General features: G+C 45.5%; 4 protein-coding genes and 3 long non-coding RNA genes across 11 annotated transcripts; 3 read left to right on the forward strand and 4 right to left on the reverse strand.

Moving 5' to 3' along the window:
• Positions 1-3,729: 3,729 nt before the first annotated feature.
• On the reverse strand, positions 3,730-17,293 carry LOC135385241 (uncharacterized). Of its 5 annotated transcripts, none has more exons than XR_010420370.1 (5): positions 17,225-17,293; positions 16,611-16,892; positions 15,991-16,201; positions 12,800-12,852; positions 3,730-3,748 (listed from the first exon to the last, which is right to left on the reverse strand). XR_010420370.1 is itself a non-coding variant. In XM_064614445.1 (5 exons), exon 5 carries the CDS (start codon positions 12,292-12,294, stop codon positions 10,846-10,848), a length of 1,449 nt encoding a protein of 482 aa, XP_064470515.1. In that variant the 5' UTR covers positions 12,295-12,420; positions 12,800-12,852; positions 15,991-16,201; positions 16,611-16,892; positions 17,225-17,293; the 3' UTR covers positions 10,460-10,845. The 5 variants fall into 5 exon arrangements, 2 of the variants coding, with proteins under 2 accessions (XP_064470515.1, XP_064470516.1); XM_064614445.1 differs by lacking the exon at positions 3,730-3,748 and adding an exon at positions 10,460-12,420; XR_010420368.1 differs by lacking the exon at positions 3,730-3,748 and adding an exon at positions 12,429-12,602.
• Positions 17,294-23,127: 5,834 nt separating this feature from the next.
• On the reverse strand, positions 23,128-97,856 carry LOC135384413 (uncharacterized). The gene is made up of 29 exons (XM_064613615.1): positions 97,850-97,856; positions 97,189-97,263; positions 96,451-96,513; positions 96,082-96,144; positions 95,713-95,775; positions 95,344-95,406; positions 94,975-95,037; positions 94,606-94,668; positions 94,237-94,299; positions 93,868-93,930; positions 93,498-93,560; positions 93,129-93,203; positions 92,760-92,822; positions 92,391-92,465; positions 92,022-92,084; positions 91,652-91,714; positions 71,194-71,259; positions 58,146-58,265; positions 53,469-53,591; positions 51,542-51,639; positions 49,076-49,125; positions 48,159-48,298; positions 40,965-41,150; positions 32,909-33,013; positions 31,573-31,645; positions 30,902-30,957; positions 28,378-28,465; positions 26,695-26,737; positions 23,128-23,825 (listed from the first exon to the last, which is right to left on the reverse strand). Exons 1-29 carry the CDS (start codon positions 97,854-97,856, stop codon positions 23,742-23,744), a joined length of 2,220 nt encoding a protein of 739 aa, XP_064469685.1. The 3' UTR covers positions 23,128-23,741.
• Positions 97,857-101,439: 3,583 nt separating this feature from the next.
• LOC135383225 (uncharacterized) lies at positions 101,440-103,182 on the reverse strand. The gene is made up of 3 exons (XR_010419757.1): positions 103,111-103,182; positions 101,809-101,874; positions 101,440-101,502 (listed from the first exon to the last, which is right to left on the reverse strand). It is a non-coding gene; the product is annotated as an uncharacterized LOC135383225 (long non-coding RNA).
• Positions 103,183-104,876: 1,694 nt separating this feature from the next.
• Positions 104,877-131,218, reverse strand: LOC135384414 (basic salivary proline-rich protein 3-like). Its single transcript, XM_064613616.1, has 8 exons — positions 130,994-131,218; positions 108,291-108,353; positions 107,923-107,985; positions 107,554-107,628; positions 107,185-107,259; positions 105,886-105,948; positions 105,517-105,579; positions 104,877-104,911 (listed from the first exon to the last, which is right to left on the reverse strand). Exons 1-8 carry the CDS (start codon positions 131,073-131,075, stop codon positions 104,877-104,879), a joined length of 519 nt encoding a protein of 172 aa, XP_064469686.1. The 5' UTR covers positions 131,076-131,218.
• Positions 131,219-190,585: 59,367 nt separating this feature from the next.
• LOC135383226 (uncharacterized) lies at positions 190,586-191,746 on the forward strand. Its single transcript, XR_010419758.1, has 2 exons — positions 190,586-190,633; positions 190,973-191,746. It is a non-coding gene; the product is annotated as an uncharacterized LOC135383226 (long non-coding RNA).
• A 30,408-nt stretch (positions 191,747-222,154) lies between these two features.
• LOC135383227 (uncharacterized) lies at positions 222,155-230,045 on the forward strand. Its single transcript, XR_010419759.1, has 3 exons — positions 222,155-223,131; positions 223,255-223,372; positions 229,762-230,045. It is a non-coding gene; the product is annotated as an uncharacterized LOC135383227 (long non-coding RNA).
• Positions 230,046-255,099: 25,054 nt separating this feature from the next.
• On the forward strand, positions 255,100-255,807 carry LOC135384415 (uncharacterized). The gene has a single exon (XM_064613617.1). The coding sequence runs from the start codon at positions 255,100-255,102 to the stop codon at positions 255,805-255,807; it is 708 nt and encodes a 235-aa protein (XP_064469687.1).
• The last annotated feature ends 5,299 nt before the right edge of the window (positions 255,808-261,106 follow it).

The raw sequence follows: 261,106 nt of genomic DNA on the forward strand, positions 1-261,106 counted from the left end.
AGCTCCAACTACAATGAAACAAAAACGCACAGAACTTGGAAGGGTGTAGCGTACCACGTCAACGCTGTCTGCACTCGTCTTCGGAAGACTCGGGATTTGTTACAGAAATTCATCTGGAAATTTGCCAGAGAGAAAAAGTACACAAGTGAGCTTTGTGCAACGCTGAAGTAGGAAGCATCACATTGAGCATTAGGAGAATGAAGTATACAGGAGAATCACAAACGTGATTTTCCTTTTCGTGAGCTTCCTGAATACTTCGTTCTCCTCGTGCTCAAGATGATGATTCCTACTTCAATAATGAAAATTGGCCCAATTTGCTGTTCCATCTTCCTCTCAAAGCGCCCCTCAGCACCAATTCGCAGTGATCATGAAACACAAATTGATCAGGTGAAATGCAAAGTGAATGTCTCACTCTTCGTAAACGGGACATAGCATGGCACAGACAACGTATTGAATACTTGGTATCACAGTATCGAAAATGTTCAGCTAAATAAAGTGACTATATTAGGGAGTAACGTTGAGCTGTAATCTGTATATAGATTTTTTCAATGTTATGCTATAGATTTATTATTTTGTTCACAGCAGAGGAACTTTTGTTGGATGATCCTCATACATGAAGGAAATTCCTTATTATCTTACTTTCCATCACACGTGTGTGAAGCAGCAAGTACAATCTGTTTGCAAATGATCATACTGAGATAATAAAACTGGACTCTGCAACAACTTTCAGAAACTATGCATGAATGGACCTCATTAACTTTGTCCAATTATATTATGACCAAATGGGTAGTATGTAGTCTTTCATGCTATGTGAGTTGTATGCCCATATATTGTAACAAAAGATCAGTCAGATGAAGGCAGTCTGACTGAGGTACGTAGATAATTTAAATAATGTCCATACTTATGATAATCCGAGTTTTTTGGCTCACTGACATGCATATATATAGCATCCGCAACTAGAAGACATTACCAGAATGTAAGTGCTGTGAAGTAATATTTTATATTACTGAATATATATCTTTTTTTCTTAACGAAAGCCCGCATTTGTTCGGGGCAATGTTTCTTGAACTAGCGTTCCTGATGGCGTTACCGTTGCTGGTAAATGTAAATTTTGTACGCCAGTAACTCCTCTGCAAAATACTACGCTACACCAAGTTAAAGAAACCCGGAACTAAATTATTGAATCACTGAAACGTCAATAAAAAAAGTCGACGACTCCGACGAATCGTTCAGCGCAGCACTATAATCCATTGCTCCACATACACAGAAGCACTTTGCACGCACTGTGGGCAGCAGATATCAGATGTTTGTTTACTGCACATAACATTTTCCCACAAGCGACACAGCTGCAGCAGTAAAATGGAATCCGACGTGACTCGGGGATTTCAGGACCCTTCAAAAAGTCTTGAAACTGCCCACGGTATCTCTTTGAAACCGCTGAACAGGCAATACGCTACATATTAGGCACACCTGTAGCTCAGTAGCAAGGCACTGATAAAATGTTTGCAGAAAGAACAGCGGTTTTCAGCACACACAGCACGAAAATACGAGACTCGTCGCTGCAACCACGATGGCGATGGCATAATGATGATGATGTTGGGGTCACTTCCGCTGGATTGTCATATGTGTTATTTAACATTTCACCTCCATGACCCAATTATAATGAATGGCCACGGAAATTAAAGAATATTACAAAAAATAAGTACTCATTAAGCACGAGCTAAAGCAATTGCAATGACGTCTGCCCGTTTACCCAATCACCATCCATCATCCATCCATCCAACCAGTTCGAACCTGTTCAGTTTCAACCGTTGAAACTTCAAACTTTCCGACGCGCAACGGTAGAACATGGGTCTTGGCGGCTGCATTCCACTGGTTGTTATACGAAAATCTTTCGAAGTTCTAATCTCCCGCACGTTTTGTCTCGCAATTTTTGAGCATAGCCAGAACGTACGCCGTGCTGTCCAGTGTTAAAACTGTTGAGCGCAGCAGAGCTCCGAGAGTACACTGTGGTGGACAGCGTTTCTTTGTTCTCTTGATTTCAAGTTTAAGGGGTGAGTTCACTCTTCATTAAAGTATGTGCCTGTTTCTGTGCACCAAATCGCATGTAGCAGAGATGCGTGTCATAATATCGGAATATCGTTTCCTTTATCTATTTCGGCTTCGTATCACCGACTGAAGCACATTGGAAGTGTGGGTTGACCTGACTGCACCTTCATTCAAAGTAGTGATTAACGTTGTATGTCCGGCAGTGCAACGTTTCAGTAAGTGCCTTGGTTCGTCTTGGTGCTAAAACAAATACGGTATCAGTAAATTAACCATCGAGATTCACGAGTTTTCGATGACTGTTGAAGTCTTGAGTAAACGAAAGTCGACAGTTACGGCTTGCAGGGTGGACACGCCGGAACATAAATGCTGGTTAGTTCATTGTCATGTCAGCCCGACTTCGGTTGTTGCATTTTTCGCTGGTAGTGAAACCACACACTGAAAATTTTGCGCAAGTACTTTTGTTTGCATATCATGGTTTCATAGCAACTGCATTTTTCTTTTTATAGGTACTTGGACTATCTTGCATCGGTGGATATGAAAAAGGGTAACCTACCCTACGAAACATCTTCTATCGCCAACTGTAGGATGGGACAAGCGTTACATCTATTTGCACATAAGCTTATCAGTTCCCTGTGAGGTAAGGGGAAGCAGTTGTCTCTGACGTGTGACTGTATTGTCCTCCAATGTTCCTGATGTTCGATGTGCCCCCTAATCTTACTCTAAGGGGAGCCTCTTTAAATTTTTTGTCAACAAAGTATTGCAAATACAGTTGGTGGAAGGCTCTAACTGCTTTCCGTTTACATGGTTGTCGTGTGGTTAACGAAATCGAACTTTTTTTCAGATCTGCTGTGAAAGTCAGCAGGGACGTGCAATGTAGAAGAAACGACTGCCAGAAGCTTGCTAAAGAACCGCACAACATGTATGGGCAGCAGACAAAATATTCATGAAACGGCACAAAACTAGTATTATATGTGCTTAGTCGTTTTGAAACATCCTTGGTATTGCATGGAGAACAGCGTGACTATGTCATTCCGTCTTACTTCACCCAAACAGCTATCTGGCAGTAGTGCAAGGTTTGAGTTCCTAAAAGGTTTATTCACTGAAGTCACCTCAGCGCCATACTATAGGTCCCTCAATGTTACGTCCTTGCATTTGTTCCCTGCATTATGCTTTTAAGTGACTATTAACACCAAGAACCTGGAAATTGCTTGGATATTCTACAAATCACAGAGCAACAAGTTTTAAACACCAGATATACGGTGAGTATAATATGGGTAACAGCTTGACAGAGATCTACAATAGGGCCGAGATCTACAAAGGCCGATGGCTGCAAATCTGCCTGCTAGCGACAGTGGCGGTCTCCTGCGGATGACGTCATGGGAATAAACCTGATAATATTTGACGTGGTGATACAGCTCTTGCTTTGTATTGTCTTTTTTAATATACACACTGTTTATTTTTATCCTGTACAGAATTTTTGCACCAAAGTTATGAGAGCAGCACAGATGTTGTTTTAGCGTAATGCAGTGATGGAAGTGCTGCGCCAATCATGGAGTGTTTCGCAGTCGCCTGCTGAACCAGGTAAGGTCGTGCGTCACGAGAACGCCTGTCACATTGATGTACTTTCACCAGGTGTCTTTCACAGCGACAGCTTGTACATCCTCGTTTCCCTGAGATCCTGGCAGCGTCCACTAGAGCCCTGCGCGGATAACATTTTTAGCATCCGACCCGCATCCGCGCACACGTTATCCGCATCCGATCCGCACCGCTGCATACACAACCGTTTACGTCCGCATCTGATCCGCTGAGCAAAACGCAATATCCGCATCCGATCCGCAAGTTTCGAAGGACGCGTAAACACCGCCGGAAGAATGTTGGTATAATTTCGGATGCCTCCATGCTCTCACGGAAGGACTCACGACGACAAGTAAAAGTAAACCTTTCAACAAACGCGATATGGAGAGACTTCTGGAACGCGTGGAACGCTACCTCGCCGGTGCTCCTGTGGACGCCAGAATGTCTTCTCTCCGTCTTGGCCGTGCATGGTCAAAGGTGAACCCGGGCATGCGCTCGCTGTCGGCGCGCAATACAAATCAATTGCTAGTAGAAAAATTACAGCATGCGGTATATCCGCATACTCCGCACACCGCAGAAAGTGATAGATTTTCATCCGAATCTGCAAGTATCTTGCGGATATCCGCTTCCATCCGAGGATACTGCAGGGCTCTAGCGTACTCATCAGGTAGTCACGCACAAACAGATTTTCAGCTGTTGCTGCAATTCGTGTTGTGTACCTGTAACAGTCCTGTGATTTTTGTACGTGCAGCTTCTTTTCTTGATGTGTCTCTCAGATCAGTGTCGATACAGTTTTTGCTCTTATGTGGCCAGACAATTTCCCGTGAAAGAGTGTGCATAGCCACTAAACAAACTAGTTAGAACTAGCAGGCTACATAATGCTTTCTGACATGTTTTGTTCTATTTTATAGCCACAGTGAGTCATTGGAGGCAGTGCTGCAGCACCAACCATCACTCATTAGAAGAAATGAATGAGGTGGCCATCAGCACCCTGCTGCCAGTTCAACACTCCTCAGTCAAAACACAAGACGCCTGCTTGGCGGCAAAGTCAATCCAGTCTTAGACTGAGTTTTGTACCGTAGACTTCGTGTGTGGTTTACTGTGAATAAATGTTTATGCTGAGATCCATGTTGCTATCAATTATATCACATTTCTGCATGAATGCATGCCAGGACGGTAGCAGGACTAGTCATGGTCTACAGCACGTCTAAGGGTGGCTAAAGTAAGGTACAGGAAATGTATAACCCTAGAGTAGTGGTATATATTAATCTTATAACAATGGGCCGCTCAGGTTACATGCGACACGCACACGCACGATAAGATATATCAGAAAACAATGGAAATCATGTATCGATAGTGTGAACAATGGGTTCCCAGGTTTCAATAACATGCGCCGCCAGGATAAGGTAACGGTTAACTCAGGTAAACAATGGGAACTCACGTGTCGATAGTGTTTGATGGGCACCTGGATGCACGTTTAATGACATTTAATAACACGCAATGACATGTAATAACGCGCAATGACATGTAATAACACGCAAATGACATGTAATAACACACAAATGACATTTAATAACAGGCAATAACATCTGATGACATTTAATAGTATTTTTCCGATCGGGTTGACGTCAGTCCGTCACCTAGTTTGGTTGCCGCGTCAGAGCGCCAGGTAGTTTCGGTTCCCACCAAGCGCCCTCTAGTTTTCAAGCTTTGGCCGTCTGTAGTTTCGGTTTCGGTTTTAAATGAATGGACGCCAAGCTTGGTTGCTCCACGTGTAGTTCTGGTTTCAGTTTCGAATTCCTAGGTGTTGCCAGATGCCCTCTGGTTTCAAGCTATTGACCGGACTGTAATTTCGGTTTCAAACCGCAGCACGCTAGTTTCGCTGTGACAACGTCAACGCATTTTCTGGCGATATAAATTAAGCGTACGCGTAGAAATTTCATCAGAAAAAGAAAAAAAAACATGGTTGACCAGTTCTATGTGAACCTGCTCTCAAATGCATCTTTGGATGTGTTTCCCGACAACACAATGAGCAAGTTCCGAGTAAAGCTAGCCCATCCACAGAGTTGGAGGGTAGGTGGGAGGCCGCTTTAACAGAAATCAACATCCCTTTTGCGATTAAAAATGTAACTGACACAGTCAATAGTATATCGGAAACGACATTCCTTGGTTCTACGATTGAAGCAACAGAGAAGGTCAAGTTCAACGCTAATGAAAACATTCTCTTGTCCTTTGAGACAATTTTTAGCAAAACATTTGCAGTATAAGACAAGAATTATACGTGGTAGCGGTCATTATGAGATACAACTTCCTCTGAACTATGGTTTGGAAATTAGCGCAACTCTTGCCGCTAAGCTTGGCATGGCTGAAAAGATAATCGGCTGTGGAGAGTTGGACAGAGGGTCACCCGTGAAGCTACTCAAATACCAGGTGGATACGGAAGAAACGATTAACATAGTTACCTATCGTTCACGAACGGTAAAGTATGAAGTTCCAGAAGGCTACTACGAATCGGGGAAGGACCTCGTTAATTCCATTAACCATGCCTATCGAACAAAACTTCATTTGTCGCAAGATGCTCGTCTCCTCGTATGTAACCCATACAACGGAATTTGTCACCTGGAACGCATGAACGATGGCTATGTGACCTTTCATCCTTATTTGGCTTTGATGTTGGGCTTCGGAAAGAGGACAACTTTCTCAAGTTATGCAGTCGCCGAACGAGACGTTTGTCTATTCCCTGCTCAAAACTATATTTTCATATACTGCGATGTCATCGAGAACGAATTTGTGGGTGACGTGACAGCACCACTTCTTCGATCGATACCTTCAGAGTCCAGGGTAGGACTGATGTGATGTCTTATTTATTCACAAACCTCGTACTATAAATATGTATCTGCGAAGGAATTGACAACCATTCAAATCGAGTTGGCAAACGAGATAGGTGATTTCATTCCATTCATTTCTGGCTCTGGACGTGTCGGGTTGACGATCCACCTACGTAAAATGTATATAACAAACCCACCATGTTGCATAGCACATTTTGGTGCAGGAAAGCGAGAGCATCTACCACACTATACTGCTCCCGAGCTTTATCAGATTGGAGGGAGGCATATTGGTGACGTATGAGGGGTTTCTTGCCCATACTGACCAAGAAGGTAGCGCCATACGTTGGAAGAAAGCTCCTTGATACTGGAAGACATATAGCCGAGGAAGTCCAGCAAGGAGCATCATTTCGAGAAGCCGTCAAGAAAGGAGTAGACCGCACAGTGCATAAAACTCGTGACGAGTTACTTCAGAGACTCACAGGGAAAGGAAGAAAACGCAAGGCCGTTAAAAAAAGCTCGACCTGCGGAGAAGCGGAGGAAATCTGACTTCTTTACTTGACAGAAAAAAAAAAATGTCTATTGCAGTAGTGCATAAAGATTCCTGTCTGTGTACTACAAACCAGCTGGAACTCTTCTCTCTTCCACCTACAAACTTTGCTTTGGAGAAGTCTGAATACAGTCGAGTTTTTCCCAGTATCTGCTCCGACATCAAGCGGAGTGATCGAGTACAATGTTCCGGGACTCGGTGGGGCTTCTTTGATCTTCAATCCAGCTTTTTGCATAATCAGTGCCAAGATCATTCGAAAGAATGGAGATCCAGCGGTAACTACAACAAGCACTTCAACAACACCTGATGCAGTCATACCTGTCCAAGCGTTTGGTTCATCGTTGTTTCAACACGTACATATCTACCTGAATTCAACCTTGGTTTCGAGTTTCGAACATTATGGTTACCGTTCCTACTTGGACATCATTACGAATGCCAACAATGTAACTCAGACACACACCTTTCAGCAATGTTATACCGAGCCAGGCCCCTTTAGGTACGAGTGAGGTATATGCTCCCACATCTGATTCAAAAGGAGTTTCGCTCGTTACAAGCGAACCAAAGGGATCGGCACTGTATGACATGTACAGCCCAATCTTCAGCGACATATGTCAACAACAGAAGCTCATTCTTAACGGAGCCGACATAAGAGTTGTGCTACGTCAAGCGTCGGATGATTTTCGTCTCTTGCAAGCTGATGGTTCAACAGAAAAGCACACTGTGGAAATTTTCACGTATCGTGCTCTATCTCCGACGTGTTCAGTTATCGCCGAGTATACTTGTTGGTATAGAACGAAGACTTCAAACAACACCTGCAGTATACCTTCTCCGAGGACTGGAACTTAAGTACAGAACCAATCGCCTCTAACCAATCTCAGGTGATATTTGACGACTTGTACAGCGAGCGAGTTCCCTCCAAGTTAACAGTATTGATGGTCAGGAGCGATGCCTACCAAGGTAGCAGACCACGAAACCCATTCAAGCTTGAGAACTTCAAACTAAAACGAGCACTACTGGACGTTGGTGGACAACAGTACACGGATGAGTTCGACTTCCAACGAGACATCTATTCCAAAGCCTATATACACCTGCTTCACCAACTAAAACGCAAGGATATACCAATACTCCAGCTGCGTATGCAAAAGAGACATTTATGCTTTATTACCATCTTACTCCAGATGCAGAAGTGAATGCTCTTTGTCTGTTGTTCAAGCCAACGTTCGTCTGACCCTAACGTTTGCTGCCAATCTAACAGAAGCAGTACGGTGTTGTTTGTATCCGAAACACCTCGTGTGCTAGAAATCAACAAAGACAGACGAGTGAAATTTGTTCTGAAAAATAAACATGGAGGAGTGGCAGTTCTATGCAGCATTCAGTAGGACATACTGCACCAGAGAACTGTTTCGGGGAACCTTTGCATGCAATGAAATCGCAAGACAGGAAGCCATACCGGATTTATGTGATTAACACAGCTCCAAGGAGCAGTAACAGTGAACACTGGACCATGACTTATGTTTCCGGTGACAATGTGGTTACGTATTTTTGATAGTTACCGGCTTCAGCCCGTCTACAAAGAAATCTCCTACCAATTCATTCATCTACCAGGTCATTTTACTATAACAAGAAAAGACTTCTTGGCTATGGATCAGCTACAGGTGGCCTCTACTGCCTGTATGTAGGGCAGCATGCTGGCTTGTGGATTCTCGCTCCGAGAGTGCACTCAGAGATTTTCGTCAACAAACTCCACACTGAACAACAAAGCTGGTACCCGTCTTGTACGGAAGCAAATTCCCAAGAAAGACAGACAACATGTCATGTTGCAGTGTACTTTGACACAATAAAATTGTATTTATTTCCATGTTCGTTACAGGCACAATCTTATATATATAAAAAAAACAGCATTACAACAACAACAGCCAGGTAGGGCAACTATGCATAGAAAACTGTCTACATCTTTCCATTGGATGCGTACCCAAAGGGTAACGTGTGGATACCATCCTCACAAATGAAACGCTTTGTGTCTAGGGGATTTAAGCTACTTTCGGAACACATACACTTTTATTTATATTTTCCTTGCGCACAATGAGGTTCGAACAAACTTTGTACACTTCCCCAAGCTTAAGCGAGTCTATGTGCATTGAATAATGCAACTTCTGGGCTTCACATTGTTTCACCCCCTTAGCACGATTGTATCGTCTTTTACTATGGAGGGTCTAGTGCAAGAGCTTTGGTTTCAGGCAACAGAACCCTAGGGATGTGGTCGTGGGGCATTTCGTTCATAAATATTCCTAGCACCCATCTTGTTTTTCGTAGAATACATCGAGTCATCACAGAATGACCAGATGTATCAAAGGTGGGTATCGGCGAGCTCCGCAAGGGCCTTCTCATCGCTCAGCATCACGATATAAGAATCTGTGTCCATATACAAGAGCCCTTGTGTTCGGGGCTACCCGAAGCAAGTTGTTTATGATAAAAGTCATACATCATGACTTTAGACAGCTCGAGAATAGTGAACCCCAGGTCAGAGGCTGTCGCATACGGACTATCGATTGAGCCGAACTGAAACAAGACTAACGTTAGAGCTTAGAGCCCCTGAATTGTTTGAGGTTCGGTTTACGCAAGAATCTCAACACTTGCTCCTCGGAAGTTGCTAAGCGCAGTCGACGAACTTTCGTACATCATACATGTTTTCCCATATACGGAGTTACTTAAACCACTTGTACAGGTTACGTTCGAAGGTATTGGTTGCCCTGCCTTGCGTAGTTCATGATGGAAGTCAACATAGGATCGCAGGAATGGTTTTTGTTTGAAACCTGAGCACCCGGTGATTTTCTCGAGCCGAAGCCCAACTGTAGGTACAACTTTAGACTGCGATAATGAAGAAAATACTTCTTCTTGTCAAGCATGTAAGGAGTAATTTCAGTTCTATATCATGCTGTGGGAGGTTAAAATTTTTTCATCAGGTCTTTCTGTTAATCCGAAAACAACTCATACGGGACGCTCATTGTTTCGGGGCGCGAGCGGTATAATCTTTATGTCGTTCGTGGAGCTCTTGTACGTAGGACAGGTCTACCTCTAAAAAATAACCAACGTCTGGCATAATCTGCAACAAGGGTTACATCTAAACCTGCGACCTCTTCGGGTGACAGCCATTCAAAGTCTCCGAATGGGAGTGGTTCACGCATACCGTGCCATAGAGTCCATTTATGTCCATGTAATGAATTATGGTCTTTGGTTCTTTCGGGATCGTACTGCTCTGTCCCTGGGACATTTGCAGTGGCCATTCGCGTTGAACACTGGGTCATACCACCACGCAGACCCCGTTCAATTAACAGATAGGCATCGGGATCGTGGATTAAATCCAGATTAATCCGGCTCATTTTTAGTGCGCAAGACATGCTTAGTCGGGAGTGACACGAAATGAAGTGGTTCAATTTTGTGCGTCTCCAACGCCCCATATTCGGAAGTTTTGAAACACGTCTGCCAGAAGCAATGCGTCCGTCAGAAGGTACAAATCCGAGTACTCGCCCAGGCTCTTCAGTTGAAATTTTTCAAACACATTTTGCGCATGGCGGTAATCTTCCTCGCTCACTTCTGATCCGTTCAGTTGGTTAAAGAACTGGTCACGTGATGGCAAACAGGGCTCGTCGTAACGTTCAAAAGAGGTAACGTAGTTATAACAGAAAACCCCTTTACGTACAACCAACCTGAAGTAGTCCTCCTCTGCGAAAAACTGACGCAGACACCTGAAGTTAGATTCACCTTTGTCACATAGATTTTTCATCAATGTGTCGAGACTAGCATTGAGAAAGCTTAACGAGTCTATGAAGCGGAACACACCAATGTCTATAGCCTTAACTTTTGACAACTGGAGGCTATCACTCTGATGTCTGTCTTCCGAAGCAGGTGCAGATGAGCTACTATGAATCCGAGGTCATAATTGGCATTATGTGCAATGATGGGCACTTTCCGTGGTATCCGCAGTTTCAGATTACATCCCTGACACAATGATTGGCGAAATTCTCCACTTACGTGATCATGGTCTCGCACTTTCTGCTTCTTAGTGAATGGTTCTTTACAGATGTTACAGTGAGTGGCTTCAGAATGTTCGAGCTCGTCTCCTGGGGTCATTTGCAAGGGCACAGTCTCGTGCAACATCGCATACAGCTCATCATGCAAATTATGCAATAGTTCCATGAAAACGGAAACGCAGTCTGCACCACGGTAAATATGTTTCTTCAAGACATACGAATCGCACGAGCGTATGACGAGGAGACAGAAGGATGAAGGGATGTGTTCCTCGTAGACATTCCCGCCTCCCGAACACTGTGATAGTACACTCTCAAAGTCGTATACACAGTAGAAGGGAACTTCCGACATCAAATGCTCTCCGGCAAACGACAGTGTCTCACCCTTCTTTGGAAAAATAGTCTTGGACACTTTTTGTTGTTTACACATTAGTAGATGATCGGCGAGTACACCCGGGGTGGTGAAACCCATCGTACACCGTTTGCAGTGAAAATAACCAGGTGGTGTGAACAAAGCATTGAAATTAGTAATGAGTACAAAATGGAAGTCAATCAGCAGTAGGTCGACATGCTTCTTGCACTGGTCGTCAACAACCTTAATCGGGTAAACATATTTTTCATCTTTGTCATAACCGTACACGTTAATGCTCACATCGTTCTGCTTCTCAAACATTTCTACATCTTTCGGGAACACTACAGGAAACGTCTCTGGAAATACATATTGAGACAGGTATGACCTGTAGGATGAAGCTCTGCGTCTGTAAGAACCCTTTGCAGGATGTAGACCGGCAAGTACGCAAAATGCGAAACACATGTTCTGTTCACTATCCTCGTGAAGGTCGACACTCTGAAGACACCGACACTTTTTTTTCAATTCGTTTGGCAATTCAAAGTCGGTACAACCAATGAGCTGTGGTGCGAGACGACCGACATGAAGAATGCAGGCGTGAATTCGAAATAAGAAAAATCCCGACCCTTGCATTTCAAGCTTTTCTAAATTGTTGGTGACTTCAGTGCCTACTTCAATGACAGCACGTTCTACGTCTCGTTCCGACCACAGCGTAAGCACACTCGAAGGAATAAATTGAGTGACAAATATGATCTCATCCTCAGGCGTATGTCGACCGAGTTCCGCCTTCAGCAAAACATTAAAAGCGTAACGGAAATCCGAAATGTCGAAGTACACCGGCAAGGTAGCGTCCGTTTTCATGAAAGAATGTGCTGACATCCTGCCCGTCGTCGTCTCTGTCATGTAGATGAAGCTCATAGCGGTTGGTATAGTTGCGGAGCGTACAGAGTGTCTCACAAAATGGGATACAGGGTGTTGCAAGGTTATGAACGTTAGCCAGATGAACTTGAAGTCCCAGTGCTGTTGTGTAGTGCTGCCGATCGGCTGGAGGACAAAGGTGGCATGTCACCATTTCTTTTTATTTTTTTACTCGGATTGACCGAACACGATGTCTGGCGAAAGAAGACGTTTCCCGTCTTTTCCAACTCGCTCTTTCTTCTCCATCCAGAGTCCGCTCGTGTTCCTCATGTCTTCGATGTCTTGAGTGCTTAGTTTATGAAACCGAGCTGGAAGGAACACCTTTACGTGCTCGTGATCCTTCATAATTTCTACGTAGACCGCCCTCGCCATACCTCGTTTCAATTTTGTTAACATCAACCACATCATACTTGATGTTTTTAGGAATTGTCGCCATTTTTTGAAACTCTCCACATTTCTTTAACTTGTCAAGTTTATGCAAGATCGACGAAGACATGATGCTTACTTGTACACTGATGCAATGATGACGACGATGATCCTTCGGACACGTTGGACCGACTGAAAACAAAAGGAGCACATGTTAGAACACTGCAAAATATTTCATCATTCTGAACACCATACCTCCTCAGAAGGAGGTTCGAGAGTGAAGGAGCTGAGCGTCAGACAGTTCTTATATAAGAAGTTGCCAGCATGGCAACCTTGAGGAGTCTTCTTTTTTTTACATCGTCAACTCTGCAGTCGAACCTACCTTTGCAGTTTGCTTTTTTTCCCTGCAGTTTGCAAGCACGGACTTGTTTATCTAACGAAACGTATCTTGACCAGACTTCATTCCCTTGCACGAAATGACAGTGATAGCACCTTTTAGGTTCGTGACGCCTGCCTCGGTGTCAATTTCAGGGGCTAGTCAAAGTGGGAAATCCACCTTCGTGGCACGACTAATTAAACACAGAGCTGTCCTCTTTGACAAACCGTTCAAGCAAATATGGTATATCTATCTTTATAAGCAGCCGGTATTCGATACTCCTTCCTGAAGTAAATTTCAGTCAAGACATCCCTGCAGATCCGGAGAATTATAGCCACTCATTATTTATATTTGACGACTGTTTAGCCGACCGGCAAAGACTCAAAGAAATCTGCAAATTTTATATCGCTGGGTGTCACCACCTGTCAATCACGGCTGTGTTCATCTCGCAATACCTGTTCGTCAACGACCCTTTGTATCGCACAATACAATTCAATAGCACGGCTCTCGTTTTATTTCGTTCACCACGCACTACAGACCAGCTGCGTATGCTGTCCAGGCAGATTTTCGGGCGAAATGATTTGTTGCCCACGATATATAAAGATGCCTGTCAGAAACCATACTCATACTTAGTTATCGACTTGTCTCAACAGAGCAACGATCACTATAAGGTGTGGACCAACATTTTCCCGGATGATCACAGACAGATCGTATACAGGTCATGAAAAGGCTTAACAAACACATTCGTTTCCTTCGTATGATCGCTGAAGCAAAGACAGGGGAAGATCGTTACAACCTGATTCAACATGCCAGCAGGGAACAGCTACGAACAATCAGGGAGATTTGTATGAACCTCTGCAAAGGAAACATCGACGTACCGGCGAAAGTTAAAAAGCAATTGCAGCCTTTTGCAACACCCATTAGGACACTGGCTTCCAGGCAAGACCGTGCAGATGTGAAGAAAGTTAAACGGATTCTTCATCAGTCCGGCGGGTTTTTGCAATTTTTGTTGCCCCCCTTGTTAGGTCTCGTTTCAAGTTTAGCGGGCAAAAGCATCGCAAAAGCAATCGGCATTTAAATAATGCAGAAATACGAGCTTGTTCCCTATCGGGAAAGCACTATTCCGTCGATATTGAATAAACAGGAGCCTGATGATATCAAGGCCAAGGAGATCATACAGTACTTGCACAAGCTATTGCATCCTCCCGCGAACACATTAAGACAGCCTAGTGCAGCAGGTGAGGAGACAAATCATGTGGCATCGACAAGAGAGCAGACACAGATTCAAGCGGACGAGGAGGAAGATGCCATCGTTAATTTTATGAGCAGCGGCTACAAGATGAGAGCAAGCCATTACTGCGTTTACTAAAACCCGTGCTCGGCTGGAATAATAAAACGTTTGAGCTCATTGTCAATGGTGAACAAATACCAAATACCAACGTTGTAGACGTTGTTTATTATTTGGTCACAAGAGCGCGAAATGTGTGGCGACCCGCGTATCTCGAGAGGATCCTACCACTATTGGTCAAGCTAAATATACCGACACTTATCGTACATCCATCTCGACTTGAAAAGGAGACTGCAGAGCCATCAGCCGGTAGTCCTACGTTCACACCTGAGACACCTCGTCGACGCATTTCTCCGGTTATCACAAGAGCGGCTAAGAGACTTCGAGAATGGAACCGGTATTGAGCACGTTGGAAACGCAACAGGAACACTGTGGTTACCTTCGGGACGAAAACATTCTGGCGCATTTTCCCGCACGACACAGGAAGAAGGCCCTCGCCATTCTGCAGATGCTAAAGACCGTATTTGCGATAGATGAAGAGGGAAGGATTATCTGTCATTCTCTGCGTTGTTCCAAGTAGTTCCGTCATCGAGCTTATAAAATACGAACTGCACAATCGATCGCCCTCTTGGTACAAAGGTGACGTGGCAGCCGTTATAAATGCCTACTTGTCATTTCGACGGACTTCGTGTTCGTGGAAGAAAATTGTGCTAATGGCTGCTTACGTGGACGTATACCATCCTGGTGCTCTAGGTGGTGTTCAACGACTCGCACGAGCGATCGGTGAAAAGCCGCCGAAGGTTGCCAAGTTCCTGGAAACCAGTGATGTGTACTCTCTCTTCAGAGAACTTAAGCGACCACGTCAGTTTCCGGAAGACCATCGTTTTGGGTGTGAAGGATATATTCCAAATAGATTTGAAAGACCTTCAGAAACTGTCGAGATACAACAAGGGTTTTCGCTATCTTTTGTTTTGTATCGACGCATTTTCTCGTATGCTTGCTGTAGTGCCTGTGCAGAATAAACGAGCAGCGGAAATTATACGTGGACTGAGACTCGCTTTTAGACGTATTGGGACTCCGAGACTGATTCATTCAGACAGAGGTACAGAGTTCACCAATAAGTCAGTCGGAGCATTTTTAAATCAAAAGGGATATCTCTCTTCCACTCTAATTCAAATACGAAAGCAAGTATTGCAGAACGATCTATTCGAAGTCTTATGACGCCACTTTATCGTGCTTTTGAATATCAGGGACATAAATCGTACTTGAAAATTTTACAGCCTCTGGTCAAAGCATATAATCATCGTGTTCATAGAACTCTGTCGGCACGGCCTGTGGATGTCAACAAGAAAATGAACATTTATTTAGGCAAAAGCTCTATCCTACTCCGAGCAAACCCCCAGAGAAGCCACGTTTTCGCGTTGGCCAGCTTGTCAGAATAGCAAAGTCTAGACACCAGTTAGTCAAAAGTTATCTTGGTTCGTTTACGCGTGAAATTTTTGTGGTGAGAGCAGTCAAGATTGGTTACCCGAATACCTATCTCTTACGTGACCAGCAGGAAGAACCTATTGAAGGTCAATTTTATGCAAGCGAATTAACACGTGTGCAGCCTGGAAAGGGCCACCGCATTATAAAAAGACGCGTTCGGAACGGAAAGGTGCAGTACCTGTTGCAACCTTCTGGAAGTCGTAGAAGGACTTGGGTTCCGGAGAACTACCTGCCACCACCGACGACGAAATGACTGGCGATCACTGGTCCGATGTCGAACAGCCAGCCAACGCTGGCGATTCCTGGTCCCAACCGGGTGATGATGTGTGCGGCATGCGGGACGTTACCCAGGATCATCAACTCCAAGGAAAATGTCGCCGTCCTCATACCTGTTGGAATGACGTGTTAGAATGCGGTTCATCGAAGTCAACGGACGACACAGTGCTCGTCGCAGCATTTAAGATAACCAGAGACATTTTCCTGTTCCAGTCCCTGCCTCTGAACCTTCCCGCGAAAAAGACTGTGTGGGAGTCTTCAAAAACAATGTATGCCAGGGTACACAGGAAGTGTGAGCACCTATCCGACCACCCGTTCGACCTGGTCTCCGAATGGGGAAAACAGATGAGCTCAATATTCAGCTATTACGGTGATCGTGACGTCGACGTAATGCAACTGGTGGCCGAAAGTCTATGTATCATGTACTACGCAATGAAGACTGGCTACCATTACCTGGCTGTGTACATAAACGACATGACAATTGACCTGTTGCAAAATAGGTTGTCACCCAAAGACGCTTACCAATAAATATTGAAATCCATGACGAGTTGTCTCATTTTACTGTAGGTCGTCATGGTAAATAGATGTCCGGAGATGTTCTGCTACACCTTGTCCTTTCTGAGTGCTGTTTCCCTGTTCGTTTTCGTAGCTACAACAGAATTTACAAAACCAACACTGAAACAGGGAAAATGCACTACCGTGACTCAGATTGACCATAACATCTACGTCCACCGATGTCCAGCTGCAGTAACTGCCGTACGCCTTTGGCTCAGCAATGGTCATCCGACGAGATACGGAGTAAATCTGTCGCAAAATGATACACGTCAACTATGGCATTGCTTGAAAGAAGCAAATGTCGCGCACAATTATTATAACTTCGAGTGCTCGAAGCTATGTGAAATAAGCTTCGAACCCAGGCAAGTAATAGAACGATGTCCCGGCAATGTGTACAATATTGCAAGACTCATTGGGAATGGAAAGCACAGCGGTTACGGTATCACTCTTTCGAAATCGGCTACCATGTCTCTGCTGTCTCATCTGAGCGAAACAATAAAAAGAATTTAAAACAAATACATGCCCGCATTTCATTTAGCTATAAGATACACTGTAACACAAGAATGGTTTGAAATACTCACATCACTTGGCTCTTACGTGGCACACTCACTGCTGGAAGCTCGTACGTGGCAGACAGCGTATACCACCAGTCCGAAAATTCATCTTGCGAGGGCGATAACGGTTTCTTTTTTTTGTGTGTGTGGTTGGTGTTCCCAAAGAGCGTTTGGAAAAAGCCAGACGGGTGTTTCGCGGTTGTGTTATCATACCAAAAGAAGAAGAAAAAAGAGCGCGTCGGCAAGAGGTATCGCATTTCACATGCTGCTCCTGCGAAAGGAGAAGCTGTCCACGATGCATTCACGTGATCCTTCCTTCCCTTGAAATAAAACAAAAATGAAGGGTCTTATAAGCTAGCTGTCGACGACTGAGACCGATCAGACCTTCATCGACGACGCAACTTTGAAAGGATGTGAGTATACCTCTTGTCTTTATGCCTTTTTTTTTGTTATTTTTATTTCGAAACCATCACAGCTGGTAACCGCAATACGTAGTCATGCAATGCTTCTCGATTCGTTGTATGCTGTTGTCGCAATGCGCAACACAAGTTTGGAAATGTGTGTGTATAGAACACCTCTATTTTATTGTGATTGTTGTCACTGGGTTATTTACTTCCAAACGTCGTACTCCTATGCAAATGCATGACACAGTAACAGAGACATATCGGAAAGTGGAAAACGTTAACCGATTCTTTGATAATGCTGCTTGTTGTTGTTGCGTGACACCTGATCGAGATTTGAGTCATCCTAGACTTTGTCCTGATTGAGAAGAGCATTCACAGGATGTTTCGTTTTCCCTTTGTTTTTGCAGATTGCTTCTGTACAAGGATGAAGTCAAGCAAGACTCTGGTAATTTGTAACATATCTTTCGTTAGTTGAATAAAAGAGTAGTAAAATAATGTGCTGAAATAAAAAAGGAATATATACAGTGTTGTCTGGTCTCTGATATACATCATTATTTGAGTGTACTTATCAAATGGGGGGAAAAAATCATGCTGTGACGCGGCATTTATTTTTTTTGTCAAATGAAACCGTAAGTACAGACGGTCAAAAGCTTGAAACTAGAGGGACATCTGGTAACCATTCAAAAACCTGCGTTGACGTTGTCACAGCGAAACTAGCGTGCTGTGGTTTGAAACCGAAATTACAGTCGGTCAATAGCTTGAAACCAGAGGGCATCTGGCAACACCTAGGAATTCGAAACTGAAACCAGAACTACACGTGGAGCAACCAAGCTTGGCGTCCATTCATTTAAAACCGAAACCGAAACTACAGACGGCCAAAGCTTGAAAACTAGAGGGCGCTTGGTGGGAACCGAAACTACCTGGCGCTCTGACGCGGCAACCAAACTAGGTGACGGACTGACGTCAACCCGATCGGAAAAATACTATTAAATGTCATCAGATGTTATTGCCTGTTATTAAATGTCATTTGTGTGTTATTACATGTCATTTGCGTGTTATTACATGTCATTTGCGTGTTATTACATGTCATTGTGCGTTATTACATGTCATTGCGTGTTATTAAATGTCATTAAACGTGCATCCAGGTGCCCATCAAACACTATCGACACGTGAGTTCCCATTGTTTACCTGAGTTAACCGTTACCTTATCCTGGCGGCGCATGTTATTGAAACCTGGGAACCCATTGTTCACACTATCGATACATGATTTCCATTGTTTTCTGATATATCTTATCGTGCGTGTGCGTGTCGCATGTAACCTGAGCGGTCCATTGTTATAAGATCTAATATATACCACTACTCCCTAGACCTGTCGCCTGAATGGAGGGATAACATTGGTCTAGCTGTAGACTTCATGTATAATACATGGTTAAGTGCCTCACCCTGTTCCAGACATCAGGTCAAAAAAATGTCTAAATCTTGGCTAGGTACATAGACATCGGATGTCTAGGGCTAGATGTCTAGGTAGCGTAATGTTAGACGTGTTATTTGACGTCTAGTGGACGAATACTTGACATTTGGTCTAGTGCCTAGACATTCTATAGACATTCCTTATCTCTTTCTTTAGACGTCATTTAGACGTCTACTAGCCCACCATGTGCTCCCTGCGATAGTAAACACCAAGAATAGAAACCTAAATGGGCACTTACATGTTGTGAAAGCATTCTGTCCGTCATCAACACACTCAACATAAATCCACAATGAGTAAGTTCATAGAGATGTATCCCGATGTCCGAACAGTGCCGACGAAAAAAAAGCTCGATGGGATAATGTTCTTCTGTGTTTCGTAGGAGATTTCTAATGCCCTGCCCAGCTTGCCTTTCTTGCATTAAAATTAAGGCCATCCAGCTTCGTTAATATTCCGTTTTGCCCACCTGCTGACAAATGCCGACGCCCCTATATACCAGCCGCGTTGTACGAGGATAACCTTCAAGTAATACAATTTCGAAAGATAATGCAAAAGGTGCTGGAACAGCAGCATGTCAACGTAAGTGAGCGTCAAAATATATTACATATACCGTTGCACACAGCGCGGGTGGCAACACACTGACTGCACGATCCTCCCATCAACGGCGGTAGTGCCTGCCAGCAGAGGTAAAAACATGTAAAGCGGCGTTGAAAAAGCGGGACTGCTTGACAAATCGAGTACTTACCTTAGACACGGATAAAATCCTCGAAACTAAGCACGAATGAGGCCAACTGCTTGTGAGCGACCGCGCACATCCTAACCCTCCAACATTTCGTGAAAGACTCATTAATCCGTTGGTGGTGGTCCCTACGTCCCGACGGTTCCGGAGAACCCGTCCACATACATCCACTGAATCTTGTACGGAATGCATTAACAATAGCTTACAGTAAGAGGTGTAACACCAAGGTACCACGGCACATGTACTTTTGAGGATAATATGTTCACAGACATTTGAAACAGCGCGAACTATTTTCAACTCGCACGAGGCACTACGTGGTGCGGCACGGAAATGTATTACAACGCGCCCTCCTGGCGATATCGCGGGCGACGGTATGCTCGCCTCCTAAGTTGATTTGTTCGGCATAAATTTTATTTTCAAATTTTCATTCAAATTTCATTTGCAATATTTTCGATACGATTCGTGTTCTGGAATTTCATTCGTTTGAATTGGTTCGACTTAGTTCATCCTCAATACGAACGTACAGCATTCTTCCTAATCATATATTATTACTTAATTTGAGAGTGATGATGTACCGTTGGTCACCAATACGCTCGTTCCTTCAGCCCCTGACTTCTCAATACCAGCTCCGGTGGCGCAGCGGTAACGCGTGCGCTTGGAGACTGGGAGGTCCGTGGTTCGAATCCGCGGGCCGGCTGTGCCGTCTGGGGTTTTTCCTGGGTTTCCCTCAGATGTGTAATAGGCGTATGCCGGCACAGTTCCCCTGAAGTCGGCCCATGGACGCAGCTATCCTCCCCCCGAGCGGATTCCGCTCGGTCTTCCACTTCACCCTTTCCTCTCCTCCTCTCCACCACCTTTCCCTTCCCGAGAAACATGCCGCCTAATCAGGCAGGCAACCCTCTCGGGTTCCTCCCAACGACACTCCTCCTCCTCCTCCTGACTTCTCAATTATTGTAGTGGCGGCAATGCAACATGTTGGATCCCATTAAATCAATTGGAAAGCAGTTTCTCATTGATACACATTAGGCCAATTCCTCATTCCTTCTATTGGCGCAGTCTGTAATACCTAACATGTCGGATCTCATTAAATCAATTGGAAATAAACATTTCTCATTGACGCGCACTAAACCAATTCGTTGAATTGGTTCCTTACTTCGTTGATGTGGTCTTCGCCACACGGCACGGCGGAGCCCGGTTTCACGAAGGCAGCTTCCCCACTTAACTTCCAATTCAGTCAATGAGAAAGAATCGGCTCTCACACGGTGAATGAATTGGCAGTCTGATTTATCATTGAATCTCATTAAAATTCCGGGAAGAAATGAATGAGATCATGCCTACTATTTCCAGCAGCGATGTTTGTATGAAAAAGCAAGCGTGTCAGTACATAGAACTGTACAGAAGTGAAGCTTCGGCAGCATCAAGAAGTGCGTCGAGCTTCAGAAGTGAGCACATGGCAAGCGCTCTTTGTGAAACATTAGAAGTAGTTGAATAAAAAAATATCACCAACAACTGCCCAAAAAGCTACTATCGTTAAACGCGTTTAGCAGGATGTCCAAAGATGCGGCCATGTTTGTTTGCGATCAAGAAAGTACCTATGTCTGACACTATACCGAACGGACATGAGTGTTGTCGTGATAACGGGTCCTCATTGCCACTGGAGCAAGATGTGCATTCCCTTGCTCATGTTTTTTTTTTTCGGGCAGGTAGGGATCCTGTAGAGCGTGGAATCGGAACGATTTCCACAGTGTCTGCCTGCTAAAGTGCAACCATTACATTAGTAGCACAGTCAATATCTGTTGCCAAACTAGAGACAGCAGTGAACCGCTGGATTCCAATTTGAATGTGCTGTGACGGACATCTCTATGCTTGCACTCACACTAACGCCAAGTTATTCCTACTGCGGTTGACAACAGATATCGATTACATTGGTATCGTCGATCTGTGGTAGCTGGGACTACCTTAAACACCGCTGTGCATGTTTCCACCCCCGGTTGACTGAGTAGGTCACGAGCATAATTACTGCACCGGCTTTGCGCAAACGTGGTCAATATTCCGGTTAAGATGTACAAGAGTAGATAAAATCACACCCCGAATTGTTCACCCTGTGGTACGCTTGCAGGAACGGAGTATATCCTCCTCTATCATGCTGCCCTGGATCGACAACGGTCCTGTTCGCATTTATCAATAGACAAGCCTTGTCAGCTCGAGATGCCATGTACTTGGTCCTTGGGTCAACTCACCGTTGTATAGCGTCTGACCATCGACGCCCTTTGGCCACTTCCTTACAGTCACAGGACTACCATGTCGTCTTTGCACCGGTTTGCTTCCTTTACTTAACAGCTAAGAACACATGAATGGGGAGTTGCAGGTCCTACATTTTGCGGCCAGCATCTCGGCGTAGCCTTTTTCGCAATCATCTCCAACCCTGACTGTACGGTACAGTTGCAGTTCTAGAGAAGGCTGATGGGGATCTCTACAAGGGAGGACCAAATATTTCTGTTTTTAGTACCATCTAATGCAGAAACGCAGGAAAAATAGTGCGTCTGCGCGCCAGAGGCAATACTCATGGGCGGCAAGGGTAACCAAATGTACGGAGATTGGTATACTGCCAGACAGAGCTACGATTGATACGGTACGATGATTAGTAATCGATATCACAAGCGATAGCAGCTCGATACTGCCTGTTCTCATGCGAATAATGAAAGTGTCGTACCAATTAGGAAAGCAAATTCAGGTCATGCATTGCGCATCAGTGCGCAAAACTCAGCTTTCGCTGTTCTCGTTTCTCGGTGAGAAAGGCGCAGAAACTACAACCACAAAAGAGCAAATATATTTCTCCTGTTTTGAGAGTGGGTGGGACGATCCTATTCAAATAGTTGAAATAGAGTACTCAGCCACATGCACCACACTCTTAAAAAAAGGTGCACTTTAACTCCTTTTTCTTGCCACATATATGACTCCCTTCTGGAGAGTACAATTACTATCAAAAAGGAGTCTCCTCACTCCCACAAGGGAGTAACATTACTCCCTTGCTCCCTACCGCAGAGTAATATTACTCTACAGTAGGATTTAGAGCGTAGCCCCACTCCCTAAAGGGAGTGAGGAGACTCCTTTTTGAGAGTAATTGCGCTCTCCAAAAGGGAGTCATATTTGTGGCAAGAAAAAGAAGTTAAAGTACACCCTTTCTTTAAGAGTGCAATAAGAGTATGTATAAATATGTAGTTGTTGTTCTCGGTAATTGTTATTGTTCTCGATTGCTATAATCTTAGGCGACGGTTCCATAGTTGGTGCTTGTGTACTAGTGGCAACAGACAGTTGGTTCATTGGCGCTATGTTCACTCTTTATTTTCCAATAAATGCAAAGAATACGCATTCAGGCTGTGTAAGAAATTTCACGACCATTTCATGATTTATCTTATTTACACCCGAGCGAGGTAGGTAGAGCAAAGTGGCAGGAAAAGCTCACGCTACCTCGCTAAATTAATACCGTTCTTGATCATGGTCCTACATGACACTACACCTTTCAACAGTGACTGACCTATGGAGAATTCCACAATGCCTTTTTGATTATATCTATTTATTTATTCAAGGTGCCATCGGAAAAGGGGATCCCACCAACTTCGGGCAGAGGTATGAACTATTATATATTTATACTATATAGTTGACTCTATATCTAGAGTGAGAATAAAAATAAAAAAATAAAGGGGTAAAGAATTGGTCCACTTTCCGGCTGATTTCCATCAGGTTTACTGCATTCAAATATGAGGATTGGGCTTCCTTTCACTCTTCTGCTTTATTGCACCACAGGCCAAGATCAGCGGCTAAATGACTCGACAAACATGAAATACTATCATTGTAACATGAGGGTGTCTACAGACAAGAACGTGTGTGGTAATGGTAGGCGTCGCTAGCTTCCAACGGCACCCACGTTGATCATAACGTTGTGTTGTCATGGTTGTAAACGGGCGCCGATGCGTTGTAAGGTCCCTCGTACGCGTGCCGTGATTGGACGCCCAACTGTAAAACAAATAGAGTAGAGTCAGTATGGTCCTTCGCAGGAGGCAATCACCGAATGACGCTTTCTCTATAGCTCCTCAAAACACTTTAATAAACTGACCGGCATATTTCTGGCAAGACTTCTTCCATGTTCCGCGCCGCATACCGCATTTTATTTAGAACTGCGTTCTTTTGTCGCTAGATAGGCTCATGATATGTTACTCCTAGCTAGCTAAGCAAGTGGTGCGGCTGTTTAAGCTGTAGAGTATAGAAGTGTAACGTGGGGTAAAACGCATCTGGAGCCGTCACTACGGCCATCATTACCTTGTTAGCGTTTGTTCGTCTTCCTTATTGGCGTGCGTCTTTCATAGAACATGCGTATGCCATACTCCAACGCTTACACGTTTTTTGTGTTTTTTTTTGTTTTTTACTGCCATTCCGAGTAGTAGTGAGCTGTATTGGGAACACACGTCGCATGCGACATATCATCCTCATGTTATTAATAATTAGTTTAGTGCCGTATAGTAACTTTAGTCGTAATGGAAACTCCGCAACTTTTGATGCGCGTTGTCTTGTCGGCTAGATTCGATGTAATAATTGGGGTTCTACGTCTCTGATAAACCATGGTCATTATTGTCTGATTGAGGGCTATTATTCTATTTTGCCTATGTGAGGAATCGTTAACGTCCGTTAAAATTCTATGACCAAAGCGATGTATTTAACGTCCTTCGGCGACGAGGAGGATCCGGATTTATCAGCTAACAAGGCAAAATTGCGAATGAAATGTAACGCCACCGAAAAAGCTTAATGGAGTCCACGTAACGCACCAACGTAGTACGTTTAAACAGCTCTGGGAAGATGATTTTTTTTTCTCGGAACTGCACCATTAAATTGACCGCCTACCAAGGTTTGCTCTCGGAAAGCCATCTTAGCGGACAGTGCTCTACATTTGATAGGTGGCATTCGAACTAACATCGAAATAGTAGAACCAGGTTGCCGCAGCACTGCAAAGAGCAGAACCAGCAGCTGTCGTCTTCATCGGTTGACACAACATGCAATCAACTCAACAGATTCTCCGCACCATGCCTTTGCTAATTTGTGTTTCGAAAGCATTGCGAGCACTCGGAAAGTACGAGCTACTACGCCCCTGCCGACATGAACTTGTGATTTACACGCTTCAGTGGTAACCCAGAATGTGTTTTCTGCGGGAAGTATTGTGAGACAATTGAATGAACCTGGCAAATCAGAAGCGACATCTTGTGACGCGACAATAAATAAATTATACGGAAGCAATTAAATAATCATGTAGAAATAGTAAAAATTTGCTACATGTGCGCACCGCTGGTATGTGGTTCGCCTCACCAACTCCGACACAGTTGCCACAATGTAGTAGGTGCCTTCAGGTCGTGCTGGCACAATCAGGAATTCCCTCGAATAACATAAATTGAGAACAACTGCACTGAAGCAATAGCCTAATGTCAGGAGTCACCGATACCTTGTATATACAGGGTGGTCCACCAACCATGACAAAAATTCATAGTAAAAAACAGAGGACCTGGAGAGACATGCAGTCATGGGATTTTTTTCTGCCAATAACATTCGCCACATACTGGAAACATTTTTATTTCATTTCAATTGACGGAAAGTTAATTTCTTGAATTGAAGTCTGAAATTTGTCAAGGCAACCTAACGTTTTCTTTGCGGAAATGGGTTCCCCGTGGTCATTTCACTCAGTATAGCACATAATCCAACTCTTAATGCAATGGCAATTGCCGAAATAAATTCGCCAAAATGAGCCCTTGGCTCCGCCTCTTTTTTGACGGCTCGTAGTTTGAGCGCAAAGCTACGAAGAAAGGAGGTTGCAGTGACACGCCAGTCGAGGGGGGAAAGGGTTAGAAAAAGAAAACTTATTTTTCTGTCAATTGACATGAAATAAAAATGTTACCAATATGTGGCAAAAGTTATTGGCAGAAAAAAATCCTTTGACCGCATGTCTCTCCGGGGCCTACGCTTTCTACTATGAAGTTCTATCATGGTTGGTGGACTACCCTGTATAATGTATATAATGTACTTCTAGTGTGTCCAGAAGAAGAAGAACAGTATCTGCTTGAGGTATTGGTAGGTCCTGATCAGGGAGTTTTGCTTTTGTCTAGATTCACCAGATTGCTGGATCTTCCACTTGTCAAAGTAACACGCTAGTCTTTCCCACGGCGAGACACGGCCCATGTGCATTCCTTCTCTCTGGCTAGTGCGTCTGGTTAAACTGTTTCCAACGTGTTCCGCAGGCGGGACGCCGCCGCGCTTTCAATAATGCGGCGTCCACAACAAAACGGTGTATAGCAAACACACTTATATTTTACCATATTTGTAAAAAAGAAACAAAATATGAAATCAAATTTTAGTGTTCCAACGCCTTCCAACCATGACCATATTTCCTGAAAATGAAATATGGTCATGGTTGGAAGGCGTTGGAACACTAAAATTTGATTTCATATTTTGTTTCTTTTTTACAAATATGGTAAAATATAAGTGTGTTTGCTATACACCGTTTTGTTGTGGACGCCGCATTATTGAAAGCGCGGCGGCGTCCCGCCTGCGGAACACGTTGGAAACAGTTTAGCCAGACGCACTAGCCAGAGAGAAGGAATGCACATGGGCCGTGTGCTTCCCCCCTTGTGCACTTTCCTCCTCTCTAGATTGTGCTGGCTGGAAAAGCGCTGGGTGGAGAGGCTTGCTGGAAAACGATATGTAATGTGTCGGGTATTCATTATTTATTTATTTGGTATATTTCCATTTTGGTTATTTAATTCCTCAAATAGCTGCTCAGGCACATGCCTTCTCTCCATTAAATCTAGAGGGCCACCCGATAACTAAAACTTTCAGCACCTACCTCTTTGCTTGTGTCATCGAGTAGGCCTTGCTTCTTTTTCATCCTGCACATAAAATGCAAGCAACAATCAGCACTGGGGTTATGTTGCTGATTTCGATCGATGACTGCATTTTCAGTAAATTTAGCTATGCCCACGGTAGACATGCCACGATATACGATCGTACGAATCCGCAAACACATGACACAACATTAACTCTCAGCAGTTCACATGCAAACTAATGAGATAGCCTAACGGGGCCGATCATCGTGTAGCTCCGTCTCCTGCTGTATAGGGCCATGTGACAGCACGCGACACTGCCATCACAACATGATCACCAGACTGTACTTTTTTTTTACGGTGAGGTTATCTAACGTGCACAGTAACAATGCAAAAAGCAAACGATTTCTCAACACATTAAGGTAATCGGATTTCTGAAAGAGTTCTCATGAAGAAAGAGCCGAATACTTTGCCATCAACAATGACCCAGTAGAGCTAGTGCATTTTACCGGGAGCCCAGACTGATGATACGAATAAGGAGAGTAACTGCGGCAAAAAAAAAAAAAAAATCACATCCAGCTAAAGTTTCCTGTAGTGTGTCAATCCAACAGCATCACAGAACCGCATGAGACATGCGCGCGTTACCTGCGTTACTCCACTTCCCACCCTTTGGTGTGCCTCTTTCTCAACTGGTTAAAATCAAAGTCGCATTTGGTCCCTGCAGCTTTGGCGCAATCGACGATAGTGTAAGGATGTCCGCTGACTGGGAGTCAGCGATGGGGATGTGACACAGCTGCACGTGCATTACGTTCCCAGTCTAGTCGCTTCTATTTGTTTGCAACCAGTACTCTATAGCAGTGTTCCCAAAGTGTGGTCCGCGGACCTCTAGGGGTCCGCGAGAGTGTCTGTAGGGGTCCGCGACCGTCTCTCACATTTCAGTGAGGATTTTCGTCCCCACAAACACGCGCTCGTACATGCTGCCCGATTTCTAAACACCCAGAACTTCCAAAAAAGCATGCTTCAACGGCTAGCTTCTAATCTCTGATAGAAAAGTCCTGCAATGCACGTTTGTCCGCGTCATACACATACAAAGAAGAAACCAGTCCGGAATCGTTTCTGAAGCTGTATCGAAAGCACGCAGCAGCTGACGAGGTTGCTGGTTATGCACTGGCTAGCATGGGAAGTACAGTGCGTCATATCGTTTTGCTTCGAGTTCGAACTGACTGAGAGCGTTCCTGTGTTTAGCGCATTTTATATTTAGCAGCCTGCGGACCTCTTGCAGCGATGGTGGCACTACAGATGATACCTCTGTTTGGCATTATCAGTCTTGAGAGTTGACAAGCAGTGCACCATCGAAGAAAAAGTACGGACTGGCGTAGCAGTGAGTTATCTTGGCTCGAATCGGACCAGACAAACATGCCATTGCGTTGCAAGCGGTTAATCGGTGTCTTCTGCGCCACCAGGCACGAACTACACACAAATGTAATTTCGTTCCTTGTTATACCCTGTCGCGCATATTAAACGCAGTCTGCAAAGCAGTGTACACAGCGCGTATCCCGGTATATTTGTGTGTGTTTGTGTGTGTGGGGGGGGGGGGGCGTGAATTGGTTCTCATCGCTTTCGGGCATCCATCACCGCCAAAAGTTTGGGAAACGCTGCTCTAAAGCACATTGTTAACGACACTTGTGATTAACATGGTGGATTACCTGGATATAACGCTAGCAGACACGATGAGGGCCAGGAGCAGAAGAACGGCCATTACGACGCCCACGATAACAACGTTAAGTTTTGCACCTGAAACAGATCAAAATTAATTTTACATTGTGTTGGAATCAGAGGAATCGCGGCTATGACACTGTATATAAAACATCCTAAGGCGTCTACGTGTCTATTGGACGGTAGTGTAAGTGTACGGAAGTGACGGTACGGAAGTGTAAGAATGAAACATTGAAATATAGGCCCAAAGGAGACAATACGCAAAAGTGTAGCTTGTGTCGTTGTGCTTCGGTAGCTTTCGTCCGTATGCGGGGGTGGATATATTGGTTAGAAGACCAAAGAAAAGTTCAGCCAAAGGGTGTGTCTATGCCTCGTTTGCTGGGCTATTCGCTTATGAATAAATATTCGTACTAGACAAAAATCTTTAATTTTCCACAATGATAGTGCTATCTTTGCTGGTTCATAGCAAACGCTTGCAGGCACTGTTGTGCCTTACGCGCGGCTTCTTATTACAGTTGCTATAGGCCTGAGAGCAATATTCAAAGTTTGAGTCAACTGAGTCAAGCATGAGTGTTCAAGGTTTGGGTAACATTACGTAACGTTTAGTGCTCTGGAATGCCACCAATCAACTTGAAATATGGCAGTACGCTTCCTTTACAGCGTGACTAACCAGAATTATGTCAGGTGTTTCACTCGTGGACTTTTAGGCAAATTGCTAGTTATGGTGTATACTTAAATAGCTTATCCTGGCGTGGAATTATGCGAGGCTGATTATACGTGCTGGTCGCACTGCTCTGCTACAGTTTCAAATACTGAGCGCCTTGGTCATGCAAACCACATATCCTGACTTGAAGTAAATAAACGCGCTTAGCTTAAGCAAAACGAAAAATCAAATTCATGCATGAAGGCAATTAAACCTGTTAACGGTTTATGGCTACTGAGACTTCACTTTATGAAGGCCATGACCAGGGATGATAGTATGTATACTTAAGAAGCAGCTAGCACTGTAGGCATCATCAGCTGAAATCGTTTCCATTTTGCCAAATAAAATAAAAAGTGATGACCTATAATGATATGTTTACTGAACTACTGAAAGTGCTGCGGCGAAGCCATGTTTGGTGGGGGGGCTTAAAATATCGAACATATTGAACCGATTGTCAAATCATGTACTACTGCAGCTTAACTTGGAATACCACGGCATTCGAATATCTGTGCCCTAATTTTCGCAGCACCCTAATCTGTGGTGCGATTTCCGAGTGGACTGCATGCCGGCGGCATGTTGCTCGAGGGGTGTGGGGGGGGGGGGGGGGGGGCTCTAGAAAAAACGTAAACCTGTTCTTCTGCAGTGAGGCAGGGGAAGCTGACTTACATGCCAACTACATTCCACAAGACTGGGAGTGTAGCACTCGCAGATGTGCCGCTTTAAGGTTTCTTATTGTGTAATAAACGTCCCTTGTTCTGTATGTGCTGTGTTTAGAGTAGAATTATCATAAGTAAATCAAATCAAATGAAATCATATTCTACCTGTAGAACCCAATAAAAACCTACGAGTGCCCACAGGACAGCCACCTACACCCCTCAAATTATCCTAAATGTGTCCTGTGTTCGTCGGCTAGGATGTCCTGTTGCCGGTTCGGGCGGTAACGTGAAACAAACTATGTTTGTACGATTTGCACCCGTGGTAGGTTTCTCGACGTCCTGCGGACGTCTCGTTATCTGAGGTCGTTACTCCATGGAACATCCTGAGGTTGCACGTGGCTGACTGGATATAATGAGTCAAACACATATTCTTGTCAAGGAAAGCAACTCATTTACTTTCATCGCTCCTACAGATGTACTGTTCATGTAATACAGTATCCCGACGGTTGGACTGCGGATCGGAGGGGTTCAGGTAAATGAAACATGATTGTATATGCCGATATCTTGTCAATTGATCAGTAGTTTATCCAGCACTGCAAGCTCGTAGGGGGGGGGGGGGTTGAAAAACAATTGGTTGTGCGGTTATATTGTAGCAGCAGTACATAGGAAAAAGTTTGGGGTTGTTGCAACATTTGGGTGATGTTGGGGGTTCTGGATAAACCATTGTAATCGATGATAGATGTCGGTACAGTTCCCTCCGCAGCTTGACAAGGACGCGAAATACTTAGTCCCTCCTTGGTCTCCTATCCCCCTCTTTCCACATCTGTGCACCGCTCATAGCCACGGTTGCTGCGCGGCGCTAACATGGGATCAAAAAGAAAAGAGCAATCTAATAAACTTGTCTTCGTGTGTTTCTCTAGAGGAGCAGTCGGTTCCGGCATGGAGCTATGGACCTGCCTTTCTCTGTTTTTAAAGCGTAATGTGTACTGTAATTTTTTCAACGTTTGATTCATTTGGCGCATGTACTGAAATGTTCAATTTATGTGTCACATATGTTGTGTTGATACAGTGATGTTCCCCAAAGAAGTTACTCAGCGCATGCTGCTGGATCACATGCAGCACGAATATGGACGGCGTACAAGCGGCGCGCATTACCTCTCAGTTCCAGGTTGTCTTCCTCGCATTTAAGTCCTTTGAATTTTGCGGGACACCTGCGAAAGAGAATATCGGACGTTATTAATATGTCACATATCCGTACACCCTTTTTGGTTGGTGAAGTATCTCCTTCCTGGTTTACGGAACGCCGTGAAATTCTGTAGACCACGGCATTCAAACAAAGTTGGTAGGGCAAGCAACGAGCGATAAGTTTCAAAAATAATTGCAAGAAAACGTATTCAGAAATACGCATGCGAAACGCACGTATGTTTGATTGAATAGGAAGTTCGTCTGGTAGACTTGGAGAACAAGGAGCATTCAAAACAGGGACTAAAACACAAGAAGACACACAAACAGAGGCTCCACATCAACAACTTTTTACTGTACAGCACAAGCACATTTATAACCAATGGTAGGAAGGGGGAAGGAAGGGGGAAAGGAGCATAAACGGGACACATGTGGGACACACTTCATCAATGTTGTCGTTGTGAATTGCGCAAACATTACAACAAACTGTACAGCTACAGCATTTCACTTTTCTTATTCAGAAAATGAGGTTTAAGAAATCACTGCCTCGTGTCATTCGTTCTATGTGTCAACACTGTAGTAGTTACTAGCAGTAGAGTGTTTTGTCAAGTGTTATCAAGACAGAACTAACGAAAATTACTCACAAGCAGAGGAAGTTGACATCTGGGTGTGGCTTGCAGGTGCCGCCATTTTTGCATGGATTGTTCGAACATGGATCTGAAATGAGAAAGCATTATATAGAGGGTGTCATTTGTCATTCGTTGCATATTTTAATAAAAATATATGAGAGCAGAATAAGTGCCGGTTTTGCAGGTCGGTCAGGCGGACATTCAGTCGGAGGGAGTATGCAACAACTAGATGACTAATTACGTAAAATTCGTTAATCAACAGCGCGAGGTTTCGGTGTAGTCTCGTTTGCATAGTAAACTTTCGTTATTAATGTATTAATTAACTTAACTTCTTTTATCGCTTAAGGATGTTTTAACAACAGAGTGGCTTAGATTATTGACTGGCTCCAATTCTACTATCTCACATTTTCCGAATACCCTCTAATTATAACGTTAACTAACTGATTTTAGATCATTATTGATCTAGTAGTTACACACTCTATCCCACAGAATGTCCTCCAAAAAGGCTGTAAATCGGCCTCCAACGTCGGCGTATGCACTGCTGTCATAACTTTCTTATTAAACACCTGTAAGGAATAGAAAAGAACACGCTGCACATTCGATCGATGCAGGACGTGTATCTCAAGTGCAACGCAGTTCATGACTCTTCATTAGACAATGTTGGTGCGTGTTAATGTGAAGAATAACTTGCAGGCGGAGCGATTCATCTGGGCACCCTTAGGTCCGTTCGGTATTACACAGGGAACTGGATCAGGAACGCAGGTAAATAAATATTAAAAATTCATGGAAAATAATAGGATATAGAAGTGCGACATAATGTTCAGCACTTATCACATAACTTACGTATAGAAAAGTCCACCTAAAAGTCTTTGAACTTTGAACGAGATCTATGAACGCTCGTGATTAATGATGGCAGAGCAGACTTTTAGGCACCAAGAGGGGGGAGGGGGTGTTCTTGACCGCATAGCACGCTGTATAGGCCAATCAGTATCCCAGGTGATATCGCTCTGTCTCCTTATTAGCTGAGAAAGGGGGCCCACACCCTATTATGTATCAACTTGCCTTCCAATCGGAAGATAGAACGGAAGGAAATAGCGCTACACTTCTTGGACCATTTCATCGATGCAGTTTGCTGCCATTCATGCCAAACATGTCCCGTGATAGAACAGCTTTGAATGAATTTAACACTGCCTTTTGGGCCTGTTGGTACGTCATCGATCTGGTTAAAGGCGCTAAGGCTAGCTTTCAAGGAACCTGCTTTTATCACTCCACATAACATGACACAATAAAGACATGGTTTTATTCTGCATATTTCTCTGCTAGAGGCTTTTCACCATGAGGTGTCGCTCACCGATGCAGTCGTTGCCCTGCTGCACGAATCCCTTCTTGCAAACGCACTGTCCGTCTACGCATGCTCTGCTGTGCCCTGGGCAAGTGTTGCTGTTGCACGTCTCCGCTGCAACAAAGCAATGAGTGGAGCAATTAAACGTACGTGCTCCAAGGCACAATTTTCAAGAGAGAAAGATGCGAATCGATGGTTTGCATCGTTTGCAGACAAACATCATGAGCGACAAATAGGCGGTCTCTCCCTGCAGGGATTTTCCCAGTTTCCCCGACAACCAGCTAACCCCCCCCCCCCCCCCAACGAGAGAGAAAAAAAAAAAGACTTCCCCCAACAACAACAACTACATGAATGATGATGGGATGAGGTGATTCACCGCAACAAGACTTCCCCCAAAAGACCCAACACCATACGAAAATAGCTGCCAAAAAGGCAAAACCGTCGACAATCAGCAGACATTGGTATTGCACACACCATACGGAGTTCCAAAAACCCCGTGAGAAGAAATTTCTGTTGCGGAGGCGTAATAACCCCCATAGGGGAGTTAAGGAATATGCACTGAAATTTCAGCACAGGAGGACGGCGGTTTCCCTGGGAACTTGCTACTCGAATGGTGGTATCTGTGATCGCGTTGGATCATGCAATCTTGGATGTTATTGAATGGTTAAATTATGGCGTTATAAAATTAGATTAAATTAAATGATTGAAAGACATTAGAAATTGTGGCGTGTGTCGTATGTGCCGAACTCGCGCTAATCTCTGCTGCAGAAAATTATTATAAAAGTCATTTAATTTCTCTATGGGCGACTTCTGTGAGAGCGTAAGGCGAAAAGTGATGCAGAGAATTTGACAACGCGTATGAAAATCTAAAGACAGCGGCGTAAAGGCCCGTACCCCCTGTGGGTCCGCGGCTCTCCAGATACCGGCGCTGACGACGCTGTCAATGTGCTGAAGACTACACGGGAGGCTGGAGAATATCAAAAGCGTGACGCAGTCTCCGTCGACTACCTGACTAGCCGACGATGCGCGGCATGCCGCTCAAAATCGTGCATTGCGCGGTCGAGGGAAAGCGGAACGCGGAGAGGGCTTCTCCCGCAGTGCGGCAAATATTTTCACCCCCGCAAAAGCCTTAAGCATGAACCGCATGGCCCGAAAAACATCCGCATTCTTTCCGAACCGAAAGCGGGACCGAACTATTTTCAACGATTGGAGCTTCGGGCCCGATTCGGGCACGATCTGGCAGAGCCAGATATATCCGCCGGGATCGGAAGTGCCGCCAGTCGAAAAACTCGGAGGCAGCCAATGACAGGTTAGCCGGAAGGGGAACCATAGCAACAATGACGCGGCAAACTGGTTGACTGCTGCCTTGCTTGTGACTTCTCCTTCCGTGAACACAGGGATTATTTCATTGGGATGGAAGGCTGAAAGGAGATATTCCCCAAGGTCAGAAGCCTTCGGCCGAACTTCGGCTTCCAGTTCCGTAGGGTGCGGTGATGCGCCGAACAAAGTTCGCTCCCGGTCTCGGTTCGCGCAGAATTCGGTTAGTTTTTCGTGCCATGCGGTTCAGCCTTTATGCCGCCCGCATTTGCCGCATGTGGGCACGCGACCTAAGTCAGAGAGGTGTTCGAACGTGTAGCAATTCTGCTCGTCATTCGCCGGGATCGGAAGTGTCGCCAGCCAAAAAACTTGGAGGCAACCAATGACAGGTTAGCCGGAAGGGGAACCATAGCAACAATGACGGGGCAAATTGGTTGACTGCTCCCGTGATTGCGACTTCTCCTTCCGTGAATACAGGGATTATTTCATTGAGCTGGAAGGCTGAAAGGAGATGTTCCCCAAGGTCAGAAGCCTTCGGCCGAACTTCGGCTTCCAGTTCCGTAGGGTGCGGTGATGCGCCGAACAAAGTTCGTTCCCGGTTTCGGTTCGCGCAGAATTCGGTTAGTTTTTCGTGCAATGCGGTTCAGCCTTTATGCCGCCCGCATTTGCCGCATGTGGGCACGCGACCTAAGTAAGAGAGGTGTTCGAACGTGTAGCAATTCTGCTCGTCATCCGGAGAGAGGCCTCCGGGCGCAGCAATCATCGTTAGGGGCTTCGCCACATTGTGGGTGCGAACACGGCCGTAGCGGTTCGGCGTCTTTTGTGGCTGCTGCATATGATTTCCGAAAAATGAGGTGCAGGGGAGCATGATATTGGGGGAGAATTGATCTGCCCCCGGTTGTCTTAGCGGGTACAAGTCGTGCAAGGGCTAGGTATTTATTTTCACGGCTGATTAAGACATCGAACGGTTGAAGGTGTAGAGGCGGGAAATCCCAAAAAGCGTAACACGTATTTCACGTACCAATGAAAGTAAAAATATCTATTTCGGTATGTTTCATTAGTTTGTGCGTTACTCTGTGTATGTGTGTGTGCGTGTGTGTCTTGCGATGCATTTTCCGCGCAGAGTGCCGGGTAGAGTATCGGAAAAAACGAAGACAAACTGACGAGGGAGATGTACTTGAGGTCGAAAGATTGTCCAGATTATGCTCTGTCGTTGTGTGGGTGCCCCTTAAGTTCTCTGTCCACAGAAATAACTGATTTTTTTTTTTTTCAGAAGATAAGGTTGTGCGTATGGAGGGAACACTGGGAACCGATGTGCACTTAGAGAACGGTCACGCAATACTATTTCTTGTTAGGAAACTCCGGGGAAAAGTTCGCGTGGGACACTCCGATGACGCGTGGCGGCGCATCGATAGTACGAGAGAGATTTTGTCGTCTACCAGTACCTGCACGTACTGCTTGCATACTGTTTCTGTGGGTGTTTGGATGTGTGGTCTTGTTTTCTTATGCTTCTGAGTTTTGCGTACATAACCAGAGGGTCTTTCTGAAATATTCTTGACGGCTATTGCAATCTTTGCACTCTGTGGGTGTGCAAAAGTAATCTACACACAGGAGATAGACTTCGCCTGACCCGAGCGAGGAGCATTTCGTAATAATTATTATTTTTCTTGCAAGGGGACTCTTATCTTCACAAGAAAGCGATTAATGTTGTTGTTTCGTTCTTCCTTTTCTTTTTTTTTTCAGAACAGTCACCTGCACCGGGGTGACTATGCGTACAGTAATAAACAGAAAACGTTCGTTAACAGGCTCTATCGGAGATATACATCACTGAGCGTGAATTGTAGCTTGTAACATATACTCAAACCGTCAGAAACGTACAATTTTCAAAGGATAAATCTTTCAACGCGATGTGAATGCAATAACTTGTCTTACAGCAGAACTTGCGGATAAGATGTGGTACCAAATCGGCTTTGCAAACGGGTACCGCTCAAACCCTATTCTGCGTAAGCAAACCGTTTCTTTTTCTGTTTTTTCTTTTTTTCTGCTGCTGCTCAGCCGAAATAGCCTGAATAAGTTACCGCTTTGCGATACAGTTCGTGTGGAATGCTCGTTTGAAACAGCCAATCCTCTGATGTTTCTCTTGCGAGCCATATGGGGCATCCTTTGTGCCAATCCTCTCACAACATTTTGAACACATTTCTTCAAGCCAAATCAAGCGCATTCGTTTGAGAACCTTTAGAATTCACGAGGCGAAACAAGCAGGAACGAGGATTCGGTGTGAGCCGAAGATTGTCTTTCAGCGTACGAAGCGTTCCAGCTTTACCTGACCGGAAACTGTCTCCCCGCACTCCCTGTGCGCGAGTGGCGCTTGTGTCGTGTAAAGCGTGCAGAGTCTGAAACACTTGCGCTACGGGGCACCTACATAACGCAACCAGCCTCTCTTATTCATCCGTTCGCTGTCTCTTCCCATACGTTAATGAGGCTTGTCCACGTGACGTCACGCGCAGCCTTTGCGCGCCTTGGCGTCACGTGACAGGGGAGAACATGCGTCACAGGCGTCTTACTGCGGACCGAATGAGGCAGCGGCGTGTGTTTTCCTTTTCTTTTTTTTTTAGTTATCTGTTTCATTATTATTTTCTTATTTTTATTTGTTCTCTGTCGTTATCGCACGCATACCGCAACAACTCACGGCATGCCCTGGTACTGTGACTCCGATGCGGTAAAATGTTTTCCAATGTCGCGTGACCAAACATGACGTCACTGCACAAGCCTCATTGCTTGAAGGCTTCACTTCGTGTATCTTCACATTTTTTTGTTTCGTGTTCCTTCTTTTATGTTATTTTTGTGCTCCATTCCATGTTCCATTTCATGTTGTACATATGTTGTGTGAACAAGTGCAGACTTTGCAACAGTCTCTGTTCGAAATATCGGCGGCTTCTGTCCTGAGGCAACTCCCTTCCTGTGCCACATAAAGTTGTTCCATATGTTTCATTCCCGGTGATTTTTTAATATTTTTTTTTTACACCGGGAGCGGAACTTAAGCGCTTACGACTAATTCCACAATATGGTTCGGGTGGTGAGGCGGTCTAGACGGTCTAAATGAAAACCATTTCCAAACCTCAAAATAGCGGCCGTCTTCTAGCTCAGGAATTGTGGGAAGGATCTGCGAGCTCGCCTGTTGCCTCGGAGGCGACTCTAAGCGAATATGCGAACACATAGCTGGCAGATCTTAGCCAATTCTCATACGCCTTCGAGCCAGCTCCGTGACATCATCCGCTGTGAGCGCCTCCGAACGAATAAACATAAACACCCTTACTTGAGCCGTGGAGCAAGCATGTAGTGAAAGTGATATTCGCTTGGGACGAGTGCACTGCACGAAAACGACACTGAAATAGTACGTGTGACAGGGGTACAACACATACCTAAAAATAAAACTATTCGGAAGTGAGCGCTTTCCGTGTCCGCTGCACGAGTTAGTTATAACGGTTACGATGGGCTCTCTCTACTACCAGGAAGCTGACTCAGAGATTATCGCCGCTGCTTGCATGTCCCGTGTGTGCGGTTTATGAGTGATTCGTAGAAAGCGCAGGTATGTGCACGTCGGATTTGAGTTTATAATTGTGTTTACATTTGTAGAGTATGCAAATAGGGCCACTGTTACATGGTGGGCTCCCGATTGTTTTTCAGCGTTGTTGACCGTTTCAAATTTGTTTGTGTGTTAATTATTGTCAGTTGTATTTCAGGACAGAGGGCGATGCATGAATGAAAGGCAGATGTTGAGCAAAGGGCGAGCCTGTACACAGATGTAACGTAAGTTTTCTCTTAGCTGTTCGAGTTGATCTTTTGCGTTGTTTGTGTTCACTTTTATGCAGGCGTAGTCGCAAAGAAAGAAGACAGCCTGGATGCCGAAACGACGTGGCTTCCCACGAGGTTCTAGTGCCTTTCAACAATTAGAATGGTCAGTTAAGTGTCCTTATTGTTCACGAGAGGGAGTATCGAAAAATGTGTCAGTGCTAATATAATGTAAGGAGAATAAAACTTTACGGCAAACATATTATTGTGTCATTATTTATGGCTATTATGAGGACATTATGCTTATTTGTGAAATCAAAGCATCGATAAATAACATGTATTCAATAATTAAAAATGTAGTTGCGTTTAATTTGCATTTTCATGGCACGTTAATTCTACGTTGTCAGTTTGCTGTTAATTATTCCGCTCTTTCAACATTGGTATACGTTGAATTAACGCGTAAACTACGTTTCAGTTACGTGGAATATGCGTTCTGGTCGCCGTTAATTTAACCCGTTTCTGGCTGTGACATCAGCCAGGTTGAATCAACGTTAGCTGTCAACGTTGATCCTGCATTCACATGGTTGATTTTCAACGTGTTTTCAGCGTTGAATTTGCAATGTTGTGTTGACTGGTGACCTGACCTGGATGTTCAGCTCCTGGGAGCCTCTGGTCGACAGTCATTCTTTTGTTGAGGCGTAAGATTACCGGCATGACGAATACAGCACTGCTATCCGATCGCCTCATTGACCATGTGAAGTATTGTTGGCAATAGGCCGTGGGATTCTTTTTCTTCTTTTTTTGCATCACAGCTTGCTGCCCATGAACAAACTAGAGTCACTAAACTTGACTAAACTCGTGGCCTGAGATGACAATGTCACCCCCTGAGGATTCGCCGTGTTGTTGTAAAATGTGTTCATCTGACCTGGATGACGAGATCCCGCGTTCAATATATGCAGCTGGTGCGTGCCATTAACCACGCAGGGTATCCCTGACTGCCTATTTGCCCTTCCACCTGCACACTTGTCGGCTCCAGTGAGATCCAGTGCTCCAGTGCTCATCTTATTCTTACCCCTGCCACACGAGCATCCTCCATGATCATTGAACATGCGCGGAGCGCCAGCTAGCGCTTAATGTGTCAACCTGTCAGGGAGCATTGGATCGAAAGCGCCTTGAGAAGTTGACACGTTACACGCTTGGGGGCGCTACGTTCAATCACCACTGAAGACTGCCCGTGTGATAGTCGGGGTATTAGTGATTAGTAAGATGGAACAAATAACAACCACGCCAGCGTGGCCCGCGTTGGACGAAACGTTCAAGGTGAAGGCAACAAGAGGTGGTGGAAGTTTAGTATTTTCGTGCCGTCTTTGCATTCCGTAAACAAAACGTCTTTGTCCGTCCCAGACATCGTACTCGAATTTGAAGACGCAGTGTTAAGGCAAGCGTGTTTGATATTTCTGTTCGCTGTCGCAGTTATCGTATTGAGGATTATATGTTAAAGGCGCTGCTTTTCACTAATCAATCGAATACCTTGTGGAGCAAATGCGGGGTTTTAAGATGGTAGCCGGAGAAGTTTCACTGATTTTATGGCTTAGAGATGTTGGTGCAGTGTTTATTAGCGCACGTATACCTGTACCTGATGTCGTGTAGCCTCCTGGCAGCTTTGCAAAAGTAAATAAGAGAAGGAAAAGCAGACCCGCTACTATAATCAGTCTTCCAGCGCTTCCAGTCCTGGATCAAGCAAATGTGGCTGTATTTGACGCAGCCGTACCTTTCCACAGCAATTATTCAGTCCTACCACGAAGGCTTTCACAAGGAGACGCGCCAAAATAGCCGATGCTCATTTTGAGTGCAAGCTATTGTTCAAAGCGAATTCCATGTAAATTCTCGGACCAAATAAAGCACATGTCAATTTCAATTTTGACATGTGTATCCCGGCTCTGTAATGCCATGGTAACGTAAGAGTAACTCGTTACTGTCGGGTAACGGGAACCATTTTACTTTTGCTACTTTGGTAACGGATGATTTCGTGTTAGCGAGTTAGGGTGTTAAGTTACTTTTTTTTGTAACGTGTATAAGTCTGCCCGTGAGCACCCTGCTGTGCCAGTGCCCACATACGGCAGGCAGCGATTGGTCATGACAGCGCGTCACTTCCGCTGTTCGCCTCAAAGATCTGCTCATCCCATACATCGGCGAAACACGTCGAAGCCCATTGTTTCCAGAGCCGAGAGGAAACCGTCGAGCCCTCGACCTTTTTCCGTCGAGAAAACGTCGTATGTGGGTTGGTCTTCATCGTCGAGACAGTCGTCACCCATTCAACTCCACCGCGCGAAGCTGCATGCACACCTGCTGCTAAGCTGCAGTATTTTCTGGTGGTCACGTGTTATACAAACGTTGCTACATTGTTGTATTTAAATGTTCCCGGAATATTGCATTCTGCTATAGTATATGTTGACGTTTCAACATTTGGTAGGTTAGAGGTATTCATTCGTAGGTTCGTGTGCGTACGTAATGCGCAAATCTACAGTGAGAGATGTCCCCCTAAAATTCCCTATGATCTCATCCAGCTTTCGCTAAAAAAATCATAGAGTCTTACATGTGGAGCACGTCTACGTGACAGAGTTGGCGCTGTAAATCATAGACATAAATTTGGTATAATCTGGCAAAGAAGTCATTCGTGAATATTCGAATGCGTCGTCATAATGTATGCTATTGTCTATCCTACAACGAAACTTGTGCACGGAAATCGTGAGTGTGAGGAATTTTCTAACATTGCAGCGGTGTACGCTGTACAACGATTAAAAGAGCAAAGTGTCCGTTAATGCTGTTCCCGCACTGTGTACGTGTTATCTGAAAATGTGCTCTTGCACCATTTAGTTTGGAAAGGTGAGAACCACTAAACTTAAGCTTATTTGAGGAATAACGTTTCCCCGTGAAGCGGTGATATGTCACTCACCTGAACAGTAATATACGTTCAACAAAGAGTTCGGTTGTATAGGAAATCTGTCTTCATTCACAGGTCTGAACTTGTCGGGACACTTCAAGATGTAGTCGCTTCCTCGTTTCTGGCATACGTGATTTTGATTCAGATCACGTATGTAACCCCTCAGGATACTATCACAAAGGTTTTCGTCTGTGAATTCTGCAAAGAACAAACAAATAATTGAAACGGATGTGAAGCTCAAGAATGTATATAGTTTTATTGCTATTTCGTACCAGGTTGAAAGACGATGAACGCCTGCCGACATTTACAATGGCGGCGTTTTCGAACGGCACGAGGTTAACGAATCCTTCCCAATCACTTACCATTCCATTTTATCGAGAGTCATACCCCTATCGCAGGGGCAGACCTCAACGATCACTGAAATCAATGACCCTTGAACTAGGTTTAGCCTGAAGAATAGCTCCATCTGGGTATGGTGGAGTCACCCATTGCAGAACCGAGTGCCGCTATTTTGAAGCCCACCCTCACCATGCATGAATGCTGTATTCCGATTTCACTCGCTTTTTCAAACGTCCTGTGCTCTGTGTTTGCTCAACTCCAAAACGACGTGTGTCGCTGAGCGTATAGCTACACTTTTGGGAACGCATCGCGAACTGTGCGTGGGCGTCAAGATGGCGGAAACTCGCAGCAAACGACGCGGTTGTCTTCACACAAAGGGAGCTGCAACGTGCCAACTCCTCAAAGAGCATGGGATCCAATTCTGTTTGAGAAGTAGGTACGTTGCACGCTTGGTGACGCCTACATGCATGTTCAATCACTTCGATCATCACTCAGGACTACCTGCCGCTGTGCTTATCTGTCTCAGTCGTTATTTCCCCCTGCTCTGTATATGCGTTATGCTGGCGAGGGCTCCTTCCTTTACAATCACACAGCGGCCGAGGCTTTATTTGGGATCCCCGAGAATTAGTCCGATCGCTCAGATAAATGCTTGTCCATTCATATTTTTACTTCCGTTAATCGCGCCCTTGCTAGCACGCTCATGCTAATGCAGTATCGGAACCGCCCGGTGCAGTGACTATGAGACACCATGACAGTGCCGTGTATGCCAAAGGGAGTCTGGCCATTAGAAGGAGCCTAAAAAAGAGGCTCGACCTGTCAATCAAACTTATGCGCATTTCACTGGTTACCGTTTTCCATGGGGGCTGCCATGACACTCAATTTTCACCAATGTGGAGGATGGTGCTTGGAACGGCGAAGCGGAGATTTCGTGACAAAAAATTTTCACAGACTACTTTAATTTCATACTGTGAGTATATATCCTCATGTACGCATGTGCCAAAATCAGCTTCAACTTTCGCTCCGCCATCATTATTTACGTGAAAATGGGATGTTTCGTCGCTAACGTTAGACCTAGTTAAGATCGTGATACCAGGAAGACAGCAAGAAGGACGACCCTTATACGTAGGATTTTGCATTATATACTTGCATTTTATTTATACATACATCTTTGCTCATTTTTGATTCAATGTACTTACATTACGTGATATAAAACTTCATAACGGCTGTCGTCTGCTACGAAGAAGCGGTCGTACCGTCATCCTGGCCAATCACTTCTGCCAGCAACCATTTCTGCAATTCTGAGCCTTCCCAACATGCCTCTCTCCATGCAGATGCGTTGATAAAAGTGGGCGCAAAATCCGTCGTTTTGGTCTCTCATGAGTGTAATCCGTTTCCATCCGAATCAATCAAGTTTCTCCAAATTGGTGGTACCCAGTAAATAAGGGTGAGGTATAAGTACTGTATGGACGTAATAATAGACAACTGTATTTCGACCTCTGATTGGCTAGATACCTCAAAAAGTGGGTGGAGCCTCAGGTATAGGAAGGTCCCATTAATGGCCAGACTCCCATTGGCATACACGGCAGTGCACCATGGCAATCATCGGCGCGCGCACATGGCGACAGGTTTGAGAAGTAACTTAGCTGCAACAACAGATAAGCGACGACAATGACCCGAGGTGTTTCGCAATCAACCCGTTAACGTAAGTAGTTACTGAAAAAAGCAAGTAAGAGCTTCTTCTCAGAAACAGCATTAGACAGTACAGTGCAATTAATCGTTTCCTAATAGAATATCGCATGTGTTTCGCTATAATCTCGTAAACCGTTCCCATTTTCTTCCATCACCGGTTGCTGATTGGTATTCGTGGCTCCTATAACTGCCCACAGTTCTGAAGAAACCACGTGTCGGAGATTTCCGGCGCATGTCAAAAGAACCCCAAGTGGTCGAAATTATCGCGCAACTATCCCACGGCAACATGTCTCCACTCTGGGCAGACAAACCTTACGTGTAACGTCACGGCACTATTATTTATTCTGTAGAAACAGATATTCCAGGTAAGAATAGCAAGCCAAGTACTGGCTGACCTCTAGTAAAGGGGCAATAAAATGCAAAGACAACTTGCTCTCAAATGAAAGTCCGTGTTTCCATTAGCACTATAATCAAACAAAATTAGTTCACAGAATGCTACCGTCTAGAAAAAAAAAAAAAAAAAAAGACGTAGTCGAAACAGAGCCGTCTTTGGCGGCAACGAATGGGACCCTCAGGAGGCAAAGACTGGCAGCATCCAATGAGACAGCAGGAGAAGCGCGCGCATACCTACCGTGCGTGTGTGGAACTGGAACGGGTCAGATCGTAGTGGTCCGTATATGCGCGTCACGATGCCCACTGCCGCATTTTTTAAATACCGATTCGCTGAATCGTTCTCCCGCAACAGTTCTCGCAAATGTTCCGCTGACAACGTTTATCTTCACGTCCTTCGGACAGCGACGTCAGTGTGCTTTGCAACGCGCACCATGTTTCTAAGCGGGAATGCTCCATGGCGTGGGTCTTGCCAGGAATTGGTGCTGCTCCATGTAGTTGAGCAGCACGTCCAACTGAGCTTCGGAAGCGCGCGGATCCAGGCTCTTTCAAAGTGCCGCCGGAGGACACTGAATCTTCCGTAATTTTTGCCGTAGCTGTCTACAGTGTCATCGCAATTAATACACTTATATGTTTACATGGGCTCAGTTGTAAAGATACGCGACGAGGATATCTGCAGACAACAGCGGCTCACTTTCTAGTTCTTCACTGTTTCACTCCACGTTATCTACCTCTACCTTCTCGCATGCCGTTGGGCGTGTCGCTGACGAGCCAACCTTTTTGTTTATTTTTTCCTTTATTGGTGCTGACGTAGGAGCAACTTCAGTGACCGAGAAGGAGAAACATTTCTATTGAACTTCGCGAAGTTCAAAGCTCCTCCTATCGCGATGCCATCTATTGAACGAAGTTCACCGCTGACCAGTCTTGTACCCCAGGAGTCACCATGCAAAATATTTTCGCTCTGCGATGTATTGTCATTGCGCCATCGGATTTCCAAAAACAGTCGGAGAAAGCAGCCGCAGCCCTCAGACACGAGCCTCGCGTGATGTTGCAATGGCTCTGTCTTTTTTTTTCTCAGACCACGCGCCGCTTATACATGCTTGAGGTGCGCGGCTGTACGCCACTGGTTACGTTCCGGAGCCATGATGCGTCACGACGTCTTCTAGTTGGGCGATGCGCTCTTTGCACGTGGAGAGGATTTTTTAAATGTGTACTGAACAGAGCGTTGCCCGTGCTCTGTAGGTCGCCTGAGCTCATCGTTCTTTCGCAGGAGGTCATTTTATTCATTGCACAACACGCCGTAGCGAAAAAAAAAAGGGTCACTTCTATGCTCCTTTAAGGTAGCCGTTTAAAGGGAGAGTCCGCAACGATCGGAGAAAAAAATTGATGCATATTGTACTTGGTACATAATTGCCCCCGAATACCTGTCTTAACCTTTGTTTCCCCTTATGTGATTAAGTCTGCCTCAGACATGAAATAATCAAACCGAAACTGGAACGTGGAAAGGTGGATGCCCACTCAAGGCAACTGCGCCGGCGTCGACGTGACGTCACCATTCATAGAGCGGGCATGCAGCCGGCATGCAAGATACCATGATGCGGGCATGCGGACGTTGCTACGCTGTGTTACGTCCATAGGTGGGCATTTTCCTGCGGCCTCACTCATTCTCACCTCACGAAGCACAGACGTTATTGGCCTCACTCACCCTCACCAAATTTTCCTCACGAGTAACTAAACCTCAGTCGCCCTCACCCTCACATTCCGTTTTATATTTTGCCCTCACAAACCTCACCTCAGGGCATCGGGACCCCGAGAGGGCTCACCATCCTCATCTTCACATGCATTCACCTCATGAGACTATTCACAACACTTATGGCCTCACGTATCTTCACCTCATGAGGGACCTCATCCTCACGTGTCCTCACCTCATGAGGGCCCTCATGTTCTCACGGCGCCTGACGTACTTTCGCCTAATGAGGACCCACATGGCCTCACGAGTCCTCATCCTCACGTGCCCTCACCTCATGAGGGCCCTCATGGCCTCGCGTACCTTCTTCTCATGAGGACCCTCATGGCCTCACGACCCCTCATCCTCGCGAGCCCTCGCCTCGTGAATACCTTCATGGCCTGACGTGTCTTCAAGTCACTAGGAGGCACATGAGCCTCAAAAGAACTTTCCGTCATGTTCACATGACACGTCGGCGTTGAACTACTGCGTCGGTAGTTGGTACTAATGATACTGCGCGGCATCAAACTGTTTATAGGATCTCGTGCTGTGCTTGAATAAATTTGGTAACAGTTGTTACTGTCACAGTGAGGTTTAACGTTAGTGTTTAGCATCAGCAAAGAGGAGCCCGATCTCATCACCTCATCCGCGAGACCCCTCACGAAAGGCCTCATGACCTCATTCGTGAGGTTGCTCGCGAAAGGTGCCTCGCGGCCTCATCCGTGAGGTTCCTCAGAAAGGGCCTCACGGCCTCATCCGTGAGGATCCTCACAGAATACGTTGTATCATCACGTATTAATGGCCTCACGACGACTGACTTCATGAGGGTCCTCACTGTGGGCCTCATAAGGGATAATGCCTCACGACTGGCCTCGTGAGGAACGTTCAGCGTGGTCTGGCCTCACTCACCCTCACCTCATCGTTGTGAGGTGAGGGTGAGGCATCTTCATGAGGGTGCTCATGAGTGAGGACGCCCAGCTAACGTTCCCCAAAACGAATGCGTACGACACTATGGACGAAGATTGGGGATCAGGGTACTCAGACATATAAGGCGATTATTCGCAGCGACAGCTTCGTGTGGACGGTTCTGTGCGTGTGAGGGGCGTATAGACCTCTACAGGAGAAACGTCACCGTGACGTAATGATGACGTTGGTAGACATATCGAAACCGAAACAGCGCGGGTGGAGAACACCGCCATTTCACAAAGCCGTATTCCTTCACGAAGGCCACAGGTGGCTTCTTTGTATTAGTATACACACCTAGTCACGTTTTTAGTCGCTTTCGAGACTTCATACGCGTTCCCAGTCCACCGCGGAAAGAAAAGAAGGCTGAAAGAAACCCCCAAGAGTCGCATCGTCTGAAAGTCAATGCTGTAATCCTGTGTGTAATGTGGTTTGTTATTATGACGTAGTTCGCGCTTGCTTTGTATAGATACACTCCGTGCACTCCGAGAGAAACTAGGGTCTTCAAGCTCAAGATGGAAGACCCCGGTAGCCATCTTTAGAAACGGCAACCGAAAAGATAGGGCTACCGGCAGAACAGAGCTGAACAAGGCCACAAAACTAATAATATCTAAGGAATTACAAAAAAGAAAATCTTAGAATATGAGAATCCACATTTAAACGTGGCTTTCTTGTGACTTACTGATGTTTTATATAGTAGTTCTAGGCTACCAAATTGGCGGGACTGCTGTACCATCTGACGTAATTTTTCTTTTTTTGTAAACAGGGAGGTGTCTATTCGCAACAGAGGACCATTCTCCGTCTTCTATAGATGCTCGTTCACCTGACAACGCGAGGTACGATTTGCATTCTGAGGAATCCGAAGGATCCGACGTTCAGAATTACTCTGACGCAATATATTTCTAAGGATTCAGTTTACAGGACGCCCATAACGCTCGTACGATGCGTTTTACGTCTATGCTGGTGTACTGCTTGGTTCAGACTTCACAGGAACCGCAGTCAGCCACTTCCCTCAGAGCATGATCTGCGACCTACATCCTTTTGCGTCTATCGGACATGTGTCCATTAGCATGCTAGAAAACATCATAATTGATAATGTATACCTCCCTGCGTTGGTTGTTTGATGTACGCGCTAAGTTGAGTCGGCTTCGGAGAGTCGGGAAACAGCATAGGAATAGCATGACTCGCTAGGGCTTTTCGTTCTTCAGATACTCTGAGCTCATGTATGAGACGTGCCCTGATGTCGAACATCTGAGCTGTAAGATGGTCGGAACAAGTTCGGCTGTATGATGTTTTGTTGATCTTGTCTTTCGGAGTGGTGCCCCCCACCCACACACACACGCACAGATGGCAACGCTGTTCATCTTTTGGAGAGGAGAAATCAATAATACCCAACGCTCAAACTGACTTGTTGTCACATGGTTTGAAGCAACATCTCGACCCACCTTCCTTTTCGCTCATTGCCGTATAATTAACGCAAGAACTATGAGATTAGAACGAACACCGGCAGTAGAGAATGGAATGCATGCACTATGACATCTGTCGACCAGTGTTGCCCACAGAAGACTTCCATCCGCGCAGGCCTGCCGAAGCCAACCACTCGCAAATTTCAAGAATCGTTTTTATAATTCCTGTTTCAATTTCTAAGGAAACATTTCATAACCGTGTTCTAGTCATGTAATGATTGTAGAAATAACACAAACTCGAAATCCGTTTAGTACCGAAGTCTCCCTTTAACACTGCCGTCAACTCAAAATTAGAGATTCACATGTGCTCGTATTTTGCAGCTCAGCTCAGCACGAACACCACTCTTAACGTTGTGTCCGTGTCCGCCGCATAAAGACCAGACCCGAGCGTTAGCGCCTGTTCCATAACAACACGTAATCCAGTTTAGAGAGCGACAGCACCCTTCAGACTGCCCTTGTTCCGCCGTGTAATTTTCGTATTCTGGGATTCAGCTACCCAACAGGGCTGCATACATCAGCTACGCATATCATGAAGTCCAGTCTACAAGATGCTAAGGAAGCTGCTCAGAGCAAGAGCAAAGATTAGGGTAGCAACCACGAGGTTTAGCGTCATCTTGACACACATGTGCTTACCTAGGCTGTTCTTCTGTACTCTTAGGTTTCCCGGGAGGAGGCACAGTTTATGGTTGCCCTGCACCCCTTGGCAAGCCCAGATTATTTTCGCTTCATCAGGTCTCTTGTCGAACACGAGGCGAATCTTGTATTCACCATTCCTGAAACAATCGCACATCTTTTCATTATGCATTCTCAGAAGTTGAAGCCGGGAATGCCCCAGCACAATGTCCCAGATGTACTTGTGCGGGATTCCTCCTCTCGCCCTTAAGCATACTGCCATGTAAGTTATGCGCTGGTTGCCTACAACAAATTCAGGCCCCGACGCAGCTACAGAGAGCTACATCGCGCGCGCGCAATAACGGAGAGATCATGTGCAGGGTGCTTGTGTGGCATTCCTCGTCTCGCCCTTTGGCATACTGCCATGTAAGTTATGCACTATTGCCTAACAAAAAATAAATAAAAAAAATGTAAAGCCTCGACGCAGCCCACGTGAGAAGGAGGAACAACAACAACTGTATCCTGCACGCCCTATAAGGGCGAGATCATATGCGGAGTACTTGTGCGGGAAACCTGATCTCGCCATTTTTGAAACAAATTGAAAACATGAAACAAATTTTGAAACGCGTGGGTTGCATTTGTACACTAGTGTGAGAGGTACTGCACGACAGGATTGGCAAAATAATTAAAGTTATGGCAAGTTATATCATTTTTATAATTTGGTATGGTGTGAACTGTTTGGAGGCGCATCACGAAGTATTTTTCGCCCTCTGACATGGCTACGGCAACGCGTCGTTTTGGAAATTTAACACTGTGTGTCACAAAACAGCGTGACGGTGGTCGTCCAACGCGCCGAGGAAGCATGTCGGGTGTGAAGGTATCAAGTTAAGTGTCAATAACACAAGAGGCCCCGCTCAATCTATGTGCGTTAGACTTACGGGCAATCCAGAATTTCTACATTCTTCACGTGAGGGTAGACTTGTTTCATCTGAAAAAAAAAAAAACGGAAAGGTGAGGGAAGTATAATACAAACAAAATATGTACACACTACGGCTATATAATAAAGAAAAGAGGGAATGGAAATAAGATGGAAACGGCTGTGTATTGAAATTCCAGACACTGCGGAACTGTTGCCACCAACTGTGCTTCCCAATGTTGGGGAAGCACAGTACCCCAAGCACAAGCCCCCCACCCCCCACCCCTCCAACAGTCATATGAACAGCATTTTCGAAATGTGCAGATCGATAGGCTCCTCTTCAGCTTTATATTTCCTATTTTTAATTTGGTTTTCTATGATATTCATCTCGTGCTAATGCCGAAATGGTCCTTATTTCTTGCAGACGGTGTATCAACAGGAAGTCTACTTTTGCTTTATGGAATACATACTGGGGAAACCATAGTTTATATAAATAGGATATCAAAAAGCAGGTCAAGTGGACATACATTCCAAAGTGTGCGTAAGCTTTTTCACTAGCAGGCTTTCAGAAGCAACGCCATGCCGCGTTAATCTCTTATTGAATTCCAATGGCAGAGTCGGAGCAAGTGGCCGACTCGGCAATGGAGCGGCTTGATCTGGCCTAGAGCAAGTGATCCGAATCTGCGAATGGAACACTTGCACCCAACTTGGAGGTTAGCTCTTGCCAATCTCCCTTGGTGGATGGCGGCCAGAGACCGAGGAAGAAGAAGAAGAAGGTACTCATGTACCATTATAACGCCATGTTTCGCAACATCAAGGTCCTTCTAATCTCCTAACGTTGCCCTGGTAATGTCTGACTTATCGCTTCCTTTATGAAACAAAATCGCCAACGTACGACGCGAAAAACTAGTCACAGCGATGACGCGTTGCGAAGCGGCCATGTTGGCGAAGCAGAGACAGGAAATAGGAAGCACAAGCGACAAGTGACACGTCACACAGAGTTCCGGTTGAATCTGCCTATTTTGGCGGAGCAGTCTGGGTTGCTCCCTGGAGCGACCTTGACTCGAATGCCGCTCCAAAGCTCCCATTGGAAGACTCCAGAACTGTTCCCAATCTGCCAATCGAACAGACTTGCTCTCGGCGGAGCAACAGAACTTGCTCCGGAGGCGCTCCGAATCTGCCATTGAAATTCAACATCTGTGTGGATTCCTGCAAATTGAGTCAATGACGCTCTTGGTCGAACGCTGAGGAAATTTCTCAGAGGCATCCTCATTGTCTTTGGCGGGGCTTTGCGCGCGAGCAGGTTGAATACTGTAGCGCGTGTCCAAAGCACTACCCAAGCAACTGACGACACCACTCGCAAATATCCGTGCATGCGGGCGCTGATTTTCGGCAAACGCTCGTCCAACATGCACGTATAGGTGTATTTCTTCCCCAGAATTATGAATACGATACGGTAAATCTCACAGGTAATCTGAACGGATGTAACGCTATGAATAGTTCACATTCGACGCTGGTCTTGTCTTAATTTCAAAAATAATAAAGAACTGACACCAGTGGGAATAGCAAACGTAATTCGAACTCCAATTCGTTCAACAAACGTGGCCGTCCTGAGGCCAATTTCAGCCTGGGGTAGGATCAGAGCCGCATTTTAAAGGGACGGTCGCATTCGTCCCAGTCGTTTTCGAAACTGTAGTGTCATTTTATCCCTCCTGGACGACTGACTACGGTATCGAAGCTCCCACGCTACATAGTGACGTAGTTTGACTATTACTCAACGGAATACATGGCAAGAGCAGACGCCGGGTGTTGAGAGTATTTCGGAATGCCCTTTCTGGAAAAGAGAAAACGTCACTCCCTAAAAACCAACAAGGGCACAACCTCGAGAAAAGGAACATCGTGGCACTGCAGGCGTCACGTAGAGCAACGGGGATTCTGGACTGCGCCTTTCCTAGTCTCAGCGCCGAGCGCACACACATCCGCTTAGGAAGTATAGTCACGCCGCCGGAGCTTCTGTGGTCGTGGAAGCAGCGCTGATCTTTAAAATCCTAAGTACTTTTCGGACGAAACATTTAGCCGGGTATATTGTAGGCCGATCCCGAACATAGTCATATCCGTTTCATAGATGAGTTTCCGGATGCAACTATCCCCTTAAAAGGGGTGTCTCGCTATTTATGGGACATGCCTATACCTGAAGCTCCACTCACTTGTTGAGATGTACCTCAGTACCATAAAAATACGAAAATTTTAATGTTTCTGTACACCTTAAATTACGACATGAGTATGACTTTATCAGAGATATCCGCTAAGCGTCGCAGTTCCTTTAAGGTGGTCAAGGAACTTATTTTAAGTGAGCGAGAGCCGTATGCAGTAAACTGTGTCAGCTTGCACTATATTGTACACATTTCAATTACGTAATTGAAATGTGCAGTGCAACGATACATCAAATGGGAGGTCCCCACGACGCAGGTAAGGAACAGGAGCTCACCGATTGTTTTACTTGATCAGACTCAGGACAAAGGTCTGCCGAACGCCTAGACCGAGCACCGCGATCCACTTTGAACTTCAAGATGTAGAAGATGTCTTCTGCAAAGGAATGTCGATTGTGAAGCAGATAGTGAAATCAAGAACAATATATATGTGAAAACACTAAGGATACCAGTATAGGTGGAACTCTTGACAAAACTGTGACCTCCGCGCACGTAGACATAGCTGTTTTCCATTCGCGAAAAAGTGCAAGAGGCAGTGTAAAGGAGTACAAACGAAGTACACGACAAGTGGTGCTCTCGTGCAAAGTACACTGAGCCCAATCAAGTAGAAAAGTGTAAGCCTCAGATGGTCTCACAGACGTTTGCAATGAATCGCAAATTTCTCAGCGATTATTGTCTAAAAATTAACCCGAGGAGTGTAAACGGGCTTCAGCAAAACTAATTGCCACTATGCTCCATATGGATGATAAAACACCACAAGAAAACGACCGCTGCCGCATTAACGGTACACATCCATGCACGAAACGTTGCATGAACGTAGGAGAAGGTGCAAAGTTTTCGTGAACTCGTGCTGCACTCCCGCTGCACTTCTTCCAAACGGATGGTTTAGTGTAGTGCAAAGGGTACACATCCGCTCAATCGAACAGGGGAACTTGCACCGTTTGCACTAGTTCACAAATTATGATCTTTGTTGTCGTTGCGCCACTAAACTCCCAATCATCATCATCATCATCACTAGTTCACAAAGTGCAGCCCAATCGAAGACAGCTTACGCAACCGCAAACGCCCGTACACAGTGGGTATCACGACACTTTTCACCTGTAGCTGTAAGTTAAGCAGCTAAAGGAACAATGAGATCAGATTTACCGTGGGTCGAAGCCCTGTCTCATCTGTCAACCTGTCCCCGATCAGGAGCCACCACGCAAAATATTTTCGATGTGCGGTGCACTGACACCGTTCAATCAAATTTACAAAAAAAAAAGTGGAAGAAAGGAGCCCCGGACATCAGCCTCGTATGATGTCGAAAAGACCCCGTACCTTTCTTTCTTTTCTTCTGAGATCACGTGCTGCTTATACCCGTTCGAGCCGCGCCGGTCTACGTCACGCGTCACGTGCTAGGGGAATCGGATACGTCACGACGTTCCCTCATTCTTCTAGACGCTCTTTCCAAGAGTGGACGATTTTCATAAAGGTGTAAGAGACAGAGGCATCGCGCACGAGCTTTAGGCCACCTGTGCCTGTCGTTGGTTCCAGGAGCACATTTTATTCGTGGTAGAAGACGCCGCCAACGACAAAATATATTTAAAAAATAAAAAGTTGTGGTCACATCAGTGCTCCTTCAACGACACACCACACGAATCACGCAGCACGATTTCATAGAGACTGGAACCGCACGCTTTTTTGCACAATGGGGGAATTTCGCTAAAAAAAAAATCTAAAGTGTTGGTTTCTCGACAGGAAGAATCGTTTCCAGCAAAAAAAAAGAAAGAAAAGTATGGATGGTTCGAAAAAATTTAAAGATGGGTTGCAGAAGGCCAGGGATTATCCGTGTCTCGACACGGCTCAATTTTTAACTGTTGGCTTTAGGCAGTGCGAGAAATTTCAACACAAGTAATGAGCAAGGCCACGATGTGTTACTCGGTCCCCACATCCGCAGCGGAGTAAGGAACGAAACTATGCTCTTTAGAATGTGTGCTAAAGCAACACATAAAAGTGTCTGAGACTCGCACGTACTAACATCAGCATCTGCGGCGTGGTAGCACGATGGGTTCACCTGGAAGGATCAATGACGACGGAACGTGCACTTAACATGGACTGTCGTAAGTTTCTCGACGAGACACAGTCTATTCGTTTGTCGTTTCCAAAGGCAGTTGCGGAGTGAAAACTCTGTGCTCTTCATTTCAGGCTATTGCACGCAATACTTACTCAGCCCACAACGGCGGTTTGTGTCCAGCTCGAAGGGTGGGTCACATTTACATCGGTCAATGTGGTGCTCGATGAAGCATCTGCCAAATACGCAGTCCTTGAGTCCCTTTTGCGAACATACGTCTGGAAAATATGAGACAATCCGCCTGCATAAACTATGCTCCAGAGAACAGGTATATAATTTTTATTTATATAGTTACCTGCATTGCACGAACAGCATTACAGTGGCGGGTGAGCAGAAAACACAGTCAAAAATTACTACACACAGTTCTCATTAAGCGTACAAACAACATATTCCAGCAGATTTCCACTGACAAATTTCTCATGGGGAAAAGGAAAACTTGTACACATAATAACGGCAATCAAGGCATCCCTTTTTTAATGTTGTGCCCTCAAGTGTGCGTTAGAACCAATACCTCTCCATGGGAATTTGGAAAAAAAGAGAGAGTGGGAGAGATAAGTTGTATCACAGTAAGTCTGTATCTGTGTACGTTGTATCAATGGTAGATAACAAAGCACATAAAGACGATATCACTTGCAAGTGTAGCGTACAGTAACATAATAGGTCACGTTATTCACTGAGCCGCTGTAGCGACGCCTTAAAGAGCTTGTGATAGACGCGGTTCATCGCATCATGAACGCGTGATATTATACTGCATGCCAAAATATCAATGCAAAAAAAAAGTTTTCTGCGTGGGATACTTGGCGATACATAAGCCATTAAATACACGCGCGCGCGCTATGCCCTGACGTCAAAGGAGCGAGAGCTAGACCAATTCCCATTGGTAGTCGTGAACACGTGGCTTCCCTCGCGCTGTCTCGCTGCTGGAGACGTCTGCAGTGATGTCAGAGCCGGATGAGCTTCGGTACCAGTTTTCTAATTTTCCTTCATGAAACGCATGCATGGCTCTACGCCTCTGGCGTCAAATGATGTCAATTAATGTCACCAGCGAACCAGAAGTGTGCGAAACTGGTCGCTAATCAAGCATATGTTATCGGCATGAATGCCTAGGCATTCTGTAGAATACCCAGGGCTTTTTGTTTTTGTGTATGAAATCTTGTTTGTCTGTAAGGGTCCTTCCCACTCTGCCGAGGCATTCTGTACATTGCAAAGGGCACTTCGGGCAAAGTATGAAAAACGGAAAAGACGGCAGTAAACGCTTCCTTGCTGGTGAATGGATACTCTTATTTGCATGTTACTGGTGTTAGTTTTGGTGAGTTTTGTTTTGTATTTTTTTTTTTCATAGATACACGGTCAGAGTGGGTCCACGTAGACTGCTCATCCGTCGTGACTAACTGGGTTAACGATGAAAGATGAAAGTCACTGAAAAGGTTAGCCAGCTGTAGGACTCGAACCCACATCTTCTGGATTGCCGGTCCAGGGCTCTACCAATTGAGCTAAGCTAACACGCCTTCTCAGCGACTTCCAGGGTGCGTCATCTGAAGGGACAAACCAGACACTCTCTCTCACTCATCCTCCTTTCACTCTTACATTTTTGCTCACTCATACACACATTCATACGACGGGGTCGACGCAGGCGACAACTGTTGAACATGAAAGAACTGATGTTCTGAGATGTGGGTTCGAGTCCTACAGCTGGCTAACCTTTTCAGTGACTTTCATCTTTCATCGTTAATTTCTTAGGCAAATTGAGGCCTTGTATGTATTTGTCCCTTCTATGTTGTTCCAGCCTCAGAACATCAGTTCTTTCATGTTTAACTGGGTTAGTTTTTGTCTGTATTTTTTGCATAATCACACGACCAGAGTGGGTCCACGTAGACTGCTCATCCGTCGTGACTGACTTGGTTAGTTTTTGTCTGTATTTTTTGCATAATCACACGACCAGAGTGGGTCCACGTAGCCTGCTCATCCGTCGTGACTGACTTGGTTAGTTTTTGTCTGTATTTTTTGCATAATCACACAACCAGAGTGGGTCCACGTAGACTGCTCATCCGTCGTGACTGACTTGGTTAGTTTTTGTCTGTATTTTTTGCATAATCACACAACCAGATTGTGTCCATCCGTCGTGACTAACTTGGTGATGATTGTATAATTGTGCTGTCTATGATGAGGAAACTTCCCCAATAATCCAGGTGGCTACAGTGGTACAGGGAACATCCCAATGAAGACTACTGACGGATGCCCGCATATCCCAGAGCAAGAAGGTTAGAACACCCTTCCACCCCTGTACCACCGCAATCTCTCTCCTCCCTCTTTCACCCCCCCCCCTTCTTCTCCCTCCCTTGGGAGCATCGAGCCGCCACTCCAGAGCAGGCTGACCGCATCTTTCCCCTACATCCCCCACAACGTGCTGTCTGCGTCGTCCGTATTTTGCAGCTATTTCTCCCTCATTTTTGTAGATCCAAACCGACTGGCTCTCACCAGCGCTGTTCTTGAACTTGGTTAATTTTTGTCCGTATTTTCTTTTTGTGTAAACAGATCACACGGTTGCGATGAAAAGGAATATTCTTGTACATTGCAGGGCGTCGGCATTCGATAGAATGTCTGGGCACTGTACGATATACGTTTCGTTTCGTACTTTGTCGGCTGATTTTGGGCATTTTATAAAATGCCTATAGGTACTCTACGGAATGCCGGATTTAACACATTGCCGGTAACACATACAATATATGACAAAAGTGGGAAATAGCTCAAGACAGGCTCGGCTTTAACCAACCACAGATTAAAATTTATTTTTATGGTAGACTTTCCGTTTGACGCGAAAAAGTCAGATGCTAGTTACCACAGGAGCATCGTAATATCAAGATTGAATGTAAAGGAGAAACAATGTCTGCCGATATGCCGTCATGCAACACTAAACAGTACATATATAGAGTTGGTTGGGAACGTAGCTTTGTCTTCGTTGAATACGAACTTGCCCACCATATAAACATTCAGACATCTGAAACAGCGAGCACGCAACAGGCGCAACAATATAATTCAATTATTAAGGAGATTCAGTACTGCTTACGCAATGCGATTGCCTATGCTAGAGTTAAAACTCTCTATTATCTATATTTGATAAACAGCATTATCCGTCGTCAAAGAGAGCACCAGGCAATTGAGAACCGGTTGCTGCTTTGTCGCACTTCGCCGCGATACAGTCTCAAAATCTCTCGGGCACCACGCGATCACAGGGCTGGTTGGGAGACGAGTGTGGTTGTCACCCGGCCCGAACTTAACTGACAGGGCCCGTTATGTGTTGCTCGTATCGGCTCCCGGTTAAACGGCAATACCGCCAGCGCTTTGCCGGTATTGTACCACAGTTGGACGGAGGGCATCGAAGGAAGTTTCAGCGAACAAACTCCGCTGTGGTATTACTTTCCTTTTACTTCTAAGTCTTGTTTTCTGCCTACAGGGTGTCCCAGGAAACGTGTCATTGAATTATAATAAAAAAAACTACGCCACCTAGAATCATGCGGTTAACGGCATTTGTTCTTACTAGGTTTTGCCACCTCCTGATGTGAATGTCGTGTATCGTAAGTTTAATTATGTAAATATTTGCGAACTGAACTCAGAAATTTGCCAAGTAAAGGTCACTTTTTTACCCCATCAATATGAAGTGCTTGCCGAATTCACTGAAATTCATGATAATTGACAGTTATATTCACGAGCTATGCCATCTGAACAAAATAGCTGAACATCATGCTTTTCGGAGCAGCGGACCATACCGCGCGATGACTTTTTGAGCGCAATCGCACTCAGTCCGACGAAAGGAGGTTTCAAAGCCAGCCCCACAGAGTGATACTATAAAAAGTAACAGTTCCTAAAATTGGGAGAGGGAAAGCATTATCCTAGCAAAGGTCGGACGCGATAAGGCATGTCTGTGTTATCTCTTTCTGCGATGCCGGGGTGGGCTGGGTTTCCAACATCCTTTCGTCGGACTGACAAAGATGCGCTGAAAAATTCATCGCGCGCTATCCTGTGGGAGCCCCGTAGAGCATCATGTTCGGCTATTTTTTGCGATGGGATAGCTTCTGAATATCCCTGTCAATTATCATTAATTTCAGTAAATTAGACATGCTCCTCACATTGGTGGGGTAAAAAAGTGACCTTTACTTGGCAAATTTCCGACCTAAGGTCGCAAAAATTTACAGAATTAAACTTACGTTACACGACATTCACGTCAGGAGGTGGCAAAAACATAATAAGAACAAATGCCGTTGACCGCATGACTCTAGGTGGTGTAGCTTTTTTTTAAATTATAATTCAATGACACGTTTTCTGGGACACCCTGTATATTGCAACACCAAGAGTACGCACGGAACAAAGAGAATTGGCGTTCTTTTTTTTTTAATTTAATAATTGGGTGTTTACGTCGCGAGACAACTCAGCTTTTTTTTTTTTCTTTTTTTTTTTACGCGTTTGACTGAATGCTTTCTCTCCTCATGCGCTTCGTTTTCACCCTCTCCTATTTTCGCTCTCTCTCCTGCATATTGCTGTAAAGTTCCCTTGTCCATTCCTTTGACTCTTCCTGCTCTGCTTGGTCTCTCTTACTCGTCCGGTATTTTTCGTAGAGAAACGTGGCAACTTTAGAGCCGAGCGGCCCACCAAATAAATACGTGTGAACACCAGTTCCTCAAACAAGGCGTAGTAATACTCCAGCCGCCCATCCGCACGAATTTGCGGCGGGAGTCATTTCAGAACGACGCAACGTGCAGAAGTAACACACTTACCACTACAGCCAAAATAACCAGCATCTCGTTGGTTGTCCCTGCACTGGCAAATCGGGTTCCCGTCCTCCAGAACGCAAGGTGCACCGCATATTTCCACATCTTCGTCGGAACACTTTGGCCCTACGTTAGGTAATATACAACATTTAAGTAGCGAATACCTCTAACAATATTATGATTTTGGGAAAGAACACTAAAAGAATAGCATTACTATGATGATTTTCGTCTGCCTTTACTCAGGTAGAAGAGGAAGCCGAAGGACGTCCATGCAAGTAATACGAGTATATTATCTGTATTTCATTCGTGTTTATCTTTTCAGCTAAAATTCACTATCTTTTCAGCGAAAAGCGTCCGACACGTACGTTGAAATATCCATGGCCCAATTTCGGTATAATAATGAGTCGAATCCTAGGTTGCGTCCGAATAGTGATGCGTCGCAGATGCCGTAATAGTGTGGCGTCACATGTGCGCCTTCCAGCTAAAGTATTCGAACGAGCACTCTGAGCACCGCAACGCGCGCCATCTGGTGCTGATTATCTGCAACGTATATTTAATAAAAAAAGACTCCAGAGGGCGCATAGCATGAGGTGCAGCAAAAGGCCGTAATAGCAGACGACAACAATTTCTCGGAATTCAACATGAACACCGAGTCAGCGACGGTGTTTTCATTTGTCATGGAGTTTGTCTACATGAGCAGCGAGAGTGAGGTAGACATTCCAGACAAGATGTGTAGAGCTCGTGCAGGACAACTGACGGAAGGACGAAACGTAAGCACTGCTATTATAAAACGTTCCCAAAAGGAGCACACTGGAAGAGAAGAGACGACGAGAACTACTCTAGCAAGAGTAGCGTGATGCAGTACTGGGATCGACTTGCTGCGCAGTTATCCTGCTCAAGGCACCCTGCAATCGTCGATAACGACTATCATGTAACCCGGTGAGCAATGGTTCTGTTCTGAAAGCTTATCCAAGGCTGAAAGCGACAATCCCGCACGGGGAACATTTGTGTGTAATTGTATTAATCTAGTCGCAGATAAATCATAAAACCGTTGGAGAAGTTTCGTCTGCTTTCGTATTTCGTTTAACATTTCTACTTCAATATTTGTAGGGAACTGGCAGCGATGGCGCCTCCAGGGTTGCTTATCATTGATCACCTCATCTTCTGGATCTTACTCCCGATTTTCCAGACCTTCCAGCCGATCTTGTGGCATTTGTTATTCCCGTGGAGAGGTGCGAAAACTCGTGTCACTTTAAAATTAACTAAAGAGCGAAGGATAAAATGTTTAGTGCTAATACGTATCTAATGTGCGAGACTAAACTCTCAAGTCTAATTGTTTCGCTCTGTTTCGCTTTCGTTGTATGCTAATTTATCTTGCCATGCCGCCGTATTTGCGAACAAAATAGCTGCCAGCCACCGAAAATTGTCGTCTGCCAAACTGTTCGATGAACGCGCACTCCCCAGAAGCGCGGCAGAGGAGGGGAACGCGAAGCGTACTCGGCGAAGCCTGTATCGAAGGAGACTTCCCAAATTGCGCCTTCTGTGACGCACATGTGCTCCTTGTGAATAATTTGGATGACACACCATTAATGGCGGCATTTCCGGTGTGCGGTATGCAGTGACGCATCTTGGACTATTTGAACGCACCCCTCAAGTGTGCGCCTCAGAGGCACGTGCAGCACGGCGCTCATTTCACGTCAGAGGGCCACGTGCTTGGAGTGACCGAGATGGCTGCTGAGATCGATGCTGCTCTGCTGGGCCTTAGGCGCGTTCCTTGCCACTAATCTCCGCAAGCTCGCGATTGCCCAGCCCTCGTCAGAGGCCGTCCACTGGCCATGGTGCAAGTAAAAAGAAAGAAAAGACAATTGCTTTGAGACGCTCAATCACCGCCGCCACCAATCGTCGGGCTACACAGCAGGGCGTGCTGACCGCTAAGCCGCACTTGAGCGCCTGAAGAATAACGCATTGTGTTCTACATTAGCATCCACTACCTACTTGTCTCTTTAAACCTTTAAACCTTCATGAAGATATTGCATGGGATGTCTAATGCAGCTATCATAATACAGGTTCAAACTGATGTTCAGTTGATGCATTTATCAGGATTTCAGGATCGGTGCACAATTGCAAAAAAAGAGAGAAATATTTCCCTGAATTAAAATTTGTCGAAATCGTTCCCAAATGGTGGCAAAAGCTTCTAGAAGGTAATTGCTAAAAGTTCCACAATCCTCCGTCGAGTACGTCGACTGTGTACGTCGGCAATTCAATTTTCTATAATCATTTTTAGGTGAAACACCCTGTATAAGCTGCTCTCATGGTGAAAAAAAAAAAAAAAAGATGTGGTGCATCAAAAAAGACACACTGTATATTGCGCGATACGTTGCAGCTATGTAGATGCGCATTTGCGATTTGTGTACGAGACAGCCAGATAAGTGAGGGCAACAGCTGCTGCTTCATTTGCCCCCCGCTTCCACAGCATAGAAGGTCCTAATACACGGGCTCCAAAAAGATGTATGCGTCCCTGTGGGAGCAGTCCTCGGTAGCGAGATCTTACCTTTCATGGCAGACCGGTCTTCACGCAAACAGGTACAGTCATGTCTCGCTTATGCGGAGTTCAGATATCCGGGAATCTCTTTATCCGGAACTAGATTACCCGGAACGAGCCTGCTACTATTGGATTTTGTCTCGGTTACCGGAATTCGTTATCCGTATCCGGACAGCAAGCACGGAGAACAGTCTTCCAGGACGTAGGTTTTCGTTTATCCGGAAAAGCGTGAACGTCCTCAGTGTCTGGCATGTACTGTGTTCGCATTATTCTGGAAAAGGGTCACATATCACCCGGGCATTCTGTACTGTTCGACTCTCCTTTCTTCGGAGGTCACTCCCTTTTGGTGTGCGCAGGCTCACGGTAGAGATGGTCGACGACAAGCGTATCCAATGTATCCAATGCGCCCAGTATCCAATGGGCGCAAGAAATCCACACGTGAACATCAATATTCCAGGCCGTCCGAAAGCCTCGCTTGTCTTTTGGCCTATGCCAAATACATTTGCAAAAGGCAAAGGCATGTGCGGGACCAACTTTCTAAGACGTTACCCTTCTTTGAACAGCAGGGTGACTCAGCGAGCGCCATGGCTGTGACCGAATTTCTGTCGCACGCGCGCCAACTAATTTGAAGCAGCTCACTTTGCGTGAACTTTTGAAGGACAATCTTTTCCTTGTTTCCTTTTCTTTAGCTATAAAGAGGTGCCACAAATTTCTCTGGTTTCCGCGGAAGTTTGCTGGGTCCGGTTATCAGGAAATTCGTTATCCGGACGAAAAGGGACGACTCCTGAAGTGTCCGGATCATCGAGACATGACTGTATCTGCAAGTGTTTGCGCGCCAAAATGTGGCCATTAGGAACCAACAAGAGAGTGTTCCCCGAAAGGTGAAAGATAAACTGCAACTGAACCAAGTCTTCGTTTCGTTTTCTTCGTGAACGACCTTATCTACCGTCGCTTATTCTTAGGCCATTTATTTTTCAAGCATCCTGCATTCTTGACGAGTATCACTACGGCCGAAGATGAAGAAATCACGTAACACGTTAGAATGGAATTGTAAGTCTTGATGACATCGCAGGAATATTTTCTTTCCAGGCGGCGGACGACGTGTGTTATTCAAAGACTCAAACGAAGCACGGAGATAATCGGAGCTCTCAATGACGTATACTTAACTTCTATCTAATCGCATAAGGTTGTCTACACAAAGATCCTTTAGGGCCGTATCAAGGGACTGCTCTAACCTAACCAACCTCAAAACTTCAAGGAGCAAGGAAGGGGTATTCAAGCTGTATAAAAACCGCTCGCATTTTGTGAAATGGTTCATGAAAAGCATACACAAAAAATATTTCGGCTCAATGAGGTCCCACTACAACGTAATTTAATTGTAAAAAACGCTGCCGCAGCGGGAGGTTTCCTGACACTATCTCCAGGCCACTCCTCCAGTCCTGTGACGTCACACCGGCGGTACGCCTCATTCGCTGCGAAAAATTCGTCCGCTCTGTGCACGGCGACGTGCTATACTAGTTCATTGCTATTCATTCTAAGGTATCAATCAGGAAAATAAATGTTTTGAAAATGGCATACCGATGGCACGTTACGGTCGTTCTTTCATCATTGCGTGCGCCTACGAGAAGAGATCCCCATAAGAACACTCGCCATCCCCTGGACGTCCTCAAAGTGTCATTGCGTCCTTGTCCGTGATGGGATGTCCGGAGGAGACCCAGAGAGTGTCATATCATGGGATCTTCCAGTGATAGTCATTTGCGTACGTCCTGCGGCCGTCAGCCGGAGGACATATACAGGAGAAGTAAATTAGTTTAATACTGCGTTGTGCATTTCTATTCCTCCACCCATTAATTAGTGGTCCGGTTTGTTTGTCACATAGAAATCATAAGTAGAAAGGCTAGAAGAAAAGCTGGGAGAGAGAGTGATGGGGGAGAACAAAGGAGTGCTACTGATGCAAGACACTCTCCCAATGTCAAGTCCGGGAGCCGCGATGATCGATATTTTGGATTGGGCCGGATTCCGCTACAGCCTTTCCACGTGTGAAGACCAGGCACGTTCGGCGCAATGGTATCCAATCAAATGCAAGTCGCTTCTGCTTTCCCTCTGCTCCGCGTGCCATGCCGTGTGCGAAGTGTGTTTGTTTCGTCTGCTATCACATGTGCGCTTGGATTCTCTAGGGAACGAGTATCATACGGTTTAAACCTTGTGCTGCAACATGAAACAACAGCGCAGGGAACTCGTAGGTGCCACCGTTCGTAACACGCTAGGCTACCGTATCGATAATGGCGGCTCACATGTTGAGATGCTCCTCTTCGCTGGCTTGGTTTCTAGTTCTTATGAGAGTTCTATGGTTTGTCATAACCCGATTCAACCCAACCAGCAGTGATCACGTATCAACTACAAAAATACTACAAAGAGAAAATACAAAAAATACAGGGGTACAAATACAAATTGAATGATTTTAATGGGCACTCCATGCACTGAGTTCAATGTGTGATAAAATATAGCTTGCTAGGTCTTTCATTGTGATCTTGTTGCCATGAACATACGAGCAAGGTCCCTGACGGGCTGTTACACTGAACATTTCCGTGGAAGATACAGAAAAGTGATGACATATTACAGCGCGTGCTTGACCTTTGACTCATGTTTTAAATCATCCAAGTAGGAAACACGGACGCTACCTTGGTTGTAACATAATACTCCAAGGAATTCGCCACTGCAGTGTTGCTTATATATGAAATTGAATTAAACATAGGTACCTCACCCTTCGGTTTGACTGAGATGCTAGGGGGACTCTCGCACTTTCGGCAGTTTGCAAGACAAGCAATATACAGGGTGTTTCAAAAAACGTGTCATTCGGACTTTGTAAAGAAACGAGGCGACGGAAAAATACGGTGTAAATGGCACTTGTGTGGCAGCTGAATTTGCTATCTTGCAAAAATATTTTAATTTGATTTTAATTAAAATAAATTGAATTTCTTTAATTGAACTTTAAAATTTCCCAGGTCAACCTAACGTTTTTTTTTTTATACAGAATTAGAGAGCCCGTAGCGAACTTAGTCAGATCCACCAAGAAATCCACTCAATATTGCAAATGGAACTGCCCAAAAAAAGTACCGACTTTTCTTGCGCTGAGAGCAGGCAAAAACTTCTGTGAACCTTGACTAGACATGGGAGAAATAGTAAAACCGTTATATATCTCCATCGTTCGCGTGCTGCTGGCCATGCAACGTATTTATCTGTGCGTGACACTAGCTGAGCAACAGAATTCTATCACTTTTACAGCTCCACTCAGCAGTTCCTCACATTATAGAGAATAGCCTGAGCTAAAAACACAATATTAAATAGGAAGGAATGTCAAAAATTTTATTGGTTATACCTTGAATCTACACATACATGAATTAACTGCAAAGACGCACCCCCTCAACGTTAGAAATGTGTTACGCCGCAATACTCTTATAATGAACGTGCCCCTACAACTTGTATTTCAGTATATGTTCCAACCATTTCGGCAACAGACGCTATTGTGGATGCTCTGGTCTCCCTCCGCGTACGCGGTGGGGTGGAGGGGGCGACATTGGGGGCTACTCTTATTTTTAGGGTGAGAGCACTTTTAAACGTTCTAGCACGTATATGTTTTGTAAGTATGTAGGCTACTTTCCGTTAATAAAACAGTGGCGTCGTCACTTCTGATGCATCAAGTAAAATAAGTGCACATTATATTGAATTTTAACAGTCAGAGCAACGGTTCATAAACGTCCCATATTAGTCCCAATATCCCAAGGTGACCTCGCAGGGATATACCTGCGACGTCCAAACAGTGCCCATATCCTGGCCTCCTGTATGTCGCATGGATATCTATGGGATATTCAGACTGCTCCCAGGGATATCCCATTGTCCAAGATGGGATATCCTACAGACGTCGCCAGGACGTCTGTTGTTTGTTGGGTGTCAACGTGTTCTTGGGGGAGTACGTAATCGCATGTACGTCGGCATCGGCGTCTCATACGTGTAGGTGTTTCACTGTGGCTCTTTGTTGTGTCACTTTGTTGTGACGCTTTGTTGTGTCACTGTGCGTTATGTTGTGTCTCTCGTTTTGGTTCCATTTCATCAAGGTAGAGCATAGAGCCTGTATAATTGCCCGTACATGTGTGTTCCACAAGAGTGCGCTTCATTGAGGAGGCCTGCAGTGATGCCGTGTGGAGTTCGAAGCTGCGGAAACGAAAACAAAAAGAACGCGTGGCTTTCAGATGCATCCGGTTCTGGCAAATGAGCCAGCAAGAAGTAGGTGGCTTGCCTTGATTCAACGAGAGAATGTTCAACCTGGCACTGAACTCCGAATATGCAGTCTACATTTTAATCAGACTGATTACGAGTCACTACCGAGCGTCGTGAAATCCGTTGGCGCCGACTTCTGAATCTACCTGAAGCGATGTCTTGCTACGTCACTAAATCTACCTGACGCGAGCAAGCTGCAAACGTCAAAGTAAGCTATGGACATTCGCTGACCTGACCTGACATGGAGTAGCAGAACAAGTCGGGAGGCGAGTTCAATTTCTCCTCTTTTTTCCCCTTACAAACAAAAAAAATTCGCTGAACTCACTTAACCCCCAAGAAGAAGAAGAAGAAAGAAGAAGCACCTGCACACAGTGTTGTACGTAGCACCGTTACTAGTAGCGGCGCTACCGTATCCGTTACTTTTTCCGGTAGAAGAGTAGAGATAGCGCTACTTTTTTAAACTGGTAACGAAAGAACTATTTCCGTTACGAATTTGCGGCAGCGCAATCTCAAAGCGCTACCGTTGACGCAACTTTCCTAGCTCAGGTTCGCGGCAAATCGACTTCGACCTATCATCAAGCCTCCACTCTGCCTAGGCCTTCGTTCGAACAAGCTGCCCAATATTACAGCCCATTCTACGAAGACATGGCAAAAAGCACGAGAGGAGGGCACAGAGGTCGTTATCTTACAAAGAGGCTGTGTTCTCTATTTAGGATTAACCTTCTAGTAGATTTCGTGTACATGGTTTGAGTTGTCCGCAAACAGAGGTCACTTCTACTGCATTGTGGAGCCGTCCCCGCTAGCTATGAGTCGTCCTAGCTAAGGTCCAATTTGAAAAAGCACATCAAGGTATGTTTACTAACTTCTCATTCCGGGCAAGCTACGTTCTTTTCGTAACAAAGCTATGCAGCTTTTTAGTGGCAGGTTTGCATAGTGCGTTACTTGCTTTAGGGGAAGAGAAAAATATACCCGGGAAAATAAATCTGTGAAAATGGTTTTCCAAATTATAGCCTTAAGAAGACCTACGTGACACCTCCAAAAACTGTTATGCGTTGTTTCTCCTCTTAACTAACGCGTTACTAGCGAGACTTTCCGGTTACTTATTTCTTATTTCCTAAAAAGTAGTGCATGAAGTATCGCGCAACTTTTTAGGGGCAACGGTAGCGGTATTCCGCTACTGTATGTGTGTAACGATATGGGGATTTCGTTACTTTTTGCTCAGGCAGCGCGTATCGGTATTACGCTACCTTTTTCGGGTAGCGGGTACAACACTGCCTGCATCGCAACCTGAGCTGCCGAGCACAAGCGTCTCTCAGAAAGAACTGCGAGAAACGTAAAACGTACGCAGCAGAGGACGCTCTGACCTCCGCCACCTCTGCCGTGTCGATGACCGATCCCGGCTGACGTCACATCGCGATCCCCTCTCTGAGTAGAAGCAGGCGCTTCGTCACATTGTGACGCGCGTTCTCCGGCTTGTCACAGGCCCCCATAGCTCCCCCTCTTTGCGGCTCCAAAAAAATGTTTCCACGTCATAAACACGCGGTATTACTCCGTCAGGCATCATAGTTGATACCCATTGGTCGAAGGACATTGCGCGCTTCGCTACTGGTTGGCAAAGTTTCAAGTATTCTTTCGCGGGCTGCCGGTCTGGCGGGCAGTTACGAGAAGAGAAGGGAGAGAAGTGGCAGCGGCGTCTCGCGACGATGTCAAAGAGAAGTCCCAAATTTGTTAGTGTGTCAGAGTGACCCAGCGCGTGTTGTGATGTTTCCGACACAGGTATCCTACGTACGAACAGTCTCTCGAGTTCAGAACTGGAATGCAGTGGTGAGCTGACGCCTGAGGAACACTTGTGAGCGCCGGCGCATTTTCAAATACAGTGACAACGGAGACAGGATTCGGTGTTCGTGCGACAGGCATTGCCCGCTTCGTTGAAACCTTCGCACTGCAACCAACGAAAGGAGATGCAACCGTGAAATCGCATGCACTCGTGTGAGCGTCACCCACTTCTGGGAGTAGAGTGTGTGTGTGTGTTTTTCGAGTTCGAACTTGGTCAACGAACGCAACGATTTGGACTCTGTACGCACGGTGAATATTTGTGTCAGTCTATTGAATCAGTACGATGTTTCAAATAAATGTGTATTTTGTCAAAAATTTGCCTAGTTATTCCGGAATACGGAATAATAAGCGTCGGGCATGAAAACCAGTAAAAGTAAAAGCCGATGGTAGCCAGTACCGGGCCGAAAGGCGAGCCAAACTGAGAGACTCCTGATTGGCCGAATGGTAGGCATCACAGTTCATTTTCATTGGTTGCATGTCCAGTGTTGCCTGAATTATCTCAAACTATGGGCTCTATGGCGAGCTGTGGGAGCCTGGCATATCACTTGGCCTCCACAGGAAAGCGGAGAGTATCGCACAACCGAGGGATTAAAACGTCTGCGTAGGCGTAATACGTTCGCTAGGACAGTATTTATGGAGTAAAAACATAATACAGTGGTGACACGTTTGAACGTGGTCAAAGAGGAGAGAAAAAAAAATATCCCCACTTTCCACGCTCCTTTAAGGTACGCATGAGCTAGCTTAAAAATATCACTGTTTTACGGCATTTTTGTGCATTGACCCCTATACCTGAATTTATGGTATATAATGAATAATTGACCTGTTAGTGCATCTACATAGAAAACGCAAAGCAAAATACCTGGCTGCCCCCTTTCCTGTTCGCTTGTAACAGCGAAAGAGAAAGACCCGAAGATAACGCTCTCCGAATTTGGATTTCTTGGACAAGCTGCAGTTTTTCAGTATAGATTGGGGAAAGAAAATACCTTCCCGGGAACAGAGGCCATGTTGAGAGTGCGTATGGCAGCAGACGAGTAGAGTCGCTCATCTTCCCTTTGATCAGTCGAAGCATGAAAGCAACCGTGTTGTGTTATTATATGTGTAATTCTCTGGGAGCACATTAACAATCGGCAAAATGAGAAAGCAAACATGTTTTGAAACAGTAGTTTACGACGACGCTACTGTGTTTGTTTTGCGGCAGCACGTATGCTTCCTAGGCCGTCTCGCAATTCATTCATCTCGTCTTTTTTATACGTATATCATATGTGTTCTGCAAGGTACAATTCGTCTCCTTCTAAATCACGAATCTTCAAAATCAAGTGGGGAACTCTGTTTCCGAAATTAACTTACGTAAGCATAACCGTAGAAGAATTGGAGAGCCGACGACGGCCGTTCATGACGGCGCTCCGCCACTCGAGAAACTTTCCTATTACGCCACGTCAGAACTGAAGGGGTTTTCTGAAGCGCGAAGGAATATCCTCACGAAAGGACAGCGCCCCTTCCGACACTTCGATTTTTATGCAAACCACTTTGTTCAAGATATGGAACATCCTTAGCTTAGGCTGCTATGGACGGGCCCAGTGCTGTCCAGTACGAGGACGTTTCAGAACGTTAAGTACAGTCAAAGGGCTTCGTCTTCCCTTTTCCCATTAAACTATTACGTTCCACTTTCCCATTAAGGTATAGTTTGTTGAGATTCGGCGATTAAACCTCTTACCCTGAAATACCCGTTTCGAGAGCGTCGCTTCCTCACTCCACTCCTAGATATAATTCAGCGGTGCAGTGTTGCTTTCACAGGTCAATGTATTTCACGGCAGGTCACGTCACAACGTAAACGTAGAGTGCGTTTTTGTGTCTGAGTTCTTCTTTTCGCTTAGCAACGTACCATACTCCAATTACATCAGTCTGCCGTACTATCCGCCTATACACCTCTGCGTAGCTCTAGTTCTTGTCACCAATCGGATATTCAATCAAAGGAGACGAAGATATTCCTCTAGGGAAAGAAATAGAGTGGCAAACCCCATATTCGGTGTTCACCCAGCTGCATCTCTCTCTCTCTCTCTTATTACCACCGGAGGTTGATTTCAAATCCGTTGGTGCCGGCGGAAAAAAAGAAAAAAACCTCAGTATACAGCTATAAACGCTCCGAATCATGCACGGTTGGAGTTTATGGTTGTGCGATAGACCACTCCTAGATGAAACAGCAAAATTGCTCCATGCTTCATGCTCCAAAAACTCCATTGCTTTCATGGCTGTGTATTCATTTGTGTTTCAGGTGAAATCGATCCAAATAACTCACTAAATGTAGACAATGAAAAGATCGCTAAGAAGCAAGCGAACTGGTGAAGTTGTGTTCCCTAGTCTCATCGTTTTACATTATGCACTAAAAGTAGTCCATTGCTTTTTCGGATATAGGCACTGTGGACAGGTCTTCGACGCGAAATCTGGTGGTGGTGGCGCAGGCGAACGCCAAATCTCGCAAGGAGATCAGTGCGTTATGGGAGCTGGGACCTCCTCCATATTTTCTTCTTTTGTCTTGCCCCTTGCAACCCAGACAGAACATCATCTTCCACGGGCGTCTAAAATAGATCTCAATGTTGATGTCATGTCTCAATGTTGGCGTCCGGGGCATCTCACTGGGATATTCATGGAGCGATATCCGTAGCCGTATATCCGCACGATGTCCTCTCGCGGCTGCTGCACGAATTGTCCGAATCAGCTCCCTGATCGGATGCGGTATGGATCACGTATTGCATCAGAGAGAGAGAGAGAGAAACACGGGACGATGTAACACTGCACAAATTCGACTTTCCATCCACCAACCAATTTCTCAAACCAAAGCAGTAAGAAGCACAGAAGCATCTCCATGCATAATGTAAAACCCTGAGACTAGGGAACACGAAAAGACAGACACAACACGAAGTCCCTCTTTGAGACTTCGTGTTGTGTCTGTCCCTTCGTGTTCCCTAGTCTCGGGGTTTTACATTACGCATCATCTTCATGGTGACTTAGTACTCAAAACAGCTCCTCATTTCAATGTTGTTTGTGTACGCAATCGAATTAAACTTAGACATCTCACCCTTCAGTTCGACTCACAGGCGAACATGGCTCTGAAATGTGTGGAAGCTCGCGAGAAACCAATGTATAGTGTATGTTTCCTGTTCGAAAATGATTGCTTTTTTTGGCTAAGTTTTCCAAGGGAGTTATCTATATATATATATTTTTTTTTTTAACGCCGCGCCCACGTTCTGTTATCGGAAATACGAGAAACAACGCGGAGTAACAGAAAATCAAACGGCTGGGGGTGGTGGCAGAGCTTAAAAAACTGGCAAAAGAAAAGATGCTGATTATTCTATTACAAAGCGTATACTGACTTCTAAAAGATAAAAAGTAGCAACATTCGCTGAAGATGCAGCATCCCCGAGAGCTCCTGCTTACGTCCGTATCTCCTGGATACGTCCATGAAATTCATGTTCGTGGGAAGTACTTCTCGCGGCCACATCGATGTCCGACGTATATCCCTTGGAGAAACCTCTTTATCCTATCTCCGTGAAAGTATATCCGATGGACATCCACGGGACAGAATTATCTCACTGGGAAGTAGCATGCGCTCTTGCAGGAGAACGATTATCATAGCTAGCGTGTAGCCCTTTGGGATCCCTTTTTTCGTGGGATCCTTTTGGTATCCGCACCTTCAGGATCCCCTCCCATCCTTCTGAGAGCCAGTAAATAACGTAGAGAGTTCGCTGCCAGTGGTGCCGTGCCGTGTCCGTAACCAAATGTTTAGTTCGAAATGAGACCTCGCTGTTTATCGCTACGGTGCTGATTTCGTCACGTTAACAGATTGCGCCGAGCCTCCCAGGGCACACCGTACTGCTCCGGACTCATTTTAAGGATGTAAATTTAATTGCGCAGTGGCAATACACCGTAGAACGAAGATATTGTGCATTGTGACTTATTATAGACTGAGCGACGGAAGAATGAGGGTTTCGAGAAATTTCTAAATGTCACTTTCTTTTTCCGTTTATACTTTACACACCCAACTCTAAAATTCGCTTCTCCGCTGGAAATCTCATATGTGTAGCGAAATGTTGCTCCGGTTTAGAAGCAACACGAGAATAAAGAGCATGAACCGTAGCGAAGAAATTATAGATAGATATAGATATAGCTAAGAACAATAGCGAGAGCTGTAATATCTCTCAGACTGTACAGACAGTGGCCTCGGGTTCAAGCACGGCTGCTACTAAGGGAATGACTTTGATGTAAACCACCAAATATGTAAATGAGACTCGGAAAAAAAGTAAGAGCATCGAGGCTGTAGCTCGAAACCACAACCTTTGCCATCTTTCAATAACTGAAAATGTAAGTACGACGACCCCCAAGAACGTCAATCCTCGTTACCTGTTGTTGTTGCGGCTGTAGGTTTGCCTGCACTGGGGGGCGTCTTTCCATCCTGTCCCGTTTTGCCTGTAAATAAAAATGTAATTCTTAATAAAGCGTGGTCTAGCCGAAAGGCAAAAAGCAATGTGAAAGAGCGAATACTGCAACAGTGCAGAGAGGCTTTGCGAAGGTTTCGGTTCATATAGTATATTTAATTTACAATGGCGTACGTGTCATGAAGCTCAAAAATGGTTTCACGCGAGAATACATATAATATGAAAGGAAAACCACAAAGGCAAGTTAGCGGAGAAATTCGTAAATATTGTCAGATCCTCTCGCTGCTTCCTGCGAGAGCCAGGGACACGAAAAGAATACGAAGGGTATCCAGGGCCAGTGTACAGGTCCGTACCATGAAGCAACCTCGTTGGCCGACGATGTAACACCCAAGGCCAGCCTAACTATTGCCAAGCTTGGTCCAACCTTGATTTGTTGCTTGGGAATATTCGGCGGTGGATGTTTCAACGGGTGTGCTCATTTCAGAATTTCTTCAAAATATAGAATGTGAAACGTCTTTCAACGAAGCTGTTCTCCTATTCTACTATCTCACTTTTGCCCAAGAGCCCGATTAAAGAGAGAAATACTTATAATTTCATGTAATTAGCTGCAAATCCTCTCCGAGAGGGTATCCACCAGGTTGTATAAGTCGATAGCTAAATAAGTTCATAGCCGCAGTCTGGTGCGGCTGAAAAAAGAAGCACCTTGTACATTAACGGAAGATCCTCAGAACGAGAGTCGCCTCGTGTGGCTCGAGACAGTTGTCGTACTGGGGCTCTCCTCTTAACGCTCAGTATTGCGTGTTGCGTTCCACCGAATCTAGGTGCGAATTCACGACTGGTGTACAAGAGACAAAGGAGGAGTGAGGACAGCTGCTTCCTCTTTGTTCGCTCCTCCAAAGCATAGAACGTTCATGTACACGGGATCCGAAAACGACGTGGGCGTTTCTGCGAGAAAACTTTTCGGAGCGAGATCTTACGTTCGCGGTAGACCGGTCTTCACGCAAACAACTATCTGCAAGTGCTGTGCGCAAACATGTCGCTACGAGCCATCGGAAGCCAACAAGAAAGACCTGCGAAAGCTTGTCGCTGAGGTGGTCGAAATTATCTGCACTCCTACCTTGCGCTACGTGCAACATATCGTCATACTAGGCTGATACATGAAAGAGCTGATGATCTGAGGCTGGAACAACATAGAAGGGACAAATACATAGAAAGCCCTTGTATACAATATATGAAATAATACAACATACAATACAATATAAAATACATACAAAGTCCTGTTAGCTTTGCTCAATTGGTAGAGCCCTGAACCGGCAATCCAGAAGATGTGGGTTCGAGTCCTACAACTATCTAACTTTTTCAGTGACTTTCATCTTTCATCGTTAATTTCTTATGCTGATTCACCTTACATGTAAATCTACTCCAATATATATTGCGCGGAACCACCGAAGAAATTAATAACAAGGAGTAGATTTAAACGTAATGTGAGTTCACCAACACTTGTATAGCTACATGGTGCACGTGCCGCAGCGTCGAACTGCGCACAATGTCGACCACGCGGGGTTCTTTAATGTGCGCACGGAAATCTAAGATACTCTGTGCTAGAAACGGTATTTACCTTCACCATATAACTACTGTCCTCGGTCGGGGTACGAAGAAATTCACATTGACCAAGATACGTACATTAATTGCATCTCAAAATGCACTACGATCTCGTTGTAAAGTAATATGACTCGAGAGTACACTACTGGGCAAACGTTTACGGAACATGCTCCGACGCATTAGGTGGTGATGGCGATGGCCGCTGTCGGCCTCACAGATGTGGGCAACGTCACGACTGATGCCCTGGGGAATGTGCGTCCTGGGCCGACTTCTAAGGGAACTCTGCCGACATACGTCTGAAAGTGTCTGAGGAAAATCCAGGAAAAACACCAGACAGCACAGCCAGGCGCATTACTTCCTGAGAGTGACACAGCAGCAGCGATTGGGACCGTACAGTACTATAGACAAGTGTTTAGGTAACCCAGTGACCTGTTTGCAAGTCCGTGCCATTCGCTGCTAGCGTGTCGCTCTGAGCGGGGAATAGGCCGGAGCGTGTTTCGTAAACGGCTTTACATCACTCCATGTACGTGACAGGCGGACACATAGTGAGAGGAACTCGTAGGGGGCCGCGCTCGCCGCGAAATGAAATCAGCCTGCGGTGAGCGTGGTGATATCTTGATGGTCGGCTCATGATAATTCGGCAATGTGCTCACCAGTGTCCACTTTACCATCACATACTACGCCAGCCGCCGCCGTCGGGAGTGTAGAACAGTGCTCTACATTTGGCGATGGCAGCAAGGTGTGCACGGCGTGGGCTACAGTGGACTTGCATTTCCCAACATGGCGTCGCCCATTGAGCTTTTGATCGAAGCTGTTAAGTAACACACGACAGAAGGAGTATAGATACAAGCAAAAGAAGGAGAACAGATGTGAAGAGGTGCGACTTTCTTGTATAATGCAGTGTCCATTTTGGCGGTACCAACCGTATTACAGAAGTACAAAAACAACAGTGCCAACGATGGGAACACGGATTGTCTTAAGCCGCATTCCAGCACGCGGGAACAGTTGCCAGATATGAATGATTTTCCATTACGAAATGTGAAAATTTCTGGTAGTGTTTTCGTTGCGCTGCGCTGAATCGCGTCAGACTATGATCCCGATCAGACTATGATGGTAGGATGAGGAAGCGTGGCGTAGCGAACGCTGGCTGTCGACGCAGAACGCCGGGCGGGGAAGGGCGAAAACTACGTCGGACTCTAAACCAGCTTTAGGTAATGAACGAACGCACCCAGCGGGACCGGCTCTTCATTTGGCTCTGATTCAAGGATATTCTTTTCGCTTTTGATATAAGTTTAGATATAGTAAGTATATATAGCAATAAAATGTTTGGGATCATTCATACCAGGTTTCTGCAACATTTTCGGTTGCAAGAGTCTCTAGTGTAAACTTTGTCGTTTTATTGTAAATGAATATTTAAATGGATATTTACAGGCTGTAGCTTGTCGTACTGTATTCAATAAGTGAGGCGTCGAAGTACGGAACAACGATCTCCTCTCAGCAGCGCAATACGAGTCCGTCTCCGCTACGAGAGAGCTGCTTCCGCGGCGCTGGCGGCCTGTTCATTTCCTTCGACACCGCAATGGGACCCATTGGAAAACCAGCTTGTGTCCTGCTTCGTAGACAAGGTTGTAAGCCACTAGCACATCCATCACCAACGGTGTGGATAAGTGTCGGATGCCAGAATTTTCAATTGGTAGCAGCGAAGATATAGAGTCTGTGATAGCGGCCCCTTCCCGTGATGTAAAATCAACGATGTACTGCAAAAAGAAAAGCATGAAGCCTGGCATAGAGCGATTTGTACTTATCTATGAGATATATCGTTCTTGGACGTTTGTGGTTTTCGTAAACATAAGCCGTCAAGCAACGCCCCCCATCAGGGGTATAAAAGTATCACCCAAAGTGTACTGCAGTTCTTCTTCGTATCTAGTAGGGTCCCGTGGCGACTAGGTATGTACCGTTACGGAATAAAGGACCCAAGTTGTGTGTATCATCCGGTCTCCTTGCGTGACGGACATACACGACATCTATGGCGATGAAGATGGGATCCGATACACCTGGCAACACAAACTACTGCTCTGTCAAGCATCCTTCAACCGATGGATACCATAGAAGCGAAGATCATTCAACAGAACGACAGAAGGAAAAGTTACCTTTAAGCAGGTTTATGGCCACAGGGAGAGCCTTAGCGGGGGTGGGGCGCGAGAGCGCCGAACGGCGGGCCCTGGCAGAAAATTTGAACATACGATCTCTGCAGTGCAAATTAGCGTTTTCATTTCTTTGTTTACATGGCGTCTGATGGCAGCGGGAGGCGGGGGGAGGGGGGCTTCTGATTTACCCTTCCCTGAGCGCAAACTTGCCTATCGCTACGGCTCTGGCCAGAGGTACGTCAACGCTGGGCAGTAGTGAAGCTTTTGACGAGTCAGTAGACGACTGGAGGAGCTATGAGCAATGTATTTCAAGCTGCTTCAAAATAAACAAAATTCCCCAGGAATTAGAGGTGGATGCATTTATCACATTCATCACTAAGACTTACGGACTGCTTCAGGGCTTGGTAGCGCCAACCCAGCATCGAAAATTCTAGAAAACTTAAAAGAATACTTTACGCACACCACAGCCGTCGGTGATAGCAGAAACTGCGAAATTTTACGTTCGAAAACCGCGTGAGGATGAGACAATTTCGGAATTTGCTGCAGCATGGAAACACTTATCGCACACTTGTACATTTGGAAGTAATTTACAAGCGGTGTTGAGAGACCGTCTCGTAACGGGATTGTAACGAATAAACATTCAACGATGTTTATTTGCAGAAGATGAATCGCTGACTTTGAACCGGGCGCTGGAAAAAGCGCTTTCCCTCGAACAAGCCAGCAAAAATGCTTCCTAATGTCATAGCGACACCACCCTCAAACAAGACTTACAGAGACAGGGTAATAAAACGCAGCGCAACGCAACGAAAGACAATGTCAGGCGGGTAGATGTTATCGCTGTCGAGATGAAGGTCACAACAGTCAGGTAATGCGAGATGCTTGAAGTGCGGCGAAAAGGCCATATTCAAGCAGCATGCCAGTCCAGACAGAAACAACCGCGTTTCTCAAAAGTGCGGTCGCCCAAGTCGGTTCGAAATCTAAACGCAATGGACTGTTCACCTGAATTGATTCCCCACTTGCGTATTTTGAAAAATACGTCATCGCCCATTTATTTTATATGACCGTGAATGGAGATGTCTTAAGGGTGGAGCTAGACACTGGCGCGGCTGTTTGAATCGTTTCGGAAAGTCTTTACAAGCAGCTGTTTCGTCACAAAGCGTTGGAAGCCACAGAGGTGCCCCTGCGTACATATACTAAAGAACCCATAAAGCCTACAGGAGCACTAAGTGCGAATGTTAAACACAAAGGGAAGCAGTACACGATACCGTTATACGTGCTGCCAAATTCGAGACCCTCTGTCATTGGCCGGGAATGGTTAAGCCCCATTAAGCTTGACTGGAATGCACTGCAATACCTGAAATCATCAGGGCCAGAATCGGAAACGTAATGTTCGCCAACCGTGAACAGTTTGTGTTCGAAGTACGCTGAGCTGCCTACAGGCACGTACACCTGCCTACAGGCAGATTTACTTCCGTCATCGGCAGTGCTGGTGCTCTATGATCCTGAGAAACTCCTTCAGCTAAGTTGTGATGCATCCCCGAACGGACTTGGGGCGGTGCTGTCCCACGTGTACAGTGTTGGAACTACTCGACCAGTAGCATACGCATCCAGAACGTTGCCAAATCCTGAGAAAAATTATTAGCAAACTGGAGAAAGAGGCTCTCGTTTTCAGAGTTAAGAAATTTGATTTTTATTTATACGGAATAAAGTTTGTACTAGTGACTGATCACAAGCCGCTTCAATACCTCTTCGCTTCAAAGTCTGGAATTCCAACAATCGGCGAGGCTCGGATACATCGTTGGGCCATCACACTCTCCGCGTACGACTACGATATTGAATATTGGTCGTCACAAGAAAACGTGGCGTCAGATTATTTTTCAAGGCTGCCCCAACGAGGAAACGTGAACGACAGCCGTGACGATGTTCAGTGATTTTTTTGCAATATGTTTAGACGCTTTACCCGTCGCTAGCAAAGAGCTAGCCCAAGAATCGGAAAAGGATTGTATCTTATCGCAAGTTGTGGAATACACCTTGGCGCGTTGACCGTCAGAGGTGAAAGAAAACAATTTGGAATTTTTCTTTCAACGACGTAACGAATTGCCAGTGCAACAAAGATGTGTAATGTGGGGACTGTGAGTAGTTGTAGTAGGGGCTGTACGAAACTATCGGGGGACTCCGAAGTGGTTAGCGGTAGTGATTGTGAGAGTAACGGGGCCAGTGTCTTTTATAGTGCAGGTATCCACGCCCAGAGGCGCTCTCCTGTGGCCGGAGTGCTTCATGGCTGACTTTCCCCTTTTTGTCTGCCAATAACCCCCCACCCCCCATCCCTCGTGGAGGAGGCACCAAGATCATCTCCTATTGGCTGAATCCGGATTGAGCCTGAAAGACACCGCTTCCAGCGAAATGTGGTGGGATTCGCCTTCAGTAGTTCCTGGTGAGGTCAGCAACGGAAGCCAACCTGTGCCAACGAGTGGCAGACGCCACCACCATCATCACCACCAGCAACGGGGTAGAGTATCGACCCTGGCGATGAAACTCCTCATTCATCATCTCTAAATAAAGTTGTTGTCAATAAATGAAGCAGTCAGTTGTTTATACTGCAATATCATTATTTTACTGAACTTGTGTTCCTCAGCTGTGTGTTCAGCAGAATGCCAGAAAAAGCGAACGCACGAAAACAAATAACTGGTGAGCCTATCCCTCATGGAGTTTAACACGTTCCTCGTAGGAACTTCTCTGGTTTTTCTACTTATGTTTGTTTACCCTTCCACCACTCGAGTACGTTGTACGAGCCCCCCCCCCCCCCCCCCCACTCGTACGAGTACGTTGTAACAGTATCGTCTACGGTTCACTGTTAGAAAAAAAAGTAGGAATAAGCTACAATAGTGGGCTGTTGTTCCTTTTTATACTTTCTGCTCCAGATCTATACATCCCCAGGGTATAGAAAAGCTACCAAGTGTCGAGTCATACCTCCAACCACGCACAATGGTATAAAAAGGCAGAGAAGACGGTGTCATCTCAGTAGAAGAGTGATTTAATTCATAAACGCAAACACAGAGCATCTTAATCTTCATGGCGAGTGACTTATGGCAATCTGTACCTGAGACAAGGAAATCTAGGCGTCCTCCCTTATCGGGTGAAGGCGGCTCCAGATTTTGCGAAGCCGCTGTGTATCATATCAGTACATGTTTTGCGGCCGATGCCAAACTCTCTCTGAGAATTCCCTGAGCTGCGCCGATGAGTCCCAGCTATGACGAAACGGTCGTTTACCTTCAAATTGGCGTTGTAATGTTCGCCGGGGAGAAAAAAGAAGCAGTGGGTGCCAGCTCTTTGTTTTTAGTGCGAGGGCAGTACTATATTTTTTTTAATGTGATATAGGCAGGCATTGCGCTTGCTCCAGCCTACAGTTGTCAATATACGAGGGGCGTTCAAGACAAACCGGGATTTTTCTGTCTCCTGAGTGTACAAATGGGTCGCGCTACTTCTTTTTCATCATTTTCACACGCGACAGGCCTCTGCGTTCATCACATGGTGGTCCAAAGTTTGTGCAAAACAGAAGGCACGTGCTGGACAAGATGGCCGACAACTAGGTGAGCGTGCACATCGAACAGCCAATTGTCATGAAGTTTCTCATGAATGAAGGCGTAAAGTCATCTGAAATTCACAGAAGACTTCAGGCTCAGTATAGTCACGATACACTTAGCCGCTGCAAAGCGTTTGAGTGGCGCAAACGGTTCCGAGACGGCCGTACATCAGTGCAGGGCGATCCCGGCTGGGGCGGCTCAGAACCCAGTGTCAGAGTTCCCGAGAACATCCAACTTGTGGAGCGCCTGGTCCTCAAGGACGGAAGGATAACATGTCTCGATATCAATAGTGCATATAGTGCGATCAATAGTGCATATTACTGCCAGGTTCTCAGGGATGTGCATAAGGCTCCGATAAAAAAGCTGCCGGGCCTCATCACCGAAGCAGTCCTCCTCCTACAGGACATTGCACGCCCGCATACCGCGCATCTCACGACACGCACCTTCCAGAAACTTGGCTGGGAGTTGCTGCCACATCCCCCTTATGGTCCAGACCTCGCCCCCAGCTATTTCCATCTCTTCGGGACAGCGAAGGCGTTCCTTGTGGGCCGCCACTTCGGCTGCCACGACGAGGTCAAGAATGCGGTACGATCATGGCTACTACGCGTCGGTAGGGATTTCTATGCTGCTGGCATCGAAGCCCTCGTGAAACGCTGAGACAAGTGCACTAGTGCAGCTGGAGATTACCTTGAAAAATAAAACTAATTTCTCGCCTGTAAGATGATTGTACTTTTGCGAAAAATGAAAAGTCCCGGTTTGACTTGAACACCCCTCGTACATAGCGCCTAATGGTAGCGTAGGGTAACCTGTAGTGCTCCTTGAAAGATTTTTCGTCCACGATTCTAGTAACGTGCACGTGCTTTCCATTCCGGTTGACACAAATGCTTCGTGAATGAGTATTGCGTGGGTGTCTCTGTGTGTGTATTGTGTGTCTCATTATTCATTCCGCACATCACCACCAGCAACGGGGTAGGGTATCGCCTCTGGCGATGTTAATTCCTAGTAATGTTCTTATAATAAATATGTGGTTGTTGTTGTTTCGTCTGCTTCCCTCTCATGGTGATTGTTGTTGTTAAAATTCACTTAAGTAAGGTACCTTCCGTACAGCGTACTAGATAAGCAGTGTCACTGATAAACCGCGATATTGCGTATAGCCGTAGTGTGCCTTTCAAAATAAAATATAATAAGCTGTGGGAAAGTTTGGCACTACGAGCCAATCTCACAAACAATACGGTGTTGTTGCCTGGCCCGTTTCCTTCAGAAACTGTATGGTGCAAAATCAAGATTGGTGGATCAATGATCATAATAGATGTAATTGATATGCCCATGAAGCCACAGGCGTTTTTAATCAGTGTGCAGGATTACACGTTGAGCATGTGAATTGTAACCAGAAACTCATGATGTTGGGAAATTTCAATTGAACACATATCAGTTGAGGTATGCTTGAAGCGAAAGGGCCCAGACAACAACAACAACAACTTGATTGCGAGATGTGGGGAGTTTCATTACCAGGGGCGACACTGCACCCCATTGCTGGTGGAGATGCGGGGAATGAAATAATGGGCCCCTTCACAATAAGGATCGAGGTCCTATGGTATCTAGAAAGGTGGAGAGATCTTTGAGGGCAGATCGTTGGTGGGCTGGATGTGACCAGGGAGAAAGGAATTTTGTAATTTTGTAATTAATTGAAGGGATGGCGTTGGTAGTTCGCGCACGCCCACGACAGAGAGAGAGAGCTTCGCGCAGTGCGCCGAACCATCAACTCTATCTCTTCTGTACGCAAAAGAAAAAAACCCCGAAAAACATGAGTTGGAGGTATTATGACAAATAGCCTTTCAGTATAACATACATCAAAAGGTTAATGAACCAACGAGGTATGAGTTTCAGTACTACAACCTGTACAGGTATCGGCTTCACTTGGGAACATAAAATTTATTGTACAAGATGGTCTGTCTAACAGAGATGTGCTGTAACTACTATTTTTGGTAGGTTAACCATAACTACTAACTAGTGCATCAGACTCTAGTTTAACTACTAGTGTAACTACATCGTAGCTGCACTAGTTAAAACCGCTTTGCGACTACTAGGATGCAGTTGTTTAACTACAGTTGCAACTGCTGTGAAATTTTTTGCGTGTCGTTATATCTATGATCTCTTAGGCGTACAAATAGCGAGTGGGTGCATGAGCAGCGAGAAGACAGTGAGCTCCCATACTCGGAACAATCATAGCACAGCACGCGGCCATCCATACAATACTGATGTAGTGATATGTCATACAATGATACAGCCATGGCCTCCAATCTGACGACGTAGGAGGCGTAAGCTTTTGAATGTGCTGTGTGTGTTAATCGTAATGTACGTACAGTGCTGGACAAAAGTTTACGGAACTCGTTCCGGCGCATTCCTTCCTCGGAGAGACGCCCTAGCAGCGAATGGGACCGTACGGACTTGCAAACACGTGACTGGGTTACCTAGGCACATGTATATAAGTCCGCACAGTCCCATTCGTTGCTAGTGTGACACTCTGAGGAAGGAAGTCGGCGGGACGTGTTCCGTAAACTTTGATCCAGCACTGTACCTTGATTAACACAAAAAAGGTACTTTCTGCTCATATGCCGTAGTTTGACTGTACGCAAACTTGACAATGAATGTCTCCATTCCGCGTCTAACCAGTCTAACTCAACCTGTTTGATCAATGCTCCGACAGCTGACGGTCCTCCCCGTCGGAACCCCTTCTCGCCCCACGCGCTATTGTGCTAGGCAAAGCGTGCGTCTTTATGCACCTGCGTTCAGCATTGCAGTGCGTTATGCAATCCTCTCTATGAATGACAATGCTGAATGAGCTTTTGCTGCCTGCGTCAGATGCACAGTGCTGATATTTTGTGCATGCGTGTGATGCGCAAGATGAAAAAAATAGAATTGTCTCTAGCAAGCCCAAAGAAAGAAGGCCGTGAAGCACGTGGAAGGCTAAGCGAGAAAATGCGAAGTACGATAGTTGTAGCCCGGTGTAACCTAACTACTGTAGTTAACTACAAAAAGAGAAAAAAAGTTGAACTGGGAATTATAACTACCATTTTTGCAAGTAGTTTCTAACTACGTTTTAACTACCATGCAGTAGTTTAACTTATAGTTTAGCTACAGGTAGTTAACTACTGCACATCCCTGCTGTCTGAAAACAGAATGGTCATTATTAAATACTTAGATAGATTGACACTTAATAACAAACCCGTTGTTAAACAATAGTGAAAAGTGGTTACTGATTAGGGGTGCGAATGATAACCGTGTGCTCTTGTATTTGGAAAATGTCCTCCAGGAACTAAGTACTCAGGAAGAACTATAAATACCCTTAAAGGGAGTGATGTATGGCTTTTGTTTAAAAATCCTTCTTTGTTAATCCGTCTTTGTTTAAGATGATCCGAAAAAGGAATCCCTGGGTGACTCATGAAATACTTCACTGAGCTGAATATTTAATCGAGCGTCATCGCGACGCTGGGCACACTGCTGCATTTAATGCCAACAAACAAGGCAGCACTAATGGTGAAGTTACAAGAAGTGAAGCATAGTTATTGGTCAACTACCTTGAGAACTTTTATGAGGACAAGCCCACGGAAATTTAGGAATTTTTTAAATAATAAAATAGGTCAACTGAGAAAATATGTCGTAATGGCAAGTTGGTACCAGAACCGTCCCAAATTGCTAATGCTTTTAACGAATATTTTGAATCAGTGTCTGAACCACATCAAGAAGAGCTGTCCACGTCAACAGTAGATGATCAGGAAGGATGTCGGCCTGTCTAGGGTGGGTATTTTGAACTTACTTCTGAAAATAGATGTTACAGAAGACCCCTGGACCGAATTTAGTACCAAATGAATTTTTACGTACGTATGGCGACATCAATTTACATTTCCTGTTTTGCTCTATGAAAAGATTTTCTGAGTGTGACTTCCCAGGTGCCTAGAAGAGAACAAAAGTATTTCCTGTGTATAAATCTTGTGACAAGGAAGACATAAGGAACTACAGGCCTGTACCGCTGCCGAGTCAGTCATGTAAGCTATATATTTGAGCATAGCATGAGGAATTATATAACTGATTACCTTGAAGGTATAGGATTCTTTTGTATGAATCAGCTCGGCTTCAGGAAGGAAGTGCCTACAACTACACAGTTAATTGAAGCGCGCCGCTCATAGCCACAGTTGCTTCGCGGCGCTAAAACGAAAGTAAAAAAAAAGTTAATCGAAGCTTTCGTGAATTTACTAACGCTATCAACCAGGAGTTTCAGATCGATGTAATATGCCTTGACTTCTGCAAAGCATTTGATAAAATACCACATGAAAAACTGATTCAGGCACCAATACGTACTGGAATAAATTCACGTATAGTTAATTGGGTAACAGCGTATCTGCCACGAAGTATGCAGCACGTGGACTTGCGGAGAGGTTTATCTGGTGATGTATATATTAGATCAGGAGTCCCCCAGAGATTCGTTTTGGGGGCATCTCAAATTCTTAATCTATATTAATGATATTGAATATTGTGTTGATGAGCCTGTTACGATAAGATTCATGGCTGATGATAGCTTAATATGTTGCCCTATCAGAAATGTTGCTCATCAAAAATTACTTGCTGGATGTTTGGAGGAAATATCAAACTGGTGTGACGATTGGGAAATGTATACTAGCTGTCGGAAGACTGTTTTTACAGAGCTAACAAAGGAAAATCTACGACACAGTTTGAAGACAGCATTCAAGGACAGACATTAATAAGAGTTGACTCATTTAAGTATCTGCGTACTAATGCTGCATGTAATTTGCAGTGGAAGAAAGATGTGAATGAAAAAGATGAAAGAAAGAAGTCACTGAAAAGGTTAGCCAGCTGTAGGACTCGAACCCACATCTTCTGGATTACCGTATGTGTATGTATTACCTTTGTATGTGTTCCAGCCTTAGAACATCAATGTTCAACATGTGAATGAAATATGTCTGAAAGATAGGAACCGACTTTGGTTACCTAAAAGAATGTTGAAGTTCGGCTCGAGAGATGTGAAACTAACTGCATACAAAACAATGGTCCCTCCTCTGCTGGAAATATCGTGCCCATAGAAAGAGAACCTAACGACTCAAATAGAACAAGTTCAAAGGTTAGCAGACCGTTTTATAATGTACAACTTCAGGCGAACTGATTTCGTATCTTATATATTAGAAGTTTTACAATTAGAAAGCCTAAGAAGCAGACGTACATCAGCTAAATTAAAGGTTTTCTTTTCTGCTTTATCACAATAAGCTAAGACTCAATAGCGAGAGGTATTTAAAATCTTTATCGTTACGGTCCTTATGAGCACGACATAGTTAGGCTGTAAAACACTACGAAGCAATGGCAGATTTGTTCAAGTATTCACATTTCCTCGCACACAATCACAGTTTGGAATGCTTTACCTCAACATGTAATCTCTGTGCAAAATGGCTCTGTCTTCATTGAAACTTGAAAAGATTATCATACATTGTGGTCCGAAAAATGAGATGCCTTGTTTTGTCAATTATGTTGTTTTATTGTGGTTATGGTCGTGTTGGAACCTCCTATAACGGTCCCACATGGGACTAACAGTACTGGAAATAAATATTGAAAGTGCAGCGCCGTTTAACTGGGGAGCATGTCCCAGAGAACCAGTAATCGCCCCTGGACAGCCTACAAGGGTCCGAGCATCCACAGCCTAAAGGGAACATCGATTGAACGCCTCCTGGACGCGTTAGTTGAGATGCTCCAATGACTATACAGCAGCAGATGTCCCACATATATCACCCCGTGGACACCGTGCGCACCCCATCCGCACAGTGTCCACAAAGAGGCGTTTGAGCACCCCTTTTCGCTCTTCGTCCTCCGCCTCGTCCTTCTCTCCGGCTCTACCGTCTGACTGTGTCGCGGCCAAAGGAGGAATCTGCTCAGAAGGTTTGTTTTTTCGCAACGCGCAGAAGAGAGAGTCACGTGATGCTATAGTCCGTTCTGTGGATAATTTGAAACGCCGCTGGAGAGGCTGGAGAAACATGACGGCGTCTGCAATGGCTTGGAGTAATACAGTAATTTTCAACGCGAACAGCACCAGTACAGCTTGAACTTTGTGAAGAGTTAGGTGCATATGCCTCGTAGGTAACGTATTCTCCATCGGGGGCCACTGTCTATGACCGAAATACAGGTAAACGGCCGTGTTGCCTTTGTTTATTAGCGCTCGCGTTTTAGACCCTTTTGTTCTTCAAGTTGCTTCACTCCACTGGGTCGTGAAAAGAAAAATGCAATCGATCCTAGCTGAGCTTGTAATATAGGCATATTAGCATGTGTGCTACCTTTATTTTGTGGTCCACTCACTGTGTTCTTGATGGTCTTTCAGGCATAAATGGCTATACCGCTCAGCATCGGCCATTCATTGCTGTGTGCGTTTCAGCGTCTCCCGGGGAGTGTGGGATATTTTCCCTATGATCACCCTTGAAATTATTTACTGACTTATGCGTTACAGGTAAGAATGCTAGGTAAACGGGAGGTATGGCCAAACGCTGGAATGCGCATGTGCCATAGGCAGAGACCCGATGAAGCCTGTTTTACGTCTGTCGTTTTGTGTCAGTGTGCCTTGGCGGCAGAACTTGACCAGTGAGCTCCAGAGGCTGGAAGACACAGGAAGGAACAATAGAAAGAGACTGGTAGCCATTCATAAGGCGTGAAGGAGCGTGAGGATACAGTTGCGTCGATTCCGTGCAAGATGCCAACTAATTATAAGATGAGTAACATGGATGTTTTTTTTTTCTTGTTTACATAACGTGCCGATATTGCGATCATGATCTGTACGAACGGGAATGATCTGGCTGGATATGGCACCTTGTCAACGTTCTTTCATTATTTGTACTGCTTATGTGTCAGCAAGCTTGTACAAATGCACATGTAAATGAAGTACACTTAGAAATAAAGCATTTTGGGCGATCACTTGCGTCCGTGTGTTTATCTCATGATTAAAATTACGATATTATCATAGGTGCGCGATACGTATGAGGTCGAAACAGAGATCCTCCACAGGTCCCTCGAAGATCCACATCGGCGGTCCTACGACGTCCATTTCGCATAATTTTCACTTGATTAGCACGATAATACGGGTGTAGTTAAAACGTAGCCGGGAGCAAATGTGTACGTTCGTGAGACGTACCCAGCATCCACAATCCGACATTCGCTGGATGTTGATGGGCGGTTAATGGTTCTGTGGGGTCGAAAACTGTTTACCGGACAAGCCACAGAGAAGGACACGTACCGTGTGCTTCCTCCCTGGTGTCCTGCTATGGCTTTGCGCCTCTCTTGCTTGCGTTGGCGAAAGAGCTGGGTGTAAGGTACTACGGAAAATAGTGTATACGCTGTACCTTACTATCTGACTGCATACAGGCGTACCTTGTAAGGGATGTACCTTTGAAGCGGAGTACCTTACAATATACGCTGAAAAACGTGATCACCTCTGGCTGACGATCACAAATTTGCCGCGTAAATCTGGGAGCACTGATAGATAGTTGTTTTGCGCCACCTCCCCCCTAAAAAAAAAGATATATATATATATATATTGTAGTGAAGATAACGACACGTCAGATGACGACGATGACTCGCGCCACTCCCGCGCGGCTGTCTGAATAAACCTATTCCTACGGTCACGCCTACCTGCGCTCTTCCGCGCCCTTTCCCGGTTTCGTGCCGCACGTCTGCAGCTCAACTCGAAGAAGTGCGTCTTTGGCAGTCGTCGTATTACGGTTCTAGGCCACGTCGTCGATCGGACTGGCATTCACCCTGATCCCAAGAAAGTTGATGCGGTGCGGAACTTTCCTCCCCCGTCGTCAATCAAGGAATTACGTGCCTTTTTGGGATTATGCTCCTACTTCCGCCATTTCATACCCCACTTCGCCGACATCGCTGAACCATTGTATGCCCTTCTCAAGCGGGATGCGCCGTATCATTGGAACGATGTTGCGTCCCTTTCGTACAACCATTTGAAGGAATGTCTCACCAACGAACCTGTCCTCGCCTTTTTCGTCCCAGGAGCACGCACGGAGTTGCATACCGATGCCAGCGCCACTGGCTTGGGAGCTGTCCTAGTGCAAACAATCGATGGTACTGAGCGTGTCGTCGGGTACGCCAGCCGGACGCTCTCCCGTCCGGAACGCAATTACTCAACCACAGAGAAAGAATGCCTCGCCGTTGTGTGGGCAATCTCGAAATTTCGTCCATACCTTTACGGCCGCCCGTTTACCGTCGTAACGGACCACCACTCCCTCTGCTGGCTATCCAACCTTAAAGACCCCTGTGGACGCCTTGGCCGATGGGTGCTCAAGTTACAGCCGTACGACATCACGGTGATCTACAAGTCTGGGCGCAGACACAGTGATGCTGACGCCCTGTCCCGCATGCTCCCGTCTCCTTCTGAATGCGCCACATTGCCGGCTCAACCCCTCTGCCCCTTATCATCTATCGACGTCGCAGCTGAGCAACACCGCGATCGTCTTCTTCAGCCTCTGCTCCAGGTTCTCCAACAACCCGACCACCCTGCTCCTAGACGTCTCCACCGTAAAGCGAAATCCTACGCTTTGCTTGACGGCACTTTATATCGCAAGAATTATCGCCCTGACGGCAACCGCTGGCTCCTCGTTGTTCCATGTACCTTGCAAGGCCACATTATTCGCAGTTGCCACGACGATCCTACTGCCGGGCACCTGGGCTTTCTCAAGACTTACACTCGCGTCGCTGACCGTTTCTTCTGGAAAGGCATGTATCAGTCTGTTTGGAAACACGTCCGAGCTTGTGTCCCCTGCCAACATCGTAAGCGGCCGCCAGGTCTTCCCGCAGGGCTTCTTCAACCGCTTCCTCCACCAGAGAAGCCTTTCGACCGCCTCGGGATTGATTTCCTCGGACCCTTCCCGCCCTCAGCGTCTGGTAACCGCTGGATAATCGTCGCCGTGGATCACATGACCCGCTATGTAGAAACACAAGCCGTTCCCACTAATAGTGCGGACGCAGTGACGACCTTCCTTCTCCACAACATAGTGCTTCGCCATGGTGCTCCTCGTACGTTGCTCAGCGATCGTGGCACTCCTTTCCTTTCTGCTGTCGTCAGCGCACTGCTTCGAGCCTGCAGCACCGTCCACGCCCTCACCACCGCATATCATCCGCAAACCAATGGCCTGACCGAGCGTTTCAACCGCACCCTTGGCGACATGCTTTCGATATACGTCTCCTGTGACCACACCAATTGGGATGTCGTCCTCCCTTTCGTCACCTTCGCCTATAATACTGCTCGTCAGCGTACCACTGCATACAGCCCCTATTACCTTCTGTACTCCCGTGCTCCGACCACAATCTTGGACACTCTTTTTCCTTGCCCCCCGCACTCTGATGACCCAGACGTGGTTCTCGACGCGGCCGCCCATGCCGAGGAGACTCGTCAACTCGCGCGTTTGCGTACCTTGGAAAATCAGGACACAGAGCGCTTTCGGTACGACGAACGCCATCGGCAAGTCCGCTACGAAGTCGGCGACGAAGTCCTTCTATGGACTCCGCTTCGTGTACCCGGCCGCTCATCGAAGCGTATGAAGCGCTATGTTGGCCCATACCGTGTCACTCGAAAGCTTTCGCCCCTCAACTATGAAGTGACGCCCCTTACCCCACCACCTGATCGTCGATCCCGTGGCACCGAAGTCGTCCATGTCATGCGGATGAAGCCTTTCGTCACTCTCCCTGGCCACACACCCGAGACCACGGCTTCACAGTCCACCGCTCCCGACATCACCGGGCTTCCGTCTTCCGAGGGGGGGCAATGTAGTGAAGATAACGACACGTCAGCTGACGACGATGACTCGCGCCACTCCCGCGCGGCTGTCTGAATAAACCTATTCCTACGGTCACGCCTACCTGCGCTCTTCCGCTCTACAATATATATATGTATATATATTCTGCCTACGCCCTAGTGGCGTATTTTGTACGGACAGTACCTTATACGATTTCCTGTACTGTTCAAAATAAAAGGTACATTTTTGCAAGCTCGTACCTCTTAAAATGTTTTTTTTTTTTTAAAGAGGAACGGTGTTTAGAGTGCACTGCACCCACCACGCCCTTACACCCAGGTAACAAGTATGGTGTTTTCAAGGTTTGTTGCATGAAACATGGTTCACTACTTAGCAGTGCGGATTTCACAAACCGCACTAGCGGGAGGATAAAAGAAGCGCCTTGTCGTTGGCACTGTTCCCAAAGTGAGGGAATTTCTCAATCGATGGCTCACTGTTCAATGCTCGGACTCACAGCTTAACACCAGGTTAACTCACAGCATTATCAAGAAAATGAAATAAACAGCAGATATACAGAAAAATAAATTATATAAAAGTGTAAGAAATTAATACATTCATACAAGAGAGCTAACGTAATCCTAGTTGCTGCTGAGTATTTCCCGGAAGTGATGGCGGGTTTCACCCCGGGCCGCTCAGCGCTGGACTGTGTCGTCACCCTAGTCAACCAGGTACAACAAGCCAAAGCAGATGGATTATTGACTGTCGCTGTGTTCCTCGACGTAAAGAAAGCCTACGGCAGCGTTTACCATGCTGCCATCCTTGACGCTCTTGCTGCGGCTCAAGTTGGCGGCTGCCCTCTGCGGTGGATACAAGACTTTTTATCAGGCCGCTATCTCTTCGTGCGCACCGCTGATGGTGACACCACCAAGCACCACGTGACTCGTGAGGTCCCACAGGGCAGTGTGCGTAACCCCCTCCTCTTTAATCTGCCTTACCCCGTTGCTCCCTGCTCATACATCCATCACGATATACGCCGATGACATCTGCATCTGGGCTTCTGCAACCCGTCGAGATTCGATCCAGCGCCGACTGCAACGCTCTCTGCATGTGATTGCCACCTATCTTGCCTCCCGTGGCCTAACAGTCTCCGCGGCGAAGACTTGCAATGACGTTTTCACGGAAACGCTTCCACAGGTATCCGCTTTACCTTGACGGCTCACCTCCTTTTTTTTGCCACGTCGTGCCGATGCCTAGGTCTAATACTTGATTGCGACCTAACGTGGTCCCGCCATGTGAAGATGATTACCACAAAGGCGGCCTGCTCGGTTCACGTCCCCAGACGTATCGCTGGTGCATCCTGGGGCCCGTCCTGCTCTGATCTTCATTGCGTCCCTCAGGCCGTCGTGTTGGGGACACTGCGCTGCAGCCACCCTATCTTGCATGCCTTCAGCCAAACACAGGAGCCCGAACTACTTAACATCCAGGCCCGCGGCCTTCGCATTTGTCTGGGAGTACCACGAACATCAGAGACTTACTGTACTCTTGCTGAACCATGGGAGACGCCTGTTCCCCTTCCGCGGGATGCTGATACCCTTCGAGTATATACTCGCTATCTCACCAGTCACCCTCACCAGTATCTTCGCCATATTCACGACGACTGCCCTGACTCAGCTTTCGGCAAGGCCATCGCCCGCCTGAAGGATCATCTTCCTTCCTCCTCAACCATTCCCTCTTATGCGCCTGCAATGTGGACCTTTGGATGTCCTGATATATGCTCCACCATCCCTGGCTTTCAGCGCAAGCGTGACACTCCCGCACCTGTAGCCCTCCAACTCTCTCTCGAGTTTCTGCAATCCACGTATCAGAACCATCGCCAGGTATACAGGGACAGCTCAGTCACGGCAGACATCCCGGGCGCTGCATTTTACACCCCTGATAGTGACTTTCAGCATGCCTTTGTCCTCCCATACCCAATGTCCTCTATGGAAGCAGAACTCCTCGGCATCCTGTCGGCTCTACAGCACTTGCTCGGTCTGCCGGCTGCACAGTGGGTTGTTCTGACTGACAGAAAGGCTTCACTGGATCTGCTGCTCTCTTTTTGCCCCAACACCATATGCACTCTCCACGCGCTCATACTGCAAGCTCTGACAAAACTCGCGTCTACTGGTCATTCTGTGACGCTTCAGTGGATCCCGGGACACGTAGGTCTTCTTGGGAACACCCGCGCAAACACAATAGCAAGACACGCAACATCTCCCTGCCACCCCTCTGCCCCTAACGATCTCTGCCTGCTCCCTGCACATTCGCCGGTGGCGCTGTGTCCGTACCCGGCATATCATCATTTCGTACGTCTCATTGACCACCTGCAGGACTTTACTATTGCCCGCCGTTGCGATAGAGCTGAAGAATCACTCCTCCACCGTCTTCGAATGAATGTTGCACGGACACCCTCACCCCTGAATAAAATGCGCCACACGAACTCCCCCAATTGCGCAACTTCTTGTGCGGATGCCGACATGGAGCACTGCCTCCTATCCTGCAACCGGTACCTCTCATAAAGACTCATCCTCCAACGCCACTTGAGACAACTTGGCTACCCTAGCGTCACTTTGGCCACCCTGCTCGGCCCAGTCCTGCACAAGCAGGGGGCATTTACGACTACCCTCTTGAGCTTTCTCCGTGCCACGGGTCTATCGACCAGCCTCTAAGGCCCTTTTGTCTGTCTGTCTGTGTTTTTTTCGTGTTCTTTTTATGGAAGGAATAGCTAGTCGGCCTATGCCTGAGTAACCTTTCCTCGCTTTTTTTTCAATAAGCATATTTCCTCCCACCAGTTACCAGACTTTTTGCTAATCGACAGTAACATGCAATTAACATTCGTTCTCTCTCCATTCTAACACCTCAAATCTGGTTACCTGCTGCGACGGTTGTGGGCTTTGCTGGAGTGGGAGACAGCGACACATCATCTCCTGATTTGCCCGAAATGTACATTTGTGTGTCTTATTCAAATGTGGTCAAGCCGCGAGAGAAATACCATTGTATTGAGTTATGGAACAGCTTAGAGAGACTCCCACAGTCCGGTAAATAGTCTCGCTTTCATTCGTGAGCTATTACTGAGTGCATACATTACAAAAAGCAGACATCCCGCAAAAAAAAAAAGTAGAATTATGAACTTAGAAAAAAGTGTGAGAAATTCATATAAAAGAGCGCGCGTACTAGCTTGTTACCAGACCCTTTGCTCAGCTATGGTAATATGAAATGAAAATTCGTCTCCATAAGAACATGTTGAATTTGGTTACCTGGTGTCACGAATGCAGGTTTTCCTGGAGTAGGGGAAGGCGGTACATCATCTCCTTTTTCTCCTGAAATATAAACTCCTGTGTCTTATTCAAACGTGGTGAAGCCGCAAGAGAAATAGCATTGTAACGGTATACTGCAACAGTTTATAGAGACTTCAGAAGTATCCTCTGCTGAAAATCACCGCTCTTTCATTGGACGGCCATTAACGCGATTACAAAACGCAAAAGAATATGCAAAAGGGAAAGTAAAGAAAAAGTTTGAGAAATGCATAGAAGAGAGCACACACAGTTACCACACATTTTGCTAAACTACACCAAAATGAAATGAAAATTCGGGGTGTGTCCATTGGAACATGTTGAATTTGGTTACCTGGTGACACAAATGCAGGTTTTCCTGGAGTAGGGGATGGCGATACATCCTCTCCTTTTTCATCTGAAATACAAGGTGTCGTGTCTTATTCAAACGTGGTCAAGCCGCAAGAAAAATAGCATTGTAACGATATACTGCAGCAGTTTATAGAGACTTCAGAAGTATCCTCTGCTGAAAATCAACATTCTTTCATTGGTCAGCCATTAACGCGATTACAAAACGCAAAAAATATGTAAAAGTGAACATAAACCAAAAGTTTAAGAAATGCATGGATGACAGCACACACAGTTACCACACATTTTGCTAAACTACACCAAAATGAAATGAAAATTCGGGGTGTGTCCATTGGAACATGTTGAATTTGGTTACCTGGTGTCACAAATGCAGGTCTTCTTGGAGTAGGGGTTGGCGATACATCATCTCCTTTTTCGTCTGAAGTATAAACTGCTGTGTCTTATTCAAACTTGGTCAAGCCGCAAGAGAAATAGCATTGTAACGATATACTGCAACAGTTTGTAGACTTCTAAAGCATCCTTTACTGGAAATCACAGCTCTTTCATTCGTCAGCCGTTAACGGGATTACAGAAGGCAACAAAAAATGCTAAAAGTGAACGTAAACAAAGAGTTTTAGAAATGCATAGAAGAGAGCACACATAGTTACGAGACATTTTGCTAAACTACACCAAAATGAAATAAAAATTAGGGGTGTGTCCATTCGAACATGCTGAATTTCGTTACCTGGCGTCCCGAATGCAGGTTCTCCTGGCGTAGGGGACGGCGATACATCATCTTGTTTTTCGTCTGAAATATAAACTCCTGTGTCTTATTCAAACGTGGTGAAGCCGCAAGAGAAATAGCATTGTAACGGTATACTGCAACAGTTTATAGAGACTTCAGAAGTATCCTCTGCTGAAAATCACCGCTCTTTCATTGGTCGGCCATTAACGCGATTACAAAACGCAAAAAATATGCAAAAGCGAAAGTAAAGAAAAAGTTTGAGAAATGCATAGAAGAGAGCACACACAGTTACCACACATTTTGCTCAACTACACCAAAATGAAATGAAAATTCGGGGTGTGTTCATTCGAACATGTTGAATTTGGTTACCTGGCGTCGTGAATGCAGGTTTGCCTGGCGTAGGGGACGGCGATACATCATCTCCTTTTTCGTCTGAAATAAAAACTGCTGTGTCTTATTCAAACGTGGTCAAGCCGCAAGAGAAATAACATTGTAACGATATACTGCAACAGTTTCTAGATACTTCTGAAGCATCCTTTACTGGAAATCACAGCTCTTTCATTCGTTAGCCATTAACGGGGTTTCAGAAGGGAAAAAATACGTAAAAGTGAACGTAAACAAAAAGTTTGAGAAATTGATAGAAGCGAGTACACATAGTTACAAGACATTTTGCTAAACTACACCAAAATGAAATGAAAATTCGGGGTGTGTCCATTCGAACATGTCGAATTTGGTTACCTGGCGTCGTGAATGCAGGTTTTCCTGGAGTAGGGGAAGGCGGTACATCATCTCCTTTTTCTCCTGAAATATAAACTCCTGTGTCTTATTCAAACGTGGTGAAGCCGCAAGAGAAATAGCATTGTAACGGTATACTGCAACAGTTTATAGAGACTTCAGAAGTATCCTCTGCTGAAAATCACCGCTCTTTCATTGGACGGCCATTAACGCGATTACAAAACGCAAAAGAATATGCAAAAGCGAAAGTAAAGAAAAAGTTTGAGAAATGCATAGAAGAGAGCACACACAGTTACCACACATTTTGCTAAACTACACCAAAATGAAATGAAAATTCGGGGTGTGTCCATTGGAACATGTTGAATTTGGTTACCTGGTGACACAAATGCAGGTTTTCCTGGAGTAGGGGATGGCGATACATCCTCTCCTTTTTCATCTGAAATACAAGGTGTCGTGTCTTATTCAAACGTGGTCAAGCCACAAGAGAAACAGCATCGTAATGATATACTGCAACAGTGTATTGAGACTTCAGAAGTATCCTCTGCTGAAAATCACCGCTCTTTCATTGGTCGGCCATTAACGCGATTACAAAACGCAAAAAATATGCAAAAGTGAACGTAAAGAAAAAGTTTGAGAAATTGATAGAAGAGAGTACACATGGTTACAAGACATTTTGCTAAACTACACCAAAATGAAACGAAAATTCGGGGTGTGTTCATTCGAACATGTTGAATTTGGTTACCTGGCGTCGTGAATGCAGGTTTGCCTGGCGTAGGGGACGGCGATACATCATCTCCTTTTTCGTCTGAAATATAAAGTGCTGTGTCTTATTCAAACGTGGTCAAGCCGCAAGAGAAATATCATTGTAACGATATACTGCAACAGTTTATAAATACTTCTGAAGCATCCTTTACTGCAAATCACAGCTCTATGATTCGTTAGCCATTAACGGTATTTCAGAAGGGAAAAGATACGTAAAAGTGAACGTAAACAAAAAGTTTGAGAAATTGATAGAAGCGAGTACACATAGTTACAAGACATTTTGCTAAACTACACCAAAATGAAATGAAAATTCGGGGTGTGTCCATTCGAACATGTCGAATTTGGTTACCTGGCGTCGTGAATGCAGGCTTGCCTGGCCTAAGGGGCGGCGATACATCATCTCCTTTTTCGTCTGAAATATAAACTGCTGTGTCTTATTCAAACGTGGTCAAGACGCAAGAGAAATATCATTGTAACGATATACTGCAACAGTTTATAGATACTTCTGAAGCATCCTTTACTGGGAATCACAGCTCTTTCATTCGTTAGCCATTAACGGGATTACAGAACGGAAAAAATACGTAAAAGTGAACGTAAACAAAAAGTTTGAGAAATTGATAGAAGAGAGTACACATAGCTACAAGACATTTTGCTAAACTACACCAAAATGAAATGAAAATTCGGGGTGTGTCCATTCGAACATGTCGAATTTGGTTACCTGGCGTCGTGAATGCAGGTTTGCCTGGTGTAGGGGACGGCGATACATCATCTCCTTTTTCGTCTGAAATAGAAACTGCTGTGCCTTATTCAAACGTGGCCAAGCCGCAAGAGAAATAGCATTGTAACGATATACTGCAACAGTTTATAGATACTTCTGAAGCATCCTTTACTGGAAATCACAGCTCTATGATTCGTTAGCCATTAACGGTATTTCAGAAGGGAAAAGATACGTAAAAGTGAACGTAAACAAAAAGTTTGAGAAATTGATAGAAGCGAGTACACATAGTTACAAGACATTTTGCTAAACTACTCCAAAATGAACTGAAAATTCGGGGTGTGTCCATTCGAACATGTCGAATTTGGTTACCTGGCGTCGTGAATGCAGGTTTGCCTGGCCTAAGGGGCGACGATACATCATCTCCTTTTTCGTCTGAAATATAAACTGCTGTGCCTTATTCAAACGTGGTCAAGCCGCAAGAGAAATAGCATTGTAACGATATACTGCAACAGTTTATAGATACTTCTGAAGCATCGTTTACTAGAAATCACAGCTCTTTTATTCGTTAGCCATTAACGGGATTTCAGAAGGGAAAAAATACGTAAAAGTGAACGTAAACAAAAAGTTTGAGAAATTGATAGAAGAGAGTACACATAGTTACAAGACATTTTGCTAAACTACACCAAAATGAAATGAAAATTCGGGGTGTGTCCATTCGAACATGTCGAATTTGGTTACCTGGCGTCGTGAATGCAGGCTTGCCTGGCGTAGGGGACGGCGATACATCATCTCCTTTTTCGTCTGAAACATAAACTGCTGTGTCTTATTCAAACGTGGTCAAGACGCAAGAGAAATAGCATTGTAACGATATACTGCAACAGTTTATAAATACTTCTGAAGCATCCTTTACTGGATATCACAACTCTTTCATTCGTGAGCCATTAACGGGATTACAGAACGGAAAAAATACGTAAAAGTGAACGTAAAGAAAAAGTTTGAGAAATTGATAGAAGAGAGTACACATGGTTACAAGACATTTTGCTAAACTACACCAAAATGAAACGAAAATTCAGGGTGTGTCCATTCGAACATGTCGAATTTGGTTACCTGGCGTCGTGAATGCAGGTTTGCCTGGCCTAAGGGGCGGCGATACATCATCTCCTTTTTCGTCTGAAATATAAACTGCTGTGTCTTATTCAAACGTGGTCAAGACGCAAGAGAAATATCATTGTAACGATATACTGCAACAGTTTATAGATACTTCTGAAGCATCCTTTACTGGATATCACAACTCTTTCATTCGTGAGCCATTAATGGGATTTCAGAAGGGAAAAGATACGTAAAAGTGAACGTAAAGAAAAAGTTTGAGAAATTGATAGAAGAGAGTACACATGGTTACAAGACATTTTGCTAAACTACACCAAAATGAAACGAAAATTCGGGGTGTGTCCATTCGAACATGTCGAATTTGGTTACCTGGCGTCGTGAGTGCAGGCTTGCCTGGCGTAGGGGACGGCGATAGATCATCTCCTTTTTCGTCTGAAATATAAACTGCTGTGCCTTATTCAAACGTGGTCAAGCCGCAAGAGAAATAGGATTGTGACTATATACTGCAACAGTTTATAGATACTTCTGAAGCATCGTTTACTAGAAATCACAGCTCTTTCATTCGTTAGCCATTAACGGGATTTCAGAAGGGAAAAAATACGTAAAAGTGAACGTAAACAAAAAGTTTGAGAAATTGATAGAAGAGAGTACACATGGTTACAAGACATTTTGCTAAACTACACCAAAATGAAACGAAAATTCAGGGTGTGTCCATTCGAACATGTCGAATTTGGTTACCTGGCGTCGTGAATGCAGGTTTGCCTGGCCTAAGGGGCGGCGATACATCATCTCCTTTTTCGTCTGAAATATAAACTGCTGTGTCTTATTCAAACGTGGTCAAGCCGCAAGAGAAATATCATTGTAACGATATACTGCAACAGTTTATAGATACTTCTGAAGCATCCTTTACTGGATATCACAACTCTTTCATTCGTGAGCCATTAATGGGATTTCAGAAGGGAAAAGATACGTAAAAGTGAACGTAAACAAAAAGATTGAGAAATTGATAGAAGAGAGTACACATAGTTACAAGACATTTTGCTAAACTACACCAAAATGAAATGAAAATTCGGGGTGGGTCCATTCGAACATGTCGAATTTGGTTACCTGGCGTCGTGAATGCAGGTTGGCCTGGCCTAAGGGGCGGCGATACATCATCTCCTTTTTCGTCTGAAATATAAACTGCTGTGTCTTATTCAAACGTGGTCAAGCCGCAAGAGAAATAGCATTGTAACCATATACTTCAAGAGTTTATAGATACTTCTGAAGCATCGTTTACTAGAAATCACAGCTCTTTCTTTCGTTAGCCAATAACGGGATTTCAGAAGGGAAAAAATACGTAAAAGTGAACGTAAACAAAAAGATTGAGAAATTGATAGAAGAGAGTACACATAGTTACAAGACATTTTGCTAAACTACACCAAAATGAAATGAAAATTCGGGGTGGGTCCATACGAACATGTCGAATTTGGTTACCTGGCGTCGTGAATGCAGGTTGGCCTGGCCTAAGGGGCGGCGATACATCATCTCCTTTTTCGTCTGAAATATAAACTGCTGTGTCTTATTCAAACGTGGTCAAGCCGCAAGAGAAATAGCATTGTAACCATATACTTCAAGAGTTTATAGATACTTCTGAAGCATCGTTTACTAGAAATCACAGCTCTTTCTTTCGTTAGCCAATAACGGGATTTCAGAAGGGAAAAAATACGTAAAAGTGAACGTAAACAAAAATATTGAGAAATTGATAGAAGAGAGTACACATAGTTACAAGACATTTTGCTAAACTACACCAAAATGAAATGAAAATTCGGGGTGGGTCCATTCGAACATGTCGAATTTGGTTACCTGGCGTCGTGAATGCAGGTTGGCCTGGCCTAAGGGGCGGCGATACATCATCTCCTTTTTCGTCTGAAATATAAACTGCTGTGTCTTATTCAAACGTGGTCAAGCCGCAAGAGAAATAGCATTGTAACCATATACTTCAAGAGTTTATAGATACTTCTGAAGCATCGTTTACTAGAAATCACAGCTCTTTCTTTCGTTAGCCAATAACGGGATTTCAGAAGGGAAAAAATACGTAAAAGTGAACGTAAACAAAAAGTTTGAGAAATTGATAGAAGAGAGTACACATAGTTACAAGACATTTTGCTAAACTACACCAAAATGAAATGAAAATTCGGGGTGGGTCCATTCGAACATGTCGAATTTGGTTACCTGGCGTCGTGAATGCAGGTTGGCCTGGCCTAAGGGGCGGCGATACATCATCTCCTTTTTCGTCTGAAATATAAACTGCTGTGTCTTATTCAAACGTGGTCAAGCCGCAAGAGAAATAGCATTGTAACCATATACTTCAAGAGTTTATAGATACTTCTGAAGCATCGTTTACTAGAAATCACAGCTCTTTCTTTCGTTAGCCAATAACGGGATTTCAGAAGGGAAAAAATACGTAAAAGTGAACGTAAACAAAAAGTTTGAGAAATTGATAGAAGAGAGTACACATAGTTACAAGACATTTTGCTAAACTACACCAAAATGAAATGAAAATTCGGGGTGTGTCCCTTCGAACATGTCGCATTTGGTTACCTGGCGTCGTGAATGCAGGCTTGCCTGGCGTAGGGGACGGCGATACATCATCTCCTTTTTCGTCTGAAATATAAACTGCTGTGTCTTATTCAAACGTGGTCAAGTCGCAAGAGAAATAGCATTGTAACGATATACTGCAACAGTTTATATATACCGTAATTTCACACGTATTAGCCGCGGCTTAAGCGCGATTTTTTTTCTCACGGGCGCTCTGCGGCTTATCCAGCGGTGCGGCTTATGTGATGACTATTGTACCCTGGTATTTTCCCCATACGCCTTTTTTAACGAAAGGGCCGACATTGTCTCTGGAACAGCACTGCCCTGCCGATGCACGAACAGTGCTTAACAGGGGCGGGTCCACATTGGAGTAGATTGATCCCTGGTGCATTCCCCCATGCAAGCAGATTTAACGAAAGTGGTGACACTGATTCGCGTCTTCTGGAAGACCACTGACCCATCAATCCACGAAAAACGCCCAACAAGGGCACAATCCGATCTTGGTAGAACTCTAGAACTAACCTCCTTTGTTGTACACTATGCCGACCCTGGAGTATGGACTACAGGGTTTATGGCCTTCATAATGGTCTCCTTTGTCGGACAAATCAGTCGTTTCGTATTGCCCGCGGCTTATCTGCCAAGAAATTTTCAAAATGTTCCTAAAACCGCGTCCTGCGGCTTATCTGCGGTGCGGCTTATACGCGTGAAATTACGGTACTTCTGAAGCATCCTTTACTGGAAATCACAGCTCTTTCATTCGTTAGCCAATAACGGGATTTCAGAAGGGAAAATATACGTAAAAGTGAACGTAGACAAAAACTTTGAGAAATTGATAGAAGAGAGTACACATAGTTACAAGACATTTTGCTAAACTACAACAAAATGAAATGAAAATTCGGGGTGTGTCCATTCGAACATGTCGAATTGGGTTACCTGGCGTCGTGAATGCGGGTTTGCTTGGCGCCGGGGTCGGCGATACATCATCTCCTTTTTCGTCTGACATATAAACTGCTGTGTCTTATTCAAACGTGGTCAAGCCGCAAGAGAAATAGCATTGTAACGATATACTGCAACAGTTTATAGATACTTCTGAAGCACCGTTTACTGGAAATCACAGCTCTTTCATTCGTTAGCCAATAACGGGATTTCAGAAGGGAAAAAATACGTAAAAGTGAACGTAAACAAAAAGATTGAGAAATTGATAGAAGAGAGTACACATAGTTACAAGACATTTTGCTAAACTACACCAAAATGAAATGAAAATTCGGGGTGGGTCCATTCGAACATGTCGAATTTGGTTACCTGGCGTCGTGAATGCAGGTTGGCCTGGCCTAAGGGGCGGCGATACATCATCTCCTTTTTCGTCTGAAATATAAACTGCTGTGTCTTATTCAAACGTGGTCAAGCCGCAAGAGAAATAGCATTGTAACCATATACTTCAAGAGTTTATAGATACTTCTGAAGCATCGTTTACTAGAAATCACAGCTCTTTCTTTCGTTAGCCAATAACGGGATTTCAGAAGGGAAAAAATACGTAAAAGTGAACGTAAACAAAAAGATTGAGAAATTGATAGAAGAGAGTACACATAGTTACAAGACATTTTGCTAAACTACACCAAAATGAAATGAAAATTCGGGGTGGGTCCATTCGAACATGTCGAATTTGGTTACCTGGCGTCGTGAATGCAGGTTGGCCTGGCCTAAGGGGCGGCGATACATCATCTCCTTTTTCGTCTGAAATATAAACTGCTGTGTCTTATTCAAACGTGGTCAAGCCGCAAGAGAAATAGCATTGTAACCATATACTTCAAGAGCTTATAGATACTTCTGAAGCATCGTTTACTAGAAATCACAGCTCTTTCTTTCGTTAGCCAATAACGGGATTTCAGAAGGGAAAAAATACGTAAAAGTGAACGTAAACAAAAAGATTGAGAAATTGATAGAAGAGAGTACACATAGTTACAAGACATTTTGCTAAACTACACCAAAATGAAATGAAAATTCGGGGTGGGTCCATTCGAACATGTCGAATTTGGTTACCTGGCGTCGTGAATGCAGGTTGGCCTGGCCTAAGGGGCGGCGATACATCATCTCCTTTTTCGTCTGAAATATAAACTGCTGTGTCTTATTCAAACGTGGTCAAGCCGCAAGAGAAATAGCATTGTAACCATATACTTCAAGAGTTTATAGATACTTCTGAAGCATCGTTTACTAGAAATCACAGCTCTTTCTTTCGTTAGCCAATAACGGGATTTCAGAAGGGAAAAAATACGTAAAAGTGAACGTAAACAAAAATATTGAGAAATTGATAGAAGAGAGTACACATAGTTACAAGACATTTTGCTAAACTACACCAAAATGAAATGAAAATTCGGGGTGGGTCCATTCGAACATGTCGAATTTGGTTACCTGGCGTCGTGAATGCAGGTTGGCCTGGCCTAAGGGGCGGCGATACATCATCTCCTTTTTCGTCTGAAATATAAACTGCTGTGTCTTATTCAAACGTGGTCAAGCCGCAAGAGAAATAGCATTGTAACCATATACTTCAAGAGTTTATAGATACTTCTGAAGCATCGTTTACTAGAAATCACAGCTCTTTCTTTCGTTAGCCAATAACGGGATTTCAGAAGGGAAAAAATACGTAAAAGTGAACGTAAACAAAAAGTTTGAGAAATTGATAGAAGAGAGTACACATAGTTACAAGACATTTTGCTAAACTACACCAAAATGAAATGAAAATTCGGGGTGGGTCCATTCGAACATGTCGAATTTGGTTACCTGGCGTCGTGAATGCAGGTTGGCCTGGCCTAAGGGGCGGCGATACATCATCTCCTTTTTCGTCTGAAATATAAACTGCTGTGTCTTATTCAAACGTGGTCAAGCCGCAAGAGAAATAGCATTGTAACCATATACTTCAAGAGTTTATAGATACTTCTGAAGCATCGTTTACTAGAAATCACAGCTCTTTCTTTCGTTAGCCAATAACGGGATTTCAGAAGGGAAAAAATACGTAAAAGTGAACGTAAACAAAAAGTTTGAGAAATTGATAGAAGAGAGTACACATAGTTACAAGACATTTTGCTAAACTACACCAAAATGAAATGAAAATTCGGGGTGTGTCCCTTCGAACATGTCGCATTTGGTTACCTGGCGTCGTGAATGCAGGCTTGCCTGGCGTAGGGGACGGCGATACATCATCTCCTTTTTTTTCGTCTGAAATATAAACTGCTGTGTCTTATTCAAACGTGGTCAAGTCGCAAGAGAAATAGCATTGTAACGATATACTGCAACAGTTTATATATACCGTAATTTCACACGTATTAGCCGCGGCTTAAGCGCGATTTTTTTTCTCACGGGCGCTCTGCGGCTTATCCAGCGGTGCGGCTTATGTGATGACTATTGTACCCTGGTATTTTCCCCATACGCCTTTTTTAACGAAAGGGCCGACATTGTCTCTGGAACAGCACTGCCCTGCCGATGCACGAACAGTGCTTAACAGGGGCGGGTCCACATTGGAGTAGATTGATCCCTGGTGCATTCCCCCATGCAAGCAGATTTAACGAAAGTGGTGACACTGATTCGCGTCTTCTGGAAGACCACTGACCCATCAATCCACGAAAAACGCCCAACAAGGGCACAATCCGATCTTGGTAGAACTCTAGAACTAACCTCCTTTGTTGTACACTATGCCGACCCTGGAGTATGGACTACAGGGTTTATGGCCTTCATAATGGTCTCCTTTGTCGGACAAATCAGTCGTTTCGTATTGCCCGCGGCTTATCTGCCAAGAAATTTTCAAAATGTTCCTAAAACCGCGTCCTGCGGCTTATCTGCGGTGCGGCTTATACGCGTGAAATTACGGTACTTCTGAAGCATCCTTTACTGGAAATCACAGCTCTTTCATTCGTTAGCCATTAACGGGATTTCAGAAGGGAAAATATACGTAAAAGTGAACGTAGACAAAAACTTTGAGAAATTGATAGAAGAGAGTACACATAGTTACAAGACATTTTGCTAAACTACAACAAAATGAAATGAAAATTCGGGGTGTGTCCATTCGAACATGTCGAATTGGGTTACCTGGCGTCGTGAATGCGGGTTTGCTTGGCGCCGGGGTCGGCGATACATCATCTCCTTTTTCGTCTGACATATAAACTGCTGTGTCTTATTCAAACGTGGTCAAGCCGCAAGAGAAATAGCATTGTAACGATATACTGCAACAGTTTATAGATACTTCTGAAGCACCGTTTACTGGAAATCACAGCTCTTTCATTCGTTAGCCAATAACGGGATTTCAGAAGGGAAAAAATACGTAAAAGTGAACGTAAACAAAAAGATTGAGAAATTGATAGAAGAGAGTACACATAGTTACAAGACATTTTGCTAAACTACACCAAAATGAAATGAAAATTCGGGGTGGGTCCATTCGAACATGTCGAATTTGGTTACCTGGCGTCGTGAATGCAGGTTGGCCTGGCCTAAGGGGCGGCGATACATCATCTCCTTTTTCGTCTGAAATATAAACTGCTGTGTCTTATTCAAACGTGGTCAAGCCGCAAGAGAAATAGCATTGTAACCATATACTTCAAGAGTTTATAGATACTTCTGAAGCATCGTTTACTAGAAATCACAGCTCTTTCTTTCGTTAGCCAATAACGGGATTTCAGAAGGGAAAAAATACGTAAAAGTGAACGTAAACAAAAATATTGAGAAATTGATAGAAGAGAGTACACATAGTTACAAGACATTTTGCTAAACTACACCAAAATGAAATGAAAATTCGGGGTGGGTCCATTCGAACATGTCGAATTTGGTTACCTGGCGTCGTGAATGCAGGTTGGCCTGGCCTAAGGGGCGGCGATACATCATCTCCTTTTTCGTCTGAAATATAAACTGCTGTGTCTTATTCAAACGTGGTCAAGCCGCAAGAGAAATAGCATTGTAACCATATACTTCAAGAGTTTATAGATACTTCTGAAGCATCGTTTACTAGAAATCACAGCTCTTTCTTTCGTTAGCCAATAACGGGATTTCAGAAGGGAAAAAATACGTAAAAGTGAACGTAAACAAAAAGTTTGAGAAATTGATAGAAGAGAGTACACATAGTTACAAGACATTTTGCTAAACTACACCAAAATGAAATGAAAATTCGGGGTGTGTCCCTTCGAACATGTCGCATTTGGTTACCTGGCGTCGTGAATGCAGGCTTGCCTGGCGTAGGGGACGGCGATACATCATCTCCTTTTTCGTCTGAAATATAAACTGCTGTGTCTTATTCAAACGTGGTCAAGTCGCAAGAGAAATAGCATTGTAACGATATACTGCAACAGTTTATATATACCGTAATTTCACACGTATTAGCCGCGGCTTAAGCGCGATTTTTTTTCTCACGGGCGCTCTGCGGCTTATCCAGCGGTGCGGCTTATGTGATGACTATTGTACCCTGGTATTTTCCCCATACGCCTTTTTTAACGAAAGGGCCGACATTGTCTCTGGAACAGCACTGCCCTGCCGATGCACGAACAGTGCTTAACAGGGGCGGGTCCACATTGGAGTAGATTGATCCCTGGTGCATTCCCCCATGCAAGCAGATTTAACGAAAGTGGTGACACTGATTCGCGTCTTCTGGAAGACCACTGACCCATCAATCCACGAAAAACGCCCAACAAGGGCACAATCCGATCTTGGTAGAACTCTAGAACTGACCTCCTTTGTTGTACACTATGCCGACCCTGGAGTATGGACTACAGGGTTTATGGCCTTCATAATGGTCTCCTTTGTCGGACAAATCAGTCGTTTCGTATTGCCCGCGGCTTATCTGCCAAGAAATTTTCAAAATGTTCCTAAAACCGCGTCCTGCGGCTTATCTGCGGTGCGGCTTATACGCGTGAAATTACGGTGCTTCTGAAGCATCCTTTACTGGAAATCACAGCTCTTTCATTCGTTAGCCATTAACGGGATTTCAGAAGGGAAAATATACGTAAAAGTGAACCTAGACAAAACTTTGAGAAATTGATAGAAGAGAGTACACATAGTTACAAGACATTTTGCTAAACTACAACAAAATGAAATGAAAATTCGGGGTGTGTCCATTCGAACATGTCGAATTGGGTTACCTGGCGTCGTGAATGCGGGTTTGCTTGGCGCCGGGGTCGGCGATACATCATCTCCTTTTTCGTCTGACATATAAACTGCTGTGTCTTATTCAAACGTGGTCAAGCCGCAAGAGAAATAGCATTGTAACGATATACTGCAACAGTTTATAGATACTTTTGAAGCACCGTTTACTGGAAATCACAGCTCTTTCATTCGTTAGCCAATAACGGGATTTCAGAAGGGAAAAAAATACGTAAAAGTGAACGTAAACAAAAAGATTGAGAAATTGATAGAAGAGAGTACACATAGTTACAAGACATTTTGCTAAACTACACCAAAATGAAATGAAAATTCGGGGTGGGTCCATTCGAACATGTCGAATTTGGTTACCTGGCGTCGTGAATGCAGGTTGGCCTGGCCTAAGGGGCGGCGATACATCATCTCCTTTTTCGTCTGAAATATAAACTGCTGTGTCTTATTCAAACGTGGTCAAGCCGCAAGAGAAATAGCATTGTAACCATATACTTCAAGAGTTTATAGATACTTCTGAAGCATCGTTTACTAGAAATCACAGCTCTTTCTTTCGTTAGCCAATAACGGGATTTCAGAAGGGAAAAAATACGTAAAAGTGAACGTAAACAAAAATATTGAGAAATTGATAGAAGAGAGTACACATAGTTACAAGACATTTTGCTAAACTACACCAAAATGAAATGAAAATTCGGGGTGGGTCCATTCGAACATGTCGAATTTGGTTACCTGGCGTCGTGAATGCAGGTTGGCCTGGCCTAAGGGGCGGCGATACATCATCTCCTTTTTCGTCTGAAATATAAACTGCTGTGTCTTATTCAAACGTGGTCAAGCCGCAAGAGAAATAGCATTGTAACCATATACTTCAAGAGTTTATAGATACTTCTGAAGCATCGTTTACTAGAAATCACAGCTCTTTCTTTCGTTAGCCAATAACGGGATTTCAGAAGGGAAAAAATACGTAAAAGTGAACGTAAACAAAAAGTTTGAGAAATTGATAGAAGAGAGTACACATAGTTACAAGACATTTTGCTAAACTACACCAAAATGAAATGAAAATTCGGGGTGTGTCCCTTCGAACATGTCGCATTTGGTTACCTGGCGTCGTGAATGCAGGCTTGCCTGGCGTAGGGGACGGCGATACATCATCTCCTTTTTCGTCTGAAATATAAACTGCTGTGTCTTATTCAAACGTGGTCAAGTCGCAAGAGAAATAGCATTGTAACGATATACTGCAACAGTTTATATATACCGTAATTTCACACGTATTAGCCGCGGCTTAAGCGCGATTTTTTTTCTCACGGGCGCTCTGCGGCTTATCCAGCGGTGCGGCTTATGTGATGACTATTGTACCCTGGTATTTTCCCCATACGCCTTTTTTAACGAAAGGGCCGACATTGTCTCTGGAACAGCACTGCCCTGCCGATGCACGAACAGTGCTTAACAGGGGCGGGTCCACATTGGAGTAGATTGATCCCTGGTGCATTCCCCATGCAAGCAGATTTAACGAAAGTGGTGACACTGATTCGCGTCTTCTGGAAGACCACTGACCCATCAATCCACGAAAAACGCCCAACAAGGGCACAATCCGATCTTGGTAGAACTCTAGAACTGACCTCCTTTGTTGTACACTATGCCGACCCTGGAGTATGGACTACAGGGTTTATGGCCTTCATAATGGTCTCCTTTGTCGGACAAATCAGTCGTTTCGTATTGCCCGCGGCTTATCTGCCAAGAAATTTTCAAAATGTTCCTAAAACCGCGTCCTGCGGCTTATCTGCGGTGCGGCTTATACGCGTGAAATTACGGTACTTCTGAAGCATCCTTTACTGGAAATCACAGCTCTTTCATTCGTTAGCCATTAACGGGATTTCAGAAGGGAAAATATACGTAAAAGTGAACGTAGACAAAAACTTTGAGAAATTGATAGAAGAGAGTACACATAGTTACAAGACATTTTGCTAAACTACAACAAAATGAAATGAAAATTCGGGGTGTGTCCATTCGAACATGTCGAATTGGGTTACCTGGCGTCGTGAATGCGGGTTTGCTTGGCGCCGGGGTCGGCGATACATCATCTCCTTTTTCGTCTGACATATAAACTGCTGTGTCTTATTCAAACGTGGTCAAGCCGCAAGAGAAATAGCATTGTAACGATATACTGCAACAGTTTATAGATACTTCTGAAGCACCGCTTACTGGAAATCACAGCTCTTTCATTCGTTAGCCAATAACGGGATTTCAGAAGGGAAAAAAATACGTAAAAGTGAACGTAAACAAAAAGATTGAGAAATTGATAGAAGAGAGTACACATAGTTACAAGACATTTTGCTAAACTACACCAAAATGAAATGAAAATTCGGGGTGGGTCCATTCGAACATGTCGAATTTGGTTACCTGGCGTCGTGAATGCAGGTTGGCCTGGCCTAAGGGGCGGCGATACATCATCTCCTTTTTCGTCTGAAATATAAACTGCTGTATCTTATTCAAACGTGGTCAAGCCGCAAGAGAAATAGCATTGTAACCATATACTTCAAGAGTTTATAGATACTTCTGAAGCATCGTTTACTAGAAATCACAGCTCTTTCTTTCGTTAGCCAATAACGGGATTTCAGAAGGGAAAAAATACGTAAAAGTGAACGTAAACAAAAATATTGAGAAATTGATAGAAGAGAGTACACATAGTTACAAGACATTTTGCTAAACTACACCAAAATGAAATGAAAATTCGGGGTGGGTCCATTCGAACATGTCGAATTTGGTTACCTGGCGTCGTGAATGCAGGTTGGCCTGGCCTAAGGGGCGGCGATACATCATCTCCTTTTTCGTCTGAAATATAAACTGCTGTGCCTTATTCAAACGTGGTCAAGCCGCAAGAGAAATAGCATTGTAACGATATACTGCAACAGTTTATAGATACTTCTGAAGCATCGTTTACTAGAAATCACAGCTCTTTCATTCGTTAGCCATTAACGGGATTTCAGAAGGGAAAATATACGTAAAAGTGAACGTAAACAAAAAGTTTGAGAAATTGATAGAAGAGAGTACACATAGTTACAAGACATTTTGCTAAACTACACCAAAATGAAATGAAAATTCGGGGTGTGTCCATTCGAACATGTCGAATTGGGTTACCTGGCGTCGTGAATGCGGGTTTGCTTGGCGCAGGGGTCGGCGATACATCATTTTCTTTTTCGTCTGAAATATAAACTGCTGTGCCTTATTCAAACGTGGTCAAGCCGCAAGAGAAATAGCATTGCAACGATATACTGCAACAGTTTATAGATACTTCTGAAGCATCCTTTACTGGAAATCACAGCTCTTTCATTCGTTAGCCATTAACGGGATTTCAGAAGGGAAAAAATACGTAAAAGTGAACGTAAACAAAAAGTTTGAGAAATTGATAGAAGAGAGTACACATAGTTACAAGACATTTTGCTAAACTACACCAAAATGAAATGAAAATTGGGGTGTGTCCATTCGAACATGTCGAATTTGGTTACCTGGCGTCGTGAATGCAGGTTTGCCTGGCGTAGGGGACGGGGATACATCATCTCCTTTTTCGTCTGAAATATAAACTGCTGTGTCTTATTCAAACGTGGTCAAGCCGCAAGAGAAATAGCATTGTAACGATATACTGCAACAGTTTATAAATACTTCTGAAGCATCCTTTACTGGGAATCACAGCTCTTTCATTCGTTAGCCATTAACGGGATTTCAGAAGGGAAAAAATACGTAAAAGTGAACGTAAACAAAAAGTTTGAGAAACTGATAGAAGAGAGTACACATAGTTACAAGACATTTTGCTAAACTACACCAAAATGATAAATCTCTTAATCCGGTAAATCTCACATTCATGTTAGCACATTTGATTTCATTTATCGTATGGCAGTGCCTTGTTCTGTGCTCATTTTGGAATGTAACCATTCGGTCCTATCCTATGTTTGGGTGATAGTAGGGGATTCTTTGGCGTGTGTGTGTGCCTTCCCTTTTATTGAGCATGTCATGCGATTCGTGTGCGATGCGCTATGGACCGGGACACTGCCGGTGAGAGGTATACCCCGTTTTTGTTTCTTTGTCGTTTCGCGGCACAATGCGTCATTATGGACTGTGTCCTCTGCGTTTTTTTTTTCTCTGTTTCACACCCCCTTTCGGTCCTATCAGCACCCTACCACGTTTTTTTAAAAAATCATACTATTGTTTCGGTATTTTTTAAATTTACCAGATTATTAACTAGAATTCTCATAGCTTTGTTTTTATTAATATAACAACAACAACGATAAATAATGAAAAAGTGATGATGGCATGGGATGATTCCCCATAGTAGCTACAAGACCCTACCTCACTTCAAAGAGTTTAATATCAGAGGATGAAATAATGGTGAGCGAGAAGGGAAGACTGGTCGGAGTTCTGTTTAGAGCTCTTCGAGGAGGCCAGTAGCTTGTTGAAAAGATGTAAACTTCATGTTCCTGCGTCATGTTTCCTATTGACAGAAGTGCTTGCATCCGTACTCCGTGGCTAGGGATTTTTGCATAACTTTTTATGGTATAATTTGGTAAACGTACTTTCTAGCAGGAACTGTTTGGCGCTTGGAATTCATTTGTTTCCCAGATGAAGCTTTTTTAAAGCTGCACCAGAATAACACAAGTAGTATAGTTAGAAGTCATATAGCCAATAGTTTTCTCTAATCCAACAGAAGCGAATTGTAATTCAATTCTAAGCCAGAATCGAGTTCTAATGCAACACAAGCGAATTCCAAGCCATCTGATTTGTCAACCATAGCTCCGCCCCTTTATGCTAATCAGGCAGCTCCGCACTCACTGATTTGCCCGCGATAAGCTTACAGATCGTGGCTGCGCCCCTTTATGGTAATTAGCGAGCTTGGCCCTTCAGGTTTATTGGTCCATTCTCAGCCCACTAACTGGTTGGGACTATTCTCTAGAGAGCTGGCCTCAGATTTTCCCTCTCCCTCGAGCGCCCCGCCCACTCGGTGCGCGCCAATGGGAGGATGTGCATTCTTTGGCGTGTGTGTGTGTGCCTTCCCTTTTATTGAGCATGTCATGCGATTCGTGTGCAATGCGCTATGGACCGGGACACTGCCGGTGAGAGGTATACGCCGTTTTTGTTTCTTTGTCGTTTCGCGCCACAATGCGTCATTATGGACTGTTTCCCTCTGCGTTTTTTTTCTCTGTTTCATACCCCCTTTTTGTCTACACTGCATCATGTGACACATGCTGTTAAAAAAGGAATTTGATGAGATGCCATGCCCGTGCCGTTTTTGTGCGTATGTTTAGATAATGCCGACAGAAGACACTGGTTCTTTTCCCCCTTTTACTGAACATGATGCCACACATGTTGTTACAGAAGGACTTTGACGAGACGCCCAGGCCGTTTTTGTGCGTATGTTTGGTAATGCTGGCTAATGACAAAAGAAGACTACTTTTTTTTTGGTGGCACCGTACCGCTGTCAATCGACTGGGCGCACATCATCTTTCTATGTGAAACCAGGAGACGCATGCAAGTGACCACAGCAGGCTGCAAAATTAATGCAGGTGACATTCATTGCAAGGAACTGCATGGACAGGCTTTTGTTGGCGATGACAACAGTACGTGTGCTCGAGGGCGGTCCTTTGAAACCCGTGCCGTAATGCCTTGGCAGTGGAGTACACTGTTGTTTTTATATGCTGTAGCATATCATGATGCGTGCTCAAGCAAAATGACATCCGACTGTCATAGGATAGATAGTTCAGGGGCATTTCATCAAACGCCGTTTGGTTGAAAGGCGTTTGATCGAAAGCCATTTCATCGAACGCCGTTTGATCGAAACGGCAGCTGTCATTTGATCGATTTTTTTTATTGGTTCGCTGGTAGCGTTGATGTAACAAAAAACAAGAAGAAAAACAAAAGAAAGCGTCAGTCCTAGATGCTGTTATCCTAAGGAATATTTAACTCTGTGTAATACGCTACCTAATGGCCTGACATTCCTATCTTCCGACTGTGTGGGACGGAATGTTCAAGAACATTGCGGGGCATATACGCCATTGCAAGTCATCAGTTCAGACCGGCAACCATGGACTACAATTCGCTACGCTGCCAAGGTCTAGAAGCTGAAGAGATACTGAAACAAAGAAAGCGCCGGTTCCGCGTAAACCACCTTCCATTTTCGGCGTTTTGACCCTCTTTTCCCCTTGTAGGAGAATAATCCGCATTCATTGAGCGACCCAAAGACGGACTTCACAACACAAAGTTCAGTGACAAAAAGTTCGTTGTGCAAAGATAAGAGGTCAGAACGGCTTATGAGGAAAGAGGAGAACGAATTCTTGGTTCCATTGTATGCTCAAGTATAGCACGTGCCTAGTTGTGTTCTCTCTAAGCTCGTCCTATCTCAAACTTTATAACTCCTTCCAATGTCCTGTTGCCGTGAGTTCCTGTAGTACATTTGATGTACCTACTGGACCGTAAGGACGCTGGACTGATGTCTGTTATGATTTCGTTAGTTTGCGATGCACCTATTTGCCTCTTGCATACCACAGCACACTGAGAAAAGCAATGCAAGCATATCGGGTGTCCGCCCATTTCATCGAACGCCGGTTTGTCGAACGATGTTTCATCGACGCCATTTTTCGAATGCCGTTTCATGGAACGCCACCGGACAGTTCCTCACCAGACAATTCCCGTCCGACAACTGCTCACCGTTAGAATCAATTTGCCAACATTTTAGATGTTTACTGTTGTAGGAAAATTTAATACGACGTGGAACGGTCAGTACATGGACAGCGCCTCCATTTACAATCTATGAGCTATGAGGCTATGAGGAGTGATATATACATTGCTACGCTTCATGATACAAGAGGGATATGCACTATTATACTATACTATTACTATATACTTACTATATTATTATTACTATACTATTATACTATATACTAGATGTTAGGTCGATTAGAATTAGTCTGCTGGCATTTTAGACGTTAGATCATGTTAGAATTATTGTGTGGGTATTATAGACGTTAGAATTGGCGTATTAGCATTTTAGACATTGTTATTGTTGTTGTTATGTTAGAATCTGTTTATCGGCACTTTAGGTTCTTGGCGAAGGCGTGTTTTGCAGTTCTTCGCAGTCGCAACAATGCAAATATTCGCAACAATCGCGCAATCATATCCTGAATGTAGCAAAGCACATGCGTTAGCAGTGTGCCAACCTATACAGGGTGTTTCAAAAAACGTGTCATTCGGACTTGATAAAAAAACGGGGCGACGGAAAAATACTGGGTAAACGGCGTTTGTGTGGCAACTGAATTTGCCATATTGCAAAAATATTTTCATTTGATTTTAATTAAAATGAATTGAATTTCTTTAATTGAACTTCAAAATTTCCCAAGTCAACCTATGTTTTTTTTTTTTTTTTTTTTACAGAATTAGAGAGCCCGTAGCGAACTTAGTCAGAACCACCAAGAAATCCGCTCGATATTGGAAAGGGAATTGACCAAAAAAAGTCCTCAAATTGAGGCTTCAGAGTTTCGGGTATTCAACAGCGCATCAAATCAGTCGCAAAGATGCGCGTTGGGCAGGACATGCTCCTGCCCCCATGAAGCTAGAACAGTTTATCGCCGTACCCGCGTGCACCACAAGACGCGCCGATAACAAGGCGGGTGGCATTCCACCATATGTTGATAAGCGGCAAACAAAAATGATTCCGCCTCTTTTTTCCCGCCCTGTTTTTTTTTGCCTTCTATCTTTCATGGGGGCAGGAGCAAGTCCTGGTCTCCACGAATCTTCGCCTCTGATTTCGTGCGCCGTTGAATACGCGAAACTTTGAAGCCTCAATTTCGGGACTTTTTTTGGGCAGTTCCATTTGCAATATCGAGCGGATTTCCTGGTTGATCTGACTAAGTTCGTTGCGGGCTCTCTAATTCTGTAAAAAAAACGTTAGGTTGACTTGGGAAATGTTGGAGTTCAATTAAAGAAATTCGATTTATTTGAATTAAAATCAAATTAAAATATTTTTGCAAGATGGCAAATTCAGTTGCCACACAAATGCCGTTTACCCCATATTTTTCCGTCGCCCCGTTTTTTTTATAAAGTGCGAATGACACGTTTTTTGAAACACCCTGTATATAGCTATGGCTGAAGCTGATGCATGACATCAAAGCTGTTTGCGCGCGGGGAAGTGAACTGAATTAAATTTCACGTTTTATCTCTGATGCTTCGTCCTCTGTCACTCACTTATTCGCCGACAAAGCACTGATTTCCAACATCGTGATATCGGCGCTAAGCCGGTGGTTATAAAACGGGTGGGGGGCTCGGCATACGGGATATCGGCATGCGACGCGTGATCCATATCGGGCCATTCCGTATATTTCACTCCGGTGTCCGGTCGAACGCCGCTTGGTCAAACGCTGCTTGGTCGAAAGCCGTTTGATCGAAAGACGGTTGGTTGACGCCGTTTGTTGGAAAGACATTTGTTCGAAGGGAGTTCAAAGCTCGCAGCGTGTCCTTAGCACCTCTCTTCTGTAACTTTTGACTCGAGCATACGGAAGCAAGCAATCAGTGTCCTCTACTTGTTCTTTTTGTTTTTTTTAGCTAAACAGGGGAAACCTCTGGTTATTTGCAGACCTTTGTCATTCACGAACAGCACATCTGAATAGAACAATGCGGAAGAATCAGGCGAACCGTAGGACACATATTGAAGCAAATGGCCTCAGATTGCGAGCAGCCGATAGTCTGTGCCTCTTCTGGGCACCCTTTTCATTGCTAGCAACAAATTTAAAGGGAACCATCTGAAATGGGATAGCCATATGTGCGCGAAAGCCACTCGAAGTCTGTGGATGCTAAGAAGGAAGTTTCGTCATGGTACAAAATAATAATATTAAATTAACAGCCATATAAAACCTTAGTTCAACCTTTGTTAGAGCAGCGTTTCCCAAACTTTTGGCGGTGACGGACCCCCGGAAGCGATGAGAACCAATTCACGCCCCCCCCCCCCCCCCCCCACACACAAATATACCGGGATACGCGCTGTGTACACTGCGTTGCAGACTGCGTTTAATATGCGCGACAGGGTATAACAAGGAACGAAATTACATTTGTGTGTAGTTCATGCCTGGTGGCGCAGAAGACACCGATTAACCGCTTGCAACGCAATAGCATGTTTTTCTGCTCCGTTTCGAGCCAAGATAACACACTGCTACGCCACTCCATACTTTTTCTTCAATGGTGCACTGCTTGTCAACTCTCAAGATTCATAATACAAAACAGAGGTATCATCTGTAGTGCCACCATCGCTGCAAGAGGTCCGCAGCCTGCTAAATATAAAATGCGCTAAATACAGGAACACTCTCAGTCAGTTCGCACTCGAAGCACACACACACACACATACATTGGATGGTGATGGGGTGGGCGATTTGCCGCCGCTGAGGCGGTACACTGCCCTATGCAAAACGATCTGACGCACTGTATTTCCCATGCTAGCCAGTGCATAACCAGCAACCTCGTCAGCTGCTGCGTGCTTTCGATACAGCTTCAGAAACGATTCCGGACTTGGTTTCTTCTTTGTATGTGTATGACGCGAACAAACGTGCATTGCAGGACTTTTCTATCACAAATTAGAAGCTAGCCGTTGAAGCATGCTTGTAGCAATTTTGGAAGTTCTGGGTGTTTAGAAATCGGGCAGCATGTACGAGCGCGTGTTTATGGGGACGAAAATCCTCACTGAAATGTGAGAGACGGTCGCGGACCCCCACAGACACTATCGGGGACCCCCAGGGGTCCGCGGACCACACTTTGGGAAACACTGTGTTAGAGTATGCATCTGCAGTCTGAGATCCCTACACATGCACGCAATAAAAAAAAAAAATACAGAAGGGAAAAGTAGACAAAGTACAAAGATCAGCTCCCCTGGGCTTATATTGTCTGGGTTTCGAGGGACTTCTTCGGTTCCATGTATGTTGCAAGAACCAAATTTAGATTCACTTGCACATAGGCACAAAGTAAATAAACTAAAACTGTTCTTTCTCCTATACAATGTCTGTTATTGAGTACAAACATTAATAATACATTGTTAAAATTTGTCCACGTTCGACACGAATAAACCATTCAAGAATGTCATTTATTTATTTATTTGTCAAAGTGGTTTATTATTTGACAATTGACATCAGGTATTATTTGACAAAGTGTTGGGGGACAAGGGGTGAAAGGCATGTATGCCATGTTTAGTCACTATCTGTCAGGGAGGAAAAACCTATCAAGTTGTCGAACGGGAGAAGGTGAACAACCAAGGTCGTTGGACCGCTTTCTGGATGCGAAGAAGTAGGTTAGGATGAGAAATGTGTTTATGGGCAAGCGTATACACAGAGTTAAATATACCTTAGGATAACAGCATCTAGGACTGACGCTTTCTTTTGTTTTTGTTTTTGTTTTTTGTTACATCAACGCTACAAGCGAACCAATAAAAAAAGAATCGATCAAACGACCGCTGCCGTTTCGATCAAACGGCTTTCGATCAAATGGCTTTCGACCAAATGTCCCGCGTTCGATCAAACGCCTTTCGACCAAACGACGTTCGATGAAATGTCAAGGAACCATCCACTCCTGTTCTTGCATATAGGATTGGGTTTGCTATTGCTGCCTTGTTAGTCGTCCAACATTGATCAGTGTCATTAATCCTACAAAATGACAGTCTGATGCCATGTCACGCATCATGATATGCTACAGCATATAAAACCAACAATGTACTCCACTACCGAGGCATTACGGCACGGGTTTCAGAGGACTGCCCTCGACCACACGTACTGTTGTCATCGCCAACAAAAGCCTGTCCATGCAGTTCCTTGCAATAAATGTAATCTGCATTAATTTTGCAGCTTGCTGTGATCAGTTGCATGCGTTTCCTGGTTTCACGTAGAAAGATGATGCGTGCCCAGTCGATTGACAGCGGTACGATGCCACCAAAAGTTTGATGAAAGAAACCACCAAAAAAGTAGTATTCTTTCGTCATTAGCCAGCATTACCAAACATACGCACAAAAACGGCCTGGGCGTCTCGTCAAAGTCCTTCTGTAACAACATGTGTGGCATCATGTTCAGTAAAAGGGGACAAGAACCAGAGTCTTCTGTCGGCATTATCTAAACATACACACAAAAACGGCAGGGGCATGGCATCTCATCAAATTCCTTTCGTAACAACACGTGTTGCATGACGCAGTGAAGACAAAAAGGGGGTATGAAACAGAGAAAAAACGCACAGGGAAACAGTCCATAATGACGCATTGTCCCACGAAACGACAAAGAAACAAAAACTGGGTATACCTCTCACTGGCCGTGTCCCGGTCCACAGCACATCGCACACGGATCGCATGACCTGTTCAATAAAAGGGAAGGCACACACACACACGCCAAAGAACGCCCTACTATCACCCAAACACGGGCGCAACGATTCCGCGGACGTCTTATCAAGATCACTCTAACAACGCGTATTCCATATATTTAATAAAACAAACGCGGGCATCGCCCAAGGACGCTGCAAACGCGCCATTCGAAGTCCGCGCCTAACAGGCAATGAATCCAGCCATCATAAAACGTTCATTAAAAGCAAAAACAACGAACGAACAAACAAACAAACAAACACGGTCATCGCTCAAGGACGCCGAAAACTTGTTGTATGTTCATAGTCCGCGCGCAACAAGAGGTAATGAATCAAGCCATCATAAAACGTTCATTAAAAGCAAAAACAAACAAACAAACAAACGCGGGCATCGCTGAAGGACGCCGATCATGAAACGTTTATTAAAAGCAAAAACAGGCGAACACAGGAGCCGTCAAAATCCGTCAATTCATTTCACGAAAACAGAAAAAGAAAAAAAGACAGAAATGGGATCATGACTCAGTACTTATCGCCGACCATTTTCGCGGTCCCAAGGAACGCGCGTCCCTAGGTTCACACAGATCGAGCAGCGCCATCTCACGGGCCAACTCAGGGCCGTGGTGGATGGAACGGCCCAGTGGATGTAGCATCGCCAAAAGCACGTCCCCGTCTACGTTCGAACCTCTGCCGCCAGATGGCACTCAGCCGACGCCGCACACACGTCCTCCCATTGGCGCGCTCCGGGTGGGCGGGACGCGCCAGGGAGGGCCAGCTATCTAGATAATAGTCTTGGTTGGCATGCTGATTGGTTAGGCATAGCTCCACTCCCTTTAAACCTACTAATCGCCGATTGGTCGGCTCCATCCACTTCGCGCTGATTGGCTCCTTCTAAGCCTGCTGATTGGCCTCTTTGATGTCCAAACTGACCTCGTTAGAGCGCCACCAGGGAGCAAAACTCAGGTGAATCGACTTCACGTGGTTCCACTTTGGTGAGCCACACGAGCAAGAGAACTTCGTCGAGATGTGTTGCCACATATCGGGCTCCTGTTACACCAGAAACAAGTGGCAGGACATCATACGTGAAGTCTTGGATGAGTGCCTAACGGCTTACACGGAGCAATCACTGAGTGAGCTTCAGGAAATATGTTAGGAACAAACAAGAGTCCTGGGGATAATCATCAATCGCGGTAGGAGCTATGACGTCGGTGGATGAAAAGAAAGTTGCATCACACGCTGCTAGACAGTCTCCACAAGTTGTTCCATGATGCGCATGCAGTTCCAGCACCACGCTCGAATTCTCATCTCCGACGCGCCCATATGTCGCAAGACAGTACTCACACAGAATATGATGAGACATTCCAAATAATTTAGAAGATACTCTACCTACAAAAGTATGCAAAAGCTCCCTGAACGAAGCACCGGATAATCTGATAACACTATCAATGGAGAATAAGCAAACGAAACAGCTCACGTTCGAAGATACAGACACGCTATTGAATAAAATATTCCCCGAATATGGAATAGAGTGGACTTACGACGAAGATCACTTCGTGTTTAAGCTACCATCGTGCGTGTGCTCGGTGAAATTAATCATTAGACTGTCATGATCGTCTACCATCTCACTCCAAAAATAGGGCAACAGACCGTTGTCTGGCTCCCCCCAAGTGTTTGGCAGAAAGTGTATGTGTGGGGGCGACCGTTTACGGAGGCCATTGTACAAGTGATCCAGAGTCTTCGGCTTACGGCTGGTAGGACCAATAACTCAGTCGACTTGGGCCGACCGTGGGATCGTTTAAGGGAAAAGCACGTTGTGCCTGTGCGTATCCACAATATCTTCCCGAGGTGTGTAATGGGAAACCTATCTTCGCGCACTATGCCTTCCTCCCCCGAGGAACCTAACGCTAAGACGCTAAGGCACCACACATGGAACAAGTGTTAAAAACATAGGAGGAGAAAGAAAAGAAAAAAAACTCTGGGAGCGTAGGGGGATTAAGAGGGCAGTTGGCAAGGTGTGGCCATGAAGTAAGGATGGCTGAAGCCGTGGTGCCAGCTCCGAACTTTGTGTGTGCGGACACTGCGATGCGATGGACTAAGTGGGAACATCGCACTGGTGGCGTGTGCGACTGTGGACGTTTCCATACATCAAAGATACCACCAGCGCAAGAGTGTCATGACCCGTCATCGTCGACCGTTCCACTGGATCCACCCAGCACCCGACTTCGCAGGAGTCCGACAGATATGTACCACGCCAGTACTGTTGCTTTTGTTGTATTTCTCAGTAAAATGTTACAAATGTCGACTCTTCGCTAGCCTCCCCCTTTCCTTCTTGCCGAGGTCCAAATATGCTACACGATGTGGTGTCACTGCCCGGAAAACTTAAACTAAGAGTCTGTCCATACTAGGCCATCCCTTCGGAGTTGGTGATGAACCCGACCACATCCGCGACATAGACCACTGCATCTCCCTTTTGGAATCGTCGACATCCATGGAGAAGATCTCGAGGGTGGCAGAGTACGCCCAGTTCCAAACGTGCTACCGCTTCTGGGGGAAAGAGCCTTTATATGCGAGTTCACCAAGTGATACTTATCAATAACGATCTAATTTTGGAACCCGGATCGCTAATTACCTCACATTCACTGAATTCTTCGGAGCGACGAACGATACAGAATCAGTGGTGGAACACAAAGACAACACTTACTTGCTATCTCTATTAGCGATTTTCAACTTGTCAACCAAGTTCCTCGGTCTCATTCAGGTGAAGCGCATCCACGTTGAAGTATCCCGAATGTACATCACGTGTAATCCCATAGTGAAGATGTACCGCGTTCACGTAAACACTTGAGAGGCGGAAACTCTGTGCATTTCACTTGCACAAAATTATTACGAAACACCCAAAGCTCTCGTCAGCGTCGTCAATGAGCGTCTGCAACCCGATGCTCCCTTCGTGTGCGATGTGTGGGCGAGGAGGTGCTGGCTGAGCATGCGAGAAAATGTGTCGAATACATCATCTGATTACTTTTGTACCTACCGGATTTCGGTGCAGAAAAACGTATTTACCGAAAATTATACACGCATCGACGAGGTGACCATAGATCTTTCCATTAACTGCATTATGATATACACGGATCTCTTCAAGCCATCCGTAGCGGGAATCGTGGGAAGTGGCGTCATCTGATACTAAAATTAATTCTATTCGTTCACGATCGAACGAAAGAAAAACTGAGTTTCACCTTTCTTCCTGTTCAGTACTTTAACTCAGTCCATTCGAAATTTCCGCATTCACCGTCTCTATCTGCGACGACACAGGTCGCAGCCTACCACTACAAAATCGCAACGTATTTCTTTTTGACGAGCTGTAACCGATAATCAAAGAATGACCGCAGCAGCGATGACGGCTTTGCGCGGCCCTTACAGGGGCGTATTTGAATAACTGAGGAACCCACTCACCCATTAATGCCTTTCGTGTTTGTTCCGTCGGCGCGCTTCTTTCCGGTAGCTACCGCCTTCGCATGTGCAAGGCCCCGCCACAGACGTTAAAAACAGGAACGCTATAGATCGACGGTATTTCGATGTCGACATACAGGGTGTGTGCAGATGAATCTAACCGGTATTTGCACATGTAGCTCGTTGTCTACTTGCCTGAGGAACTTCCGGTGGCGCACGGTGGAGTATTTATGCGTGCGAAAGCTACAAAAAAAAAAGCACACAACTCACCTGAGACCCTCATGTTACCCTACTCAAATGCATGAAAGCCGACGTTTCCGCGCTCTGCTAACTTTTTTAACTCTGATTATGGCTTCCAGGACTTTTTTGTAGCTTTCGCACGCGTAAATACGCTATCGTGCGCCACCGTAAGTTCCTCAGGTAAGTAGACAACGAGTTACGTGTGCAAATGCCGGTCAGGTTTATCTGTGCACACCCTGTATATGATTATTCGTGGCATTGTAAAGGTAATATGCTAGTCAGCTAAATAAGTGAATCTTGGTGTTTATGGTCAATATTTAGCGGTTCGCTTAATTCTTGCTTGATATCGCACTCCGGCACCGGCCTTAGAGGAGAATGGAAGAAGGCGACGAGCAAACAGCGTCTGGTACTTGGTAGTGTGTTTTGCTACATCATTTTTGTTGTTATTGCTAAATTGTTTACGTGAGGAAACTGCTAAAGAGGAAGCGCAAGTAAAAGATTGCGAACAAGAACAACACCTGAGTGGCACTACGTTGCAGGTCTTTTGCAGAATTTCAAGAACTCGTGAATTCGCACTGGCGACATCCCTCGCTAAGTTGTGCTGTGTAATATGAAATATGCAAAGCAGTGCCGACTCATCGTGTTGTCCATATGAGCGCGATGCGTTCGTGCCCAGGTAGAGCCTTCGCATCCAAAGGTAAAACAGAAGAGCACTCGATCGTTTCTGCAACCGGTTCGGAACACTATTTTTCATTAGTTCCGGTTCAGGTTCGGTTTCGGGCCGGTGAAAATATAGCGATTCAGTTCCCTTTCGTGAAAAAATTCCGGTTCAGCTCCGGTTTTGGGTTCGGTTCGGTTCCGGTTCGACACCCTGCTTACACATACAGAAAATCAATGTGTCTCTCAGTCTATTCCTCATGCACGAAACCGAGTTGCAGCAGCGCAAGGCTCTCTACGCACTGGCCAGAAAAGAATCACGTATTCGTTCACTACCAGTTGGTAAACTGGATGCATGGCTGGAAGATGTATTTCCCGAGAAGATACCATCTGAGGCGGTGGTTGCATTCGTGCCCACCCTGGCCTCCCGGGGAGCACTCAATTGCAACCCTTACCGATTTGTGAACTGCGACATTGAATCGGCAACGCTCACCGCAGGACGCAGCGAATCGACACGTTCGACTTCAACAATAACCTGAACCACCGTAGCCATTTCAACCTGTTGGATCAACAGTGCGAGAAGCACGGCTCCTACGAATACGACCGCTACGTTGGAAACATGTTCCTACTCTACTACGACCTGGATCGCGATCAATCCTCCGTCCACCTGTCGCCAAGCAGACATGGGAACGTTCGTCTGCACCTCAAGTTCCGACGCGCCTTGACCGAACCACGACCGCATTGGTACTGTCCGTGAGTGTGAGAATCCTGTCCACGTATAAGAACAGGAGCGCTACCCTAGATTAGCGCGATGATCCAGCAAGACATCGAGAGACTTTTAAAATACGACTGGACTTCGGCACTCTAGAGTGGTGTATATGCTCGAGACGACCGTGTGCCCGTGTTGGGTCGACCGGGAATAATCATGCTCAACACGTGTTGACCACGATTATTCCGCCGAAGAGAGTAGTATGCCAAACAATGTGTAGAGTGCCGAAGTCCAGTCGTATTTTAAAAGCCTCTTGATCTCTTGCTCGAGCATCGCGCTAATCCAGGGTCACGCTCCTGCTCTTATTCGTGGACATCATTCTCACACCCTCGACAGTATCAACGCGGTCGTGGTTCGATCAAGCGCGTCAGGACTTGAGGCCCAGTGCTCCCCGGCTTGCTCTCGTTGATCAGTACTGATCGACGAGAGCAAGCCGGGGAGCACTGGATTCTCCGAACGAAAATGAAGGATAAAATGATTTACTCTGATTGTTTCGGATTGCCACCCTTCGAACCCCAGCTGAAATGTCTCATCGTGGACGACTATAATGATGTCTGTATTCAGAGCCTGTATTCTCCAAGGTGTGGCGAGTATTGTTGTATCCTGGCGCCATTGTTGGTGAAAGGCAAATGACTGAAGAGCATTGCATCCCTGTTTTCCAATAATCTCGCCGCTAATGACCTAAAATCAATAAAGATGCTAGAAAAGTTGTTTGTTGCTTAAAAAGCGCGATGTCCTTTACTCTATATAGCTCCCAACAAAGTATCATAAAAAATCTTTGAACGATTCATTTCACAGAACCCGCGCACTGTTTTTATCGCAATACGCAGGCATTTTATTAATTATTTACAATGTGGATCGCTGTCCACGTCCAACGAAAGGTAACTGTTTATTGTCATACACATTGGTTGCTAACCCACGCCCAACAAAAGATTCCAGTGTATTAATTCTCCCGCGACCCCTACCGCGTTGCTGCTCCGAATAAGATAGTGGAGCCACTTCAGTATAGGGTGGTGGTGGAGCTCCTTGACGTTCCACTACAAGCGTATGAATTTGAGACCCCTGGGTAGCTGCTGACCACATGCTGGTGTAGGGCATTGCATCTGAAATATGCGCTCCATCTAGTGGATAAGTGGATAATCCATCCGCAAGTTATCATCCCGAGCGGAGCTAAGGTTGCAGCCATTTGCTGCTTGCCGTGGCCATGACATGGATGCGCTTGATCTCTGTGCTTCACTCGACTCGATCATCGGCCGACACGCGTTTCACGTAGCAATTTCGACTGGTATTGTAGTATTGTGTCTTCAGCGTTCGATCAGGTATGTGCATGTGCTTGTAAGCGTTTCTAAGCGGATAATTCGTGTGTGTTGCATTGAATTCCAAAAGAACGAAAACATGTGAATACGCGTCTCGTCGCCTTGCATTGTCTGATGCTGTTATTTGCAAATATTTGTTTCAAACTTGTCTCGTTATACAGTGTTGACGTTTTCCTCATAATTCCGACTTGCAAATTGTTTTATATACGCGTATTAATCGTACTGTGTTGCATTTCGAGGTCGCGTTCCCCCTTACTTGCCGGCCTAAATGCATTCGCCACAAGTAGTTTATTGCAGCATGAAACGCGAAGGATACACTTACGTGTTCGCCACCAACAAGAATGACAGCTCTTTCACGTGTTCGCGCAGTGACTTGGCTTCAAATGATCCGTGAAGTGAAGCATGGACGTGTCCGTCGCTTGATGCTACTGTATAGCATATATAGCGTGTCTTTTTTTTTATACAGATTTTTTCATTAAAAACTATAAGGGCGATAGACATCCTGTTTTCACATCTATTGTCTCTGGGCCGGCGGACGTTCTTGGCCATCTGTTGCTCAGACGTCCAATGATTAATTACCCAACAATCGTTAATTTACTTTTTTAATTATACAAGCTATGAAGTTGTCTCAATTGGAACATCTGTTCCCTTCGGTCACTCGATGTCATACCCGTTTTTAGAACAAAAATTCATTCGTAGATCGTCCGCAAAAAATTCTTGAAGGAACACCATTTTTTTCTTTATTTTGTTCATTACGCATCTTCGGAGACGTGTCTTTCCTTCACCCCCAGTGTGAGAGGGTGAAGGAGCACAGTGCCTCCTCATGCGTCGAAGATTAGCTCTAACTTGCGGAAACAAAACAAAAACAAATGTATCGGGTGACGCTATCGGAACTGCCCTTAGCATGGGTTGCATTTTCTGTTTTGTTTCAATCATTTTCCAGGACGCAAGCGGTGATAGTGTGCTCTTTCACCCTCTCACATTGGGGGTAAAGGAGAGACTCGTCATCTGATGACGCACTTCTTCACTTCGCACTTCTTCACTACTTCAGATGACGCACCCTGGAAGTCACTGGGAAGGCGTGTTAGCTTAGCTCAATTGGTAGAGCCCTGGACCGGCAATCCAGAAGATGTGGTTTCGAGTCCTACAGCTGGCTAACCTTTTCAGTGACTTTCATCTTTCATCGTTAATTTCTTAGGCAAATTGAGGCTTTGCATGTATTTGTCCCTTCTATGTTGTTCCAGCCTCACAACATCAGTTCTTTCTTGTTCAATAACGCTACTTATTCTCTACCTTACAACATGTCATATATTCTGGAATTTTGTAACTTGATGCTAGACCTCAACAAGTACATCCTTCTGTGCGAAAGTCTTCTTTCTGTTGTGCACAATCATTATACAGTAAATACGACTATCCATTTCTTGTCATTAAATGCTTTTTCTTTTTTTTCTTTTTTTTTCTGCAGTGATGAGCATCCATAAGGACACATGCCAGAAAGGGAGTCTCTTTGGGATGACAAACCCTCATCACCTCATGAGGATACAATGGTTGACGAATGGTTCTCAAGTACATCGAAACTTCAACAAAGAATTCATGAAAAAGCCAGTCAGGGCTAGCACCAGGAATTGAACGTGGACCGTCCTGCTACCAGTCAGAGATGTTGCATTTCAGGCGCTCATTGACTTTTGGTGAATTACTTGTTGACTTTGTCCCAAGGTGGAGCTCGCCACAGCTCATTTGCCTATCTGTTAAGTTGTGGCGTGTGTTGCGTTGTGGCGTGTGTTGCGTTTTTCTCTTTGTGTGTTCCAGACTCAGAGCGGTTAATTTGGATCAGGTCAGGTACGTTTCATTTAGACATGGCAAACATAAAGTGGTGTTTCTCAACACAACTTAGCAGTGGCCTTCATGCATTACTGCTACGGCCATTAAGCGTGAATGGAAAGCTGCACATTATGCATGATGTAAAACCCGAAAACTAGGGAACACGAAGGGACAGACACGAACACGTCCCTGTGTGTTCCCTAGTCTCAAGGTTTTACATATGCATCATCTTCACCAGCTCGCATGCTTCCTAGCCATTTTCTCTGCACATTATGTTCACTGTACTTTTATCGTGTGCTATATAATCTTGTTCAAGTTCTGTCAAACGACGTGTACTGCTATAAAAAAAATCAGTACACTGTTTATGGGGGTTGAATGGTAGCGCATGAATGCAGGAAAGGAACTGTCATGTTATGGCAAGTGTTTACGTATTGTACATTTAACTACTAATTTTACTGGTTAGCTTTCGCCGGCGTATCATGTCAAGCCATGTTATATTAATTTGGAACATGTTCTTCTTAGTAGCCAGAGCAGCTGATGCACAGTGAGAACATAGCCCATGTGTGTTTGTCTTTTCCACCGCAGCCCTTGGGTTTCCTCCCTGATGGCTACACATGTCAGGGATAGGTTTCAGAACCGGTAGTTCCCGCCAAGTGTGAATTGCTTTTCAGGGGATCATCACGCTGGCAGATGAAACATATGGTTTAAATTATTTGCAGGACAGGAATTGCATAGTTTCACACAAATACTACTACGACGACGTAAGAGTGGTTTCAAATCTATCTTTTTTGTGTTCCTGACATTATTGCACAAGATGTAGTATCCAGTATGATGCTTTATATGGGGGGGGGGGGGGGTATGTACAGTGCAATTAACAAATGCTATTTACAAATCTGTGTTTCCTACTGTATTGAAATGGGGTAGTTTGTATCTGAGAGCCATAGTAAAACACAGGCAGCCTAGGACAGACTTTTGATGCCCTCGAGAAACATGGCAACACATTGCAGGAACTCTGGATGCTGCCTAAATTTCCAGAACACACAGCTCAAGGCAGCGGTTAAACAACAAGTGGTTAGAGAAATTCAAGACAGTTGCATGTGTAAGCAGTCCGCTGTTGGATTTGCTTCTGTCTGAGATACGTTATCTCAAAGGGAACGCACGGACACACTCAGAATGATACTAGGGCTGCCTGTGAAATAGAATGAGGAGAGGGGAAGATATATAACCCTTTTTTTTCTTGTCTGTTATTTGCTTAGCAGCATATATGTGTATATTCCAGAGTCTGCTAATAAATATATCCGTTTAGAGCTAGCAGTCGCATTGCAGATGTCTCATCCTGTCCTTGGCTGCTTGTGTTTCACTATGGCCATGCTTGCTGTTGCAAAAACAGAAAACAAAAAAAAAGACAACAGAAAAACACGAAAAGGGCGACCTAAAAAGCTGCTCACATGGAGGCAATGCAATGAGGTAACATGTTCCATTCATGAACTGTGCATAGTAGTACATATCACAACGGCAACCGATTATTCAGATTTTTTTTGAAGTACTTTGTTTTTTGGAGCTTTGTTTGCACAGTCTATTATTGGAGCTTTATGTGATTCCCCTCTTGAGATACTTTAAGATTGCTGATGCTGTGCAGTTTGTTAATTTTGAAACTGTACTGTGGTGAGGTACAAAAACAGAATTGTCATATCTGCATTTGAGCACATAGGAATAATTTGTAAGTACTTTCCTTGTTGACATTAATATTTGCACCATGTCACAACATTGTTGATTGATGGAAAATGTAAATAAATATATTTATTTGCTTCCAAACAATGCACAAATGTCTTCTTTTCTAGTGAGATATTCCCTGTTCACCAGAAATAAATGTGGAAAAGTTAAAGGGGCACAATGACGGTAGAGTCTAGCGTTGCTTTTTGCCACTCCACATATATTCACTGTTATTTGTGTGCACATGTAGGAAGAGGAAGGTAGAGCATGCGCATAAAAAATTTCGTATGCAGCCACACATATGGTTCAGAAGATTAATTACATGATGCCCAAGCATATATAATTGTGCTTCATGTGCAATGGGTATGCTAACGGATTGCTTCCATGAAGCCTTTTTATTTATTTTTATAAATGTTATTTTTTATTCTATATAAATTTCATATTACATATTGTATACTTATATTTTTATAAATTAAAAACTCAAGTTACACGGCCCCTGTAAGAGTGCCCTTTTTAAATGGTTTGGTAACGTGTCTCTAACTGTAAAGGTAAGAGGCCATCGAGAATGCTGCAGACAAGGTTGCAACTTACATATTGCTTATCATGTCCTACATACAAAGTGATTTGTACAATAATTCCTGAGCACGGATTTAATTCCGAGACTGGCCAGTGATGTCACCCAGGACGACAAGTCACAAAATTGCCTCTAACACTTTTACACCCCATGGGCTGAGTTGTGAATTGAAAGAGCACTCTACAGAAGGATAAGGTGCACCTGATTTCTAGGATCTATGCTATGCCCTAACTCTTCAGACACCACATTTCTAAAAACACAATTTCTAAGTGGCAATATGTGCTCTGGTACTTCTTTTGCGTCTGCATAGTGTGCAACCACATGGCTACTGGAGCTTTCGTGTGCATGTTTTTGTGCGACGCTGCTCATTACAAACAATATCCAGATGTTAGACATAAAATGCAGTAGTTTGTAGCGTGCCACACAACGCAGCGTGGGGGTGTGATTCAAAGAAAGCTTCTGGAAAATGCACAGAATCCCACAAAAAGTTTAAAATGTGATTTGTATTTCGTTTTACGTCTCTCGTCGTTACATACCATCGTCGACGCTGTTGCACATTGATAAATCGTACGTAAATCTTGTCCCATAGCAGTGTGCGGTTTCTCAAATACATAGTACAATTTTTTCCCGCAGGAATAAAATGCTGTCGGCATTTTCTTGCTAACACGGCTGTCGAAACGTCAGTCTCTACAATGTGCAAGCGCTGTAAAGGGGCTAACGCAGACGCGACTTGATACAAATTGTACGTGCTCACAAAACACAAACGACGAATTCCAGTCACAACATCGCGCAGAGGTTGGTTCGCGAATGAGTTCGCAGCTGCTACACTGTTTACTTGTCGTCGAACGGTGGAATCCGGCTGTCCGCCATCTTCAAGCACAGATACGTGAAGCCGCGAGAAGCCGTAGCTGAAATCCACTGACAAGTACGAAGACTCGTACACGTCACAATGCCCGTTCGGGTGCATCTACGTCATAAAAATGGCTGCGCCCATGTGTGTTTCGGAATGAATTATATATTTTTTTGACACGGTACTGTACCGAACTGAGCGAATGAAGGTGCATTTTGGGGAGAGCTGGATGTGGGCTTTCAGAATATCACAACCGTTTCGACTACTTGGGATATCGGCATAGCTGACCTTTAATTCCGCTCTCACATCATTGAACGTTCCTGACATTATCTGCATAGGGATGTGCTATCCTTTCCGTGGGAAGATGCTTTTTCTCCCATTGTTTCACTTTGGCACTCGTGGCATGTAATGCGCACGCGTATACTTTGAGTCAATAATTACTATCAGATGAAGAACCACAAAGTGCTGTGTGCTAATTTTTTTGTGCGTTCCATTGTTAGTAGAGCGTTCCCTGCCACTTGTATGTGTTCCTGTTCACACTAATATACCAACGTACTATATTCGTTTGTGTCAGAATTCACTGCAGTACTTTTTCAATGCTAGCAATCTAATTCCAGCTACCACGTTGTAGAGTTCCGAGACAGCAGTGCATATGTTAATTGTTTCGTCATGCTGGGTCGGCCAGACCATTGCTGGATCATTTCCTCACTGGACAGAGGGGTGTCAAAGCGCGAACTCTGTAAGCTTCCGAGAACTCATCCTCATCCTCAAGACATGTGAACAATGCATCACATTCGGATTCTTCATAGTACAGGTCAGTTCGTGTATGAGCTGGATTTTGGACTTCGTAAGAGGTGCCACTTTTTTGTGCCCGGGCACAACCAGTCGGAGCAAGAGCCTTCTTTTTAATGCTATATTTCAGAGGACATGGATGAAGCCTTGGACATGCCCTCTACTGCAGAGGAAACCTCAAACTTTGAGAGTGACGGAGAGATTAAGAAGAAAACAAGAAAAGCACGAAAAAGGACACTTCTGGGGAAGCAAAAGTGCCACGAAAAAAGAAAGGTCAGTGTGCTATCAGTCAGGAATTTGACAACTTTTGATAAGTGCCTCAAGCAGGCAGAATGTACTACAGTGAACCCTCGTTAATATGACCCCCGATAATCTGACATATGCGCTTTACGACCATACTCCTGAGGAACAATGCAGTGAAACCTCTGCAAATCCCCCCCCCCGTTAATATGACAATTCCGCATTATGACCAAAAGTTTCGGGAACGACCATGGTCATAATAACGAGGGTTCACTGTATTATAACTTTCGTACTTCCCGCATCCTGCAGCCTTCTAACTTTCAGGATCTAACGGCCATACAAAACAAATTCCTCCGCATCCAAGTTTACTGTCTAGACTACAGCAGTCAGGTAAATGTGCATCCTGCATCGCACATTCATCAGGTAACAAATGGTGTGTCCGAATTTCGTCCAATGTAGTTTTATCTGTGCGCTTATTACACCTCTCGAGGTTGCATTGCTTGTATAGCTTTGGCATTTATTTGTAGTACACTGGCATTATTTGTGAAAATTCTACGGTATGTGATGCCATGTGCTTATTGATTGAGATTATCCCCTGTTGCAGCATTCAATGCCTCTAAGTGTACCAAAGAACGGATTGAGAATCCATATGCATCCAGTGCAAGTTACATGCAAGCCTCAACTCCAAGAATATCTGCCCTGCCGCCCTTCCACTCATCATATGCTGGTACGGAAATGCGTACGGAAACCCGTGGCATGTGTCCTCATTCTCGGAACAAAACATACTTTCAGTCCTGTAGATCATGTCATAGACATGTATAATGACATATCTAATACATTTTACTAGATAATGTATGTAATACAACACATCGAAAATCATTTTGACTCTCTCTCAAATTAAGTTACTTATCACTTTGCTGCGCCGTGCCCTCTACATGGAGTGAGAGACGATCCTATCCAGTGCACAACCCGACCCCCATACTAGCACAGGAACTGTCAGGTAGCTCACTTGCACAACAACTCTCACGTGAAGAAATTAGTGGACGAGGTCCCTGAGGTAATACTTTGAATACCTTCGTATCTGTATCTCATAATGCTTTGGTCGATTTGTCATTCTTAACGTAGTTGAATGATTATCCTAAATAGCCCTTAAATTCAAACTGATTACTGTGGAGGGGACACTGTGTTGGCACTTTCTGAAATAGACCAGCAAGTAGAATCTCAGCACGCATCATCTCAGGGCAGGTCTGGATCAGTGTTTTCTGAACCCTGGACAGAAGGCACAGGTAAACACTTGATTTGCTACGTGTAACATTTCTTCCTCCGCAGTAAGACTGAGTGCAGCGATGCTCCGATTCTCCATGTCACTATGTTTTTCAGTAATATATAGTGAGTTCTCATCTGAAGCATTTGAGTGCGCTAAAGGAAATTGCTTCAACCAAACATGCAGTATTAAACATGCAGTATTCACGATTCCATGTACAAGGTAGCATACAAAGCTATTTAAAGGGTCATTGAACATAGTGTGGGTTCCCCAAAAATAATTGACCTGAAAAATAAGAAAGTGCCTGCAAACCGACAGAATATTCCCTGTACTATTTCATACTCATGCTCCGCACCGCGACGCCTTGCCGACAGTAGTCGCGTGTAATTTCGACGTTACGCCCCCCGTTATAAATTCGATGTATCGTTGCACTTGGAACCCACAATTTAACCTGTTGGAACGGTACCAATAGTCCTCAACGTCTCCTTTCGCGCGTGGAATATACATTTTTAGCGCGGTATTGCTCCGCGAACGGGGTTGAATATCCGGCAGTGCCATTTCTATAGTACCATGTGCGTTCTGGCGAGCTCACCGCTGTCTTACCGGAACCGGTGTACTCCACGCACCACCCTTTGTCAAAACGGGACCCCTAATTGGCGATGGGTGCGACACGGCAGTCGTAGTGAACTTGGCCAGCACGTAGCCAGCAGTGAGTTACCGACATTAAACAAAACCAGTCATAGTTACCGAGATACAGAGCCTAGTTTTCCAGTCATTGCTAAAGGTGACGAGAACATTAGTGATATTATTACCAGTTGAGATCCGGATTTGAATTAATATTCGGATTCAGATTATTTCTTTTTTTTAGAAGGATAAAGAGCAACTGGCGCTCAATATCACTAGATTTAGCTGAAATATTCTCTGCCTTCACGAGGGGTACTTTTAGGTCGCGTCCAATATCCTGGAGACTTACATATTTCAATTTTCTTGATACATACATCTTTCCCCGGAATATGACTGCTTCCCAAAATATTCATAACGTTGTGTTGGCAAATTTAGATGGCGCTATATGCAAATGGCGCGCTTTCTCCGACCGCGCCCATGTCGACATCTGTTGTATTCGCTTTCAATTTACTGATCCAAACCAGCCGTATGTACAGCTTACCTCTCGTATATTCCGCTGTTCCGTCGTGTTCCGCCTTGGCAGTGACGATGCACAGACACACTAGGAGGTATAAAGTCCGCATCGTGGGATACGTTCCTTTGCGCCTGTTGTCCAGCTCTACGTTTCCACCCGTATGCCGGTGCTTATCAAGCGCACTATGCCACCTTCTACCGACGTTAAGGTAACACGGGAGGCAAAAAAACCTCGAGTGCTTTGATTTCCGATAAGAGAAGACCTTTGCGCCGCTCTTGATGTACTGTTCCCGCCAGCCTTACAGCGGCGCCAATTCGAATCGCACATCGGATTAGGTGTCACTCCTGTGGTATGTAAATAAAATTTTGTTAGTTGCGATGCGTGTTTAATGTACTGCGGATCTGTTATTCAACAATATACATCAATGTAATTAAACACTGCCTGCGTGACAAAAGAGGGGTAGCTACACTTCATGGCGAGGTGATTGATGACGACGGCGTCAGGGTTAGCGTTGGATAATAACTGCGATATGACTTCCATATTACGTCCCCAATAATGCGGTCGCTAAACATGCGTAACCGATGATGCATGACGAGTACACTGGAGTTGATCAAACTGGAAGTTTGTCATCGTATATCATTACGTGTGCCGCTCATTCACGAGTACAGAAAAGAAAATCCATCCAAAGAAAAAGCCGTGGTTCCAGCCAAACTTCTAGGTATGCTGCGTACCGTACTCAAATGCTGTATTTATTTAGTTTTTTTGGTACGCGGTACCTTCCCCAGAGATGTTTGTTGTCTTTTATTATTTGTATTTCACATTTAATAATCTAGAGCTGCTTTTCTGCCTGTTCTATGTCTTATTCAGACTTCGCTGTTTTTCTTTTTTTTTTTTTGTTCCATTATCTAAAGCACACGGAAAGGGGTTGCGACAGGCCTTTCCAGGAGACGGTTCTTTGCACCGACGTGAACGTGCATTGAAAGTTTCACAGCTATGGCGCCCTTCTATTCCCGCAACGATTCACTGCAGAAGCGAAGAAAGTGGACACGGCGACTGCCGAAACTCATGTGCCTCTGACATCACAGCTCTCGCCACCACCAGTGAGGAAGCCCGCGAGAAGTCACGTGCTTTTGGCTGCCAATGGGAATGTGCGCAACTCTGAGCTGTGTGACGTCTGTGCTTTGCTCGGGAGTGTATTCGAGGGCTTATTGTGTCTCGCTAGGTACGACACGTAGAAGAATAAATCTTTTTGCTCAGTATTCCGGCGTGCAGCCCAATGCGTCCATCATGTAATGAACCACATCTATGAAGGGGTCCCGCACCCTTTAACTTTCCCATGGAATCTGTCTCCCCACACTGTGTTGTCCGTGAAGAAAAATTCAGAGCCTATTCATATCTGACGCTATCAATGCCTCCATATCCTGTTTTGAAAACACATTGGGTCATTTCGATGTATAGACTTCTTATCAGGAAAAAGAATGCTCGTATCTGACCAGAATAAAATTAGGAGATGCGGTTTGGTCGAACTTGCTCATTTCCAGATTTAAGTCACTCAAAAAACACAGAATAGCGGCGACCATAGATCTGAAGATACCACCGTTGCCCTTCCTATTAGGGATACTATTCCCTTTAAAGGGAGACTTCGGAGCGATCTTTAAAAACAATTGTTGCAGACGCTTCTGGTACATATTGGCTTCCAAGTACCGGCCATGGGCATGGTTTTCCTCTTACACGATGTAATAATAACTAAAATATAATATAAACCTAATAAACAAATAAATAAATAAAAGGTAATATTATAATAAACAAAACATAATCCAAACCGACACCATAGTCCGAAAAGGAGGCGTACAATATTTACCTTTCTTAGATCGCCTGCAGGATGACAGCGCATGACGTCACCGGGTATGCAGCACAAGTATAGGCATGCGTCGCGGGCGGTCACAGCGGTTTAGGAGCACTGTTCCGTCATGGGTTCACGCCATTACGACCATGTATGCTTTTCATCTGACTCGGACGAGTGCGATGAAGAGTGCGATTCTTCGGAACCACTGGTGGACGCGGACAGCAACGTCTGAGTTGCACGAAGGTTCGCCGCGTATGACGAGCATACTGATCCGCACATTCAGAGTATAATCTGTAATCTATGCATGTGTAGTTTTATCAGACTTCTGTCGATTATCTGCGGAAGTAATATCAACATCAGCCTGTATATTGTATATCCATTTGAGTCTTCTTTTTGCGTACCCCCCACGTTTAGTTGTCATAGAAGCATACTGGAAAAGCGTAGGAACCGGGGCTGGCAAACACTTTTCGTTCTCCGAAGACGCCTGCGCGTGCATCATATGTGCTCTGATGTCGAACATCCCCCAGATTCGAAATAGTCGGAACATATTAAACACTGTGTAGAATCATTCTACTGGATTTCAGTCTTTCGAAGAACTCCCAGTCATGGCGACGCTTTTCATCTTTCGGGAAGCGAACACAAGCAACAACCCACATAGAAATCGATTTGTTGTCGAAAGTGTTCCTGAAACACTTTGCACCACTGCTCTTTTCACTCAGTGTGAAAAGAGTAGTGATCCTGGTGTGGTCCTGGACTCGAACTTGCGCTGGGCTCGCCACATTAAGCACCTTGAAACCAAAATGCAGCGATGGCTTCTTGCAATTCAACATCTTTCTGGCTTAGGCTGGGGCTGTGATCAACGCTCCCTTCTAGCCGTCCACGCGGCTTTCGTGAGGGCGACTGTGCTTTACAGTCTTCCAGTCTTGCACAGGGTTTCTACAACATCGTTAAATACCCTCCGGACCCTGTTCGCCCCAACCCTTCGTCGCTGCCTTCGAGTTCCAAGAAACACGGCAAGTCCCAGCTGAAGTAGGTGAACTCCCGCTGGATGTCCTCCATGAGCGAGAAACGGCTCGACACTTGCTACGTTTGCATGCGCACATTCCCAGTCACCCACTCCTCAGGAAAATGCGATACCGTCCTGAAAGTGCTTTGTATATCGCGTAGCGCAGAGGACACGCCGCGGTCTCACTTGCTTCATACCAGAGGACGTCACACCGCCGAACGCCCCCTGGGCTCTGCCTGTGCCACCCATCTTCGCACGTCTTCCGGACCTCCAAGACCGCAGAGATCAGGATCCCCCTCAAGTCCTTCGAGCCCATTTTTATGCTCTCGTAGACGCGAAGTTTTCTAGCGCTGCTGCCGCATACACCGATGGCGCATCTCGAAATGGCAATTCCGCGTCGGCATTCGTCATCCCATCCGAAGGCGTAGTTGCGCCTTTCGTCTCAGACATCGTCCACAGCTGCGGAACTGAATGCCATACTTTTCTTTTTGCAGCACATCGTTCACTTTATCACATGGAATTGGGTGGTATTCACTGACTCAACATCTGCGCTGCAAGCAATTGAAAATTCTGGTATCCGAGGCTTCTCCGCACCTTGGTTATGGGATCGTTAATGGCTTAGAAACTTGTCTACGAAGCAGGGCACGGGCTCGTTCTCCAATGGGTTCCAGCTCATTCCGGTGTCGAACGCAATGAGCAGGCTGACAGCGCCGCCGAAACAGCTCTCTCGTCTCGGAGACGGACGCGTATTGCACTGGTGAGAGGAGATCTTCACACCACAGTGGCGCTACCACTTGAGACATGTTGACTCTCCCCAACGCTGTCACTGTGGTGCTGTAGAAGATCTTGAGCACAATCAGCACGCGCAGCATTGACTAAAACTGTATACCAGATGCACGAGCTCAAGCGACGTTCACTGCGTGGTGCCGAAGCAAGAAAGAGTCCGGTATAATTCTGATTGCAGCTTCGTAACAGACTCAAAGTTTTGAATTACCGAACAAGTGCGAAGTTAACTTAACGTGTAAAGTAATTTGAAGTGAACTTGTGCTGGCATTTTAGTACTCATTTAATGCGTTTCCTCAAATCTGAGCTGAATATCTTCCCGACCAGCCACTGCGGTGCTGTTGAAGACCTAGAGCACATTGTTCTCCATTGCCCACACTACCAACCTTCCCGGACCGTACTCTCCGGATCCCTCAACAAGCTAGACACCCCCCCCCCTCTCTCTCTCTCACAAAATTACTTGGTCCCTGGCCACAACCAGCACACCAAAGCTCTGCCCTCAAGGCTCTCTTCACCTTTCTGTACACCACAGGACTTCGATCCTTATTCTGAAGGGGCGCTTTATTGCATTCCCCGCACCACCCCCAGCAATGGGGTAGAGCAGCGCCCGCGGCGACGAAACTCCTCCATCGTCATCCCGTAATAAAGTTGTTGTTGTTGTTTCACTCATTGTTGCACAAAAAACGAGAAAACTCTAAAGCGTTGAATGAATGCAAGCACAGATCAAGCGGGCGCATACCCTGTGATGCAGTCCTGCTATAGCAACACGTCCTTACAGAGGCAGCTCAGAATCACCGCTTCTCACTATTCAAAAATATTTTTGTGACGCGTGCGCCGTTTTCAGCCGGGATATTCCGTAATTGCCTTTGAGACATGTGAATAATTGCAAAAGTAAGAGAAGACTCCATCGCCTTTTGTTCCGAGACCACCCTTTAACTAAACCAATATTTATATGCTTGTTTATAGCATTTGTGGTTGCCCTTCTGGCTGTTAGGCTGTTGATTCGTTACGAGGTTTGTTGTCAAACGATATATTTTGAAAGATTTTTCTTAAAGGGTTTATTCTTTGAGATTCATTAGTGTAACCCATGTTACACTAATTTCGGTTGCCAAAGCATCGATAAGAACGGGGTCAGTGGTGAGCGCTCGTTCCTTCCTACATGTGTCCCGAGTTCGCTTTACACTGTCGTTCAAGTGAAGCACTGTTTCCTCACGTACGAAGTATCGAACTACGAAGTATACTCATGCTCATAGGAGCCCAATGAAGTTCGCCGTCTTCGGGACGATTACCCGAAGCGGATTGTTCATTTCACTCGCGGCCACACATCGTGACTGCAGCAACCCTAGGCTGGATTAGGGGGATTCTGAAACGATTTATGTTTAACGATATATTCTTACCCGTAGATTACTTATATATTAGGGGAAATATTTGAGCAATTCTTTTTGTGCGTTGATTCTCGTGATTTATTCTTAACATAATGTGTAGGGGACTTGAACATTATGCATGCACAAAAAGCATGAACTATCTGACGTGCTCAACGCAGCACCCACGTCCGGGCAACCTCCGTTCAGGCACGCACAACCATTTTTTTTGCATGTTTTCCATCGCTATTGTAATATCGCAAATTTGCGTGTGCTTCTTTTTGTATGAGGGGACGCTAACCGCCAGACCAAAAACAGTACAGAATGTCCTGTTACATAGAATGACTCCGTCTGTCAGGAATTCATCTGCAATCTATCCTGATGAATATAACCATGGCCGTTCTTGCCAATTTCGGTCATAAAGTAGATTGTCACAGTATCGAACAGCATACGTCATTCCGTACCGTCAAGCATAAAAACTTTCCGTACTGAATTCAAGGCTGTGCTACTATTCTCTGCAGTAGATAAGACACGTGATGGGTATCTTTGCAATTACTGGAGAAATAAACCTAGCTAAAGTGTCAGCATAGTAATAGAGTAAGACGGAGAACTCGAGTAGTGGGTGCGTAGGTACACTGCAAGAAATACCACAGGAGGCAACACCAAGAAAGATTGAAACAACGCAACCGCTGACTGAGCTCTGCTTCGATAGCAGACCGAAATAGATAAAATACCTGGAACTGACTACGAGCATGTCGTAAAATAGTGAGTCATTGTTCTGTTTGATAAGCATTTCGTGTTAATGATAGGGATATTTTGTTTCAACAGGTGGCGAATGTGTGACGCATCAGGTTTGAGCAGGGTGTTAACACCACAGTCACACGGCAAATTGAATGCCATTCCCAGCGAATGACATTCGTTCTGTGTCACGCGGTGAAACCAAATGGCAATACATGCGAATTGCATTCGCACAGCGAATGATTTCGGGGAACTCATTCGCTTTCCCCTCTCGCACCGCCTGCGCACCCTGGCAGTAGAGAGGTAGCAAATGCAACAACAATAAAACGTCTGAAGAAATAAAAACGGAATGAAAATTTTCACTCCAAATATTTCATCATGAATTTGATAACTTTTGACATGAGGGAAGGAAGGCTTAGTACTGTCTTTCGGAGAACTACCCTCGTTCCCAATTGCCATGTTGCCAAGAGCAACGCAGATAGGTTTCCTACCTGTCCACTGATTTCTAGAATATATGCTGGATCGCACATAGGGTGCGCCACAGCGTGGTCGCCGGCCGCCATATTGGTGGGCCCATCGTATCCTGTCGTCTGCATTTAGTTCAAGCGGGGCTGACCGCTTTTTTTTTAGTTTTCTTAAAATTAAAGGGCATGTCATGCCAGTTTGTTGCAGTTTTGAGTACACTTCACTCACGGACACGGAAAGGGGGATGATTTTTCACACGTAAGCTTTCCATCTTGAGGAAAAATCGTGTTTATTCGTATAGCATGCATCTGACAGCTCGGACTTCCTTGCTTTGGTACTTCACTGGTGCCATTACGTACTAAGAAAGCATGTGTGGCTGCTACTATCAATCTCAAAACCATGTATTTCCTATAAAGAATGGGCTTGTGCTATAATGGGGGAATGGGGTTCCCCTCACAGTCGCCCAGCCGTGTCGAAGAAGCGGATGCACAACCTGCGCCAATACGCCGATTTGTTCCACTGTTCTTTTAATTTGTGAGGTACAGTGGAAGTAAAGAAACTGCTGTGTTAACCTCGTATGTGCAGTCACTCCTACAGCGTGTGTGATAAGTCATGCGTGTGCATGCTCTTCGTGCACAGCGCTTCGAATTTCTGTAATGAAGTACGCTGGCAGCTGAACAACTGCAACGCACTCGTGACAACAACGTTATTTTAAGATGAGGAATGGGGAGTTTCATCGCCAGGAGAGGTATCTCTGCCCCATTGCTGGCGGTGATGTGGTGAATGGAATAATGAGCCCCTTCACAATAAGGGTCGAAGTTGTAGAACACACATACACTCGTAGCTTATCATACGATTATGGAAAAAGACAAACGGGAACTATACAACACCAAATGAAAACTACACAATATCGAACGAAAACCACGGAACGCCACAGGAAGACCGCAAAATAATGAACGAAAACTACAGAACACCACACGTGAACCAGACAACCGACGAAAATCACAAAAAAGAAAGAAAAATGGAACTACAAGAACAAACAGTGTAAACCCTCTCAGAGCAAAAATAATTAATTTTATAGGCTTACATATACCGAATTTCTCATTGCGTATGCTTCCTGTGCACGACACTAGCGATCCCATATTCGGAGTACAGGCAGCGGAGAAAAATAAAGCAATTGCCATTAAAAACTACAGGAACACCGCTGAAGCACGGTTGGAATAGATCGGCACACTTACTGCTAAGAAAATTATGTGCTAATCAGCAATGAGGAGCGTTTAAGGTGCAATAAATGTTCCAAATCAGTTCGCTTCCCATTGTTTCCAATGGGAGCGGCCAACGCTATTGGGCCGTCCAACATGGTGGTCGGGTGCCGCACCTCTCTCCCACGAGCCCATCTCCTTTGCGCGATCCAGACTTTATACATAGAGATCAGTGTACCTTCCTTTGCTCGTGATACTTACCCAACTATGTGTCGTTCAAAACACAACAATTTTGGGAAATAATCTAATGTTTCGCTAGTTTCGAACAGATAAATAAAAACAGAACTGGTGTACCTATATAACGCTTCATATGTTCGGCCCTGGTGTCTTAATCATTGGCAGTGACATCGTTTGCGATTGACATTCTGTTTCTTCGTGTAGCTCGATGCAAGACAAACGAACGATATTGGGTGTGACTGTCATTCGCGGGGAATGCCATTCAGTTTGCGATGTGACAGGGGTATAAGAGAAGCCTGGTTCCTCTTAGCAGAATAGTTTGAAGTCAGCGGCTGTGTTGTTTGTATGTTTCTTTGTGTTGCGTCCTGTGCTGTTTCATCCAGTGGAGCATAGTATTATTTTCAGTTTCAGTCACCTTATTCAGTTTTCGATGGCAAACTTATTAGCCTTATCCTCCTATTTATCGAAGAACCTCAGAGACACTCTAAATCCGTGAGCTGGCTCTTTTGCACTAAAAAGAGCCGGCTGTCATGGCCCATGTGGTCCTTTGTACCGCCGAAACTCAGCTTGACTAAGTGACTGAGCGTACTGCCCCTTTAATCACATTGCTGAGGCCACAAACGGGTACCATGAGTCAGTCTGGAAGTGGCTCTTCAGCTGAGGCACCTCTCTCCAACGAGCCCATCTGCTATGCGCGATCCAGACTTTATACATAGAGATCAGTGTACCTTCCTTTGCTCGTGATACTTACCCAACTATGTGTCGTTCAAAACACAACGATTTTGGGAAATAATCTAATGTTTCGCTAGTTTCGAACAGATAAATAAAAACAGAACTGGTGTACCTATATAACGCTTCATATGTTCGGCCCTGGTGTCTTAATCATTGGCAGTGACATCGTTTGCGACTGACATTCTGTTTCTTCCTGTAGCTCGATGCAAGACAAACGAACGATATTGGGTGTGACTGTCATTCGCGGGGAATGCCATTCAGTTTGCGATGTGACAGGGGTATAAGAGAAGCCTGGTTCTTCTTAGCAGAATAGTTTGAAGTCAGCGGCTGTGTTGTTTGTATGTTTCTTTGTGTTGCGTCCTGTGCTGTTTCATCCAGTGGAGCATAGTATTATTTTCAGTTTCAGTCACCTTATTCAGTTTTCGATGGCAAACTTATTAGCCTTATCCTCCTATTTATCGAAGAACCTCAGAGACACTCTAAATCCGTGAGCTGGCTCTTTTGCACTAAAGAGAGCCGGCTGTCATGGCCCATGTGGTCCTTTGTACCGCCGAAACTCAGCTTGACTAAGTGACTGAGCGTACTGCCCTTTTAATCACATTGCTGAGGCCACATACGGGTACCATGAGTTAGTCTGAAAGTGGCTCTTCAGCTGAGGCACCTCTCTCCCACGAGCCCATCTGCTATGCGCGATCCAGACTTTATACATAGAGATCAGTGTACCTTCCTTTGCTCGTGATACTTACCCAACTATGTGTCGTTCAAAACACAACAATTTTGGGAAATAATCTAATGTTTCGCTAGTTTCGAACAGATAAATAAAAACAGAACTGGTGTACCTATATAACGCTTCATATGTTCGGCCCTGGTGTCTTAATCATTGGCAGTGACATCGTTTGCGATTGACATTCTGTTTCTTCGTGTAGCTCGATGCAAGACAAACGAACGATATTGGGTGTGACTGTCATTCGCGGGGAATGCCATTCAGTTTGCGATGTGACAGGGGTATAAGAGAAGCCTGGTTCCTCTTAGCAGAATAGTTTGAAGTCAGCGGCTGTGTTGTTTGTATGTTTCTTTGTGTTGCGTCCTGTGCTGTTTCATCCAGTGGAGCATAGTATTATTTTCAGTTTCAGTCACCTTATTCAGTTTTCGATGGCAAACTTATTAGCCTTATCCTCCTATTTATCGAAGAACCTCAGAGACACTCTAAATCCGTGAGCTGGCTCTTTTGCACTAAAGAGAGCCGGCTGTCATGGCCCATGTGGTGCTTTGTACCGCCGAAACTCAGCTTGACTAAGTGACTGAGCGTACTGCCCTTTTAATCACATTGCTGAGGCCACAAACGGGTACCATGAGTCAGTCCGAAAGTGGCTCTTCAGCTGAGGCATTCTTCAGTATTTTGAAAACAGGAGTCCTACTAGGTCAAGAGGACCACTCGTTCAACCACTCATACAATTCACTGCATTAATAGCGAGGAAATCGGGGAAAACAGATGTATGTGTTTTTGTATGGCAACCACCAGCGACATAGCCGGATGGATATGAGCATCCACTCAAAGGAGGTAGCCAAGGTCGTGCTGAGGACTGGGAGGTGGTCGGTTCGGCCACTATTCCCGTCTGTGCTGTGCCAGGTTCTTCCTTTGTGAGGTTTTTCCAGAGTTTTCCTGTAGAGTTTCGGAGGCAATGTGGGCACAGTTCCTCTTGAACTCAAGCCAGGGAGCATACTAACCCACTGTCTCCAGGTCTTTTCCGCTGTCCTCTCTACATCTGTTCCACATCTGTACACCGCTCATAGCCATAGTTGCTTCGCGACGCTAACGCGCAATAAAAAAATGGGAGAGGGAAACGAGTGCCAAACCCTCGTCCCTCCATGTAGGGATTCCATAGGACCCCTCCTGAAATGTTGCTCTCGCTGCATGCATCGGTATACTTTATTTGCTAAAATTTTGTTATTAATACCGCCGTCTTTTGTGTTCCAGGAGTTCAGTCGCACAATTCGATTTCGTGCATCTCTCATCCCTTCAGAACTACAGACCGCAACACTCACGAATAATCATGCGAAACTTGAAAGAGAAACAAACAAACAAAAACATAAATCTCGTTTATGTTGGTGCACTATAAACTCAGCGACACATTATTGTATTTCTCTTGGTAGTTGCTGTTTAGTGTGAGTGGCATCGAGGCGTTCTTGTAACGTATTGATGAGTGGAGCACGAGTGACCGGGGTCTCACAAAGTGATGAAGTGCTGCAGAACAACAACAACAAATAAGTGCTCCACAATGCCTATGTCACTTTATGTTCATGTAATGTTTGCGTAGTATCTACCTACAGGTCATTGGAAGATTGCTCACGTTGCGCACGTTCACAAAGGGGGTTTCAGAAAAGCTGTGGCAAACTACATGCGAATATTTCTAACTTCGGTTTCCTGCAAAATCATGGAACACATTTTATACAAGGTGCCACTTGGTGCGTAACAACTTACTGGTTAAAGAACAACATGCATTTCACAGGGGTTATCTCGTAATACGCAACTTGTAGAACATTATCACAAACCGGCTGCTAATGTGAAAGGAGTGTCCCAGACATTGTATTTTCCTAGGTTTTCGGAAATCATTCTATACAGCCTCGCATTCAATTCTGTTGCACAAACTCAATGCAGACTGGACTATGTGAGAAAGTGGATTGGAAATTTCTTACCTCACCTCCGCCAATCTGTCTTGAATAGTAAACGTTCTCCTTCTGTTGATGTCCCATCAAGTGTAGCCCATGATTCTGTCTTACGAACACTTTTATTTTTGGTTTCTATCAATGACATTCCTCTGGGCATTTCATGTTCAATGCTGTTGATTGCCGATGACTGTGTTTTGCACAGAGTAATCAACAGCAAAGCCTATGTTAGCCAGCTGCAACGAGATTTAGTACTCGTTACATGATTGGTGGTCGAAATGGAAGATGCATCTGAACTCAAACAAGTGCGTTCACGTGCCGCTTACCAGGCAAAAGAAAACAATCACAGGACGCTATTAAATTGACGGAGATCTGATCTGTACAAACTATTCTACTAATTATCTAGGTGTCGCATTAGCGTAAGGTGGAACGTGGAACTTACATGTAGAAAAAAAATGTGGTCATGAAGGCGGGGAGAACTCTTAACTTTCTTGAGATTAACCTAAGGTCTGCACTTCCTAACTTACAAAGATCTGCTTACTTAAAAAGCGAGTTGAAGTTGTGCTTCATAAATGTAAACGAATGAAAGTACTGCTGTCTGCGAGGGTCATTTTCGAAGTGAATGAACAACACAACGAAGACCTGTTTGCACATGGTGCATTGATGAGGTACGTAGCTAGCTCATTCGCCGGAATGACATGCAGCCACATAGCGCACATTTTCGTCGTTCATGGCTCTCTTAACTGGCTAACCGTCCCATTTAAAAATGCATACGCATGCGTATCGTTGCGAACCGCAAGATGGTAGCGAGGCCAGTCCCAACATCCTGGGGCAGGAACGTAGGCAGAGGCAAGGAGCACAACGAAACAGAAAGTGTATTTACAGAAGTATACAAGAGTTATCTCCTTTTAGCGAGTCACAGCGTTCGCTTAAATGGGCGACGTCCCTGGGAATCAGTTCGGAGTCGGCAGTGGATCCAGGAAAGCTGACCTCGTTGTCTCCCCTTTAGTCCCCATGAATGGGCTCTCGGGATGTGAGGAAGATGGCTTCCCGAGTTGTGGGAGGAAGGCGAAAATGGCGAGTCGTAACAGCTCGTCGCCGCCCCGGGTTGATCTCCGACGGGCTTCAGTCCAACAGTGCAGTCCACAGGAGATGACATGTACAGGATTGGCAGTCTGGTTTTCCGATGACCTTTTGTAGGTTGGTGTCGGGGCCTCCAGTGACCGATTCAGATTCAAGGCATAGGTCAGCTTCCTCCAATGGTGACGATACGTTGTTTGCTTTTTTCCCACGTCGCCTGACTGGTCGCATTCAGCTCCCGCAGTTTTCAGGCGTTGCTCCATAAATAATTGCCCGTGACGACTTTCAGGGTTGGATGGCAAAATCTCATCGACGGATACACAATAACATGGTAAAACAACAACAAAACAAGACGCCACAATCCACAGTTTACAACCTCGTAGCCGTTATCCTTCGTCATCATCCAGCCAGGATAATTTGCTTCATACAAAAACCTACCATCATTAAATTTTTGTATCTAAAAAATTTTGAAACAATCAGGACAATATCGTAAGACAAAATTCATATCACTTCCTTGCCAGTCTTCCCTCGGTTCTATCAGGACATGACTTCGTTTTCTGATCCCCTCTCAATTTGGTCCAATAGGCAGGCCAGCGCAGAAAATCGCAAATCACGCTCTACTAGGCAGTCTGCGTTAAGGTGAGCGTTTCCTATGACCGCTTACTCAACACAAAATGATCTACAAACCTACGGCCGTTCAGCAATGAAATACCTATATGCCACCTTTCTACCTCATGCGTTTTCTGCCTCCCTTCCAACGCCAACTTTTAGTACCAGTTATTTTTCTCGTTACGTCGTCAACCTGACTCTAGGTCAACCTTGAAGCCGTTCTTACGCATTAGGTAGACCGTTCTATTCGATAACACATGTGAAAATTCTTGAGGAAGCGCAGGCGATACAGCCGCTGTCGACTTAAATTCCCCAAACGTGCCACTCAATCGCACATCTGCCAAGGGCGGGCTAATTTCTTCCCCGCCTATGGCTTGCCGCACCCAAACACGTTTCGCAGTGTACTGTTGCGACGAAACGTACGAGGAGTGTACAACATCAATGGACGCACCAGTGTCCCGCAGAACCTTGCACTTCTTGCCGTTGACTCTTTGATTGCTTAAATACGGCCTAAAAATCTCTTTGTCGTCCCCATCTACCTGAAGTGCCATTGCTATGTACGCTTTGCGACATCCTGCAGCTATGTGCCCTTCTTCGTGACACTTATAACAAACAATGGGTTGCTTTTTCTCAAAAGCTTTCACTTTTGCTCTTTCATCGCGCCTCTCCTCTTCCTTCTGATACCCATTTGCTAAGCCTGTCTGGTCGGTCTCAGAACTGTCTTCGTGGGTGCTCTCCCTTTGTTCCCGTTTTCTGCCGGTGTTCGGCCTCCTTAGCGTCTAACCCTCTCAATGAGACATATTCGTCTGCGTGGTCCGCGGCGGCCTCTATTGTAGTCACGCCGGACTCATCTCGGATAAAGTTCCTGATGTTTCCGCGAATCTCTTGAAAGAACTGTTCCATTGCGGACACCTCAACAGTTTTTTCGGCGTTACCGAACGCATCCGAAATTTTCAACCATTCGCGCAGGTTTGCCTTTATGTCAAATGCCCGTTCGTCAACACTGCGCACATTCCTCCCAGTCCCATTGCGGAATCTTAGTCTAAATGCTTCGGCAGAGAGACGAAATCGCTTTAGCAAACTCTGCTTCACTTTGTCGTAGTTCTTGGCGTCCTCTGCTGAAAGACGAGCTACGCTGTGCGCGGCCTCACACGGAATCACCGTCAACAATCTGGCTGGCCAAGTCCCTTTAGCATACGCTTCCCTTTCGCACGCCCGTTCAAAATTAACGAGGAATAGTCCGATATCCTGGCCAATCTTGAATGGTTGCAAGAACCTTGACATATCTAGGTTTTCCGCTCTCGGCACACATTGCCGACTCTGCGACTGACTCGTAGCTTCCCTTTGGAGCTCTAATTCTAGCTTCAGCTTTTCCAATTCTAGGTTCCGAGACTCCCTTATCTGCTCGAGTTTCAGTCTATCTAACTCAAGAGCTTGTTTTTCACGCTCTTTCTCCTCCTGTTGCTTCTGTTCTATTGCTTTGAGGGTTTCAGTTATATCATCTTCCTCAAGTTCTGCCTCAACAATAGCCTCTATGATCTGCGCCTTCCTTGCCGTACTGCCTATTGTGATCCCGAATTCCCTACACACCTGAATTAAATCATTCCTCAGGAAGCGTGTCAAATCCATGATGCCAATTCTCGCCTGACGATACTGTCCTATACTTCTCTGATGTACTCAGTAAAACCCAACTAGCACTGTCAGAGGGGCCCCCCGGATAGATATGATTGCCCGCACATCTACTCCTGGCCAAATGAGAACAAAAGTCAAACCGCTCACCAGTTGCATCTCGAAATCGTGGATCCCATTCCGCCGCTGATCACCAGTTGTTGCGAACCGCCGGATGGTAGCGAGGCCGATCCCAACATCCTGGGGCAGGAACGTAGGCAGAGGCAAGGAGCACAACGAAACAGAAAGTGTATTTACAGAAGTATATAAGAGTTCTCTCCTTTTAGCGGGTCACAGCGTTCGCTTAAATAGGCGACGTCCCTGGGAATCAGGTCGGAGTCGGCAGTGGATCCAGGAAAGCTGACCTCGTTGTCTCCCCTTTAGTCCCCATGAATGGGCTCTCGGGCTGTGAGGAAGATGGCTTCCCGAGTTGTGGGAGGAAGGCGAAAATGGCGAGTCGTAACAGTATGTGCACATTTTAAAAGCTGAGTATTGCTATGGTGGCATACTGCAATGCCAACGGTGCACGCTTTCCAACTGCCAATAAGGATTGTCCATAGTCAAATTGATTAGTGACACTGGGATTCGAAGCCACACTCTCTGATTGCTGGTCAGCGATGCTACCGATTACACCATGTTAGCTATCCTCTTTCAACTTTCATTTGTAGAACGTGTTTTAGACACTTTGGGTATTTATGCGGTTCCAAGGTGCGCGAAAGCCTCCAGAGCAACACTCCCGGCATCATAATATATCTGCATACTTTGTGCACGTTCAGACATTTCGAACCCATATTTGCATGCGTATATTTTTTTTTTTTTTTTAAATTGTGCGCATGAAGTCACGGGCCCTAGTGATCACCTTCCCAAGCCGAGACAGGGAGATGACCGGGGTTTGACCAGCTGTGCTGTCTTGCTGTTTTCCTGGGTTTTCCTCAGACTCTGTAACGGAAATGTTGACAGAATGCCTCGTGAAGCCGGTCCAAGACGCCACACCGGCAGGCAGAACGCTCTGCAAAAACGTGCCACCAAACAACCAGATATGAACCATACTACATTTTTAAACATATGCCAAATTTCGATTCGTTGTACTGAAATGCCAAACTCCAAACACAACGAAACGAGAAAACCTGCACTCTAAGGGGGTGGGGGATGAGTAAATTGGGGACCAACTCTTTCTTGCTGTCCCTAGATTCCAGTTACTGCCCCATTGCATTCCCCTGACCCTGAAATTTACTGCCTAGCACTGCAACTAGACCTTTGTGAACTTCCCCTAAACTCTCGTGCATTTTATTCAATGCATCTAATTCTCAAAAGAAATAAAATTACTTCTTGCTTACAGTGTTAGATGTGTAGACAGGTGTCGACACTAGACAGCACCGCGTACCATTTTTCATGGGGCTGGAGCTGGGATTCGTTCAATTCATTCTCGTGATTTTTTTTTTCATCATTAAGCGAGTGAATGTAGATTGCCAGGTGAATTTCAAACAAATTGGACCACAACCTGTAATGTCCAGAAAACCTTCCGATAACACACCTCAAAATTACCCACCAGTTGGCACATCTCTCGGGAATTTTATCTGTAACTGCCATGGTATTCGCATATCTTCCGCCTTATCTACCACTTAACATTTCCCTCCGAAGACGTCGAGGGCCAGCGTTCATTCTTGAGCTGAAATATTGCTAGAGAATGCTCGACGCGGTGCTGCACTCTCAACATTTTACGGTTGCTTACTGGCATGCAATGTTAAGGAGTACACTTCAGTGGCGCACAGATGTCACAGTTGTCTGGTGCAATGAAGTAGGAAGTGCAAGAGAAAAACTGATAGCATGTGATGCCTGGTACGGAGTGATAGGAAGTACATGAAGCACCAAGTACTCAAGCACTACTTCAAGTGCATTCCAGACTGCGTACTTTGTACTGTACTTTAAGTACTTTTTTTTTCTGGTACCTTCCCCTCAAGTACCCAACCGGGACTGAATTGGGAAAATGCAAATGCAAAATCTTTGTGTCTTGAGGGGGCATATTTGGAGAGACCCCATTGTTCTCAGGCTGGAAATGTTGGCAAGTTATTAACAACAATACTTTCATGTTGTCTCAGTTATAAGTTCGGGAGGAAGATGAACACACACGGGGAACACACGTTACGACGCTGCGATAGGTAGCAAGATGACACAGGTTTCTCACCCCGGTTCGTTCAGTGCCAACGGAAAAACAACGTAGAAATTTATGTATGTATTTTTACATTGTTTTTATTTTCGTTGGCAGTTATTTGTCATTCTATTTCACAATATGTGACTGGCCTTTAGGTATTGCATGATAGTAGAGTAGGAGATACACACACACACACACACACACACTTTTGATTTATGCATTCCACCATTTTTAAATGGTCACATGACAAATAACAGCCTCACGCAGAAAATGAAGGTTTGCATTGCACTATTCATTCATTTGTATACAAACTAATTTGGAAATGAACTTGATATGTACTTCAGAGTACCCTGCCTAGTACTTTGTACTTCACTTAAAGTACATTTGCAGCAAGGTACATCGTACTGTACTTCAAGGACTACATATGTCAGGTACTTGGTACTTTACTTTGAGTAGAATTTTGAGTTAGGTTACCCATCACTGCTGGTACGCAACCTCAGAGAGTGTACGTACGCTTCTGTAGAGCTTGCTCTGACGCGGGCACAGTTTCCTTGATTGATTTTTTTTATAATTTGCTAGCAACTATGGAGTTTGAAAGCACAGCTATCGATCAGGCAGCGCCCTCGTTCGTTATTTTGTCCGTTGTAAAGAGCAAGCTAAACCTCCTCATCAGTGCATATTGCTTATCCATACGTGCAAACTTTATATTGAATAAACCCTATATGGCATCTATACGCATCCCCGAAAACGTAGAAGCTTGTTGGCAGTCATCGTGTACTTCTGAGCGACGACTGCCTCACAGCTTAGTGTGAGTAACCGACCTCTGTCTCGAGTTTGTTGTTTGCTTTAGGGGGGGGGGGGGGGGAAACGAGGGTGATATTGAAGCTGCCCCCACAAACATGTAAGAAGAACGATTCTGTCTTAGCTATCGTATATGCATTCAGATTTTGGTGTTTGGCCTTCCTATAGGTGGGTAGTTTATGCTTTAGCCATATAAATACACATAGGTTAGACAAGTGCTGTGAATCTTTGTTGTGCCTGACAAGTGCAGCACCTACCTCGGAATATCATTCATCAACGCCAATTTATCGGCTTCTCTCGCGGTGTCAATACACCGTGTGTTTCACGGAAGTTCCTCAGCTGAAGAATTTGGAAACAGCTGGCGCTATCGAATAACTTGTGTGTAAATCGGATGGGTCACTTTCAAACGCTAGTAAATCAAATAAAAATCGCAACTTTTAAATGCCACTGTCGATGCTTCCGGCTCCTGTGCTGTAGCGATCGGGGCCTTAAGACAAAAACATGGTCAAAAAAAGAGAGAGAAAAAAAACGTAACGACGCATGTTGTGCGTGTACTTCATTTCTTCCGATTCGTGACTTTCTTGCGCGGTGTAGCGTAGCGCGGTGTGGCTCTTTCTCACAACCATCGAGCTCTAGATTGCATGTTAATCCGCACGGTTCACACACGGGGGTGACGGAAGATAAGTCACAGCAGCAAGAGACGCTTAGGTATTTCTTCTCTTAAAGCCCGTGGATTGGAAATACCCAATCGAATAACTTTACCTCCTTCTTCCCTATCCGACTGATGCACAGCGCCAACACCGCCGGTAGAGAAGGCATGCTTCATACCTCCGATACATGGGCACATACAGTCGGGAATCGACTGCTACCGCGATTCGCCGTTCTGCAAATCCAAGGACCTGATGTCAACTGCTGCTAGCTTCGCAGATTGGAACCTGAAGACTAGCGTCTTCCAGAAAACGGGTCTTAAAGGAGTAGAGACGGCCATCCAAAAAAAATTCAGATTAAGACGTCTGATGAAAGTGTCTGTGTCACTTTATCAAATAGCGCGAAAGGTTTTCATGTGTGCAATTGCTTCCCAGAAAAACAAACAAACAAACAAAAAGAAGTCATGCAAACATGGCTCCGCGCTCTCACCCTTAATGGTGCACTAAAAACAAGTTCACTTCAAATTACGTTACACGCTTTGCTAATTGCGTACTTCTTATCATAATTAAAAACTTTGATTTAGTTACGGGGTTACAATCAAAATTTTACCGCGTAAAGTTATCATCCGGTTCCCTGCCATCGCTGTGTCTCCGCAGCGCTCGTGAAAGCTTAATTTTGAACACCCTGTATATTCATCTTCACCATTTGTCTCGCTGCAAGTTAATTTTAATGGGTGACTTCAATTTGCCTTCTATATGTTGGAACACACTTAGACCTGGTTTACGAGGTGGTGTCATAGGGCAGTCTCTAATCGATCTCACGACAACCTTCAACTTAGTCCCAGATTGTCAACTGCCCAACTCTTTCTTGCTTCGGCGTTAAGCAGTGAAGTCGTTTCAGCTCGTGTATTGGTGTTTTCAGCCGGAACTGCGCGTGCCACGCCATGGAACAGTCCCGGTGAAAAGCTTAGTGTGCGTTGCGAAGCGGACTTGCGTCTCTGTACCAAGGACGTGAAGATAAATGTTGTAAGTGGAACATTCCCGAGGACTGTTGTGGGCTACAATTCGCTAAATCGATATCGAAAAATGCAACAGTGCACATGATGCAATGCGCAAATGCCAGAAGCATTGCAAACAAAGGGTTAGAATTGCAGCATCTAGTTTTTTCGCATGCTCCAGATATAATAGCGATTACTGAAACCTGGTTGACGAATGCAGTACTTGATGCCGAATTTGTTCCTACTGGTTTTTCATGTTTCCGGTCTGACAGAGAAACACGTGGAGGTGGAACTGCCTTGTTGATTAAAGCTACATTTCAAGTTAAACCTCTGCCGCCTTTAGATGATGTCGAATCTATCTGGTGCAAGGTGCGCACAAAAGAGTACTGCCTTGTCATTGCTTGTATTTATCGTCCCCCAATTTCGCCCCGTGACGTGTTTTCGTCAATTACTCAGTACAGGGTGTTCAAAATTAAGCATTCACTAGCACTTTAAAAATAGGCGAACAAAAGAAAACGGGTGCTACTTTTTCTGTTCCTTGAGTAAGAAACAGGTGCTACATAATTAGCAGCACCTGTTTCTTACACAAGTCGCGTAAAGTTATCATCCGGTTCCCTGTCATCGCTGTGTTTGCGTAGCGCTCGTGGAAGCTTAATTTTGAACACCCTGTATATTCATCTTCATCATTTGTCTCGCTGCAAGTTAATTTTAATCCGTGACTTCAATTTGCCTTCTATATGTTGGAACACACTTAGACCTTGTTTACGAGATGGTGTCATATTGCAGTCTCTAATCTATCTCACGACAACCTTCGACTTAGTCCAGATTGTCAACTGCCCAACCCGTACACAGCTCGGTACGTCATCAATCCTGGACTTGGTGTTTCTTACATCCAATATTGTTGTCAAGGGCTACACTTCTGACATCGCTGAAGGTCTTTCTGACCACCAAGGTGTTTTAGTGCGTGTCAATCTTAGAGTTTCCTCAGTTAAGAGAAGGGTGACCCAAGTTCTGGATTTCGCCAATACCGATGACACGGCGATCATAGATGAGCTCTCCCAGTCTTGGGAAGTAACGTAGTTACCAGTAATTAGTTACAAAAAATGTAACTTGTAACTGTAACTAGTTATTTGTCACGAAAACGTAACTTGTAACGGCAGCTAGTTACTTTTCTCAGCAACTAGTTACAGTAACTAGTTACTTTATTTCGAAATTGTATAGTTTCACGATAATTCTACCCACTTGGCATTTCTTTCGCAACGCCATTGGCCTCAGCGGCGGTTATGCTATGGTCGGTTACTCCACAAAAACAAATGTTCCAAAGCGACGAAAAAGAAAAGCAATAGAAGCGACGACGCACAGCCCACACACAACGAATATCTGTTGATGCAGCCAGGGGCGCGAAGCTGTAGTAGAAATCTATTGTAGCTGAAAACTCACGTGACCTCCGAAGCTGGACGAATGACTGAGGATGAGCCACCCTATTTTTTTTTTTTTTTCGATTATGACGCGTATGGCGTAAATGACGTGTCATCCGTTTCTCTCTCACTTTCCTCCTCTAAGCTCTGCTCCCCGTCCCCCCTTTTTTGTTGTTCCTTTTTTTCTTACATCCACTGTTTTTTTTTTTTTTTTTTGTTCGCGTTTGTCGGAATGCAGTGGGAGCTACAAAAATACGACGGAGCCTTGGCTGTTTTTGTCACATGAAGTATTTCATTGTGCAACATACGGTTATGCAAGCAAGACGCACACGGCATGACTGCGGTAGCTAAAACAACATGCCATTAATATTGCTCCGGAATTTGCTTGAAGAAGCCTGATAATGTTGGATGGCCTCTGGCAAGGACTGCTACTGGGGCTGGAGCTCAGTGTCTGCAAGATAAAAATTGGAACAGATACACAGCTATGCATGTGAAAGTTGCAATGTAAATAGAAGGAATAAATGTGATGTTGAACGCGGAAAATGAGAGAAGCTCGCAGTCACGGGGTGTGATGAGCGACCTCAGTACAAAAAATACCTTTTACTGCACTACTTCACAATGATATATTCAGGCCGAAAAGCCTGACAAACTTGGCTTTGGCACTACGTACAGAACAGCGACAAAGCCAACGTTGGACGAAACTTGTCGTGCGAAATCACCGAGAATCAGACTCACAGTACCGTCATACCTTTATAGAGTACGACGTGAGCGGGTATTTAATCATAACATTTACATTATATTGTTTCACGAAAAGAAATCTAGCCTACCATCGTATCTGCAAAGCTACGCTGTCTGTCTCGGTCACAGCGTATTCCGGTCCCGATTTACGGTAACTGTTAAGCAACACATTCAGAATACACAAAGTGAATGCGGTGTTGTAAGGCAACAAGCAATGACAAATAACTTACCTGTCGGCAGTAGTTCACCGGGTATCGGGTACGAGGCGTTCGGACGCTCAATAGCTTATACACCAAGAAGCAGAGCAGAAATGTTGCGCAGGCATCTTCCCTGGCAGCTGTGACTGTTCAGAACATTATCTGTATTCTCTCTCGAGGATACAGCTTGCATTTTTAAATAGGAAAAATCAGAACTCACAGTCCAACCCAACCGCTACACAACACGAGCCGTCCGAAGCGGACGCCTGCGACTACGGTTCCAACTGGCACGGTTCCAACGCGCTGTCGCCTGTTTGAGCGCTCGCGAACAAATTTGAAAACGGCCAATCATCGCTCAGAAAACGAATTTATCCTCATGGGAACCAATCAGTAATCACTACCCACCGGATGTCTCCATGACGTTCAATTTTGACATTTTCTGACGTCCGATGACGCGAAAGGCATGATGCGCCTCACTTTATCCCGCAAAGGAACTGGCGAGTTTCGGGCCCTTGATGCAGCTACCCGCCGAAGCACACAAAGGTAGGCACGTGTCATGTGCTCCCCCTTGGGTGTTTGACCTCGATAGGAGGCTACTGAAGGGGTGCGAGGGAAATACGCTAGGTTATGCGCGTTACATGGAGGAAGGAAACACAGGAGCGGCCCTTCCAACTTTTTGCCATTGGGACGAGCGTGCCGGCCCTTGCATTGCATTCTGGGATGCTCCTGTCTACCATGTGACCGCTCAAGTGACCCCAAGAGCATGCGGAGGCCAGCTCTCTAAACAGACGACGGTAGTCGTGATTGTCTTGCAGTTGCATTGTGATGAACGCCGCGCGTCCAGTTTTATTTGTGTGTGTTCGGAGGTTTACTCTTGGTTCTTCTTCTAGTACGAGACCGGTCACGCTCCTTAGGACAAGCACGCAGGACTAGAAACATCATCCGTGTCAGCGACGTTTGTGTAACGACGTGGCTACATTTTGTGTCGTTCGTTGCTGGAGTGGTAAAGCATGCCAGTAATCAAACTTGCAGAACAATGGAGGAAATCAAATGAATCTGCAGCTGTAGCACAGCGCCAGCTTGCAAACGAACGATTAAAAATGACTATCACAGACAGGGGTACGAAACAACCGATCAAGTACGTACTTGCAAATAAAACGTGATTCGCGTGACAGAGCTGCTTTCTGTTGAACGACAGCCGCAACCGCTGTAAGAACACGTTAACAAAACGTTGTTTCCGCAATGGTACTCATATGTTAAGAGCAAATGACTTTGAAAAAGCACGAAAAGCAGCGTGAGCAACACAGCGTTGCTAAACCGAAACTTTAGAGAGGATCACATGGTGGACAGGAAGTAATGGCGGTTTTGACAGGAGCGACCGCCAGAGGGGTCCCACGGAAATCTGTTCGAAACGGCCGCTCCTGTGTTTCCTTCTTCTATGGCGCGGTACTCTCGCACGGGGTACGGTAGAAGTAATAGGCGCGTTAAGGGCATCCGCCGGAAGCTCCCGTTTACGCAATGGTTCAGGGAAAATGCCGGGCGCCCAAACCACGTGATCTCCAGGAGCCACTCATAGCGTCCCTGAGCTGCAGCGCGGGAAAAAAGCTGGGGCCCAGTGCGCATGCGCATACCGACGGCCTTTCTCAACTTCCACCACCTTCTCACCTCAGGTTTTTCGTCTGTCCTCTCATCCCCCCTGCCTCGTCCGTTTGTCTTCGGCGATTGCTGTAGAGCAACGATCATGCTGTCCCAAAGCAGACAATCAAAAAGCGATGGTGTATGACAAATCAAGTTTATTTGTCCTCGGAAACTGCCTCGAAAAAGCTACAGTACATATCTTTTTACGTCTTGTAACAGGCTTCACTGGAGCTTTAGGTGCTTCGACATCGAAGGGCAGTTCAGAAGCCAATGCTGAGCTATGTGCGTCGTTGTTGCCCATGGCTGCGGGAGAACTAAAACAAAACAAAAAAAAATCTATTGATGATCCGTAACTGTGCACGAAAATCACTGCTTGATAGGCAATCGATCTTGATTTCGTAGTTGAACACCAAAGCGCACTTGTCACAAATGTTCGTAGATCACAGTGAATGAACGGCTGCGACGTGCATGAGGGGCAACTAGCATAACCACACATAATTTGATTAGCGGCATATCAGAGACGTACAAGTTACTGCAATGCACTGCACAATGAAACGTGGGTAACGTACCGGTCACAAAAAGTAATCAAACTTGTCTTACCGTTCACCTGCGGTACGTCGGAAAGAGTGCAGACTTCCTCTCTGACGGTTTCTGCGTCCTTTGGAGGTGCAGGGATGCCCTGTCATGTTCGTCTTCCTGCTGTTGTGATGATCAGGTGGATGTGCCATTCTGTTCTCACATAGCAGTTCGCCACAATCTAAATCGAAAGCATTCAAAACCCTCAAACTAGCCGCTAGCGTCTGCGTGCACAACGGTTGCAGTCCGAGAGAACACGCGTGGCCGGACAGACGTGATGTCTCCTCCGTTCGACCGACCGTTAGGATACTCCCGCCTCAATCAAATGACGCTTGCCCAATCAGCGCGAACGAAACTGACGACAGTTCTTGGAGACCAATGAGCATCCAAATATTTATACATATAATGCGCAGCCAATCAGAGATCTTACGAGCGAGCGCGCCGGTGGCGACGAAAATATTTAGGGGTTACCTTGAATGCTAAGCTTTCTTAGTCTGAGCGCATAGATGTTGTTTGTTCTAAGGCAATGAAGAAGCTTGGATATCTGGGAAGATCACTGAAGTCCGCGAACACAGAAACTAAACTGCTGGCATATAAGACAATTATTCATCCCGTTCTAGAATACGCATGTGAAGTGTGGGGAACCTATCGTAGATCTGACATTATAAAACTGGAATCTGTTCAGAAGAAGGCCGTGCGCTTTAATTTATCTATGTATCCTCCCATGTTCTCACCCAGTGCTGCGCTTCCGGGGCTTTCTCTAAGTCCACTAGAGACTAGATTCTGTGCTATTCGTATCAGGACATTTCACGCCATTGTAAATCAGAACGTAAGAATACCGACTGATCATTATCTCACCTTTGCTGGTCCTTCCTCTCTAAGAAGTGCGCATGTGTTAAATATCGTTCTATTTTCCTATAGAGTTGATCGCTTTAAGTTTAGCTTTTTTCCGAAATGTGTTGACGATTGGAACGCTCTTGAAGGTTCTGCTCGCGAGCTGCCTTCTAATCAGTTCTTTCGGGCACTCCTGCAATAGTCTCCATTGAGACTGCAGTATACGTAAATAAATAAATAAATATACGGAACACTGCGATCGGACCCATCCATATAAGCCAAACCCCTATAGGTATGCGCGCGCTTCTCCAGCTGTTTCATTGGATGCCGTCAATCTTTGTCTTATGGGTACATCATTCGTTGCCGCCAAGGACGGCTCTGTTCTCATTCGGTTTTTCTTCTAAACGGTAGCGCAGCGCGAACTAAGTTTGCTTGCATCATACTAATTGAAACACGGACCTTCATTTGAGAGCAAGTTGTTTTTGCACTTTAGTGCCCCTTTAACTCGCCACTCCGGGTATAACGATGAGGAGAAGGTATGATCCCACGTCCCTAATGACGTTACAGGGGGAACTCGTTCTGGTTCGCCGGTCAGGGGGAGTCAGCGCCCTGTCCCTTTGCCGCCGTAAACCAGTTTTGCCAGTTCTTCCGGAGAATTGAGGATAGAAGGAGCGGCCGACCCAGCCAGGAGCAATCCTATTTCAGAACCCCGAACAGCCGCGTAGCAGACGACAGCAGAGTGGCAGACAACATTTCTCTGAACCAATCAGCCAGCGTGTACCTTGTATAATAAGCGCGAGGTCCCTGGCAGCTCATAGGCTGGTACTGCTCTCCACCGCCGTTGCGCGCGCTCGCTTTTTGCGGCGTACATTAAATTCAATTTCTGCGATAATTATGACTCTGTGGTGTGAATTACTTCTCATGGTGCATCTTATTAGCCTACTTCACAGCTTTATAGGAAGAAAGCGTGGTATTAAACAGGATGTTCTGTGTTACTTTAAAGGGTCATAAATATGTTTTTGTGTCGTTAGTAAAAAAAGATCAATATATTTCTCAGCTACAGCTGCACGATTTGAACCCATTAACCCACGAACGAAATCACAACACACAATCGGGATTCTGCTCGCTGACAGGCCGCTGCACGAGCAAGTTCTCAAGATTGCGCTCGGGGAGTGATTCCGAGCAGCTCGAGCGGCTGGAGGTTGCTGGTTTCGGCCGATTGACAGAACTATAAAATCGCATATAGTTGCTGGAATAATCGGCCCCTTATAAGCACTGTTTGATCCTGTTCCTGCTACCGTGTGTGGCGGTACTCACAAAAGCTTCTGCTACTGCAGGTGCGCCCTGCAAAGATGTATCCCTACGCGTAACAGCGAAGTCGTAACTTCCAGCGCACCGCGATGATTGGACAAAGAAATGTGGAAAGGGGCAGTTCCCACAATATGCTTGCTTTGATAATTCAATACGCTGGTGGTGACGTATCCTTGAGGTTTTGCACCTATTCGGGGGAAGGAAGGAGGAACCTTTATTCACCTTTTATTTAAAAACGGCTCAAAGGGTGCATCGCGTTCCTTTTGCTCTATTCTCATGATGACGGAATCTGTCGTATCGCGAAGAGATATTTTTTGCACATTAATGCTCCTTTAAAAGGACCGATTTTGCGCATTACTTTGTTTTCGCATTTAGAACGCGAGGATGTTTACTACTGGCAGACGTCAGTGGCTAGCTGAGCATCCTGCTATTTCTGGCAAAACAAATGAGAGAATAACTTGCGCCAGGTAGTTGCTATGTTCACAACTGCAATGTTAACAAGATGTTGTCAGTAGACTAACAGTTAGTCACCCAAGCCAGAGAGGAGAAAAGCACGCGGGCTGTAGGCTTCCTCCCTGGTATCGGTTTCCTCCTTTCTGGCTTGTGCTGGATGGTATAGCGCTGGGTGTGAGGCTGCCCGGAAAAATGTGTATAGACTTCACCGAACATTCTCCAGTCATTATGTTCCCCAAACGGACATGGCTCACAATTTACGGATATGTAATTATTTCACTTCAAGTGGAGAGGACTTGTCAAGAGACAATACCATTGAAAATGCATATGGCCAGTCGGGCTCTGTCCCTCCTTTCATGGAGGTGAGCTAAGTCAAGAATCTCCCAAACGCTGCATTCACTGGAGATCGGTGAGATGGTTCTGGAGAACGTCACGAAACATCCTTGCGGAGCAATGCGGAAAACATGGTGCACGCGTAGAATGGTATATTCTTGGGCTCCTGTTACGGTACGAAGTTGCTAGTTTCGGGTTTTTAAGTGGAAAGCTGTCTCCAATTCACTTCACTCCCCGATACTGCAATAAATTCATCCATAAGAGTCGCATTTTTCGACTAGTTGATGGGGCGTGAAAAAAAAATGACATCTGGCTAGTGTCGGCAGGGAACGCCAGGCGGAGCATAAGCAGTAAAGAGCACAATGACTATTGTGTCAGTTCGAAGTCATCATGTAATTTTCTGCGCCAATAATTTGGGAAAACGTTCACCGTCGGCATCGTGGCACAGTGCTATAAGGACGCGCCTTGTACACTTGTTCGTACCCGTTTAACTTACAAAGAATGACTCTAAATACATAGAAATGTATATGCGTTGTTGCCAAAGCGCCTCGGGTTTGAAGCTTCCATTCTGTAATGAATATCAATGCAAAAAAAGAGACACACACGTTACACAAACATGAAGGAAATACCGGGAGTCTTGAGAGCAGTCCGTTACAACAAGTGGTCTCACAGGGGAAAAGAAGAAAAGATAACGCAAGATAAGAGAATGTAAATTGAGTGACGCAGTATTATCGTGATTAAAGTCCGTGCTGTGTCTGAGTCATGAGAAATGCCAGTTATAATGGTAACGTGGTAAAGTGTACCTCGTGATAATTACCATTTGATTATTGTCTTCAACAGTGAACGAAAATAAAAAGTTTGAGCTTTCACGTACGTATAAAATAGCCTGCAGCGTCAGACGCTGTGCAGGATCTCAGGGATTAGCTCTGGAATTTCGCCTCGGGGAAGGGAGGATTTGAAATTTCGTAGGCGTTTGGGTAGATCCCGTTTCGGCAAAGGTGTTTTGACTTTTTTGGCGTGTGCTTGGGGGAAGGTGTTGTAAGATATTTCAGAGGCTACAAAGGGCGTGTGAGTAAGTGTGGGACAACGGTTCACCAATCAAATACTGTTCCGGTCTTAACATTGTTTGCTGAATATTGGACAAAGCAGCAACAGTGGAGTGTTCTTTCTTTGTTTTCTTTCTTTCTTCTTTTTCTTTTTTTTTTTTGCAGACGGATGCGGCACCTCCTGTATTCGATATCAGTTGTTACCTTTGAAGTATTCAGTAAGCATTGGGTTCCTAGTGCACTATTAGGTGTAAGGCGTATTGCACGATGTTGTGTATCACGAAAAGACAGGGACAGTAATTTAGGGCAAATAATTCACCTCGAGAGATGGACGAGTAGTGTCGAAGTGTCGTTCTCTTATCCTGATAATAGTGATGGAACGCAGTAGTGCTTCCAGAGAGGGAGAACTATGTGAGGGACATATACTCTAGTATTGCCTACATTTTATTATCGCGCTGAGGCAAAGATGAAGTGTAGCAGGTCTTACCGAGCAGGAACCAGCGCTAGAGGCCAAGGAATCTTTTTCTCCTGATGCAGAGGCATTGAAGGTTTGTTACCTCTTTGTCGAGTCTGTAAAGTAACAGCTTTTCAGATAAGATAGTCAAAAGTCTCGAAACAGAACAGTGCCTTCCCTGTCCTGCTTTCTTTCTTTCTTTCTTTATTCAGTAGACGATTTGGTACAAGACAGAATCAGATATGAGACCGTTAGGGCGGACCCTGCTGTGCAGTCCCTGAAAAAAAGAAGAAAAAAACGTGGCAGCATACTGTCCCGAAAGGACAAAGATATTCGATACTACAGATTGCATAAACAAACACTTTTGGACATTCTACAGAAATTACATCACACACATATTAATTACATACGCTAATTACAATGCATACACTAATTGCACAATAAACATGGGCTAGTTTACGGATATAACTAGTTACAGGGGAAGTATTTTAGAGTCCAATTTTTAAATAGATGGGAAGAAGTGACACTGTTAATGTTAATTAATCCGGACCGTACAGCCGTAGAATTTGAAAGAAAAAAAGAACAAACAAACAAAATTAGTCCTCGGCGTAGAGACCTCAAGCATGGCAGTGTTATTTCTGAAAGCGTAATCCGTGTCACGACGACTGGGTAAAAATTGAGAATGTTTACAGAGCCGTAGAGTATTTTGTGCATTAATATGAACACTTTATTGCGGAAATGATTATGAATATCATAAACTCGCAAGAAGTTAAATGCAAATATTATTGAATTCCGAGGGCTAATGGCAAGCATGAGCCGAAGTGCTGTTTTCTGTAGCACAAGAAGCGGGTGAAGATTGTGCTGATAGGTGATACCATATCAAAGCAGCACAACGTACCGAAAGTCGAGTGCAATAGGGGTGGACGGTATGCGTCTTATCAATGTTCTTTAGTTTCACGAGTCTGTTCAAGGCCTTTCACCTACCCGTCCACCCCTATTGCACTCGACTTTCAGTGCACTGTCCCAAGCAGCACAGTGTACTGGAAGTCGAGTGCATTAGGGGTAGACGGTATGTGTCTTATCAATGTTCTCTAGTTAAATGAATCTGTTCAAGGCCTTTCATCTACCCGTCCACCCCTATTGCACTCGACTTTCAGTGCGTTTTGCTGCTTGGGGTGCTGCTTGGGTAAAGTTCAAGGTCATATAAGATATGCGACTAGATTAGGGTAGTACACAGTAAGAAGCGTGCTAATGGGAACCAGGTGGCGATGTCTGGCTAAAGGGTACAAGGCAGGCGGCATTTTTTTCCCGAACATCCAGGACGTGTTCGTACCAGTGAAGATTTTCATGGAAAACAACTCCGAGAGATTTGACGCTTTGAACCCTTGGAAGAAGGTGGCCCCCGAAAGATAGATGGTTACCTTTTATGTTCAACCGTTTCTGGTGGGGATGGAATATAATGCACGATGATTTTTTTTATAATTCGCTACAAATATGTTCCTGGTTAGCCAGCAATGTAGCTTCTCCAGGACGAGATGAGCCTCAGTGTATAACGAGGTAAGAGTGTTATCTTTAATGACGATTGTAGTATCATCGCCATAGAAATAACACTGCTCTGCACAGTGAACTTTTTTACACTTTTTTTTTGTGTAAATCGCTTGTCCCATGTCCCACCTTTTTGGTGTAGCCTTCGCACCCGAATCAAGGCTGTTGTCTAAAACGCACTTCAGTTAGGTGTATTCCTCATAAAACAATCTTATAATGGGCGTTTAAAGACAAAAACACCGTTAAAAGGGGAGTATTGTATTGAAAACACCTTTCAGGATGGAGTTGTTTTGCGGCAAATACTCCCTCTCGAATGGCTAGTGTAATACAAGCCCCCGCGGCAGCCATACCGAGACATACCCCAAGCAGCCAAATGTACTGAAAGTCAAGTGCAATATGGGTGGACGGGTAGGTGGATGGCCTTGAACAGGCTCCCTCTCTGTCCTGTTCCCAGTGCTAGTTCGTCATGCAAGATCAACACCAACACGCCCGGTTTTTCACCTTGATGAAGTACTCTGATAAGACGAATACCGACCACCCGTATTGCACACGACTTTCAGTACATTGTGCTGCTTGGGACAGTTCGACGTTCTTGCGTCTGTGGCAAGCACCACCCTGAACACAGCAAACTTCCAGCCGTGGCTCCATCGTACAACCTAACCCGGAGCGCGATGCGTCACAGGCACGCCTCAAGCCGTAGTCGCTCACGCGCCAGAAAAACCTCAATCACTCTATCACAGACAAGCCTCGTTAGGTGTTCCGTAGGCGTGAGTGCCGGAGCTTGAAGAGACCTGGGCACCCTCGGTAGCCTATATTGGCGTATCGAATGGATCATATACTGAAATACAGTTTGTTGGGGGCATGTTCGTTAAGTGTGGTAGAGCGGAAAGCATCAACAATAACTTTATTACAGGATGATGAATGGGGAGTTTCATCGCCAGGGGCGATACTCTACCCCACTACTGGTGGTGATGCGGGGAACGAAATAATGAGCCCCTTCACAATATGGATCGAAGTCCTATGGTATCCAGAAAGGTGAACAGAGCTTTGAGAGCAGAGCGCTGGTGGGGTAGATGTGGCCAAGGACCAAGCAATTGTGTCTAGCTCTTTAAGCGATCCGGAGAGGACGGCTCGGGAAGGTTGGTAGTGTGTTCAATGGAGAAGAATGTGCTCTAGATCTTCTGCAGCACCGCAGTGACTGTGCTCTGCTTCGCAGACAAGTTTGTAAGCCGTTAACACATCCGTAACCAACGGTGCGCATGAGCCTCGGATGCCAGAATTGTCAGTTGCTTTCAGCGCAGATGTGGAGTCAGTGAATACGACCCAATCCCGGGGAAAAGTCTGTAACGGTGATGGTAATTCCTCTTTGCAATTAAAACGCACGCCTGCAACGAGTCAAGGATACCATCCAAATTCCTGACGTCCTTCCCTGTCAAGTACTATGTTTTATCTATTTATGTTATCGTTTTTAATGTGATTAACTGCTGAGAGGAGCTGTGAAACCAGTATAATTTATCTTTGTCGAATTAAAACACCATTTTGAACACCATATTCCCAGTTCAAATGGGTTGTAAAAAGGGTGTATAGGACGTAAACGCCTCTTTCAAAGCCTCACTTTACACCCTTAATGATCGACATGGGATGAAGCGTGGTGTATGTCGATATTGCACCTTTAGTAATGCTCTTTTTATACCGTTTGCGGGATAGAAAAGCGTGATTTTATCAGAATACTCCCGTTTTGAGCGAATAAAGGTGTAAATGGTTTACTGTGTGGGAGGCAGTCTCTAAATCGTTTACGTAAATAAGAACTAAAGGTGGTCCTAAGAGCCTAAGAGCAAGCCCTGAGGCACCGCTCTGTCAATAGGACGGATGTTTGAGTTATGTTCGTTTACTACTATGTACTGACTACGATCATTTAAGTAACTGCCAAATAGGTTAAGAGGTCTGGCTCTCATTCCCAGTGATGACCACTGACTACTTCTACAGTAGTTTAACTATAACTACTAACTACTTTGCGATTGAGTAGTTTAACTAGTAGTTCAACTACTTTTCAGGGGAGTAGTTAAAACTACTTCTTTAACTACTGCAATGTAGTTTAACTACATCTATAACTACTTAAAGTTGTCCATCAACACCAATCCCTTGCAGTGTTCTTGCACACCTAAATATGAAACACAAGCAATGTTAAACTTTGGCTCAAGCTATTGCTACGATCGTCAACTACAAAGCTTGGGGTGGGATTCTTTCTCTGCCTACGCGATAAACTAAGTTGCAGAATGATTTCACAGCAAATGAGGCTTCACTAGACAAGCATTAAAAGTTAGTACACATGCACGACACAATTCCTCTGCACCTCCGTTCTCATCAAACAAGTAGCACAGGGTAAAAGTCGGAAGCACAATCGTGTCGTAAAGCTTGCTGCAAAATCGAAAGTAGTTGGCTGTTAAGTTCTGTGTTTGTTAATATTATTGTCTTCACAATATGTATATGATTTTGTGCTTTTCTAAGTGGCCCCAGCCTGCAGCATTATGGCGCGTATGGTATGCTTTTATTTTTTTGTTTATCATGGGTCTCGGACTTGCTCATTGATAACAAATCCGCACCTGTGACGACACGCTAATGGGTTGTGTCGCAGTTGGGACTTAGACTAAGGGAATGACAAGGACGTCTCGCGCACGCGAAGGTTGACTTCCTTTGTATACTAGGAAGAGTGTCTGGGGACAGGCTAATCCGCTGTTTCCTTGTGGTTTAGGGATTGCCACTAATGTACTTGCTTTTAGTTATGACAATTGTGTTTACGGCTAAGTGTCTTTTAAGCAAGCTCTTCCGGAGTACATTTTATTGGCTGCATGGATATTTGATGTGCCGAATCAGGGTATTGGGAAAGTGGAGTCATCAATTGTGATTCGTTGGAAACGTTGGGCGGTACACTGATGGTTGTAAATAAAAGGGCCCGGACAAACAATGGAAGGAGGACTGGACAGCGGAAGGCTACACCTGAGTTTGGGGAAGAGACAATCAGTCTCGACCTGAGGTAACGTGTACTATGTATATACTGTAATTAAACACTTATTGTTGCTAGTATACCCTGGAATGGTTTCTGCTCGCTCCGTGACGGACTCGCGTCATCCCACCACCACCACCCCTTCACGACAACTTCTACCAGGGCGTCTTCGTTTCTTCAACGGTGAAAGCCCGGGCAGAAAGTTGACTTTGGCATCTTCAGTAACCTAACTACTGTAGTTAACTACTTAAAATAGTAGTTTAACTAGTAGTTGCCACTACATTTCTGCAAGTAGTTGATAACTACTTTTTAACTACAATCAGGTAGTTTAACTAGTAGTTTAACTACATGTAGTTAACTACTGGCCATCACTGCTCATTCCAGACATTTCAACCTTTTGTAATAGGATACCACGATTTATTACTTCGAATGTTTTCGATAGGTCGACGAACACTCCCATGGGGATTAATTTTTCCTGACTGTCACTTTTCATACATTCAGCTGCGCTAATGAGTACGTGCGTTGTGGACTTCCCCTTGGAAAAAAAAAATTGGGATGGATTAATGACGTTGTGCAAATTGAGAAAACCTTCCAATCTCGTTAGAAGAAATTTCTCAAAAAACTTGCTGAATGAAGGTGGCAGAGATATGGGGCGATACTTGCTATATGAGAAACTCGTGATCATCAAAATATTCAAAGGGAGTTTTGTGACCCTTATTGAATGTCGTCGCATAGTGGTAGTGTCGTCAGCACCTAGTTAAAGGCCACCGTGGCACAAAACGCAGTCGATGAACGCAGCGAACGACCTGTCTTCCGCCTTGACACCAGACAAACTCGAGTTCAGAAGCGCTCTCGAGATAGCACCGATGCCACCTTGAGATTTTCGAGGAATGCGCTGGGGAATTCCTCCACTCGAGGAGCGTTTCGAGTCAAGGTCGGTTTATGAAACGCAAAACCGGACTTGAGGAGAAACGAGTTGAGTTTCGAGTCGAGGCTTGTTCATAAATGCGGCTGTGAATCCCCTCGCTCAATCATTCAATTAGGAGTGTCCCCTTTGGATCACCGCTAGACACATCCCGCATAGCACTGTCTTGTGGCTTTCATGTCCGTTAACCAATGCATATTACCACGTGACAGTAATGTATAACATCCTTGTGTGCAATAAACATTTCATTTTATCTTGATTCCAAGCCGTCTTATCTCTGATGAGTAACAGAGCGCACCAAGGTGAGAGAAAGGCAAATATGCGCACTTAGGTGACTCATTTAGATAGCATACCCACCGGGCTCTTTATCAGTTCCTGGAGGTAAGCAAAATGTTTCTGTATGACTAATTATCTTCATGGTGTTACATAGAGGCATTTTATCAGTTTTGTTGCACACCGCTGAAATCGCTCAAATTGATTGCGAAAAGCAGACACAGCAACAGGATATGTGAGAGCAACAGCATAGGCAGTGCCAAGAGCCAGTAGTTTTCCAAGAACTACTTCTACAGGCAAAAACAACGCACATATGTCATAACCTCAATTCAAAAGTGTACCAGTTATGTGGATGTCCATGTACAACAGATGCTCACAAGCCAAACGACAACAGCTACATGCATAACGTAAGGATGAGGTATATCACCACAGCAATTGCGATAACGTACCTCAGTGCGTGTAGTTTTACATGAGTGGGATGGCGATGAAGGAGGTGAAACGCACGAACAGACTCATGCACACGTGGCGCAAGTGGCAATGGCAATGACGCGGACACGTGGCTTATGGCAAGTGAAATGCTGAATGCGCAGTGACACCGCAACTGTCCGGGTTAGCTGTTCATCCTGTGAAGCACACGGGTGTAGTACGATGAGTTCCCATTTATGACACTGCCGTAACACGAAAGCCGCACTCATTAAAAAATTATCGGGAAAGTAAAGAACCTCAAGCAGACCGGTGGACATCACGAACTGTATGAATGATTCCAGACATTGATTGTGATGTGCAGGGTCAGAACAAGGGCCTAAGATGGCAGCAAAGCTGAGCGGCTTGGCTTGCTATTGATGCAAGTCAGTTGGGACTACAATATTGCTCACTCCGTATTGTATAGGTGGGCGGCGATGGAGACGTGTTCAAAGTTTACCACCGTACTGTAGTTGGAAGACGAGCTTACAGAGAAGAATTAACAACAGGATTTATTCCACACCCATGCTGTGGCGTGAAGCGAGGGCAAGAAGCCAAAGGCGTGACGAGGCACTGGATCCCTGCATAGCATGTAACAATGTAACATGAATTGCAGTCTCGCCATAAACTTGTAAGCAGCAGCGTAAACTGTTTGGAGATTGCAAGTACTGACACCATGAACAGAACAGCTATGTCAGAAAAAAGACTGGTAGAAATCCAGCGAACCGGTAAGGAAGTATGAAGAGAATTGCCTCAGGACGAGAGCCGCCGATATTTCGAACGGAGTCTGTTCTTCTTCTTCGAAGAACAGACAGACAAAGAAGACAGAAGACAAAGAAGAAGAACAGACAAAGGACATTTCTAACAGAGACTTTTCTTCTTGAAGAACAACAGACTCTATTCGCAATAGCGGCGGCTCTCGTCCTGATGCAATTCTCTTCATATGCCAGAAAGAGTATCTTTATATGAGAAAATGTTTGGAGTTTTAGAATCTAAATCGTTTAATTGGCCAGGTGTTTGATAATAATAATCATCATTCATGCCTTTACGTCGAGAGACAACCATGATCATGAGCAACGCCACGCCATTAATTTTGCCCAATAATTCTTTAACGAGCGCCGATAGCTCAGCACATGATACATCGTATATAACGTCCCTCGCGGAAGACCACATGAAGGGAACTGCCTCAGGACGAGAGACGCCGATATTTCGGATAGAGACTGTTCTCCAGGAAAAACAGTCTCTGTTCGAAATATCGGCTGTTCTCGTCCTGAGGCAATTCCCTTCATACTTCCTTACCGGCTCGCTGGATTTCTACCCGTCTACCCTCGCGGAAGACGACGTGTCAAAGCAAGTTGTACCCTGCCACCAAGTTAGCAATTTGCTGGCATCCTCCGGACGGGTTCGAACCCGCATCGCCGGGGCCAGCAGCGGAACACGCTACCAACTGAGCTACCGAGGTCGGAGTGTATGATAAGAAATGAACTGAGTTCCATGAAAGGGAGTTAGAAAGGGAGGTGCAAGGACTCCCTGTTCTGAGGGGGCAAGTATTGTGTTATTTCCTAACGAAGAAGGGTTACATGTGAATTTCCTGATTTGACCATCTTCATCTGAAGCTGTAACAATCTATATACCAACGGGCTTATGTTTAAGAATTCTGATTTTTGAAACAAAAATTCAACGTGGTCTTTCGAACTTAGGAGTGGTGTTGTTAGTTAAAGGAAAATTCATTAAACTTCAGAACGGAACATGAACTCTATTTCACACCATAGTTGACATACGTCTTACACACATACTTACTTTCTTAGATACACACATACTGCTCCTTAAGTCCACCAGATGCCCTTAGATGTCTGCGATTATCTACAGTATGGAATGCAGTACATAATGGGTATGAGTATACACAGGTGCAGAGTATTTACAGGGCAAATGAGAGAACGTGAATGACGCTAAATGGGGCGCACCAGACACGGTTACACACCCACTGTGAAGCAAGATAGAAGGGTGATGCCGCCATTTGCGCGCGAACTCTTGCACATCTGAAGCGAATCGTTCATGCTGAAACTCTTTGGTGAGCAAAACGCACACGTTGCGCACTAACAAGAAGATAGGGGTCGTCTGCTAACGTCGTGCCACAGCAGTGCAACGAGCTTTCCACAGCACCGAAGCACGTACCACACACAGTGAGCAAGACACTTAGCCGATGTGGCCGCCTCTGGTCGAACTGTACAGGACACAAGATGGGTGTGAACCATCTGACTATGCTCCAAAATATACGAGCAACGTGACACTCGAAGATAACATGCTGGTTAGTCTCCTGGTGCGTACAGTATGGACAAACGTCTGATGTTGTTACGTTCCATGAGTGGAGGCGATCACGAGTTGGCTGGATTTCCCAGGCAAAACTCCACATCATGTCTTGTAAAAATCCAAGGAGACAGGCGCGTACAGCTGCCCACAGTATGTTTGCCGCATGCTCCATTCGTCTTCTTACACCGTCACATGTTGTGACAGTGCTCTGTATAGCACCTTCTTTACCATAGAAGAGGCTGAAGCAGATGCCAGGCTGCGGACGGGGGCAAGCGACAAGAGCTTATGGTGATATGCGCGAACGGCTGCACTGAAACCCTGCGGTAGCACTGCTGTTGGCGGGTCAACGGTCACGTGCAGGAATTCACTCAGAAACGGCCCCATCCAGTTGGTTAACAATACCTTAGAGGGGGTGTCTTCCACGCTAAAGAGACTTCGCAAGGTCGTACTCGGGGGGATTCCGCGGTTCATAAGACCGAAGTCTGGCAAATTTACGCCGCCAGCCGACTGGCCAAAGGACATCACTGCAGTGCTATAGGCCCTCTTCGTTTCTTCCAAAAGAAAGCATGAATGTTTACGGACCACAACTGTCTTTGGGGCTGTTGAGACGTGGCTCAGATGCAACAAACGGTCTGATAAAATACAGCGGAGAAGGTACGCTCGCTCTCGGTAAGAAAATTCGTACGTCGAGGCAGCTTCACATTTTGCTCGTAGCTGTTCAACGGCCGTTGTCCAATTATCAGCCGTAGGCTTGCGCTTGTCAAACACTACACCAAGGATCTTAAGCGAAGTAGCGTGCTGAATGGGAAGAGACATGTACTGCGCAGGATTCCCGAGGGGCATGGGCCTGGTCTTCTGGTAGTTCAGGGCACCCACAGACAGCGCTGCATAGGCTCATACACACGCAATGTTTCGAGTGCAGAGTCAACGTTGCGCGGAGGAACTGTTACGTCATCAGCGTAGGCAGTCACCTTCCATTCGCCTGACCGCGGGAGAGGGAAACTACGGATCCCCGAATTCGTGTCAATGTTCCAGAGGAATGGATCAATTACTAGGGTGAACAAAGCTGGCGAAAGAGGGCATCCTTGACGCACTCCTCTTGAGACAGGGAATTCTCTCGAAAACCTTTGCATAATGCACAAGGAACTAGGATGGATGCGGTAAAGATGTTTGATTGCATTGCAGATCAATTCAGGGAAGCCATATGTCTCAAGCACAGTGAACATGTAACAATGGGCCCACTGTCAAACGCTTTCTTCCGGTCAAGCGACAGCAGAGACGCATCCGATAGTCGCATGGACACGTAGGGCAGCATATTTCTCAAACCTGATAGTATGTCATACATTGTTCGCCCTGGTACAGTGCATGTCTGGGAATGGTGGACTACAGAAGGAAAAACGCTCTGAATTCGACAGGCCAAGATAGACTTAAGAAGCTTGAACCTGAAGCTTAACAAGCTTGAATCCGAAAGGTACCCTTCAATTTTGGTCCTCACATCAGCCACAACCCCGTCATGAGCAGCAACGAGGTATCTAGGCGCCAGCGAACGTCTTCGCCTAGTTCACCAGAAACTGTTCGATGTCGAGGGAAAGGATCACAGCGTCATGATCACTCACGTGAACACCAAGCTGGTGCGTGCTAGCTACTCTGCACCCCAAGATATGTGCAAGGGTCCGAAACTCGTGAGTTCCTTTGCGGGATAAACCGAGGCGCTTCATGCGTTTCACGTCATCGGACGTCAGAAAACCTCATAAATTGAACGTCATGCAGACATCCGGTGGCTAGTGCTTATTGATTAGTTCCCATGAGGATGAATTCGTTTCCTGAGCGATGATTGGACGTTTTCAAATTTGTTCGCGAGCGCTCAGACAGGCGACAGAGCGGCGGCTGTGCCGGCTGGAACCGGGAACCGGCGTAGGCGTCCACGGAGTCGCCGGCGTCCGTCTCGGATGGCTCGTGTTGTGTAGTGGCTGGGACACTGTAGTGGCTGGGACACTCTATGAGTTTTTCCTGTTTAAAAACGCAAGCTGTATCATGTGAGTGTCCTGGAACAGTCACAGCTGTCAGGGAAGATGCCTGCACAACATTTCTGCTCTGCTTCTTCGTGTAGAAACGATTCGAGAGTCCGAACGCCTCGTACCCGATACCAGGTCAATGACAGTCGACAGGTAAGTTATTTGTTATTGCTTGTTGCCTTATAACACCACATTCACTTAGTGTATTGTGAATAAGTAGCTCAACAGTCACTGTAAATCGGGACCGGAATACGCTGTGACCGAGACAGACAGCGTATATAGTTTTGCAGTTACGATGGTAGACTATATTTCTTTCGTGAAACAATATCATCTTCATGTTATGATTAAATACCCGCTCACGTTGTACTGTCTAAAGGTATGACACTACTGTAAGTCTGATTCTCGGTGATTTCGCTCGACAAGTTTCGTCCGACGTTGACTTAGTAGCTGTCCTGTACGTAGCTCCAAAGCCAAGTTTGTCAGGCTATTCAGCCTGAATATATAATTGTGAAGTATATATCATTGTGTGAACATTGTGTGAATATATCATTGTGAAGCACAATAAAAGACTTTTTGTACTAAGGTCGCTCATCACACCCCATGGCTGCGAGCTTCTCACAACCCTACCACAATCGTTCTTATTTTTGGCATTCAATAGCACCTTTATTCTTTCTGTTTACATTGCAACTTTCACATGCATAGCTGTACATCTGATACTAATTTTCACCTTGCAGCCACCGAGCTCCAGTGCCCAGTAGAAATCCTTGCCAGAGGCAGTCCGACATCGTCAGTCTTCTTCAAGCAAATTCTGGAGCAATATTAATGTCATGTTGTTTTCGTTACCGCAGACATGCTGTGTACCTCTTGCTAGCATAACCGTATGTCGCAGAATAAAATACTTAATATGACAAAAACATCCAGGGCTCCGTCGTTTTCCTTTAACTCCCACTGCATTCGGACAAACGCGAACCAAAAAACAGTGAAAGGAAGAAAAATGGAACAACAAAAGACGCGAAGCAGAGCAGAGACGAGGAAAATATGAGAGAGAAACGGGCGACACGTCATTTATGTCATTGGCGACATAATCAAAAAAGAAAAAAAAGCTGGCTAGCCCTCAGTCATTGGTGCAGCTCCGGAGTTCACGTGAGTTTTCCGCTACAATAGATTTCTACCACAGCTTCGCGCCCCTGATACGTGTCTGGAGAAAAGGCGGGACGCAGAAACGATCTAGGCGGCTCCACGGTTAGCCGCGTGGCCACGTGGCTGCAAACGCCGAACCGTGTAAATGTGCCCAAGCATGAACGAGGCAGCGTTGCTCCAATAAACGGTGCAACTCCCGGACATTCCATGTTGGTCTGCCACTGCCCGGTGCACGAACGTCGCGATAGGAGTCCACAACACAGTTGAAGTCCCCACGCAAGACGGCATGAGACGAAACAAAACTAGTGCGAAGGTTGTAGAAAAAGGAATTGGTCTCACTGACGCGAGCTGGAGCATAAACAGTGAAAAATGTCAGTTTCTTGCAAGTCAAAACGAAGCGCACGCGCGTCTGCATCATATCAGGGATAGCTGTGGGACAACAAGTTGCGATTGAGTATAACAACTCCTACGCCGCATTGATGCGCATAGCCAAAGCAGAAGAATGTGCGGATATTGCATCGTTGAGTGAATGAGATGTCATCCGCGTAACACGTAAAATGAGCTTCTTGTAGGAACAGCAGATCATAACTCAAGCTGCGCGCGAAATGTATAACAGCTGTAGTGGATCAGCTTGGCCGCTGATCTGAGCCCTTGCACGTTAGGTGTCATCACATGAAGAGCCACAAGTGAATGTAAAAGTGCACAAAACATCAGTCGCATGAATCCTCTTCAGCAGATACAGCATGAATAGCACGAAGCGTACAACTACTCCGCGGCTTCCCGTCGGACGCATCAGTCCCGCCACCAGACGAGGTGAGGTTGGCTTGGTGTTTCCTTACACAATTTCCAGCAAGGGACTCATCGTAGTCGGAACGTTGAAGCGAATACACTGAAGTCGAAGTTTCACTGGGGCAGGAGCTTAGAGAAGATATACACAGTGAAACACAGTGAAGGTCACAGTAGTCTTTGGATAAGCGAGGGCAGATAGCGGGTCAAATGGCATGGAAGTGAGTGAATACGACTCGGTTAGCTTCGCGGAATACAACAATGACGTGGCCGTGATGTCCAGACGCCATTGTTGCATCGTCATCGGTTGAATCATCGCCGAGCAGTGCGAAGTGACAGGATGGTGCTAACGCCCTCCTGTTACTTCGGGTTAGCATATTAGGTGCAGCTGCCTGGCATTGCAAGGCAGCGGCCACTCTGTCAGGCTTTGCAAGCCACCTTTAATATCAGGGAACCACTTCTGCAGAACTACTGTGCAACTAATCCTTCGTACGTACCGTGCAGCTCAAATAGACAAAAGCTTGACTGTATGAAATGATGGAAATGATACAAGAGAACAATTACTTGAACTGGTCTTCCAACGGCATTGCAGTTTTACTGTTGGTCCACAGTCATGGCATGTGAATGATACGTACACAAATCCATGTCCCAAGTGAAAGACAATTGATGCTAGCTAACTTATTCTGTCATGCACCTTTACAGTAGACTTTAAGCGACCGTCTTGGCGCCTTTCCTTTTCCTATTTCCACTGCAGAAGTCATGCAAGAACAAGGAAGATACAAACACGGCATTGCCCGTGCCTAATTTGCCCGTTCCTAACGATATAATCGGAGTACAACGAAACGCTCACTGCACGACCCGCTTGTACGCCATCGGCTCCCTGTACTCTGGTACTGTATTATACCCAGTTATTTGCTCTTCGATATGACTGCATGTTGCTGTTTGAGCGTCACACATCCTGCGGTCACATCATGGGAAACCGGGAAAATACGTGGGCAACAGAGCCCGTTTCTGGCTCTGCCGGGACCCCGCATGTAAAATTACGTATTGTCCGTACGCAAGGAAGCACGCGGAACGCTTCGGTGGCATTCAGTCCTTTTAAAGTTGGTGATAACAAGGTGTTGCTGAAATATTCGTCATACGCGTTCAAGGACATTCCAGATGCCCTGCTTGGTTCCAGGACGCCTGGTTGCAGGACCGGTGCTAGGGGGAGGCAGCGACGCAACTGCATTACGGGCCTTGCATTACTTGCATTACTGCATTACTTGCCTCAGTTGGAGCGGTCAAATAGGGCGCTAGATGTCCAATGTGTAGCGACAAGTGTAGCGACCATTTTCTCCGCCTTTGCTGTCGGGACCATTTCTTCCGGGCCATTTTTTCCTACACCCGGACCGGGTTCCTATGCCGCACCTACGGTTACTTTCTAACAAAAATAAATGGCGTCCGTTTGCGAGGTTTGAACAACTCCAGCAGAAAGGCGGACGTGAGCACTTCATGACGCTGTTACGAGTAGACACCGTCGTGCACATGTGTAAGGTTGCGTTCACACGTGGCAATTTTTTCCAGCAACTCGAAGAAACTCGAACCAACGTCTTATGAGTAACTTCGAGACCCCGTTCACACGTTCACGCGTTCACCCACAAGCAATCTTACGGCAACCGGAGGATGTGGGTTTGAATCCAACCGATGACGTCTTTTCTTTAGCTGTTGTTCACCAAATCTTAGTCAGTTTGTTATCATAAAAGGCCTCCTCAGTTTATTACGCCAAAAGGTCATTATTATCTTCAAAGATGGCTATTGACAAGTTTGTATGGCGTGAGTAAAAAAAAAACAAAAAAAAAACAGTTATTTCTCAGTTGCACCTGCAGGATTTCAACACATGAACCCACGAATGAAACCACATCACGCCATCGGGAGTCACGTGGTAATTCTCCCCTTACTGAGTGGCTGGGGCACGAGCAATTTCTCAACATTTCGATCGGTGAGAGATTCCGAGCAACTCGAGTTGTTGGATGATGCCGGTGTCGGCCAACTGCCAGCAGCTCCAAAATTGCCCATAGTTGCTGGAAAATGTTGCCCCCTGTGAACGCTGCCTTAATGTCTCTGCTACATTTCAGGACGGGTATCTGGGTTCATGCGGGACCGTTTGTATTCTAAAGCTCAGGTCATTGCGCAGGTAGCGCGAACACTTACCGAAAGTCAGGTCTTTGTCCTTCATGAGTCATACAGCGATGTGAAGGGGCTGTGCTGGGTCAAATTGTGGCATGTCATGGTTGAGTTTTGATATGTGAGTTTGAATCTAGACACCTGGAAGTGCTAAGGAGTTCCCTGGATGTAGGAATTATATCCGCACCGTGGCGCATGCAACACGAATGTGCCTTCTGTATGTGGATATGTGTGCCCAGCCCATTTTAGTCACATCTCACTATTATAATATCCACCACTCACTACCCAACACTCATGTAATAGGCCCATCTCACTCTTATAATAATTGTAACGGGTAGGATAGCTCTACTGCTGCAGCGAAACACCTCATATCATCATCATCACCATCACAATACGTATCTTGTTACTATTGCTGTTCAGAGGCGAGAAGGCGCAGACCCAAATGCATCGATAAGATGACCAAGCCAGTTTAATTGCGCGTACCTTCACACGGGCGTTCAAGCCGCCAATCTAACCAAACAGCTGCGTCATGAGACGTCGTTTGTGCCCATGTGAAATAGTGTCAATGGCCTCTTTGAGGGCCATAGAGATTGGCGCTTACAAGGGATTCTCTTGGAAGCAGATTACGACCTTGAGATGCAAAACAGTGGCGCGTCTGCAGTGTCTACGACAGAATGCCGGCTATACCTCTGAAAAAATGAAGGGCTGCACCTATAACATATCCTCCAGACACCTCTAAGCGCCTTAATATGCAGTACATTATGCTTCTTGGGAAACTAATTTGTATATCTATACGGCACGTGCTCAGCGGCATTGGTAGTGAACGTTATCCCCTGTTTCGTCATTGGCCTTGGCTTACATTACATCTCGACATCCACTCTGCCTTATCGATTCATACACCCTTTGATAAGACGTCGAGTACCCTGAAGCATCTCTAGGAAACATTCAGTGATGGGCACCGTGCCTGAAAATTTAACGTACAGTGCAATGTGCCATATATGAAATATACTTGAAATATATAATATGAAATAAAGTACACGTAAGTTTAGTTCGTATGGCCCATTTCGTGACGGAAAAAAGTCGTCATGTAATCATCTACGGGGGGGGGGAACATATTTATTAGAAGAAAAGGAAAAAAAATCGGGGAAAGGTCAGCCAAACGAGACGTCGGCTTGCTATTCCAGAAATAAATAAATAAATAAAATTAAGAAATAATAAATAAATAAAAAGAAAAGAATGAAAGAAAGGAAGAAATAGGAAGGAATAAGAAATAAATAAAGAAAGAAAATTAAGAAATAAGAAATAAACAAAAAGAACAAGGATTAGGAAATAAAGGATAAACTAACAAATGATGAAAGAAGGATGAGGTAGATTAAAGGTAAAGATGACAAAAAAAAGATGACTAACAAACGGTGAAAGAATGATGAGATACATCACAGAAGATAACTTTAAAAGGTGACGTTAATGCGTTGAGGGTGAGAGTGGGGCACAGAAGAACGAGATTGCAGGACTGAGTTCACAGGCTGTTCATAAGACCTGAATCTCTCAAGAAAGTCAGAGCTGCTTTGGTCACAGACCGCTGTGTGTGATCTCGTACTGGGCCGAGCAGAGTGGCCAGAGAAAAGTCCGTGCACCGCAGCTCGAGTAGGCGCCGTCTCAGCGTGGCTCGAGGGGTGTCGAACCTGTGACAGTCGAGGAGAAGGTGTGGAACATCAGCTTCAACAGCGCAAGTGGGGCGTTTGGGCGACCGGAGAAGACCCATTTTACAGAGAAGTAGAGGTGTCCTGGCAGCATTAAGGCGTAGTCTGTGTAGAATGGACGTTTCTTGACGCCAGCAGTGGTGTGTGGCAACGAAATCCATCGACGGGTCGATAGACCGGAGATGGTCGTTGAGTCGGATAGCGTCTCTGGGTTTTAAAGGAGTACAGAGGGCCATCCAAAAAAAATTCAGATATAGACATCTGGTGAAAGTGTGTGTATCATTATACCGAATAGCGCGAAAGGTTTTGATGTGTGTAATTTGTTTCCCAGAAAAAAAGTCACATAAACATAGCTCCGCGCCTTCACCCTTAACTCGCCACTCCAGCTAAAACGAGGATGAGGAGGTGTGATGGCACGTCACCGATGACGGCATTCTGGTTTGCCGGTCAGTGGGGGTCAGCGCCTTGTCCCTTTGCCGCCGTTAACCTGTTTTGCCAGTTTTCCCGGAGAATTGGGGATAGAAGAAGTGGCCGAAGCATTACCGAGCAAGGAGAAAGGCTTTATCAGAACCCCGAACAGCCGAGTAGCAGACGACAGCGGAGTAGCAGACAACATTTCTCTAGACCAATCAGCGAGCGTCATCCTTATAGCGTCAGCGCGAGGTTCCAGGCAGATCGCAGGCTGGTACTGCTCTTCACCACCGTTGCGCACGGTCGCTTTTAGCGGCGTATTTTAAATTCAATTTCTGCGATAATTATGACTCTGTGGTGTAAATTACTTCGCATGGTGCATCTTACTGGCCTACTTAACAGTTTTATAGGAAGAAAACTGGGTGTTAAAAATGACGTCTGTGCTACTTTAAAGTTGTTGCAAGCGTTTCTGTCAAGTGCTAGTTGAACAACAACAACAACTTTATTTGTAAGATGCTGAATGGGGAGTTTTATCGCCAGGAGCTATACTCTACCCCATTGCTGGTGGTGATGTGGGGAATGAAAAAAGTGCTAACGTGTGTGTAGTGCGTTAGTGTCGCAAGGGCAACTAAGGCCCAAAAGCGCTAAATCAATGAAAAATGTGTACACAAGGCACACGTGCTAGTCGATCATACCGTAACGTGACGTTGAAAAAAAAAGGCGTTTCTCAGCCAGAGAGGTGGCAAGGTGCCCTGAAAGGTCAGAATTAAAGAAAACAGATGTTGCACGCAATGACCATACTGTGCCTGCTACCTTTTTTGGTAGGAGAGCAGGGATCACGCTACTTTTTTAAGTTGGTAACGAAACAAGTATTTCCGTTACAAATTTTTGGTACCGCGATTTTGTAACGTTACCGATACTTTTGCAGCTACATCTCGTCGATAGCTCAACTTTTTTCAATCATAAATTGTCAACCATATCTCTTTTTCTCTACGTTTAAACAGCGCGGTCCCGTACCACGACCGGACGAGAACGATGGCATAGAAAACGTTCGGGCCATCATTCTACGAGGAGGCTGTAGCTTCTTCCACGTGTTCCGCCTATGGGATTATGCTTCAACGAATGTTGCATTGGTTCCTTGCAAACTGAAGATAATGACCCTTAAACTTTGGACTCATGAGAATGGAACCTCCTTAAGAATTCTATCAGGGCGACGTTGACCTCAAAGTGAGGTCACGGCAGCGTACTCTGGCTTTTGCTGACTTGCGAAGCAAAGCGCCCTCCTCGCATGAGTCGCCCATTATCTATTCTTAGCGTAATGCTGGGTTCGCTAGAACACATGACATTTCTTTATGTTAACGCTAATGCATGGCTATAGTCATGTATGTCAATGATACCGCCTGCCATGGAGGGACCATCGTCTGCTGTAGCACACTAGCACGCATCTTAGGGAGGATTACAAGCAGGAGAACGAGAACGGGAGTTCCGGAGAAAGTAGTGGTTTTCAGATGTCCTCTGTGCGTGTTGGGCGTGATGTCTTCTGTCGATGGAAAATTTGATCTGTGTACGTTTAGTAACTTTATGTTGGGTGTAAGCTGAGCGCTTTCGATAGCAAAGCTACAGGCAGCGCTTTAGCTGTAGGCCACGGAGCTAGGCCGCGGAGCTATGCTGCTTCATGCTTCACAAACTTCAACGAGGGAAAGAAAGATAAATAACAACCAAAACTGCCCTTCATAAATTTTCAAATTTCCAGGCAGTTCTCACAACCGTACCGGCTTTCCAAGCATACGTAGCATCATTTCCTTAACTGATGTACTATGTCAATTTATTGTTGTGTAGCTTAAGTTTATCTTTATTTGTGATCATATCTCCACACGAGGTGTTACAGATGTCAATATGGTTTCATCAAAGGAATAGAAGGGAGCAGCCTATCTGGTGCATGCCTGCGAATAGGACGATATCCGATACAAGGAGGAAACTCGAACAAACAGGGAATTCCAAAAGAAACATAAATATTTTGAATGTCTGTGTTTCCGCTTTGTCTCGGGTATCGTTCTCTTCGTGGTTTCATCAGTACTGGTGTTCATACGTATTAGCGTGCACGTTAATATTACAAAAGTTCGACTTTTTTCTTTTGCAACACTTTTGTCCGTTGTTTTCCTTTCACACTAACGCAGTTTTAACACGAGCTAAATGTCGGTACTGTCCATTTCAGACACTACTTGATTTCAGACACAATTCCTGCTTTCAGCAAAAGTAGCTGATAAACTATCGGGTTACTTTTTAGTGGCAGCGATAGCGGTATTCAGTTACTTTTACGAAGGTGTATAGGTATCGAGATTACGTAACTCTTTTCTTAGGTAGCGAGTATCGTTATTACGTTCGCTGTTTTGGTAAAGGGTACAACACTGTACAACCACGGGCACTTGCGCGCGTCGCTTCTCCTGAAGAGAAGCGACGCGCAAGTGGCCGTGGTACAACGCTGACAGAAGTATCAGTAATTCGGCTGCTTCTCCGCGCAAACAGGATAAGGAAAAAGAAGCGGGTCAAAGAGTTTACTAGCCAAACTTGACGGGTTTGTGTGTTTGTGTTTCCTCTCTCCCTCTTGAATTGCGTTTGCTTTGGCGGTGGCGTAATTCCAAAACACTACCCTGTACAGCGGATAGCGCAGTGTCTAGCTTTAGCGGGCGATAGCCGATCGTCTGGCAACCTGCGTTACCATGGCCACGCCGAGACGCTACTGCATTTCCACCCGTTTCAAATATTGATGGAGGAAAAGAAAGCAGATATCTTTTCCAGTTGATGTCTCGTCAGCGATACTTTTTGAGTCTTTGTTTTTGTTTCGTTTTTATTTGGTACATACGATTACACCAATAAGATCAGAAACAAAGCGGAGCACCCAGGGGGAAAAATTTGTAATTTGTAATTTCATGGCTCGATTTCCTGTCGTGCGATATGTTGAACTGTGAACCATGGAAGATATCAGCTGAGACATATATATCGTATCAAGAGACGTAGTGGCGGCGTAAAATGACGAGCAATGGTCCACAACTTCTGGCTTAGAGCTTGTGAACTTTTATGGTCTTTTTATTTACTATATTTTTGCTGTTACGTCAGCACGAACAGCCGCCGTTCGGTTTTCGGTGTTTACAATGTTTGAGACCTCTCGAAGTACGGTAAGAATGAACGCCAAACCAAATTACAGCACCACAAGATTAAATTGACTTGACACCTTTATATGGTGCACCATTCTCAACTGGAAATTAAAACTGCCACATATGTGCCCTGTGTGTGATATGAAATTATTTTCATAAATAAAGAAAGCATCTCCTTTGCGTTTTGGTTCTGTTTTTCTGCCCACGCATGTACCTCCCATTTACACGAGCAGTTTGCCTGAATGATATAAGTCTTCTGTGCATTTCACGCCTATAACATTGAGGAATGTATTCACGATCCTCGAAATGTCGCCATGATCTCAGTTCGATGAAAATCATCTACACTACAAGCACCAAGAGTCTTCGCAGCTCTGCTGACTCTGCTAGCGTGCCAAACGCACGACACATTTTTCTCACAGTTCAGTTCAAATAATGAACATTAAAAGGCTGCTTTCGTCGACGGCCTATGCGCGGCTTGTATTCTACCTTAGGAGTACAAAGCAATTAAAACTGGCTGACCACTCTCTCCCCATACCAAGATGAAGTATCCTTTCCATCGCGAATCACAGGTCCTGATTTAATACAATCAGTCCACTTGGAAAACACCACGCTGCCAATATCTGCAAGTTAACACAGCTTATAGAAAGTTCGGCCGCAGAAGTGGAAGGGTACGCTGACGAAAGATCCCTGCATTTTTTCCTCCAACGATATTTGAAACCAGTCGGAAGGCAGTGGCGTCTCGGCGTCGCCATGGCAACGTAGGTTGCCAGAGCATCACCTATCATCCGCTAAAAGAAGAGAAAGCACGGTCTGTTGCACTGGGTAGTGTTTTGGAATTACGCGTCCCGGTTTGACTTGAACTCCCCTCGTATATATATGCACCGCAATGAAGCATTAAACATTTCAAAGTTCGCAACTCACCAGAGCTCTCTTTTCTGAGTAGCGTTCGAAGAGGGTAACATCCTTGAACTTGACGAAATATTGACACAGAGACGAAGGACACGACACAGACAGGCTCAAAAACCAGAAGACAGACATTTACTGTGCATGTGGACATAAATACACTGAAAGGGACACGGACCAAAGGCGTACAACCCAATGGTTTGTGTGAGAAAGATTGGGGAACAATTAGTGCAAGGATCTAGGTGAGCGCAGATAATGTTGCCCCCTTCGGATCAGCATCATCCTGCCTCTCTTCTTTTTTCTTCTAGGAGTGGATGTTTGCGGCAGGGAACGGTAACGGCAATGACAACGAAAACAGAAACGATATATTACCGAAATTGGAGAAGATAACGGAAACGCATACCAAGGTCCTCCATTACCGGAACGAAAATGATCGTCCGGTATTGAATTCGGGTTTTGACTATTCCTGTCATGCGATCACATCAGTGACTTCTGATTTTCATTTTTTATTTTGATGACGCCATTCCCTGTAATATATATAGCCTGGATATTACACGAAAAGCGCAGTATTAGATCTCGATGGTGTATCCCTCGCTTACGTACTTGTCCCAGTCCTCATGGAATGGAAAACGCAACTGAAAATTGAAAGCGCAATATTGGATCTCGAGGGTGCATCCCTCGCTTACCTAGTCTCGTCTGATGGAAAGCGCAATATTGGAAAGCTTACGTACTGGCCCCAGTCCTCGTAACTCATGACATAAACACACGTGACCTACACAACAGACTCCACCCACACTACTCCACGACACATAGCACGAGGATGGAAGGCTACGACTTTTGTTTATGTATTTGTTCATTTCACCGTGCCTGCGGCAGAATTGTTTATTACCGAGAGCGTCCGCCTATGAATGCGACATTGGATGGAAGTCACGCCCATCTCGACTTTGCGGGACTCAAGATTTGAGAATGACGCTCAACAGGATGAAGACAGGTTTCTGCATCTTTTTTTTTTTGGTCCTGCAAGAGGTGCGCATCCCACTAATGTGAAATTACTTGTGCAGTGTGCACGTGTGACACTGAAGCAGCATCTGGGCAAAACGGGGTGCTGGCAGAGCTGAACGGGCTGCCCTTCCGGGTTTGTGTAGCAGCGGTTCCATTACCAGAAACAGTAACGGAAACGTAAGGAAAACGAAATTGAAAGGCTGGTATAAGAAACGGATAACGGAAACGAAAATACAGCAGTAACGAAAATGGAAACGGAAACGAAAATACGTTCGTCACCCTGCCCTGGTTTGCGCAGACGGAGCCACGCCAGCAACAGAAAATCGTCGATTTCGGCTGCCGTGTACGTTGCGCGTACGGTCAACTCGTTCTGCACGTTCCGATGCGTTGTTCGGCACGAAATGCAGCCCGGACGGTCCACAAACTTTTCTAAACTGGGCAAGGCTTTCCTCCAACGTCACATCCTTACAGGAAATACCGGCGTCGTGTTGTTTGAACACGGCGTTTTAGAGAATCATAAACGTCCACCGATTCCGACTCTGTATCGCTGTCAGTCAATCATACTTCAGCAAAGTGACGTCAGCCACACCAAAGGAATCAGGCGATATGCTTATCATGTTTCCGGAATCCTTATCGTGAAACCTCTATGTTTTCCTAAAACTTCCTCTTGTCACCCCATCCCCAACCCTTCCTCACCGCCACTTCTCATTTTTCGCAAAACTAAAATGAACTTACAGGCGAGCAATTAGTTTTATTTTTCAACGTTATCTCCAGCTGCACTAATACACTTGTCCCAGAGTATCACGAGGGCTTGGATGCCAGCAGTGTAGAAATCCTTACCGGCGCGTAGCAGCCATGATCGGACCGCATTCTTGACCTCGTCGCCGCAGCTGAAGTGGCGGCCCCCAAGGACAAAGAAGTGTGCCTTCAGTGTCCCGAAGAGATCGGAATCGCTGGGGGCGAGGTCTGGACTGTAGGAGGGATGTGGCAACTCCCAGCCAAGTTCCTGTAAGGTGCGTGTCGTGCATTGTCCTGTAGGAGGAGGACTCCTTTGGTGATGAGGCCCGGCCGCTTCAGTGTCCCGAAGAGATGGAAATCGCTGGGGGCGAGGTCTGGACTGTAGGGGGGATGTGGCAGAAACTCCCAGTCAAGTTCCTCTAAGGTGCGTGTCGTGCATTGTCCTGTAGGAGAAGGACTCCTTTGGTGATGAGGCCCGGTCGCTTTTGCTTCAGCGCCTTATGCACATCCCTGAGAACCTGGCCGTAATATGCAGTATCAACAACAACAACAACATCAACAACGCCAGTCTTGTCCCAGAAAACCGTGGCCGTGACCTTACCCGCAGACGGGGTGCTTCGGAACTTCTTGGGAGCTAGCGTGCCCGGATGCTTCCACTGTTTTGGTGCGCATTTAGACTAAGGAGTGAAATCGTGCACCCACGTTTCATCGCACGTGATGATCCAATCAACGAACGGATGTCTTTCAGTGTCGAAACGGTACCTTAGGTCTTGGGAGACTTGCAGTCTTTTATGCCTGTTGAACACGGAGAGCTGCCTCGGGACCCATCGGGCACTAACTTTCCGAAACTGGACGTGTTCATGAATGACCGTGTTCAACGTTCCCAGAGAAAGGTCCGTCTTTCGAGCCAGTGCGAGACATGTTATCCCTCGGTCCTTGAGGATCAGGCGCTTCACAAGTTGGATGTTCTCGGGAATTCTGACACTGGGCTCTGAGCCGCCCCGGCCGGGATCGTCCTGCACTGATGTACGGCCGTCTCGGAACCGTTTGCACCACTCAAACGCTTTGCTGCGGCTAAGTGTATTGTGGTCATACTGAGCCTGAAGTCTTCTGTGAATTTCAGATGACTTTACGCCTTCATTCACGAGAAACTTCATGACAATTCGCTGTTCCATGTGCGCGTTCACATTGTTGTCGGCCATCTTGTCCAGCACGTGTCTTCTGTTTTGCACAAACTTTGGACCACCACGTGGTGAACGCGGAGGCCTGTCGCCTGTGAAAATCGCGAAAATGAAGTAGCGCGAGGCATTTGTCCACTCAGGAGACAGAAAGTCCCGGTTTCACTTGAACACCCCTCGTATATGTCGAAGGAAGTACAAAAAAATCTAACGGACACCAAGTTTTACAGTTGTGGAAGGAAAAAGACGCGGACAACATACTTTAGGGAAGTTAGGAACACCAGTTCATTTAATGGGCAGAAATTAAAAGTTAAATGAAAAAAAGGGTGGACGTTTCCACAGTGGCACTGTCTCCGTCAGGACAAAAGATGCACAGGCGGTTACAAATTGCTTAAATACGTTTGGTACTTGACGTCATAATTGGTACAAAGCACGCCGCAGGCGGTTGTCGCTGAGTCTGATATGGGAATATTCCAGAAGGTCAAGTTCGGGTAGTGATGTCATTCTCCTTTGGTCCCTGTCCGTTTTGAGGGAAAATTCCTGGGCAGGGTGAGTGCTGCTTCGGACTTCGCTGAAAAAAATATGAAAAAAAGGAAAGAAACGAAAAGAAAGAAGCTCAACTAGGCGGCCAGTTTTCATACCGTTGAAAGTGCTCCGAGATCTTCGCTAATGGTTTATTGGAATTTGTAAATGAGATAAGATTCGCATTGTTCCCTGCACAATCTGAGCTAAAATTTGACTAGAGAAAGAAAAGTGACACATTATTTAGTGAATGACCTGGTTGTTTGAAATGGCGAGAGACCGGGAGGTTTGGCTTTTTTGTGACGCCAGACCGGTGGTTGTTGAACCTGATCCGAAATGATGTTTTGGTCTGACCTACGTATTGTGCTTGGCACATGTCGCACTGAACGACATAAATGACGTTAGGTGAATAAGAGTCACCATTAATTTTGACGGAAAAATTATAATTACTGGTTTTAAGTATTTGGGTGCTTTGCACTAATTTGAATATTTGACACCTGCGACCATCGCACGGGTGGCAGCCGGTTCCTGGATGTGCTGGCTGGCTTACCTTAGAGCTAACTAGATTATCGTGCAGGTTGCGCGCGCGCCTGTACGTTACCCGCGGTGGCTGAGGGAAGATTTTTTCCATGCGCTCTGATTGGAGAAGGATGCTGTGGTGACGGTTTATTATATCGTTAACGCTTGGAATATTGCTGCTAAATATTAAAATGAGGTTTACGGAACTATTATCCAACATGCGTTTGTAGTTTTGGAACAGGACTTTGCAATCTGCTTTGCGGGCTCTGTTTATTGCGTCGTCAACCAAATTAGGTGGAAATTGGCGATTGATGAATGTTTGCTTAAGTTCAGCTAGATTTCTACTCAGGCCGTCGTCACTGCAGCGGATACGTCCGTACCGAAGTGCCTGGCTGTAAGGGATAGTATGTAAGTTTAGTATGACGCGGGTGACAACTGTTAAATGCTAGGTACTGTTGAGAGTCCGTAGGTTTACGGAACAGGTTTGTGGACAAGACCCCGTTGGTTAACTTTACTTGGACATCTAAGAAGTTGAAGCGCAATACGTATGGGTGAACTTGATGGCCGGATGTGCTTGGTTATAGCTTGGTGCTTGGATGTGCTTGGTTGGACTTCAATGCGAACCACCGTCTCTGGGGTAGTAAGAAAAACTGTAGAAGAGGGAATGCCCTTGCCGATTACCTTTCTACCAGCGACCTTGTGGTGCTTAACACTGGCTCGCCCACCTACATGAGACCTCCACGCTACGTAAATGCCATTGATATCACCCTGGTTTCTCCTGATATCACCCTAAAGTGGGAAGCCGAAGCGGACACATGGGGCTCGGACCATTTTCCAACTCTCCTTTCCCCGCCATCGGAGTAGCGGAGTCAGGGGACGGAAAACTGTCACAAACTGGGCAAAATTTAGGCAGGGACTGACTGCAGCCACCACAGATAACTTGCTTGATGGTATTCAGAACTCCCTGGCGACAGCTCAAAAGCAATTTCGTACCCGGCCAGTAGACATGCACCTGATTTTCATTATCTCAGTATCCGCGCGGCACGGAGACGGGCACAGAGGAGGGCTCTGAGGACAGGTCTTCAAACCGACTGGATCTCTTATAAGCGTGTCTCGGCCGCCCACAGACGATATTGCCTGAAGTTACGGCGGACTCAGTGGCGACAGTTCAGCGAGTCCCTTAACGCCCATACCCCGACCACTAGAGTCTGGAGCACCTTGAAAGCTATTGAAGGCCTTCAAGAACCCGTAAACCCGGTCGTCACGCTATCGGTCGCGTCTCAACGTGACCCCAAGGTGATAGCTGAAGACTTTGCCAGGGAATTAGCGCAGGTCGCCAGTTCCAGTGACTGCCGCCCCACACTTCGCCGGTCTGTCGCCGATTATTCTCCGGTGGACGACGATATCACCATGTCGGAACTGAAATACGCCATTCGTATCCTCAAACGACGGAGCGCGGCTGTCCCAGATGGAATCGCCAATCTGGCACTGAAGAATCTGGGTGAAGAGAAGCTGGAGGCTCTTCTTCATCGCTACAGTTCTGTCTGGGCCTCTGAGGATATACCACCTGACTGGAAGCATACTAGGCTGATACCAGTCCTCAAGAAGGGTAGACCCCCTCGCTGTTGTCCTCCTACCGTCCTACTGCTCTAACCTCATGTGTCGGCAAGCTATTGGAACGGATAATTCACAAGAGGCTGTGTTGGGTCCTGGAGCGCGACAATCACTTCCCCGAACACTTACAGCTTTTCGAAAGGGTTGGTCTGCTTCTGACGCCATTGCAGAAGTGACTACATCGCTCAAAGAGGCGAGGGAGTCAAATGCATTTGCCCTCGCATTGTTCCTTGATGTAAGGAAGGCCTTTGACTCTGTAACTCACGCGGCATGTTTGGCTGCGATACAAGGTGCTTGTATCGAGGGCCGCCTGCTGAGATACCTCTGGGACTTCCTCTCTGCCCGCACGTTTGATGTGTGTGTCAATGGGCGCATGAGCTCCAAGAAAAAGGTCGAACGTGGGGTCCCACAGGGCAGTGTTCTTTCGCCCACTCTATTCAACCTGATCATGGCCGGAGTCCACCGCAGGATTCGCCCATCTCCGTATACCCTTCAGCTTACCATATACGCGGACGATATCTGCCTCCGCGTTGTGGGAGACAACGAGGAGAAGCTTCGTGACACCGCCGAAATTGCACTGAACTGCCTCAGTGCGGCACTTCTTGAAAAGGTGCTAGTTGTATCTCCAGAAAAGTCTCAATGGTTGATTTGCATTCCCCGCCGAAAGTATGTGGGCAAGGGTTTCCCTAATATTTCCATCAACAGCACTGCCATCCCAAGATGGGAGGTTTGCCGTTATCTTGGCGTCAACATTGACAGCTTTTACGCTGGTCTAAGCTAGTGACTCAAACGGTCTGTAAAGGCAAGAATACAGTTAATTTTCTCCGAAGGATCAGTGGCAAGTCATGGGGCTGCAGTTCAAGTTCGCTGCTCACGCTACAGAAAGCCCTCATTCTCTCGCGTATCCTGTACGTGTCACCGTACGTAGATCTGGGTCCTTCACAATGGCAGACTCTTGAGTGGCTCCATCGGGCAGGAATAAGAACGGCGCTTGGAATACCCAGCTTCTCTGGAATTACCCAGACTTATCTGGAAGCCAAGGAAAAGCCCGTTAGTATTCATTCCGAGCTTAGGGGGCTCCGCTACTTTGACAACTTGGCCACGTCCGGAAGCAAGCACTCTCTTTTTTCTGCCCTCGCAAAAAGGTCACACGCGTCCCTCGGCCGCTTGGTCAGCGAATACGCTACTAGCGCCCTGGCCCACAGTGAGCGATCGCCTCAACATCCTGCTGGGTTACCTACGGTGCCATGGCGGGAGTTTGTACCGGGTGTAACGCTCTACGTTCCGGGCATTCATAAAAAGACGGAATGTAGCCCACTGGTCGCTAGAACTGCGGCTGAGAACCTTATAACTGACGTCTACCACTCACATACTCTAGTATTCACTGATGGCTCTATTGACGACCGTACCAAAAGTGCCTTGTACCTTCCACATCCCATCAGTGAACGTGGCCTGGCAAGGGAGATCGTCGCGTTACCCGATATCATCCACGACTGCTGAACTCCTGGCTCTCCTGCATGCAGCTGCAGCGGTCCAGGTGCGAGGGTTCGCCAGGGCATTCCAGCTCACAGACTCGAGAAGTGCTCTATGGGACGTGATGAACCCCATGTGTGACAACATCTTAGCGCGAAGCATCAGAAGATCGTGCGCTCAGCATAAACAAACCTGAGGCGATATCGTCTTCCAATGGATCCCGTCCCACGTCGGTGTCGGCGGCAACGAAAGGGCGGACCAGCTGGCGTCCTCGGAACACCCCAGTAAACCATAAATGTCCCCGGGATGACTGCAAGACATCCTTACCAGGATATGTGGACTACCTGTGGACGTCCACAATCCTCCCGATGATGTCAGAGTGGACATCCCATGGATGTTAAAACAAGCATCCATATCATGTCACTGGGATGTCTTTCAGAGACATGATCTGGTACATTGTTGGGACGTTTTTTTATGTTATGCTAGGTGTATATACTTTGAGCAATATCATGATGCAAATATGTGGTTCAGCTTCAACGTTGGTGCACTGACTGAGTACAGTAAGACAGCTTTTCATAAAAATACTCTCGACTAGAATGAATGAAAAGTAAGATTGGGAACTACGATAGTACCACAGCAGCGAGGAGCTTATACATATGCTGGGTTTATAAGCATTTTTAGCAGAATGGAGACAAAAATATGCAGGTTGTGTAGAGAACAAGCCACATTGTACTACATAGCATGTAACCAGAGTAGCAGAGGCACTGCCGTGGTAACACACGTTTATGGGTGTGTTCCCTATTGACGAGTGATATCAGGTGTGATGTGATTGGGGACACTGTCTTGATGCTCATGTTAACACGTGGAGCTGCTCTGATACTAATATTAACAGAGCTGTTCAGGCTCATGTTAATACTAGAGCCTCTCTGATGCTGATGCTAACATAAGGGCTGCCTTAATGCTGATGTGACAGAATAGTTGTATTGATGCTGGTTATGGCAATCTTGAAAATGCTGCTATGTGGCCAGCAACGGCAAGCTATTCAGCTCCCCTCCCCGTCGCTGTCTACATGCTTTCTGAAATGTTCTGCGAAGTAAGCCGCTCATGTCTGGGGAGATCAGAACCCGCAAAAACCCACGCGAAACAGTAGATATAGCAGCAAGAAATCACTTTATTCACCACTCACGAGTACGTACCTCTGAAAGCATCCCCATTCATCATCAACACACCTGAGCATTCGTCTCACGCAGGCACAAAATTTGCAATGATCGGACGATGAACAACAATGAAAAAAAACAAACAAAAAAACACACATAGATTCTCACTTCCGGAACAACTTGTCTTTCTCAAAGCATTTGCAAATCTTGTAATGACGTGCATGAGTCTCCGCCACATTGAACACAATGCTTGCGTCTTTCTTCCTGGTGCACGTTGCGCCATACACGCCTAATCTGCAAGAAATATATTTTCAGAAAACACGGTGACAGCATAGCCGTGTGCAGTAGATGTCAAGACATATACGCACCGTCTGCACAAAGTCGCTCAGTTTCATCTTGCGTTCCATCTCCCTGTCGTTGGTCAGATTGCCTGCAAATGGAGTGCAATCTACAATGACCATGCATGGCACAGCCGAACATATTATTTCACAGTTATATTTATTACACACCTTACACGGCGAAAATCCTGATGGCGAAGAGCGATTTTGGCTTCAGATACAGGGCCGCGTCCTCACTTGACATTTCAAACGAACCTGACTGCTCTGCTGTGGGTTGGCAGAAACATTTCCCCTTACGGGCTCTTTCTCAGACGGGTTGCTAGAACGACAGCATAAACTGGGAACGACAGTACGAACCCTCTGATAGCTGCAGACTTAGCGGAACAATAATACGCTCGAGATCATGCATATCTAATTCCACTGAAGTGACACTCACCCTACATTACGTCCAGAGCAGAATGTCAAAATACAATCCTCAGGATGTCATGCAATTGACAGCCTTTGTGACACTACCTATGGATGTCCTAATGATGTTTAAATTGGGCGACGACGTCTGGACCAGATCGGGACGTCCATGGGCTTTTTATGGTTTATTGGGACCTGGACTGCAGCAATATTTTGCCAACTCCGGACGACCCCGACAGGCAGATGGCTGTTCAGCGGCTTGTTGAACTGCGCCACCCTGGGATACGGGACATCATGCACCATTATCACCCCCTTCTTCCCATGAAAAACCTTCCTCGAAGCATACAGACCATGCTCCATAGGCTCCGCACTGGGTGTGAGTTCACCAACTCTCAGCTATTCAAGATCGGCGCTAGGGGTGACGCGTGCTGTGGCCACTGTCAACAACCCGAAACAATCGAACACATCCTGCGAGACTGCCGCGCGAAGCCCATCTCCCTCGCTCCACCTCGGGCACGCTAGCGGGCATCCTCTACCCTGGTTCTTCTGCCGAACGTTCCGCCAAAGCCTGAAACCTCATTCTCTTTCTGCAGAAGGCAGGCCTTGCTCAACGACCTATCTAATACTTTGCTCTCCCCGACGAACTCGTGCACCCTTACCGCATCCTCATCCTTCATCCTCCTATATCCTCCATCTGTCCGTTATTTCTTTGTGTTTTTTTTTTTTGGCTATAGTCGTGACGACGCTCACTTCTGTGTGGCCAACAACGGCGAGTCTATCCTGCCATTACCCCCTCCCCCCTCACGGCCTTCGCTGTCTACGGTAAAAAGCGTAGCAAGACTATTGGTGGAATAAATTGGAGCATGAAATAACGGGCTTTGCCACGCAGTTGGTCTTAGCTAAGACGTATCCTGCTGGATGGTGACGATGCAGCTAGTGCGTATGGGCTAAGAATTTTACTGATACTGAACGGGCACCGGTAAATTTATGGTTAGGAAGATTGCATACTGTAACCGACTGATTTGCATATTCGTTTGCAGTGTGGCACCGACATGCTTCACCTCCATTACTGCACACTCCTGGCAATTTCTCCTGAAAAGGGCCTTGCTTCATGTCAAACACTTACGCTTTGTTGCAATGTGTTTAGTACGTTAACGGCTCGTCACTTCCTCCGTTTGTGTACGCGCATTCCCCGTCACGCGCTCCTGAGAAAAACTCGATATCGCCTTGAAGGCGACTTCTATCGAGCAGCGCAGAGAATACGCCAGAGTCTCACTGGCTTTTGTAGTAGGAATGTGCCAACGGAATCCTCGAATCCACGAATCCTAGGCAGGGATTCGAGATTCGGGAATCCGAATCCCAGTGCCCAAAACGGCGAATCTAATCTTTCGAATCCACCGGCTACGTTCGTGCGTTTTTTTTTTTTTTTTTTTTTTCAAATTGGCGCCTCCGGAGTCCGACGAAAGCCTCATCGACCGACGGGTGTTTTTTTGTTTCTTTGTTCACATTGCTGTGGACTCAAAGGGTTCCGGCAGGAACTGTTACATTGCAAGTTTAAAAGTAACATGATTTTGCTTTTCATTGTTGATTTAGCTTTATGGAAATAATTCAGACTCGAGAATTTATGTATTTCTTGTAGTCGCTGAACACTATGTTAAATAAATTACTATATGGGTATATTTTCTCCCGAAACTGAACCATTATTTATTTTTATTTTTCATTAAGGCCAGACCCACACAATTGTGTCGGTCTGAATATCGCGCTCGTGCTGTCCTGCAAACGTTCGCTGTGTGAAGAAAACGAAACCAAAACATTGCCCACACATTTTTGTACAACGTGCTGTGTGATTTGTTCGCATTTCTGCCACTAGAGGTTACTTTTAGCTCTTCCAAAATGGCGCTTTCCAGGCAGCCAAGAAAGCCGTCGACTCGCAGCAGTAAGTTGCTATTTTCCTGCGGTAAATGTTTTCATCTGTAACTTAAACGCAATGAGAGGGTTGTTGAATGGTTTTGAACACCTGTGAAACGATTTATTTTAATCTGCAGCCCAAAGACATCGCATACGACGTTGTCAAAATATGGCTAACACAAACGTGTTGGTCAGGCCCGAAAGCATGCACTGTGTAACTTACTACTCTGCTACTGTAATGCTTCAATTTTTGTAGGAACTACCAAAATAGAAGCTGTTACATGCACTGTTCTGCTGCGTTAGTTAATGGGGTGTTATCGTTCGGTTTTAAAACTTCAACTACATAGTTCCTTTTTTTTATTTTTAGGGCGCTTTGATCCCGAGAATGGCGTCGACATGGGAGAAATATTAAAAATACTAGAAGCACCCGACTCTGAATGCGACGTCAGTGATGACGACGACGACAGCGACTTTCTTGAAGACCAAGGGGCGACGCTAGTTGAACAAGTCCCCATTCGTGGAACCCAGCCCTCCCCTTCGGATTTCGGTTCCAGTCTGTCTACCAACGTCAAGATGACGTTTCTCGGGTAGAGGTCTATTCTGCTTCAAAACACTTTTCAGTAGAAGTTTTCTTTTTCTTGGCTTTTCAAAATCTTTTTAAAGAAAGGATTCGTCACATTCCCGGGTTCGCAGAACCTTCCTCGGATTCGGATTCGGGTTCGCAAAATTCTGGATTTGTCCCATATCCCTACTTTGTAGCTAAAGGCGTAACACCGCCAGAAGCCCCCTGATTTCTGCCGGTACAGCCCACCTTCGTAAGTCTTCCGAATCTTCTGAAACTATGAGATCGCGTTCTCGCTCATGTTCTTCGAGCCCATTTTTATGCCCTGGTAGACGAGAAGTCTTCTAAGTCTGCAGCAGCATATACAGATGGCGCATCCAGAAATGGCAAGTCCGCCTCAGCAATCGTCGGACCATCCGAAGACGTAGTGCAAGGACGACGCCTTTCGCATCCATCTCATCAACAGCTGCGGAACTCTATGCCAATCTTTGTGTGCGTGTGTGTGTGTGTCTGCAGCGCATAATTGATTTTATTTCGCGGGAATGGGCAATGTTGCGGATTAAAGGAGGTCGACGTGGACGAGGTGCCTCATGATCATGGGCCAGGATTCGTTATTTGTCTTTATTAAGCTTTTTCTTCGTGAAACGGAGCGGGCGCCTCGTTCTTTCTTCACAGGCAGTGTTCACTGACTCAAAATCTGCACTGCAAGCTATTGAAACTTCGGATTTCTTAATGGCTTACCACTTTGCCCTGCTGGAAATGAACGGCATAATCTCAGTGAATTTTCCCGCAGTTCCAATGAGACTCAATGTGAAATCAGACTGCCGATTCAATGTGCATAAGAGGAGTATTTCACATTGAGGGAATTGGGACTTTCGCAGGGGAGCGGCCTTCGCGACAACGTGTTCCACCATGTTGTGTGCCGAAGGCCGCGCACAGGGAATAAGGAACCAATTCCAGGAATTGGTCTAATGAGTATCAATGAGAAACACTGATTTCCACTTGATTTAATGAGATGCTCCACGAACAGAAGGAATGCGAAACCAGTTGAATGAATCGACCCAATGTGAACGAATGAGACACCATCATTCCCAACTGAACGAATGAGATAATACCTTTTCGCCGCCGTGGCACGCTTCCCCATCCGCGCTCCAAAATAGTTCGCGTGATTTCAAATGTTTTTGAATATTTCCTCAAATACAGGCACCGTGGTATAATCTAGTGTTGCGCCTTCCACTTGAAGTTATTGCTTTTCAATTCATGCAATATTGCACTGCACGAAAGTGGAAGCGTCTTAGGAAACGTCGAACTGTGAGGACGGTGGCCGCGCATCTGCATCAATTCGTGCTTTGTCTTTACGATTTTTGTCGTTTTAAGGTACGTAGTTGACGTGTAAGACGTTCCTGTTTTTTGTATGGTTTTACGCCTGCAGGGATTATGAGCGCTGACGGAAAGATAGCAAAATCAAGTGGAGTGTTTTAGTCATACTGTTACCAACCGCGCTGTGTGAACGGTATGTAATATGTTTTGTTGCCTTCTGACTTTATAGCGACGTCATTTGAAATGGTATTTGAAATATTATGTTATTATGTGAAGTGTTTCTGAAATGGTATTTCGTGCAGGTTGAGCTTGTACGAGGCGGCGGGCAAGATAATCTTTGTCGCGATGTGACTTACCAACTCGTGGGAAGGCAGTCTTGCCCAAGTTGGATATGGCGTTAATTTTCACTAACGAAAGGCAGAATAGACGGTAAATCCTGAGCCGGCGAGCGTACGAGACACAGAAGAACATGGTCGTCGAAGAGCTCAGTGCTTCAAGAAATTTTTCCCCCTTGGCGTGGTGCGCTGTTCGTTGTTTGGACGTTGCGAGAACGAGCCTCCATGGATTGAGGTTGTGTGTGTTGGTGATGAACGATACGCCTTCAAAGACACGTAAGTGCTGAATCGAGTATTTGTTCCTGATATTTATTGTTTGGTGTGGTTTCTTGCGAGCGATCCTCAGTTTCATGAGTACTCACGCATGTGCAAGTCATTTGAAATAACTTTCCGTCTTTATGTCTTGCAGTTTGTCATATTTTCACACCTACTGTATTTTTATGTTAACAATAAATTTTCACGACGAAAGCACACCGAGTGTATTTCCTTTTTGCAGCCACAACTTCTTTCATTCTTCAGAGCAACTTTCATTAGGAGTAACGGTATTGAATGTTACTACTCATTAAGAAAATTCCATTGACAGGGAGAATATCAGGGTGCACGTTGGCTCAATGGGACGCAAGACTGACCTGCAATGAGTGCGATTCAATGTGTCGCGAATTCAACCTCATTGACTTCTACAGAGAGTTCTTATTGAGGCCAATTGGAACACCAGTTGTGTCCAATATAATATTTGTTCCAAATCATCTATTGGGAATTGGAATTTCAGTAGATTTTTAAATGGTGTTTGTCTGAAAGACGTCCAATTGAATTCAACGAGCTTTTCAGGAAGTCTTCAACGGGACCATTTCTAGCAGGGTGTGTGCGAAGCAGGCCACAGGCTAGTTCTCCTGTGGGTTCCAGCCTATTGGGTGTCGTGGGGAATGAACTGGCCGGCAGCGCCGCAGAAGCAGCTCTCTCGTCTCTTAGACGGACAAGTATTATTGCGCTGCTGAGAGAAGACCATCGTTCCATTCTTCGACGCCTCGTGACACTCCTAGCTTCCCGCCAATGGACAACTGACATACTCCGTCATCTATGCCGAGAAGAGTTGATCCAGCGCTCGCCTTCCGCATGCCACAAAACACCTCTCGTCAAAATGCTGCATTAATTAATGGAATGTGACTCAATATGACTTTTACAGCCCAGTGGTGTTACTGCGTGAGGCAAGTTGATTCTCCCACATGCTGTCACTGCGGTGCTTTAGAAGATCTAGAGCACATTCCTCTTCATTGCCCACACTACCAGCCTTGCCGAACCGCACTCTCCGTGTTCCTTAATCAGCTGGGCTCTCGCCTGTTTCTCAAAATTGCTTGGTCCCTGGCCAAATCCAGCCCACCAACTCTCACCCTCAGAACTCTTGACATTTTTGGACACCATACTACTTCGATCCTTATTGTGAAGGGGCTCATTATTTCATTCCTCATATCACCACCAGCAATGTGGTAGAGTATCTCCCCCTGGCGATGAAACTCCCCATTCATCATCTAAAAATAAAGTTGTTGTATTAGTACGTTGTGTGTCTACAGGGTTATCTGCGTTAGAAACATGCGCAGACTTTTCAAGCGCAGATAACGCATAGGAACACTTGGCCGTGCCCACTCTTCTTTTCTTGTTTCTTTTGCACGCTGTTTGTTGAGATTTATCTAATCCAGGCACCGGCGGCCATACCATTATTCATATCAGAAGAGCACATAGCTATTTTTTCAGACTACGTACTCGTCCGCACGCTGTCCCCGATTATCTCTTATGCCGTGGTGTGCCACTTTCGCTCGAGAGTAGATGATAAAGTATCTGCTGAGGGCATTCATCGCGAGAAAATGAACCACGAGGTAGAAGGAAGTTGAATCCCTTTAGCGCTCGACTTATCTTAGCCACAAGGGCTGAATGAGCAGCACATTTGCACCGTAGCCACAATCAACAACTTTATGTTGAGATGATGAATGGGGAGCTTCGTCTCCAGGCGCGATACTATTAAAATAATCATACAATAAGGATCGAAGTCCTATGGTGTCCGAAAGTATCAAAAGAGCTTTGAGGGCAAGCGTAGGTGGGGTGGAGTTGGCAAAGGACAAAGCAATTTTGAGAGAGAGGGTGGCGGCGATATCCCAGCTGATTAAGAGATCCGGAGAGTGCGGTTCGGGAAGGTTGGCAGTATGTGCAATGAAGAAGAACGTGCTCCAGACCCTGGCAGTGACAGTGACAGCATCTGGGAGAGCCAACAAGGCAGCCGATGTATTTATGCAACATTGATATACGAGGCGTTTTTTATCCTTAGAGGTTTTTATAATAATCCTAGGAGAGCTACCCAGCTACAGTTTTCGGCGGTGGGCTATCGACCAGGCGGACATGCTGTCGGAAAGTGTAAGTGACTACAGGACGAGTAATTAGATCAAACTGATCCATTAACTTATTACTTCGACGTTTTCGGTAAACTGCGAGTGATGTGAATTGGAGCCAGCCATCCGAAAAAGCGCACCTGAGAAGCGCATCACTCACGCCGACGGAGGCTTATCTGGGCCGGAGAGCGGTTTATTTGCAAAACTGAGCGGCACCCACTCCAATTATCTCCACCGCTCAAAATCACATGGCCCTCTGACGTGAAATGATCGCTGTATTCCCCGCGTTCTTGGTCGCCGTGGTTTTGGCTCATTTGCAAACCAAAATTCGGGGATGGATATTTTAGCGCAAGTGCGTGTTTCAGGGTTTTTTAAACGTGGAAAGGTGTACGAGGATAGTCTCTCAATCTGCTATCTCGCTTTTGCCCGAAATTCCCTAATTAAAAATTGGTTGATGAATTTCAGGTAATTAGTCATCTGGTAGTTACATACTCTCTTCCAGAGTATGTACGCCTGGCCGTAGAACTCAACTGCAAAGACAACATATATGCTCTCACAGCTTGTTTACAAAAATTCTAGTCAGTATTACGTGACGCACCCTGCATATAGCTAAATTTTGCTGTGCAAACTAGTCTTGCGAATACTTACGCAGAAGAGCAACTAAGTTACAGTTCTAGGTATAGCACAAGTAGACTATAGTTTAGTTACTGTTACTCCTGGGTGATTTCACGTCGGATCAGGCAGGGTGGTCCGGTCGACCTCTCCATTTTTTTCCTTTCAAACATATATTGGGACAAGGAGACATATTGGCGCTGAAAGTAGTGGAAAATAATTGGTGGTTATTTTTTTAATGGATTATAAATCAGATGTGGGCAATTTGACTATTACGCTTCCTACGCAGTTTGACGCCACGTATCTTCAACACTATTTGACACATTCAGCTGAATTGTTTTCCACTTGTTGTCTGGTGTGGGTAGCATTGCATCCTAAGTTCTGAAGATCCTAAGGTTTGCCTTTGAGGAGATAAAAAATCGCAAAGTTGCCTCATTTGTAAAATATGGTACGTTTTGGGAACCTCACAACTCGTCCCCCAGATGTGATACCCGAAAGTAATCTACATAATTGTGTTCGTCTCGAAATGCCCTTTGTTCTTATAGCGAGTACATCCTATTGTGAATTGGGCAACGCCCCCAACAGTCTTTATGTGAGGGGTGTCTACGGAAAATGCGTAAATTCGACAGCGCGCATCCCATATATTCCCACTCGGGACATCGTTCATTTTACTCACAAACGTTCTTCATGACGACTCAAAACAGCACATAAAAAGAATGCTTCAGAGATGGTCGAAGTTACGTTGCGAACGACGTTTGAGTTACGAACGTAATTTGCTCAAAAAAAAATGTGTGCATTCCCTTAGGAATGTGTATGTAGGATATAAACTTTTTTCTCAAGATTTTCTTTTCATGAGCACTGGGGGCGCCTCGAACTTGGCCCATGAAAAAGTGTTGTCCGTTCCACGCGTCCTCCTGACACATACAGACGACATTTCTGCGCTTTCTTCCCGGCACTTCCCGGGACGGGGTTTTTAACGTTTTTAATTAAGTTATATTGGAGCGGTGCATTTCTGAGCCCGGGGTATTTATCTGAAAGGCGTGTTATCACTGACCGCCGCCGTCCTACCATGTTGCCGTTAGAGTGAAGTGTCTGTGGAACAAAGACAGAGCACGGGCAAGAGCATGTGCAAACAGAGTTCGACCCATTTACGACCCATTGGTGATTCTTAAGTACCATGTCAGTATAGTTGTTTTTACATCTTTTATTTCAAATCTATGTTCTTTTCATTCTGACCAGCATGAGGGTGGTTGGCCCTTTACTTTGTAACTTTACTTTGTTGTTTACTTTGCACCTTAGGTACGCCGTCAAACCCTCCTGGTTCGCGAGGTTCAATGAACTTTCGAATTTCAAGCCGCATTTGCCGAGGTTCTTAAAGGTTTGCAGTCTTGGCCTTTGTCGTGAAAAGTTGAAAATGCTGTGAGTTGTATAGCTCTTAAAATTAAAATGTATTTTTGTCAAACATGACAAAACATTGGTTTGGCTAGTCAGTACAAGTTCACGATGAAATGAGCGCTGCACAGAGAGGGGCCGATAAAGAACGACACCGTGCAGGCGCTCACTAGCAGCTACAGAAAGTTTATTGAAAACAACAGTTCTTATAACCACTACCACAGGAAGTGCAACCGAGATTGTAATAATGCACACGTATCTATCAAACCTACCTCTTCGGAATAGTTTGAAATCGCATATTATGAACACATGCGACGCACAGGAAAACACGGTTGTTGTCTGGCGGCGTCTCAATCGCGCCAGCAGGTGGCTCGCATTATACTTTTTCTTTTCACGTTTCCAATACAACTTGCTGGTGTAATAAATGCATAGCACACAGAAAAATATAGAACGTCATAATACAAACACACCCCAAGTACTTAGCGGCTTTTGGAGGCATGAAATATATGCTTCTGCTTCCGATAAGAAGATCGAGGCATATCCGTAGTCCAAGTCGAAATTTTTGCTAATTTTTTTTCTAATTTTCCGAGAAAAAGTTTGAATTTCGCGAACTTTTGCGAATTCGAACCCCGAAACATTCGCTACATCTGTATTTACCATAGAGTTTAGACACATTGTTTCACTTTTAGCAATAGCTGCCCAGGCAGCACAGCGCGACGACCCAACGTCGGTGCGCCGGCGGCGACCGACCCGACAATGGTCAGGCATACATTTTTCAAAACGGGGATGTTAATGGTCGGTTATCGGCAGCCTGTATCGTACCCCAACGATTTCCCGAGGTGCAGCCAATGCACACTTACGGGTACCTCCTACCCCCCCCCCCCCCAAACAAGAGTTAATTTGCGCGATTTTTAAAAACAAAATCAATATGTCATTGTAGAAAACTCTTTATTGCATCATAGTCACAAGATACATGGGTTCTTTAATGCATCACTTCACCAGCAATGAAAAAAATGAGTGTTACATTGAACGTATATAACCACCAGAACCGCATACGTACTATTTACTTCACAAGTATTCACTTAACACAGGTTATATGGGGCAGAGATAGAAGTTGGAACTCGTTGCCAGTTAAGTTAGACTGTTTGAAAGATGGAAGTCACTGAAAAGGTTATCCAGAACATAATTGTAGGTGAAATTAACGATGAAAGCCTCAGAACATCAGTTCTCTCATAATTGTAGGCCGGTTCCACGTTAGCTCAGACAGGGAGGTCCCATGGACCTCCTGAATTTTCGTGATTTTTTATATATATTTAGACGCTCATCGCAGATGATGATCAACATTGGTAAAATTAATCATTCGAATACTTCCCGTGCAAAAAATCGAGAAATGCAGCCCTGAATTCGATTGTTGCAATTTTGTCGTGTTTGCACGTGTATACATCCTGAGTTTTAAAAGATATCGTAGTGCAATTTTTTTGTGCTTTAGTATACCTACCTGCCAGCACTCCGAGCGCAAATTAAGGCGCACAGGTGCACGAAAGATATGCGGCAAAAATGTTGGTCATAATATACCATGAGCTTATAAATACAAAAAATACTGGGACCCAGGAGGTCGATGGGACCTCCCTGCCTGAAGTGACGTGAAACCGGCCCGTAACTAAATTTCAAACGCAGTTGCACGTAATAAAACGTAATGAAAATTGCCGTGAAGTTCCTAAGCTACTTTAGAAATGTAACAGGTTACCTTCAAGTTATTTTCTACTCAATATACAGGGTGTCCCAGAAAACGTGTCATTGAATTATAATAAAAAAACTACACCTATAATCATGCGGTCAACGGCATTTGTTCTTATTAGGTTTCTGCCACCTTGTAAAGTTAATGTCATATACCCCAATTTTAATTATGCAAATATTTGCGAACTGAACTCAGAAATTTGTCAAGGGAAGGTCACTTTTTTACACCATCAATACGAAGAGCGTGCCGAATTCACTCAAATTCATCATAATTGACACTGATATTCATGAGCTATCCCGTCGGAAAAATAGCCGAATATCATGCTTTTCGGAGCACCGGACCATAGCGCGCAATGACTTTTTGAGCGCAATCGCTCGCAGTCCGACGAAAGGAGGTTCCGAAGCCAGCCCACAGAGTGATAGTAGAAAAAGTAACAGTTCCTAAAATTGGGAGAGGGAAAGCATTATCCCAGCGAAAGTCGGACGTGATAAGCCATGCCTGTATTATCTCTTTCTGCGATGCCGGGGTGGGCTGGGTTTCTAAACCTCCTTTCGTCGGACTGACAAAGATAGCGCTGAAAAATTCATCGTGCGCTATTCTGTGCGACCTCCGTAGAGCATGATGTTCGGCTATTTTTTCCGATGGGATAGCTCCTGAATATGCCTGTCAATTATCATTAATTTGAGTGAATTAGACACGCTCTTCACATTGGTGGGATAAAAAAGTGACCTTTACTAGGCAAATTTCCGACTTAAGCTCACAAAAATTTACATAATTAAACTTACGTTACACGACATTCACATCAGGAGGTGGCAAAAACGCAGTAGGAACAAATGCCGTTGACCGCATGACTCTAGGTGGTGCAGTTTTTTAATTATAATTCAATGACACGTGTGCAAGAATATAAGAAGGGGCCGGTATGGTAAACGATGGACAACGTTTAATGGAATGAACTACAATGAACGAGACCCGCTCACGAGCGGTGATACCGATGGCGTTCCATGTGGCACACGAGCGACATATTTAACACTCCCCGCCACAAACAAACTGGCGACAACCTATCGGAGGCTTCGGAACCATCGCTCTTCTTCCGCTTCACGCTCCCGCCCGCACCACCCGTTTTCTTCAGAGTATCTGTGCTTTGTCCTTCGGACTTGACGGGAGAGACGTCAGCGCGTTTGAAAACCCTCGTGTGTTCTCAGGATAGTCAGGATCGGACGGTTCCGGTATCACCTTGCTGCAGTAGTCTACGAAGAGACCATACAGCTGCTCCTTTAAAGTAGAGGTGTCTTCGGATAAATTGTTGAGAATCATCTCGCCATTCGCCGACATCCGTGCGTCCTGTTCTGGAGGAATGCTTTCCGAATGGGACTGTACTGTCGCAATGATTTCCCCTGCTGAAATTCTGACTTGGTTCAGGAACCCGTCGACCCAAGCGTCCCTCTCTAACGTTCTGATGGGACTGCAATCTTTCAGGAAGACGTTTTGGTCATCCAGGAGAAACTTGGTCGATGCAGTCGCATCGCAGTACTGGACATTACTGCTTCTGTGAACGTCGTCCTCACGGGGTGACGCAATCAGGCTGTCCAGGTATATCTCTGAACCACTTCTTGGCGGCTTTTCTGAAAATAAGGTGTGCGAATAACGCATCCCTGAGCTCGTCGTAGTTTTGTGCTAGTCTCGGACGAGATTCCTTGAGCTCTCTGGCTTCATGCCCTCCAGTCTCTGTTTCTCGGCATTTTGAATTTCCAGTGTGCCCGCTTCAGACACAAGGGGGGCTGCTTCACTCTTTAGACTCTCGGGAAAGCCCGCCTGGACATTTCTGGAACTTCTCTCACTGACGGAGAAGTCTTCGGACACCGAGAACATCGGCGTATCATTACCATGACGCCTTGTCGCGTCCAACGTAGGCCACTCGGAGAGGTTCACCGTGATGAACCGATCACCTTCGTCTTCGGACAGATTTCCAGCGAGTTGAGTCAACGTGCCTTTCACATTTGCTCCACTTTCTTCAACGACATCAGTCCTGTCGAGGTTGAAGTCCTGTTGAACTTCGTCGTACCGAGCTCCATGTTTCGACGGCGTATCTTCACTTTTCAGCGAACATGACGCCTTGTTCTCGACTACAGCGTTGCTCATTGCCTCTTCAACCTTTCCAGGCTTCGCAGCAAAACGTGACTCTTCAGGGCTGCTGCCGTCAGAGTTAGCTCGTGTCACAACAATGTTGGAGCCAACGACCTCTGGACTGTACAGGGCTCTATTCTCGGGCTCTCGTTGTTCCTTCGGAATGGAGGTCACTGCAGAAACGCTATTAAGCACCGAGGGAATCTTTTTTCCAAGGTCAAGCTTGCTTCCAGTATCGAAGTCCTTTAAAACAGTCGAGCTATACACTCGAGAACTATTTCGGAAGAATGGTCCTCTGCCAGCCGGTTTTGACCCAAACCTAGGAAGATCCATCACACGTGGCCGATACACCACGTCGCAGTCTTCATGACTGACTGAAGATTCTAGCGCCGCTCGGGTTCGTACCATGATAGCGATGTGGTATTCAAGGTATTGATCGCAAGACTCACATTCGCTCTCCAACAATTCTTGATTTACGACAGCTTGGATAGCTTCATTCAATTCAGTCAATCTTGCAACTTTCAATTCCAAAAACGTAAGCTTCCGTCTCAGCTGGGAGGTATCCAGTGGGGTTGCAGTCAGTACCCAGCAAACACACATGATTCCCAGATCATCCCGTTTTCATCTCACGGCCTCATCGGAATGACTTGATCCATGCGTTGTCTTCCAGATCTCCGGGAGCGAGCACTGAGAGATCGTACCGTATTCATCCCTGTGAGAGCTGCCTGCGAGAATGCAGACGCCGCGAATCCTCCGTGCCTCCAACTGCGCTTGCGCGGTACGCAACTGCGGTTGCATTTCGTAACGTTACTACGTAAACCTTAATATGATCGTTACCGAACACGATGTAAAATTTATCAATTTCATTCTTCATGTTTTTGCATGGCAACATCCAGTATTTTGTGGTATTAATAAAGATACGCGACTTGCGCTGCTTCAGGAGACCAGTGGGAGCGAGGTTCAAACGTTTAAACCGTTAGCAAGCCCTCCAGGTTGCAGGCTGGAGGTGTTGTGGTGTGATGTTACAATTGTGATCGAGTTTCGGAAGTCCATCATTTCCCACTGTGCGCAGCTAAGATGGCTACTAGCGACAAATGCTCACTTGTTTGGCTGCTTGTGAGTGTAGCTGGGAGAAAAGACACCACTCTCGAACGGGATTGTACGCGCCATAAAATGGTGGTGACATTGTAGGTGCCAAAAAATGTGGATGCCATCACGCACACTTCGACGAAACGTCAGTGTGCTTGCAAGCAATACGTTCCGTAAGCTACAGCGGCGAAACTAACAATGTATGTGACGGCAACGAGCGCAGCTGTACCCTCAGTCAGGGCATGGTGATACGAGTAACAGCGGTCCAATGCTCTTGGAACACTGCGCGTTTCTATCCCGCAGTCCTCAAACAAGCGTTTCGCATGTCACGGACATTTATCAAGACGCTTTCGATGAAGATACAGAAGGAGAAATACATGTGTTACACCTGCGAGGTTCAGATACCGCTCAGCTCATTTGAGCAACGCTTGGACGGAACATGCGTTACCGATCGCAAAGTGCCGATGACAGATGTTCAGTTAGATTGCAATTCTCAAGGATGCTCTCCACTGTCATACATGGACTTGAGCAACGTTCAAGGTAAAGTAATGTGGTCTCCATTACCACAATTTGGGAAGCGTTGAGTCAGTACACTGCTCTTTGTAGAAAATTCTGTCACGCAAACTTCGCCAGCATGACTGTTTCCCCGCACTGAAAGACCTGGCCCTTGTATATCAAGCGAGACACTGTTACAGAACACGATCACTCCTTGTTGAAAATAGGAGAAATGCTGTCACGCTGTCTCCGGTGCAGCATCGAAAAGCGCAGACCAATCCAGGATGTGGAGTACGCCTCCACCTATGTGGCAACCTTATTCTCACTGTGTGATTCATTCCACTGTTTCGTGGCCTTACAATAAACGTGTTGTACTTTAACGCTGGTAAAATTAAGGCATTATCATGCAGTGAATGAAGCTGGGCATCCGGACCCTAAATTTCCCACCGGGGTACGCAGAATTATGTATTTCCAGCCATACAAACCGCGTTTGAACATGCTTTCAGCATGGTCGGTAAAACAATCCAACCCACATTTCAGAACCGCTGGATGACTTTGACACTTTATGTGCTTCATATGGCTTTCGACATTGTCACACAGAGTTCCACACAGTCCGCCAAGTATACAACGATGCAGTGGCAGACGAGGGAAATGGATGAGCGTCTACTCCAGCCAGTGAGGCAGTCAGCCGAGCTGTCTCAGTCCCAGCCAGACATCTACAAGATACTCAAAAATGTATTTAAGATAAGATAATAAATACTGACGTTAGAATGTAATTAAGATAGAGTATAAATACATGAAAATTGAAGCAATTAAGATAGAGTACGAAATACTTCAAAAAGTATTTGAAATACAATTAAGATACTATTTATCCTTGAACGCAAAACGTCAACGGTCACTGGTCAATGCGGTAAGTCGCCGCTATGTGACATGTATCACCTAAAGCCCGCGTACTACGCAAGCCGCCCCTGTGTGATAGGAGTCATCTAAACACAAGTCCCAAAAAGATGACAAAGAGATACCACATAACACCACTAAGCACATGTGACCCAGAACAAAGCAAACCTCTACAGGTCCCTGCCCGGCGAGGTCAGAATTCGGCGTTACCGCGTCAGGGCACACATAATAGAACCCTCACTCGCCGAGGATTAATATACACGGGGCAAGATCTCTAAATGGGGACTTCCAAGAAGGGCCGATGTCCGGGTCAAGTCCGAGGGACTCGGGAAATTTTCACAGAACAAGCAAGATAATGGAAAGACGAGACACAGAAAGTTTGAGAGTGAGATCCAAAATATGTAATTAGAGTATTGAGTAGAAAATACCATAAAATGTATTTTAAATAGAGTACAAATACACAAAACCGAAAGTATTGAGTAGAGTACCAAAATACCGCAAATTGTATTTTAAATACAATACTCCAAATACGTACAAGTCTGGACTCCCAGCCAATAAGGCAACCAGATGCACAAACTTCGCAGTGTGGTATGCCTATGCAGATGCTCCCAAACGATATTGTGATGCGTTGACTGTTGTGTGGTGAACTAACTGCAAAGCAAACCGTTTCAGCTGCGCCTATCCCAAGCAGAAATCAACAAGATGAGCGGCCTCTCCCCCGTAGTGCTGCAGTGTATATCCTGCACATGGTAGGAACAGTTTCCTGTAGGTTAGAAGTGCATTGCATATCATAATTCCGTAGTCAGCATCATAAGAAAAAAAAAAGAAAAAGAGGTACGCGTACTATACCTAGCATACGATTCCATCTGTCATTAATTTCTTTCCTTTTCTTTCTTCCAGATATTGTGCGTGAGTAGCTGGCGCTCTTAACGAGTGCGTACATCTCCATTTTTCTTCGTTTTCATTCCATTCATGTTGCACATATTTCCAGATCTATAAACACATTTCTAACACTCTGTACTCATGAAACAATCATGTGGTTTGAAGTAAAAAATGTCACCTCCTGTTTAGATGCCAACGTCTTGCGCAAGTCAGCGGAGCAGGTGCTTGGCACATCGGTCACAGGTATGTAGCTTTCAACGGTTTCCTTGATTTTGTATTTTGTGGCAGATTGCTACTTTTGTACGTTGTTTCTTCTTCTAGGTCTTAGGGTGTTAATAGGTGCTTCTCGAGCTACGACTCGAGCTCGAGGTCTCAGGAGATCTCCCCACATCGGAAGTAAATACCTCCACTTCCTTCCTTCCAGCGAAAGGGCACAAAGCAATTTATATCATTTACTTTAGCCTTTACAGCTCAAGTGCTCAGAATGGTGCATACCCTGAAGCTTATTCAGGAGCACCACACCGTGCGGCTTGGCCTCATATTAGCCAAGTAAACAACGGCACCAACAGAAGGACCTGCAGAAAATGACATCTTGAGGGAGCCATTCTAATATTGTCAAGAGCTTCTGCAATTCGATGTCTCTTACCATCACAAGGGCTATAACTGGTACGTTCTGCACAATCCCACGCATACTTCAGGTGCATTTTCTACATGTATTTGGGATAAGGTTGTGCGTAAAGTTCTGTTTTCGTCAGTTGAGTAGCTCATGACTGACCACTGACTGATCCTGTGTCAACTGATGCCAAATGATGTGGCACAGAACTTCAGTTACAAGGGTCGTAAAGGAAAAAAAATAGAACTTCAGCGCCCTCAATCTGGGGCAAGATTGTCATTGGTATGTGCTTTGCTCTGCATACTAAAGTGCTTATAACACTCAAATAATTCATTTGCAGCCGTGAAACTGTCTTGTCATGTTCTCATGCTCAAACGACTAGAATGTTGCCCGCTCGAAGGTTAATCCATTGTATAAGTTTGTGGACGGATTATTTGCCTCCTGTAATCCTGTTTTCTCTCGTGGGGTTCAATATCCGCAGTGGTATGTAATACTTCCTTGAGTACTACAGTAATAATAAATTTGTAATAATAAAGTAGTTATTAATACAGTGCAAAGTAATTGCAGGTAATACAGTTCTTGTTCTTGAGTACTACATAAACTGGAGCACTTTTTTTTTTCTTTCCTATACGTCTCTATCGAAAAGAACATTTATGCAGGCTAGTCGCAATGCGATACTTTTTCGCAGCCGAGTAGATCTGCTTGCCAAATGTGCAGAGGGGAGTTATACTGTGATATTTTCTGGACCATAGTTTATCCAATTGAAGTACTGTACGCAGTATTTCCTTGTGGTCTGACTTGAAACGTTGTTGCTTGAAACTCTATTATGCGAGGGAAAAATCGAAAACTTTTGTAGTATACAGTATGTCTCAGCTACATATGATGGAACGAGGAATGTAACAAGACAAGGTGATAAGTGTTGTATATCAAAAACAGTTGTTGAATGTTCGAAAAGTAGTATGCTTTGTTCACATGTATCTTTTCCTTGAGACAAATTAAGTATGAGTAATTTGTACTATCTCGAATAACACACATCCCATGTGTTTGCTGCAATGCGTGCCTTGCGCAGACGAGGTTCGCAGCAAAAAGATCGTGAAATTACCACAATACGAAATAATATCAGAAGTGATAACCTGTTTCAGCGAGCTTTGTGCTTTTCGACAGAATAGCGTCCACGTGTATGTGAAAAAATGTCCACCTTTGCTGTGGATTTCCAGGTTGTAACGCGGTGCATCTTCCTTGAAAAAACAAAAAAAGCTGTACTTTGACTGAGACACGGGGGTAGGTGTTTCTCAACACAGTCTAAACCTTCTGGTTGACACATCGACCCTATATAATAAGTGAAAAAGTTTGCTTTGTTATACCTAAGTTATTTATTAGCAGTATTAAGGGAAAACACGGGCAGGTAGATCACGCTGTTAACAAGGTTGAGCAGCTGCAGTTCGCATAGAAGATTCCCCTGTTTTAAAACCGTGGTTCACATTAGCTGGGACACCCTGTATACAAACATTTCTCAGTTTGCTGTTCAACCCACCCATTTACTATTTTCTCTTCCGAGAGAGACGAGAGAAGTTTGTGGATGTGTTTGTGAAGCGAGAATGGGTAGAACTTTGCACCTCCACTGTACTTCAGAGGTTTTTCCAACAGAGTGTTTATGTACTCTCGTTTGTAGTATGTGTTGTGTACAAGGCCATTTGTGTTTAGGAAATAAATGTTTTACTTATATTCGAAAGCAGTAGTTTCAGTGCTCTTCGCCATTCTGAGTCCCGGCAGTGGGCGGGTAGCGGGAGGAGGGGCTACAGCGATCTCTGGGCTGCATGCATGCTTCACTGCAATACCTCAAAAGACGCACGCAGTATCATCCCGGCTTGATCGCTCGGGTGATCCGCGGGAGCTTGCAGGAACGTTACTCGGGTGGCCAAGTTGTGCGTTTTTCGGAGTTTTTTCGGGGATGGGCATTCATCCCGGGAACGAAACGCATCGCCCCAATGCGTGGTTCGGGGTTCATCGCAGGTATGGATTTTGGTTTGCTGGGTAAAGTCGTTATATCATTGGTGTTGCTCGCAAGAGTTGAACGACAAGTAGCACGTACCCTCTCCAGCTCTTCCAAATAGTCCATTCTGATGACGTCCAGTTCAATCCAAAACCTTCCAGTCCAGTTCAGTAAACCTTCGTCAGTAATTCTTGCGGAAGTCCGGCGTCCCGGGTTTCGGCACCAAATGTGCAAGAATATAAGAAGGGGCCGGTATGGTAAACGATGGACAACGTTTAATGGAATGAACTACAATGAACGAGACCCGCTCACGAGCGGTGATACCGATGGCGTTCCATGTGGCACACGAACGACATATTTAACAACACGTTTTCTGGGACACCCTGTATATACTTTTCCCCTCTTGACCTGTGTATATGGTTAATTCAGACCTTGCTGTCACAATGGGCGATTCAAGACTTTTCAAAATAGTCTTGATATACAAAAATATCAAAATCTGCTACGACAAAAGAAGCCTACATTTATAGGCTTCTTTAGGGAGGGATTTGATGATTCTGATCTCGTAATAAGGCACATGAAAAGGGAGCACAAAGCAAGTTTATGCTCTACGAGTTGTCCCCTACATACATATCGTAGAACCGTGCCAAGTTTTAATCCTGCTACTCAATGCTCTCTATCATTATCAATACACTGCTTATCGTTAAGATGCGCGATACCTGAGTTTCATAATGCTCGGCTAAAACATAATTTTTAACATTCACCGTGTAACAACGGGAGTTAGTGAGGCCGTGCACGTTCCATCTTTCATCTCAAGTCATCGGGGGAGGACTCAGCCTGCGATGTTTGTAGACCAGAATCGAACAAAAGGAACCTTGAACTTTCTTCAAGTTACTTTGACGAACTTAACCCCCCACCCCCGAAACAAAAGAAAAAGGGAAAGGAACGTGCTCTTCAAGGAGTTACTGGAGCTCAAAAGCAAAGAGCTATGCAAAAAGTTACTGAAAATAGCTAAGCCGAGTAGCCTAGTTACAGTATCGAGTTACGCCCAACAACATGGAACTCGTGAACAACTTGAGAATCCGTACTACATGTGTCATGATCGTTCTATACCTTCTTTAAGAAAATAGAAGAAATATTTGCGCACCTTTGCTAATACGAGGGCAACATACACACAATTTGGGAACCACAATCTAAGAAAAAAGGTGTGATAAAGTGGTAACTCCCTTAGTTGTCTCCTAAGCCAACATAGCGTCTGATAAGGGGTGTAAAAAGGTGGTAAAAAAATTATCATCCATCCAAATTACAACAAAAATGTGTACGCCCCCTCGCTCACCGAATCAGAAGCGGTAACGCTATTATTCGTGGCAGAGAGTGTGGTATAGGGGGTAGAACTTTGCAACCTTTTAGGCACAACATATGCGACAACTATTACCTCCTAAAAGGTCTAATTGCTCCACCCTTTTTTCTGAGAGTGCAGTATGGCACATGTAGTGTGACTCGTACCCTTGTCTTTAGGAGAAATATTAATGTATCAAGAAGATGCCTTTTCGTATGGCTTTCTTGCTACGAAGGCCTCTTATTATGGATAGCTGAAGTCTTTTTAAAAGAAAAACAACACAGCATCCCAGATTGTATTCCTTTCCAGCAAGCATCACAGCGCGATAGGTTCATTGTGTTGTAACCGAAGTGCGGAGTGGATTTTGAAAGTGGAAGATAGCTTGAGGTCAGGGTTACACTGAGAGAAGTACACCACACCACAAGATGCACACGTTATTGAATACAGACCAAATAGCTAAACTTAGTTAGCTAATATCTAAACAGTTTTTAGCATGACATGACAAGATCCGCTAGAAAAATCTTGACCATCATCACTGGCTCTGAGGGAGAGATCTGGTGGTGGGCACTTCGGTGATACCTTCATAAATGCATTAATTTCTTTAAGCACGCTCGGGTAGTGGTCCAGCATGACATTCTGAATGAAAGATCAGGATAGCTTTCATTCACTCACAGTTTCAAACAAATTGACATATCATGCGTCGATCACATTACGCAAACGGATTAAAGCGGAATAATTTATTCACTTCGGAGGTTCCTTTTTTCTTTTCTTTTTATTTAGAATGACTACAAAAACGAACCTTGAGCTGAAGTCCTCCAGCATTCCAGTTTTGTACGCACGCAGGAGATGGAAAGCACAGCTGCACCACGCTGTCGTCCTGAGAAATGGTTATATTCCGTTTGATGTCAAATACACAATACATACGATTCCACACTTTACCGTACCATATTTTCACCAAAACAGAGCCCATTATCCTTAAAGCAACGCATAAACCACAGTGGGTCACTGAAATCGAAACTATGCGATGCTACGCTGCTAAGTTTCGAGAGAAGCCTTCTAGAACGGTGTCACTCATGTTGGAAAGCATCTGTGAGTAACGTTTATCAATGCGAGGAATACCACAAAAAGAAATAGCACATGCCACTCGATGAATCGCTTAAAAATGTTGGAATTCCTCGAAAGTTTCAGGAGCACGGCCGGATACATTCGTTTCTCACAGCGAGAGCGATGGGGACTCCGACAGTGCAAACACGGCTGGATGATCGAGGAACATCATTGGCCAGATTCGAAACTGTCGGTTACGTGATTGCATCACTCGGCGCCTGGCAGTCTGGGAAGAGAAATCCGTTGCTGCACCCCGGTCATGTGACTGATTATCGTGAAGTGATCAGATCTGCATCGGGGAGCGATCCTATATTATTGTTTACATGACCAAAAGGAGACCAGAGCGGGAAATGATCAGGGTACCGTCGGGGGACTACCTTATCTTCTCTTATGTTCTACCTCCTCAGTTCCCACACCGCTGGGAACCAGTCGGGCACTATCGCCCGTTCAGGAGCCGAAACCCCCATTGCGTTCCCATTCTTTTCCCGAGTGTTTGTGCCACCTGGGTGGCGTCATAGTGTTTGTCTGTCATCCTTTCCTGTAGGCGCGTCAGTTTCGCTGAAGCACTAGAGGGAACTGCTGTGTTCACTTTTTTGAAGACACGGTGAACATTCTGAAAGCCGTCCTTGTCAGTGTCCTCGCTATTGGAAAGCTGGTGATAATGAATAAATATAAGAAACATGACCCGTCAAGCAAGGGTGGGGGCAGTATAAAGGTGTCGGTATCGGTGACGATGTAGAGATCGCGTTGCCGTAAATTGGTAACGGAAATATACTTTATACTATAGATTATAGCAGTGACGTTATTGCAACGGCGCTACGTATAACACTGATGGCTAGAACAGGACGTTGGAGTAACAGTTCAGAGTTGTGGTGTCACCGAGGCCTGGTAAGGTGCTTAAAACGGGTGCTTGTAAAGCTTCAACAGAGTTCCTGGACTCTTCTTTTTTTAAGTACTTCCCTGTTGAAACAACAGTGCATCTCTTTATTGACAACTTGCTGAGGCTTGAGGATTATCTCGCTTGCAACGGCTTGTATCTTTTCCGCAATAGACTGAAGCCCTCTTGAGACTGAGGGTTGAAAACAGCTTGGATAACAATGGAAGAGTCCTTGTGGCGCCCGATAAAATACGTAGTTATGCATCCCCATTGTGCGAGGCTTTTGAATAACTGTCGTCTGTCTGACATGATGCCAAGAATGAAGCTAATGCGACCATGTGCGACCTGTTGACGGCTAGCACTTGAAAGATATTGGCCGTTCCGAGAACAACAGAAAAAATCGCCAACTGAATAGTACGAGGAGACGACGAAAACGAAAACCTGATACCCTGCGTTCCATGCGAATATTGACACCTCAATGAAGGCACGGAAGGAGAACATCAGAAGGGCGACGCACGATTGAGTTTGTTACACTCACCGGCGAGCCTGGGCCAGGGAAAAGGGGGGAGGAGAGACGTTGTGCTATTTATTATTTTTGTAGCACAGTGCACGATTTTGCAGGAGCGGTCTCCCAAAGATCGCGCGATTCTGAAACTGCACTGAAATTTTGTTCATGAGTATTACTTAGGGTGTAACACCTAACATTACAAAAAATCGTATTCAAAAATCTCCTTCGCGGAACATTATAGGGTCATCGCTATTTATCTGTAGGGCGAGGGAGGTTTTGCCATGACCTCTGAGCACTTTCATAAAATTTAATTCACAAGAAACTGAATTTTCACAACTTGCCAAAAGGTGGAAAGTAAGTTGCCAAAGTTGCCAAATCAATCGCACGTCTGTGTGTGTCTGTTTCTGTTTGTTTACAGCAACAGAAAGCACATCGCGGAATAGTCTCCGATGATCCCCTGGTGCTCCTGAGTGCTCGCTTCACCCTCAAACCAGGACTATTCTGCAGCTCAGCTCACCTTGTATGTGATTCTAGCCTACGGCTTCTTGCAGACTCCCAGGTCTATTGCCACCGCCACTTGTCGGCGTCGGACTTTCTCGAACACCTGCAAAGTTTCTTTGACGGCATCCGTCCCGTCCCCACACATGCGAACTCCTCATGCGCGCCTCACGTACATTCTTTATCACCTGGACACCGCCTCGCACATCTTCCTTCAGACAGACGCTGTTCGGAAGACGCTGACTGTTAAGTGTCTCTCCACTGTCCTGTTAAGTGTCTCTCCACAGTCCATGGCGATGGGGACTGACCTTGAGTAACATGTGCCCTGCTTGTCATGGTGATACATAGCCAAGGGACGCTCGTTAAGCGCGTTCCGAGAAACAGAGACGGAACCCCGATTTTAGGGACTTCAAGGGACGAACCGCGGCCTGGAAAGGGAAAACGCGGGCAGATGCTCTCTGGACGCCACTGATGTAGGGCTGCTCCGGGGCTTTTTCGAAATAAATGTAACTGGTTGTTAGTTGTTACTCCATTGTAATGTGTCGATAGTATCTACATAATCGGGACGGAAAACACTCGCCGCCCCCCGAACAAACTTAACTGGCGCAGTCGACTGGGATACTACGGTTTTCTACATGGAGACAACTGCAACGACATCGGTTACCTTCGAAGCTGCGAAAATGACCAGATATGGGTAAGTCTAAGTGGATAACCGTCAGCCATATCTGAGGCAGCACAACGGCTATGAAAGAAGCCTGGCGACGAAGAAACGTCATGATACAGAACGACATCTAAGTGAGAGGTTCTGCAAGCTACGGCTCATCATACAGAACGACATCTAAGTGAGAGGTTCTGCAAGCTACGGCTCATCATCCAGAACGACATCTAAGTGAGAGGTTCTGCAAGCTACGGCTCACCATACCGAACGACATCTAAGTGAGAGGTTCTGCAAGCTACGGCTCACCATACAGAACGACATCTAAGTGAGAGGTTCTGCAGGCTACGGCGCACCATATAGAACGATATCTAAGCGAGAGGTTCTACAAGCTACTGTTTACTACACAGGACAATATCCAAGTGAGAAGTTCTGCAGCTACGGCTGGGTCAACGACAGTGCTCCTAAAGAAGGACATCGGCGTTGTGGCGAAGGTAGGTGGGATTTTGTTCAGCACACTTTGGGTCAGCCATGTCAGTGACTACGAGACATATGGCGAAAAATGGAGAGGCGGCCGCGTCGGAACAGCAAAATGATCCACATAGGGAGGATGATAGCTTTGATGAAAGGATGCAAGAGAAAAGGTTAGAATTAGAGTCCTTAAAACTGCAGTTCGAGCTAGAAAAGCTCAAACTGGCACAAGTGCAGCAAGCTGAGAATGATGTAACGTCGAGAACACGAGTGCAGGGAGAGAGAAGCGTGATGGGGGAGTACGCCAGGGAATTGAGAGCCGTGTTAACGCCAATGCCGGACTCCGACCCCCTCGTACCAGCCTGGTTCAAAAAGGTAGATGTAGTATTTGAAACTCTATGCGTACCAGGAGATCTCAGGGGCGCACTTATTCTGCCGTTTTTTAATGAAAAAATGAGGGCATTCACTGCTAGCCAGTGTGGGGAAAGGATTATCTCCTACAAAGAACTAAAGGAAGGCATTCTAAGAGAAATGAAAATGACGCCTAATGAGTACAAACGTCTCTTCTACACGGCGCGAAAAGCAGAAAGAGAGTCATGGAACCAGTTCACTACAAGACTGGAAACGCTCTTTACCTACTACGTTAACAGTCGGAAAGTAGAAAGCTTCGATGATATAAAGCAATTGATCATATCCGATAGACTAAAGCAAGTCATGCCCGACGACATAAGGGGCTATGTAATCCAAAACGAAGTGAAAGAGTGGCTAAAGCCAAAGGAAGTGGCACAACTAGCGGAAAATTATGAAGAAAGCAGAAAACGCAGTAACCATCTCGCCAGGAATGATAACAGTCCTCACAAAACTGAGAGGCATAGTAGGTGGGAGCCTGAGAATGCACGTTATGGGTTTGATGAACGAAAGGGAGGTGACAGACCTCCGAGGAACGGACGTTACCAGCGGGAGGACAGAAGAGAATATGTACCGAGAAACGCTAGAGTAGAAAATGGGCAGAACACGACTCCCAAGCTAGTAGGGCGAGTTTCCTACAGTTTGAGCGATGAAAGGAAGCTACAAAGGCAAGAAGAGGCTAAGGTAGTCAAAGTGGCGATTAGGAACGCTACGTTGAATGCACGGGTAGATTCAGGCGCAGATATAACCGTACTCAGAAGCAGCAAATTACCATTTGATGTTGATGACGAGAGCAAAGGAAGGATTAAACTGAAAGGAGCATTCGGCCACGTGGTCACAGCCGATTTAGTTTACATTCCACTGTCATTGCAAGGTGAGGAAAGTAAAAGTCAAGGAGTAATAACGCTGTGTGCCGCAACCGAAGAACTATCTGAGGGTATTGACGCTTTGGTTACACCTGAAGCATACGAGGCACTAGAACACGTGTCGGAGAAAGAAACGGTTGATGATATTGATCCAGCCGATAAAGTGGAGATGGCTGAACCTGCAGAAATAACGACTGATGAGACAGAGAATACCGAAATTGTACGTGACGAACTGGAGTTTGAGGATGACTGTGTTACAGAAAATGTAAATGTTGTCACTAGGGAATCGGGTGAAACGCCTACGAATGCTGTCTTCAGTGAAGAACAGAGAAATGACGCGACGCTAAAAGAAGCGTGGGAACAAGCGAGGTTAGGCAGTCATGGAATGGGGATTGAAAATGGCCTGTTATTCCATAAAGTGGAAATTGACGGGAGAACATATAAGCAACTTGTACTTCCCGAAGGTAGGCGAAATGATGTATTGGAGCTAGCTCACGATGCTCCGTGTGGAGGTCACTTTTCTGAGAAGCGCACGAAGCAAAGAATTAAGGCATCATTCTTTTGGCCGTCTTTGGCGACAGACGTTAGAAAGCATTGTCAATCATGCAAAACTTGCCAGATATTTGCAAAACGACGAATTACCGACCGCGTACCAATAGTACCATTGACAAGGCCACAAAAACCCTTTGAAGTTATTTTTATAGACTGTATCGGCCCATTAGACCCTCCATCATCTCGAGGGCATAGGTATGCATTAAGTATAGTGGATCTCTGTACACGTTGGACGGAAGTTGTACTTCTAAAGACCCTGACTGCGAAAGCAGCATGTCAAGCGCTACTTGACTCATTCGCAAGATTTGGCATACCTGATCTAATTTGTTGTGATCAAGGTACTAATTTCACAGCAAAACTGACAGGCGAATTGTTAGCTAGGCTCGGCATTAAAATCCGTTTTTCTGCGCCCGAGCACCCACAAAGCAATGGCGTTGTCGAACGTTGGAACGGGACATTCAAGGCCATGCTTAAACACATCATATATTCCTATAAGGGGAATTGGGATAAATACGTGCCATGCCTGTTATGGGCGTATAGAGCAATACCCCATGAAGTGACGGGCATAAGCCCCTTCGAACTGATGTACGGCCGAGCTCCCCAAGGTCCACTAAATATATTGAAGAAATCTTGGACCGGTGAATGGACACCACCTGTGTCGCTTAATAAGTCCGCATCTGAATACTTGAAAGAATTGCGGCAAGCAATGGCGGAGTCAGCTCAGTTGGTAAATGAACGTGCCTGAACGTGCCTGAGAAACGTGCCTGAGAAATTCAGCAGCAACATTTCAGCGGCTTATTAATGAAGTCTTAAAGAGTCACCGTGGGTACGCCTGCGCATATATAGACGACGTTGCCGTATATTCAGAGACTTGGGAAGAACATCTAGAGCACCTACGGGCTGTTCTGCGAACAATTCAAGATGTCGGGCTCATAGTTAATGAAAGGAAATGTAAATTTGGTCGAGGAGAAATAAAGTACTTGGGCCATATTGTAGGCTCCGGCGTTCACGCTCCCGACCCAGATCGAGTGAAAGCAATCAAAGACCTAGCTGCACCGAAAAACAAGAAAGAACTACGGAGTATGCTCGGATTGTTTAATTATTATCGTGAGTATGTCCCAAATTACTCCGAAATAGTGCTGCCTCTGACGAAGCTTACGGGCCGTAGAGTGCCAAGTGCTATACCTTGGAGTCAGGAAGCACAATACATATTTGAATTAGTAAAACGAACGCTAGCTGCGATCCCATATCTGCAAGCTCCTGACATTTCCAAGGAATTTCAGCTGAAAACTGATGCGTCGGAATACGCTATCGGAGCGTGTTTGTCTCAAGAGGTCGACGACAATGATCGACCTATAGCTTTTCTCAGCAAAAAGTTGACACCATCAGAAATGAAGTGGTCAACCATCGAACGCGAAGCCTACGCTGTAGTCTGGGCGTTAGGGCGGTTGGAGACCTGGCTGTTTGGTGCGCAAGTCCGGATAATCACGGACCACAATCCGCTGGTTTATCTCTCATCCGTTCCCTCTTCTTCTAATGCTCGATTAACTCGGTGGGCGCTAGCACTACAAAAGTACAACCTTGCATTTGAGCATATAAAGGGGGCACAAAATGTATGTGCAGATGCCTTATCACGACTGAGCACCACTATATAACAAAAGTGTGTGTAATGAGAGTATGGGTAAGAAGCAGAGCGCTTCTACGTTGTTTTGCTATTATTTTGCTGTATCTTATTTTGCTCTCTTGGGGACACTGCTCAGGAACATATGTTATTATTCATCTTATTCATAATGGATTTCATGCTGCCTGGGAGTACAATGTGTAGTTATACGTGCATATTCTTTCATATTTGATTATCTTGTATGTGTGTACTAGCAAACTTGAAGTTCGAATATTAAAATCCTGCGTAGTATAATTTGTTACAAGTATGTTTTGTAGAGGCTATTTGAGAATCACGAAGTGATATGTTTGTCAGACTAGATGGCATCACGGCGCACATTTCGAAGTGACCGCCCTCCACTTTGTTGCCAATGAGCGCAGAGCTCGAGTAATGGTGTAGCTATCATGCATGGCTGTTTCGTGGTGTGTGGGACCGAGTCTCATCTAGGTTTCGTTGCAGTACGTGCGTGCAGTGATGTTTTTCGTTTGTTCCGGAAATGTTTTACAGACAACAAGTGTCGTAAAACATTCTTGGGTGGGGAGGTGTTAAGTGTTTCTCCACTGTCCTGTTAAGTGTCTCTCCACAGTCCATGGCGATGGGGACTGACCTTGAGTAACATGTGCCCTGCTTGTCATGGTGATACATAGCCAAGGGACGCTCGTTAAGCGCGTTCCGAGAAACAGAGACGGAACCCCGATTTTAGGGACTTCAAGGGACGAACCGCGGCCTGGAAAGGGAAAACGCGGGCAGATGCTCTCTGGACGCCACTGATGTAGTCGTCAACACGGCGAAGTGCGAATTCGGTGTGTCATCACTAGACTTTCTCGGACACAAAATCGACAGCAGTGGAGTTCGAACACTACCAACGAAAGTTCAGGCAATCACCGACTTCCCAGCTCCAACGACGAAGCGTAGCCTGAGGGAGTTCCTGGGACTTGTCAATTACTATCGCCGATTTGTTCCCAACTGCGCCGAAACCATCGAGACTCTCCACAAGCGTCTCAGCAAAAAGCATAAAAACGACAAAATTGGACCGTTGGAAAGGAGCGATCGACAGAACGCTGCCTTTGAGGATATCAAACGTCATCTCGCCAACGCAACTCTGCTAGCCTATCCAAAGCCGGACGCGCCAACATCTCTTATGACGGATACATCAGACACTCCCATCGGCGGCGCCGTCCTCCAACAACGCATCAACGACGAGTGGCAGCATCTCTTTCTTTTCTCGCAAGCTGAGTCCGACAGAACGCAACTACAGTACATTCGGACGAGGACTCCTTGCAGTATACTCTTCAATTCGCCATTTCAGTCACTTCCTCGAAGGACGCGAATTCACAGTATTCACAGATCATAAATAACTGACATTTGCTCTGAGATCGGTGAAGGCAAAGTCCGGATCCCACACATCTAGAGAACTCCGGCAGATGTCGTTCATACTTGAATTCACCTCCGACATCTAGTACGTGAAAGGCAAGAACAACGACGTCGCCGACTCTCTTTCTAAGATACACGCCGTAAACTCAACGCCACGGGCTCGCACCGACTGCAACGCAATTTCTGAAACTCAAAAAGGTGACCAAGAACTCGCCAAAATTTCAAGTACTCCAGGAACCCTGACTTTCCAGAGCATCACTCTTCCCGATTCGAACACAACCCTTGTGTGCGAAACATCGACTGGCAAAGCCCGACCATTCATCCCTCTGGCCTTTCGAAAGGACCCTTTCACAGCATCCACAACCTTTCCCACCCTGGCATCAGAGCTTCCCAACGACTCATCACGTCAAGATTTTTCTGGCCATTAATGAACAGAGACGTCAGGCACTGGGCTCGCACATGTGACGCGTGCCAGCGCTCAAAAATTCATCGTCACACGTTCAGCCCCATCTCAACCTTTCCGGCACCAGAAGCACGCTTCGCGCGAGTTCATTTAGATATTGTGGGTCCTCTTTCCCCATCCCAAGGCTACCTCTATATCCTCACCGCGGTAGACCGCTTCACCAGTTGGCCCGAGGCAACGCCCATGGAGGACATTACCGCCCCAACGGTGGCCCGCACTTTCGTTTCTACCTGGGTTGCTCGCTTCGGTGTACCATCAACAGATAGAGGCGCCCAATTCGAGTCATCCCTCTTCAAAGAACTTCTTAACATCATAGGATGCGACAGATTACGCACGACAGCCTACCATCCAGCTTCAAACGGCCTCGTCGAGCGTTTCCACAGGGAGCTAAAGTCATCTATCATGGCTCGTGGGGATGTTCGATGGACAGGTGCCCTCCCTTTTGTCTTGCTCGGCATAAGAACAGCTCTCAAAGCTGACATCGGCTGCAGTGATTCGGAGCTCGTTTACGGCAAACCGCTGCGTCTCCCTGGCGAGTTTATTACACCTCTCCCTGCAGCAAAGATTCCGGATCCTGCTAACTATACCCACCAACTCCAACAACTTATGGCGACACTACGCGCCGTCCAACCAAGAGCACTGGACAACGAGGCATCGTTCGTGAGCCCGGAAATGGAATCTTGCTCGCACGTCTTTCTTCGCCACGATGCAGTCAGGAAGTCACTGCAGCTCCCCTACGACGGCCCATACCGCGTTCTCAACCGCAGCCGGAAGCATTTTACTATACTTATCACCGGACGCACCGAAGTCGTCAGTGGTGACAGACTAAAGTCAGTAATAATTGGCAACGGGAACAGCTACAGAACGCGAACCCTGCCTCAACAAAAGACAACCACACGTCTTGAAAACCCCGCCGGCAAGCCACCTGCAGCGCAGAGGACACATGCAGAAGAGCCCTATATCACCCGCTCCGGCAGACGGGTGCGGTAGCCACAGAGACTTGTGCTCGGACACTGACGAATCTTTTTGTTGTTTTCGCGCTCGTTTCCTCACTAGAGGGGGAGTAATAAAGCGACTCGCCAAGTACGGTCGCAATGCCAGATGTACAACGGTTTTCTTTATCTTTACTTTCCTTTTTCTCCTTCTCAGAAAACACTGCGCTCCCGTCCTCTCTTTCCTTCCTCTCGCTTCCCTTTTTCCCTTGCCGCGCTCTGCGGCTGAAAAGCTGTAAATACAGGCCAGTGGGCCTCCGACCGTTGAAGTAAATAGATTGCTTTTAAACACACTCAACTGCTTCCGTGTTCTCCGTGCCTTTACTTGTGGCGACCCGACAGTTCCACAAAAATCTGAATAATTGGATTGCCATTGTGATGCGTACTACTATGTACAGTTCATGAATTGAACATGGTACCTCACTGCATTGCCTCCGTGTGAGCAGTAGAACAGGCTGCTTTCCAGGTCGCGCTTTTCGTGTTTTTCTATGGACTTTCTTTTTTCTCTCATTTTCTTTTTTTTTTGAATAGCAAACATGGCCATAGTGAAACACAAGCAGCCAAGGACAGGATGAGACAGCTACAACACTACTCTTAGCTCTCAGCTGCTATATTTATTAGCAGACTCTGGAATATACACGGACATGCTGCTAAACAAATGATAATTTAACCAACAGGATCACAGGCAACAACAAAAAAAAAAGAGTTATATATCTTCCCCCTCTCCTCAGCTGTAGTATCACTCTGAGTGTGCCCGTGCGTCCCCTTTGAGATAACGTATCTCTGACAAAAGCAAATCCAACAGCGGACTGCTTACACATGTATCTGTCTTGGATTTCTCTAACCACTTGTTGTTTAAACGCAGCCATCTCTGTGTTCTAAAAATTTAGGGAGCATCCAGAGTCCCTACAATGTGTTGCCAAGTTTCTCCAGGGCATCAAAAGAGTGTCCTTGGCTGCCTCTGTTTCACTACAGCTCTCAGATACAAACTACCCCATTTCAACACAGTAGGAAACACAGAATTCTAAATAACATCTGTTGATTTCACTGTACGTACCCCCATATAAAGGATCATAGCGGATCCTAGATCTTGTGTGATAATGTCAGGAACACAACAACGCTAGATTTGAAACCACTCTTACTTCATAGTAGTATAGTAGATTTGTGTGAAGCTACGCAATTCCTGTCCACTAAATAATTTAAACCATATGTTTCATTTGCCAGCGTGATAATCCCCTGAAGAGCAATTCTCACTTGGCTGGATCTACCGGTTCTAAAACCTATCCCTAACATGTGTAGCATCAGGGAGGAAAACCCAGGGGCACGGTGGAAAAGACTCACTCTGTAACAGCTGCTCTGGCTACTAAAATGAACATGTTCCAAATTAATACTACATGACTCGACACGATACGCTAGTAAAAGCTAAGGGACAAAATAAGTAGTTAAATGTACAATACGTAAACACTTGTCATAACATGACAGTTTCCTTCCTGTATTCATGCGCTGCCATTCCTCCCACATTAAGGAAGTACTGACCTATATTACTGCATTGTGTGGCATTACACGCTCCTTTGACAGAGCTTGAAGAGGATGACATAGCACAGAATAAAAGTACAGTGAATATAATTTGCGGCTTTCCATACACGCTTAATGGCCGCAGCAGTAGTGCAGGAAGGCCACTGCTAAGTTGTGTTGAGAAACACCGCTTCCTGGTTGCCATGTCGATATGAAATGTACCTGACCTGATCCAAAGTAACTGTTCTGAGTCTGGAACACACAAACAGAAAAACACAACACAAGCCGCAACACTGACAGATAGGCAAATGAGCTGCGGCGAGCTCTACCTCGGGACAAAGTCAACAAGTAATGCATGAAAAGTCAATGAGTGCTTGAAATGTAACATCCTTGACAGGTAGCAGGAGGGTCCATGTTCAATCCCTGGTGCTAGCACTGACTGGCTTTTTCATTAATTATTTGCTGAAGTTTCCAAGTGCCTGAGAACATGGACCATTCATCAACCACTGAATCCTGATGAGGTGATGAGGGTTCGTCATCCCAAAGAGACTCCCTTTCTTGCATGTGCCCTTAGGGTTGCTCACCACTGTAGAAAAAAAAAAAGGTTTAATGACAAGAAATGGACAGTCATGTTTACTTTATAATGATTTTGCACAACAGAAATAAGACGGTTGAGAGCATCTAAATTTTAATGAGACGATACTTTCGCGCAGAAGGCTGCTCTTCTTCAGGTGTAACATCAAGTTACAAAATTCCAGAACGTAAGGCATGTTGTAAGGTAGAGAATGAGGGTTGGTACAAACATACAAATAAAAATACAAATATATATAATAAAATAAAAAGGGGATACGACTCCATCAGTTTCAAATAGACAAGGGATGAGTTGTATAGCAATACATGGATGGCCACGGTGGGTAGGTCAGTATTTGCCACAAAAAGCATTCACGGGCAACACATTCGGGGAAACAGTGCTACAGTGTCTTGTCTACTCATCCCTTGCCGGCTTGAAACCGATGGAGTTGTACCCCCTTATTTTATTATATATGTTTGTATATTCATTTTTATGTTTGTACCAACCCTCGCTCTCTACCTTACAACATGTGTTATATATTCTGGGATTTTGTAACTTCATGTTAGACCTGAAGAAGTGCAGCCTTCTGCACGAAAGTCTCGTCTCATTAAAATTTAGATGCTCTCAACCGTCTGGTTTCTGTTGTGAATCATCTCTATCGCGAGATGCTTGCACATTGCTCTTTTTGCATGCATCATTTTGCAGTAAGATTATGGATTTTGGATAAAAAGGCTACACAGCACTGCTCAGATATTTTTGCCTAGTGAACGGCATGTATGCAGTATGCAGACAGTATTTGTGCAGTAGATCACTAAAAATGTAATGAATGTGGCATTGCCCACAGTAATGCACCAAGTGCAACACAAGTATTGCAGAATGCAGGTATTTTAGCTTACGTGCCAATCCAGTACCACTATCCAGTGTGAAATATTGACAAATAAATAGTTCTAATTTTTCTTAGCTCTCAAAACACAGACAGTGAATTAATAAGAGTAGACAATGTTAACATGAATGCTGGGCTATTCTTCAATCAAACATTCACAGATGGTAAAGGCGCCTTCCTCAATGGACGTCGACAACAGTGAAAATTCTAAAACGTTATCGGAGATGACATCAGCTTCTGCGTGTCAGAGAGGATTGTATGTCCAACAGTAATCCAGCTAACAGTAAGAAAAATGTGCAAGAGGCAAATCAAATGAACTAATGTAACATACCTCTTATATCAGACAGTGAAGCTTGTACACCCCATCCACAGGAACCAGTGTTCGGACAGCAAAAGTGCTTGAATAGCAGTTAATCGAAATGGCGGCCTTCGTTTTCCACCCAGAAAATCGGCATATCTGACTTTTAAAGGTCAGATATGCCGATTTTGAAGTGCTGCAGAACTGAGCGATACTCGCGCTGTGTGTTCAGTAGCGAACACTGAATATGTGTGCGAAATATCTTGGCCCAACTGTCTGAAGGGTTTTAGAAAAAAAAAATAGTTTCCCCGCCCCCACGTCAGACCGTCGGCACACCCTGCGCGCGGGCGCACCGATGTCACTGCTCTAGGTTTACCTGTCTTTGGTTTGGCAAGGACTGTTGGCTTGGCCACTTGGCTTCCTTGGTTTCGTTCTCTGTGCATCGTTCATTGGCAAACAGATGTTATTGCTAAGCAGGAAACAAAGCATGTCTGAACATTTATTTGGCACGACGTCGTTTGGAAAGCGCGTTTCCTTGTGCTGACCTTGCCTTTTATGAGCTGAAGCGATATGATACGTGATATGTCACGGCCAAGTTGTCGAGAATGCGACGGGTGCTACGCCGTTAGAACAATTCATCGGAGCATTGAAGTGTTACCTACTATAAGTTGCCAAAATACCAAGCTCCTGGCTGACAGCGACAGCCGTACGGTCTGGTTTCCACTCCAAAGACGCGCGACTCCAGAGGCAATTTGGAATCTCGCCACGAAATCGTCTGAAATGAGATGCCCGTCACACAAATTTTGAACGTGCCACGGAGGATCAAGGCAAAAAACGAGAGAAAAATTAAGTCGAGGTTCAGATATAAAAATATGAAGCTTAATGAATCGATTTTGCATCTGTCCTACTACGCTTCCTCTGATATAGCCACGATTAACAACACTGCAGTATTGATAATCTAACTTGTTTATTACCGCAGGTGCACGCTGAAGGCAGGGTCTGGCTTGCATCTGGTGAATGAAGAAATTGCTGACACGTTCGTTGCAGTCTAGCTGCCACCAACAGGTATGGCAATGTGATGTTATAATTTGAGTATTCACCTATGTTCCACTTTTCATGGGAGCTCTCATGCATACATCTTGGCACCACTCTTAAATCTGCCCTCAACATTACAACCTCTGCTTTCAGGGTGGAAAACAAAGGTCGCAATTCCGATTAACTGCTATCTCCAGTGCAAGCACTTTTGCTGTCCAAACACTGGTTCCTGTGGATGGGGTGGCACACGCTTCACTGTCTAACATAGAAGGTACGTTACATTAGTTCAGTTAATTTGCCTTTTGCACATTCTTGTTACTGTTAGCTGGATTACTGTTGGACATACAATCATTTCTGACACGCAGAAGCTGATGTCATCTCCGATAACGTTTTAGAATTTTCACTGTTATCAACGTCCATTGGGGAAGGAGGCTTTACTATCTGTGAGTGTTTAATTGAAGAATTGCCCATAATTCATGTTAACATTGTCTGCTCTTATTAATTCACTGTCTGTATTCTGATAGCTAAGAAAAATGGGAACTATTTATTTCTCACAACTTCACACTGGATAGTGGTACTGGTTTGGCATGTAAGCTAAAATATCTGCATTCTACAATACTGTGTTGCACTTGGTGCATTACTGTGGGCAGTGCCATATTGATATATTTTTAGTGGGTGCTGTTCACTAGGCAAAAATACCTGAGCAGTGCTGTGTATTCTTTTTATACAAAGTCCATAATCTTACTGCAAAATCATAGTACGTAGAAGAGCAATGTGCAAGTATCCCGCGACAGAGATGATTGACAACACAAATCAAACGGTTGAGAGTATGTAAATTTTAATGAGACGAGATTTTCATGCAGAACGCTACACATTTTCAGGTCTAACATGAAGTTACAAAATCCGAGAATATATGAGACACGTTGTAAGGTTGAGAGCGAGGGTTGGTACAAACATAAAAATAAATATACAAACATATATAATAAAATAAAAAGGGGGTACAGCTCCATCAGTTTCATGCCGGCAAGAGAGAAGTTGACAAGGCACTGTAGCACTGTTTCCCTGAATGTGTCGCCCGTGAATGCTTTTTGTACCAAATACTGACCTGGCCACCGTGGTCACTCACGTAATGTGCTACACAGCTCATCCCTTGTCTGTTTGAAACTGATCGAGTCGTACCCCCTCTTAATTTTATTATATGTGTTTCTATTTTTATTTGTATGTTTGTACGAACCCTATCTCTTCTTGCTCTCTACCTTGCAACATGTGTTATATATTCTTTTCTTTAGTAACCTGATGTGAGACCTGGAGAAGTGCAGCCTTCCGCGTGAAAGTCTCGCCTAATTAAAAGTTAGATGCTCTCAGCCGTCTTGTCTCTGTTGTGCAAAAACATGATAAAGTAAACATGGCAATCCATTTCTTGTCATTAAATTATTTTTCTATTCTATTCTATTTGCGGTAATACACATCACAGAATAAACTACGCCAGATCGTTGCTATGTTCACAACCCCAATAGTAAGAAGGTGTTGACACTATAGTAACGGTTGGTCACCCAAGTCAGAGAGAAGGAAAGCACACGGGCTGTATGTTTCCTCCCTGGTATCGCTTTCCTCCTTTCTGGCTTGTGCTTGCGGCAGTAGCGCTGGGTATGTGGCTGCCTGGAAAAGGGTGTATGGAGTTCACCAAGCATTCGTCAGTTATCACGCTCCAGAAAAGGAAACGGTTCACAATTTAGGAGTACGTAATTATTTAACTTGAAGCGAGAGTACTTAGAGTACTTATCAAGAGACAAAACAATTGAGGAAGCATATGGCCAGTCGGGCTCTCTCCCTCCTTTCATGGAGGTGAGCCACGTCACGAATCTCCCATGTGAAGCAACGCTGCATTCACTGGAGACCGGTGAGATGGCTTCGGCGAAGATCACGGAACATCCTTGCGGAACATCACAGCGGAAAACGTGGTTAGCTTGTTGAATGGTACGTTTTTGGGCTCCTGGTACGGTACGAAGTTGGTTGTTTTGGCTTTTTAAACTAAAAAGGTGTCTCGAATTCACGTCACTTCCCAATACTGCAATAAATTAATACATAAGCGTCCCATATTTCGAGTAGATGATGGGGCGTGACGTAAGCATGACGTGTGACTATTATTGGCAGGGAACACCGGGCGGCGCATAAGCAGTAAAAAGCGCAATGACTATTGTGTCAGTCCGAAGTTATCATGTAATTTTCGGTGCCAATTATTTTCAGAAAACGTTCACCTGCGGCATCGTGGCACAGTGCAAGAAAGACGCGCCTTGTGCACTTGTTAGTACCCGATTAACTCAGAAAGAATGATTCAACATATAGCAATGTGATGATGATGATCGGAGTTTTAATGGGCCATTGACAACACAGGTCATAATGCGCCAACACTGTGATTGAAATCGAACTATCTTAAAAAAAAGAAATTCTACTAAAAGGCATGATAGCCTCTCATCACCAAGCAATAGCGCTGGACGAAGAGGCAGACAATATGTGTAAAACTATGTTAAATGATGCTGACGATGGGTTTCGTGGTGTGGGCAGGTGATAACTATGTGCATGACAGAGAGGAGTTCACCACAGTGCGCACCTATGGTGCGCACACTGCGGCGGCTCTTCTCCATAGAGTAGAAATTTGTGTGTGAGGAAGCTATGCCCTACCCGCAACCGCGTTTGCATAACACTCAAAAGGCGGTTTTCTTGGCGTTATCCGTAACTTTGGATGTGATGTTTAATCAAGTGTAGCTTGTTGTGTATCCGGGTGTTTCAGAAGCTTTGCCATTTTGTGTACAGTAATTTCCTAAGTGCCGACCTGATATCTTGCATGGGTATCTGAAAAGGTCTGATGTCTTTTGAAGCTGCATCTGCAACAGAGCGGTCGACAACTCATTGCTTCGTATGCCTGTAGATGTATAGGTATGCACCCAGCATAGAATAACTGAATATCCCCTCTTTAGTGTCATGCTGACTAAGGATTGTGCACGCTGTATCAGAAAATTGTTTCGTTTGTGTATGCTACAAATAGCATTAACAGAACTTAAAGAATCTGTATATATAACTGAGGACCTGATGCAACATTAGAGAATGTAGTTAAGTGCAAGGATAATGGTGTAAACCCCTGCGGTAAAGATATATACCATGACCATTCTGTGACCTCATTCATGTGCCAGAAGTCATTGGCACAGGTCACTCCTGCACTAGACTTTGATCCGTCTGTGCAAATTTCTGTGTGAGTCCCAAATCCCTTGAGCGTTTCCCTGATGTTTCGTACCCAGCTCCTTCGATTTAGGAGACGCGCCATGCGCATGGGGAATTGCCGCTATTTTCCTTCTTTCTTTCTGCTCTTTACTTTCTTGCCGGAATCCCATGCCCAAAGTCCTCACTCAAAGCAGCATTCATTGACAACTGCAATATTATCATATGTGAGTGTCCATCGTCCAATGACCTCTTGTTTGCCGGTTGAAACGATCACCCACTTCGTTGTGTATCACCCTATTCCGCTACAGTATATATATTTTAGGCTAAATATCTTAATGATGAAACATGGAAGTCACTAAAAAGGTGAGCCAGCTGTAGGACTCGAACCCAAATCTTCTGAATTACCGGTCCAGTGCTCTACCAGCTGAGCTAAGCCGGTAATCCAGAAGATGTGGGCTCGAGTCCTACAGCTGGCTAACCTTTTCAGTGACTTCCATCTTACATCATTAATTTCTTAGGCACTTTGAGGCTTTGTATGTATTTTTCCTTTCTATGTGTGCCAGACTCAGACCATCAATTTCTCATGTAAATATCTTATTTCTGCCTCCTCATTGTTTGCACCTCATCATTGTTTTGGCGCTCTACAGCCTATGCTTTTGCGTCATTAAAATTGAATCATCGTCATCACCATCACCATCATCATCTGGTGGCGATACAGTGCAAGTATGGCATGCCTTCCTGTCTGTAGTCGTGACGATGCCCCCTTGCGTGGGGTCAGCAACGGCGAGCCAATATCGACATTACCCCCTGCCCCTTATCGCCGTACCACCGCGATACCCTTCGTATGAGTGTCGTATGGCGTTAGAAGAAGCAAGCAACGGTCGAATATTACCATAGGCTGGACAGAATTTAACGACTCATTTACCGTGTTCCTGAGTTACACTTAGCCTTTCTCCGCTGGTGGTACATGATTCCAATAGAACTACTGCATGGCAGTTATGTGTCAGGGACGCATTTATGCCTTTTGATCGACGACTACAGAGTAAAAATAAAACGTCATCGTATGACATGCTCATAACGCAAATTATGTGTGTTTCAGTGAGTGTTCAGCTGACTGCTGTTTCGACCGTGCTTCCTGCAAAATCGCTCCGCTCTGGTAATCCAATATTTATCATGTGAGTTGGGCAAGAAAAAAGATGTGATCAGTTGTGTTCTTCGTGCTATACGAATTATTTCTTATCTAGCCGGAAATTGGTCGTGTTGAGGTTCCTAATGCATCATGTAAATTAAAATCGAACTCGTCGGGTCACGCATGCTGCGTCGACACATCAAGCTTCAAGAGAAACGGGGCAGATATGAGGACTTAGATGATTGCTTATGCGCCTTGCGGTCTTCTGTGACTATCTCCATGGTAATCACATTGCGATCTTCTTCACCCAATTTACGTGGGGCATCCCTTTGGCTGTTTCATCAGTTGAGTGGCAAGTGTTACGCATCATTCGGGGTTGGTTCGTTTGCTGTTGTTTTTTTTCCCTTCGGGTATTCAGAAGATCCACAATAAGGCAAGATTCCATTGAACAGATAGCATTAACATTATTTTAGTGATAATTAGTGGAGTGCTTCGGCGCCCCAGGGGATACTTTATCACACTGCTAGTCGTAGACGGTAGCAGGAAACGGTATCATATCGGAAATATGGCAGGTAACAGTAATAGAAGCAGAAACGGATATTGCACACACAGAATATCTGAAATAGGAACAGGAACCAAAATAATTTGCGCTAATTATTCGAGTACTGCAAAACCCGGATTATTACAACCCCTTACCCCTTCCCTTTCAGGAATTATTCTGAATGATGCAGAAAAATTTCTAAATACAGCAGAATGAATTAACCTAAAGATTGGGAAAAGTCTTCCCAGGAGCAGGAACCGCGGGACTAAAAGCAAAATACGGTAAATACGGCAAACTGGAACATATAAGCAAATGGTGCACAGGGCATGCAAGTTGTAAGCATGAGCAACATTCGCGAAAACCATTTTCAAGGAAATCATGTATGGATATTCTTTCAAGAAAAATTGTGTGCATGTATTCTTGGAGCACCGAAAATAGATTTCTGAATATATACGTAGCGGTGATGTTTCAACTTTAGTTTTAAGTTAAGTTTGAGTTTAGTTAATGCTAGCTACGTTGATTACTTAGAAAGAAAAATAAGACTGAAACGGCAGGAAGTGAGGTCTTTACAGAAAACAGAGTCAGAAACGGAAACCAACGAAAACAACAATGGTGGTAGCGGAAACAGAGACATACAGGGTGTCCCAGAAAACGTGTCATTGAATTATAATAAAAAAACTACACCACCTAGAGTCATGCGGTCAACGGCATTTGTTCTTACTGGGTTTTTGCCACCTCCTCGTGTGAATGTTGTGTGACGTAAGTTTAATTATGTAAATTTCTGCGAGCTTAGGTCGGAAATTTGCCTAGTAAAGGTCACTTTTTTACCCCACCAATGTGAAGAGCATGTCTAATTTACTCAAATTAATGATAATTGACAGGGGTATTCAGGAGCTATCTCATCGGAAAAAATAGCCGAACATCATGCTCTACGGAGGTCGCACAGAACAGCGCACGATGAATTTTTCAGCGCAATCTTTGTCAGTCCTACGAAAGGAGGTTGGAAACCCAGCCCACCCCGGCATCGCAGAAAGAGATAACGCAGGCATGGCTTATCACGTCCGACTTTCGCTGGGATACTGCGTTCCCTCTCCCAATTTTAGGAGCTGTTACTTTTTCTACTATCACTCTGTGGGCTGGCTTCGGAACCTCCTTTCGTCGGACTGCGAGCGATTGCGCTCAAAAAGACATCGCGCGTTATGGTCCGGTGCTCCGAAAGGCATGATATTCGGCTATTTTTTCCGATGTGATAGCTCGTGAATATCACTGACAATTATTATGAGTTTGAGTGAATTCGGCACGCTCTTCATATTGGTGGGGTAAAAAAGTGACCTTCCCTTGGCAAATTTCTGAGTTCAGTTCGCAAATATTTGCATAATTAAACTTGGGGTACATGACATTAACTTTACAAGGTGGCAAAAACGTAATAAGAACCAATGCCGTTGACCGCATGATTTTAGGTGGCGTAGTTTTTTTATTATAATTCAATGACACGTTTTCTGGGACACCCTGTATGTGGGCCAGTAACGGAGGCGATAACGGAAACGAGAAAGCTTCCGTTGCTAGCGGTAATTTGGTAAAGATGTTATTATGAGCTTCATAGTGAGGACGCAAGGCCGTATGACTCAAAAAGCGATGACGCCTTTGTGATGCCTAAAACTTGTGTGACACTTTTGTGTGCATTAGAATAGGCATTTGAAAATTAGCACTCTACCAACTTAGGCTCTCCAACTCTCAGACACTTATTTACGAGCGTCATGTGATGTTGCAGATGTGTCGCCGTTGACAAAATGCCCTCGGTTGGCCTGCTGGTGGTCCATGGACACTCGACGAAGGCGTGGTCGTCGCTCGTGACACATCGTCTTACAAAGTGACTCCGCCATTTTTTTATTTTTTTATGGTTATTCGTCCCTGAACAACTGCAGTCCGCCGGTTTGAGGAACGGAAGCGCAAGAGATTGCTGGTGTCCGGTGCCGGTGCTTGCAAATCCGACGTCCGCATTCTCGGAATTCGCGAAGTTATGTAACTGGTTCGCTTATCTGTGAATCAACACATCGCGTCATCTGTACAGGGCGGAGCGGCGCAATACACTCTTAAACCCGTACCTTTTATTGTAACTTTTAGAAACATGTAACTTCTATATAGACGTAGATTTCGAGATTTCTAATAGGTTACACCACTGTAACGTATATTTAGAGGTTAAAAGCGACCAAAGTCATGTCTTTACAACACGAATAGAAGTTACATCTCGGAAAAAACAAAAACAGCTTGTTGTAACTTATAAATGTACCCTCTACTCCGACACTGTAACTTCTAAGCGAAATCTTCAACGATAATTTCTTTGTTAGTTTCTTATCGTTTGTTTTCCTTCTGTTTTTCAGCATAATGCCGCGTTTCAGCCTCCCATTCGAGACGACAGTTGCGAATCTACGCTGTTATTTTTTATCTGTTTCAGCGTCATTTATACGTCGACTACAGGTTATCAATGCTGTATGAACACAGATTATAAGTTCGCAGTCTGGAATACTGATAGTATGTTTCTTTCTAAAGGGTGGAAAACCATTGTCAATGCCGCAACCACCAAGATTTCCGATTTCGCTGCGTAGCCGAGCCTGGTCTAGGTCTATCCACACTGAGAGTGGTTTCCTTGAAACGCTTAACGCTCGTCGTCCGTCCGTTAACAAGTGTAATCTGTTTTAATCAGCGGTTTTCCTCGCGTTTATCATAGTATAGTCAGGAACAACGGAAAAGCTAGATGTCGCTAGCAAACAAGGATATTTTCGGTGTTCTCAGGGGAAAGTGTAGTAAGTGCGAAGATTGCAAAGAATATATAACCGAAAACGAACGTCACCACCGCAGCCCTAATTCACACACTTCATACACTGGGTAAGTGTACATTTTGTGCTAGGTACGTGCGTTATTTTGATAGCAAGAGCTCTTAGTTGTGATTATGGCAAGCGTTTTGCGGTCCTGCATATGAACGCCACTTACGCTTGCTACTTTTCTGCTCTTACTTGGTCGCCAAGTCAATACACCGGCGTCCATTTTGCGAGCTGCGGATATATGCATCGAGATATATAATTCGCAGCTTCCTACTTGTTGTATTCTTACGATATTCTAAGACTCAGTCGCGGAGTGAACGCCTTCCCGCATTTATGCTACTTTGTACCTTGTGCTTTGTACTGATTTGAATGGTTCCGTAAATGTTACTCTCATTGCCCAAACTTTTGTTCCCAGGATCCCACATGCAGGTTCACATACCGTCTCCAGCGCAATGCAGTACCTCACAAACTCGTCCCAGAGCGCCTCCAACGCTGATAACGCAGTAATGTAGTGTCTCCTGCGTTACTGTACACTCATATTCCTCAAGGTTGTGCGCGTTTTATGTAGTACTGTATTGCCATTTGCGCTCGCCTCTGCAACACGAATGTGGAATAAATTTTTTTCTGCTGCAATTCTCCATTTCGTTGGGTCTGTTCAGCTTAGCAAACATAGGTCAGTTGTCTTGACTCGCTGGCTTCCTCGCACTTTTATGCATTGCTTCTCACTTAGAAGATAGTTCTTTTTTCCACCCACATACATGGTAAAGCGACCATGGTTTCTCCTCACATCAGAATCGCACTTGTGCACAATGTGTCACCTCTCGACAGACTTCTGTTTTTGTAATATACATATCTTCAAGATCTCCTTTTCTGCTGGTTCATTTTGGTACCTTGGTGTGTTCTGTAAATGTCTGTCCATGTCCCACGCACAGGGTGTTTGTTTTTATTCGCATCACACCAGCGCTCATTTGACAGGTGGGTTATGTTAATTTTCGCAAATTAACCCATCCGTAGTTACAAACATTTCCGACATTTCCTGACGCATGTGTTTGTAACTACGGATCGATTAATTAGCAAAAATTCACATAACCCACCTGCCAAATGAGCGCTACACTGTTGCGAATAAAAATGAACATCCTGTATAAAAAGCCGCACGTTGGCGTAACCTTTACGGGCAGGTGCTGGATTGAAGGCCGTAACCTCTAATTAGTGGGTTTCCTTGTAACTTTTATAAAAGGTACTGCTCAGAGGGTACCTGGTAGCTTCTGAAATAGAGGGTAAAATAGTGCGAGTTTTTACCCTTTTCTAAAGGGTACCGAGTTAAGAGTGTATGTGTGCGCAACCTCTCTATAAGCATGCGCGTATAGTGAGTTTTTAACGTAATTTCCTTAAGTATGCAGCCACGAGCTCAACTTACAGCTTGTTTATAATTGTGTCATCTTTACCATTCATTAGGTTCGCATGCGGATAATGTACCAGCATGGATACAGCGACTGAATGTGACTGTTGTTGGAACCACACCGCAACAGCGGAGATGGACTAGGAGGATGGCACGAAATGTATCACGCACAATGAGGAGTTTCACACTGCGTGCCTATATCGTTTGCCGGCTTGCGAGCTGCGATCTATACGATAAAGTGGAGTGAATACAGTATAAGTACAATGTATCCGGAAATCATAAAATTATCTGCACGATATATTGAAGTTATAAACTGCCGTGCCTCAGTACTGGAACACAAATGTATGTGTTTCCAAGCTGTTTGTCTTTTTTTTTTTTTTTTTGAAGCCCGCACTGTAGCTTTAAAATATGCATGTATTTCTTTCCTGTTACGGTGTTGAATAGTGTACTTTCCTGTCAACCAGCATCTGATTTTCTATCAATATATACATGTTTTTTTTTTCTTTCTAGCATGACTTACTCTCATCTATTTGTTCTGCATGGAAGACAGTCCTTTTGAAGCATGCATAATATGTATACTTCCCTGTCTTTCAGGTGGTTACAGACGCGTCTCAGTTCCTACAGACACTCTGTTTGTGGGTATGAAAGTGCCTCGAGAAATTTAACAGGAGGCTGCTGCTTTCATGTGTAGTGAGCACGCTAAGGAAACACTTGAAGCACTCAATACTTACAGGGGTCTTACAGGTGTTCCATCTAGCGCAGAAACAATGAATGAAGTAAATGTCATTGCAGCTGACTGTGCTGACGTGTTTATTCATCTTGCTGGCACACACACATCTTATGCCTTACACTTATCCGGCTATCCCATATCTGCACTGATATGTCTGATATGAACCGTCAATTCAAATACGCGTCAATTCAACAGAAGTCCAGAGTATGTGGGAAAGGATGGAAATGGACAGTGGACATTTTCATGTGATCAACAACCCATCTGCAACTTTATTTGGAGATGATGAATGGGGAGCTTCATCGCCAGGGGCGATACCGACTCCCAGTGCTGGAGCAGAGGTGGGGAATGAAATAATGAGCCCCTTCACAATAAGAATCGAAGTTCTGTGGCGTCTAAAAACGGCAAACGAGCTTTGTGATCTGCCGTTTTGAAGCGGTATACTTGCAGAATCGGCTTGTCGTCAATGACGTATTCATTCCTGTGTCAAATACACTCCGAATCGGAAAACAGCACACTATGTGAACATTCTGTGAAGCAATCCTGTGGATATTCAATGAATAGTGCCAACAACACATGCATGGCGCATACACACCGAACTGCGCCTCTCTACGGGCACCAATATCTGGTGGCGTGGCTATTCCCTCTCTTGAATCGATCTCTCAGTTATCGCCACTCTCTTACCTACTGATGTGGCACGCTACGGCTGCAACGCTCTAAAACATATGTTATAGGGGTCCTTCTAGAGCAGCGTTTCCCAAACGTCTCGTTGTCTCGGACCCCCAAACACACTGAGAATCCATTCGAGGACCCCCGCTAAGTACGATTCATGTTGACATATATAAGGGATGTGAAGAAAGAACAGGAAAAACAAACAAGGCACCGCCATGCAGGAAATGAGAATTTGGCATATGTCTGCCTTTAGTATCATATATCGTCCTATATCAATATCGTCGCCTCAGAGATGACGTGACCAGCACTCGCCAAGACGGTCTTCAGGCTGTCTTCGATCGTCGCGGACCCCCACGAATACTCTCGGGAACCCCCGGAGGTCCGCGGACCAAACTTTGGGAAACACTGTTCTAGAGGAAAGGAAAAAAAATTGAAGGACGGTAACGCTACGGACTCCTGAAATTTTAAGGACACCTGCAACGCGAATTCCGGCGCTAGCTATTCGTGGTTCAGTGAAGACGGATTGAAGTTTGTATGCAAAATGTTTATTTCACTATGATGACTATCGCTTTGTGGTCGCTGAAAAGGTGCGATGTTGTCCGAAATTAAAACGTCTCCGCATTCACTCCACAAATCATATAATGTCATAACATCGCGCGGTAGATACACGTTGATCTCGACGGACGTGCCATTCTTGCTTTGGTCGACATTAGTACTGCTCTCTGTTGTATACCATGATTTGGTGCAAGCAGTTACATAAAGTGACTACTCCTAATGGGTAGTGCCGCCAGAGAACCTATTTTACCTCTCGCAGTATGGATCACCCGACTTACAATCGAAGACGTGTGTTATCCGGATGTCCTGTTATCCAGACGAGTTCCTAGTTCTCCGTACTTGTTCTACGACGTAATTCTCGGTTGAGATTTTCTGTGTAATAATTCCGCCATAACTCGTGGTCCGTGCCCGCCGCCAGTCGCCCTCCAACTACCCTGCATAACATCCTGTGTTGCGAAACCCTGCGAAATCGCCAACGCCCCACACCAAATCCGGTTCTTTCCGGTAAGTCTTTATGTGCGGATCACTCCGCTCACGGAAACGGGCAGATGTTGCTGTGGGTAGCCGTTCACCGGTGTGACAAACTCAGAGGCACAAAATGAGGACAGCCTCACAACTACCAAATAAATAATCTGTTTTATGGGGACTTGTTACAAAAATTAGTAGCAGACTCTAACTTGCCTTTTGTTTAGGTCAGGAAATTAGCTTGAAATAGTCAGTAAAAAAAAAAGTGTGAGAAAGTGCTAGACACCCTGTATACATTTTATGTATTCGGAACAGTATTCAGCACATCCATATATATTTCAGGCGCATCGTTGAAAATGCATTTGGTATCCTTGCTGCCAGATGGAGGATCCTTCTTTGCCGTATGAACTTGCTGCCACGAAGTGCAGAAGTTGTTGTCCTCTCGTGCTGTATGCTCCATAGCTTTCTGTGTGCTGCACAAGACATTGCCTACAGACTATGATGACAATCACGAGAACATTTTACCCGGCACATGGAGAACCGAAAACCCAAACCAGTGACCTCCTCAAACTGGAAACAACATCAAGTAGCAACTTCAGCAGAAATGCCTCAGACACAAGAAATGTTTTTGTGGAACATTTTATGAATGAAGGTGTTGTACACTTGCAGTGGGCCCATGCAGCTGTTCAGCCACAAATGCGCAATTAACAAACATTTTATTGTGTGCCCCCCATTTTGTATCGTTTGAGTACTTGCAGCATCGCAGTCTCAATGTCCGGCCATGTATCTTTTGCGCAGTCTCGCATTCTGTGTGAGATAAGTTGCCCAAAAATAGAGGGCTCGTCATCTATTTTTAGAAGATCGTCCGCCTTCTCAATTTCGGCATGTAATGGGCTCTTTCTCTTTGTGCTTCGCCGCCTTTGAACGGATTGTGCCATGGGATGTCGTGGTGTTGCATGGCACACGCAGTAGTGTCGTGACTTGGTTGGTGGGTTATTTGGGAGATTCCTGTGCACTGTGGTGTCACTGATTCGTCCATACACGTCTGTCTATCTTGTGTGTCTATAGGGGTGAAGAATCAGTGGTGAAAGAGGAACTGTGGTATGCAATTTAATTGGCAGTATGTTATAAATACTGTCACGAAGCGAAATGGGTCGGCGAGTCGTCGAATAAACAGCGAACGGTTTATTAGACTACTTGGTAGCAAAACACAACAGTGATAGCTCTCTGAACACAACTGAGTCCAGAGAATGAATGCTACAGCTTGGAGCGCACAAGCATTTAAGCGTCGCGCCGAAAAGTCTAGAAACAGCATGTGCGTTTGCCAGAGAGCAGGCGATGTGTCTGGAAGCTTCTTGCTTCTTCTTCAGCATGCGCCGGGATGAGATGTACCGTTCCGTGCCTGCCCTGGAAGTTTCGCGATGATGATTCGTAGCATTGCCCCCTCCGTAGACGGGGCATCGTCTCGATGCCGTTTCTTCTCCTTCTTTTTTTTTTCATGTTGTTTCCTTCCAGCCAGTCTTCAGCGCTACCTGCTGTAGTACGGCTTGAGTCGAACGACGTGAACTATTTCAGTCCTCGGGGGTCGTCGAGAGGGAACGCTGCCCTCAGGTACCACTTCGTAATCCAGGTCTCCAATGCGTCGAAGTACTTTGTAGGGACCGATGTACCGCTTCAGTAGCTTTTCGCTCAGGCCTCGTCGTCGAATCGGCGTCCAAACCCATACCAAGTCGCCTGGACTGAAGCGTACGTCTCGTCGGCGCAAATTGTATCTTCTTTCATCGACGCGTTGTTGTTGACCAATCCGTAGTCTGGCCAGCTGGCGGGCTTCTTCTGCTCGCTGTGTGAAGTCCAGAGCGTCGTTTTCCACATCACTGGGTTCGTGGGGCAGCGTCGCGTCCAGCATGTCGATGCGTCATGGCCGTGTGCAAGGCGGAACGCTGTGAATCCCGTTGTTTCCTGGACAGCCGTGTTATAGGCGAACGTGACGTAAGGCAGTATTTCGTCCCATGTCTTGTGCTCGACGTCGACGTACATCGAAATCATGTCGGCAAGGGTTTTGTTTAGGCGTTCGGTGAGACCGTTCGTCTGCGGATGGTACGCCGTTGTTCTCCGGTGAGCGGTGTGGCTGAGTCGAAGGATTTCTTGTGTTAGCCTGCTTGTAAATGCCGTTACCCTATCGGTGATTAAGGCGGTCGGAGCTCCGTGCCGTAGTACGATGTTCTCGATGAAGAACTTCGCCACTTCTGTTACTGTGCCCTGTGGAAGGGCCTTAGTCTCAGCATAACGTGTCAGGTAGTCGGTGGCGACGATTATCCAACGATTCCCGGAAGACGAACGTGGGAAGGGCCCGAGTAGATCCATCACAATCTGCTCGAACGGCGCCGACGGAGGTGCGATTGGCTGAAGGTACCCAGAAGGTCGTACCGGCGGCGTTTTTCGTTGTTGGCATTCCCGGCACGTCCTTACGTAGTGGTGTACGGTCTTGGCCAGTTTTGGCCAGTAGTACTTTTTCCTTATACGGGCCAGTGTCCGGCTGTATCCCAAATGACCTGATGACGGTTCGTCGTGGCAGGATTCAAGAATCTCGGTGCGCATGTCCCCAGGCACAACGAGAAGCCACGTAGCGCCTTGTGGTGCGTGGTGTTCTTTGTAGAGAACACCATTACGTAGGGAAAAACTTGGGAGTGATCTTCTGAAGATGGGAGGAACATTGTCGGCGCGGCCCTGCAGATAGTCGACGAGTGTCTTCAATTCGGGGTCGTTATACTGCTTGGTAGACGTGGTAGTCGCGCTCATTAGACCGAGGAAGGCGTCGCCGTCCTCGAGGCTGTTGTCCTGTCGCTGTAGTGGTGCTCAGGACAGGCAGTCGGCGTCGTTGTTTTTTCTTCCTGACTTGTAAGTGACGGTTACGTCATACTCCTGTAATCGGAGGCTCCATCTCGCTAGGCGCCCTGAGGGGTGCCTTAAACCAGCCAGCCAGCACAGAGAATGGTGGTCTGTTACCACCTTGAACGACCGTCCGTACAGGTAGGGGCGCAACTTTGTGATGGCCCATATGAGTGCACGACACTCTTTTTCGGTCGTCGAATAGTTCTTCTCTGCCTTGGTTAGCGTTCTGCTTGCGTAAGCGATGACACGTTCGACGCCGTTGTGAAGTTGAACGAGCATGGCTCCTAGACCATCGTTGCTTGCGTCGGTGTGTATTTCTGTTTCGGCGTTTGGATCGAAGTGGGCAAGCACGGGTGCGGTCTGTAGACGCGTCTTCAATTCATCAAACGCCTGTTGCTGGGCTTCACTCCAGATAAACGTGGATCCGTCCTTCGTGAGGGCATTCAGGGGTGACGCAATTCTTGAAAAGTTCGGAATGAACTGTCGGTAGTAGGCGCAAAGGCTAAGAAAGCTTCGAGCGTCTTTCACGTTACAAGGAACACGATAATTTGCGATGGCCGCCGTCTTCTCGGGGTCGGGGCGTACGCCGTCGCTGCTCACGAGATGGCTGAGAAATATGAGTTCCTCGTAGCCGAATCGACACTTCTGAGGCTTCAACGTCAGCCCTGCAGTTCTGATAGCCTCGAGGACTTGCTTTAGCCGTTCAACATGTTCTTGGAATGTTCTTGCGAAGACGACAACATCGTCGAGGTACACCAGGCAGGTTTGCCACTTCAACCCGGCGAGAACTGTATCCATAACACGCTGGAACGTCACTGGTGCTGTGCAAAGGCCGAAAGGCATAACCTTGAATTCGTAAAGTCAATCCGGAGTGACGAAGGCAGTCTTCTCACGGTCCCGTTCGTCGACTTCAATTTGCCAGTACCCCGTCTTGAGGTCCATGGAAGAGAAAAATTTTGCGTTTTGAAGGCGATCGAGCGTGTCATCGATGCGCGGTAACGGGTAGACGTCCTTCTTCGTTATGTCATTGAGTTTCCGCTAGTCGACGCAGAACCTGAGAGTTCCGTCCTTCTTCTTCACTAGTACCACCGGCGATGCCCACGGACTGGTCGACGGCTGGATAATGTCATCTCTTTGCATCTCTTCTACTTGCGTTCGGATCGTTTCTCGCTCTTTGCAGGAGACCCGGTACGGCATGCGGTAAATTGGACGGGCCTTTTCGTCGACGATGATGCGGTGCTTCGCAATGGGCGTTTGTCTTACTTTCGACGATGCAGCGAAGCAGTCACTGAAATCGTTGAGCATCTGGAGAAGGGTTTGCTTTTGAGTTGTATTGAGTTGAGGGTTTACGTCGAAATGTTCGGCCTCGTGTTCCTTGGTGACCGCGATGCGAGCAGTGGCCATCAGGCAAACATCCGTGGTGGAGTATTGGTCTACGATGACGGCTATCTTCGTGCCGTTCGCCAGGTGTTGTGGCTCCGGGCGAAAATTTGCGACCAGGAGTTCGAATATTCCGTTTCTTACGGGCACAATTCCTCTTGCTATCCCAATTCCTCGTTCCAGGAGAAGTTGCGTGTTGCCTTCAGCCAACAAACAGCTAGTCGGTGCTCTCTCGCACGTAGCGGTCACAAGGACTGACGACAAGGGAGGCAGGTTGACGTGCTGAGTCGTCACGGCGGTTACGTCCGTGTTTGCGCGTTTCTCCGCGGTTATTCGTGCTCACCACTTGTCTTCTGCTGTTTCCTGCGTTTTAAAAGAGATACCTCCATTTGTGAAATCGATGATTGTTTCGTTTTCGACTAGAAAGTCCATTCCGAGTATTACATCCCGTGGGCAGTTCGGCAAGACGGCAAAACTGACGACGTACTGGATGTCATGCACTTGTATGACCGCCTGCATCGGCCAGTCGCTGTTACGACGTGTCCACCAGCAGTGCCGATGTTAGGCTCATCCCACTTCGTTTGCACCTTGCGAAGCTACTTAGCCAACCTACCACTTATAACAGAGTCGTCGGCTCCGGTATCGATTAACTAAATCATCTCATGGCCGTCGATGAGTATTTTCAGGTTATTGGTAATTTTTGGAGTGTCGTGTTGGTGCTGCGTTGCTGTTCGTCGAGTTGGAGGAATTGTAACTTGTCGTCGGTCCGCAGCTTCACCTCCCGGAGCTGTAGTCTTCAGTTTTCCCGGTTAGGGCTGCGCCACACAGGTCGTCTTGCCGGTGACGGTGAACGCGCTCTTCCTGGCGACCTGCTGCGGTGGGGGACGCTCTGGGACAGGTCGCGTCGCGAGCCAGCAGAAGCATTCTGCTGCCGTAGATAGTCTTCAATTGCGGCGGGGCGACTACCGCGCTGGGGACGGGGGGCATCCGGTGAAAAACCAGGAAGGCCAAGTCGTCGGTAGGGACATCGGCGATAGACGTGGTTGGCCTCTCCGCAGTGGTGGCAGAGCGGTCTGAAGTCGGGAGTCCGCCAAACGTCCGTTTTGCGAAATGGCTGAGAGTGTGGCGGGACGCTCGGAGTAGGTTGGACAGGCCGAGGAGGCGTCCAACGGTTTCTGTAGTACGACGGACGAGTAGGTGGCACCTGTCTCACAGCAGTGGCGTAGGTTGGTCTCGGTACTTCGGCGTCGGGGTAGGCGGTTGACGATGTCTGGATTGCCTGCTGAACCTCGTCCTTGATGATCGCACCGATCGAAGACAAAGGGTCTTGAGCCTTCTCAGGACAGAGGAGAGCTCGTACTTCTTCGTGTAGCACCTCTCGAATCAGCTGTCTGAGCGACCCGACGTCGAGGCCAGTGGTCGTGGAGAAAGCCTCGTGTCGTTCGTTGACGGTAGCCCGAGAGAGCAGGGTCCTCTCAATGCGGACGGCTTCGTCCAGAAAAGCGTCGGTCGTGGCGGGTCGATCCCGGGACAGGGTGCGAAAAATTTCTTCTTTTACGACCCTCATGAGTCGCTGAACCTTCTTCTCCTCGGATGCTTTGGGGTCAGCTCGCCGGAAGAGCCGCAACACATCTTCGACGAAGCCTGTAACGCTTTGATTTGGCAGCTGGATCCGTCTCTGGAGCAGATGTTCAGCGCGTTGAGCTCGTTGTTGAAAAGCGAACGCCTCGAGTAGTTTGCTTTTGAAGACGTCCCAGGACGTGAGCGAAGTCTCATGGTTCTCGAACCATGTCTTCGCGGTGCCTTCCAGGGAGAAATAGACGTTGACGAGCTTCTGGTCGTCACTCCAGTTGTTGAACTTGGCGATCCGCTCATAGTGGTCGACCCAATCGTCCACGTCGTCGTAATACTCCCCGCTGAATGTCTTCGGCGACCGTGCAGGGGCTATGGGCGTGGCAACAGGTTGCGCCACTTGGGTACTGGTCTCCACAGTCATCTTCTTCTTGCGTTTAGGGGGTTCTAATGGACCGAATTCTGCAGGCAGACCAAGCTGTCTTCTGCTTTGTCGCAGTTGGTCTTCCAGGCCGTTGGGCAAGGAATGCCCGGTACCTCCACCAGAAATGTCACGAAGCGAAATGGGTCGGCGAGTCGTCGAATAAACAGCGAACGGTTTATTAGACGACTTGGTAGCAAAACACAAGAGTGGTAGCTCTCTGAACACAACTGAGTCCAAAGAATGAATGCTCCAGCTTGGAACGCACAAGCATTTAAGCGTCGCGCCGAAAAGTCTAGAAACAGCACGTGTGTTTGCCAGAGAGCAGGGGATGTGTCTGGTAGCTTCTTGCTTCTTCTTCAGCATGCGCCGGGATGAGATGTACCGTTTCGTGCCTGCCCTGGAAGGTTCGCGATGATGATTCGTGGCAATGCATATTTAACTGGTTTTGGCTGAATGTAACGATTGCGTGCAGGTAATCATTGTTATAGCTGTAATTAATACACCTCCTTAATGTACTATAGGTGCAGAGTGGTTAGTAGTATAGGGGGTACCGCTATAAGAACATCCTTTTTCTAATCCAGTTCTAAGAATTTCTAATCCAACACCAGCCAGTTCTAATCCAACACAAGCCAGAGTCTAATCCCTCTGGTTGGTGGCCCCACTTTGATTGACAGGCAGCTTTTTGGCTCGCCCATTCATGCTGATTGGTATGAGATGACGCCACTTCGATTGACAGGCCCCTTTTTGGCTCCACCCCTTCACGCTGATTGGTTCAAGATGACCCCACTTTGATTGCCAGGCCCCCTTTGGCTCCGCCCACTTCACGCAGATTGGCCCCGCCAAACCTACTGATTGCTGATTGATCCATCCACTTCGCGCTGATTGGCTCCTTCTGGGACAGCTGATCGGCCAACCCAGTGACCCCGCTACAGCTCTATCTTAGACAGACAAAAGGAATACATTGCAACGTTTATTGAGTACATCATGGCTGTCTTGGAGAGATTGATACCTTTGATGCTGGGCATGGTTCCTCGGAAGTGACGAATCATGTAGGTGTGACAGATTCCACGTGCACTGGACGTGAGCGTCCAGTGCACGTGGAATCTGTCAACTCACGGAGGATGAAACTTTTCTTAGCCGCTGTCCCGGAGACACCTACATGATGCTCACTGATGCTCGCTGACATGATGCTACATGACGCTCACGTCCAGTGGTTGAAGGCACGTGCGTAGCGACTCAGTAGCGTTCTTGTCCAGCTTAATGTTGGACCGCATAGGTACCACATGCCAATCTGTGACAGTCAAGATATCACCAGGGCATTCAAGCGGGTAGGTGTGCTTATCCTTCTTGAGCTTCATGCGTCTTCAGTTGCAGGCGTCCAGCGCCAGCGTGCATGAGACGAGCGAGAAAAGAACGAGGTACCATATCCTTCCACTGGTCCGACTGACGCTACTCCTTCTCATCCTCTGCATTATCTGACGAGAGAAAGAATGCCTAGTTAAATCACGCTATATCCGTCATGCACTCATGCTTACCATATTTGCAGCGTCTGTATGGGTAGGAGTAGACGTCATTGTAGAGGTATCGTTTGTCATCGTACGCCATCAGACTTCTTTCACATTTCTGATGGTGTACATGCACTGTTTCTTTCCCACTATTGACACCTGTTCATGCGATACGCTAGTGTGCTTGAACAGGATATCGTGGTACGTATCATGGAGGAGGTGTTTGTGCACAATGTTCTTTTTGACCCCTTTAGCTCTTGCAATTTGTTTTCCCCCAGCTAGTTTGATGGAGTACATTTTGGCGTTCAAGCATATTACTTCCTCTATGGGTATGCTCCCGGTTTCACTTTTAAATGCACCAAGCCTACCACGATTCCTCTCGCTGTACAGTGGATGACCCCGATCGAAGGAAGACAAGTCTAAATGTCTGACAAGTCACACGTAACTGATCTTCGTAATCCTTGCAGAATAGGCCAAGGATCAGAGAATCCGCGTCAAAGTAGCAGGTAACCACCGAACAAGTGAGCTTTCTCAGCAGAGTTTCGTAGTACAACGAGTACATGGTTAATTTACTCAGTTCTAAAATCGTGAAGCCAATCTGCAAGTGGAAATCACATCGCACTTTTCTTTTGCGCATTTCGTACATGACACAATCGGGGGACAAAATTTCCATTCTCACGCATTCTGCCCGACTCCCGAGGCGACTCGTCGTCTCCTCATCAAAGGCTACTCGAATATCCCTCATATTAAATTTATTGAAAAGCATTCTTCCGAAGACCGCATTATTTGAGATTTTATAGAAATTTTTTTCGAACGTCGTGCCCGAGGCAGCGCGCCTGGCAACGTTGTCCTCAATGTAGGGACGCAGGAATGGTGCCTGACGAAATTTTAGGATTCGGTGAATTTTTGTCACCCTCATGCCCAATCTACAGTAGAGTGCGAGCAGTGCGTAATGAACGACGTACTCGACCTTGTCCATGCACGTCAACAACAGCTTTTTGCTGTTAGCTGGCTGATACATTAATTCTTCGAGAAGACCTCACTGGAATGGCGAGAGCCATTCCTCCGGGACCACCGCCTTCTCGGGAGCCACGGGGAAGTACCGCGTTAGAGCGTGGATAGATTTTGGATACTCCAAGTTGCACACATACACGTATCCCACCTCCGAATCCGTGGGGTGATGCATAAAATCCACAGAGCTAATATCCTCGACCCACTCGAAATCGCCGACGGGGAGGTGGTTGTTGCAAAGTTGCGTAAAGGTTGTTGCAATCTATGTATGATATGGGTACACCTCCTCTTTATCGGGATCATAGCCACTACACAGAGGGTTGTTAGCCCGCAAATGACGCCTGCTCACCTGACAGAGCCTGCCCCTAACACCCTATTCGATGGTTCTGTACATGTCCTCGTCGATAATTAGCTCCAATTTTGCCTGCGTGTAATTTAGAGCACACTGCCACGAATAGGACGCAGGAGAAACACAATGAAGCAATTCCAATCCACGCGCGTCGTAGGACAGTCGTCGAAAGTGCTGCATTACATCAGCATGTAATAGGGCATCCGTTTTCAGGTACAATGCATTATAATCCCTCAGATTCGAGCATCCAAAACGTTCCAATACTTGCAGCGCATACTGGTAGTCTTCCTCGCTTATATCCTCCCCCGTGAGATCATTTCGGAAGGCAGATTTTGCCGGCAGAGCCAATTCGTCGTACACCGCAAAAGAATTAACGTGGCTGTATGGGAATACACCTTTACGAAGCAGAATTTTGTAGTTGTTTCCAAATACCTGCTTCAGGCACTGGAACGCCTCTACACCCCCTATGGATTTGATGGTTTCCACGAGCTCTCCCAGCGACGAATTTAGGTACTGCATGGTATCTCTGAATAGGCAGGTGCCAATTTCGAACGATCGAATTTTTTCCATGGAACTGGCAACGATGAAGGGAGCTCGCTTCCACCCGAGAAGGTGAAATTCCCGTAGCAGTCCGGCCAAATCGTAGATCAGATTGTGCACCATGATCGGTAATTTTTCTCTCGTCGTGCACTCCACGTTACAGGGGGATTCCGTACCAAAAACGTGTTGAGATAACAGTGCGACGGGAATCCATACCGTATCATATTTCAGTGAATACAATTTCTCATCCCCAAGTGGCGCAGATAATGAGAAGAGGAATATTTCATTTGAATGATTAGGTGCTCCACCACAGAAAACCAGTCAGAAACACTGGGCTTCACGTCACCGGTATGCCGCGTGTACGGCTTTCTGTAGGTTTTGCTTTTACCGCTGGCGAATATATTAGAACGAAATGAAGGAAGCAGTTGACTGGAGCATCCATGTGGCACGAAGAAATTTCAATGCACGTGCCCGAAAAACAGCCGGTGGCCCACACGAGACAACTGGTGACGTCACGCATGGTACAGGAGGTAGGAAAGGGAACCTTCAGAAGTTTCGGTTTCATTTTGACCTTCTCAGCTCTTTTGGCTACTAATGCGTCCCCAACTGCCAAACCAATTTTCTTTCTCATTTCAGAAGAATGTATCGAAGTTATTTTCAAAGTCAGTATAATAGTGTCTGATTCTCCTGGAGTGCCCCTTTAAGTCTAAACAATTTCGCGTAGATTGTAGACTGTAATCAATTGTCACGTTTGTTGATACAACGTGCAGACGTGGCTGGGATATGCTTATTTTATTTCGTTCGTTTGTTTCGTTCGTTCAATGTCATTCGAAATAGCTAGGAAAATGCCAAGTTTTTTTTAAGAGTGCGCGAGTCGACGTTGAGGGTGATATTCAAAAAGGAAAATAAAATGCGGGGGCGGGGATAAAATGAACAAGCAAAAATGTATTTTAGTATGTCTATCGGTGCCACGCGTTGCGCCTCGGGAGTACCTTGACTGTACAGGCCCCTTTATTGCAAGAGACAGCGAAGTAAGTGCACCTGACCCTGCTCACCCAATGTGACCCCTAAGGCAAAGAAAGGCTATGTGTCAACAGTCAATTTAAAATGAAATTGAACACGAAAAAATTAAGAGACTTGTTGAATAACCGCGCCGGATACATATAGAGCATATGTTGGAATATAAACATTTAGGATTGGAACTAAGAGCCGAATCTCAAGGACGGGAGAACGGCACACCACACAGGTCCACACAGGAGTTGTGTGGTGTGCCGCTCTCCTGTCCTTGTGTTTTGGTTCCTAGTTCCAAACCAAAACCACGTACCAACTGGCCCAATCCGGCGTTTTAAGGAATATAAACATGTAGGTTATGTATACGTAAGAATATAGCTTTTGTAGCGCTCGCTGTGTTTTATGTCCTCCCTGTGCCGGCCTTACGTGTGCAGCTTCGGGACTATTCAGATATATTCGGTCTGGAAGGAAAATGAATTCGATTCGGAATTCGAACATTAAATTCCATTTTTGATTCGGATATGAACTAGAATCTAGGAATACTCGCTTCGGTGTTCCAAACATTCCAATATTCACGCTGTCCTAGTGAAAAGTAAGGAGAACGTCAGAAGTCAACCAGACAACGCTTACAGCTTGGGACAAAATTTTACGGAACAAGGCACTGGTGTATTTCTTCATCGCAGCGGCGCCCTGCTAGTTGTCAGGGAGACATCGAATAAGAAACGGGTGACAGGCTATTCTGTCAATGTCTGTGTGTTCTCGAGTTTTCTGCGATGGTGTTGCTCAAATAGAGAAATGCGACACTCCGGTGCCCCGTGAACTTTTCTTCACAACTGTACCAAAAGTGGATGTTCCTTAGGGGACATTTTTTTCCGCGAACATTTTTTTCTGGACCCTGCTTGACCTTTTGCTCCTATATAGAATTTATCACATATGAAATGGGAGGTAAAAAAATTGAATCCTTTTAGAGGCTTATGTGTATGGCAATCAATTTTATGCGATCCAATAGCACGAAATATAACAGTCACGCACGCATACGTCCACAAGGAGAAAGCGATCATTCACCAGAACGCTGCTGTCGTCGCAATTATCCAGCTAACTTGCATGCTGCTGCAATGTTATGGTGTGTTCTCTATGTTGACGGCAGCGCGGTTAGTGCCGTGGCCATTCCATTCCAACATATATTGGTCATCGTATATACATGACCTCTCATGACCGGTTCACTGGCTGAGATGCGTGCACCAAAGTCGCAGGCCTATGAGCGTCGGCATTCTTCGATACTTGTTTTTTTTTTTTTTTGCAACGCACCCACCACCACCTTCGCTGTCTATTTATCCGCGTAATTTGGTGCGGTGTGTCACAATTATCGATAGGTTTTGCAAAACTATCGATAGTTGACTACGATAGTACTATAGCTAGTCAACAACCGACAGCACTATCTGTATAGATAGCTATACAGATAGTACTGTTCTTTGTTGTTGTTCTTTACTATCGATAGCCAGGTTTGGCTCTCACTATGGATGCATTCGTTTCCGTCTTCGTTATATTCCTGGCACAGTGACAACGAAAACAGAACCACGTGCGACACAAGTTATTCCCGTTTAGCTGTAATTCAACAATGATGCACGGCAAGCAGCGAAAGGCGATGACCATGAAATCGTACGCGCTGATGAGACTCCCATGCCAATCAATCCAGTACAGAGAGTCGCAGGTGACCTTGCGGTTGGCTTGGGCGGCATGAAAAATCAACGTCAGCGTCGGAGGGAAAGTTCCTCAGAATTCTATTGTAAAAGTTGTAGGAGTGTGTGTGAGTGGGTGGGGGTATTGCTCACCACAGAACCACTGATCGGCGAGGCCGGATAATTTTTATGTGATGTGATTTTGTTTCGCATTGATGGCTCCCTTATACTTGACTTTCTTATGTTTGCTGAACTTTTTTTTTTTAGCTTTCTAAAGTTGCTTCAAATAGGACTATGTAATCCACGAGCGAAGAGTCTGATGCTTGAGGTCGCCAGCTTGCAGGTACGCCTGAAGCGTCTTTGTCAGGACTGCCTGCGTTACCAGGATCTTCCAAGACACATGGAAGCAGTGGGGAGATCCATTCCAAGCAGCACCCTGATGTTGGGCCGACTCCGGCCCGCTGTGCTCCTGCCGACCCCCAGCCGTTGGCCAGATGTCATTTCGACGTGCTACCGATTTGTGACCGATGTTGCGCCAACATAATTTTGTATTTTTAATCCTGTGTTGGCAATTGTAACTACAAAAGCCATTCCCATCTCACCATTCACATTCTTTATCGCAGGGACAATGGGAAACGATGTGCCCCCCCCCCCCTCCTCCGTGGCCTCAGTTTTTCGTTTTTCGTTCTCATGACCAGAATTCAGGGACACCTCCTGATGCAGGTTCTGCCTGATAGCAGAAGAACGTGTAAGAAAGCCAACTTGAAAGAAAAGTATGCGGCGAGGAGGAAGGAAAATGGAATGAGATGGTAGGCAGACGAGAAAGGGAATTTGTTCATCAGATATCGCGCGCGGAGCCCGGCCATGAGCAGCAATTACCCAGCGCAGAATCAAAATGTGATGAATCAGCTTTGATAAGCTATGCCAAACTTTTCTTCGCTGTGCTGCTGCTCAGAGTTCTGGGGTGCTGCTCGTAGCGTGTGGAACGGGGTGATTGCCACTTGTAAGGCTAGCCCTGGTCCATTTTTTGTTCTCTGTGTGAGGAATGGGGATGCCGTCGAGGATGACCAATGTGTCTCCTGGGGCGACTTCTGAGGGAAATGTGCCGACATATGTGTGACAGCGTCTGAGGAAAAGCCCATAAATTATCCTACATTATGCTGAAAAGAAATTATGCTCTATAAGCTAAGAAAGCGAATTCAGTAACCGCACTTCACTTTGTTACTTGTACCTTGTTACTCAGTGCTCACTGTATCGTACGCTTCAGTTTGTTCTTGGCCTTATCATGAGGACACTTCAATGCTTAATTCCAAATTTTGCGTCTTAGTCTCTTCCCATGGGCTGGCTGTTCCATGATTTCAGGAACAACCTGTTGTCAGTTGAGAAGTGGTGACACCGAGTCAGGGAGAGGAGAAATTGCCGCAAAACCCGAACAGTGTTCAATTATTTTGTACGTTCGCACATTTTTTTACTAAAGCGCAAAAAGGTTCTGTGATTTCTGTTCTTGCGGCGTAGGCCCCTCAGGGTTATCCTCTACATCTTTCCAATTACGTAGTCAACGTATTTTCACTAATTATGATGATTTATCGCGGATGTTAGTTAACGGCTGCGCTATTTGTTTATACGCCACCACCTTTGAATTGCTCGCGTACAGAATAGATATATTCAACGACATTTGCGAGAAAGTCATTTTGAAAGTCATTCGCGGATTTCATCAAATTCATTCAGTCTTACTTCACCTACCCTGTATGAGGGTATCCCAGCTAAATGTGACCATATTAAAAAAATATATATCTATCGCTTCTTCCGAGATGAAATCAATTTGAGATATAGCGTATGCTAAAGGGCATTCCCTAGGAGGGCATTAGCAGACTCCTAAGGCAATGTCTTAATTCTTTCAATAATTAACTTTTTAATTAGAAAAGCTACGGAGTTGTTCCAATGAGAAAATCTTATCTCTTCGGTCACCAGATACCAAAGCCGTCTTCAGAACAAAAGTCTGTTCGATATAACGCATGAAAAAAATTCGTGAAGAAACACTTTTTTCTTTATTTTGCTCATTGTGCATCTTCGAAAAAGTGTCTTTCGTTGATCCCCGATGCGAGGGAGTGGAAGAGCACAGTGCCGACTCATGCATGGAAGATTGGTTAACTTGCGGAAAGCAAACAAAGAAACAAAAATGTATCGGGGTGACTCTATCGGAGCGGCGCTTATCTTGAGCTGCATTTTCCGTCTTTCTTTTAAATCTTTTTCACGAACGCAAGAGGCGACAGTGTGCTCTTTCGATCTCTCGTGTTGGGGGCGAAGGAAAGACTCCACTCTAGAGATGCGTAATAAGTAAAATAAAGAAAGAAATGGTGTTCCTTCACGATTTTTTTCTTCTGCGAACGATCTATCGAACGGATTTTTGTTCTGAAAGGGAAGCCTATCAAAAGGCCGAAAATCATAACGCCGAACTACCATAAGGCCGAAAGTCAAAAGGCCGAAAAATTAGAACGCCGAACTATCATAAGGCCGAAAGCCAAAAGGCCGAAAAATCATAACGCCGAAGTGTCAGAAGGCCGAAAGCCAAAAGGCCGAAAAATAATAAGGCCAAGCAATGAGAAAGCCGAAAGTCAAAAGGCCGAAAATCAGAACACCGAACCGAACACCGAAATAAAACGGCCATTGAAACAGAAGACCTAGTGTAAGCATCCCTGTGAATGACCACTGAAAGGGAATTGCTCTTTTCATTTAAAAAAAAGCAATGAACTATAACCTCGTATTGCCAACCTAATCTAGCAATAATCTATAACATGTTTACTGCAAAGAGGAAGTGTGTGGTAGGTGAATGCCAGTGAATGACTTGTATCACGCACTGAATGAATTGTAGAGGAGATGGTGTTTCTCTATATTTTTTAACCCGAACCTGATTGCCACCGTGTACAATAAACACACAATAACACAGTGGTTCATATCTCTACTTTTCCTTTTTGTTTTCCCCTAAGTTATCGAAAGTGCTTTATTAATGCGATGTTCGACGAAACGATTTATTTGCTGTATTAATTCCCAACAAGTTTATTCTATTTAATCTGTACAGCTTTTTTTGTTTTTGTTTTTTTTCGTCGCAGTTGGAATACCAGTTCTCGTATCCTGGGTTCCTCATTTGTCGGCGTTTCGATAATTCGGGTTTGTGACTTTTCGGCCTTGTGATTTTTCGATATTTTGAATTTTCGGCCTTATGACTGTTCGATGTTTTGATTTTTCAGCCTTTTGAGTTTTGATCTTTTGATAATTCGGCATTGTGAGTTTCGGCCTTATGATTGCCACCCTTCTGAAAGCGGCTTTGGTAGTTGGTGACCGAAGAGGTCAGATGTTCTCATTGGAACAACTTCGCAGCATTCATAATTAAAAAGTTAATTATTGAAAGTTAGTTAGGACATTGCCTTAGAAGTCTCCTAATGCCTTCCTAGACGGCCCTTCAGCGTATGATATATTGCAATTGATTTCATCTCGGAAAAAGTTATAGATTACTTTTAAAAAATATGGTAACATTTAGCTGGGACACCATGTATATGACAATAAACACGCATGGTATTTTTAACATATTCATTATTTTGCTATAAGAACGAGTTAACCCGTAAGGAGGTTACGGCCTTGCACAATGCTGCATGAGAACGAAAAAATTGGCGAGGTAGAGAATAAAGGAAGTTTAAGCCACATGTCCGGAACTTATGTTAAATCATTGAAATACATCTACACTGCTAAAAGTATACGTAGGAATTTCTTTACTTTAATTCCAATTACCATTAGAGCGAGTCAAAGCTGACCCGCATAATTGGTTCCGTCGTCATATTGACCTCGAATGAAAATTTGGTGAGTTGTGTCTTTAGAGGGAACAACGGACGTTTAAGCCACAACTTCGATCTACATTACATAAAAAAAATCTACATTACAAAAAAAACATGCTTGCAACTTTGTGCATCCTGTTTAGTTTCACCTTTATAGAGCAAGTCCAAGTTGGCTTTCACCAGGACTCCGTCGTCATATCGATCTCGATGAATGAAAATTTGATGAGTTCCGCCTTGACAGGGAACAATGGGCGTTTAAGCCACATGTTTCAAATTGATGGTAAATGATGGACAAGCATCTACACTACAACAAACACGCGTGGCACTTTGTGAATTTCAATTAGTTTCCACATTATAGCGCGTTAAAGTGTACCCGCGTGCCGATTCCGTGTCATGTCGACCTCTATCAATGGAAACTTGATGTGTTCCACCTTGACAGGGACAAGGACGTTTAAGCTACAGCTCTTTTCCCTGAGATGTTTGCATTCGTTACAGGTCCGAAATTTATGGTAAATGTATCATGCATCAACGCTACAACAAACACGCGTGGTAATTCGTTCATCTTAAATACCGTTACCATTAGAGCGCGTCAAAGTTGACCCACATAATTGATTCCGTTGTCACATCGACCTGGAGTTCACAGTCAAGAAAGGGCGTTTATGCCACAGGTACTAAATTTATTTTAAATGATTGACAATAATCTACATTACAACAAACGCGGGTGGTATTGTGCAAAACGGGGATTCCTGTAGCGGTGAAGTAAGTGGGAGTGCAAGGAGAAGTCATCAGCTATTCACGTATTAACTGCACAGGCTGTAGCACAGCATTAGGGCAACTAAATCAAACTGAACGCCATGCAGTGTGATATAGATCCAGTACAGCATTATTAAGTCAAAACTCTGATGCTCTCGCCCTGCCGTTACTCTCATACCTACCTCTGTTAAACTACCTCAACAAAAAGAAAGAAAGAAAAGGAAAAAAAGGAAAAAAACGGGAAAAAGAAAAGAAGCCGAGCAGACCGCGGATCGAACAACGGACCCCGAAAGCAGTGACCAGAATCTTTACCACTGAGCAAACCATGCCATACATGCTTCATCCAGGAATGAAGATACAGACGCTTCGCAAGCCACATCGAGCTTGTCAATACTTCTTTTGTCGTGGAAACAAAATAGGAGCGTCCCACAACAGCGCACAAAGTTGCAAAGCATACAAGACAAATTCAACTTTCATGTCCTGCATGCGCATTTTCCGGAGAACCCATTGTTTTAGCAAAGTACAACAAAAATAGCACACCAGTGCATTCTGCCATGAAGCCAACACGGCGAAAATAAGTCCTCCAGGAACAAAACTGTGACGCTCTTGCGCTTCCATTCCATTAGTACACCATCGATGGGCCTCTCACAGCAACACCCATGTGTGGGCTTTTCTTTCTAAAGCTCAGCGTCAACAGATATTCTAACAAAACCAGGTGGAATGCATTGCTTCAATGGAGGGCAGCGAGTACGCCGGTCAAGCCAACTTTAAGAAACCGTGTCACGGATTTCTGGGAATGAAACTCGCAGGTCCCCGTGATTGCTGCCAAATTACATACAGAGTTAACTCGAGGGCACAAGTAAATCCGGAATTCTACCTCGTTGAATGGTGTTTTTGTTTCTTTCGTACCGCAGTGTTGTAGATTCTGTCGTGATCTACGATCGTTGAGCAGAGACGGCTGCAGCAACCCGGCATCACACGCTTTATTGCGTGACAAAAGCAAACACCCAGTTGGAACAACTGCACGGGTCATGTGCGCACCGACCGGCTAAAATCTATCAACTTTCGTCGTTCTCGCCATACAACATTTCCTCCTCATCTTAGAAAGAAAAAGAAACACATCCCAACCAAAACTATGCTACGCAACAAACATAGCATGTACACACTACAAACAGTTCATGTACAAGCATGGCAAGCCAAACAATCAGACTTCTCGCGAACCCTTGTTGATTGGCGAAGTGTCACCTCACTAGAGTCCACCCTTTCAGCCGTTGTTTCTTCATCACAATAAGGCAATTCATATCTTGCACAAGGTAGCGACTCCTTAAGTGCAGACCGTCTTATATGATCAGTATGCAAAAACCGTGGTTTGTAGTCAGTCATGATGGTAAACAACCTGCCCAACAAGTATTTCTGAAACTTGTTTATGCCAAATATAATGGCTAATGCTTTTTTTTCAATATGAGTATAATTACGCTCACTTGTGGACAACGTACGAGAAGCATATTCTATCGGTTTCAATGTGTTGTTAACATGTGATATCACAACTCCCAAAACATACGACGAAGCACCGCAAGACAGTACAATGTCCTCGTCTCGGTTAAACAATTCCAGAAGTTGATTACTGCACAGTTGTTGTTTAGCCTTCTCAAAAGCTTCTTGACACTTCTGGTCCCACACCCAAGGGGTTTGTTTCTTTAGTTCTCCAGTTGCCCATCGAGTGGGGTCCTCTGGTAATGGCAGAGGGTAATGCATAATCTGTGTCACAGGATTAACTGTTACTCGATAATCCCCACATAACCTGACAGTGTCGGTTTCCTGCTTCGGAACTATGACTACAGGAGTAGCCCATTTGCTATGCTTCACCTTGTAGATAATTCCGTTGCTTTCCAAACTCCGCATTTCTTTTTCTACTGCTTCCCTGATGGAGTAACGCGCTGGATTAGCTTTGCAAAACAACGGTTGTGCGTTTTCTTTGAGCACTACAGACCCTTGAAATCCCTTTATGGTACCCAAGTTGCCATTGAAAACTTCTTTGTACCTGTCCAAAAGCTTTTCAGATACTCCGACATTCAGGTGGAAGACTCCACGCTTTTCAGCCAGTCACGGCCTGTCAGAGCTGGCATTCGAGCCCCATTCTCGTTGCATACGAGAAGTAGCGGTAATCTATGGCTAACTGCCTGGTACTCGACATTGACATGAACAACTCCCCGTACGGGTACGGAACCCCCATTGTATATAGTCAATGTTAGGTCTATGGCAGCTCAATCGCTAGCACTTCAACGACGAGCTCGCGTTCCAAATAAACGTGCGGCCAGAGCGGTCATTATTTCGCGAGCTCTGGCAGCACACGGTACTGACATCTGCCTGTCTCTTTGCCTCCTGCGCAACACTGGTGACTGGAACGTTCCTTTTTGGAACAACTCTGACAGCTCTGGACGGTGTCCCACGGAGACAACACGCACAACCGTCCACGCATGTAACCGCCGTCTCCGTCAAGCTTCCACCATTCTGGGACCGCAGAGACCCAGTTTCACTTGGCTGGCGTGACCTCTGAGCTTACGCGCTTCTATCATGTGATCTCGTCGTTATCACCAGCCGCAGCGAACGAGGTCCACGACCTTACGTCTTTCCCCCGCCGCCGGACTCCCCCTATGACAAACTTAAGGGCGCCTTGCTCAGCCGCACGTCTTCGTCTGACCGTGAGCACCTCCAGCAGCTACGTTCCGCAGAGGAGCTGGGCGACCGTCGCCCAACCCAACTCCTCCGCCGGATGAAGGAGCTCATGGGCAACGATGCCACGGCGCTCGGCGATAAGTTCCTTCGGCAACTATACCTTCAACGCTTACCGAAGAACGTTCAGATGTTCCTGGCCACGACATCCAACCTTTCCCTGGACGAAGTGGGCACACTCGCCGACGCCGTCATTGAAGTCGCTGCACCCGCGCCACCCCAAATTGGCACCGTGGTGCGCGCGCCGACGATCTATCGCCAAGTGCCTGCCGAAGATTTTCCGGAAGACCACTTCCTCTCCCAAACCCAGACACACAAGCTTGTGGCTACCCTCGTCACCCGGTCACGTCCGCCAAGCCAAGCCGCCCCCGTCGTCGGCAACGTTCCCGTTCCCCCCTTAACAGGCGCGACAGCTATAACGGTGTGTGCTGGTACAGGTTGGGAGAAAAGTTTACGGAACACGCGAGCGGCGTACTTTTTCTTAGGTGCGACACCCTAGCGGCTGCAGGAAGCGGGTGAGTTCACTGTTTCGGAGGGGTGGAAGGGTACGCTGTTAGCGACACACAGCGGTAGCTTCCACTTCCTAAACACAACCAGGCGATACCGGAACTACCGCTGTGTCTCTGGCATCGCACGCTTGCACCCCTCCGAAGCAGTGAACGCACCCGCTTCCGCCAGCCGCTAGGGTGTCGTACCGACGAAAAAATCCGCCGCTCGCGTGTTCCGTATACTTTTGTCCCAACCTGTACCACCGTCGCTATGGCGCTGAGGCCTTCCACTGCTTGCGACCATGTACGTGGTCGGAAAACACCGGGGCCAGCCACTAATGGCTGTGGGTGGACGTGGCCCCAACAGCAGATACCTCTTCTACGTCGTCGACCGCGTGCCCGGAACACGATTCCTAGTTAACACCGGAGCAGAGGTCAGCGTAATTTCCGCAGGCAAGCTGTATCGCCGATCTCGGGGCGCGTGCTTCACTGTCAAGACTGCTAATAGTTCATCAATCCCCTTTTATGGCCAAGAGTCCCTGGCCCTCAACATCGGACTTCGTCGGGATTTTCGCTGGCTGTTCCTCGTTGCCGACGTCACTCAGGTCATCCTTGGTGCAGACTTTTTGCGGACGCCTCATCAACAGCACGACGTCGCTTTCTGTGCGTGCCCTCCACCTCCACGGCTCTCCACCTCGCGTGTTGTCCTCCGCTACGCCAGAGTCCTCGTTCGCGTCCATCTTGAGGGATTTTCCAAGGCTCACCAACCGCCGGACGGGACCAAGCCAGTGCACCACGATGTGGTGCACAATGTTGTCACCCATGACCCTCCAGCGCGCTACCGCCCGCAGCGGCTGGGCCCTGGAGAATTCAACGTCGCAAAAGCCCCATTTGTGCATATGCTTCAGCTGGGAATCATCAGACCGTCTTCCAGCACATGGGCGTGTCCCCTGCGTATGGTCCCGAAAAGAACTGGTGCCTGGCCGCATGCGGGGATTATCGCGCCCTAAACCGCGTAACGGCCCCAGACCGTTACCCCATTCCTCACATCCTGGACTTTGCTGCGAACATGGGGTGAACCACAATATACTCCAAACTCAACCTGGTTCGGGCCTACCATCAAGTTCCCATAGCTCCTGAAGACGTCCCTAAAACTGCCATAACGATGTCGTTCGGCTTGTACGAATTACTGCGCATGCCTTTTGGGTTGCGCAACGCAGAACAAACCTTTCTGCGCTTCATGGATAACTTTCTTCGCGGCCTGCCCTTCGTTTACGCCTACATTGATGACGTCCTTGTGGCAAGACGCTCCCCCGAAGAACATGAAGAGCATCTGTGCGCCCTTTTGGCTCGCCTTGACTAGAACGACATCATCATCAACGCCTTCAAAAGCGAGTTCGGTGTCGCAGAACTGGAGTTCCTCGGCCATCGCATCAGCTGCAAGGGTATTCGCCCCTTACCTACCAGAGTCACCGCCGTCCGAGACTTCCAACAGCCCGAATCAATTACCAAGCTGCGCCATTTCCTGGGAATGGTTAACTGTTACTGGCGGTTCATTCCATCGTGCGCCGCGTACCTCCAGCCGCTAGGAGCTTTGCTTTCCACCAAGAAGTCCAAAAATTCTATCTCCACCCTTCAATGGACCCCGAGGCCTCCGTCGCTTTCGGACAAATTAAAGAAGAAATCGCTTCTGCTGCTGCCCTCCCCACCCACGCCACGACGCCCCTTCCTCCCTCAGCGTAGACGCCTCCAGCGTCGCCGTTGGCGCAGTACTGCAGCGACACATCCTCCTCCTGGCAGCCCATGACCTTCTTTTCACGCAAGCTCAAGCTGCTAGAGACCCGATACAGTACCTCCTGCCGTGAACTCCTTGCTATTTGCCTCTCCGTGAAACACATTTGACGCTTCTTGGAACGCCGCTCGTTCACATTGTTCACGGACCATAAGCCACTCACATACGCCTTGTCATCATCCGGCTCTGCCTACACGCCCCGCGCAATTCGTCACTTATCGTTCATCTCGGAGTTCACGACCGATATCCAGCACGTCAGCGGCAACTGCAATCCCGTTACTGGCGCCCTTAGTCGTATCAGTCTGCTAGAGAGCGACCGGACACCCCTCGACGCCCCGCTCTCGCTCGACCTGCTTGCTCAAGCTCAGCACACAGACGATGAACTCGCTGCCTGCCTCTACCGTAGGCTGTACACCCCGTCTCATCCCGGCATTCGAGGTCACCTGAGCAGTTAACGCAGTGATCAGGCCCTCTGCACTCTTTGGAGTTGTGGTCCTGTTTGCTGCAGCGAGCACAGCATGCAGAGCCTCTGCACGCATCGGAAGGATGGCCAAAGCGGTTACATTTAAAACATCTAACTGGGTTAGGAATATATGGCCGCACTTCTGCAGTCAGATACCCTACCTTCAGTCTTTCTGGTAGAGTCGGGCAGTCGAATGTAAGAATTGTGTTCAGTGTCGTTATGTACTCATTGTTCTTCCTGATTTTTATTTTCCTTAAATCAATCACCTTTTGGCTTTTTAGGTTTTCAATAATGTTTTCCGAAGGAACATCAATGAATTCAGCTAACGACACGACACCACGGCGGGTATTAAGAGTCCTGTGTAAGCTTGTTGTTATTTTGATTCCGAGCATCTGCTGTGCGTTCAGTATGAGCTCATAATCAGCTTCAGAGGTGCATTTCAGTCACATTCTTTGATGGAGATGCCACCGCCTTCTCAATGAAGAATGGCGACGTTTTCCCGAGTAGAGTGCTTTTTTCAGTCTCTGTGTTCACACTACTAACGACAACGTATTTAGTTTGAAAGGTGTCAAACACCTCTTTGAAGACTTCAGCCCGCGGGCGCTTGCCGCCCGCGGTCGAGGGAGAAGAATGTTTTATCATGCGAGGTTTAAGAAAATGAATGTTCCCATTGGTCACCCACACTTCACATTCATACATGTGGGAAGGTCCCGGAGTTTTAAGGAAAACCCATCCGCCGGGGTTTGACCAATACTCCGACCGCCACCGTTCAAGGCTTCTACCCTTCGCCTTTCATCCTCTCAGCACGGTACGGATAACTCCTTAGGACTCGGGTCCGTGGTGGCGCCACTCGCCAAACATCAGCCGAAGCCGGTGCCCCCTGCGGGGGTGGAAAACTTGTGAATTGTTGTGTAATTTTATCGAGAATCCGCTCTTAATAGAGGGTGTGAAGTTGCCTCGTCAAGCTAATAGAGATATTGTACAATATTGGTTTAACGCGCGTGCCAGCAGGGACGTGACTACTGTGATTAGTCGTTTACTGTGTGTTTGTGTTATTTCCAGTCGCAGATAAAAAGGCTTTTGAATTACTGCATATTTTTCAGAGCGTTACTACTCCAAGTACTTTTGTTGGTATTCTGCACAACACTATTATGTGCCAGCTTCACCAAAGCTGGTTAAGGTTGACGAAGCGTCCTTGAACTTGAAATTAGGTCTCAACTCTCTTTCTGTAATGGTAGCTAGCATTAATGGAACCCATCGTGCATAACTAAAATTATTTTAAAAAATTATGGCTGCCTTCAAGTTAAGGGACACTTCATCGCGGGTCAACCCTTAGCCACTGTTTGTGAAACCGGCCATGTGCAAACCAGACGTCTAGCTGACCTGCTTTCCGTGTCAAGTTGAGAAAGGTCCGGTTTCAGCAATGGCAATTTTGCACATCAACTAACGTTTGCAAAAAAGAATTGATCTCCGTTCAAAGTTAACCAACATTGGTGAAACAGGACCTAAGTAGCAAGAATAAATACAGTTCACACAAACTACTGTTTATTATGCAAACCGAATGTCTGGCTGACATCAGTTCCATGTCTATGTAGTTTCATAGAAGGAGAACACTGGCTTACATAGCAAAGAGTAACAAATGTTTGGACGTTTCGACGTCTATACGGATGTCATCTTCAGCAAAACAAAACGCTGCCTGCGAGTCCTAGGTCAGTGTGACAGTGGCCCCTTGTGGTTGTTGCAGGAATTCTTTTCATGATGTATGTGCCATGACTCAAGGAATTTTCTGACCCCCTTCTGGTTCACGTGGCAGTGTAGTGGCATTGTCAAAGTTTAAAATCACTTTCAACTACGACAATGCCACTACACTGGCACGTGAACACAGATGGGAAGTGACAAGATTTCTGGAGTCATGGCACATACATCATGAAAAGAAATCCTGCAACAACCACAAGAGGCCACTGTCGCACTGATCTAAGGACTCGCATGCAGCACTTTCTTTTGCTGAATTGGCGAGCATTTTTGCAACGTGTCGAGCTCGTCCCACTACAGTAGTGACTTCTTAAAGCTTAAAGAACGTGCTGAGAAGCAGCACATCCCTTGTAGATCAGGCGACAGGTGTGCTTATAACAAGCCATTTACAATGACAGAACTGTTGAGGGCCTTGTCTGCTCGAAAAAACACAGCACCAGGACCAGACAGAATCACCTATTCGATGCTAGTGCACTTGCCACGCGACTCTCTATCCAGTCTTCTTGACTTCTTTAATCTAGTCTGGCGAGAAGGTCAGCTTCCTTCCCAGTGGAAAATGGCAACCATCATCCCTCTCCTAAAGCCAGGAAAAGATGAATCGGATCCATCGAGTTACAGGCCAATCGCACTGACCAGTTGCCTGGGTAAAACATTTGAGCGGATGGTAAATGGTCGTCTTATGTACTTCCTCGAAGAAAATCAGTGCTTAGACAGGTATCAGTGTGGCTTTAGGGCTGCACGATCAACATCAGATCACTTGTTGAGGCTGGAAACCACAATAAGAGAAGTCTTTATCAGGAGACAACACTGTGTGTCATTGTTTTTCGATCTAGAAAAGGCTTACGACACAGCGTGGCGGTATGGCATACTTAGAGACTTGCATGTTCTAGGAATTCGTGGTCGTCTGTTTCGCTGTATCGCCAATTTTCTTGAAGGACGGACATTCAGGGTTCAGTTAGGCACTACAATCTCTGAAGCATTCACACAAGAGAATGGTGTTCCCCAAGGAGCTGTTCTCAGTGTCACCCTATTCATAATCAAAGTGAACTCTCTTGTCCGTGTCCTACCTCCATCCATTTCATATTCACTTTATGTAGATGACTTGCAGATATCTTGCTCTTCTTCCAGTCTTTCTGTCTGTGAGCGTCAGCTACAACTTGCCGTTAACAAGCTGTGCAAATGGGCATGCGAAAATGGATTTAGATTTTCACCCAGCAAGACTGTTTGTGTACCTTTTTCACGACGCAGGGGCCTCTTTGCTGAGCCAGAACTTAAAATGAATGGCCAGGATATCACTGTTCAGGACGAGCATAAATTTCTTGGCGTTAACTTTGATAAAAAGCTAACCTTCTCTTCCCACGTGAAGAACTTGAAAGCAAAATGCTTAAAGTCTCTGAACATACTTAAAATTGTATCCCACAGATCATGGGGTGCAGACCGTCAAACCCTTCACCGTATATATAGCAGCACTGTTCGTGCCAAGTTAGATTACGGGTGTTTCGTTTAAGGATCGGCACGCCCATCCGTCTTGAAGGCTCTAGACCCTGTGCACCACCTCGGGTTAAGGCTAGTGCTTGGGGCTTTCAGAACCACTCCAGTCCAGTCTCTTTACGTACCGTCGAACGAGTGGTCTCTGGAAACACGCCGTTTTTATCTTGGAGCTTCATATAGCGTGAGAATTAGGGGGCACTCTCAACATCCTGCTTTGGCCTGCATAAAAGCAACTCGCTTTAAGCAGATTTGTGAGAACAAGCCTCATGCGGTAGCCCCGTTCAGCATGCGACTCCAACATGATGTTGAGAACTATGCTTTCACCTGTTTTACCTTACCTTCAGTAGACTGTAGCAAGATGGTTCCCCCTTGGCAACAACCCGTTGCGTGTGATGTAACTCTTCTAAAGTACAACAAACAGGAAACCCCTGCAGCAGAAATCATGCATGAATTTGAAGACCTGAAAGAAAGCTTTGGTGATCATGTTGAGATTTACACGGATGCATCGAAATCCAGCGTTGGGGTGTCATGCGCCATGATATCTGGCACATGCACAAAGTCACACAATTTAAGTACAGTTTTATCGATCTTTAGTGGTGAGATGTACGCTATTATTGTAGCACTCAATCACATTCTCCAGGAACACGTTGTGACGTCAGTGATATACTCAGACTCCCTCAGCTCTCTGCGTGCAATCAGTAGTCTTGCAACACACAAGAACCTACTGGTCAGGCGGGCACGGTACCTAATGAGTCTCATACAAGGAAAAGGGTACAGCTTGAGGCTATGCTGGGTGCCAAGCCACGTCGGC

Source organism: Ornithodoros turicata, chromosome 2, assembly GCF_037126465.1.
Source record: "Ornithodoros turicata isolate Travis chromosome 2, ASM3712646v1, whole genome shotgun sequence".
Taxonomy (NCBI): domain Eukaryota; kingdom Metazoa; phylum Arthropoda; class Arachnida; order Ixodida; family Argasidae; genus Ornithodoros; species Ornithodoros turicata.

Excerpts from the sequence above, each read along its gene's own strand:
- LOC135384413 (XM_064613615.1), bottom strand. Across the intron at positions 93,561-93,867 it reads ACCTGCATTTGTGTCACCAG|GAGAAAAAGGAGATGATGTA; the intron begins GTAACCAAATTC and ends TTTATATTTCAG. Across the intron at positions 71,260-91,651 it reads ACCTGCATTCGTGACACCAG|GCAAAACGGGACAGGATGGA; the intron begins GTAACCAAATTC and ends TTTTATTTACAG.
- LOC135385241 (XM_064614445.1), bottom strand. The coding sequence starts at position 12,294 with ATGAGCTTCATCTACATGACAGAGACGACGACGGGCAGGATGTCAGCA.
- LOC135384415 (XM_064613617.1), top strand. The coding sequence starts at position 255,100 with ATGTACGTGGTCGGAAAACACCGGGGCCAGCCACTAATGGCTGTGGGT.
- LOC135384414 (XM_064613616.1), bottom strand. The coding sequence starts at position 131,075 with ATGCGGACTTTATACCTCCTAGTGTGTCTGTGCATCGTCACTGCCAAG. Across the intron at positions 107,986-108,290 it reads ACCTGCATTCACGACGCCAG|ACGAAAAAGAAAATGATGTA; the intron begins GTAACCAAATTC and ends TTTATATTTCAG. Across the intron at positions 105,949-107,184 it reads ACCTGCATTCACGACGCCAG|ACGAAAAAGGAGATGATGTA; the intron begins GTAACCAAATTC and ends TTTATATTTCAG.